Here is a 288,358-nt window from a genome sequence, read left to right as displayed (position 1 = left end):
TTTTTGAGCGGCACTAAGATCCTTTCGGGTCGTCTTCAAGGTGGGTACATCGATTTCAGATGAGATTGACCGTTGCTTTCGGATTTTGATACCAACCACTGAAGACTTCAGGGTACCATCCTCTCTATCTGCTCCTTTTCCACTCGCTATATAGTTGGGGTAGGTTTTTACCGGAATCCTTTCCTCCCACTTGGTATCGGGGTCATGGACTTCACGTGAACCTGGTACATTTCCGACAATAAGGTCGTAGAGTGGGTTTGTCATGCATTTGACAATAGATGTACCAGAAAAATAAGGTGAATGAATTTCCACCTCCGCCTCAGGAACGATGATGCTACTGCCATCGGCTAAGAATAGCGTAGCGGTAGTACCTATGAGGGCTTCATCGGGTACCAGAGAACGACGCACCACCAGTGTATTGCTACCCGTATCCCGCAACACTGAGACGGTTCGGCCAAAGATTCGGCCCTGTAACACGGGCATTTTGTGTGTGGCAAACTTCGGGTGAGTATTCACGGCGCCCGCCATGTCCTCTTCTTTGTCCGGTGAAAGCTTCACTTCTGTTGAGTGCTCCTCTGGCGACAAAAGACATGACGTCTTGTTGGCTGAACCGTTCTTCTTTGAGCAAGTTTTGGAATCATGCCCCGCCTTCTGACAATATCCACAGAAAGGTTGTTTTGACCTTGATCGGCACTCCGATGCCCTGTGACCCATTTTGCCACATACAAAACAACGTACTGCTCCTCTCTCCGAGTAACTACCACTTTTTTCCGTATTGCTTTTAGATTCCACTTTTTCTCGGAAAACTAACAGGTTGACTTGCCTCTGAGCTTCTAAAAAGTTATCTGAGGCCTCGGCCATGTCCTCTAGCTTGTTGAAGTTCTTTTCTCGCAGGAAAAGTGCCAAACGGTGATGACAGTTTCTTAAGAACTGTTCTGTAACTATCAAGTTACGAAGAGCCGAATATTCTTTTCCGGTCCTCGACATTTCGACCCAACGATCGAAAAAACTCAGTAGCCTAGCTGCGTACTGCTTGCCTGTTTCGCCGTCCTGTGGCTTGCTTTGTCGGAACTTTTCCCGATACCCTTCGGCCGTAAAACGGAAACGCTGGAGCAACGCCAACTTGGCTTTATCATAATCGAGTGAATCCTCCGGCGAAAGTCTTCCAAACACCTTTAAGGCTTCTCCGCTCAAACATAAACTTAAAGCTGTGGCCCATTTGTCCCTAGGCCATTCTTGACCGATGGCGACTCTCTCGAACCTTTTTAAATAGGCGTCCAAGTCGTCCCGGCTTTCATTAAATCCCGGTATCAACTTATGAGGATTCACGCTGCATGAAACACTCCTTTCTTGTGCTGAGCCTGGTGCTGAGTCAACAGTTCTTGTCTCTACACGGCTATTCTCAGCTTCGGCAAGTCTAAGACGCAGTTGCAGGTTTTGGTTCTCTAATTCCAGCTGCTCCTTCTTTGCGCGTGTCTCCAGTTCGAGCTGTTTTTCTTTTTCGCGCGTCTCGAGCTCAAGCTGCTCCTTCTTGGCCTGCGTCTCCCGTTCCAACTGTTCCTTTCGAGCTTCTCGTTCCGCAGCCCGTTCCTCTCGTGCTCGTGCCTCCTTCTCCTCGTACCATGCTTTAAAATCCGCCCCATCAATTCCCATGCGATCCGCCAAGGCCATTAGCTCTCGCATATTCGACATGATGTCAACCGCGTCAATAAATGAAGGTGTCAAACCAACGGCTTTGTCCTGTCGCGGACGCCAGTTTGTGATGCGGGTTCTTGTTGCTGATTTGTTTCTCCTGGTTGAGCCCCGGAGAGTTTTTCTAATAAGGACAAAGCCGTTTGCTTAACAAACAACACCTAAACATTTACTGCAGAACTGAAGCAAAACTCAAACATAAACTACAAGAAATGAGTAGCTGGCTAAAAGCGGGTTTTAGAAGGAAAACAAACATCTAAAGTCCCGAAACTGCCGATGGAAAGTCACAGCTACATGATGCAGTTCTGACGCGGTGATTCGGCGGTGCAGGGAAGAGAGCAAGTTCGATCTCACCAAAACGTTGCTGCTGTAATGGTGGCGACGGCGTGTACCGATGCTCGCTGGCGGCGACGATGGAACGGGACTCGCTCGGTGATGCCTGTGGCGGCCCAGATTCGCCCGATGAGGTGGCTGGTTGCAAGGCTCAGGCCCGTGACCCGAACTGCCGTTGCTGCACCCGCACCGGAATCTGCAGGCCTTGGTCTCGACCGTTGAGGCAGCTCGCCGTCCTTGGAAGGCGTTGTCCGGAGGTCCAGACCGGGTGAAGTCCAGAAGGCTCAGGTCTGCCACCCGACTGCCTGTCTTCAGCTCCCAGCTGTGACCTTCCTCTTGCCTCGTTCACCTCGAACTACTAGCTCTTTTGCCCTTCAGGATTGGCTTCCTCTGGGGCACACTTGTCTCGTCCCGATTGGCCTTTCAAAACTCCGTGGTGATCAGCCATTGGCCCTTGTTTGCTTTATGGTCTTGGATGCTTGCGCTCCACGCTCTCACGTGTACCGGTCCTCGGCGTCGTCGTTGTTCAGGCGACCCAGCACGTGCACTCGGTCATCCTTTAATTTCGCGCACTTTTCAATCATTCACAATTACGCGCACCAGTCGCATCACCATCGCATCACAACGGGCACCATGACAACAGAAGTAACATCATAACCAAGATAGATTACAAGGTATTACGTTAAGGCACGTTGCCGGGCTAGTTGGTTGAGATTCATCATTTTCACTGGTATGGCGCACCACGACAAGGACACACACAAAGGATAGATGCACACACACACAGCTCTGTGTGTGTGTGCATCTCTCCTTTGTGTGTGTCCTTGTCGTGGTGCGCTATACCAGTGAAAAAGGTATTACGCCAAAAAGTTCGTGGCATTAAATACAACGAAATACAAAATGAGGACATAGACATCGAAACTTATAAGCTTATCAAATACCTACAAAACGCTATGGAAAGCAGTAATGGCAAGGTAAAGGAAAGCCGCCATAAAAAACCTATGTGCCCTTGGATGACTGAAAAGATACTTCGAACACTAAAAGCCAAAAAATACTGGCACAACAAATGGCGCCATAACAAATGCAATCCCTACTACTTACAGCAATTTAAAGCTCAGCAGAATACGTCTGTCGCTATGATTTGATCACGCAAAAGGCAGTATTATACTCAACTAATTAGACATACCGCTGGCAACACAAAAAAACTGTGGGGAACTATAAACGAAATCATAGGTAAACAACGTAAGCAAACGGTGCTTCTCGAAACCATTGATGAAGACGTTGTAGAAAATTTCAACGCATATTTCGCAGGTATTGGTCCATGACTGGTCAAAAAATTTAATGACTCGGACAACATTTCTATATCGCAGAGCCCTCTGCCCAACACCTTCGTTATGTATAACATTGAGCCTCAAGAAGTGCTATAAGCAAATAATAAAATGTCTACCTTTAAAGCTTCTGGACTAGACGACATTACAATTCGTATGATCAAAGAATATATAGATGTATTAGGAGCAGTATTATGCCACTTATTCAATCACTCCGTCAGCTGCTCCAGATATCCACCTCAGCTGAAGATTGCTAAGGTTGTCCCTATCTACAAAGACGGAGACCGCAATGAACTTTCTAATTACAGGCCAATAGCCTTGCTCAGTATCATTAATAGTATATTTGAAAAATTCCGATCAGCCGGTTCCACAAATTCATTCAAAAATATCAGGTTATGTGCCCGCAGCAACATGGTTTCCGCCCAAATCTCTCTACTTTATCAGCAGTGTTAACGCTATTTCAAAAAATCAATGTATCTTTGCAAAGTAATATACTTGTGTGTGTCATATTTTTGGACCTGAAAAAAGCCTTCGATACGGTTGATCACAACATACTTTTACATAAGCTAAAGCATTATGGTTATCGCCGTAGCCCATTAGATCTTCTCACAAGCTACCTTGATGAGCGAGTGCAGGTAGCTAGAATGAACGATATTACGTCATTACCAAAGTATATGCGCACTGGAGTCCCTCAAAGATCCGTCCTTGGGCCACTTTTATTTTATTATATATTAACGACCTCCCACACATTTTAGACACTAGTGAAGTATTATGTACGGCGATGACACTTGTATTGTTATAACAGCGGACAACATTCAAGATGTGCAAACTAAAGCAAACAAAGAGTTAAATAGAGCAAGTGAATGGTTCGTGAAGAACAAACTTACTATAAACGTAAAAAAAATTAAATATGTAGTGTTTTGATCACGCAACAATATCATGCCTTCTAAATCACTAGATTTGCAAATAAACTAATTTCAACTTGACGAAGCCAGCTTATTTAAATATCTTTGCGTGATATTTGATAAAAATCTGCACTGGCAAGAGCAAATAAACGCAGTTTGTACAAAGCTCTCCTCGGGACGCTACGCACTTTCACAAGCACGTCATCATCTCGATACCAATACTCTGCGTACTTTATATTTTTCACTGATTCACAGCCACATTTCATACTGCAAGGAATCATGGGGCACGACATATAAAACGTTTCTTGAACCTTTTCGCAAACTTCAAAAACGAGCCCTGAGAATAATCACCCAATCTGGCTACAATGAGTCGAGTACACCTTTGTTAATGAAAATGAATATTTTGCCTTATGATAAGGTACACGAATTAAAAATTGCCACGTGTGTTTTCAGTGTTGTCAAAAAGAACCTGCCTTTTCATGTTTCTTAATTTTTGCACAATCTCTCGTGTAAGCAGAAATAAAACATAACGAAATTTCCATCTTCCTCCAACGAAGAATACTTACGGACAACGTTTGCTGCAGTTTTCAGGGCCAAAAATATGGAATAAACTACTAGCAGAAATAAAACAGTCGAATAATTTTTCATCAGTTCTCAAAAAAATACTTACTCACACAGAACAATGTTTATCAATGAAAACAATTATGATGTCATTTGTTTGTGTGTGTGTGTGTGTGTGTATGTATGCACGTGTGTGCCAGAAACTTGTGAAATTGTTTAAAAATATCATTGTCACCCAATGATTAGGTTTTTGTTTTTGGTATTAGCCATGCATATTTTAACCTTCATAATAATGCAACAATCTGCTTTGTTTACTTGTATTTTCGTAAGTTAGAACTGTTAAAAGCAATCGTGCATTTACCGACACTTTCGCTCTCCCTTTGTTTCACTCGTTCAAATTAAGGATGCACGATAACTATCTGTATGCGTGTGATATATCTTTTTTTGTACATGGAACCCTTAGTTATTTTTTATTTTTGTACAGGGAACCCTTAGAACTAGCCTTCGGCTATGGGTCCAACCAGTCGTGACGTTTCTGCATGTTTCACAGTTTGAAATAAAGAATTGAATTGAAAAAAAAGTTGATCTTTTTCTTTCGGACTTGTGAGGAGAGCTGTCCACTGTTCCTCCGTGGCTCGAGACCCAGCAGCCACGCGCAGCATGGGTTCATTGCCACAGCATATGTTGCAAATTGCATCTCGGGAGCCCACATGGAAGGCTGCCCGGCTTTGTTTCACCAATAAAACGAGAATAATAGATAGGTGAAGGGTAAGCACCTGTTCGTAACAGACGTAAAGTGAGAGTTCGTGGTCTCGTTAGATGTGGATGAGGTAGAGGAAACTTTCTGCGCTCAAGGCGGTAGAGCTGACAAATTTCGTTGTACGTTAGCAGCGGGTCCCGCTGCCATGGCTCACCCTTGGTCCTTCGGCCGCCCTCTCTCCTGGCGCGGCGAGTAAGGTCTCGTGCTGGGAGTGAGCTAACTCGTTGGCGTAAGGAATGAGGGGGTGAGCATCTTGGCCCACGTGGCCGGGGAACCAGATCAAGTGTTTAGTACCGGCCCACGTTGCACACGAGAGCACGCGGGCTGCCTCTTTACAATCCGAGCCGGCGCGAAAGGCTCTAGCGGCGGCTTTGGAGTCTGTGTAGACCGTTTTGCGATCCGTGGTCACCAAAGCTAATGCTATAGCGGTCTGCATCCGTGTTGGGGAGTGTTAGAGAAGTGAGGTGTTCACCTTGTAGCGACGTAACGGCTGCTAAGAAGTGCTCGAAATTAACGTATTGAGCAGCGTCCACGGAAGCTACTGAATTAGGCACTGCTGCCGTTTTGAGGAGGGCGGCTGCTCTAGCCTTACGTCGGCCGGGGTTGTATTGCGGGTGTATGTTACGTGGGAGCGGGGAAACGAGTAGGCGTTTTCTACTCTGCTATTTTTCTGTCTGTGAATGTTACACCCTTCAGTTTCCTTTTCATTGTTCACTGCGTCGTCTTTAATTTAGGTTGACCCCTCTTTGTAAGCCTCCAAGATTCTGCTCCGTAGGTAAGTACTGGCAAGATGCAGCTGTTATTTATTTCCTTTTGAGGAAAAATGGTAAACTATCATTCATAATTTGAGAATGATTGCAAATGTGCCCCATCCCATCCTTATATTTCTAAATATTTCATTCCCATGGGGCACCTCCAAGATTTTTAGTCCCGAGTAGGCCTATTCTCTTACAACTTCCAATTTCTCGCTACGTGTCGGAAAACTCTGTTTTCTGGCGAGACTGTTGCACATTATTTTAGATATATGCACAACAATTCAAACCTACTGTTCTGCTTCAGTTGTCCAGTTCAGTAATCATCAGCTGTGATTGGTCCCCTGACTTTCTCATGAATGCAATTGCATTAGCGTATCGCAAGTTGCTAAGATAACCTCCATTAACTGTTATCCCTGATCCATCTCAATCTAGGGTCTTTAACACCTCCTGTAGACACGTGGGGAATAGGATCGGAGAGATCGTGTCTCTCTGCATAACATCCCTCTCTATTGAAGTTTTATGGCTTCCTTTATGGGGGACTATGGCTAGGAATATTATATGCGCAATGAAAGAGCGTGTTGTTTCACCACAGAACGCTCTTTTTGCTCCGCCAAATGAATCCTGTCGAAGTAATCAGAAGCAAATGCAATACCGCGAAAGCAGGAAACCACATCCGCTGTAACAATACAACAGTGAAAGAGCAGTCACCCATGTAGCTAACGCAAAAGTGCTCAGCACGTGTGTGCAACGAGTTGAGACTCATAAAGGTTGATAGTATTTCTCATTGAACCCTGAGCGGATATTTCTTTCGTTGTTTCTCTTTAGCGCTGTGCGTACGATACGTCCACGTGCTCGTGCCACTGACCTCGTTTATGCTTTGTGCGTATGATTTATAAAACGCGAGCATATAATAGTACTGTAGAGGCACTCTTCAACTGAAACAAGAGTGGTTAACATCAGAGGGAGAAAGAAGACACCCGATTTCAGGACAGTAGGCAACGATGCGACATTGGGAACTCACACTCGCAGTGATACTCGCTTTCGTCTCCCTACCCCTTCTCACCAACGGAAGCTCAGACGTACGCTATAACAACCCTCTTCTTGGAGTCTATCAAAACGAGGAGGCAGTAAGTATGAATTTACATGCACTTTCTGGTTACAGTCTTCATGTAATACAACCAATAGTGTTGTGATAATACATTGTTGTAGTTTCGCGTGCTAAGTTCAGAATTAGATCATAAACAGTCACATGAATCTACCGTACAACTAAGGAAAGCGAAGCCTAAGGAACATTAATTGTTCACTTTAACTATAGTGCAGTTAATATTACATAAACTTAAAACAAATAAAGCCGACAAAAACCCCTTTTTTCAGTGCAATTTGAACTAGCAAAATTTGAATTACGTTCCTAATTCACCACAAACTGAACAACGACCGAGCTCATTGGTGCAGCAACTTTCACCCGTCCACTTCATTTGGGCGTTTTTCTATGCGTAATCAATGGGAGTTTTAGCCGACCCACCTCGCAGTAAACTCGCCGTCATAGCTGCGAGTGGCATTGGCTAACACATCTGGATTGTGGAGTCAGCATTGACAGTCAATGCCCACACGCTGTGGAGGAGCTTTTTTCCCGATTTTGTTGTGGATTGTAGATCGTGTGGCTGTGTGCCTAGTCTGAACATACCATTCACGAAAAATAACACATCGATAAACACACCAGAGACACGTGCTGAAGTCCTGAACGCAAGTTCAAAGAAATAATGTATCAATCTATCATAGTGTCTGATAAAGATTAGGATTATTTTTCCGCAAATACTCGTTTAGGCTGTTTCATATTCCTTCTTTGACACATCCGTATGAAAATCATTCTTCAAGTTTGAGTGTGTAAACTTTTTGAATCTACTTGAAATAAGTCAACTCACGAGTCGGTACTTCTATCATTTATTTTGTGTCCCAACTGTTGCATTGTCTTTAATACACGAACAATAGAAATTGACTGGGATGCTGTTGTATGCTATATTTTTGCCGCCAATTTTAAAAAGTGCCGTCTTTAGCTCTATGCATGAACTATTTGAAAATATTCTGCAAATATTGGTAGGTCATCTAGGAAATTCAACACAGAAGTTAATATTTATTGTCTCTTTAGCCGACGCAGTTTGTATGTTACCTATAATTTGTGCTTTGGTGTGTCTCAATGAGTCAAATATAGTAAATATCTAACCCTCATCCGTCGCTGGAGGTCTATGCAGGAGGATGATCTTGAAATATAGTTTTGTTTCACTGTTACACTGTTATACACACAGTGGCTATGCATCACCACAGTGACCCCAAAGAGTGCCTCTGAAAAAAATGCGATAGTCTTGTCATGCTTGTGTAGCGCAAAAAAAACATACTTGCATAGAAAATTAAAAAAAGTTGAAGACAGTCATAAGTGGCCAGCATGTAAGAAACCCCACCGGTAGCATGTAAGACACCCCGGCGGGATATATGTCGAGAGCAAGGTGGTACTGCGGAACCGCGTTGAAATTTGCATGCATCATTTAAAAAAATGAGCGTAGGCTCATTAAAAGAATGTGGGAAGAAGTGTCTGCGCTTCTCAAAATATCTACCTTAAAAACAGACAATAACGGACATAGTGTGACAAGTGATGTCCTGTTACCTTGAATATTATGCATCCAGTCTGTAAAGTCGAGAAGCCTAATAACACCTTTATTACGAACCTAGAATTAACCCCGAAAATAAATTTAGATAGTTTCGTCCACCTCTTATCAGTCCAACCCGCGCAGTCCAATGTTTACCTTCTATTGGTGCAATACCGTGAAGAGCACATATACCGTTGTATTGTGATTGGCTAACCTAGTATATTATTTTTATCTGGATTATTGTACTTATTAAATTTATAACAAAGGTAAGGAATTCCGCATTTAGCCTATATTTCTTCGTCCAAAAATGCTACTTTTATGCTAAATACGAGTGCTACTTAACCTGAAAGAGGCGTGATTAGCTTTATTGTTAAAACATAGTACCTCAAAAACAAAGTGCTGTTATTGTCTCCCATGTTCTTGCTTTGCTCATCATGTAAACCTACCTAATTACTGCAAATTATTATCCTTTCTACAACACTTGCCACAAAACATCCTTGAATATACTCTTGCTATTTGCAGAAAAAAGCGTGTTGTATACTATTGCAGAATAAAATGTCGTCTTAGGCAAAATGACCACTCTACTATTTCCATCATGAAAACATTTCTGCAACAAATTATCGTATAATAAAGTATAACTGTTAGCAAAGCATGCAATGTTTTGCCTCTAAAAGTGCCTTGCTTTCGATTTCATAGTCGGGATACACCACCAAGAGCTGATTTGTGGTCTTACCACGCCGCGCTTCTTAGGTGCAATTTTTTCTCGGGTTGGGGCCAGGACCACGTCTGGCTTAAAGTCCGCGGGCTGGGTTCCCGTGGGCAAACTGGTTCCAGGTATTTCCTGGACCGAGAATCACGCTCCGTACAGTATTAGAGTCTTGATGGCTTTATCTGCCTCTGTGATGGGACCATGTCACGCTGAGTACGGCACCCATTTCAAGTGGCATCTTATTTTGAGGGCTGAATAAATGAGCAACCATGCGTAGCGTCAACGCAAGTGTTTTACCATCTGTGAGTAGTGACTTCAGCCGGACACTTTTTGCAATTGCGGGAACGACTGCAAGGACTTCAGCGGCTTTCGCCTCAGCCACCATTTTGAATCGTAGTGGCATGTTGCCAATTTTGTCGCAGGACAGTGCAGTCGTCTTATGGCGGACCATGTTAAACTAATGCGAATAAAAACAAGCCACATCACTTAGTAAATGGGCATACAGTTAATAACGTTCATTGCGTCAAATGGGTTAGGGCGAAAGAGCACACTTCGAGAGTGTGTTAGGGAAATAACGGCACTTTTTAACGCCTCCGCAGGCCTCACATTACGTTGAATGTGTTTACTTTAAATGTCGTAAACAACAAAAATTACCTTCCTCACGTTTTGTTAGCGGTATTTTTTTTCTTGGGCTCAAGGAAAAGTCACCCCTCACGTTACAATCAGATAACCCGCCCGAGTGGTGTAGGTGGTATAGTGCTCGACTTCTGACCCACAGGTCACGAGATCAAATACCGGTAATAGCGGCTGCATTCATATGGAGTTGAAAATGCTTGGGCCCGTCTGCTTGGATTTACGTGCCGTTCAAAGAGCCCCAGGTGCTCAAGCCTTTCGTAAAGTTTACCTCATAATCACATCTCGGTTTTGGGATGGTAAACAGAACAATGATTATTTTGACAATTTTGATTGTGTAGCAGTCGAACAATTACGGCATGATGGAATAGGCGTCTCTACCACAAATTGATTTCATGTTATGATGTCAGCAGCGTTAGCTTGAATACCATGAAAGATGGATTGAGGAAGAACATTTATCTCTTTCAACTGCTTAGTTTTCAGGCAGCACTAATTAATTATTCCTCGTAAATTTTCTCATGGCACCAGAAAATGATCACTGTAAACTTTATTTTAGGCTTATTTTCTAAGCACTTGTCATTAGTGTTCGTATTTTGAAAACAGTTATTTTGGCAATTAAGCTCACTATTCGAAACGGGTTCATTTATTAGCTTCCCGTTTTCACAGCACAGCATCTGAAAGTACTCTAATGCAGGGGGCTCAGATTTCATAAAGCCACTTGGTGCATTGGCTCTGAGCATATTTCTTGATGGTCTGAAAATATCTTTTGAACTAGCAATAATTTAGTGAGAACACTGTTGCGTTAACTGAATTGTATATTTGCAGTGCTTCCCTTTGGAGGAAAAATGGTACATCATGTACAGGAACTACAAAGATGACCCCTATTTTGGAAGTGCCGGACAGTGTATCAAGATCTTCGCGACAGGTCCTTTTGTGGACAACTCTGGACCTTTTGAAGTGGATGTTGGAGATAGCGACAAAATGTAAGTCAGAGTTAAGAGAAGAAACTTTCCGGAACGAATGAAGTTGCGTGCGTGACATTTATATTCTACAGTGATAGAGAATTGGAAGTGGACCCTATATATATACGAGCATATCATTCCTGTCTTACACGTTGGCGCAGCCATTGTTCCTGACACAATGTTTTTTTCAGTTTCACTTGTGTCACTGTTCTTGTTTTTTTGTCATCACAATTCGCGCTTGACAGTTTGACACTACGTATAAATGATGAAATAGTTTTGAAGAGTTCTGATGCATTAAGCTTTCTGAAACAAAAAGGTTGCTGTGCAATTGTGTGGCACCCTATGCCACTTCAAATGAAAAAATGCAGCGCTAACAACGAAATTATGGTCTAGTATGGCACTCTGACTGTACCCATAAGACGATTTATATGGCGTTCTCCAGAACGGCGTACATCATGAACGCCGGTGTGAAAACCGTGTTACATTAATACTTTTCGGCTAGTTTATTACTGTAAGCTAAGCGCTCAAAGATTCAAATGAGCTGAAATTTTCGGCCGCCCAAATTCGTGTACTCATGCATAATCTAATCAAATTACCCATGTCATTATAGCTTCACGTCTATAAAAAACATTTAAGGGGCGGACCTCTCATTGAATCGTGTCATCTCACTTTTATCTTTCATCTTGTCACAATGTTTGTTAACCTTTTTTTCCAGCAAACCGATTTGACTAACCTACCTACTATATTTCTGACAAAAGTAATCAACACGAGTATAAAGCCACTAAAAAAGTTCTGTATGAAGTTTTTTGTTCTCGCTGACTCTATGCTTAACATTTTTTTTATCTAGCCCTTTCTCAAGAGCACTCAAGCCCATATACTATATAGTAAATAATGAGTAAATAAATTTCTATTGTTTCTTTCAGGAACCAAAAAAACGTTCAAAAACTTCTCTGTAAAACTATCACCTTCAAAAGATATTAACAATACGTTTCCTAAAGCCGATTTCGAAAAGCATCTGGTACTATAGAGTGTCTGGGCTGTGACATTTGCAAGAATAAAATTTATAATAACAATGCCATCTTAATACATTGGCTTTTTGCCCACAAAATTTTTTCTGTGTTAAGAACAAGTTTTAATCTTTGTTATTTATGGTATTTACCTTTTTTTTCGTTTTTCTCAACTTTACAAACGAATTATTCGACAAACAGAAAAGTGGAAGCGTCACTTCTGTCATCTCCTGGATACACCGTGAAGAACGTCATTCATGTGGATGTGACTGAGGGTATGTTTCGGTATACCTTAGCATTTCTTCCGTGTATGATAACATTGATGGTCTACTCGACCTCGTTCTGCGCATTTGGGAAGTTCTCAACTAGTAATTGTGTCGTCTGCGTAAAGAGGCATCAGGAGCTCACGACTTGTATGAGTTGCGCCACATTTCTGCTGAACGAAGCAGGGGTTGAAGTATTAGCACGTGCTGCTTGGGTTTTCGTTTCTGTTCATAAAAATTTACCGAACAAAATTTTGAGCAATGTTGGTTAGAAAAGTATTGCCGTTACCTCGATGAAGACTACATAAATTTCGTAAGCAAATTGTATATATACAGCCAAATTCTGCTATGCAACCTGCCTAACCAGTCACCGAGGCACTGAAGAATTGAGAATAAATGGTCCCCGTAAAGTAAAAGTCGACAATGCTTTTTTCCGGTATGAAACGATGTAACTTGTTGCATTGTAAAATAAAGAGTAAACACTTGGTTAGGTCGAGACGAGTACTGCTTTATTATTTTCTCACGTCCTCATGAAGTATTTGTTCAATAATTTCATTTCACATATAAAATTTATGTGAATGTATTCTGATGGTTTATTCACGTGACAGAAGACCTTATTCAACGGAAAATGTAGCTAGATAAACCTGCGTGAGCAAGCAGCTGTTATTACTATAAAGCTCTGGCTAAGTATATTTATATTCTCATAATACTTGTTTTTTATTTATCAATCAATCAGCAATAAATCCTGCAGTAAAGTTGAAACTACTTGATATTTTGTGTTACAGTTTTCTTTACATGATAAAAACACAAAGAAAATCAAAGGTACAACTTTAACTTGTCTAGTCATGCCATGGATTGAAAGAACATGCAGACACGAGAAAAGTTCACTCTAGATGGCAAAATTAGGAGCAGCCATAGTCTGCGGCAGGCCATGGGCAAGGTTACCTGGTCGAAGTGACTAAAATAGCTTCAAAATATGTTGGACTAACGAATAAGTAGCCATGTTTAGCCATGAGTAGCCAAAGTAACCAATATTGCCGCGGATGTGTTAAAATAAACGTGACATTTTTGCATTTGAATAAGTAAATGCATTAGGCCATCAGTGAAAATATGAACAATGAGAGCAAAAACCTTACGAAATCTTAATCTATGAGAATAATCATGATGGATCTCGTCCCAAATAACAAAGTGTATTCAAAAGTTGCAAAAATAGACACTCTTTACACACCTCTAGCAGTTTGTTTTAAAAGAGCTTGAAGCAACGTTCATATAGTCACTTTATTGCATTATTAATGGGGTTAGATTCAGTGTAGGAGATTTCAAGCATAAGTCATAGTGATGTTCGCAAAAACTTCTGTCGCGTGATCCCGCAGTACAGTCAGTGTACATTTATAAGATTAATGCCAAGGTCTACGGGAACTGGGAAAGCTTGTTGCTCTCCCACGGTAGAGTACAGTGTACTGTGAATTGTTAAGATTTTCCTCTAAGCACATCAGCTTAAATTCATGTGAAGCAGTTCATACCTACACCCTGGGAAGTGTGCGAGAAAGAGTATTATCCAGGTTGTATTTTAGAGGAGTAGCTGATTTGGCACACCCACTCCTCCCTTTTGAGCGTAGCTGCTAAGAAGAGATGTGTATTACGCCACATGGTACTCTTTGGAGGACAACTACAGTCGCTCCTTTCCACTTGTTTTCAAGGAAGCAACGAATGCTCCTTTCTCACACTTCTGAAAAGAGCAATAGTTATAGGCTTCGCGCAAAAGGTAAGATTGCTGTTCTTGGTTGAACAATCCGACACTTTATGGCTTATTTAAACATATGATTGCATGCACAACTTACATGCAAACACCACAGTAAGAAATAAATTCAAGAGAATGAGTAACAAACGGTATTCGAACGCGTACGTTACGCAGTTTTCGAATATGGGCCCTAAAGGAATAGTGTCCAGCTTACCACACATCCCGTTATTTCTTGAGTTCAGCAGAAGCCCCAAAGCCTGCTCGAAAAGCTGTGCGTCATACAAACGTGACGGGACCTACTGAAATAAAGTAACCTCGAATACAGGGAGTGTCCAAAGCACCAAAACCGTAATCGAAAACATTTAGCCCTCTGCTTGTCCGAAAGCGAGCACACGCAAAAAGCTTTGGGACCCCTATTCAAAAAATACCTATTACCTACTACACCACACCACGCTATGGTGCCATCTGAAGGAAAAAATGGGTTTAATTTACAGCAATGACTCCTGGCAAGTCCAAAATACGAGACCTGACGCTTCGTCATTTGTATTTTGTCAAAGTCTTCGCGGAAGTTGCAAGTTGTTGCCTCTTTCGTCATAAAACTTTGCCAACATGTCCAGTCGGTCAACGTTGTCTGTGAATTGAGGATAAATCAAACAGTTTTCTTACTCCCTACTCATCCCCTACTCACCCCACCACCCACATCCAATTTGTTTTTTTATTTTTATTTAATGCAGAAGATGGATATAAAAGTCTGCGAGTGAGAGAAACGACTTGATGCCTTGTTTTCACAAGGCATACTGGAACGACAGGGGCAATGAGGTGACAGGTTACTCATACCTTTTTTTACCTAGAGGTAAGAAGAAGGTACTCAGAGAGCAGCCAAATAACCGAGGTGTTTCTTCCCCCTCCCCCCAGCCTAAAGGTAGCTGAATTTGCTCGCAAAGTGTCCAACCTTAGCAACTCCGGTCCTTTAGGTGTGAGCTGTTTAGACTGGAGGCATTCTGCTGGCGTGCGTACTAAAACTAGATGCAATCACTACTGACGTGTCGCAGCCTCTTCGACCACATTCAAGTTGCATCTTTCATTGCAGTGCCTGGGCTAAGCTTGAACTTGACCGCTATATACACAGACTGTAGCAACTGTAAAGTGATACATCATGACTACGTCAATGAACAAGGTACTGTAGCCATTTCGCATTTGTCCACTGTTCATTAGGAGAACATATTTGTCTAATGATTGAAGAAAACCAATACGCAAGGGAAAAGTGGCTGTCAACGTTATAAAAGCAGCGCTATGCATAGTGGCAAATAGTTGTGAACCGCGAACTAAAAGAACGCATTCCATTGTGTTGTATCTTTATGACACGCAAACTGTGAAACTATAAACATATTTAAGCTATTATATTGATTGAATGAAGTGAATATAGAAGTATTTTTCTGCGCGTCACCTAAATAGTTGATGGAAGCTCATTAACTGCGCATTGTTCTGCAGTGAGTTGTCAATTTTTTCAGATGAATAGTTGAAATTCTTTCAGGCGTCCGGAAAATCTTAGGTCAGCAATTCACTATTCGTTAGAAACGGCAGTGATGTCTCGCAAACCAACTGACTAGCTTTAGTTAAAAAACTCTAGAGCTCGCTAGGAGTCCTTCACTGCCTACTTGCTGGCTATCGTCTGTCTAAACAATCCTCAGTCGCAGTTACTGTTTCGTTTCATTCTCGTTCTGCTGTGAACATTACCATTGCCGAATTCATCTCAGCTTCACCAAACGCAAGAATGTGTCTAGGAACGCAAGCGAAAAGCAGCAGCGAGCTGCTGATGCGACTTATTTCGTTCTCGCGTCACCCAAAAACTAACAGATAACGAAATCCAGTAATTTTTATATTTAGTGCGCATAACTATAGGGACGTGCTAATGCCAAATAAAATAACGCTTGTGACAAGGTCGACAGACCGCACTCTACATTTTGAAAATATGTAGTTCTTACTTCGCAAAAACATTTTCTTTCACTTCTATCGCAACATACAATGCCGTACAAAGTTCTTTTGCGCAAAGCTCTACAAAATTCAACAGTTATTTTGTTGTACTAGTTGCACTGTGCTTGTTACTTCAACGTTTTCTATTGCATAAAACCAGTGAAGTCCTTTCCACAACTCTTTTAGCCCAGTTGTGTTTATTTAAGAGAATAAAACATACGCCTCCTTGAGGTACCTGGCAGAGTAGAGATGAAACACGAGAAATATTAACCCCTAAAAAGCCAACCGGCACTGCAAAACTGTCTTCGAGTCGAGATGCTCCACCACTGACGTTAGCACTTCGATGGTGCACATCATTATCGTCATCATCATGATCTGTAGCAGTCCGAGAATTGCGTCGCCAATGGCTTCATTGTGCTAAAGGTACTTTGTAGTTGTGATCACGGTAGAATTACTGCACCGACATCGTCAAAGTGTTAAGTGTGCTTGTGGTGTAAACTCACGAACAGCTGGATATCTCAATGTAAATACACTAACACAGATTTTTCGTTTATGCAGCATGCAGCTTGTGGCAGCCCCAGAGCACACTTGGCCAAGATGTGAAATGCTGCCATTTCATTTACGACTTGCTTTGCGGACCAAAATATCCAGTTTGCGAGGATATCTAAATAAAGTGGATACATTGTGTTCTTCATTTTAATATTTCAGCTTATTCAGAAATTTCCTCAAAAGTTGCACCGTGCAAGAAGGTTCAGACTTTGATCAATGCCAGAATGCCCACAACTCATACAGTACTGAGACCACTGGGTAAACCTGAAACAAGAAGTCCTCACTTGCTTCGCATATACAGTAGACACTTGAAGCTATCCTCAATGAAGTAGTCTCTTCTTAAGAGGAGTTCATATTTGAAGATCACATGTAAGAAATGTTTATGAACCCATGACGTGGAATTCAACTAAATGAATGTGTGCATCCACCACGCCTTTTCTCACCAAAAGTTCATGTAGAAATGGTCAAAGTCTTATTATATGAATAAGACAAAAATACCTTGAGGATGGTCGTTTAGTATACCTTAAACTACGAAAGAAATGCAGACATTTTACACGCTGCAATGATCCCAGTAGGTAAAGCTGGATAACGATAAACCAGCAGCGACCGAAAAGGTTGAGTCATTTTTTTACATTTTCATAGCTGTTAGAGGGATGGGGGAGTCGCCTACTTTACCCCCCAAAACGTTTTATTTTCTATGTGAATACATGCATGCGCACATGCATACAAGCCCATTGAAAGTTTTGTAAAAAAGAACAAATACGCCCTTCCAAAAAGCCAATGGGGCAGAGAAATCGCCAGCCAAGCCTGCCAGAAGAAAAGCACGTGAAGCAACATGAAGCAAAAAATTGGCAGATCCCACGCACAACGGGAATCGATGATATGCGAAGCGCGAATGAGAATGGTTCACATGTCGCTTTAAAATCAGCGCAACGTTACGAGGCGGAGGTAAATGATGCCGTACATGACTTCCGTGTCATGACTATCATGTCTGTATGCGTCGTTTACCTTCGTCATCTATTCACTTCACGTGATGCCAAATTGAGTATATGTCAAGCTAGCGAAACGACCGCGAGCACGCCGTGAGCGCGGTATGTTGTCATGATCTCACATGACACGCGTGTCAGGATTATCATGTTTGCACCAGTCATATGCTTTCGTAATTCATTGACGTCACATAACACTAAATTTGGTATATGTGGAGCTAGCAAAACGGCCGTGAGCGCATCACGAAGGGCTCAATATACTGCAATGTAGCGTATAAAACGCGAGCATTTTATAATCTGACGCCAGGCGCGACCAGCGTTCGTTGGCGCGGCATGACGGCAACGGGCGCGAAATGCGACATGCTGCATTTCGCCTCGATGCGTTACCCAGACAACACAGCGTCTCCTGCTTTTTGTGACAGAGGGACGCCGGACGCGCTGAAACGCGCATGCGCCAAAGCAACGCAGCGCGGCGCGCGCCTGCGAGTATATGGCAGGACTGGTGCCTGGCATGGCAACGCCGGCGTGACCCGATGAAATGAACACCGGTGAGCGCAAGCACCGCGGCACCTCAAAATGTATTGGCGCATTGAGTGTGGCATGCAGTCATGTTCTCACATGAAACGCATTTTATGATTATCATGTCGCTTGCACCAGTCACGTACCTTCATCTTCCATTGACGTCATGTAATACCAAATTTGCCATACGTAAAGCTTGGGAACCGGCCACGAGCGCATCATAAGTGTGGCAAGTAGTCCTTTTGTTACATGACACGCATGTCGTCATTATCATGTTTGTATGTGTCATTTACCTATGTCGTCCGTTCGCGTCGCGTAACACCGGGTTTGGTACATGTGAGGCTATCGAAACGGCCACGAGCGTATCATGAGCGTAACATGTAGTCAGGTTTTTACATGACACGCATGTCATGGTTTTCGTGTTAGGGTCTCTCGCTTGTGTTCGCCATGCTATCATGTCATACCATACTAGTTTTGCAACATGTCAAGTGAACGAAACCATGGCAAGAGCTGCAGGACCATGAATTGTAATTCATGACATTCATGACATTCATATCACGATTTTCAAGTTATGACTAGTCAAATATGTTCTTCATACAGTCATATTATGCCATACCAAGTTTCGTATTGATACCATTATTGAAACGGCCATGAGAGCTAAATGTCCTGTATAGCTAGCTAGCTTGTTAGATAGATAGATAGATAGATAGATAGATAGATAGATAGATAGATAGATAGATAGATAGATAGATAGATAGATAGATAGATAGATAGATAGATAGATAGATAGATAGATAGATAGATATACGCGCCAAGTCGCCGATGTTCGCTAAGAAATGCTTCGCAATTAAAAAGCACGTGAATCACGGGAAGAAAATAAGAATGCCACAGTGCAGCCAATGAGACAAATTGGGCTGAACAATATTAAGGCTCGGACGAAAGCGTACCCATAGGCGCCTAATACGAAACTCAAGGAGCTTTCGCAAGATATTATGCCTTACAAAACGGCAAAAACTTGGTTTTCATGAAAGGACGCAAACTGGAAGTACTGCAGTATAAGGGTGACAACAGTCAAAAGGCATAGAGAATGGTGATAAGATGTAGTCGTGCAAACATGGTGGTTCCACAAGAATTGTAAAACATAAAAGTGCACCAAGAAAGGTCAGCTAACTGATGGAACAACTTTCACAATCGATTTCCTGAATACCGCTGCCATGGTGGAGTCGTTATTGTTTAGTTTTTTAACACGTCACGTAGCGTTTTCGCATGAAAAAAGGGCTTTTCTCTATCTCATATATGGATCACTTCTGAAGACGTTTTAGCCTCAGAATTCCTTCCAGAAGCTTATCGGCACTGACTTCCATAAGTAATTAAATTTGTGCACCAATGGTGAAACATTTAAAGTTTTTTCATGGCTTTGTTTGAAACTATCTAATGACCTCATAGATGGAATGCCTCATGTAAAGAAAAGACAAAAAATAAAAAAAGCTTGAGACCATTAGTATACGTGTAGCTTAACCAAACTAAATATTATTATGTGTGTACCTTTTAGATGACTTATAACCACTTTATTCCTTTTGAAGCCGTGGGCCGTCAGTGAAACGTCTACGGGCCACCTCCATCCAACCAGCCCCGCGTTTCAGACCTTTTGATAAATCACGAAAATAGCTTAGAGTTGTTTTTATACTGCAGCATGGTTTATAATACACACACGAGGTCTTTAGCAGGGGTCTTTAACCTGAAGCGACTACACTTCACAGACACCATACGGAACGTCGGGGGCGGGGTAGGGAAATCGCAGAATAACGGAAGAAAGAAGAGCATGTCTTATAGCTTCAATAATCACTTCTGACAATGGAGCTGTTTTAGGCTTGAAGCAATTCAGCGTAGAATACGTAGAAAGTACGGCTTACGTAATAATATAATTGGGTAAGCCTCACTACGAAGTACAGCAGGAGCGAGGGACACTGAGAATACTAGAGGGCAGAGCGGAGCGTTACAAAGCGGAGCAGAAGGAGGTTTAAGCCGGTGGTTAGTGAGTGCTGAGGCAATGACCCGGCCAGGAGGAAGGAGGCAGGGCATGATGAGAAGGTGGGCATCGAAGGTGGGTAATGAGGAACCGAAGGCGAGCGTTGCCGCTACTTGTCCACCCAGGTGCGGTAGCTGAGCAAGCATTTATGGGAGCCTTATGATTGCGTTGCTTTGACCAAGAAAACGAAAAAGCACACAAAAAGAAAGATGGGAAGAATCATTGAACGAAAGAGAAGCATAGAGAAAGAACGACAGAGAAGGGAAGAATATCATTGTCATGTATTGTATTTTGTAACAAGGGGTTGTGGCTGCTGGGTTAACTGATCACGACTATGAGCCAGTTTTTGGCTGAAAGAGGGACCAAACAACATCCGTGCGTCGGCTGCAGGACGGAACATAGGGACCCCATTTAAAAAAAAGACATATCTCACCTAGAGTCTCGCCAGGTGGCGCCGTTTTGTTTGGCTGGCCGCATACAGTGCTCCACTTTAACGTGTTCTTGGCCCGTTACCGGGCCCCGCCCGTGTCTGGACAAGCTCACTATTCCTTCTGGAAGACTTCCGGGACACGCCGACACCATCCGGGCCCCGGTCCGACCCCAGGCTGGCCCCCCAGGCCCCTTCAAAAGTACGAAGCGGCGCGGCGCCGCGCTAACCCTAACGCGCCGCGCCTGCACCCCCACGATGCCGAGTCCAGCCCAGCACTCGACACCAACGACAACTGACGCCCTGTCGGTAAGCCCAGCCTCCTCCGGTCGTACCCCTGATACAGCCGTGCCTCCGCTGTCAATATCTGGCAATGTCACCAGCCCCGCGCCGACAACAATACAGCAACAGGCAGCGTTCCTCAACAGCGCGCACGGTCCAGCAACGTGCAACGCTGGTGGCGTCTCTGCTGCTCTCAGCTTGATAGCCACGCAAACGCCGGAGCCAGAGAGCCGTAATGCAGCGTTGGCATTGCAATCAACCACGCCTGCTGCTCTCCCCACCTTATCTGCGTCTGGCCTACCCATTGGAAATTCCGAGTCTGTCGACAAGCGCGTTTCGACGAGCGTCGTTCCTTCCATCGCCGAAGTTTTGCCTTCCATCACTTCAGCTGACAACTTATCGACGGAAATGGACTTCACGGCATCGCAAGTGAACGAAGACAATACGCCATCCCCTGAAGGCAGCTGGAACACCGTTAGTGCCAATCGAAAACCTGCCTCGACCGCCCGCCCCCGCTCCGAGCTCATCACCGTCGGAATCCAACTTCCACCCGGAACACTCACGCCGAAACTGCCTCTCTATGACCTGCTATCTACCATCATAGCCGCCGCAAATCTCTCTCCCAAGACCAGTGCGGAGGTCACCCTTCAAGCCAAACCTGCTCAGAGCCTTGTGTTTCTGAAAACGCACTCACCTCTCACTGCCCACCTCCTACTCTCCCTCACAAGTCTGGAACTTAATGGTAAGCCGATCACCATTGAGCCATATGCCCTCAGTCCTCCAATATCATGTCTCGGCGTCATACACAACGTCGGTGGTCATTTCACAACATCTCAGCTCTTGCATGACCTCGAATCCTTTACTTCAGATATACTCGCTGCACGTATGATGGGCTCCACTGAATCCGTCCTCATAACATTTGCTGGAACCATCATCCCTCGCTTTGTGTACTTCAAACGCGTCTCTTTCCGATGCCGTCCACATAAACCCAAGCCCCCTACTTGCACTCGGTGTCTTGCTATAGGGCACCGTGCTCATCAATGCCCCCAACACAGCGTTCCGGCCAAGTGCCGCCGCTGTGCGTCTCCTCTACCAGCAGATGCCGATGCTCACGTTTGCGCCCAACCCTGGTGCATCCATTGCCAAGTCAACACCCACTCATCTCTCGACTCCACCTGCCCCTACCTTCTAGCTAAGCAACGCGACTGCGCCAAAGCAGCTTTTCTCCGTCGCACAGCCATGCGCCGAGCCACTCAGCCTTCGCCGCCCTCCTCTTCAGCGCATGAGCTCCTATCACCTCCCGCAACATCCCCCCCGGGCTCATACGCCGCTAAGGTTAAGGGAACACCTCCCATGTGCACTTCTTCATCAAACACACCTTCACCATCTTCAAGTAACGAGAGCCGCTCCTTCGATCTGCGAATGGCTATGTTGGAGCGCAACCAGCGCGAGCAACAACGCGTCTCCGATGAGCTACAACAGAAAATACTTGCACTGACGCAGACACTCGCAACTACCACATCCTCGCTTACCTCTCAACTTACAGAGCTAAATAAGCAACTCACCACACTCACCGCCCCGACCTCCAGCTCCCATGTAACCAAATTGGCCGACATGGTTGAAACCACCACCACTGCGCATCACAGTCGTTTGGTCCAGCTGGAAAATTCAATTATCCGGATTCTTACGACCCTCGAAACCCAATCTAAGCAACTGGAATCTTTCACCTATATGCTTAACTCCCTGCAGGAGTCACTTCCCCCGGCAAAAAAGAAGGAACGCGCACGCGTAGGCGCTTCCTCTACTCCAAAGACCTAAATGGCGCGTGAAAAAGACCTCGATATTTTGCAGTGGAACTGCCGCAACTTTCGTCATAATAGGACCCCTCTCCACCAATATCTTCTCACCCGCCAAACATTACCCCATTTTCTCCTTATACAGGAGACTCGGGCGGCCCTTGCCGTACCGGGCTACCGTGCATATCACGCTACGACGGGAAAGCCACTTGCGTCCATTTATGTACGCAATGACGTTCTCGTTGAACCACTAGACGTACCCTCCCCCCTCCTGAAACATTTAGTTGGTGTGGTCTATTACCAACCATCTACCCGTATTTCTCTCGCTCTGATGTCATTTTACAACCCCTCTGTCACGTCCTCTTTGTTTAGTGCTCTTGACAAATTCCTGCACTCCCTTCCATCGACCACCCATATCCTCCTTGGGGGTGACTTTAATGCTCCTCATAGGCTCTGGGGTTACCCCCAAACACTCAAACCAAGTCGCCTTCTACACTGCCTCGCCCAGGAACGCCATCTCACCCTTCTTAATACTCCTGACACCCCTACTCGAGCGGGCACTGTTTCACAGCGTTCCACTACACCCGATCTCACGTTCTCTCGGAGTTCCCTTCCTTTTCACTGGCAGGTCTCCGCTGAAAATTTTTTCAGTGATCACTTTCTCATACACATCACCACCCCTTTTCCCACAATAGGCGGAAACAACGAGTCGCTCACACAGACTGGGAAGCATTCCGTAATAACCTTTTGTCTGACTCATTTAAAACTTACGACGACTGGACGTCGCGGATCTCCGCAGCAATGACATCCTGTAGTCGCCGCGCTCGTTTTCAACTCCCCATTCCTGACCCTGATCCTCACTTGCTCCGATTATGGCGACGTCATAAACGTTTGAAACGCGCTCTCCGCTCCCAGCCACACAACTTCCAACTTTCCTTCCGAATTGATGCTCTGCGGGCTGAAATTATCGCTTACGGCACTTCTCTCGAGCACTCTCGTTGGAACACGCTGTGTGACGGCCTTGACTCCGCACTGCACTCGCGCTCTACATGGTCTCTGTTTAGGTCTCTCTTAGGTACCAAGCCTGCCGTTGCTCCCACCCTAGCTAAAGCTCTCACTCAAGGGACTCCATCTGATGTGTTTGAAAATTTAAAATCTCTGTATCTCCCACCCCCCCTCACACCTTCCTACCCAGATTACTGTGGCGAAGCTAACCCAGACCTGGACCGCCCATTCACGCTCAGGGAGCTGGAAGCTGCCTTAGCCACTCAATCTACCCGCTCGGCACCCGGTGAGGATGAGATGACATACACTACATTACGTAATCTCCCCGACAACGCGAAAGAATTTCTCTTACACACATTCAACGAAGCATGGAACAGCGGCTGTCTTCCAAGCTCTTGGACATCATCTCTAATTTGCATGATTCCGAAGCCCGGCAAACCTCCACCTCTCTCTAACCTTCGCCCTATCTCTTTGACGTCATGCGTTGGCAAGACTCTTGAGCGAATGGCCTTGACTCGACTGTCTGATTTTATTGAGGCGAAAGAGTTTTTCCCTCCTTCTCTTATTGGCTTCTGACGCCACGTTTGTGCGCAGGACATGTTCCTTGTTCTTCAGCATACTTTTCTTTCACCTTCTCGTAGTCAGATCCATGCGCTTGTAACCGTCGATGTACGGAAGGCATTCGATGGCGTGAGTCATGACCACATACTCGCTCAGCTCTCCTCCCTGTCATGTGGCTCCCGCATGTATTCTTACATCCGATCATTTCTTTCCAATCGAGTTGCTCGCTTCAGAGTCGATACTCACTTGTCTAACCCACACTCCCTCACCCGCGGCACTCCTCAAAGTGCCGTACTATCTCCTACTCTATTTAATATGACTATGGCCCCCCTTGCCTCCCAACTGTCCCAAATACCTGACCTCCACCATATTTTTTATGCAGACGACATCACTCTCTGGTGTACGTCTGGATGTCCCGGCCACGTGCAGGATACTTTGCAACGTGGCCTGGACCTTATTGCTTCCTTTCTCGCTATTGCTGGCCTGTCCCCTGCACCGGAGAAATGTGAACTACTTTTGCTGAACCGGTCTGCGTACCAGCGCTCCCACAATACCCTCATCTCCCTACATCTTTCTAGCTCTCTCATCCCCACTGTTCAGCAATGCAAAGTTCTTGGCTTCCCTTTGCACGCGACAAAGAACGTGCAGGCCCTACATCACGCTGTGAGGACTTGCCACTCGGTGACCCACCTCCTGCGACGCGTTGTCACTCGGCAGTCGGGGCTCCATGAGGCTCATGCGTGCCGGGTTGCACATGCGCTTGCCCTTAACAAGTTCTTGTACTTTGTACCCTACGTTCATTTCCGCGAAACGCAACTCAACACACTCGAAAGAGCTCTATTAGGCCTCTACAAGGCAGCTCTAAACCTCCCTCTCACTACCTCTACCACTAAGCTCTTTGCCACAGGCCTCTTCCATCCATTACGTTCTCTTATTTCTCTGCTACACGACTCTCAGATTGCCCGCCTTTCTCTCAGTCGTCAAGGCCAATGGCTATTAACCCAAGCTGGTATCCCTCACATTCCCGTTTCCGTTCCCACCTTGCCTTCTGCCGCTAGCACCGCTGCTTCTAACCTTCGTATCCTTCCCCTCCCATCCAATATGTCTCCCGTTCTTCACGCCGGCCGGCGTCATGCGGCAGCACAGCATCATTCTCCTCCTCTCTCTACACAGGGAGTTGCCTACACGGATGCCTCATACATGGCCCCTCGGGGCTCGTGTGGCTACGTTATCTACCATCCACACCTTTCGGCACCTGACACGCACACCAGCGGGCCATATTTACACCCGCCAAATGTACTTTCGCTCGAGGTCCTTTCCATGGTCCACGCCATGCAGTCATTTTCCTCCCTCCCTTCTCTCCCCGAGTACACGATTTACTCCGACTCTCACGCCGCCATCCGTCACATACAGAACAACACGTTGCCCCCTGCTCTTCAACAGGAGGTCGAGCGAGCGGCCTCTGCTCTTCAACCCTCCACTGCCTTCCTCCGCTGGGTTCCTGGGCATTCGGGTATTAACGGCAATGAGCTAGCTCATCAGCTTGCCCGCGATATATTGCACCGGGCACCGTTCATTCCCTGGCCCACACCTTCGGAAGACAGTGAGAGCTCCGCGAATAACGATGGGCAGATCTCCTTGCGTCACACTATCAAGGAGGTATATCTCCAGCTCCGACTCGACAAGCGTCTTTACCCTCCCCCTCATCCATCACTCACGGTGCTCGAGGCTCGAACTCTACGGCACATCCAAATGAACTGCTTGATAACCCCCTCTCGCCTTTTCCTTTATAAATATAGGTCTAACCCCTGCTGTCCTAATTGTCCCTCCCCATACGCTGACCTGTCACACTGCCTGTTTTACTGCCCAACTGCTCAGCGATCCAGCTATTACCCTCCCCCATCCCTGTCCATCGCCTCCTGGCTCGATTGGATCGGCGCCGAAGGGGAAGAAGAACAGCGTCGACTGATCGCACAGGCGGTCGAAATGCTCGGCCTGTAAATTTGGCTGAATAAAAGTCTATTACTACTACTATCTCACCTAAAACGGGACGTCTGGTTCCTCTAACCACGGATCTGCTTTCAACCTAGTGATGTTTGCGAATAGCGCTTTTCCTTACCAAAACCTGCAGGGATAAATTCTACGAATGTTAAAATATGTACAATATATGAATGCAATATATAGAGTAGGCGGCAGCACTTTTGATAATCATAGCAAGTTGTATTTCATTCCACCAGATGACAACCCACCCCGTTTACTGATCAATGAGAATTCTTCGGGGCGGCAAGCTTTTTAACGAATTTTTCGTGCTAAGTCCGGTTGTCCAGGCCTGAGCCCCATCAACTGGCGTACTTAAAATTACAGGAAAATATTCATCTTGGTACCAAAGGTGCAGAGTGAGGTGGCCGCACCCTAGTTAAAGGTGTTGTCCTGGGTGGGTAAGGGCTGCACCATCAGAAGTGGCCCGTGTCTTGTGATTGGACATAGCTGTTTGAAGCTGTCATCTCACTTACGCATCTTGGGAAAACGCGTATATTTATAATCAGTTCTCGCGGGCTTATTGCAGACGAGATCAAAGTCATACATAGAGTGAAATAGTCGTGACCTTGTGAAATCTTTGCCGTGTATCACGAGGCGTTTGTCATGCAACGAAGCGCTCACCATGTACCTGATGTAATTTAACCTGTGTAAATATTTAATTAGGTCTCTTCATTTTGCCTCAGCATCTTCCTTCCGGTTCTTACGTGCCTTCACAGGCCACTCGCAACAACACCGCAACGCAAAGCGTGTGGTGCACCAAGCTCAACCATATGATTGGGGCCTGTCCGACAGCTACTCGTCCAAAAACAGAGCACGAACAGTATATTCACAACCACAGCCGTGCAGTGGGTGGCTATTCTCTTCAGCGTGTTCCATGAATTGTTGTGTGAAACTATTAAAAATGGACATTGCATAACTATAAAAGTTTCTTTTGAAATACTGATAGTGCTAGGAAACTTTCGAAAGCACTGCTATTCAAACTGTTTTTGATAGTGTAATCGATAGTACTATCGGTAGTATTATTACAGGCATTGCTACCTATAGTGCACCAAATAAATATGCCGTCGGTGGCCGGTGATATTGCCCTTAACATTTGTTCTGGGCTACTGTCGGCAATACTGAATTAACTAAATTCATGAGTAATCATTCGGTGAAGACAAAAGTATTGTATTGCAACGAAAATGTCATGGTGTGTCTATAAGCATTTGTCATAGTGTGTACATTAGCATTGTCATGGTGTCCATAAAAGTATGCTCTGATAACTTTCAAATCAGAAAAACTATACAATAATTTCACTTGAAATTTACCATGTGCAAAATGAATGTGTAGCTGCTCACTACCACCCATGATAAATGTCTCATTTCCTGTACACCTTAATAATTAAGTAGTTTCTTATGTGTCAGCCAAGAATCCTGGGGAAGGACAAAGCATTCTTTCTCATCAGCCTGCTCCTGTTGCTCCAACCACTCGGCGAATAAAATTTATGCTACAATAAGTTCGCGCAGCTGTTCTTCTACGCATGGTAGTGCTAGCATACTCACTGTCAATGGCACACGCACTCAATAGTTTTTTTTTTACTATCAATACTTCGATGGTACAACACTGACTGACTGAGAGATTCGTGTGGGGAAACTCTAATCTTAAAATAATTAAAACAACCCCCCAAAATGGCATGCTTGCTGCACTGAAGTACTGCAGGCTACCGAGTAAAAAAATGAATAGCAAAAGTGTGAAATGCCAATTTCTAAGAAGAGAGAGAGAAAAAAAGTAAAGTAACGAGAACCAATGTCATCGCCAACCACCTTTGGGGAAAGAGCGAGGAACTCGGTGACATATAGTAAAAGATAGCACGAAACTAATGTCACCGGCATTGTTGCATCACAAGCCCGGAGGTGAACTATGTCAGGCATTTTAGGCAGTCCAGCTGGCCGAAGAAGCCACCAGGAGTCAAGGCCTGGTTGCCATCTGAGGGAGAAGGGTTATGGAGACGGCAATCCCTGCCGGCCACTCTTTTTGACCTCAAGAGGATACTTAAATAAAGTCTCTCACTCACTGTAGTGATTGTATCCTGCAGATATGTTAAGCACATATCAGGCAATATATTTAAAGGTAGGCTAAATAAGTGTCATTACCAAAGATTAGAGAATGCTGTCACAATGTGCGGATATTTTTGTATGCCCAAGCATAGCTAACAATCTGGCTGAAAGCCTAGTAGGTCCCGAAAATGCCCTGAAGAACTTTTACAAACAGCTGCTCCTTGTTATCGCAACAGTAGTTAGACTGGTTCAATAACGCATCGTCATTCCTACATCAAATAATAAGGTGTATACGCTCACAGTCTGCATCAAAGCTATCATTATAGGCTTTTTAAGCGCGAAATGTGAATGGCCACACGAGCTGGTTTTGGGAACGGTATCACGGCTGCACAGCGCGTAGAAATAAATCTATTCCGCTGGTTCGGAATTACTGTGGCTCAAGTGTCCTGCAGCTTTCGCGGTTTTCAATGCTGGACACAGTGGTGTGTTGTGGTTTTTCTGATGCAAACAATAAAGAATTCACACTACTCAGTCAGAACACCGTGCATCTTGTTTCACAGAAGCTTTCACGAGTTTCAGGCCAGTGCCCCAGCTCAAATTTTATTTTTTCCCGATGAATATACCTGACGAGAACTTGCAAAAAACTATGCTAATTTGCATGGCTAGTCTATTACAATCAATGGGTCTTCATGCGCTGCAAGCTGTGCCCTTTTTTAATTTTATTTTTCATGAAATGTTTATTTTTTGTCCTGATTCAATAATTTCCACCTTTGGACATGTCTTAATTATATCCCACGTTTAACATGACTGAGTGTATTGACAAAAACAAGTTTTTTTACAAAAGTATAGCCTCTCCTTTTAGACCGGTTTTAATCCGTTTCACATAGAAAAAATGTAACACACATTTTCAAATCGAGACAATTAGTCCCGCTGTATATGGCGAGTGCTACAAAAATAAATGCATGCATGACGTTGCACATTGAACGACACGCGCGTGCAACATTTTTCGCTTAGATTAATATGTTTCGGACGAAGCGCGAACCGGATGCTTTTTTGTTGTTTCGCTTCAGCTCGGCATTTGTGATGCAGCCACGTGCTAATGCCAATCGTGTGGTTTAGGTGTTCGTATGTTATAATATATATATAGATAATTCTCCTGGAAGCATTCTTTCGATAAAGAAAGTGGCAGACCTAAAAACCTGTGCTTAGACTCTCGAGGTCACAATGTAAGTAGAAGTCGGAAACAATCCACCGTCGTGAAGCGATACACGTAGCCATACTCACTTACGTTCATTTAACAGTCATTAGCAGAGGCGTAGACATACCTAATAATAACCCTACCCTCAAAATATATCAAAACGAGGGGGAGTAAGTACAATTCTGTTTCTGCCTGCTGTTCATATTTCACTCTAGTACAGATCGCACTCTTCCAGTCCGGGATCCCAACGAAAAAAATCTTTTTTTAATAAGTCACGTTGACCGTCAACTCGCACTTGTCCTTTCTTGCAGTTCCCAGAAACACTCACCTGGGTGACATCTTTCAGACTAATGTAGTGCATCGGAAAATGCCTTAATATATTTGGATCTGGAAATATTACACCGTTACACACTGTTGGAACGATGTTCATTTAGAACAGTGAGAAACGCATGGTTATTCAAAAAATCTGTTCCCTATTTCCTGCTAATTATCACCATGGTGTTGGGTGAAAGTTGGAACCCACGTACAAAAAAATTCCGTTCGTCGTTTATATTCCCAAAGATTAAAATATGGTTCATTTGTTTTATTATTTGCCTGCCTAGCTCCTACATTCCAGAAACTAAGTGTTTTAGTTACATCTCCCGCGAAATTTTCGCCTGGTTCTTTATAAGCACACTACTAGCTATAGGCAACCAGTCTTATTAGACGCGCACATCTAATTGCCCCCAGGCGACTTCCTGTTAACCGATGAAGGTGGTAGTATATGAGCTGGTCATCATCTGCCTGACTATGCCAACTGCAGCTCAATGACCTTCCGAAACTTATACTGCTTACTCTCTGTTGCATAACGTCTCATATTTGACAAGATCTGACACTGCAATAGTGTTTCATATAGCTATGCGCACTAAATATTAAAATGTGCTACCATCCCTGCAGTTGTGCGAAAAGCTCTGTTAAAATTGGTTTAAAAGAACATGTGCAGGTTCGCTATGCGACCAACAGCAATTTACATGTTTTCCTCGCAGCCTTTTACTCATTAAAAAAGCATGGATAAATACTGTGACATATTCTGTGCCCTTAAAAAAGCCGTTCTCGTTAAAGTCTTTCCCATTTTTTTTTCCACTGAGCTATACAGCAGGAAAATGGTGCGTACAATGTTTAGCCCAATATTCATCTCAGTGAAGGAATGCGCAATATGCGGCCACGTATGTTTTGCTGCCCATCACAAGCATGAATAAAGCACACACTATGAGCTCACGGAGCACTGCTCTGTTGTGGACGTTCAGCTTTGGGCGTTAGGTTTTGAGATTGTTTGAAGCGGTATTAGGTACCAGGAACAGTACCCGGCAACACTTTATAGTGTTGGCCTGAGTACATGAAAAAACTATGTGGGGCCTGCCAAATGGAAGTCACTTAAGTTTTTCGGCTTTCTCGGCAACTGACGTACGGAACCGAAAGTCACTGGTGGGTGATTCGGGTGCAAGGTTTAGCGAGGCGGCACTGTACACAAACCGGAAAGCCTGTAAGCCACAATTTTGCACTTAAATGTCGGGAGTCAGATACACCAAGTGAAATGTCCAGTGATGACTGAAAAAAGAAAACTATTGTTTTGCTTCATTGACGCCACAAAACTGGCAGTTCACTAACAAAAGATTCTGTTTTTGAACCATCACAGCAATATCTGCCACCTTTATTCATAGCGTGTCATTTTAGAACAAGCCTGTTTTTTTATCAACAAACTCAAAATTGGTTTGAAAACATTTCCCTATGCTATTCATACCTTTGTAACCAATGGTATGCAAAGCATGCATTAAGAAGTTTGTAAGTCACACTTTTAAAACAAGTGTACTATCACAAGGCGCATGACTGTAGTAATCAGGAAACATATGAACATTTTAACAAATTTATGTAACTTAAACCATGGAAATGTGATAACGTGTTTTTCATAACCCCGTAATGATGCCATAACCCCGTAATGATGCCACCGCTAACGCGTGCACTGCAGCACGAGCAGTGGTAGGCTGAAATGCTTGGTTGTTAGTCTGTGAGGTTGCTGACACGATGCGTACTGCTGAAGCGTATGCCTGATTTTGGGGGCTTTGAAGCAAGTGTTACGAGGTGGATTGACGTTAATGCAGTAGTTGATAATGATGATGATGATTATGATGATGTGTGAGGTTTAACGTCCCAAAACTAACATATGATTATAAGATACGTTGTAGTGGAGGGCTCCGGTAATTTTGACCACCTAGGATTATTTAACATGCGCCAAATCTGAGCACACGGCCATACATCATTTTCGCCTGTATCGAAAATGCAGCCGCCGCAGCCGGGACTCAATCCCGTGACATACGGTTCAGCAGCCGAGCACTTTAGCGACAAGACCATCACGGCGGGGCTAACTGCAGTAGTTGTGTGCACAAAATGGGCTTATCGGGAACGTGCACTTCCCTGGCGTATACGGGTGACCACACCGGCAAACTTGTGTTGTGACAAGGTCCGTACTTCAGTTGCAGTGCGCATTTCAGTATTCTAAAAACAAAGCGCTCTTTATGGTGGGATGATAACTTTTGTAACTTTAGTTTTTTTATTGCCCCGTAGTCTAGCAACGCTTTAGTATAGGTTACTGAATCAATGCAATTGTAATGTTTATTTTACTGCTATAAAAGTGGAGTGAAGGTTAGAACAATTGACGCTAACCCAAATGACTTCTGTCATAGGTTTAAATTTGCAATGTTTATTGCGTCGCTACTAAATTATACAGCCAGCACTGCAACCAAACTTGAAGTTGCACTGGCGTTAAGTTTGCATGCTGTCTTTTTACAAAGCAATTTCAAGACCTCGCATGCATCACTGATAGAATGTCTGATTATTACGCAGGACGCTTGAGTTCGATTCCTGCTGGGGCGCCGGCATTGGTATTCTTTAATGCGAAGCATTTCTTAGCGAACTTAGGCGACTTTGAACGTATCTATCTATCTATCTATCTATCTATCTATCTATCTATCTATCTATCTATCTATCTATCTATCTATCTATTTATCTATCTATCTATCTATCTATCTATCTATCTATCTATCTATCTATCTATCTATCTATTTATATAGCCGCTTACGACCTTTAGCTCTCCTGGCTGTTTCGACAATGGTGTTGATACCATACTTGGTATGGCATAACATCTCTGTATAAATAACATATTTGGCAAGTCATAACATGAAAGTCATGAAGTGTATTTTATGAATGTGATAATTTACATTTCATGGTCCTGCAGCTTTTGCGGTGGTTTCATTCACATGGCATGTTGCAAACCTTGAATGGTATGACATGATTGCATGGCGAACACAAGCGACAGACCCTAACATGAAATTCATGACATGCGTGTCATGTAACAACATGACTACATGCCACGCTCATGATGCGCTTGCGGCCGTTTCGCTAGCGTCACATATACCATAATTGGTATTACGGTACGTGAATGAATGACGAAGGTATGTTACTGGTGCAAGCATGATAAGCATGAGATGCGTGTCATGTAACAACATGACTACATACTATGCTCATGATGCGCTCGCGGCCGTTTCAATAGCTTCACATGTACCTAACTCGCTAATACGCGACGTGAATGGGAAACATAGGTAAATGACGCATGCAAACATGATATTTACTACATTTGTGTCACGTAACAACACGACTACATGCCACACTCATCATGCGCTCATGCCCGTTTCACTAGCTTCACTTATGCCAATTTTGGTACTATGTGACGCCAATGAAGTATAAAGGTATGTGACTGGTACAAACATGATAATCATGATATGCGTGTCGCGTGAAGACATGACTACATGCCACAGTCAAGGCGCCCGTACATTTCGACGTGATGCGGTGCACGTGCTCAACGGCGTTCATTTCGTCACGTCACGCATGTTTTGTCACGCCAGGTGCCCGTCCTGCTTATACTCGCAGGCGCGCGCCGCGCTGCCTTGCTTTGACACATGCGCGTTTCAGCTCGTCCAGCGTCCCTCCGTCACGAAAACAGGGAGGCGCAGTGTTGTCTGGGTAACGCATCGGTGCGAAATGCAGCGTGTCGCACTTCGCGCTGGTGGCTGTCGGGCCGCGCTGACGGACGCTGGTCGCGCCTGGCGTCAGACTATAGAGTGCTCACGTTTTACTTACGTAGTGTCGCTGTGCCCAGCGTGCGCGCCTGTCAAAGCTCTACATTGGAGTATATTGGGCCCTTCATGATGCGCTCGCGGCGGTTTTGCTAGCTCCACGTATATCAAATTTGCTGTTACATGACGTCAATGGATGAAGAAATATGTGACTGGTGCAAATACGATAATCCTGACACGCGTATCATGTAAGAAGATGACAACATACCAGGCTGATAGCGTTCTCGCGACAGTTTCGCTAGCTCCACATATACTAAATTAGGTGTCACGTGACGTGTTTAGATTACGAAGTAAAAGACCCTCCAAAACATAATAATCATGACACAGAAGTCATGTACCATATCGTTTACCTCCAGCTCGTAAGGTTTTGCTGATTTTAAATTGACATATGAACTTTTCTCATTCATGCCTTACAGATAATCGATTCCCACTGCACGTGGAATCTGCCATTTTTTTTTGCATTTGTCAAATGTACACTCCCATGAACGCCATTCCATTCAAGTTAGTTATTGCTGTCATCGCCTTTCTGGCGTAGGTATAGGAACTGCGGCGCATAACCACGTACCACAGCCCGTGCCAAATGGGTATGTGCCACACATGTCTGGAAGAGAAGGTTTGATGACGCAAGTGGGAGAACTTTAACGTTATTCATTTCGTGACGAGATATTATTATTTCTGGAACTCTCTTACTCTCCCAAATTCATTTTGGTCTAAGCGAAGTTAAAGACTTTCACAAGAACACCTTGACGTAGGCGGCTAGACAGACAGACAGACAGACAGACAGACAGACAGACAGACAGACAGACAGACAGACAGACAGACAGACAGACAGACAGATAGTTAGATAGATAGATAGATAGATAGATAGATAGATAGATACCGTATTTCAGTAGATCTGATGTTATCTGAATCTCACCAGTGACTTTGCCTCTTTTTTCATTCTTGCTCAAGCGTTCTTTACTTCCTCTGTTGTTAGAATAAGCGAGATGCATGATTTCTCGTGGTTACCACCTGTTATTTCATTGTCATTCTTAATTTTACGTTTCTTGTACAGATGTGAGATTAGCTACTTAGCTGATCTCTGCGCATATTGACAGTGACATAGCGTTTCTTCTTTTAATGTGCCTCAGATTGTGAGCTGTACTTGTTGGAACAGGTTTTTACACTCAGGCTGTACCTAGGCCCAAGTCATAAACAATGACAACACTGCCACGAAATACGTCGACAGCGCCGGCGCAGGGATAGTCACCGCATCCTCGTATACTCCAAATAGTAAAGCCATTATTGCCACAAGCTAGATTATTGCAGGTATTGCCCCTGCAATTTATTTACCTTACTGCTCGTTTGATTCGCGTTAACATGTCTTCTTAAACAAGTAAACAACTATTGAACGGTGTTTAAGTGGCACCATCTATCTAGCATAAAAATTGCAATTGTGTATTCTAGGTCATCCGATATTCCGGAAGCGGCCATCGACATTCGCTAAAATCAATCATTTCATTATGGTGCTCGAAGCAGCACCGCATTGACACGGCTATATGCCGACAAAGTTTCAATACATGAATCTATAACTAATAGAATATTCATTCAGAGATAATGAGCTGGTTATCAGGCAATGCCCACATGGTGGATTTCAGGTAGACGATTACTGTCGTCGGCGGTACGTTGATATTTTTCTCAGGTGTTTTTAGGCGTATTGGACGTGCCCACTAAGACACGTGCTTGCTCTGTTATTTCACTATGCATTAAATCTTTCGCATATGGGGCAATACCGGGCAGACTAAAACGCTCTAATTGCGCATTATAATGCATAGTGTGTGTTCGTAAGGTATCTTGGAATATTAACATTTAAACTGTTTTCCTTGAATTCGAAGTTTCTCTAAAGTTCACAAGGAATCGACGCCAATAGGCAGAGATGTTTGACCGAATTCAGGCTACAACACTTCGCCGCCGCTCAAGTTTGCGTGGTATCCGGTGCAGCATACAGCGTATGAAGTGATTTCCGTGTCCTACAGGTGGGGTGTTTTCTTCTAAGGTTAGCGTACAAAGACAGTGTTGTCCCACGACAAATTATATCAAGTGCATGGAGAGCCACTGCGTTCACTAGGCTTCACTATTATAAACAAAAATTTCAATATTTTATACAGCGAAAGCTATTAGGCGATCCCAACTGCATACTTAGGCGAAGTTATTAGTGCTGCCTATGCCACATGTAGCCCTTGCCGTAATCCCAAACCACTGTCGCACACAGAGAAAAAAGAAGTGTCAAGCATGGAGCTATACTTCAACGATGGACCCTGCTTGCCAAAGCGAATGATTTGTTCAAAGTTTCCCGCCCAACCATAACTAGAGGTTCAGAAATAATTTTTCATCGGGAGCTGCCACACCACAAAATACAGGGCATATATGGCTTTAGATGTGTCTTGCAGATACCTTTCTCATACACGAATAATATCATCGCGGAAACTTCACTGTACTTCAGAAAGCTATGATAATTTGAGCGTAATTGCTTCCACGCATGTGAACGCCTTTAGTCGCCTCGAGAGACAAGAAAAGGTGATAGAAAACGCGCTCCTTCGGCTGTCGTTGTGGCTTTGATGCGTGTTCCCCGTAGGTCTGGCGTTTCTTTTTATTTACATATAGTTACGCAAGGTAAGGTTACTTAAGGGGGGTTTAATGGGCCCTGAGTCCACGATCACAGTATGATGATGATGATCATTCCACAGCCAAGCCTCGCACCCACTCAGGGGGATCGCAGTAGGAGCAACGTCGTCTCTTTCTCTACCTGCGCTTCCCTTGTTTTTCCTGGTAGCGACACTTCGTATCATTCCTGCTGTCTCAGACGAAGCCCTTTGGGTGAGTCATTCCTGTATTCGTCGTGTAAACGGCTTCAGGCGGGCAAAATGTGTCACCTCTGTCTTGCATGAACGTCTGCCACTAGTGGTGACACGTGCAATTTCATAGTTGACCTCGCTGAGACAATAGGAGGAGGAGGAGGAGGAGGAAGGAAAGAAGTGAAAGGCCGAGAGGTCAACCACACGCACGCCCGGTTTGCTACCCTGCACTGGGGGAAGGAGTGAGAGGATTAAAGGAGAAGAAAGAGAGAAGTGAAGGGCAACGTGTGTGTAGATGTGACCTTGTCCATTGCACGCTTATAAGCGGTCGCGTAGGCCGGTCGTCTTTAGAAAACTTAGCAATGCCCGCGTCGCTTTGCTGGCCAGCGACGCGTAGAGCCATGAGCCAGGGATCTTCTCTTCGGAAAAAGGTCTACTGTCTAGTGTCTCTAACGTTTTGCGTAGCAAGTTGCGTTCGCTCGCAAAACGTTCACATGAACACAGTAGATGTTCTATTGTCTCGTCAGTGTCACACGATTCACATCGGGAGCTCTCCGCTATTCCTATGCTAAATGAGTACGCCTTTGTAAAAGCTACTCCTAACCATAGGCGGCGCAGTAATGTTGCATCCTGGCGGGAGAGGTCCGATAGAACTTGAAGCTTTCTCGATCGGTCCAATTTGTGTAGGCGGTGGTTCCTGACACTGGGGTCACTCAGCCAAGTTTCCGACATGGTATTAGCGAACGAGCGAAGGCCCCTTGCGGCGTCGGTTCTCGACAATGGAATCGGGGTTGTCTGGGTGTCCGCATGGGCGGATCGGGCAGCATTATCACCAAGGTCATTACCGACAATACCACAATGTCCTGGTAACCACTGGAACACCACGTCATGTGCTTTCAATAAAACTTCGTGAAGCACTTCTCTTATTTCATTCACTAGTTGTTGATGCTTCCTTTGTCGTAAAGCTGATTGCAAGCTCTGAAGGGATGCCTTGGAGTAGCAGAACACAGCCGATTTTCGAGGTCGGGCTTCCGCGATATAAAGTATAGCAGCACGTAGGGCGGCAAGCTCCGCTGCTGTGGATGTTTTCCTATGCGACAGTTTGAACTTTATAGTGACCTGGTACGTCGGGATGACAACAGCACCTGTGGAGCTGTCAGCCGAGACCGATCCAACGGTGTAAATGTGGATCATCTGGCCCTATTTTTCGTTGAGTAGCGACAATGTCACCTATCGTAGGACCACTGTTGAATGACGGCTCTTGTTCATTATTCCCGGAATAGTGAGGCACACCTGTGGTTGTTGTAGGCACCACGGAGGTGACGCTGGTCTTGTTGCCGGAGTGAAGCCAAAAGGAAGGCATTCTCTATGGGCAGAAATAATCTTTGAAAACATCGCTTGTGGTCTTCGAAGTGGCAACACTGCAAGATGGTGACCAGGAGCTCAGCAGAGGTGTCTTATGTGGGCTCTCAAATTGTCAGTGGTGATGTATGTTTGAATTGGATGTTCTCTTGCGATCATAATTGCCCCGTAGGTTGAGGTGCATCGCATCAATCCTAAGCACACGTGTAGTGCTTGTCCTTGCAGACTTTCAAGGGTGCGGATGTTCGTCTTGCACGTACATGGCAGTAACGGCAAGCTGTAGCGCAAAAATCCCAGAAACAGTGCCCTGTATAGCCGCATCATGGACCTTATTGATGTGCCACAAGATTTTCCGTAGAGCAACCGCATTATATGAACGATGGAAGTTAGCCTTCTCTTCAGGTAATTGCAGTGGGCACTCCACAAAAGGTCCCTGTCAATAATCTCCCCAGGAAGCGATGATTCTTCTGGTATGGAATATTTTGTCCGTTGATGGTAACGGGGTATTGTGTCATGGCTCTGCGAGTAAACGCAACCAATGCACATTTCTTCATTGAGACGGAAAGACCTTGCTTGCGGAGATATGAGCATGTCAGGGTGGCAGCCTGCTGGACTCTTGCACGTACTTGTAGATGAGTTACAGCCGAAGTCCATTGACAAATATCGTCAGCATATATGGATATGAGGATAGTACCTGGCAAAATTTCACGAAGTCCTACCATCACAAAGTTAAATAAAGTGGGACTTAATACGGCGCCCTGAAGGATGCCACGGGACGTATAATAATTGGTGGTAGGTCCATCTGAGGTTTGTACAAAAAAAAACCTCTCGTCAAATAATCCTGGATCCATTGGAACATCCGACCACCGATTTCGACAGCTTCCAACGAGTCTAGGATGGCTTTATGTGTTACGTTATCATAAGCCCCTTTGACGTCAAGGAAGAGTGCCAGTAGTGTTCGCTTGAGGCTCTTCTGTTGCTGGATAAATGCTGTGAGATTAATCACGTTGTCAAGGGATGACCTACCTCGCCAAAAACCCGTCACGCAGTTTGGGTATACGTTGTAGCGCTCGAGGTACCATTCTAGGCGTGTAAGTATCATGCTTTCCACGACATTTCCTACGCAACTTGTGAGGGCAACAGGGTGAAATGGTGTCCAATCAAATGGTGACTTTCCTGCTTTGAGTAGTGGCACAAGTCGACTTATCTTCCAATCCTGGGGAACAATCCGCGACTGCCATGAGTGGTTGTAATAGCTTAAAAACTGTCCCCTTGCCTCCTGTTGAAGGTTGGCTAGAGCGGCGTAGGTGATGCCATCGGGTCCTGGTGAAGATGATCGTCAGGAAGCCGCCAAAGATGCGTCAAGTTCTTCTATAGTGAAAAGATTGTCCATTTCGGAGATGCGGGGTTCAGGGGTAACACTCCTAATGGTGCTAGCTGACAAGGCGGACACACCAGCGATTCGCGTAAAAAACTCATTTGTCATTTCAAGTTGGGTGTGGCCTAAATGTAGGGCTAAAGCCATGAAAGGATATCTTTGTTTGGGAGTCGAGCGCAAGCCACGAATAGTGCTCCAGATGCGTGACAACGGCTTTCGGGGATCCAATGATTCGCAGAATGATTTCCAGCGTTCCTGTTCAAGCTTGTCTAAACGTCGTCGGACTTTTTTCTGTATGGGTCGTGCCAGCCTCAAGTCGCATGTTGCTTTCGTCCGCCTGTATCTCCTTTCCACCCTTCGGCGAAGCGCGTGCAGTTTTTCCTGTACAGCGTCGAAATCTGAACGCTTGCCAGTGAACGGGAGGAGACAGGAAGCTTCCCTCATTGCCTCTTTGATGACATCCTCCAAGTTCTGGTCAGGGTCTTCACGGCATGTATTTTCCATGAGTCGCTGGAATTCGGATCAATCAGTTCTTCGTATTGTTGTCTTAAGAGAGGAGTTAGTAAGACCCCTTATTCGCATATAAGTTGAAATGTGGTCCCTCCCATGCGTTTTGATGTCTAAAAACCAGTGCACTTGCGACCGGAAGTTTCTGGATACCAGAGTCAAATCGAGGCAACTGCTGTACGTAAGGCCCCGCAGGTATGTAGGACTGTCATCATTTAAGAAACATAGGTCATGCTTGGAGGTGAATGACACGAGGTTTCTTCCTTTAGCGTTGATCGTCGAACTACCCCAGATTAAGTGATGTGCGTTGAAGTCTCTAGTTATAACCCACTGGCCCGTAGTTGTAGTCAGTATGTCTCATAGTCGGTCTTGTTCAAATCATCCGGATGGTGATATGTAGACAACAATGAGTGTGAATGGCCCTTTTTCCTTTTTAACACGTAAGCAGACATATTGATTACCATCATGTGGTTGAACTGATTACCATCACGCAGTTCAACCACATGATTACCATCATGTGGTTGAACTGCGTGATGCACATATGTGAAATCTGTGCGAATGTAAACAACCACCTTGCTGCGTTCCTCGCACGTTGAAGAAACGAGATTCATACCCTGATAGTTTAGGAGGTTGTTGCACGTTTGGTTCACATATAACTATTATAAGAAAACGATTCATGAATATATACTGATGGAATGAAGAGATACGGGACCTCCGGCCTCTCGCATTCCGCTGCATTATCGACGCTTGTCGGACCTCGTTGCGGAAGGAGAAAATTGGTCGAGCCATGGTTTCTATTGGAGAGTTGCAAATACTGGCATCCAGTACTTGTAGTGCACTCTGAGCGAGTGGAGACTTCAGGCTGCTGCACAGCTTTCGCATGGCATCCAGCAGGGTTCGGAACATTCTAACGACTTCTGTGTCCTCCTCAGGCAGCTTGTCAGCGGCTGGCTGGATTGCTGTAATTGTCGATGTGCGCTTAGAATTTGCAGGTGGCTGTGATTTCGGCAATGAAGGCCAAACTGATTCATCTGCAACAGTGCTGCTCGTTGGTTTGTTGACCGTGCTGGCCGCCTTCGGTCTGGGAGGGAAGGGCGGTGGAAAAGAAGGGTGGTGGAGTGGCGTTTTCGATGCAGTGTCTGCGGCATCCTTTGATGAACTGCGGCGACAATGACGCCTCTTTCGGATGGTCCTGGCAGCCTCTCGACGCGACGAATTGTCTCTGACCATTTGTTTCGATACCGCTATTTCTCTTTGGATTTTGGGGCAATCTTTTGACGAAGCTGCATGTGACCCATGAAAATTCGAGCATTTAAGGGTAGTTGCTTCACAGTCATCCGCAGAATGAGCTTCCGCGCAACGAGGACACACCGTCCTATTTTCGCATACGCTTCTCACGTGGCCCATCTCCATGCACTTATAACACTGTAATGACTTCGGTACGAAAGGTCACACAGAATGCCAAAAATAGCCCAACTTTACGAGTGAAGGAAAAGAGTCGCCCTTGAACATGATCTTCAAGCAGCGTGATGTCCCAAACGGACAACTTTTGCGATCACGCTGGCTTCATTTGCCGATTTGACCAGAACATCGAAGTCGGAGCTGGGAATGGCAGTATCTACATCGTAGATGACTCCAGTGACGTCAGAGCTCACAGGATTGTAGGAGCGAACTTTCATTCCCCCCAGCTCGTTGACGTTGCGCAGTATATTAAGTGCCGCAGCATGCAAAACGTCGATGGCCAAGACGTTCTTACGCGTGTTCACTCTGATGTCTGTGATCTCATTTGCCACGAGTTATTCCAGCATCACCGAAAAGATTGCCTGTTGAGGCGCTTCAAGTTACCATCCGGTACCTCAGGGACAAAAAGGATAGTGTTTGTCACGGGTCTCCTTGGCACACTGTCATTCAACGTACTCGATGACGAAGATGTTCTGACGTTCCGCCTGTTCGCTTCACGGCTCAGCACCAGCTTAAAATCGTCGTCGTCAGAAGGCTCTTCGCTGCTCATTGAGTGAACAAGAGTGCCCTTCCTGTCGTAGTCAATGTAGAGTACCATACACTTCCTGGATGCGGCCACCACAGACGCCACAGTAACTGGCGGACGTCCGTGGGGGTCCACGTCCATCACCGACGGACACGGATGTGATATTCGCGAAGTTCACTTATAATTTATAATTAGGTGAAAAAAGAGAGCACCTACTGAAACAGCAATCTGCTAAGCAATCACTTCGTCGTCGTTCAAGCTGAGACAATAGGGTATCACGAATGGATCGGCGTAGTGTGCCAGTAGGTGTTGGCTCAAGCTATGTCTGCGTATTGGGGTCCACACTCACACTAGATCACTAGGGGCATAGGGAACATGCCGGTTGTGAATGTCGTAGCGAGTTTTGAAGGACTCTTGCGCTGCCAGTGTACGTAAGTAGGCAAGTCGACCTGTCTCTTCCACACGACACAATGTTTCCGCAATCGTTAAATCGTCATGGACGACAACAGAAAAGATAGTGTCCAGCGTATTTTGAGGTGATGGAGCGTAGAGGAAATAGAAAGGGCTGCAGCCTGTCATTTCTTGTTTCACCGTGTTGAAGGTGTACGTGACGAACGGGAATACTTCATCCCAGTTTCTGGGGTCGGAGGCGACGTACATTGACAACATGTTGATCAACGTTCGTTTTGTGCACTTGGTGAGGCCGTTAATTTGTGAATGATATGCAGTTGAGTGTCGGAACTTGGAGGCACACAAACGAAGTAATGATTCTACAATATCAGCGGTAAATTGTCCTCCATGATCACTTATTATCAAGTGAGGTGGCCCGTGTCAGAGGATGACTGAATGCAACAGGAACTCCGAAACGTGCACTGCCATTGCGGAGGATAAGGCAGCCGTCTCGCAGTACCACGTCAAGAAGTCGGCCCATACAATTATCCACCGGTTACCTTTTGAGGAGCGTGGAAATGGTGCCATTAGATCAATCCCGACCTTTTCAAAAGGGGACCCGGGAGCCTTCACGGGTTGCAGGTGACCAACTGGACCCGAGGTGGGCCACTTGTGGCTCTGACACTGCGTATAGCTGGCCACGTAGTTTTGAATTGTCTTGCTCATTTTCGGCCAATAGAACCGCTCTTTCGTGCGACTATGTGTTCATGCGGTTCCTAGTTGGCTAGAGGTCGGGTTCATGAGACGCAGAACAGACGTTTAGGAGGGACGCACGAACAACCAGCAGAAAGTGGGCGCCCGTTGTGAACACGTTTCTCTGGTAAAGAAGGCCATTTCTGACGTAGAATCGGTCTTCGCTTAATGACTTTTTTTGCTCCAGGGAAGAGAGCTTTCAAGCTTGGGTCATTGCGCTGCACAGCGGTGAAAGTCACGGCATCAGGAAAGCCGGATGACAAAGAAGCGATAAGGTGGTCAAAGTTATCGGCTTCACAATCTGTCGTCGGTAGCGGCATCCTGGAGAGGCAATCCGCATCAGCGTGCAGATGGCCAGACTTGTATAAAATGGTGAAGACATGTTCTCGCAAACGAATGGCCTGCGTGCGAGGCGGCCGGATGGGTCACGAAGGTTGACCAGCCAACACAGGGAATGGTGATCTGTGACGATAGTGAATGGGCGACCATAGATGTATGAGCGATCCCCATTAGCAATGGCTGCTAATGGGGATCGCGCACGCTGCGATCCCCATTAGCAGCCATTGGCATGTACATTAAGCACTATCGGACAAGAAAGGGTTGCTACATTATACTCGCTGGGTGTAACCTCCTTAGTTTTAGAAAGGTTTAGCGAGCGTTGAGCCGCAAGGCCATGAATACAATGAACTAGTATATACCATGAATGAATTCAAGGTGGTTAAAGGGGGGAAGCAGATACGAAGCGCAAGCCTTAAGAAATTAAAAGCTGAATCCTCCTGTCTCTCATTTCACATTAGCAGCCACTGGCATGTACATTGAGCACTATCTGACAGGAAAAGGTTGCTACGTTATACTCGCTGGGCGTAACCTCCTTGGTTTTAGAAAGGTTTAGCGAGCATTGGGCCGCAGTGCCATGAATACAATGAACTAGTATATACCATGAACTCAAGGTGGTTGAAGGTAGGAAGTAGACCCGAAGCGCAAGCCGTAAGAAAGGGTGCGTGTGCCACCTCTCGTTTAGTCCTTGGAATGTCTACTGAATGGCGGTGCTTCTATATCGGGAATATATGATAAAAAGATGCGAGATGGTGGGACTTAATGTGTTGAATAGAGGGACGAACGGACACACAGACAGATGCATGGATGGACGCATGAACGGACGCAGGGGCGGATGCATGAACAAACGTAGGGACGGGCGCACGAACAGACGCATGGATGGTCACACAGACGGACGCATGGAATGACGAATGCTTCGCCCCACTCTCCATCATTCACTCCGTGGATATGCTGCCATTTTTTTTCACTCGTCGGCTCTTCCGTGATGGCTGGCAGGACATGTTATTTTGCAGTGAAGATGATTCCGACTGCAGTGAAGATGACTCTGTCTGCAGTGAAAGTGGCTCGCTGGATTGAGATGCTGTCCGTTGCACTGGCGTAGGTGGATAGTCGTCGTGTTGTTTACTCGAAAGTGCGCTGCCTTCAAAAGGTTCGTCCGATGAGGGCAGACTACAATTTAGAATTCCAGTATGACTGCTTATCAGCTTCCTCACAGCTTCTTGGTGTACTGCTTGAAATTTGGAAGAGTTCCATGCACGGCCATCTTCCGAAAGAAACGAGGCTGGCCCTCGTTGCTTGATGATTTTCTTCAATTCCGAAAAGTGCGAGAATAATTTACAGTGAACGGATGGCTTTCTCACACGGACGCAGTCACCGACGTCAATGTTTCTAGTCCGAGCTCCACGACGGAAGTGAATATCATGTTTGAAAGAAGCTTGTTTTTGTTTTACGTGCTGACGCAGCCGTTTCATCGACTCTGCTGGATTTTCGTGAAATAAAGAATCCGGTAATTCGACAAAGCTTAAGCGAGTTCGTTACAGTCCTACGTGCAAGAGAATGGCGGGTACCACTCCCGTTGTGGCATGAGGTGTGCAGCGGTAGACGCTCAAATAGTCCGTCACGGTGACAAGGATATCATGCCACTCGTATACTGCTGTCTGAACCACGGACTTGAGTACTCTGTTGCAACTTTCTATAAGACTGTTTGCTTGTGGGTGGTAGACAGAAGAAAAGCAATGGCGTATGCCGCGTTCTCGAATGAGATCCTGTATTTCAGCTTAGTTGAATTGGGGTCCGTGAACCGAAACTATTCCATTCGAGTAGCCATAACGAGCAAACACTTGTAAAAAGAAGTTTTTGACTGTCGCCGCAGAAACTTGTCTCGAAAAAAAAAAACGTCTGGCCATTTGTTGTGATGATCAATAAGCGTCACCGCATAAGGGCAATCGATAGGAGCTTGCTCAAAGGGGCCAATATATCAATGGCTATTTTCTCTCAAGGCTTCTCAGGAAAAGGTACTGGCTGCATAGGGGCTGCTGTAGGCCATGCAGATTTGTGACGAGAATGGCAAACAATAGATATTTTAACCAGTTCTTTTACACAGTTATCCATTGGAGGCCACCAGTACATCTCTCGCAGTCTACTTCTCGTACGACTGATCCTCGGATGCGATTCATGTGCGACCTTCATTAAACGACGACTAGAACTATGATCCTTTCACCATGGTAAAGCAAGTTGTGCCAATAAATAGTTCAGCACGCACATGGAAATATAGCATTATCACCGTTTCCCGGTTTTTTTTTTTCAGGCCAAGATCACGAAACAAAGTCCATGACTTTTGTGATTATCCTGTAAGATGCACTCGCTGCTTGTAATTCTGCCAGGATTAGCATTGGAGAAAGCCGGCAAACAAATTGATTGTCAGTGACCTGACTTGTTTCTCCGGGTAAAGGCTGTCGAGAGAGTGCATCAGCGACCACGTTATTAATCCTCTTACGGCACTCTAAAATGTAGTTGTAGCACAGCAGCAGCGCTGACTAACGTGAATGCGCAATGGCCGATGTACAACACTCTTAGTAGACAACACGGTAACAAGGGCACTATCATCAGTTAGCAGAATGACGGGGCGACCCCATAGGTACACGTGTCAGTGTTCACAAGCCGCAGACTACACATGCTAAGGCTTCGCGTTCACCTGCAGAATAATTCCGTTCTTGTGGGCTCAAAGTCCGGGAGGCAAAGGCAACCGTGTGTAGAATTCTCTTGCTGACTTGTTGTAGCACAGCGCCCAGCCCATATCGAGAAGCATCGGTCGTGAGAATGACGGGAATGCTCGGATCAAAGAAATGTAGAACCTTGCAAGTTGGCAGCAGTGATTTCCAACGGACAAAACTCTCTTCGGCAGCTGACGTCCAAGGATGGTTCGTTGCCTCGAAGCAATGCCCGTAGAGGTTCCACAAGATCCGAAAAATAGGGAACGAACTTGACGTAAAATCCCGCCAAGCCAAGCAGGAAACTAAGTTAATTTATTTTTGAAGGCGCTGTAGCAGCACAGTCACAGTGAAAGCTAGAAGAGCGGCCTTTTGGAGCCTTTTTTGAACACGCTTGGGCAACTACTGCAAGCGCAGTAGCTGGGTACGCACTACGGCATCATTAACAATAATATCAGTGTAGTAGACCAGCATTCGCTATTCTATCCTTCGTCATTCTTCTCATAAGCATGGTACCCGATAAACACATGCAAAGAATTGTGTGCCAATTGTTCATGGTATGGCTGACGATGATGAGGAATCATGCTTGAAGTCGGTATGTGCCACAGTTAATAGGGGATCAAAAACAAGCTCTTGTATTGAGTTGTAGCAATGAACGACCCACTCCTTACACTATTCGCTGTTGTGCCACCGACATGTTCCTCGTTCGGCAGCACGTCTCACGAGATCGAGCCCTGTTTCGACGAACGGTCTCCCCCCCCCCTCCCAGCGCCGCCTTCTGTGCAGGAGAACCGTGCAGTCCGGGGATAACGTCGTTTCCTCCGCCGGGCCACTTTGCAGTTCCGGGTATGGCTACATCTCCCCCTCCGAGCCCGAGAACTGGTCCGAGAGAATGGACCAAGGACGCTATTTAAGGCCGAGCCGGCCCCATGTTAGAAGATTTTGCCCCAGCCGACGTTGTCGTGCTGGCTGGCTCTGTAAAACGACAACCTGCGATAGTAAACGCTACTTTTGTTGCTGTTTTCCAAACGGATTGCCTCCCTGTTTCACCTTCGGGCTAAGGCTTCATCGAAGTCCGCTCGACGGCTTGCCGCTCTTCGCCACCGCTACCATCGCGACAGAGCAAATATTCATAAAAGTCCGCTGGACGGCCCGCCGCTCTTCGCCACCGCTACCATCGCGACAGAGCAAAATATATAACAGTGGTTGGCAGCTACGGGATACGATATCCTACGTTTGGCACGCCGGATCAGACCCCTGTCCTCAACGTTTTGCTGCTCTGGGACCCGCTACCCCGATCTCAACGGCTGAAAAGTTGGATCGGATCTCCGAGCACGAGGACGACCGCCGTGATAGCGTTTGGCTACGCTGCGATACGCTACCCTGTTCTCATCGTTCGGCAAGCTGGGACAAGCAACCCCGGATCTCAACATTGGCAAGTTGGACCGGATCCCTGAAGGCCTGATACTGTTCGACGGCAGCCACGAGTTGGACCATCGTTGGCTACTTTGGTTGGGTGAGTGCCAAACGTTTACTGTTCATTTCGCCAGACCTCTCTAGCACAGGCAGATGTTAGGAGAGCGTTTTGTGTTTTTTTTTAGTTGTAATTTAAATATTCACCTACTTTAAACCACGAGATTAGTTTTAAAGTACGGTGAATATCAGTAGTAGAGCATCACGAGGGACGAGATCGCGATGGAGCAGTACCTGGTGCAGGACCTCCTTGAAATTTGTGGAGCCATGGGGATTTCCGCCGGGCCCGCTAAAACAAGGGAAGCGATTCTCGAGGTGATGCGGGCAGAGAATGTGACGGCCGAGGAAGCTGACGAGTTTTGGGAGCTCATTTGTGAGCAAAAGCAGAAGGCCGAGAAAAGCCGCGAAGAGCTCGAAGCTCAAAGGCGCGAACAGCAGAAGGCCGAAGAGCTCGAAGCTCAAAGGCACGAACAGTGGAAGGCCGAAGAGTGCCGAAAAAGGAGAGAGCATGCTCTCAGAATGAAAGAGCTCGATCTTCAAATTCAAGCACTTAAATGGGAGCGAGCTAAACACCAGCTCCACAACTTTCAGACAGGCGAGAACATCGCGCATTTTCTTGATGATTTTGAAGTTGTCTGCTGTAATGTTGGTGTTAGCCGCGACCTTTGGGTGGAGAAGCTCGCCACGCTGTTGCCGCGCAAGATCGCGCATGTTTTGAATTGCTTACCCTTCGAGGAAGCAGGAGACTTCAGTCACGCTAGATATGCCTTGATAAGATATTTTTTTCTTTCGAGTCCTGCTGACTGGGAAAGTCGGAGCGATAGAGACAGCGCTGAAGCGCGTCGAAGGGCGCTAAAGGTAGACGCCTGCCGAAAAGAGCGTGAGGATGAGGCGCGACGTGAAACGATGGAGGCTGAGGCCCGCCACGTGGCGCTTCATGATGTCGCTCACTGGAAAGTATTAGATGAGAAGGACAGATGCAAAGCGCAAGACGCCGAGGCTCGTTGCTATGCGCAAGCCGCTGAAGTGCGTCAGAGAAAGCGGGGCGCTGAGGAAAGTCACGAGGTATCTGACGTTGAGGCCCGTCACAAAATGCAGGACGCCGAAGTGCGTCGGACAGAGCCAGACGCTGAGGTACATCGCGAGGAGTTAGGGGCCGAGGCCCATCGCACAGCTAAGAACGCCGAAGCGCATCGTAAAACGCTAGAGACGGAGCCGCTTCGCAGCGCTCATGATCAAGATGCATCGCGTGAAAAAGAGCTTGACGACGAGTCGCATCGCAAGGCGCTAGAAGTTGACGCATGTCGACAAAATATTGAGCGGGATGCGCGAGATAAAGCGCTACAGAATAAAGCTCTTGAAAGAGAGCACGAGGCTGACTTAGAAGTGCAGAGAACAAGGGCTAACCACGACAGCGATAAACCCCCACCGATCGAAAGCTCTTTAGGCGCGTTAGTTGCATTTAAAGACATCGGGACTCCCGTTCTGTCCCAAGCAGAGGCAGCTAGCAACGGGCCCGAAGAAAGGCTAGCTAACCAGTCTAGAGTTTTGGCAGTACCTGTCAAAGGCAGCGCACTTGAAACTGGGTGTGTCGAAACAGCCGGCATTCCTAGCCATTCCGTCAAAAGGAGGCATCTGCGTAAGCGTAACGTGGTAAAGACGACGGGCGCCACGTGCGCTAGAGCCGCTGTTAAGCGCCGTGACGTCTTCATTCGAGACGCCAGGTTCAAGGCTAGGCGCACGAAAGGGCACGCCATGAAATGTTTGAAGCGCAGATTGTCACGCACATCAAGATTTGGCGGACAGCGTGTTCAGAAAAACCGGCTTTCGGGAAAATTCGGACGCCGAGATCTTCGCCTGGCCTTACAAATTTTGAAGCCGCGTAGAGGCAACCACGAGAGGAAACATCGCGTACCTCTGAGTTGTTACAAAGGCTATAGTTCCCCACCGTGGCGAGAGGGTTACTGGTCGAACGGGCGGCGTAAACGACGCAGTGCAGATGCCACTTTCTTCGAGTCCAGCGGCTGCGGGTCAAAAGTCGCTACTACTGAGTTCGGCGAACAAGTTCTTTCGTCGTCCTTTTGTCCAGACCGCAGCCCATGAAAGCTATGGAGTGGGCGACTTCCCAGAGTTCGTCTGAGAGTGCCACCTTGCTGATACCAAGAGTGTATTTTTTTTAATTTAATTTTGAGAATAACTTTTTCTAGTTTTGTCTTCTGCCGATGAGCAAAGAATGGATCTAAATTTTTGAAAGTTTTACTTTTCTTGTCGTCGCAGAAGCAGATTTTATTGATATGTTTGGTTCATTACTTTTGTTTTCCTTATATCTCGAAAGGTAACAGTTCACGTGTTCTATTTTTAACAGAGAAGGCTGAGTAAAAGCCCTGTTTAAAATACCTTCTTTGTTTGGCATTACGTGTTGGTAAGCGTGTCAGTGTAGGTTAACTTTCACTTTGTTTTGTGTAACGCACGCAAGTTTCATTCTTTCGTTCTTATTTCATTCTTATTTCATAATTTTGACTCTTATTGTCTTACTTTTCAAGCGTGTTTTATCTTGTTTTGATCATATTGGCTGCGCGCATTGAAAAGAGAGCTTGTAGGAGGACGGACTTTGTTAAGTTGACAATATGACGCTTGCAGGCGACGCCAATGTGCGTGATTCAGGATTGCTCGGCGTACTAAATTGTAGTTTCGGTGCTAAATTGAGCAATCCTCAGAAGCTTCGATCATCCAGAATCTGCCTAAATCACGATTGAGAATCGCTTGAAATCAAAAAAAAAATTCTGTTTGGTTTAGCGGTGTCATGCACTGACACTTAGCTAAAGGTGTGTCCGCATTATGTATTCCTCCCGAGATTCGTTGCTCGTGATGCTATTTGTTAGCCCAGCGTAATCTCGAGAAAACATTTGGTGTCTGCTGGTCTGGCGACTTGATCAGCATTTGGAGGGTGCTTGCTTGGCCGGAGTGGTTCGCCTTTGTGTTCGACTCCGTCGTTCCAGTGAATCTCTGCAGGCCTATGGAAGTCTCAACGGGCGGAGAGAGCGGAACGGCTACCGATGGTCAACCAGCATCCCTCCTTCCGAGCCGCGCTGACGGCTCGAAACTCCGGATGCATTGTCTGGCGGCGGGGGTGCTGTTGTGCCACCGACATGTTCCTCGTTCGGCAGCACGTCTCACGAGATCGAGCCCTGTTTCGACGAACGGTCTCCCCCCCCCCCTCCCAGCGCCGCCTTCTGTGCAGGAGAACCGTGCAGTCCGGGGATAACGTCGTTTCCTCCGCCGGGCCACTTTGCAGTTCCGGGTATGGCTACATCTCCCCCTCCGAGCCCGAGAACTGGTCCGAGAGAATGGACCAAGGACGCTATTTAAGGCCGAGCCGGCCCCATGTTAGAAGATTTTGCCCCAGCCGACGTTGTCGTGCTGGCTGGCTCTGTAAAACGACAACCTGCGATAGTAAACGCTACTTTTGTTGCTGTTTTCCAAACGGATTGCCTCCCTGTTTCACCTTCGGGCTAAGGCTTCATCGAAGTCCGCTGGACGGCCCGCCGCTCTTCGCCACCGCTACCATCGCGACAGAGCAAAATTCATAACATCGCATTATGCGACACTTCGTTGTTTTGTTGCTGTTATCAAACGCTTTATTATTATATTAACGAGATGTCTTCCCCGGCATCAAGCCGGCCTAAGCAAGTTTGCGAACAATTCTTAAGCAATGGCGTGGCTCAGTGCACATGGTAGACTATTGGGCTTTCCCGCAGTGCGCCCACGTTCAAGCGCCATTGTGTCCTTGGTACAATGTTTTTTTTTCTTAGTTCGCGATAGTGGTTACGGACACCGGCGGCAGCGGCTGACACCTACGGTGCCACGTGTGACCAGAGTATTGATTTCTTAGCAGCTTTCACTGTAAAAGTCAGATAATGAACTCTTTCTGCTTCATGCAGAATGTGTCAGAAATGGTAGGGATGTCCGTAAACACCGCATTATACCAGTTATAGCTGCTACTAAAACAGCAGTAGAACTCGCTTGCTGAATTCCGGGCCGACCGGTCGTGCGCTTGCGCGCTCCACGTGCTTCCGAATTCGGGCCGTATCAAATGGGTACCAGAGGGACACCGCAAGGGGCTGTTCTCTCCCCCATTCTATTTAACGTCGCAATGATGCACCTGCCACGTCAGCTGGCGGCCATAGAGGGCATTCATCATGCCCTCTATGCCGATGACATTACGGTATGGGCAACTCAAGGGAACTTAGGTGCCATTGAGACCAGTCTGCAACAGGCTGCCGAAATTGTACACACCTACGCGGCGCGTTGCGGACTCGAATGCGCACCCAACAAATCCGAATTCCTTCACATTAGAGGCATGCCTAAAGACAACACAGATATCTCCATCACTCTTCCTGCGGGCCCAATCAGACGAGCGGAGGAGATCAGGGTCCTGGGCCTATACATTCACCAGCAGCTCCGGATTGACACAACATTGACGAAATTAAGGAAGATAGGAGACCAGGTGGGTCGCATGATCCGCAGGGTCTCCAACAAGAGGGGGGGACTTCGGTGCACAGATGCGTTGCGGCTAGCGCACGCTTTTGTCACCAGCAGGGTCATGTACTCCGTCCCTTACCTCTCCCTCCGCAAACATGAGGAAGAACGAATCGAGGCAATCATTAAAAAGACAATAAAGCGGGCTCTTGATCTTCCGATCTCTACATCCAACAGCCGTCTCAAGGCATTGGGTGTGATTAATTCATACCAAGAGCTGAAGGAAGCCCATCTTTTAAACCAGTACACACGGCTAGCCCAAACCAACTCTGGCCAACGCCTGCTTGCACGTCTGCACATAAGACATGATTTCGAACAACAGGAACGGGTCAAAGTGCCAGAACTGTGGCGCACAGCCCTTCTGGTCCGACCTCTACCCACTAAAATGGACAGAGATGAACACACAGCGCGACGTGACGCACGCGCTCGGGCGCTGGAACGACAATTTGGACAGAAGCCAGGTGTGTACTACGTGGACGTTGCTGGCCCCACCTCCAAGGGGTGGTACACGGCGGCTGCTATTCACGAGGGCACACAGGTGGATGGGCTAACCTTTAGGGCGTATTCTGTAACACAGGCTGAGGAGGTCGCCATTGCCCTTGCGGCCTCTCACAGTAATTCCCGGTATATTATCACGGATTCGCGCCGAGCGTGTCGTAATTATACAGCCGGGTACATATCACCGTTAGCCGAGACAATACTGCGCAACTGCATAAGAGACACGGACCCTCATCCGAAACGCATTATATGGACACCGGGCCATCAGGGATTGCGGGGAAATGAGGCTGCAGATGCGGCTGCCCGAGCGCTCATTTCCGGGCTACCTTCGTCAATGCCGATGGAGACCGATGAGGAGGGTTACCCTCTCCTCCGATATAAGGAAATTCTTTATTATTATCGGGAAAGTCATCGCCGCTACCCTCCCCCCGCACGGGGGTTGAAGAAAGCAGAGGAGCGCATTTTGCTTCGCCTCCAGACGAATACATTGCTATGTCCTGCCATAGTCAAACATTTCGACCCTACGGTCACAGGACAGTGCCAGCACTGTGGGGAGGTGGCAGACACCTACCACATGGTGTGGGCCTGCCAAGCTAACGCAGCCATTACTCCTAACCCAAACCCTAGGCGAGAGGACTGGGAGGCGGCCCTGCTCGGCTGCTCAGACCTTCAGGCCCAGCAGGCCTTGGTCCAGAGAGCCAAGACGGCGGCTTTAACCAATGGGGTCCCGGAATAGAGACTCCACCTAGTCTGTAGGGGCCTCTACAGAGGTCCTACACCTCTCTTTTGTAAATAAATGTTTTTCACCACCACCACCACGTGCTTGCGATCTCCCGCGTCAGCGTGGCTCTGGCCGACTGGGCTCGCCCTACGGCACCTCCTGCCGCTGACGACCTTCCACCTTCGACGACAGTGTAGCTCTGACTTACTGGAGTTGCTCTACGCCATCTACCGACGCGGAAAGGAGCTCTCGCAGGTGTTCCCCGTCCTCGGACTCCAGTGACCGTGCTCCCATCTTTCCTATCTGTTCTATCCCCTCAGTTGGTCGTCGCTCGCTCTGGCTTACCACCTTACGTCTCTTCCTCTCTTCTCCTTCTTCCGCTTTCCTACATCTTTACTCCTACCCTTTTTATCTCTCCTCACCCCCATTCCTCGTGAGCTGCTGTGGCGGTGTCGCTCACTAAAGTAGACAATAACGAGGCTCACTTTTCTCTTCTTTTCTCTTTTTGAGAATCACTTCTCTAAAACAGCAGTAATGAAGCATCTTTCGCTATGTGGTTGAGTATAGTGCGCAAAAGACATTCCATGAATTCATTACAAATCAATTAGCGACCCCTATATTGATGTACCAAATACGGGGTACCCTAACCTAACACTATTCCGTTCTACCTGGAGCCGCATTTGTGTCACAGCTGATAAAAACTGTATGAACCCGGAACATTTCCTGTTAAGTTTATGATCATTACTCTTTACTGGAGGTCCCTTGTTAAGGATTCACAACTTTTGACAATACGCTATCCGACAATATTTTGTGAATCTGCCAAGCTAGCATGAGTTGGTGAAGGCGCTGAAGGGAAGGTGTATTTATTTGAACTACTCTACAGTAATTATGGCTGGTGGCAGCTTTCGCTGTAATAGGCGTTTCTCCTGAAATGTAGGACAGCCTATTTTATTAGTGTAGCGCGATGGTGGAAGAGTGACGTTGCTCGATGGTTGACCCTAAGGAAATCACATCGGTCTCGTGGAGGTGGTACTATTTTTCATCAGCCCTCTATTAGAGCATTCGTGATAATGATATTTTGTTTTTAAAAAATAAACCACGACAGTTAATAATAAACCCATATCACTAATCCGCTGGACTTCCCTCTCCGGCCTCGATTTTTCTGCGCTTCCTATTCTTAATATTAAAATGGTTTGTGCCGACCCCGTCAACACTTTTGAGACACGTTTTAAGCACGGAAAAAATCGCATTATAGAAATTTAGCGGCTGTTTTAGATATACGATACTCACTGAAGAATTTTTCGGGATTACTTAAGATGAAGCACATAGCGCTTATTTTTATGTTACGTTCATTCGATGGCTAACTTTTGCAATGGAAAGAAAATGGCGTTGGTTCTTTAAAGGTCCATGTGATGAGGCGGCACACTATACAGTGTGAGTTAGCATCGCATCAGCTTAAGATCATACATGTCAGACAAGTAATAATGATTGTGAACTTCGTGACATTTAACTGTTTTAAATGTCTCAGCTAGATGAAAGCTTTCCACGACACATGGGCCAAAGAGATTCCAGTAAGTACATTAGGGCAGACTCTGGCGTTAGTTCTATACAAGCGCCAACCCGCGGTGCTTCAGCCAGCATGGGTATTATGAGTAGTTCAGTAATTTGTCTAATCTTTGTACTTTAGGCTCCATTTGGCTTCGCGTGACTTGGAGCGGCAATATCACAAAACGACATTAAGCAAATGTTCGGCAGTTACACTTCCCTCACCTTAACCTTCTGAACTGACTAGTTCATATCGGGAGATGAAGTTCAAAATGGTCTGTTTTTCAATTTAAACCAATTTAAAACACAGAAATATACAAAGTCGTTTGTTTGATACCCAAAAGGAGGAAGACTAGGCAAACTAGTGTACTACTCATCATTCCTATGGTGGCTGAGCGATCGCAGTAGGAGACCATCTCATAGGTTTTTTTAAAATATGAGATGGGCTACCCTGCCTTCAACATAGACGAGAAAACTAAAATTGAGAAGTGCTACACGTTGGAAACCGTAGCTTTCTTTGACAGGCCGTTCTGTAAAAGAATATTCAAGCACGTGAAATATAAATGTCATAAACACTGAATAGGATTAACACACTATAAGAAAACGACGTCGTTGTGCAATCTATACTACCGATTTTTTCGGGAGCAGCTAAAAACTCCAAATGATGCATATTTGTCAATATAGTCCTTTTGAAAAATATATTTAATTCAAAGTAGGAATGGAAAAGGCATGTCAAAATTTACTTCATTGAAAGCTAACAGGCTAACGTATAGGAGTCACAGGCAAATGGCAAAAATTATCTTTAAAAATTGGCAGATCCCACGTACACTGGGAATCGATGATATGCGAAGCACGAGTGAGAAATGTTGATATGTCACTTTAGAGAGAGAGAAGAAATGTAGGAAAGGTAGAGAGGTTAACTAGATTATGCATCCAGTTTGCTACCCTACACAAGGGGAGGGTGAGAGGGGAGTAAAAGAGAGAGAGAAGGATAGACACATGTCACATCACACACACAATGCCGAGCTTCACAGGTGTTCCCTCAATGAAGTTGCTGTCAAGTATCTCAGGAGGGCTCGTGTGGCTTTCTGTGCTGATGTACTGCGCGACCAGGCTCCGTAGATCTTTGCTTCATTAAATGGCCGGTCATCGAGTCTATTCAAGGCACACTGGAGAGTCCGGCGATCTTCATCAAATTGGGCACAGTGGCACAAGAGATGTTCAATAGTCTCTATATAGTTGCAGCGTTCACACATGAATGAATCTGCCATGCCAATGCGATGGCTGAATGACTTGGTAAATGCTACCCCAGTCCACAGCCGGCACAGCATCGTAGCGTCATGTCGAGAAATATTGGATGTCAGTTGTTTCTGGAGTAAGGACATAAGGTTCTTAGGGCGAATATTGGAGTGAAGTGGAGAATTCCAGTGCGCAAGCGTGGCATTATGCGCGATGGATATGTCACTTTAAAATCAGCAAAACGTTGCGAGGTGAAGGAAAATTATGGCGTTCATGAATTCCGTGTCATAATTATCATGTTTAGATGTGTCGTTTACCTTCGTCATCTATTCACGTCACGTGATACCAAATTTAGTATATGTGGAGCTAACGAAACGGCCGCGAGCACGCTATGAGCGTGGTATGTTGTCATGTTCTTAGATGACACGCGTGACAGGATAACCATGTTTGCACCAATCACATAATTTGTCATTAATTGACGTCACGTAGCGCCACATTTGCATATGTGTAGCTAGTAAAACTATCGAGAGCGCATGATGAAGAGCCTAATATACTCCGATGTAGCGTTGACGCCCGTGCACGCTGGGCACAGCGACGCTACGTTAGCCAAACGCGAGCACTCTATAGTCTAAGGCCAAGCGCTACCAGCGTCCATCGGCGCGGCCCGACGGCAACTAGCACGAAATGCGACATGCTGCATTTCACGCCGATGCGTTACCAAGACAACACTGCGTCTCCTCTTTTCGTAAAGGAAGGACGCCGTACGCGCTGATATGCGCATGCGTCAAATCAACGCGGCGTGGCACGCGCCTTCGTGTATATGTAGGACCGGCACCTGGCATGCATGGCAACGCTGGCATGACACGACGAAATGAACGCCGGCGAGCACGCGCACCGCGTTACGTCCGATGTATTAGCGTCTTTACTGTGGCATTTATAGGGATGTTCTCACATGACACGCGTCTCATGATTATCATGTTTGCACGAGTCACATACCTTCGTCATCGATTGGCGTCACGTAACACCAAATTTGGCATAGGTGAAGATAGCGAAACGGCCGCGAGCGCAGCATCAGTGAGGCATGTAGTCTTGTTGTTACATGACACGCATGTCGCGATTATGTTTCGATGTGTCATTTACTATGGCGTCTGCTCGCGTCACGTAAAACCGAGTTTGGTACATGTGAAGCTAGCGAAACGGCCACGAGCGCATCATGAGCGTGGCATGTAGTTATGTTTTTACATAACACGCAAGACATGATTTTTATGTGTGCACCAGTACCATACCTTCCTCATTCATTCAAGTCCCGTAATACGAAATTTGGTATAAGTGAAGCTAGCGAAACAGCCGAAAGCGCATCATTAGCGTGGGTTGTAGTCATGTTTTTGATTGACACGTATCTCATAATTATCATGTTTGCTTCAGTCGCATACCTTCGTCATCCATTCACGTATTGTAATACCAAATTTGGTACATGGGAAGCTAACGAAACGGCCGCAAGCGCATCATGAGCGTGGCATGTATTCATGTTGTTATATGACACGCATGTCATGATTTTCGTGTTAGGGCCTGTCGCTTGCTTTCGCCATGCAATCATGCTACACCATACCAGTTTTGCAACATGCCCTGTGAACGAAACCACCGGAAAAGCTGCAGGGCCATCAAATGTGAATCATGACTTTCATGAAATTGAGGACATACATGTCAAGATTCCCCTATTATGACTAGTCAAGTGTGTCCTTCATACAGTCATGTTATACCATACCAAGTTTGGTATCGATACCATTATCGAAAAAGCCAGGAGAGCTAAAAGTCGCAGGAGGCTGGATAGATAGATAGATAGATAGATAGATAGATAGATAGATAGATAGATAGATAGATAGATAGATAGATAGATAGATAGATAGATAGATAGATAGATAGATAGATAGATAGATACGCTTAAAGTCACCGAAGTTCGCTAAGAAATGTTCGCACTTAAAACAATTGTTGTACAATATTGTGTAAGTATTCACAAACTGTTACAGTGAACAGCACTTTTTTATGGCGTGCTTAGTGTCAAGATACTGCCGTGGCATCCCTAGGGAGTTGAGAAACGGCACGAGAAATGTTGTGACTGGGCTATCTTACACAAACGGTGTTCTTTAATGTTTACGCAAATAAAGACGAACGAATGATTTGATGAGGGCAACAAACCTCGTGTACAAGGTATATCTACTAATGGCGTACGATAACGTCTTCTTTTCTGCCCTATCGAGCAAGTCATTTTTGTTATTTCAACTTGACATTTGCCACTGTGCTCGGCTTCATGTTAGTGTGACAATTCGACATTGCTGAGTGTCTTCCACTCAGTGGGTAACAGTTGGGACAACTTGCTTCGATAAACTCTTCAGTGCTGTGAGTGCTGTTCCTTACAAATCTGTGAAATACCAGGCAAGTGAGATGAACACGAGGAAATACCGTGCTTCATTTCCCCTGTGAAAATATTTTTCACCCTTTTATTGCATATAGTGTATTTTAAATTGCTATCGCACCATTAAACATGTCAAAGCAGAAAAATTTTTGACTCCATACAACACGAAACATGTACTCTGATTCTAGCTTACGCCACACAATTTCCGTGTTTGGGAAAGTGAAAAAGGAGGCAGTCTTGCTGTTACAACTGCAACTCTAGTAGGCAAATTTGTGTCCAATACGCGGAAGAAAAGCCAAAGGGCAAGCAATACACGCTGCACACATGTATAAAGGGAATAACCGCCGTCTGGCGTCGGTAAGCTGATCCTCGGCGGAACACGCCGACATTTATACATCAGTGGTCGAACCTTGCAGTACTATCACTGGTTCTCGTGTTCGTCTCCACAATAACGTTCACTAGTCGCATCCTGCGCGTAGTCTTTACAAAGACTCTGAAACAATGGCGAAGCTTATAAAGACAGTGGCATGGCCTGGGCTGAGGGGTACTCAAAATGTACATTATTTTCCCAGCCATTCATATGAAAATAGAGTAATAAGGGTGCTAAACAATATAACCTCAAAAATGACAAATGGCCCCAGTGGTACAAAATCACATTTTGTTTGGCCACTGAATAGAACACAACGAGTAATTGTTTCAACAAAAAAAAACCATATGATACCACGAACTTCAATCAAATCTTCAGACAGTTGTGGCCAGGGCTATAATCAGCTGCAATAGTTCTGGAACATGGAGAACAAGCGAGACAATTTTATTTCACTAGGCTTTCGCTACGTCAAGATAAAAATTACTGTTTGACATCATGAATCTGGAGGCGTTAGCAGACGTCAGCACCTGTCGACTTCTTACCCTCTTGAAGCGCAGAACTTGAGTTTCTCATCTCACAAATTCAAGAAGTGCTTCCACGATGGTCAACCGTATACACCCTTACGGAAATACCCTTTACGTGATCTGAAAACTGAACTGTGGTCACTTGTGCCGTATCTCCAACTTTTCAAATATAGCAGCCATGTCATCGCTCAGAGTTTGCAGGTTTTCTCCCGACCGGCAGTACGTTGACTTTTCATCAACTTTACTTTCTTCACATCAATATGGTAACCATTACAATACATCTAAATCAGTACAATTAACGTTATATAAATATCCTTTGAAATCACTTCCTGCTGGTTTTAGTTAATGTGGTGTCAACAACAACAAAAAAAGAAACGAGCCCTCAAAATTGCTTTCCTTCACTATTAACCACTATATCCAAAGGCGAAAACTAAAATGCATAATTTCTTTCCGAATGTCCGCCTTCCTTAATAAATTGTTAGCAAATCGCTGTTTTCTCGGTAAGCCCCTAACTATAAAAAATCTGCAATATGCGCATGAGCGTGTGCACTTGTTATCTATAGAACCTGAAAAAAGTACTATTGGAGGTATTTCAAAAGCCAGGAAAAACAAACTTGTCGGAGCAACCTTTCAGATGAGTGACAGTGGTGACATCCCGATTTTGAAACCATAGAGCAGAGGCGAGTGTTGTTCGTAGCGGTCAAATTGTAGAAAGAAAAGTGAAATTGCTAGCAAAGATGACGTTGTAAATGTCAAAAAGTACGTTAGCAGACGAAGATGAAAAACTGTAGCGCACATAACATGCGCATAGTCGTCCACTTTTCCAGCTGTTTTGAGTAGGTGACGCGTCAAGAGTTCTGATAGTCAGTGCAAGTCAGCTTTTGCCAGAACCAATTGCCTCAGGATTGGCCTACCAGTGTCAGTGCGTGCATGAAATTAGAGATAAACAAGACTACCTAACAGAGAAGAACATACCAGTGCTTCTTGCAGTGTGCATCGGTAGCAGGACATACGCAAATAGAGACGAACGGTGAGCAGCGCAACATTATCTAATCCGTTTGAATATGATTAAAAGAGGGAAAAATAAGTCTGATCATTAATCCCTGCACACAGAAAAAGCCTTCATAATATAGAAAGAAAACGTGTCCTAAAATATGTAGTTGTAGGTTTGCTAGACGTTATGTATAGAAATTGCACAGCGTGTTTTATTACAGGGGTGCGTGCTAGTCTATTATTCACTCTATGATGAAGGAAAGACAACTATGAAAGACACGAGCAAGCAAGCAAGCACCAGCGTCAGTAGCAGCACCAGGCTCTAGATCGCGCTTGCCCGGACTCTGGCTGCTTGTGCTTAACTCCCGCCGCTCGTCGACGCTTTACGATTAACGTTTGTCGGGCTTCTCTGACGTCCAGCACCCATAAAGCACATCAGAGCTACAACAAACTTGTATTAGTTAAAGTGTAGAAAGATTCCACTATTATATACAGACATGTGTTACAGTCTTATGACCGCTTGCTAGGCAAACCGATCGGTTTTTCGTAAATAAATTTTGCTTGTGAGAATTTAACACACTCACACACGAGTATAAATATCAGGTTATTAGGTTACATTGCGATTGCATCCCCACGCCTCCCTGCCTTTCCTTGCATCTTTATCTCTCTCTCTCTCGCATCCCCACGTCTAGTTCGCAATGCCTATACAGCTACTGTGTTCGCTCGGTGACTCAACAGCACGCTGGTCATATAGTTTTCATATGAGGCTCGTATAAATTCCTCTAAAGCAGTGCGCACAATATGTAGCCTAATAGGACGGCAGAGTAGTGTATATGAGAGGCAGCTAGGCAAGGGTGACTTTACAAGCCTTTTATTCTGTTTGGGTGAAGAAACACTTGAAATAAAAATAAATACATGAAAACTAAAATGCACTGACGCGTAAGCTGAGCTTTTCCAATAGCCCACGAAGCAGTGTTCTAAGAGTACACTTCATAATGCACAAAAGTAAGCAAATAAAGAATGAGGGCAACAATGCAGCCATGAAAATGCTGCTTCATTTTCCGGTGAGTTTCTCGATAGTAAAAGCAGGTAAGTGTTTATGCCGTTATACTAACTAATTATAACTTAACAATTTTAATGCTATAAGAAAGAACTGACACTTTACTCAGGAGGTAATTCTAGCATCTTTGGGTAAATTAAGGTAAGCTATTCAAACAGTTCAGAATGCTCCACTTACCTCGTATGCAACATTCTTGATGGAAAATTTGTGAACACGGCATGTCGCAGGAGTCAATTAACGTTAAAACTATAGCGAACTAATTTTGTTCATGGCTATAACTTATATGTCTACTTTATAGCGTGTATGTATATGTTTTCTACGTTGTCCTCCCACCCAAACAAAAGTACCTTTTTATTTTTTGTGCATGTTGGAGGAAAGCTTGCGAAGCATATGTTCGCAGCGCCAAAACAGATAATGGCGCGTTGCAGAAGATAGCTAAGCCTATTAAAAAGTTGAATTATGGGATATGCCTTGTTCACAAAGTTTTCATCTCTTGAAGCTCACACTTTTGCCAGAAATGTTGCCTTTCATTATTTACCAAGATGAATAGGCATTTAGGGAAATTACCAGAGACGACTGCCTTCAGAACTGCACATCCTAAATATTCCAGTGGACATTCTTTGAATTTATTTGTTATTTTTAAAAGAATATCCGCAAAGTTCACTGTGTATTCTTATTTTATCGACCTACTTTGATATTAACAATGTCAGAGACTACATACAAATCATACAATCTTTGCTTTCAATGACAACTACAGATCGTTTTTTTTCTCACACAGGCTGTAATAAATTTTTTAAAGCACAGTACAAAAATACTCTTCTGAAATGCTGATAGCCAATATGTTTCTCAGACGAATTGTATGCTTAATGCCACTTGCATTGAATTGCCTCGTGGCTTCCGCAGGTAAGTAATTCTAGCTTTATTTTTCTCGTTTTTTTGTTTTAATATGAAACAGTACTTGTGCACTGCAGTTTGTTCTTGGATTTGGTATTACGTCACCTCAGTAATCATTTTTCGTTGTCTTAAATTTAAGCTTTCACGAAGTCTTGCGATTCCTGACGCCACAATAACAAATGAACGAAGACTGCCTTGATATCGTTAAGAGTGAGAGATGTTTATTGTACAGGCGGGTGGATGGTTGGTTGCAGAAGTCAGGCCTGTCACAGAACACATTCACTTCTTTCTCCTCTACCCCACTTCAACGAAAGTCCCGTATCATTTCCCCCGTTACAGAGAATGTCCACTGGGCGAATTAGTGAGTGTCGCGCGTGGTATGGCTTCAACCGGGTGACATATACGACGTTAATTTTCCTGGATCGATGGCCAGAAGATCTGAGGCGTGATATCACGTACGTAACGTCGCTAAGGCGGGACGAAACGACGAAAGGACCTGTATAGCGGGCCAGAAACTTTTGATACAAGCCACTTTTAAGATATGGTGTCTCCAGCCACACCATATCACCTTCGCTGTGCGACACATGTCGATGTTGCTTATTGTAGTGAGCCTTTGAACGGTCCTTGGTTGTGAAAGCCCGGAGAAGCGCGATGCGCCGTGCCTCCTCTGCACGACAGAGTGTCTCTGCAGGGGATGGATTTTCTTGCTCTGAAAACGGGAGAATGGACACCTCTCTGTTTGTAAACAGTGTGACGTCACTGCGGGCACCCCGCCCCCCATACCCTTTTCCCGAGCAGCTGCTGGTTGGCGAGAAAGCTCCTCCGGCGGCATCTTTGTGCAGAGCAGAGCTGCGTGTCTGCATTCCTTCGACAGAATTTTCTACATTGCTATGTTCTAAAGCCTCAGCTTTGGAAGGGTTACTACTCAAGGAAGGGTTACTACTCATAGTGGGGAAATTTGCTCGTCGTAGTTAGATAGATGGACAAACTTTGTTTAGAGTACTCAGAGACGTGACTGGCACGCATGGGGCTTCACCCGCGTAGATATCAGCCAAAAAAAAATCTGATCTTTTTCGAAAGTGAACGTTTTGAATGTACACGTTTACTGGCACTTTGAGAAATATTTGCATGGCATGGATGTTAACATATTCAATTTTAATCATGGCATGTGCAATGCAGTTTTAAACGAGGTACAGCATCGGGGGCAGCCTGGTTGTGAGCTGCTGTGCGTGACGTCACGGATAAGATTCTCACCCATTACCCAGAAGTCTGATCGGAGATGAATAAAAAAATAGAGTTAACACTTCTTGCCATTGGTTAGGCTGAGGTTAACATATCCTCGTGAAAATCAAAGTGACGTTCTGCCACTGCGTTTTTCAATAACCCAGTGAAAATTCATTTGATATAAAACCCGACATCTTAATAATATATAAAATCATCTGGCACACTTACCTTGCTGCCTTTAACACCTATAACGTACTTTCGTACATACATATTGCTCCTGTAGGCCTGATACACACTTCTAATGCGCATTGTCACTTCATAAGGATCGAGCCGTAAAAGTACAAAGTAGATAAGAAACAAAAATTTCCGCTGTTTCTATTAAAACTTATCGGGTATTCCATAATACGAGTTATAGCCGTGGTGAAGAATATATGCGTATTCGGCAAAGCTACAACATGCTTATAACTCATGCGTAGTCGTATATATCATCCGGAGATCATGAACTTTTATTTTTATGCACGCCGCGCATACGCTGAGATGTACACACTCACAGATTATTGCGTCGAATGCATTCTTACCTTGACTACAATGTCAGATTGTAAAGTTCCATCGGCAACCGGTTACTGAAACCGGCATACAAAGAATACCAGTGTTTTCGCAAACAGGACGCATCGCGTTATTCGCACTGCGCACACCACGCACAATATTCCCAATTTCACCGTCCGTAAAGGTGAACCAATATTATCGATGCCTTCTAACGCACACTACACGCCACAGTCAACACTGCACATTTTCGAAGGCGATGCCGCTGTTCCTCGCACAGGCCGCCACGTGTGTTCACTTCTCCGAAATAAACAGCCAGCCAGCGTGGCGAATATTTCATCACGCACTTTATCACACACCTAGATTTTCTCTGACACATACCACAGCTACTGTTGTCACTGTGAGATGAAGATTAAGCTTTCAAAAAGAAAAAAAATACCCCAAGCCCCAAGCGACTGCACCCCACTCAGCCACCAGCGGGAATGTTTTGCCAACCACCACCTTGCACGTGCACCGGTGACGTCATGCTGTGACGTACCCCGGTAGAGGTCCATTTTGTGGAGGGTAGTAAGTGGCTCACGGTTGTAGAAAGGGTGAAACGGGCTAAAGCCGGTGGTCTCTTGTAGCGCAGTGTTGTAGGCGTAGGTCATAAACGGTGAAACTTCGTCCCAATTTTTATGCTTGGAATCAACGTACATAGCGAGCATGTTAATGAGCGTCCTGTTGACACGCTCAGTCAAGCAGTTGGTCTGTGGATTGTATGAAGTGGCGCGACGAAACTGGGAAGCAGATCGGCGAATCAACTCTTCCACGACGTCGGCTACAAACTGCCGGCCAAGGTCGCTGATGATGGCACGAGGGGGCCCATGCCGGAGGATGATGTAGTGCAGCAGGAAGTCACAAACGGGATCGGCTGTTGCGGCAGAGATCGCTGCGGTTTCAGCATACCAAGTGAGTTGGTCTACACAGACTATAATCCAGAGTTTCCTAGTGATAGATCGTGGAAAAGGGCCCATCAAGTCAATACCGACGACTTCAAAGTGAAAATATGAAGACGGTATGGGAAGGAAAAATCCTGGCGGCGCACATGTAGGACTCTTGTAGCGTTGACAATGCTCACAGCCGGTCACTTATTTAGCTGTAGCCTCACGCATGTGGGGGCAGTAGAAACGTTTCAGTGTGCGGTGATAGGTCTTGGCAAACCCTTATGCCCAAATGTTGGATCGTCGTGCATAGCTTGCCGCACGCTGGGTTGCGATGATTTGGGGACAACCAAAAGTAGGCGGGCCCCCTTTGCAGCGAAATTTCGCTTGTAAAGAATGCCATCCTTCAGGACGAATGGACTCTGATGCGGCTTATCGACGGCAGATGATAAAAAAGGAGCCAGACTATGGTCTTTACGTTGTTCTGTACCGAACGCTTCCAAATATGGTAAATGTGAGTCAAGAGCTGCCAGACAGTCGTCTAAATTATCGGCATCGCATTCAGTCGTGGGAAGGGGAAGTCGCGATAGGCAGTCAGCGTCCGCGTTACGGCGGCCACTCTTGAAGCAAACGTCGAAGTCATATTCTTGCAAACGGAGCGCCCATCGTGCAAGACGACCGGTTTGATTTCATAGACCAGTGAGCCAACAAAGTGAGTGATGGTCTGTGACGATGGAGAATCAGCGGCCATAGATGTAGGGGTGTTACTTGTGCACAAGGAAGACAGCTGCCAGACATTTTGGCTTTGGAACAGTGTAATTGCGCTCAGCTTTACTCAAACAGTGGCTCGCGTCGGCAATAACATGTTCGGCGGCACCGTGACGCTGAACTAATACTGCGCCGATACCGATATCCCCGATATCCCTGGCGTTACTGTGAGCCTAAGTTGGGGCTGATGCGTAGAAATGACGAATAAAAGGCCTAGAAGTGAGTAGAAGCTTCAGCTGCTAAAACGATTACTTGCACTCTTTCGTCCACTTGATGGGTACGTCTTTGTTGAGCAGATGAGTAAGAAGCTCAGCAAAATCGTTGAAGCTTAGAACAAAGCGCCGGAAATATGAACACAGGCCCAGGAAGCTTCGGAGTTCTTGTAGCGAGCGTGGTCGAGGGAAAGTGCTGACCATGGTGATTTTGTGGGGATCAGGCCGAACGCCGTGTTTATCTACGAGATGGCCAAGAACTAGAGTTTCAAGATCATCAAAATGGCACTTTTAGAATTCAAGGTAAGTGCTGCTTTCTCAAGGCACGTGAGAACGACATCAAGTGTTCTTCAAACGTACGGCCAAAGGCACGTGAGAATGACATTGTGTTCTTCTAACGTTCGGCCAAAGATTACAACGTCATCAAGATAGAAAACGCATACTTCCTATTTTAAGCCATGGAGAACTGTGTACATAAAGTGCTCAAACGTGGCTGGAGCGTTACATAGACCAAATGGCATGACGTTAAGTTCAACTAAACCACCTGGAGTTATAAAAGCCGTTTTTTTTCTTTATCGGCATAGTGCATAGGGATTTGCCAATATCCAGACCTTAAGTCTACAGAAGAAAAGTACGAAGCAGAGTGCAAACAATCTATAACGTCGTCGATGCGGAAAAGCGGATGCGGAGAAGCGGAAGTTGTGCCGCCGGTAATCTACACAAAATCTCCAAGACCCATCCTTCTTTTAAAGACGATAGTCTTTCTTGGGGACCTTGGACGGAAATGTTTTATTGCGCAAATTTGAGGTGCCATAACAACACTTCGAAGTTTTGTATGTCTGCCTTTATACCAGGAGAGGCACACACAAGTAACTCTAAGTAATGTAGCGTTTATCGCGCTGCGCAGACAGTGCAGCGCGATGCTCATAAAGGTGTTTCCAACGCCTTTCTACGGCGTCACGGTGGTGGCACCTGTGGTGCGATTATATACAAATTCCAAATCCGGACGGAGGCGGTCTGTTCCATTGAGTCGCACGCAATTGGCCCATTCGAGCCGTGACGAATGCTGTGACGTTCTATGTGACGTGGAACGAGGTGTCACGTGACTGTTTTTCTCCGGTTTTCGGAGGAAGGTGAATGAATGGTCGGAGAGACCGTCCGAAAGGAACCGGATGGATTGAAATGGCTGCAAAGTGACATGGATTGGATTGAAATGAAAGGGCTTCTTGACTTTTCGGTATCCGAGCACTTAGACAACATGGGGTTTTCCACTGTCACGGTTCTTCGTCTCGCCTGTGCGGCGGCGGTTCAGCGCGTCGCTGAGCACTAGCCCCAGCCGCCGCCAGCCGGCGACCGTGACGCCGTGCTGCAGCTCGATGGCTTTTGCCGCGAGCTGTGGATGTTCGTTCATAAAGGCGAGCACCAGCGCGCATTGACCCTCGCAAACGCGGTTGAGCTGCTGCTGCTGGTGGCTATCGGTGCCGTTGCCCTCCGCCGTGACTGCGCTCAACTGAGCCAACGGCTTCGAAGGTTGTGCCGTTTGGTGGTAGAGATATGAGAACAGTAACTGCTTGAAACTGGGTTGTACCTAGCGCCACCACTAACAATCTCGCTAAATTTAGCGTTGTTTCAAAACAATAGCGGTAAAAATACGTTTGGATCATGCCGTATTGCTTCTTGAACGTTTAAAAACTAGTGCCAACACATTTTAATAGTGATCAATAATAGTTAAATACTTCTTAACATGTTACTAACACTTTTTACTTTGCTCTGCGGTCCCCAAGTCGACGTCAAAATGATGACGCAGGCCTTGTTTTCCCTCATTGGCTGTTTGCTTCCTCTTGTCCTCGCGACCGCTGCGGACCGCCCACATTTTGACGTCACCGACGAAACGCCTGGTTGGTTGCAGTAGTCAGGCCTGGCACAGAACACATTCACTTCTTTTAAGTGTGAATACACTTTATAAGCGACCCCAAACCATGTCGGCGGCGTCCGCAGTCTTCTCTCTATCTTTAAAAGAAAGAGGACTTGGCGGGCTGCAGCGCGACGCTCTACCGAATAAGCCACGGATGGGACGCTGATATCGGTGTCAGTAACGCGCCTTATATCTTTAACGCCGCTGCGCGCGTCCCTCTCCCCCTTCACTCGCTCCTCCGCAGTCTTCTCTCTATCTTTAAAAGAAAGAGGACTTGGCGGGCCGCAGCGCGACGCTCTACCAAACAAGCCACAGACGCGACGCTGATATTGGTGTCAGTAACGCGCCTTATATCTTTAACGCCGCTGCGCGCGTCCCCCTCCCCCTTCGCTCGCTCCTGCGCTCTCCTCGCTCGCTGCAGCTGCGCGCGCACCCCTCTCTCTCGCGCGCCCGCCTTCTCTCTCAGTCTCCCGTCGAGAGCGGGTCGTCACCCCGTGCATTCGCACTTAACCATGTTCACCCTCGGGGAAATGCTTGGGAGTTATTTCCTCTACCCCACTTCAACGAAAGTCCCGTATCAATATAGATGAAGGTTTTTTGAGTAACCAAGTGTTTTGGCCTGACAGCGAGCGCAGGGGCGTAACAGATGGCGGTTCACCGTCACCGTCACCGTGCAGCCTATAGTATCAGCGTTATGTGCGACTAGGCCTCATCCCGCTTCTCCCAGCACAACAGATGGCCGCTATATTGTGGTCAAGTAAGATAGATACATGACGCGCACTCTATGCGTTTAGGGAAAACATGGAGGGGGTGTAGGAAGGCGAGTTCAGAAGAACACAGCGTGTTCCGCCGCGGTGGTCTAGTGGCTACGATACTCAGCTGCTGACCCGCAGGTCGTGGGATCAAATCCCGGCAGCGGCGGCTGCATTTCTCATGGAACTGGAAATGAAGTAGGCCCGTGTGCTCAGACGATAGTTGTAGCGCGAGAACAAAACGACGACACAGAGACAAGAAGGAGACGAAGGACACGAGCGCTTCGTCTCCTTCTTGTCTCTGTGTCGTCGTTTTGTTCTCGCGCTATAACTATCGTCATGCTATACCAACTAGCCCAAGCTGCTACACTTTGTGTACTCAGATTTGGGTGCACGCGAAAGAACCCCTGGTGGTCGAAATTTCCGGAGCCCTTCATTACGGCGTCCATCATAATCATATGGTGGTTTTGAGACTTTAAACCCCCCATATGAATCAAGTAAAAAAAACAGCGTAGAAATCGTGAAAGAGGAGGGCGAAAGAGGGAAGAGAAAGCAATTCGTATAGCTGCGCATTGAGTGGTAAAAGCTCGGGTGAACCTATGGTTAGTCGTATTAGTCTTATCTAACCACCCATGCTGGCTGCTTGGGATATTCACATGGCTATATGCGTAGATGGTATCCTAGCTTATACGCGTTCGTTTGCAGGTAGTCCGCGACTGATGGAAAGAGTCAGTGAGGATATGTGAGAAGTGACATCAGCTGTACCGTAGCCTAGTTATTGTTGGGGATGGCGTTACGACTAACTTTCGGAGACCACTTGAAGCGAGTTGCGACACGATGCCTTTGCTCAGCTTGTTGACCACTCTTGGAAACGCACCCATTGCATCATGAAGATTTTGTAGTCATGGATTTTACGTGTCAGCCGCTCAGTCGTATCAGCCATTTTCGCAAACAAATCAAGGGCATTTGAAAAAAAAATCACGTGCACTTTTGAATCGAAACCATTGAGTGTTTGAAAAATTGCAGAGAGAAAAATATTGTGGTCTCGTAGGAGGCGTCTAATTTTACAAATTATTGTGGAAGTGTTGTTTGTCCCTGAATTTGTTGTGACAAGGCCTCAGCAGAAACCCGTCTAGCCGCGAAGAATCATTGAATTAAAAAACGAAATATGCCATCCACGAGCAAAACAATTTATTGACGTTTCGGCAACAAAAGCGGAGGTCTTCTTCACATCGAACAAATTAAGTTATGAACAAGGCTCCCATTCAGGTTTGCGAAACGCTAATGTACTTTATTCTCATATTGATGACATACTCATTTTTTATTCAAATGCATTCGGTGTGCATCACGTTTTCATTTATTACTATATTTTGTTTATGCTTGAAAAACTGGCAGATCCCATGCTTAGTGGGAATCGATGATATGCGAAGCACGAATGAGAAATGTTGATATGTCACATTAAAATCAAACGTTACGAGGTGGAAGTAAATGATGCCATACATGACTTCGTGTCATGATTATCATGTTTGGATGTGTCGTTTACCTTCATCATTTACTCACATTACGTGGTAACAAATTAATTATATGTTGAGCTAGCGGACCGGCTGCGAGCACGCTATGAGCATGGTGTGTTGTCATCTTCTTACATGACACGCGTGTCAGGATTATCATGTTTGCAGCAGTCATATAATTCGTCATTTATGGACGTCATGAAAACACCAAACTCGGTATATGTAGAGCTAGCAAAACGGCTGCGAGCGCATCATGAAGGGCCCAACATACTCCAATGTAGCGTTGACGCGCGCGAACGCTGGGCACAGCGACGCTACATTAGAAAAACGCGAGCACTCTGTCGGTGTGGTCAGACCGCAACCGGCGTGAAATGCGACATGCTGCGTTTCGTGCCGATGCGCTACCCAGACAACACTGCGTCTCCCTCTTTTCGTGACGGAGGCACACCGGACGCGCTGAAACGCGCATGCCTCAAAGCAACGCAGCGCAGCGTGCACCTGCAAGTATATGGCAGGACCGGCGCCTGGCGTGGCAACGCAGGTGTAACGCGACGAAATGAACGCCGGTGAGCACGCGCAACACGTCACGTCGAAATGTATTGGCGCCATGACTGTGGCATGTAGTCATGTTCTCACATGACACGCATCTCATGATTATCATGTTTGCGCCAGTCACATACCTTCGCCATCCATTCACGTGTTGCTGTACCAAATTTAGAATGTGTGACACTAGCAAAATGGCCGCGAACACATCATGAGGGTGGCATACAGTTATGTTGTTAACTGAGACGCATCTCATGATTATCATGTTTCCACCGGTCACATAGCTTCGTCATCCGTTCACGTACAGTAATACCAAATTTGGTATATGTGACGCTAGCGAAACAGCCGCCAGCGCATCATGAGCATGGCATGTAGTCATGTTGTTACATGAAACCCATTTTATGATTATCATGTCTACACCAGTCACATACCTTCGTCATCCATTCACGTGCTGCACCACGAAATAGGTATATGTGATGCTAGCGAGACGCCCGCGAGCGCATCATGAAGGTGGCATGTAGTCATGTGATTACATGACACGCATGTCATAATATACATGTTGCGGTCTGAAGCTTGTGTTCGCCATGCAATCATGCCATACCATACCAGTCCTGCAACACGCTATGTGAACGATACCACCACAATTGCTGCAGGACCTTGAAATGTTTATCATTCTATTCATGACACACATATCACGATTTTCAAGTTAAGACTAGTCAGTTGTGTTCGTCATACAGTCATGTTATATCATACCAAGTTTGGTATTGATACCATTATCGAAACGGCCAGGAGAGCTAAAAGCCGTAGGCGGCTAGATAGATACGCTCAAAGTCGCCGAAGTTCGCTAAGAAATGCTTCGCAACTAAAAATATTTTTGAGGTACTGGAAACTTCATACTATATCACTGCAGCTTTCTGTGTTTACGTTTTTTTTTTCACAGTAATATATGAAGTGTATAAATATGATAGGGTAGAAATGAGAAATTTTCAGCCAAGTTTTTTTTTTGAAACCCCGATGCTTCGAAGCCGGTGCGGCTTCCTCCACAAGGGTAAGAATGCCCGAGAAATTTCCAGCTTATAAACGGTTGCTTGGCGTGCGTTAGAGGCTCGTCTTGACTCGTTGCAAGTCCTGGCCGTACAGGTAGGGAATTGCTTCCGTGGAGCGGTTGATGTTTCCTGCTTTCTGTTGAATGCGCCGGGATTCGAGGAGAAGTAGCTGGTAAGGGTTCCTTCATGTTTTCAGAATCACCACATTGCTGGGATGAATGTAGCGGTCATACGACTCTCAATGTTCGGTTACTGTACTCGGTTCACTGTTTCATTGATGATGGTTGTTCATTGCCGCATTATTTCGTGAGAGTTCTTTATTTTCTCATTGTAGAAAGCGAGGCAGTCGGCGCACGTGATCCGGTACACGGTGCCTTGAGCTTCCTCCGCAGATAATGTGAGGAAAAAGCTCAGAGTGTCATGTACGGCAAGAATATCGAAACTAGCGGCGCCAATCTCAGGCAGAAAACACGCACAAAATAAGCGTACACGGGACAAGCGCGGAATAATAGCTGTCACAGCTGGGCCCTTACAGCGTGCTGCTCAAGTCCAAATAAAGGCGTGCGAAACGAGCGCACAGGGGTACACAGGGCGAGCGCGAACAATTGTCACTATACTGAATTCTTGTTGTGTGAGCAGCATGCTTCTTCCGTAAACATGACCATGGCTAAAAGCGAAGTGACCTTCGTGTGGTCTTTACTCCTGTAACTTATAACTTACTTGCGATGGAGGTACAAGACGTGCAAAGCACCCGAGTAACGAGATAAACACGCCCACACAAGTGACCACGTTGACCACGCTCTGAGAAGGCTCGTGCACCTGACAGCGCGCACGGTGGTGACCTAAAACCCCTAAATCTTGAAAAGTAGCGGCTCTTTTTGGCCCATGCCATCATGCTGTCACCGCGCTGCAGACATCCTCTTTTCTCAACCTATCTTTCATCGAACCTGCATATGTATAGTGATCTTGTTCTAGACCTGACAACTGAGTACGTGGGACCCATGTGCACGCTACTACATAGTCAGTCAGGTTCAAGAACAAGCCTCGCCGTGGTGATCTAGTGGATGAGGTACTCGGCTGCTGACCCACAGGTCGCGGGATCGAATCTCGGCTGAGGCGGCTGCATTTTTAATCAAGGCGGAAATGCTGTAGGCCCGTGTGCTCAGACTTGCGTGCACGTTAAAGAACTCTGGGTCGTCGAAATTTCCAGAGCACTCCACATATACGGCGTCTTTCGTAACCCAATGGTGGTTTTGGGACGTAAAACCCCATATATTGCCACGACATTGTGCCTGCATTCAAACAACGCGCCCATCACCGCGCGCACAGGGACATACATTCGCGCCGTCTAGTGTTGCGCAGAGACGATGATGATAGCACGGGAACCCAGCTGGCCCCTGCTGATGTACGCCACGCGCTTGGGACTCTTCTTGAAGAAGTAGAAGAAGGAGACATCTATGGTGTTCGGCTGTAACGTGCTACAACTATAGTCCCTTTGAGTTGTGGGCACAGGTTCGCCCTTTATAAATACGTTTTATTACACCCCGAGTCCTTCAACATCGTTACATTTTTAGTGGACGTGCTGGGTAATGAATCAAAGCCCTACGAACGCGGGACAGCGTAGCCCCGACCAACAGCGAGTTGATCCTGGGGAGCTGACACCTGTGCATCAGAGGACCAGTCGCCGTCTTCGAGGTGATTCACCAGAATTCATTCCACTCCACTTCACGTCAAGGGGAACTCAGTCAATGGACGCCGCCACCATGACAAGTCATGTAACACCAGCCCAAGTGGTGATAAAATAGCCTCACCAGCCACCAGTAATTCATGGTGACTCGTATGAAGATGTAGAAGATTGGCTGAACCTCTTTGAGAGAGTGGCACGTTTGAACGGTTGGGACGAGAGAGAGAAGCTCCGCCGCGTATACTTTGCTTTGGAGGACTTCGCAAAGACGTGGTATGAGAACCATGAAACCTCCTTTACGACCTGGGATGAATTTCGGCGACAAGCTCTGGCGACTTATGCCAGCGCGGATCGCAAAGAAAAAAAGTGCAGCCATCTCCACGAAGTGAATGATGATGAGTGGGCGAAGCTCCGGAGGTAAACCTGGTAAACCATGAATCCTCTGTACATTTTGCCCACTCGATTTTATTACATCGCTCCCCCTAGCGTACGTCGCCGCACTAAATCGAACGATTGCCTTCAACCAATGACACGCGCCATATGTGACATCATTCCTATTTTATAAGATCTCGCGTCTTTCATCAACTACAAGTACCGCTTTCTAGTTTATAACATCTTGCATCTTTTCATCATCAGCTACAAGTACCACCATCTAGTGAACATTACAAGAACTAAACGAGAGGTGGCTACATACAGGAGACGGTAACACCATCTAGTGAACACTGCAAGAACTAAACTAGAGGTGGCTACATACAGGGGACGGTACCGCCATCTAGTGAACACTGCAAGAACTAAACTAGAGGTGGCTACATACAGGGGACGCACAGCCCACGCCCTAAGGAGCTTCGCCCCTAAAAGGCGCAGGCTGCGCTCGAATCCAAGAACCAACTTACCAACGAAAGTGTCGCAATGTATATTGAGGACATGATCCGCCTGTTCAAGTGCGCAGGTTCCCATATGACTGAAGACAAGAAGCTACGCCACCTCATGCGTGGGGTGAAGCAACAGCTATTCGCTGTTCTCGTCCGCAACCCACCACGAAAAGTTGCGGAGTTTCATACGGAAGCGACAGCCATCGAAAAAACGCTAGAACAGCGAGCTCGACAGTACAATCGAAACATAAACTACGCGCCTGCCGATGCCTTCTCTGGACGCCAGCTAAGTGACATGGACGCCCTGCGAGAACTCATCAGGTCGGTGATCAGGGAAGAGTTCAGCAAGTTGCAAGCGTAGTACGAGATGAATTGAGGCAGATGATACGTGAGCCAGAGCGTGTGCCACAGTCGATCCAATGCATCCCAACGTACTCTGAAATATTCAGACAACCCGCGGCGCACACCAATGTAGCAGTTGCGATGGCCTCTCCTTGCCCACAGACGGTACGCAGCGCACCTCATCCACTAGAATCGACGGCTACCTACCTGCCACGAGCCCATGGTGTAGCTCGCTACGTGGATCAAAGGCCCCGGAAAAGTGACATCTGGCGTGACCATGAGCGCTTGCCTTTGTGTTTCCATTGTGGGGAAGCAGGTCAACTGCATAGGTTCTGCACTTACCGGCAGCAAGGATTAAGGGGCTTTCCGTTGTACGCATCACGCCCTCGAAACGGTGAACGGCAAACGGAGATCGAAGAGTACTTGTCCGCGCGCCAGAGCCTACTCACTCCACGTCAACGTCAGCCAAGATCGCCGTCACCCAGGCATTACCGATCACCCAGCCCACGTGCTTCTTCCGCACGGTCTGGGCACCGTTCTACAAGCCCACACCCGGAAAACTGAAGCAAGCGACCTGTGGAGGGGGGGCCGCTGATAACTACCGTTTCGAAGATCCTTCATTACGGTTTCAAAGTGACGATGCTATGTTTACAGAGGGTGAGTGCAGCAGTGAAAAGATTACTTCAGATTTGCGGTTGACAATAGACGGATACGAGCTAAATGCTTTAGTTGACACGGGCGCTGATTATTCGGTAATGAGTCACAAATTGGCAAAGAAACTAAAAAAAGTTGTGAAAAAATGGAGTGGGGCACAGATACGCACAGCAGGTGGCCACACTATTACACCACTTCGCAGATGCGCCTCAAGACTCGAAATAAGAGGCTTTACTTACGTTGCTATTTCATCGTACTGCCGGACTGTTCAAGGGAGCTTATACTAGGAATAGATTTTCTGCAAGCCAATGGAGCCATAATTATTCTGCGCAGATCCAGTTTAACGTTTTCGACCGAACAAGCTATGTCGGTGGAGGAATAGGAAAAGCGTCGTCTTACTGCTCTGCGCGTTGTTGATGATGACGTCACAGTGCCACCACGCTGTAGTGTAATGGAGCTTGTTGAAAATAAGGCATTTTGTGACAACAAAGGAGTAGCGGATGGAAACGTAGAGCTTTTTTTAAACAATGAAATTTGCGTAACGAGGGGTGTTGTTCACTTAAAGAATGGCCGCTCAGTTGTCCTCCTTACGAGTTTTGGAAATGAATGTCAGCACATCGCGCAAGGTATGGCTATCGCCTATTTCCACGAGTTCTGCATGGCGACTGAACTATGCAGTTTAGCGACAATGCCAACCACTCCACAAGAGACCTGCAACGTCGACGCATCAGTTAACGTCATCCATAGGCTCCCAGAATATCAAAAGAAACGACCGTTCGCCCTTATAAAAAGTTTTCTGACTGCTTTTCAACGTCCTCTAATGTGCGACGCACGGCTATTGCAAAACACAGGATTATAACAGAAGAAGCCACGAGACTGATTTACCAACACCCATATCGAGTATCGCAAAAGGAAAGAGACGTCATCAAGAAACAAGTGGAGGAGATGCTTTCAGATGACGTGATCCAGCCTTCCAGCAGTCCATGGGCGTCTCCCGTAGTGCTTGTTAAAAAGAAAGATAACAGCCTTCGATTCTGCGTCGACTATTGGAAACTGAACCGCGTAACGAAACGGGATGTATACCCTCTGCCGCGTATCGATGATACACTCGATCGACTACAGAGTGCGAAATACTTCTCCTGCCTTGATCTCAAGAGCGGATATTGGCAAATTGAGGTGGATGAGCGCGACCGTGAAATGACGGCATTCATAAACCCAGACGGCCCTTACGAATTTAAAGCGCTTCCATTCGGCCTGTGCACAGTGCCAGCTACGTTTCAGAGAATTATGGACGCTGTCCTCGCGGTACTGAAATGGCAGTCCTGCTTGGTGTACTTGGATGACGTTGTCCTATTTTCCGCTACATTCGACCAACATCTAGAGCGACTACGCACAGTATTGGAACCCATTCGTTCAGCAAACTTGACCATCAAGCCAGAAAAATGCCACTTCGCTTTTGAAGAGCTTCGATTCCTCGGACACGTCGTCAGCTCCGACGGCGTTCGGCCAGATCCCGAAAAGACAGCTGCCATCGCGAAGTTCCCCACACCCAAAAACAAGAAGTCAGTACGTCGCTTCCTGGGTTCATGCGCGTACTATCGGCGATTTGTGGAAAATTTTTCGAACATTGCTGAACCACTTACTAATCTGACAAAAGACGAGGTGCCCTTTATGTGAGAAAGTGAACAACAGGAAGCATTTGATGAGTTAAGAACACGCCTGCAAGCCTCTCCAATCCTCGCCCACTTCGATGATACTGCCGAAACTGAAGTTCACACTGATGCGAGTAACGTCGGCCTCGGAGCCATTCCAGTACAGCGGCAAAACGGCCAAGTAAAAGTGCTAGCGTATGCGAGCCGCAAGCTTTCGAAAGTTAAGACAAAATGCTCCGCAACCGAAAAAGAGTGTCTCGTGGTCATCTGGGCCATAAGTAAATTTCGGCCGTACCTCTACGGTAGACCATTTCGAGCAGTCAGTGACCACCATTGCCTGTGTTGACTGGCGAATCTTAAGGATCGCTCTGGCCGACTAGCAAGATGGAGCCTTAGGCTACAAGAGTACGATGTTACTGTGGTGTACAAATCTTGGAAAAAGCACAGCGTTGCCGACTGCCTGTAACGCGCACCAGTGGAGACGAGTGAGCTGGAGGAAGAAGACTTCCCGTTTCTAGGCGTCGTCCAGGCATCACAAATCGCTCAACAACAACAAAATGACCCCGATTTGCTGCCGCTTATACAGCGTCTCCAAGGACTCAACGTTAAAGTCCCACGCACTTTATCCAGAGGGCTCCCTTCGTTCTGTCTTCGAGAAGGGGTCCTTCACAAGAGAAACTTCAAGCCTCATGGTGACAAGTTTTTACTCGTTGTACGTGCACGTTTACGAAACGAGATTCTACACGCATGTCATGATGAGCCAACATCTGGACACATGTGTCAGCCGTACATTCGGTAGAATTCACCTAAAATACTACTGACCAAAACTATTATCATCAGTTCAGAGCTATGTGCAAAACTTGCCGTGATTGTCAACGACGCAAAACTCCATCCGTGAAACCTGCAGGCCTCCTCCAGCCAGTAGAACCACCGCATGCCCCATTCCAACAAGTCGGTATGGATCTCCTAGGCCCGTTTCCGACATCGACTGCACGCAAGAAGTGGATAGTCGTAAACACAGACTATCTCACTTGTTACGCTGAGACCGACTCGCAGTACACTGCAAGAGCTCTTGAAGTTGCCAAGTCCTTCATCAACAACATAGTCCTCAGACATGGTACACCCAGCGTCGTATTTACAGATCGTAGCCCAGCTTTTACTGCAGACCTAATGAAATGTCTAATGCGAATGATCTATACAGACCACAGAAGAACTACAGCATACCATCCTCGTTTAAACAATTGGCCTAACGGAGCGCCTGAACAGAACTCTGACTGATATGCTTTCAATGTATGTCGACGTCGAACATAAACTGTGGGATGAAATATTGTCCTACATTACGTTCGCATATAATACAGCCGTTCAAGAGACAACGCGAGTGACACCATTTGACCCTGTATTCGGCCGAACAGTCAAAACTCCACTGGATGCCATGTTACCACTGAAGGATAAAAGCAGCAATCCACCTGGCCTTGATGACTTCCTGCAAAGAGCCGAGGAAGTACGACAGATGGCGAGATACAGAATACGCCGCCAACAGCGTATTGACTCCTGTGGGTACAATCAGCGTCGTACCGAAGCGCATTTTCAACCAGGTGACAAAGTATGGATATGGACCCCAGTGCGTCGCCGTGGACTTTCTTAAAAACTTTTTAGCCGCTACTTCGGTCCTTACGAAGTACTCCATCATGTAAGCGATGTAACTTACCAAGTCAGATCTGCTATACACGGGAGCTCAAAACGCCGCAAACCTACAAATGTTGTACATGTAGTTCGGATGAAGCCTTGCTATGAAAAATCACCGGAAGACCAGTGACGCCTATCACGAATCTATTCATTGCCTGACGCATCGGGACGATACGTATGAGGAGGGGGATTATGCCGCGACATAGTGCCTGCATCCAAACAACGCGCCCATCGCCGCGCGCACAGGGACATACATACGCGCCGTCTATGTTGCGCAGAGACGATGATGATAGCGCGAGAACCCAGCTGGCCCATGCTGATGTGCGCCACGCGCTTGGGACTCTTCTTGAAGAAGTAGAAGAAGGAGACATCTTTGGTGTTCTGCTGTAACGTGCTATCGCCATAGTCCCTTTGAGTTGTGGGCACAGGTTCGCCCTTTAATAAATACGTTTTATTACACCTTCAGTCGTTCAACATCGTTACAGTATTATATCATCCTCATTCAAGAACAAGATATCGAATCAAGCTTCATGGACGTCGCTGCGTACCAAAATGACAGGGCTTTGGCAGTTTACGTCATGGACACGCATTGTCACGCACATAAACTGCGGCTCGAACCCGAGATGGCCGAGCAAGTGGCCATTGCACTCGCCATGCAGGATGGTCGGAGAGACAGCATGTATAGGGACTCAAAAGGGGCCGTCAGGACATTTTAGTACGGCCGGGGTAGCTCGGCAGATACATTATATTCTGAGAAGCGCCAAAACAGTGACAGCACCATCAAACTCAACGTTTGCTACCCTGCTAATGCAGGGACAATTGAGGAGTTCTTCTGAACCTTAAGAAGTCTGCCCCCAAGGCTGCCAGTGGATTTGCCGGCCATGCTGTTCCTGGATCAGGTGACTTTGCTCCCGGACACAGGGCAGGTCCTGGCACGCACAATGACATACCTGCATTCTTTTACATTGAGATAAAGGTCTTCCCGCCAACTCATTCCAGGTTAAGGCCTCAGGCGGTCACGCTCTGACTCTTGCAAACAAGCTTCTATCGAAATCCTGTGTTCCTTAATTGCACCCATCTGGAAATATACACGAATAATTTTTGTGAGGGATATGGCGAGGTTGCTACTTCACCTCACGCGCTCTGGGAGAGCGGGTCGCTAGGGTCGATGTTCGGCAAGGAAGAGTTGAATGCGCTTCCGCGAAGTGCCGTCTTCGAAGACCAAATCATCGCCATCAAGCGTGTCCGTCATCGAGCCGGCCGGCTAGACCTGTCGGTCCTGTCATGGAATTAGCCAGGTGTGTCTTCTGTCACGTTTTCCTGAACCCAATAATAGTTTATAGACACACTCACTCACTCACTCACTGGCTCACTCACTCACTCACTCACTCACTCACTCAGTGGACCCTGATATCACGAAAAGCTCACACAAGCAAATTTCGCTTGCTTTTCATTCCTCACACGTGCCGTGAACCCTCCAGGCATGTGTTTACGCGTTATTGGCGTGTGTGGATTTGCGCGGGTGGGTGGGTATATGTGCACGTATACGAATGAGATTGCGTGTGCATGTGTGGGCAAATGTGTGCGCCTGCACGCGTGTGCACTGGCTTGTGTTTATGTGCGGGTAAGTATGTGAGCACGTAAGTCTGTCATGTGTGCACAGGCGTGAATTTCTGCTTGCGTGTATTCTCAAGTGCGTTTCCCGTGTGCGCACGCGTGTATGTGTGCGCTTGCGCGAGAATTTGTGTATTCATACGCGTATATATGCCTGTGCATGCAAATGTGCACGCCTTCGCGTACTTCCCTTCGTGCTTGCGTATGTATGAGGGTGGATATCCTTAACACGTGGGTATGCGAAAGTGCATGTATGTGTGTCGGTGTGTGAATCGCGTGTGTGTACGCGTAGGTATGCATGCATGTATGTATGTATTGATTAATTGATTTGTGGGGTCTAACGTCCCAAAACCACCATGTGAATATGAGAGACGCCGTAGTGGAGGGCTCCGGAAATTTCGATCACCTGGGGTTCTTTAACGTGCACCCAAATCTGAGCACACAGGCCTACAACATTTCTGCCTCCATCGGAAATGCAGCCGCCGCCGCCGGGATTTGAGCCCGCGACCTGTGGGTCAGCAGCCGAGTACCTTAGCCACTAGACCACCGCGGCGGGGCATATGTATGTATGCGCGTTGTATGTATGTATGTATGTATGTATGTATGTATGTATGTATGTATGTATGTATGTATGTATGTATGTATGTATGTATGTATGTATGTATGTATGTATGTATGTATGTATGTATGTATGTATGTATGCATGCATGGCCAATTATGGCCACGTGTATGTATTGCCAATTGAATTTAAATGAACCACTACATTTCTTCTTGGCTACATCCTTTGAGCTCGCCAATAAACCACAGTTAGGACACAAACTTTCGTCGATGCGCTTACTATGTAACCGAGGTGGTGATGTAATAATGCTTGTAGGTATAACAATAGGGTATAAGATTGCAAAACCGCGATATAATTATGACTCATGAGGCACGACGTAGAGGAGGTCTCCGGAAGCTTTGACCACCTGGTGTTCTTTCCCGTGCACGTGAATCTAAGCATACAGAACCCAAGCGTTTCGCCTCCACCGGAAATGTATTGGCCGCCATTAGATAAATACACCACTCTGCGTTTCAGTAATCGAGCGCTATAACCACTGCGTCGCCGCTGCGGATGTGCGCGTTATAGATGGTCGAAGCGGCAACGGCGATACAAAGGGCTCAGCCTTTAAATATGCACCCTTTCTCGTTTTTTAGGCGCTTTTGCTCAAGAATCTTCAAAGATGTGTTTGCCGCTATGTTGTTTGAGAAGCCTGCTTCAGACACATTTTTTTTAATTGGGCCTGAAACACTTCTCTGGATAACAATGAAACTAATTCACTTAAAAAGCGTATTACCTCACAAACTCAATGCCACAAGATCTTTAAAAATTTGTCCGGTACGAGCTGAGTCACAAAGATTTGTCCCACGCTGCAATCGTATTCTCTCTTCTCTCGCCCTGACGAAAGCGCTGGAATCTGAGCAGAGCAAAATGGGAGGGGCAAATAAAAAAACGTCCCTCGCGCCTGATGACCTTGAGCACTTTTTTTTCTCTTCGAATACGCGGTTTTTTCACTGCGATCGCACGCACACGCGTAGCCAAGTGACGGCCTCTCGCGGCGACTTCTGTAACAACCGAACATGCCATGTTCAAATAGGCCAATGGCTGACAGATGGGCTTACTACGAGTGATTCTCGGGCTGATTCTGTGATTTGTCGAGCGAAAAAAAGCTATTCTTAGCTGCCTTTGATAATTTATTGTGAATTACAGGCCGCATGCTGTGATATAGTATTTGGCTTGCGTGTTGTCGGGAGCCTCTACTACCGATCGGCAGCGTTTTCTGACAATGCTGAAAACGTGTTACTAGGCCCCTTTCAAGGACGGATTCTCATTTTATACGTCGAGGGGCCGATTAAACAACCAGTGATTTTGAAGGTGACTTCAGCGAGCCACTGGAGGGTTCAGCATGTCGTATGCACCGCTCCGGCAGAAAGAGGCGATAAATACGCGAAGCATCGAACAGTAGTCCGCGTGCATGGAGACGACTGTCGGCTACTTTCCAGATCAAGCTGTTTAACGGCAATCTTCATAGTAGCACCGTTTGGCGGCTGATGACGAAAACGCACTGAATTGTCTGGGCTCTGAGGACCGCTATACGGTGTATATAAATAAAATAGCTTGTTGTTAGCAAGCTTGGCAACCTACGCAGTGCGATGTATGTTTCGCGCCGCACGCTGCGGAGGATATGTCACAGGTTTGACGCCCGGCCATGAAACCTTTTTTTCCTCGTTTTTTTTTTTTTGCTTGACAATCTCTTAGTTTTTATTTTGCAGCACCATATGCATGACGGAAATACGTCAGCGCAGCTGTGCTGGACTCCAGCATGAAACACTTTTGTAATAAAAAGACCCTTATAGAAAAGAAATAATCTTTGCACACGTAATTCAATGTACGCAAATGTACAAAAGAGCATCGATAAAGACTTTGGTCGGATTTCTGCATACTTTAGAATGGGGAATACTTTCATATTGGTTTACTAAAAAGAAAACCATAGTGTGCTATATATTGCTAAGATGTATTCAAATATGCATTGAGACGAGCGAAATAGACCTAATTATTCTGTGTTAGTAGACCATTATTTAGCTTTTGCGCACGCCCCACCGCGGTGGTCTAGTGGCTGAGATACTCGACTTCTGACCCACAGGTCCCAGAATCTGATCCCGGCAGCGGTGGTTGCACTTTAGATGGTGGCGAAAAAGCCATAATCCCGTGTGCTCAGATTTGGGTGCACGTTGAAGAACGGCAGGTGATCGAAATTTTCGGAGGCCTCCACTACGGTGTTTTTCATATTCATATGACGGTATCAATCATATCAAGCAATTATATTAGTGCATTTTTCAATATTCGGGCTCTTCTAGGCAGGAAGCATAGTTTTGTTTATATAAGCAAGTGTATTGAAAATTTGTTCCATTATGTGTGCGAGTGTATTTTTCGCATATATTTGTGTTTGGGCTGACCACAATCTCAAAATTTATACGCCCATACACGAAATCAACAAAGGTGTGACCACCGAAAAGAAAGCAAAAAGCACCCGCGAAAAAGAAAGAAACACACAAACCTACTACAAGGATGCTTGATGCACTATATTTAATTTTCGTGCTAATGCACAAAGACATGAAAGTGATGTCAATTCGGATCTCTCGAGGAATTTACCGATTGAATATGTCAGGCGACTTTTTACAATTTTCACTTATATATGACCAGCGAAATGTAGCAATTGCCTTACGTCACCGCCCTGCTGCCCTATGGTGGACGCAAAATTTCGAAAGTGAACTATAGGCAGGGTTATTACCCAACGGTTGGCAACCCTTGCTTGCCACTACAGCAGACGCACGGAAGTGCGCTTTACGGTGCGCATTGCTGTGGTGCTGACCCGCCACGGTGGTCTAGTCGCTAAGCCTGCTGATCCACAGGTCACGGGATTGAATACCCATTTTGGCGGCTGCATTATCGTTGAAGGCAGAAATACTGTAGGACCGTGTGCTCAGATTTCGGTGCACGTTGAAAAGGCACAGGTGGTGAAAATTTCCGCCGCCCTTTTTTACGGCGTCTCTCATAGTCATATGGTAGATTTGCGACGTTAAACCTCCGATAATATTACCAATGATATTAATTTTATACTTTTATAGTTGCAGTTCTGCGGTGCCTTGCCAAACTTGTCATCTCGCCGCTATCGTTCTCTTCTATTCAAGCTCTCCTCACGATCACCGTCTTTCATCCTCGGCTACCACATGCACTCAATTTTTTTTTGTCCTCGTTCGCTCGGGCGATTACGCCAACTTAGCTGAACACAGAAACAGGCGTCCGAAAGCTTGTCTCAAAAATAGGAAAAGTACATTATAATGCACCGCAGCACGCTGACATTCAAATGGGGAAATAGGGGCGCGAAGTTTAAGAATAAAACTTTTTCCTTCATTTTGTCTTTTACTAATAGGCGTATGATGGCATATGTGCCAGCGCATACATTTTAGAGTAATTATCAGCCTAAAGTGGTTCCATTTCACTTTCTTTCCTTTATGGCAGCCAAAGCGTCAACCCCGCTTGCAAAAAAGTGATAACAAATTGCTTCAAAGCAGATTGGCTAATTCGAAACGAACGTCTTCTAACGTTTGCTTTCGGGTGCTTAAAATTCGTCCATCTGACTGGAGCGGTCGTGTATGTCCACTAATATACGGCCTGGAGATTAAAGGCCAAAGTTTCTAATCTGGGGCCAAATTCACAAAGCTTTCTCTTTGGCTACGCATTTTCTTAGCCAAAAGTTCTTATATCTAGAGGGATTACTATAGCGCGGGTATGAATTTAACTTATTCGGCACTTAAGAGGGCAAGGAGGACACACGATAGCCGATGAAACGACAAGAAAAGAAAGAAGTGTGTGCCAAGAATATCAAGGTAGCACGCAAAGCGTCTAGCATCGAGAGTATACGATGATAGCCAATGATTTGCTGCATCTAAGTTTCAGTTCCGCGAGCGTCTGCTACAGCGCTTACGGGATGCCGCGTATGTTGTAATAGACGTTTTGGTGGGCTGTGCAAAGCCAAGCACTCGCCTTTAATTAACGACTGTAGCTAAAAAAAATAATTGCTCGATGGCCTTAAGCCACCGAGCAATCCATGCACTATCTCGCCAAGTACAAGTAAACAACACTCCAGGTGTACCACATAAATGAAACCACACATAAATCGATGCATGCAATGTTTGAAAATGTGCCTCCAATGTCTTCCCCTATTTAACGCGACCTTACATTTCATTGAAGCTGCGCTGCTACTTAACTAATTTGGTGCAATCTAGCACGGTATAGTGGTGAACGTAAGGGTGTTTTGTACCTATAGTCAAAGGTAGCCTTTGTTACAATATTTTTATTACAAGACACATGAGCGACTTTGGTGCCTGCAGACGAATCGTGCGGAAATAGATAACAGCAGTAATGAAATGAAATTGTGAGCGCAATTTCGCTGGTTCCATGCACCGCAGCATTTTTATAAAGCCGAAATGCGAGAACGTGCGTACGCTTACGCTTAGGTATATGTCTACGCAAAATGAGGGAGACTCGTCGGGAGGTGTCCCAGTGCTAATGCTTTTCACAAAACATGGTGCAAATATTTCGCCCAGCGTTGTTTGAGTGCGCAAACGAAGCAAGGGACGTGTATACGAGTCTTGAGGTCGAGAGACGTTATCACACATGCGAAAAGAATGAAAAGAGCGAGAGAGATACTCTCGTTTTGGCTTCGCGAAAGCTTGAAATTGATAGATAATAAAGACAATTTTCTGGCCCAGCAGACGTCAGAGAAAGTCTCCGCAAAGCAGGGTCAGATGCTTGGAGAGCATAAAAAGGTGGAGTACGCGTTATATGGGAGTGGCAGCCACTCAGAAATCGAGATGAAGTGTGACTGTCCTTAGGTGTGAGAATCAATGCTAATTAAGAGAGTTGAGTTAATGAGCCAAAACTTTCCTAAATAACAATATTGGAAGCAAACTGAGCATTCATCTAGTGAAAGTGACGCTAGTGACAGTGAACTCATAATAGTTGATTACCGTTGTCACAGGCCGATATATATTTTTATTTTCTTATCTATATTTGGCAAACTATGAGAAGGTAGCGTACGTTAGAGCCGGCTATCCCAACGTCATGACAGTAATGTACAAGAATAAATAGCGCACGATTATACAGTCACACGTGGCGGTTTCTATCTTCTAGTAACCTTGGGAAAACGCATTCTAACTATTTTTTCTATTTTTGACAAAGTTTGACGGGACGTTTTTGCATTTGGCTTCATTCGAAGGAATGACGATATATCAGCAATAGGGCGAACACAAGCACTGCTGCAGTGGACGAGCGGTTACAGCGCTCAACTGCAATCTAGGAGGTACTTGGTTCGATTCGCAGAATCACTGAGCACTTTTTTTTTCAAGAGGTTGCCCGGCCTGACATTATGCGTGGTGGCGGGTACTAGTTTTTTGAGAAGTAGGCTTTCGCACTTGCTTCTTTCACTCCCCTTTTGACCCAAAAGCGCTGTACTGTGCTCCTTCAAAAATTTAACAATTAAGGGTTCATACTTTTCTCCTCCATCGTCTCTTATCGCAAAAGTGTCCAGTGCTGAAATACCAATATCATACCTGGTATATTACTTTTCACGTGTTTGGATATTCGACCAGCAATCAGTCTTCACAGTGTTTTGAAGAAAATCTACACATGCAGTGAGCTAACTGCTTGCAGCCAAGTTGACTGCCTTTGTAGGGACACGCTTTCATGCTAATTTGGTGGGCATCATCACATGCAGCAAGACCAAAGAGCACGGACAGTTAGAGCTGACGCAAACAGAGTGATTAGTTTGTGTCTTCTCTCCCGCTATTTGTCATGCTGCACGCTTCAGTGTAATGTCGCTGTCAATGGTTAAAATGAACTATAGCAGTTAATCGAGTTCTGCTGAGAGGGTCCCCTATTGTCCAGAATAGAATAGAACAATGGCAATTTCATTTATGTGATAAAGAGATACCCTGCTTTTGGTTACTAGAATAAATTTCTAAACTGAAGTTTATTTTTTATTAACAACAGTTGCAGTGCAGATGAAAGGTGCATGGACAAAATTCGTGTATTCAGCTTGAGTAGGTTTGTGACCTTAATTGTAATTACGAACCGGTATCACAGTATACATAAATATCACACACATATACAACCACGGGTGATAGCTTGCTTATTCTGATTAAAATTGAAAGGTTGAAATCGACATATTCAACCAACGCAATGTGTACGAGATATGCCATGTAGAGTAGCTATGCTCGAAACTATTCTTCGCAGGTTCGTTCCATTTTACCCAATTTTTTGCCCATGACTGTAGGTTGGTAAATGAAACTTCTTCGAACACACATATTCTGTGTAAGGTTACATTTATTTTTATGCAGTACAAAACAAATTGAAATGTATAATGGCTCAAAAGAGAAATAACTAGAAACAAATTCAGCCAAATCATTACCAAACTTACTCACCAATGATAAACGGATTCTCATTTAAAAGATACATACATACATACATACATACCTACATACATAAATACACATACATACATACATACATACATACATACATACATACATACATACATACATACATACATACATACATACATACATACATACATACATACATACATACATACATACATACATACATACATACATACATACATACAACCATACATACATACATACACACACTCAGGTGTAAATATTAAAATGAATGGCTATAAAACAACGATTCTAATACACTCATTTTGAATATACTACAGAAAGTAACTTACGAGAAAAATTCACCGGCACTGTTATGTCTGAACACGGTGTTTTTCGAACCATCTCGCAAAAGCTTGATGCATAGTTTTCCGCTGCTGCCCAGTGACAAGCAGTTTTTTTAAAAAACAAAAGAATAAAGCCCTTGACAATATCTTGCTAAAGAAAAGGGCTGTGCATCAATATTTTGTACAGATCTGCAATATCACTCTGTTTATTTACATAGCTTGGCTCATTCACAACCCACTAACAAAGCATGTTAGGACACTTGGGCTGAAAGTTGGCACAGCGTGAGTAAATTCTAGACAATACATGAATAATACAATTATAAGCTACTAAGCTCCTTTGTGCAAACAGTGTTTATATTGACAGCTATAAGTGCCATTTCGTTTCCCCAAAACACTTCTCAAAAGTAGAATCAATTTTATTTAGCTAAAAGTTTCTATTCTGGCGCGTTGTGGTGGCTCAACGGTGGAAGTGACTTTTTCGGCCAAGAAAACAAAGACCAATTATTTTTCCAGTTCGTGAATTCAGCCCATATTAACATTGATGATGATGAGTAGTTTTTGGTGGCGCAAGGGCCAATTGTTGGCCAAAGAGCGCCATAATAACATTGAGGCAGCTGGTAGGAGTGCTTTTAGAGAGAGGAAACCACCACAATCCCACCAGTTGTGGCCTTGGGTAGCTACTTCACTTGGACAAAAATGATGAAAAACACTCCTCAAGAAGACTTCAAAGTTTCGGCATCAACACAGTTCCCATACAGCTGTCCATTAGTCTGCTTGAAAAATATTGAGTTTACTGGTGGGCAAAGACTGTACACTATGTGAGGTGATGCTCCAGTGCATGTATGTCTTGCTGCTGGCCTCAACTGCGATGTTGCTCAGCACATATGTGTAAAATAACAACTAATACTATGCCACTGCAAAGTAATTATGTGTCATTTGCATGAAACAGAGACCACAATAAAAGAACATAACAACATTTGCCTTGACAAAGTTCAATAAATGTATATAAATTTCCACAGAGTTTTCACAGTTCATCTGTGGATAGTAATATTGGTTGTAAACACATTCTTACTTCCACTAACAAACCATTTTAAGATGCCAGATTCCATATTAGAGTATACCAGCACTTTTTTAGGGCTAAACAATTGTACAGGTACCTAGAAAAACACAAGTAAATGCATGCTATAGCTACACATAAAAATAAATACTTTTATTTCTAGTCTGAGTAGAGCTGCCTAGATAAGTCACTTGCATTACATTATGAACAAACCTATCCAAGCAAAGTATACATTTAAAAAGTTACACTTACACAGTAGATAAGTAGACAGTTGAAGGACGGATAGGCAGTGGGTAATACCCAAGCACTAAAATCTACTGTTAAGATATACTAGGAGTAGTGATGATCCTCTTCCTTCCAAATTAAATAATTCACATATAGTCACTTCCCAGAGCTTATACACTCATGGCATCATTGGTGCTATACAAAAGAGTGTACACTGAAGGATTACATCGACTAAGTACATGATTACTGCATCCATGGCTTTACTTCTTGTACTACGATGAATGCACACACAGTTACCATTGGCGACCATAGATGTTGTCATTTCTGGCATGTAAATGTAGAGGCACGCAGGCACTTAACACACATGTTAAAAACTTCAGCTCAAAAATATTTGCCCACTAACACTACAGCAGCCTTTAAATTAGTGTCATAGTTTGGTATCTTCCATGCAAAATTTAAATAATTTCGAATGCAAGCAAATGAACCGCTGAATAATGCACTGCTAAGAAGTTAAGCAGCAGCTGCTCCTGACATCATCACAATGTGCTCTTTCTGCTGTTGTAAACTTTGAGCAGGAGACAGTCACTGGCAGTCCCTTTATACTTGTTGGTCTTCTGTGCTCTGTTCCTGATACACTGTTCATGACCGTGGAGAACCGAACCACTTGTTAATGCTGGAACTTAGAAAAATACAGATCATTGTTACAACCATGCTACATGCAAGAGTGTATAGTTGTCAATTATGTGCTCATATTTACAGATTTTGTATTTTCAGAAGCCAATGAGAAGCCTCAACACACACACACACAAACAGTGAAGACTGAAAATATATTTAGTATGTTACAAGAGCAAAACTACAATGTTATAGATGAAGACATGAAACTTCTGACAGGCATAAAAAGCCAATAGAGTTTCTTCTATTTCGACTTTACACTAGGTGCGAGAAGTAGACCAAAAATAAGTTCACTAAGAAACACAAGTTAGACTGCATTACAACACAACAGCCAATGTTCATAATTTTAAGGCTGTCTAACATAACCAGCTCACCATACCGCATATAGGAGCAAATGGGCAGTCTAGAAGACACAAAGAACTTGTGGAATATGAGTGTGCTTGTTGCTGACATCTATTATTCTAAATTAAGAAAACCTTTGAAAATTGCACTTCATCAGGGGAAATATTCATACGCAACAAACACAACAGGCTCCTACAGGTGCCACCAACACTCACCATTATTGTAGATACCAGTGTCTTGCCGGATGGATATGCTGCATCCTGCACAGAACACCAAAGGAGCGCTCCATGACTTGGATTGCGTGTGTGCTAGCTGCATCGCTCTGCTGCTGAAATAGGCTAGCCACAGACAAAGAAATGAGAAGCCATGGCTTTGAAACACACTGAACGTCACCTTTAGAGATTAACAATGCATACTTAGGTCAGGTACAATTTGTAGAAAAATATATATCACTATGCAATCGTGGTGAACATGTTCGGCTGAAACACAAGCAACAGCACTGAGAGAGAAAAAGCTACATTAGGTAAAAGATGCAGTTACTGGCCCTATGTCATCTGAGGCTTCTTCAATAGGTCTTTCTCCTTGCAAGTTGTGAACAGCCAGGCGATTTTCACCCACTTGCTATTCCCTTCCAGAGCACTTGATCCACAGAGGGAGTCACAAGCTCGAGAGCTCAATAAGGAATCAAAGTATTTGTGCTCGTTTCAAAGCACAAGCTTTTGAGTCTCAGATTATTGGAGTGTCATTCATAAGCTGCAGGCTTTCAGCTTTCAACATTCTCAATTATCTTGCAATTTAGTTCTATAAATGTTGAATAAGAATTATGTATAAGAATATTACAGGTATCCACTGAAAGCAACCATGCTTGGGTTTTCAATTTGTGCACAGTAAGTGGTGTTCACGTAATCGTATGTATTAAAGAAAAACTAACCTTGCAGCCAGCCGTTAGGCAGTTTTGTGCCCTCGAAGCTCCCAAGCAGACTGCAGTCCTTCCAGATGAGGCTGCCATGCATGCTTCCATGTCACATCCGCTGAATGATAACAGTCCCAGCAGTGACATAGGCTTGCACAGTTAGGGAGAACGTGTCCTTCCTATTTTTGTACAGGTGCTCCAAGTAATGATGAGGATTGATGTGCCAGAATGTGCAACCGATGCATCACAGGACCTTAACAAACCAATCTCTGCGATCTGTGAAGAGCCAAAAACGAGATATTTAATTAAAAACAATCATTAAAAGCACTCACTTCTAATACTTATTTGAGGAAGCTATCACTTTGTTAAAGTGACCAAAATCAGCTATATTCACTTTGAAATAAACTGAAGCCTCATGTAAAATTTACGTACCGCAATATATATATGTCCTACTGAAGTATAGTACTACCACAGTGGTAATCGTTTATAGAACTAATTTTCCAAGATAACATAAATTTTTAAGTGCAACCTGGCTCCTGAAAAATAAATTCACATTAACTTTCCAACTATCAAACGTGGTCAATCGACAGGCCCAACCTCATAATCAAACAAGAGCTCACTTGTATCAAATCACAAAAACTTTTTATGTATTTGCTACATAATATATGTATGTATATAACAGTAGTAGTAAATTTTTCATGCTTCAACTTACCATAGAGAAACATTACATCTGATGGGCTTAAAAACTTGCACACGTTATAGAACTGCGTGAATCATAGTACCGGTGGAATTTAGTTCTGCAAGGTGAACTAACCGATGGCAGCATTTAGTAGCCGTCGGTGTCATAAGGAACCAAGTACGCCCAACAGGCAAATGGCATCTGCAGACTGGAAGCTGCTGGTGACAGCAATGAAGCGCTGGCCAGGAGTGCACGTCCATTGATAAAGTGTAAGAACTGGCCATGACCGGCTGTTGTCAAGGCTGTAGTGCCGTGCAAAACGATAGCCAGACGAACTCGGAAACCTGTAGTTAGGCGATAATGGCCTACAACTTCATCCAAAGCAAGGCACCGGTGAAATCTTTGCTTTTTGGGGGGGGATGGAGGGAAGCTTGGCGTTCACGGGCTTTCACTGCCACATAGAACTCTCAATTTGTTACCGAAGAACAGTCTAAGCGCGCTTCCAAAGTAACACGATCCACAACAGAATGTAGCATCTCGCAGTTTTGGTTGATCACATCACAGCGCTAGGACTATGGTTATCACAAAAAGGAGAAGTGACGACTTAACAAACAAAAGCGCCAAGCTTCCCCACCACGACTTCGCAGGGCAAAACAGTTATCAACGCTGTCTTTCAATTTTCGGTCACACGAGCACAACTTGTTCACAAGTCTTGGAACGTCAACACATCACCACTGTTCACAACGAACATCGTTTCCCTCCCGAACAGTACATTGCTCTCATGTAAATAGAAGCGTACGGGCTAACTAGTGGCGAAGCAAGAACCGAGCGCGTAGTTCATACGTTTCCGTACGTACTTGGGATCACTTAAGTAACGTGTCAAAATGCTCTCAATCCGAAATGTCGCACAGCACCAAACTGAGAGACTGGAAAGTCAAGCGAACGAACTGTTACCGGCACACAAACACACATTGCAGGCTTCTCGAGTGCTAGTTGCCGTCGATACACCGACGCCGATCCCCGCTTGATAACCACACCGACGCACAGGCTTCGCTGCGCTTCACCGTACACCATTGCACTGCCACAGCTTTCCGCACTGCTTACACGCACCAAAAGAGCTGCTGTAATCACAACACATCCGGTCAAACGCTGAAGTAACTCGTGCGAGAAGCGTTTGCTGAAAGTCGCACCGACCGATATGCTGTTTACGACGCCATGTTGTTTTCGACAACTGCGCAGCACATAAGATGATAAGAGAGCTCTTAGAAAGTACTTGCACTATTTGCACGGCGTGAAAAAATTTTCTCTTATGTGCGAGGGGGGTGATATGACGAACAGGACAGGCGTGCCAGATGAAAGAAGTGTTTTGGCAACGTCACGGAGTGAGCTGATGTAGAGGGTATTGCTTCACAACCAATCACAAGCTGTGCCTGTCGGCCAAGCCGTCGTCTGCTCGCGTTTGTCGTCTGCTTCGATCAGAGCATGCGACAGGGGATTCGCCTTCGCAACGCTACTATTCTCAGGTCAAGTGGTCGCTACGTCGCACAAAATACATGTCAGTGGCTCGCTCTACCTTTGATTGATGTTCGTGCACCAAGTTAAATGGCTGGTAATTGACTCAGGGATTAATTCAGCGAAGGTTTGCTCCAGAATCGTGAGGCTTTGCGTATTTTCGGTGTCATACAAAGTTACTAGGGTCGTTTCATTCCGATTGCTTGCCATAATATCACGGTCCATATCGGTGTCTGAACAGTGAAGGTGAAGATGCATGATTTGTTTGTAGTTCTTGCGTAATCACGTGCACCCCTAATAAGCTTTGGTTTACAAAGTACGCTTTGTTCCAGATCGTCCCAAAGTGTATCGACAGCTGTATTTCAGAGATCACAACCATTGGACAGTTAGAGCCAATGAAAGTACGCTAGAGCACAAACTTAAGGAACCACTCACTGAAAACTTCCTCTCATTTTTATTTCCAATAGCGTGCAAAGAATGTGCTCCCATTAATCTTTTTGGTGGTAATTTCCACCAAAGAGGCAAGGATCTCGAGTCGCACTTTTAATTGGATGACATGGGGCGCAACACAACAACGTAACAAATAAGGTTAATCCTATGTCATGTCGCGTTCGAATGCACCGACCATTCACGTATCACATTAGTTTTCATCCAACCACAAATCTCTACATGGGTAGTTTTATGCCATTGACACCCAATAGAATTCTTCAATTACTGCGACTTCGAACTTATTGGACGGTGGTGGTTGTCAACACCATCCACTGCGTACAAGGGAAACAACACGCGAAGCTCAAAGCGCCGAAAAAAATAAAAACGCACCTGCAGTCATCAGGCAGCCCTTAATCGGCGTGAATTAACTCAAAACCAGCCAGAGCACCAAAGTATACCGCTGCGGCAGCCGGTTCGAAGTAGCCACATTGTTCCTAAGAGTGGTCCGGACCACTCTTGGGATTTTCTCTCAGCCATGCTGTTTTTACGCACAATTTCGCTTCGTGAATCCACTTACGAGCACTTTTCGGTGACGTAAGCAAATATAGCAACTGCATCATCATCGCTGACATGTTCTCGGGCAGTCACAGCGCGCTTTATTTGCAGCGGCCGATCTGACAACTATAGCCTCCTACGACGTTTTTTCGTTTCGTGAATCGACTTACGCAACAAAATTTATCTTGCGCAAAAATGTTTTCGTAAGTGAGTTTTGTGAATCCGGGCCCTGTTCTGCTGAGAAGGTACTCGACAAACACCATAAGGTAAAAAAAACCTATGGATAGAAACCTTCTAAAACCCCGGATCGTAATGTCTGTCTTCCTTTTCTGTTTATGTTACTCTCTACTCAGCTTGTTTCCCTTTTTCATGCCTCTATTGTTTTGTCGCCTCCTGACCGATTTTTCAGTCGCGCAACTTAAAAATCGGTCAGGAAGCGACTAGCCAAAGCAGTCGCTTTGCGGCCGTTCATGACCTTCGCGACTGTTTGCGACCAGTCGCAAACATGCGCGACTGCAGTCGCAAAACTGCTGGAATCATTCAGCGATGCCCAGACATGACACCAGCATTTCTTCATATGCAGGCTCAGTTTTATATGCCAAGCATTTCTTAGCAAACTTCGGTGACGTTGAGCGTATCTATCTATCTATCTATCTATCTATCTATCTATCTATCTATCTATCTATCTATCTATCTATCTATCTATCTATCTATCTGTCTATCTATCTATCTATCTATCTATCTATCTATCTATCTATCTATCTATCTATCTATCTATCTATCTAGCTAGCTAGCTGCCTACGCTTTTTAGCTCTCCTGGCCGTTCCGATACTGGTATCGATACCAAACTTGGTATGGCATAACATGACTGTATCAAGAGCATACTGGAATGGTCCTAACAAAAAAATCATGACATGTATGTCATGAATGCCACAACTTACTTTTCATGGCCCTGCAGCTCTTGCGGTGGTTTCGTTCACATTACATGTTGCAAAACAGATATGGTATGGCATGATTGCATGGCGAACAGAAGCGACAGATCCTAACATGAAAATTATGACATGCGTGTCATGTAACAACATGACTACATGTCACGCTCATGACGCGCTGGCGGCTGTTTCGCAAGAGTCTCATATACCAAATTTCGTAATACAGTAGGTGAATTGATGACAAAGGTATGTGACCGGTGCAAGCATGACAATCATGAGATGCGTGTCAAGTAACAACATACTACATGACACGCTCATGACGCGCTGGTGGCCGTTTTCCTAGCTGCACTTATACTCAGTTTGGTATTACAGGACGTGAATGGATGACAAAGGTATGATACGGGTGCAAACATGATAACAATGACATGCGTGTCATGTAAGAACATGACTAAATGCCACACTGATGATGCGCTCGCGGCCGTTTCGCTAGCTTCACATTAGCGAAATTTGGAATTACGTGACGCCCATAGATGACGAAGCCATGCGACTGCTGCAAACATGAGTATCATGAGATGTGTGTCATGTGAGAACATGACTACATGCCACAGTGAAGGCGCCAATACATTCCGACGTCATGCGGTGCACGTGCTCGCCGGCGTTCATTTCTTCGCGTGACACGGGCGTTGCCACGCCATGCGCTGGTTCCGCCATATACTCGCCAGCGCGCACCGCGCTGCGTCGCTTTGATGCATGTGCGTTTCAGCGCGTCCAGCGTCCCTCCGTCACGAAGAGAGGGAGGCGCAGTGTTGTCAGGGTAGCACGTCGGTATAAAATTGGATTGGATTGGATGAACCTTTATTTGGTCCTCCAAAACACAGATCACTGTGTTGCTGGCAGCTTCACGTGGGGACTGAGATGCCAAGCTCCTCAGCCGCCTCGCGGGCTTGGTGGACAGCCCAGAGCTGATCTGCCAAGGACGAGCTGCGGATTACCGCCTCCATCTGGCAGAGGTGATGTTCGATAAATGAGCGAATTTGGTGCACTTCCGGAGCATGTGTTCTAATGAAGCTATTTCCCCACAACGTGGACAAAGATTACTTGGGTATAGGTCAGGGTACATGATGTGTAACATTTTCAAAGTAGGGTACATCCGCGTTTGCAAAACCCTTAATGTAAGTGCTTGGGGCCGAGTTAGATTTTTGTGAGGTGGATGAAAAATCCTTCTAGACAGGTGTCACACGTCCCATTAATTAGGGAGGCGATCGCCGGGCAAATTCCAAGGGCCGAAGTACCGGCCCCCCGAAACGCACCACGAAAGCGTGGACAATTTAGAAGTGGTCCTTTTTGGCGCGCCAGCGGGCGCCGGCTGTGACCAAAAGAACAAGTCAGAGCCGAGAATTGATAAACAAAACAGAATCATATTCTCAATAATGACAGATCAAAAACAATACACAGGTATGCACACTCCACAATAGTTGAATACAATATGTCACCCACCAAACAACGTACTACACAGTACAATCAGCCACACTCGAAACAACGGACACTGACAACAATACGCACTATAATGCAGTCGCACGCATTGAACAACCAAGACACCTAAAGACTAAAGAGATAGAAAACCTATTCAGTCCAAAGTTCTTGGAACACAAGTCTGGATGATACTCTTCCGAGAATCACTCACTCAAAGTCCAGCGTTGTTGTTGTTCCGCTGCCCCCGAAGTTTCTCTTCCAGGAAACCTCGCCGAAGTTTCTCTTCCAGGAAACCTCACGTCTTCAATAGGCCACTCTCCAAGCTACAAACTTCTTCGCCGGAAACACGTCGGCCTCACACACGCAGCTGTTGCCAAGCGTCTTCGCTCGATAGCGGCAGACACACGCTCTTGCCTGTAGCTCGAGCCTTCAACCCTCAGGTGGAAATCCTCTTCTTCTTCTGCTTTGTCCCTATGGACAAAACCTTCGCCGACTACATGGCGGAATCCCTACGCGCTCTGGCGCTAACTTCCGTCTTCTCCTGCTCTATCATCTCGGCTGCTCGATTAAATACCTTCCGCGCGAGATTCCAGAAAGTTCTCATTCTTTCGTCGGCGCGATGCGCAGCGAAGGCTGGGGAGAGGGCGAGACGGTTCGAAGGCCGTCCGCGACGGATGACGCAACCCGGCATCACCCCGTCCCTTTTCATCTAAAAAATTCCAGTGCTTGCTCGGCCGCCGATGTGGGGTGAGGAGGTTCGTCGGCGAACCCACGCTTCGGAGGGAGAGAGTCGCGCGCCCGGGGTGTCTTTGGATGTTAGTTTTCTTTTTTTAATCGTTGGCCTCGCGGCTCACTCTGGCCTTTCGTCGCGAGAATTTTGCGGCGCGCCCTTTTTGAGCTCTCCTTCTGTGACAACAGGTAGAAATGTTTAGTGAGCTCGTTATACGTTGTAAGAATTTCCCAGTTATCCCCTTCACTGGTAGAACGCATCCCCGGGAAGGCGCGGTTGGAGAGGTCTCGAGCCGCCTCGTGTGCTGCTTCATTGAGATTGGGAGGGGAATCGTGGATTTGTCCAAGGTGAGCTGGGAACCAACTCAGAAGATGATGCGTTATGTTCTTGCTTTGCAGTATTCTGAGCGTTTGTTCAGAGACCGTCCTCTTGGTGAACGCCCGTAGTGCTGCCATGGATTCACCGTAGATGACTTGAATGTTATTCATCTTGAGTGCTTAGGCGATGGCCACGTGTTACACAATGATTGGGCCTTTCATCCGGACCGTCACTGAGTTGACGACATGGCCAGCCCCATCGACCACCACTGCCACAAACACTTTCTCATTGGCGTAGGAAGCCGCGTCCACAAATACGACCCCTCGTTCCTCGTTTGAGACTTGACGAAGTATAGTCCTGGCCCTCACTACTCTTCTTCCGACGTCTGGATGCATGTTTCTTGGTATAGGAGATACCGTGATACCGTGATACCTGATGTTGTCGGGGATATCATTCTCCCCGACCTTGTTGTAGATAACCTTGCAAACTGTGCTCTCTCTTGGGCTTCTGCTATTTCTTTGAGCATGTTGTGAATGCCAAGCTCAAGCAAACGTTCGGTGGTGGTATGTATGGGTGGGCCCAGGACCTTCTTGATAACTTTCCTGAGGAGCACATGCAGCGTCTCGGAATCTGCTATTGACCAATTGTGCATTATGGCCTCGTACGTGAAGTGGCTTAGAACAAACGCATGCATCAACCTGATTAAGATGTCTTCCTTGATCCCATTTCTTTTGTTGGCCACTCTGCGTATGAGGTGCACCGCACTGTCTGTTTTCCAAACTAACTTGGCTATAGATTTGCTGTTGGCACCAGTAGACTCTATCAGCATGCCCAGGACTTGGATAGAGTCGACCCACTGGATGACATCCCTTTGATTTGTACGGAGGTGGATGTCTATCTGGTTTAATGGCTTCCATCCCCTGGGCTTCGGTCCCCGGCGTGCAGTCCGATACCGTAAACGTTCCGACTTACTCGAGGAGCACTTGAGCCCGGAAGGACGAAGGTACTCTTCTACGGTGTCAGTAGCCTCTTTCAGAGCGCTCTCAATCTGCCCCTCGCTTCCACCTGTGCACCAGATGGTAATGTCATCTGCGTAGATGCTGTGCTTCAATCCTTCAATGCTCGATAATTTCTTTGACAGTCCAATCATGACAATGTTGAACAGCATTGGTGAAATCACTGCCCCTTGCGGCGTGCCCCTTGCTTCTAGTTCGATTGCAGCGGTCTCAATATCTGCAACCTTCATCACGGCTTTCCGATCTGTAAGAAAGGACCATACGTAGTCATAGAAGGCTTTCCCCAGACCAAGCTTGGAAATCGCTACGAGTATGATTGAGTGGCGGATGTTGTCAAAAGCTTTTTTTAGATCTAGGCATAGAATCACTGTCACGTCTCTGGTTCCATTGTCGATGACCTGGTGTTTAATAAGCTTCAATGCATCTTGTTTGGACAGCCCTGCCCTGAATCACACCATATTGTGTGTATATATGTCGTTATCTTCCAAGTACTTGTTTATTCTGTGCAGTATGGCATGTTCTGCAACCGTGCCGATACATGATGTCAAGGATATTGGCCTCATGTTGTCCAAGTTAGGGGGCTTTCCTGGCTTAGGAATAAGGATCGTGCTGGCCAGCTTCCACTGCTCTGGCACCCTGCCTTCTTTCCATGCTGCATTGAAGATATCCTTCAGGGTTTCAATTGAATCGTCATCAAGGTTACGAAGAGCCTTGTTTGATATACCGTCCGGGCAAGGGGCCGACCTGCCGTTGAGATCATGCAAGGCTCTTCTGATCTCCTCGATGTTAAAGTCACCCTCAAGACCGGGATTGCGCGTAACCTGGTACTGTCTACTTGGTGGTGCCAACCCTCTTTTGGTTGGGAGGTACTTATGCACGGGCCGCTGCACAACTTGCTGTTCTGTAGTGCGCCCTATCTCTTTATGCAAAATTCGAGCGATAACATGCTTTTGATTTGGTTTGGTGGTGTTTTCGTTGAGAAGATGTTTTAACAGATTCCATGCCTTGCCATTGCGCATACGTCGGCATGAAATGCAGCATGTCGCATTTCGCGGCGGTCGCCGTTGGGCCACGCCGATGGACGCTGGTCACGCCTGGCGTCAGACTACAGAGTGCTCGCGTTTTGCTAACGTTGCGTCACTGTGCCCAGTGTGCGCGCGTTTCAACGCTGCATTGGAGTACATTGGACCATTCATGATGCGCTCGCGGCCATTTTGCTAGCTCTACATATATCAAGTTTCCTGTTACGTGACGTCAATGAGTGATGAAATATATGACTGATTGATTGATTGATAGATATGTGGGGTTTAACGTCCCAAAACGACCATATGATTATGAGAGACGCCGTTGTGGAGGGGTCCGGAAATTCCGACCACCTGGTGTTCCTTTTGTGCACACAAATCTGAGCACACGGGCCTACAGCCTTTTCGCCTCCACCGCAAATGCAGCCGTCGCAGCCAGGATTCGATCCCGCAACCTGCGGGTCAGCAGCAGAGTACCTTAGCCACTAGACCAACGTGGGGGGCGAAGTATATGACTGGTGCAAACATGATAATCCTGACATGCGTGTCATGTAAGAACGTGACAACATACCACGCTCATAGCGTGCTCGCGGCCGTTTCGCTAGCTCCACCTATACTGAATTTGGTATCACGTGACGTGAACAGACGACGAAGGTAAACGACACATCCAAACTTGATAATCATGACACGGAAGCTATGTACGGCCTCATTCGCCTCCACCTCGTAACTTTGTGCTTATTTTAAAGGGACATATCAACATCTTCCGTTCGTGCTTCGCATATCATTGATTGCCACTGTACGTAGGATCTGCCTTTTTTTAGAGGCGAAGCTACTTATAGTGGCACCCGTTCATCCCTCGTAGCCGTTGTAGTATGCAACAAGTATATCATTTTAACCTACAAGGCGGTGCCGGTGAGAGATTTCTTCTGTGCGTTGTTGAACAATAAAAAATAGTGCTCAATGTACATGTCAATGGCTGCTAATGGGGAATGAGAGACAGGAACATTCGGCTATTAGTTAATGCGCAAGCTGTGATCCCCATTAGCAGCCATTGGCATGTACATTGAGCACTATCTGACAAGAAAGGGTTGCTACGTTATACCCGCTGGGCGTAACCTTCTTGGTTTTAGAAAGGTTTAGCGAGCGTTGGGCCGCAGTGCGATCAATACAATGAACTAGTATATACCATAAACTCGAGGTGGTTAAAGGTGGGAAGTAGATCCGAAGTGCAAGCTGTAAGAAAGTGTGCGTGTGCCACCTCTCGTTTAGTGCTTAAAATGTCCGCTTGATGGCGGTGCTTCCATGTGGGAAAATGGGGACTACACCTCGGACTGTCCCGGTGGATGGACGTGTTTTTTGGGTGCTCCCGATCGACTGCGCAGATGAGTGGTTTTGCATGTTTTGAGCTTGACTTTTTAATTATAAGACAGCAGTGAAAATTCTTGTAGCACTTCTTTTATTGCATGGCTTTTTCGGGGGTCAGTGACCAGGTATTTATTATTTTGTGCGTGTGTGTGTTTGATTGATTTTGTGTTTTTTTTCCTTTTTCGCCACCCCGTCGGGGAGGTGTACGTACATTGACCACGCAAATTTTTGTAGTATAGCTTAGACTTTCTCTTTTTCGTAGGGCAGGGCTTGAGTTTTGTAATTATCGAAAGAGACAAATCATAAGGGACAATTCATGTCAGAAAGACATGGTAAATAAAACTGTAAACTGTTCAGAATGTGGGGTGGCTTTGAAAGTGGACCCAACCCTATTGAAGAAACGTCCACCATAGGAATGGTGGATTCCACCATCCACCATTTTGGTGGATTATGGCGGCGGAAATGTTGGTGGCACATGGTGTATGGTGGCGTATGGTGGAGCAGATGGTGGATTGCGCACTGCAGCCGGCAATGCTGGAGCGCGAAGAACTGTCTGAACCACCATGACGAGCTGCCACTAAATAAATAATAACAATAATTGTATAAAAACGATGTAGATAGCACCCGTAAGAAAGGGTGCGACAGCGCAGAATCGAACCTGCCACCTCTGAATTTCGAACTGAGCACACTAACCACTTTGCCACGCGGACAGATCGCGACATGGGTGTTAAAGAAGTAGTCAACTCACAAAAGTGGCTGTTTAACTTCAGTCGTGTTAGTTGTTTACTCGGGAGGGACAGGATCTGCACCTGCTACTGAAATTTGCAAATTCGATAAAGATGAACAACTGCTGCCTGTAACAATTGCCACTGTGATAATGGCAACAGCGGTATGTTTTTTCACAATTTACAACCGCAAGAAAAAAAAACAGCAACTCAATGGACTGAGGAGCAGGTCTAGTTTATCGGTGGTTACTGCCAAGTTTATTATCCGTTTCTCGCTCCTTCCATAGGGCGATATTAGTTCAGGCTTTATGACGCTTCTATGCTCATTCGATAGATACGACCACACGATTGATTTTGATGATTTTCGCGCAACGCACAGCGTAGTCGTGCCAGCACACCGCTGTTGCTCTGTCTTTAGGAACAACGACATAAAGGCTTGACCAAAACGAATGCAGTGCGCCAGAAACAATATGCTATGATATTGGTTCAGTAAGCATACGAATGGACGTGTCTATGTTCTCGCATAAGAGATAGTGAAATGCCGGCGAGTGCGACCGGCGGCTGTCGGTAAAAGGAGGCTTACCTTTGGTGGAAGCGCTGCAAGTGCGTCGCATCGATGTTTGTCGTTTCTTGAGCGGACACCCTGCACAATAAAAAGGCTTCATTTGGGTTAAATGATGTCCCATTTGTGCTCTATTGTCATTTTTACTCGTCAAAATTGTGTATTCAGAAACCCAGAAGCGCCGATAACACTTGTACGGGCCCGGTTGGTATGACTAACCTTTGGTGGAAATCATGGTGGTAGAACAGAAGGGTGAAAGTCAAATTTGCTGGGGCTCATCTCGACGCATATCGAAAGTGAAAGTTTATGCATATTCGCACGAACTTTGTTGACTTAAAGGAACGGCTCAAAGAATAGAGTGTGAAAAAATTACCAGAGTTTCGTTTCTAGCGTGGCAACATCAAGTGACCACTGTATTCTGCTCTAATGATTGAAAGGGGCAATTGCGAACTAGAGCCCACTTATTTGTCGACAACTGTGCGCCGATGTAAAACATTTATTGTCATGTTCACAGTGACAACTCTAGTCTTCTAGACATCACAACAAAAACACTTCGCGGATATCGAACTGATGTAAGTACGTGCACGAAATGTGAACATATTCTCGGCCGCATATTCTATGCTCCACAGAAATTGAAGCGATGTTGACACCACAGGAATAAAAAAACAAACTTACTAGAAAGCGTGATGAGCAGCGTTGGTTCCTTTTGACCGTAAACATATGTCACGGTGCATTCAAGATTGAAACACTGCAAATAAGTGATTTCACATACTGTCATGTGCTTTTCCTCATGCCACCATCATCCAAGCCTCCATCATGCCACCATTAGCCAACTTGCTCACCAAGCCTTCCACAAAAAGCATTTTGCCTCGTCATCATGCGCCGGTATTTTCCACCGTCACCACCATTGGCTCGCCACCACCACCGCCATCTGCCACCATTTTCTTCCTCTCTAGCCGTCATCTGCCGGCATTTTCCTTCACCACCACCATCTGCCATCATTTTTTACACTTTGACCGTCATCAGCCCATATGCCTACTACAGTTTCCACCATATCCGCTAATATTTCCACCATATCCACTATTCTTTCCACAATATCCACCAACAATTCCAGCAATCACCAACCAAGGATTTTCAATAGGGAAGTGTAGAAGCGGATGGAGAAGAGGCTGATGCGAAGTGTAGGCAATGTGAGGTCGAGGAAAAAATGGAGAAAATGATGGTTGCCCAGAGTGAACTACTGATAAGAATCACCGAGCTCGAGACTGCGTTGGCGACAGAGCAAGAGAAAATCAGAGCAATGGGAGAAAGGCTGAAGTCCGCCGAGGAAACACTAGCCAAGGTGAACAGACGAGCAACCTATGGAGAGAACACTAGGGAACCGGCAAACAGAACGGCGGAAAAGAAAGAGCAAGCAAGTTTGGAAAAAACAGGTTCAGCCGGTTCAATTGTCGCAAGGCCCAGCTTCGGCGAAGTAGTGGTGGGGCTGGGAGGGGACAAAGCAGCTGGCGTCACAGGTGCAAGTAACCCCTAGGTGCAGGACGCTCCAGCTGAAAAGTCAAAGCATGTGATAATCGCAGGGGACTCGAATTTGAATCGATGCACAGAAGCCATTAAAAAGAGGGTAAGAGGTGACAAGAGGGTTGCAGTAGGGGCGTTCCCAGGACGCAAGCTGGAAGCAGTCATGGGGCAAGCGAGCGCAAAACTCAAAACTACAGCTGATAGACGAAACCTCGTGATAACTTCAGGCGGTTTAAACGATGTCTTAAATGAGGATACAGCAGGACAGGCAACCACACTGGCGAAAGGCGTTTATGACATGCGCGCCGCTTCTATTCAGGTAGTGATATGCACGATACCAGAGGTACCGGTGCGTGATAGCAACCTGCAAAGAACAGTTGTCAACGTAAACGAAGAGATATGGCGGATAAGTTGAAAGAAAGGCTTTGAGGTGGTGGAAATAAACAGAGAGGTGCATAGGTAGGTTGGTTTTCAACGAGACAGAATTCACTTCGATGAGCGGATAGGTCTTGAGGTGGGTTGGTGACTAGCAGGACGCGCAGTAGCTTTTTGGGGGGGGGGGGCAAGCGGGCCCTTCGAGGGGGCAGGATAGCTAGTAACGTGGAAAACAACCAGAGAGACTCTTTGACAGGTGGTATGGACAGATACAATTCCAAAGTGATACCAGTATCTAAGATAGGTAGAGTCCGGGGCAAAAATAGACGTAGCCACGAGCGTCGAGCCAATTCCGACATATGGTATATTAACATGCAGGGTTGTAGAAACAGGCTGAAGTGGTGAAAGATTGAAGAACAGCTAAGGGAGGAGAGGCAGGTGGTATACGGTTTTATAGAAACACATCTCAGGGACATGGAACAACCTCCGCACAATCCGGACTGCGCGTGAGAATATCGTAATAGAACAGAAGGCAGCAGAAAGAGGGGTGGCATTGGGGCATTCTTTCATAAAAGTACAGACTGGCAAAAGGTCAAGAGGGATTGCCAGGAACATTTACGGCTAAAAGGGAAAGTGGCAGGGCAAATGACACTCCTTGGTTTCGTGTACTTGTGGACGGGAGGAAAAACCAGAGAAGAAAACCAGGCAATGGTAGAGTGTATACCAAATGGCATTCAGGAGTTAGGAGGAGAGTGCGAGATAATTATACTAGGAGATATGAATGCGCACATAGAAGATATAGATGGGTATAGTGACCCGACAGGCAAAATGATCATGGATATGTGTGAAAGGCTTGATTTGATCATTTGCAACAGTACCAAGAAGTGTGAAGGGCAAATAACATGGAAGGTAGGAAGGCTGCAGTCGACGATAGATTGCGCGCTGATGTCACATAGGATGTATGATAAGCTCAGGGGAATGTACATAGATGAAGGTGGCTCCAGAATTCTGGGTAGTGATCACAAACGTATGAAGCTAAGTTTTGCAAGAGCAGTGAAAGTGGAAAGGAGACAAGATTAGCAATCTCTGGAAAATTTTTATTCAGAAAGGCAAATCGAAATAGCCACTAAACAAATTGAGAAAGTAATCACTGAGGATAATTAAACAGTGTGGACATACACGAATCTAATTAGACTGTTTGAGCTAGAGCTTGCTAAAGCACGTGATAAGTCACCCCGGAAAAGAAGACAATAACCCGAAAGTTGGTGGGATGAGGAAGTTAAGAGAGCCATATCAAAACGTCAGTAAGCCTCTTGGGAACACAGACATGCTAAGCAGCCGGGTTAACCGGCAGATGATGTTGAAAAGTAATGGGAAATCTTTCTAAGCTGTATATGGGATGCATCCCTTCTTATCAATGAAAAGATTAGAATAAAGGGAGCTCAGTGGCTGGCAGAAGTACATAAAAAAGATAGAAAGGCAGCTGCGAAATTTTTGAACCATCTAAACTCCCTAAAATTGAGACAAGCCTAGAGCAGATGTTTACAACTACAGCTCAAGGTGCTAGGCTAGAAGAGGACGAAGCTATTGAATATATAAGAACAAGGGTGACAGAAGAGTTTCATAAAAGTAGTGCTTTATGCACCACAATAGACAAGGATGAATCAAGTGGCGCAATGGTCCATTTTCACAACGAGAGTGGGAAAGGGCTGAGAAAAGTGTTCCTAGTAGTACATCAACAGGCCCAGATGGCATTCCAATTATGCTGATAAAGGCATTAGGTTCGAAGTCTAAGCAGGCTTTGAGAGAGGCAGTGAACAAAATAATAATCGATGGAGAAGTTCCCGATGGTTGGAAACTTAGCAGGATGAGCATGATCTATAAAGCAAAGGGCGACAAAGCTGACATGAACAACTACCGTCCTGTAACAGTGACATCAGTGATGTACAGGCTGGCGATGCATATTATAAAGGAAAGATGGCAGGCATGGATAGAGGATGAGGGGGTGTTGGGGGAACTGCAGAATGGGTTTCGGAAACACAGTAGGTTGGAAGACAATCTGTTCTCACTGACGCAGTACATCGAAATAGCAGAAAAGGAGCACAGGCCCCTGTGGCTAGCATTTTTGGATATCCAAGGAGCGCACGATAGCATGACTCAAGAGGAATTGTGGGGAATACTGGACACACTAGGCATGGAAATTTAGTCACTAATCTTTGAAAGGATATCTATAAAGGTAACAAGGTTGTTATAAAGTAGGAAAAACAGGTATCCAAGCATGCAGAGGTAAAACGGGGGCTTAGGCAGGGGTGTCCTCTGTCACCTTTATTATTCATGATGTACCTACAAGTATTAGAGGCCAAATTAGAGGGAAGTGGAATGGGCTTCAACCTTTCTTTCGTCAAACAAGGGAAAACTCATTGAACAGGCACTACCAGCATTGCTGTACGCAGAAGATATAGTGCAAATGGTGGACAACAAGAAAGATTTGCAGAGCTTGGTGGACATCTGCGGTAATGAGGGAGATAAGTTAGATTTCAGATTCAGTAAGGAAAAATCAGCAGTCATGATTTTCAATGACAATGAAGGTAGTGAGCTTAGAATGGAGGAGGTCACGCCAGAGATAACAGATAAATACAAATATCTTGGCGTATGGATAAACAATGGTGACGAGTACCTAAGGGAACACGAATTATACGTGACGACTAAAGGTAACAGGAATGCAGCGGTATTGAAAAACAGGGCACTGTGGAATTACATGAGGTATGATGTTGTGAGAGGAATCTGGGAAGGGGTCATGGTTCTTGGTCTGACGTTCGGCAATGCGGTCTCGTGCATGAGATCAGAAGTTCCAGCAAGATTAGAAATTAAGGAACGTGGAATAGGTAGGCTTGCCTTAGGAGCTCACGGGAATACACCAAATCAGGGAGTACAAGGTGATATGAGATGGACATCATTTGAGGGCAGAGAAGCTAGCAGTAACATAAAATTTGAGAGGCGAATGAGAGAAATGAGGGAGGAGCGTTGGGCCAAGAAGGTATTCAGCTATTTTTACATAAAGATTGTAGATACATAATGGAGGAAGCGAGCCAGAAAATTGACAGGTAAATACTTAGAAAACAGCAGGGGGCCAAACCAAAAAGAGTTATCGGTTAAGAAGAAGGTGAAGGAAGCTGATACCAATATGTGAAGAATCGGCATGATTAAGAAGGCCGCACTAGAGTTCTATCGAACTTTTAAGCAGGAAATTGCCAAGAAAAGGATCTATGATAATACTCGGGATGGTTCCCTAATGTTTGAGGCCAGGACGGGAGTATTGCGAACCAAGACATATCGGGCTAAATACGAAGAGGTAGACACGGTATGCAGTGCGTGTGGAGAGGAAGAAGAAACTGCCGAGCACTTCATAATGTACTGTAGAGGGTAAGATATCGGGCTAAATACGAAGAAGTAGACACGGTATGCAGTGCGTGTGGAGAGGAAGAAGAAACTGCCGAACACTTGATAATGTACTGTAAAGGGCTTAACCCTATAGCTCAGGATGATGGCGCAGAGTTTTTCAAATGGGGTTTAGGGACAGGGAGGGCAAAGTAGATTTCAAGCTGGTATATTTACCTAGTAGGAGGTTATCTGATTGGTGGCTAAAGTCAAGGCACCAATGAAAATGCAACCCTTCACGGCAAAATACGAATCCTCAACCTCGCTATTTAAAGGAAACAAAATAAATCTAGTTTTGGGTTCATTGAATATTACGGCTTGGTGGCGCTAGCTACCGCCCGATGTAAAGGGTACAGCCATATCCATACATCCATCCATCCATCCACCCACCCATCCGTCCATCCGTCCGTCCGTCCATCCGTCCGTCCGTCCATTCATTCCATCCTTCCATCCATCCGTCCGTCGGTCTGCCCGTCCGTCCGTCCATCCATCCATCCATCCATCCATCCATCCATCCATCCATCCATCCATCCATCCGTCCATCCATCCATCCGTCCATTCATTCATCCATCCATCCGTTCGTCCGCCCGTCCGTTCGTCCAATATATGATGAAAAAATGCGAGATGGTGGTACTTGGAGTGTTGAATAGATGGACGAATGGACACACAGACAGATGCATGGATGGACGCATGAATGGACGCAGGGGTGGGTGCATGGACGAACGCATGGACGGACGCACGAACAGACGCACGCACGGACGGGTGGATGGACAAATGTATGGTCACACAGACGGACGCATGGACGGACGGAAGAACGAACGAATGGACGGACGAATTCTTCACCCCACTCTCCATCATTTACTCCGTTGGTATGCTGCCATTTTTTTTTTTGTTTCAATGCGCTTACCTCCTGCAGTGAGATACAAATGAGTCCGTTTTTGTGGGTCCGGCACCGACTAAAGACACCGCGTTCGAGACGCGTTTGTGCTGCATTGTAGGCGGTGGCAAGTCAAGTTAAATTCAAGGACTGTTTCTGATTACGTACCACTGCCGGAAATACTTCCCGTCATCTCAGGGCAGCTTGGGGAGCAGGCCTGCAGTAATATATGAGGTAAACAGCTTGCATGGCCGGCCTAATCCCGTGATCGAAAGAACGGTCACATCCACCACCGGCCTTTTTTTTTTTGGAGGAATCTGTGCTGCCAGCACTGACACCATGGCGCAGCACACCAGCATCATGACAATTTCTTGTTCTTCGCTTGAATCGAACTCCTTGACGCTGCTCGGAACGCTGTGCGAGAATGGACAAAAACAATAAATGTGGTGCGCTCGATGTGCTCCGCTCACTCAGCTGGCGACGATCAGCTGATCTGAGCTGGTCTTCAGAGTTCTCGCTGATAACGAGATACAGATGTGACTCTCCAGTTGAGCAACTTCCATTCGCTGGCATGCAGCCTCTGTCAATGTGAACATCAGTAGTTTTTTGGTCACCAGTCGCAAATGGTCGCACGACTATAACTAGTCGTCGGTGTGCACCAGCCTTAACTACCGGTGGGTTAATCGCACCTAAGTCATTCATATTTGGAAAAAATTACTTGACGCAAGATTCACATGCACAGCGACAATATCTTTATTACATCGCAAGTGAAATAACATGACTGCCCTGAAAAACACTCAAGTCTCGTGGGACCACTTTTCAAAGCCAGAAAGAAACAACAGATCTTCCATGATTCGTGCATATTGTAATGAGCTGGGGTGTAGAATATTGTACAAAAGAGACACGCCTCGAGTAGCAAGGCAGAATGTAGTTATTATAAACTCAATGGCTACAAAGATATATCTCGTACATTCTTGCGCCGGTGTATTGTTAACACACACTAAGTGCACTAAAGTGACAATCAACGAGAAATCATGTTCCACAAGCGCTGCCCCAATAATCTATCCTAATTTGATAGAACATTGTCACAGAAATGAGTATTTAAGCAAAATACAGAAATGCAAGTACCAGTTCCCCGATAACAGGCATATAAAAAGTGGCAGAGGAAACCTAGCTTTGTAAAACCAATAAATAAAAGAACAATGACACTGGTTCAAACCAGGTGATAACTTCAGTATAAAATGCCTATATGTATGCCATAACGACAAAAACAATGACCGTAAAGCGCATTTCCTAACTTCTAACGCAATGAATCTTGCAAACCTTGAAACAGGTGCATAATTAACCAAGCACAGCCTCTCGCTAGTATCCCTTGCGCATGACGTCTCATGAATGCCTCCTCATGAATGGTGCATAGCCTTCATGACGAATTACAAAGCGCACTGGTCATTGGCCGAAACAGTTCACCAGGCTGCTCCACGATGCAATTTCTCGACGTTACGAACACACGCAGACACTAACGATTTCTGCAACTGCTTAAGACTATTATTACAGACCACACAATTTATTAATGTTGAGTGACATTTTGTTTGTTAAAAGGTCCTCAAGAAGAATATGAAACAGTAGAATGTTTTGGCACGAGGACAGGATTCCGGCTCATGAGGGGCTAGTTTCTTAAACGTCCACCACGTGCTGCATGACGTCGAACCCTTCCCCCCGCTCGCTTTTTTCTCCTCCCACCACGACGCTGACGAGTTCCCTACGGAAATGGTTTCACTCTTCAACCTGTTCCCGCTCGCCCCTAATTGTGGGAACCAAAGAATAGCACCCCGCTGCCAGGGCATTCTTACCCCTGCCCGGTGCTCGACACCGGGTTGCAGAAATTAGGTGCCTTTTCTCATCTTCTAACCACTACCATCACCGTTTAAATGCCGGCCGGTGTAGAGTACGCGAACATGTTCCGGACCGGCCATGAACGGTTTTTCAGACTGAGGACTTCTGTCTTTCTTTGGCTCGGTTGAACTTGAGTCCTCACAGTTTTAATATATAGTCATAGATAATCTATATACGAAGAAGCTACGACCAACTTCATTACATTCTTTAGCTTGTTTCTCGTCGTAGGTAATCTATAGTATTCATAATATCAGGTTCATTACCTAATTCTTGGCTAAGCCATATTCTTTGCCGACCCGAACTTTTTCTAGGGCAGAAAAATGTTTTTTAATCTTCTTTTTTAGCTAATAGGCTATTGGAAAGCATGCAAAAAATTACAGATGTTAGTACAACTATTTTCACAGGAGAATCATGTCCACATACTGGACACTGTTATTCAGTTGTTGAACATATAGGTAAACACACTCTGGCATTCTCTTTGAAAGAGCGCTGCTTTTGGCCCTGTTAGAAAAATAGCCTCATAAAACACAAGCGAGGTTTGTTTTGACCCAAGAAAAAGTTTCTCGTGGTTGGCTGTAGCACATAGCGTTATGCACCACAAAGTAAACAATACGTAGAAGAGAGCGTGTCTATTTTGTCCACAATTCAACTTCATCAGACACTGATCCCCCTCGTGCTTAATGCTGTTGATAGATTCCCAGCATGTCCCAGTTTAATTTTTCTATGACTGGGCTTGAAGAGTGTCACTTCAAGCCACCTCTTGTTTTCTTTCTTTCTTTAGTATTGAGCACGATGTGCACCAATTGCATCTTGGTGTCGAACGTACCGAACATAATCGATTCCCGCATTGCCAGCAAAGTTTTGATTACAAAGGCTACTTTTTTTTCTACGATGTATCGAAAAGACGTAACAGAGCTCGTACAATTTAAATGATTTTTATGGTGCAAAGATATCTCCTGAAATACTTTTGTATACTTGACCGCATCGTGCGCACGTATTTTCGCGTATATTACGCAATTACTTCTGGTGGCCAATGAGTAGGTTGATATATAGTGGGGTTTAACGTCTCAAAATCACCGTATGATTATGAGAGATGCCGTAGTGGAGGGCTCCAGAAATTTCAAACACCTGGGGTTCTCTAACGTGCACCAAATTCTGAGCACATGGGCCTACAACATTTCCGCCTCCATCGAAAATGCAGCCGCCGCAGCCGGGATTTGATCCCACGACCTGCGGGTCAGCAGCCGAACACCTTAGCCACTAGACCAGTGCAGTGGGGCGGCCAATAAATAGGTGGGGCTGAAGGACGAACTACTCTTTAAAACATGTTACTCGACTCTTACAGAAGCTACCAAAGTGGTTTCAGTTCCGGCTGTAGCTCTGCTTACTTTTCTGCATCACTTTTTTGTCATGTTTTTGTCAATACTAAGTGTATGTACCACCCTGCTGAAATCACCAAATGATGATTGCTGTAACTGTCAATAAATAGTAATAATAAATAATATGTTCGATACACTAGTCAAGGGGTAGGAAAGGAATATGCTTGGCGACCACATGGTAAACGCTCCGAGATTCTACTGTCCAGTTATTCCTTGTGGAAGCTCTTTCACTTTGTTATTTCTTTGTAGCGCTTATTCTTGGCGTAAATGTACATAAGAAACTAAGCATAGTTTCATAGAAAAAAACAAAAAAACAAGAACGGACGCGCGGGACGGACAGCACAGTTACAGCGTAAGCTTGAGCAGCGGCTTTTGTAGACCTTTTTGTAATTTAGTGTTAGCATCTAATTTGCTGGCATCTCATTGGAGGCGTCTTATTTTATAAAGTACCCAGCATAGTTCCGAAAAGGCTCCTTCAAACAATGGCTGCTAAAAAGGACAGCTTGCCCCTGATTGTTTTTGCACTACTACCTGACAACATTTAAAAAATGAGGTTCGTAACATCAGATTATGCAGCATGATGTGTTTTACAAAAGATTTTTTACACCTAGGCTCGGGTTCTCCTCAAGTGACAAAACGTCACTTTTCTCCCGAGCCTGCCCTCATCCTTGGGATGAAATAAAATTGAATTGAATTGAATTGAATTGTCTTTATCTATGTTTTTGGCACATTTCAATCACCTTGATATATTAAAAATAGTAATAGATATTATATTTATGTAACACATCATGTGGTGAGATTTCATTGCGACATGTGAAAGTAAATTTCATGGTGTTATTGCGCACATTAGAGGTGCTTTTTGCAACAGATAGTCGAATGTGCAAAGATCTCCGCGTTGTTTATATATATGTATGTATGTGTATATATATATGTTTATATATGTGCACCAATAAAGCAGCTATCGAATGGGGTCGTTGGCGTACGATGTAAGGGCTAACATGCTCATCTTAAAACCAATTTTAAACCCACACTGTTTATTTACGTGTACATCTCAAGTATGTAGTGCTTCCTCTCGCGCCCGGATATTGTCAGAATTCATAGCTTGATTTTGCGATTGACGAGTGAATGCACCATAATTATTGCCTATATTAGATAGGAAAATAGTGATGATAATCCGCCTTTTTACTCAACGGTCTCGCTGATGTATGTGTGAACATGGCAACGGCAAGAACACTTATCATGCGGTAGCCAAGAAAAAAAAGTGATGCAGAACATTTTGTATCAGTCTCTAAAGCAGTTATCGACTGATAATATTCTATTAGTTGCTAACGTGAGGTCATTCCTGGTAGCGATATGCTTTTATTTTTCCTTCCAGGAAAAAGAAAGCTGGTATGTTATGTGGGGTTTAACGTCCCAAAACCACCATATGATTATGAGAGACGCCGTAGTGGAGGGCTCCGAAAATTTTGACCACCTGGGGTTCTTTAACGTGCACCCAAATCTGAGTACACGGTCCTACACCATTTCCGCCTCCATCAGAAATGCAGCCGCCGCAGCCGGGATTCGAACCCGCGACCTGCGGGTCAGCAGCCGAGTACCTTAGCCACTAGACCACCGCGGCGGGGCGAAAGAGAAAGCTGATGTTCACGGTTGGTGCCATCGTATAGTGTTACACCTTCACTTCACACACATCTCAGACAAGAGTGCAGAATGAAAATCTAGCTGAATTACACGCTTGACACATGTAGCATTATATTTTCAACAGCAGAATCTTTGAGCTTCATTTCCTGCCTGGCCGACGGCCTCCCCGAACTGCGTCAAGCTAAGTGGAAGCAAAGCATAGCCATATATAATATTGTTACATGAATGACGAGGCGATAGACTGTCTTTATAATTGTCCTTGTACAATACAGCAAGAAGGGAGAAAGGAAACTGAGGGAGAGGAGGAAATTAGAAAGGAGTTGGGGTAGGCCACCAGCACCGTCTTCCACAGTCTTCTCGTGTGTGACAGTTAAATCTCCTTTTTTTAGCTCAGCATTAACATTCGTTTATATATTATTGCTATAAAATTCGCATTTTTTCGCACAGTGCTAAAGCGCCCGATGTGGTCTAGTATGTAAATGTTTCAAAGGGAAGCGACAATGAAATCATCATCGAACTAGAATAGCATTTTGTTGGTAAACCTGTTTTCTTTCTTTTTTAAACTGTTCACCGTATAGGTAGGTCTATTTCATGGAATCAGTCGTTGTCAGCTGTTGAGTCTGAGTCACCAGAGCCCACTCTACTTTGACTACTCTAATAATAGGACTAGTGTAGTTGCTGAGTAACAGAGCTTTTGCGGAAAGCAATAGAGATTTTAAGCGGCTTTTACCACACTAAATGCTCATATTAAATTATTCATCACACATGGAAGGGTTACGGTCTTGGTGCTGAGGTGTACGTGACGAACTACTGGAGCAACAGCTGAGTTTTAGTGCCGGAAAGCAACACCGCAACACAATATTTAGCTACGGCATTTTTCCAATTATGGTAAACGACAGCATAAATCACTCCTAACATTTATTTTCAGTTGGCTTACCACTTTTAATACATCTCAGCAACCAGGTTTTAAATTTATCAACGGAAATGTTCACTTTTTACACTTTTGTGAAGCCCCATCGAGAGATAAAGACTGACAGAACTATTACCCAGCGTTGTGTATTTAGATGGCTTTTGTTTTCTTTCCGTTTGTGCCTGCGTTTTTAGTATTTTAAGTGGGCGTCACGGCGTGTATTGAGAAAACGACCACTCTACCATGTAGAGGGAACCGTGAAAGACACACTACGCGACAATCTTCTCTCCCTGGTCACCCCACTGGCAAAAAATAATTGAAGCCAGCCAAGCGCATTGTCATCCCATATGTGCCGGGCGCCAGTGAATAGCTCTCCACGATTCTCAAAAAATCAGGGTTCGAGGTGGTTCGCAAGCCTGCTTCGATGCTCACCCTCTTGCTTCCACGGCCGAAGGAAAAAGCAACACCAGCGAGTAGTCTGCAAGTTGCCGTGTTCAGAGTGTCCAGCCAGCTATACGTAGGCAAAAGCGAATGTTTCCATTCAGAAAGCCCGTGGAGTGGCCGACACACTTGGACTGGCGTTCCCGACATAAAATTCAGCCGCTGAGCGCTAACGTGGGTCTTGACACGCAGCAACAAACTTTCGCGCCCACTCGTTAAGACTACGCGAACTTAAGAACGACGTCAGGAAGGCAGAAGTGTAAAGCGGCACTTTTGCAGAGCCCTTGAGCAGCCCGACCATGTGATCGATTTCTACAGCTTTTCTGTTCTAGAAACAGAGAGTGATTTCAGAAGGAGGTCCTTGCGGGAATCCTGGCACATTTACAACACGTCATCAAACTTGAACCGCTCTCTAGGAACAATCTCTTCAGTATAGGTTCACGGCTTTGGAAACGTGTTGGAAACGGAAAGCCGCAGCTTTGGCAAAACAAGACACAGATATGTTTTGTGACAAACACAGACAGATCCTGAGGAAGTTACCAAGTCGTTCCTGAAACCTCAGGCCCTCTAAGAACTTCCCAACTTCCTAAATCTTCTACCGAGCCCAAAAGATTTCAGTCAAAATGCTTACATTTAAGCTTATAGAATTTGCACTCCACAGATGAACGACCTCCAAAAGAAATGCAAGAATAAATAAAAAACGTGTTCTGTTCAGTGAAGTTGACCACTATTTTCACAATCGATTTGTATAAATGTTCAATTACGATTATTTGCTTAAACGTTGTATATAAATATATATATATATATATATATATATATATATATTCATATATATGTATATATATATATATGCCAATATAATATACCAATACTATATACCAATATAATAAAAGAAAGTGGCAACAGCAATACTTATATTCCTAGGAGCCTAGGCTACGTAACAGATTATAACATGCTTCTGAACGATCCCACAACCACCGCATGCCTCAAGAAAAGCAAGAAAGTCATGATCGGTAATGCGCTCAAAAAAGTTAGAATCTCTTCAATTGTATTCGCGGCACTTTCGTAATAATAGAGAACTAGAACGAAAACAAAATAATAAGGCCTAACGTATAACATCTTTGTTACTTCAGTTTTGCGGACAATATCGCGCTTTTTAGTGATGCCGGCGATGATTCATGAAAGAAAATCTGGAGATGTAAAAGAAAGACACGTTAAAGTATGAATAAAGAGAGGCCCGAAGAAAACAAAAATAATGTTAGATGGCCCGGCGAAAACGCGGAACTGAGGGTACTAACATGCCCGTGTGCTCAGATTTGGGGGCACGTTAAAGAACCCCATGTGGTCAAAATTTCCGGAGCCCTCCACTACGGCGTCTCTCATAATCATATGGTTGTTTTGGGACGTTAAACCCTACAAATCAATCAATCGATGGTACTAACAGTAAAGCCACTCCTCCCCCTAAGTTTCTCGCATTCACAAAAAAAAAATAATAAGGTCAAGTTGATTCGAAATAAAACGTTAGTCATTTGCAACACATGCCCGGCAATCACATTGCTGATAAGCTTCAAGTAGAAATCCAAAATATTTCAGTGATAACTTACGGGCCTAAAACACGAATAAACTACTTCACGTGGCCTGAAAAACATCACGAGGCTTGAGTGGTGCCACAAGATCCAATAAACTTTACATATAGTGAGGATAGACACACCCACACGCACGCATTGCTCATCTCACTATATTATTGTAATGAAATAAATCATGTAAGAAAACCTCTGCCGTGTGCCCGTTTCATCGGTAACAGCACAAGTGAATGGAACACCTAGGCACACCATAGAAAGAGAATACACACAAAAAAGAATGTTCAATAGCAAATGTGCAGTAAAACCAGAACCGAAATATGATGAGACGTAGAGCAGCCAACTTAACGCCTTATATGAAGCGAGCGAGTTCAAAATGAAAGCACTGGGTCACTGGATGCATGCTGTGGTTATCTCTGCCGAAAGCAGTGCCGGAATCCTCCCGCGTATCCAACTCGCGCACGATTCTGACTCCTCCACACTTGTCCACACACCGGCACTCCAGCAAGAAAAACCTGCTCCCGCAATAATGATTATTCTTCCGCCAAGCAAACTACTGAGCGAAAAAAAAAGGGGGGGGGGGGTTGTTTCACGGGAAAACTTGGCGATCCGGAACAACTGAGGTCATGCAACGTGAGCAACACCCTGCATAACTAAGGACACAGAATCAGTGCGTATCTGTAGGGCAGGTATCCGTAAGTAAAAGTGTGTCCAAATATTGTTGAAAACAAAAAAAGTGTCAACCAAAGACGTTTGCATTTATTCAATCGGGCTTTCGTATACCTTTCACACAGACCGCCCAGAAGTTTGCTTGATCAGAACAGTGGTCGCGCATGTGAGAGAATACCCTGGATGACGGGCTGCTTCTGAGATCATGCTCGCACTATTCACACACTCACACACACGCACACACACACACACACACACACACACACACACACACACACACACACACACATACCCAAACATTGAGCCTGTTCAAAATATTTCTAATGCACTCTTCAGAGAACCAAATACGATAACTTCGAAAAGCACTGGTTTGCGTTATTTGGTTACGAACCCACGGTAAAGCTACTTGCGCTTTCCTTAGGAAGCGCAAGTATTTTAGTGTGGTCCCGGGCTCTTAAAGGAAAAACCTTATGTTTTTATAGTTGATTTACCTTTAATGTTTTGCAGATAAATAAAAACCATTACGAACCGTTAGGGAATTTTTTTTTCGTTATGGAATGGAAACGTTATGGAACTTTTTGCGGTGGAACAAAACCAAAACCAACCTGGAAAACCCTGCGATAGCATTCGCTTTCCGCACGTTAGCCCCTGTGGAACTAAATTATTCTCAGGTGTATCCCGAAGGACGGGCCATTGTCCATGGAGCTACGCATTTTCATCAGTACATCGCGGGCAGACATGTGACTGTTCTGACTGACTACAGGCCACTCCTGAGTATCCTAGAGCCCCAGAAGCAGATTCCAGACCCATTTTCGCCTCGTATGGTCCGATGGTGCATTAAGATGTCAGCATAAGTCTACGCCGTAATGTACTGTCTAACATCGACGCACTGAGCCGCTTACCCCTCAGCGAAACCATTCAGGATACACCTCAAGTTGGCTGCGCGCTCATGTTCGAAGCGCTAAATAGCGCCCCTCCCCCTACTAACGGTCGGCGAAGTCACAATGGCCACGCAAGATGACCCAACATTGTTCAAGCTGTACAACCCCCTGATGGAGGGCAGAGTTGAAAACTTCAAGAATGAGAACTTCAACGCTTTTAACAAAAAAGAAATGGAGTTCAATTGTTATCGTGGTTGTATCAAATTGGGATCACAATTTGTCATTCATGGGCCACTTCGACAACGAGCAATCGCTCTCATTCATGGCGGACACCTAGGAATGACCACAATGAAGTGCACCCGCAGCCACATGTGGTGACCGGGAATCGGCAAGGGCACCGAGATAGCGGCAGAGTCCTCAGCCCGCCACTTAAATGAACGCGCTCCGACATGAGCTCCAGCACTGGACTAGGGAAGACCAAGCACACCTTGGCACACATTCTTGGTAATTTCGGATGCCTACAGTAAATGGGTTGAAATTCACCAAGTGAACAAAACAACATCGACAGATGCCATCGATTTCCTGCGCCTGTTGTTCGAAACTTTCGAATTATCCCACAAGGTGGTTTCAAACAACGGAATCGCATTCGTGTCAGCCAAAATACAGAAACCCTACGAGTGACAACTGCATCACAGTGGGGAAATCTGGTCCGAACCACCAAGCCACAAACGGACAGGCCAAACGCTACGTGGTAGAGCTAAAACGTGCTCTTGCAAGTACGGGGTCATTACAGCGGCGCATTGCACGCTTTTTTTTCAAGCAACTTGCAACGAGCCAGACGGGCCAGGTACCGGAGTATATCATGTTTTCTTGCGAGCTGCGAACGCACATCTCAGCCATTCTGCCAGAACCAGCTTGAAAGGTCACGCCACATAAGGAAGACGCCTCGCGTTGCCGGCAACTCCACAAAGGACAACCAGTGGTCACCCGCCAGTTTCATGGAATGCCCGAATGAACGGCGCCCATCGTAAAAAAATGGCAGGAGATTTTGGCTTGTTGAAGCTAAAGCCCCTCCATCGCACCTTCTACCGAAAAACGCATGGAGGGGCTTTAAACCGTGCATTCCCGCATCCAGCCAGCTGCAGGGATGCACCCTGCCCTCCACCTGACCTCCACCCCATGATACTTGACGCCGCGCGCAGGGGGTTGCGGACTGTCGGGGCAATCAGTGGGCCTGTGCACTGGCTGCCTCTCCTTTGTACTCCTCATCCCTTTTATGGCCCACAGCTAACTCGAAAGCCAGGGCTTGGACCATTTGGACTATGCTGCGCACAAATGCCTTTGTTGAAAGTAATAAACTCAGTTCCCTCTTACGGACGCTTGTTTTTCCGGCTACCGTTGACATTACACAGTGCAAATAGGGTTATTTGTTCCTAAAAATTTAACGTCCCTCCCTTTCAGCATTATATCTGTTTCTTATAACTCACTTCCATGAACATTTTTAAAATTTATATCGTTAAAATTGGAGAGTCGCCTCATAAAAAAGAGTAAGTGGATTTATTTATTCATAGACTTGTTATTTATTTTAGAGAAAAACTGCCAGTCAAGTGCCGGACTTTGGGCAGGGGTGTGTAGCGCAGTGGACGCAACAATGTGTAGGAGGTACAGCAGTTGATATAGTTTTGAACGAAAGCGCGATGATTAAAAAAAAGAAATGACATGAAATACGGTTCACAGTCCCAAGGGCAAAACGAAAACTATAAAAAGAGTGCCCACTAGGTTATGTTGTTTGGGTAAAAAGTAAAAAAAATGGCAGCATATCTACGGAGTGAGCAAGTGAGAGTGGGGCGAAGAATTCATCCGTCTATTCGTTCTTGCTTCCGTCCGTCCATGCGTCCGTCAGTGTGACCATCCATGCGTCCATAAGCCCGTCCGTGCGTGCGTCTGTTCGTGCGTCCGTCTCTGCGTTCGTCCATGCAGCCGCCCCTGCGTCCGTCCATGCGTCCATCCATGCATCTGTCTATGTGTCCGTTCGTCCATCTATTCAACACTCCAAGTACCACCATGTCGCATCTTTTCATCATATATTCCCCATATAGAAGCACCGCCATCCAGCGGACATTCCAAGGACTAAACGAGAGGTGGCACACGCACACTTTCTTACGGCTTGCGCTTCGGGTCCACTTCCCACCTTTAACCACCTCGAGTTTATAGTATATACTAGTTCACTGTATTTATGGCACTGCGGCCGAACGCTCGCTAAACCTTTCGAAAACCAAGGATGTTATGCCCAGCGAGTATGACGTAGCAAATTTTCAGTCAATTAGTGCTCAATGTACAATCCAATGGCTGCTAATGGGAAATGAGAGGCGGAGAATTCGGCGTTTACTTTATTACGGCTTGCGCTTCGTATCTACTTCCCATTTTTAACCACATCGAGTTCATTCATGGTATATACAAGTTCAATTTATTCATGGCACTGCGGCTCAACGCGCGCTAAACCTTTCTAAAGCTAAGGAGGTTACACCCAGCGAGTATAACGTAGCAACCCTTTCTTGTCAGATAGTGCTCAATGTACATGTCAATGGCTGCTAATTGTGATCGCAACCTGCGCGTTAACTAAAAGCCGAATGCTCCTGTCTCTCATTCCCCATTAGCAGTCATTGTCATGTACATTGAGCGCTATTTTTTATTGTTCAACAACGCACAGAAGAAGTCTCTCCCCGGCACCACCTTGCAGGTCAAAATTTTATACTTGTTACATACTACGGGGGACGAACGGGTGCCGTTATAAGGAGCTTCGCCCATAAAAGAACTCAAATACCAACTGTAGCAAAAAGAAAGCCGACAATGTTAAAAAGGGAGACTTTGCAGAATCGAAGCATTGAATAATCGTGCAGAAGCGAGGCTTTGAATCTCAAGCAATCAGTCTGATCAAGACAGGTATTAAAATGAACAGCACTGTAATATATATGAAGGTGTAGTTATGAGCCATGTGAAAGAGCTAACGCACGAAAAAACTAGTTGAGATCGACAGTTTGAAGAACATCTGGTGGCAAATTGTTCCAGTTTCCGCTTGTTCGGGAAAAAAATTGTACTTGTATATGGGGGCTCAGTCACTCTTTCAAGATTGGAGGCACGCGTTTCGTGGCGCAAGATTGGTGCGATATAATTAGTTTTATTCTTCTGCCAGCTTGTTATAACATATGAGATAGAACAGCTTCCTTATTTCATGATAACGTCTCCACTCCAGGGTCTGCAGTTTAGTGCTTTCCAGAAGAACTGACGGATATGTCTCACTTTTGGGCATTAAAAATGAATTTTAGAGCTTTTCGCTGTAATAATTTAATATTATCTGTGTTAGCTTGCGTGTGCGCGTCCCAGACAGCCGATAAATTTTCTAGTATTGGTATTACGTACGTTTCACATGAGGTCCTTTAGGTTCACTGCATGCCTTAGCGAGTGCCCATCTTAGGTAGCCCAGTATATTCAAAGCCTTTTTCTCAGTATAAGACTCATGTTCGTTCATTCTTAAATCAGATGTGATGACAAAACCAAGGTGCGTATAATGTGAGACAAAGGACAAGAATTGATTGCCGAGGTTGTATTGATATTTTAATGGACCTTTTTTGTGGGTTATGGTTATCGCCAAAGTTTTTCTCGCGTTAACGGTCATCTGTCATTTTGCGCACCAATGTTGAATCTTAGAAGAAGAATTATTTAAAAGAACCTGGTCGCTGGAAGCGTTCACTACATTAAAGCACGCAGGCACCTGCAAAAAGCTTTAGCTTTGCTGGGTATCACGGGTGGAATTATTGATATAAACCGGAAAGAAAAGAGACCCGAGGACGGATCCCTGAGATATGCTGGATTTAAGGGACGCGGATGACGAGTTCATACCAGCGTCCATAATATCGCGCCTGGTGAATATTACTCGCAATTTCAAAGCCTGACTAGTGATGCGTTAGTTAATTAGCACTGATTAACCAATCAGTAGATAACTGTAATTACCTTGTAAGCTGTAAAACTTGAGAATGTGCTGCTAATTCAGGGGTCTATGTGGTACATACAATGAATGTTCGGAAACGCGCACTTTGTTTTTTTTAAATACCCCATCGATGTGCTATAGTATCGATCTTTACCTCAACGAACCCTAAATATAGTTTCACGAGGTTATGAATGTGCCTTCCATAAGAATGCTCTCTTTTTACGCGCACCCTAATTTATTTTTACGTGGCACTGGAGGGTACACCATCTCAACGCTAGATGGAGCTACGTGGGCTTGACGGCTGTCGCACCCTGAACAAAACTGGCCAGGGAAAATTTCTTTACCACGCGATTCAAGCACGCTCTATACCATCATAAACTAGACATATGCCAGTACCTAAATCCCAGAAAGCAATTGGATATCTTTAAGCCCGTCTCCGGGGCAGCGATTCAAACGCGGTAAAACAGCCAATATTTCCAAGAGCGCCCATAGGCGCTGTGCATTCATTATCTTTTAATAAGCTAGGGAACTCGCACTATCGCAACGACGATACTGTAACTCCAGCCGAAGAAAGGTTCATACATTTGCTACTTGAAACCGTGAAAGCAATGAAAAAATCAGAAAGAGAGAAGAGTTATCATCGTTTTGCTCTCCGGTCGCATAGAGTGACGTGGGGCCCCGCCCCCACCGTGCGGGAAAGCACGCCTCCTGCTCGTGGGCCGGAATCGTGGGGACGTCTATCTCTATTCACAACAAAAAGAGCAAATGATCTCATAAATGAAAATGTCATAATTTCGTTTGTGTAGCAGTTCTTTAAAATATCTAGAGTAACTACAAACTGCGAAAAATAGGAGTAAGAAGAAGATTGTTATATTTATCAATACCTTATAGATGACCGCGTAAAAAGGCGAAACCCGATTTCACTGTAATACGACATAGTGTGAGCGAACTATAGGTTACCAGGCCTGAGCAACGTGTTTGAAAATCTTTCAATTCTGCATGAGTAGCCGGGTTTCGAGGGAAAGGAGCATATCGAATGAGAAGGCAAAACATATGCCTCATGATTCAACGCATGTGTCGAGACGGCCAAGGCGAAGCGTCATCTGAACCCCGAGAAAAACCACCAAACACCTTCTCTTGAAAAGCGTCTTTTATCATCATGCCCTGAAATATTCGCTACAGAAAAGCCAATCTCGACCCTCCTCATAAGCCTACCTGTCTGTGCGAGGGACGTGGTCATCAAGGTTCTCTTATCCACAAATTTGTTGCACGGACCCCAAAATCACGTGACATAAGTGTGTATTTTCAAACTTCTTCTACGGCATGAACAGTACAGCTAATATACATATCTAAAATATATCTATCGAGCAGTCAATGAATGTCCCATGCGGTCATATCAGTGAATGCAGGTCGACTATAATAAAAATAGCTTTGTTCATGTGCGTTCTAACACGAACAAAAACTATGGTCTACGTTTACGTTACAACAGCTAAATAATTTATTCAGTAATAATGAAGCAGTTTCACAGTGCTGAGACATGTGGCACAAGTAGTTCGTGACACAAAGCAACACATTTATTTGGCTGTTATACTATTATTCTTGGTGACTGGAATAGATAGTAAAAGGCAATCAAAGTTACTTACCTTCAGATATGACAGTAGCCTGCCCTTTATACCGAATCCGTAAATCAAAACAAAAGTAATTGCACATCTCAGTAATCTGTATGTCCCTTCAGAATTGAAGAAAACACGTTCCGAGAGCACTCCACTCGCAAGACGAGGTGTACATCTCTCCATTGGGAATATAACTCTTCGTTGTTGCGACCGCGGTTAGCAGGCACCGGAGGTCCGGGATGAAGTTGTTGAGGGAGGAGGAAGGGAGACTTGAAGAGGGTTTATTTACATTATATACAAGGTGAGCTCTCGTACATGACGAGCTCTTTCTTACATGGCGAGCTTTCGAATCTGGCATTCCTCTACATGGCGCTCCTTCGAATGGGCCGGGTGGCTCATTATAAAGGGTATGTGCTCCCCAGATCCATATATCAGCGAACATGTTCAGATGGTACTGTCCAAGGACAGATCACACACAACTGGCGAGGGGGACGAGCATGTACCACCCATGTGAACGTCCGATATTGAGGCGTGACTCTGTAGTCCAAGGTGGCGCCAGCGGGGCTCTTCCTTGTCGTGTGTGTGCCGCTGGTCGAGGGGTCCCAAACTCATGACAGCATACTTCGAAGGGTCCCCCAAACTGCTCTGTTAATTAGAGGGGAGATTCGCGGTGGCCGCCGTGGTCTCTTCCAAGTAAGATGCTGCACTCGTTTTCCTGTCTCGAACGGCTTACGGCGTCGCGGCGACGCGACGTCTCACCCTCCGGCTAGGACAGACAATGCCTGGCGGTCATAAGCAGCCGGCCTTTCGGCTACTTGTTTGAAGATCCAAAGAGCGCCGCTCCCTCGTCAGCTCCGGCGCCAGTCACAACACCAACGGCAATCTAACGGCACTATACCGAACGTTGGTATAACAGTCACTCAACCAAAACTCACTTGCATTTGATAGAGCCTATATGTTTTAAATGCAGTGAACTTCTTCACAGCTTCTTCTGTATAGTATTATGAATCCCGACACAAACTCAACGCAACGCGCAACTGGATAGGACTGATGAGCGCGACCGCACATGCTGAATTGATGAGATTACTGACATTGCAAAAGCGGAAGCAGGAGTGCGGATGGATAGAAGATGAATGCTGTAGAGCTCTTGAGAAATGAAGTCGGGTGGCTATCGCTCCAAGTATAACACGTTAAGTTTTGGAAGCCCTCGAGGTTACTGAAGCAATGTTTGCACCAAACGCGATTATCATTTAGAGCGTTGCATTTTTCATCGCAGTTCTGACATATGATGGCTCCACTTGAAATTTCAGTTCACGGTGGTTCATGCATGTCCGTGCATGCATGACAAAAGAGCGCCAATATGCTAATTCGTGCAAAAAACGGGTCTTTAAAGATCTATTTAATGGTGGTATATCAACTTATAGTTGTGCTCTTACTGAAGACTTCTTTTACTATCCGCATTGCGGACGGCTAAGAAGATATATTCGTAGAAACACAATCTCTAAATAAGACGATGCTTGTAGGAGTATTTAAAAGTCCGTCCCATAGCAGGGTTTTCGGCAATATTGGTAAAATCCTGCCGGAAGGTGACTTCTGTCATGCAGTCAGTTTGGACGATACATCCCTTAATAAAAAGAAAATAGCCCTTCTGTTTTACCTGGTATCTGATGTTATGTCACCACTGAAGCTCATTTACGACATCACTAAAATCCATTTAAAAGCTACTAAAACTACGTTCTAAGAAGCACAGCCCACACTCGGCTTTCCCTTATATGGGCAACCAAAAAATTCTAAATTAGGCACAAAAAATAGCATATACCCGATATATCCCAGACTTTTGATACCACTGCTACATCAACCCATTTAATATTTTAGATCTAATTTGCACTGTATCAGATGTAGCATAAATGTCTCCATCATGGCCCATTCAAGGTCAATGGTGCTTGAACGCAATATTTTCGTGTTTGTGTCTACGACTAACGATATTGAGGTAGCAAAGGCTCGTGTAGCTTACGGTTTCTCTTTCTCTACATAGGTACGTTCAGTCACGTGTGCTATTTGGATAGATCAGCAATACCACGAGATACATTGCCCATAGACAAGGTGGATACGGATCTCTGCACTCACGTTATCATGGGATTCGCTACAGTGAGAAGAAACTCTACTATGGACCTCCATCCCATAGATGGCCACGAGGCTCTCAAATCATTCGTAGCTCTCCGGGAGCGCAAGCCCACACTGAAGTTAATGATTTCAATAAAGTGTGATGCTGTCAACATCAAAGAAATGCTGTGGAGTGTTTCCAGCAGACAAAGGTACGGTAGAAAGCTCTTCATTATTTGAACGTATAGTCACATATGCACACACCTTTCGCTGATTTCGTACAAAATATGCCCACTGCTTTCAATTCTCTGATTCGGAGGGGCAAAGTATTAAACATGATGGCAAGATTGAGTGTTTTTATGGCTTTTTCAACAGTATTTGTGTACATCAGGCGGTTATGGCTTCATGACACGATGCACAACATGAAAAAGAGATGTAACTATTCTTCGTGCACAGTAGAGACAGCCTTCACACAACAAGTTTAAAGGTCAGAAAGGGAGAAAAACAAGTGGAAAATGCGCATTAGTGGCACTGAACTGCATGACAATAAAGAAAATATTTCACATTTTCTTACCCCCAGAGAGGTTTTGTGGTAAGAGTAACTAGCAGGGCAATATTACATTACTACTAGCCCAAAGTAAATAATGTAGTAGCAAAGCTTAGTAAATGCAACATAGCAACTCTCATAGATTTTCCGTGTACACAAAGCGATGGCACAACCATTTCCAGTGCGTTTAGCTTTGCAAAGGTCGGTGATATTAGCGTTGTGGCAGAATATAGCAACCTGTAGAACGCAGTAGCACGAACAACTCGCTCTTATTAAAAAACAAGGCTCCCGGCTCTCATTAGCTTCGTTATCTTTGGGGCAACCGAAGAATGGCCAGTCGGTAGAGGTCACGTGATGAAAAGGAATGATAATGAAAAGTGGCTGCCCCTACGTGGTATTAAGCCAATCACCTCTGCACGCGCCAACCCCATGACCTTTTCTTCACCGCCCCTGGCGCTGGTGAGTCACATGCATAGCGGAAGCGTTCTCACCGTGAGTCAGTCTGACAAACAAGTAATCTCTGTCGCGACACCGCTACTGACAGGATAATGTGGTGCTGTGCTGTCACAGTAAGTGTGTACATACGGCAGTATTTTGTGTACTAATTGCCGACAGCCAACCGGCTGTCCGGCTAGGCCTGTTGTTGCGCGAAAGTATTTTTAAGCTCTACGTGGACAAAATGACGAAGTTCTTGTTTAGCTGATTTCTTGGAGGATGAGGACAGCAAAGTGTGAAAACGCAGAGGCTGGGACATGTTTCTAAGTGAATGAGAGTTGTTTGCTGCATCGGGAGAGCATCAAAATGGGGTTTGTCTTACGAGGTGGTCTCAGATGAGGCGGGAGGTATTTAATGGAAAGAAATAGAGAGGGGCAGAGCTGAGTGCTCGAGTACGAGATCGGGAAGCGTGCACAGATGTCGCACTTGGCGCCAACTCTGATCGAGGGTATGCTTCGGCATTGTGAAGTTGCTTGGATGTGTGCAGTACATGAAGGTCTCGGCAAGTAACGTCTATGTTAATACAGCCGAATGCTTACTGTGCGGCCGTTTTAGTGGCCACAATGGCCTCTGATTACAAATAAGCGTTAGTGTTTAAATAAACTGAAGTTTGCCGGGAATTGAGAAACCGGGCCTGCAGTCCTTCAATGTGTCGTCGTGGTCAACTGAACCATCGGCAATACCTCCATTATCCCAAACTTGACTATGGCTGTTCACGGCGTATTCGTAGCTTCCTATCGGACGCAAACGCAGGTATTACATGCACCGTACACCAAGCGTCCATAGCGCGCATATAGGTTTAAAATAGAGCATATTCTGTTCGTACACTAATTAGTTTATCTGTCCTTGTATCTGTATGTCCGCTCATGCGTCCGTCTGTCCATTTGCCTGTACATCTGTCCATCCGTCTATCGGTTAATCTGTACGTCTGTAACATAAACATTATGCACCTCATTAACTAACCACACTACATCATCAACATTCACTGTTTGGATACGCCGCCAAGTTTTTTGCTTAAATGCAAATTTTCTGGTGGGCTAGCAAGATTGAAAGGTGTTATGATGTTTGAGTGTGTTATTTCCAGCACAACTTTATGCCTTAAAAAAGCAGCAGTCATTTTCAGAAAAGAAATTATTAACGTGTATTCCGACCCCCTAAGGATCCATAAATCTGTGTGAGTGGTCGTGTTCAGTATCCCACTGCCTTGTTTTTTTGTTTGTGGTTTTGATGAGCAGGAGCGTGATTAATGATCTTCGGGAGTGCAGAAAATAATGCCTAAGGAAAAACGTTTTTTTTTTTTCAATACATGACAACACGTGTGGCCGTCATTGGAAATCTCAATGCGCAGTTGCAGGGCACAAACGCATTACCATGCTGTCATCATTGCAGACGCCACGTTATTGGAAAGAGGAAGCACTTCTTTCGTGAACAAGCCTTTCTTGTTTCCATAAATGAAAATTTGGAAGTGTCTGGGTTCACACACGTGCTTTCCACCATACATGCCTTGACTCATTATTTTAGACAATGTTGGTGTGCTTTTTAGTTATGTCATCAGTTTTGCTTAGTCTTATCGCATTTCTTAGTGTAACTTGATAATATTTACGTATAGCGTCGAAATCTTGCAACTTTTCACAAAAGCTTATGTTGAAAGTTGGCGCATATTTTTACCTGCCCTTGCAGTAGCTATGTGCACGCAGGTTTTGGTGGGTCACTACCACGCCTTCATGGCGAACGTTAATATTAGCATCACTCAAACTGAATTGAAATAATATTCTACAAACCATGTTGATTAGGAACAGTAGTTTTCGTAGTTGCGTAGTGAGTTGTTTTGTGAATTATACGTAAGGCACTGAAAATGCTTGACAGCGCAAGCATTTGAACCGAGGAATCAAGTGACATGGCCACTTATTCACACATTAGAACTTAATATTGTGGTGAATAAAAAAAAACACAGTGTAGCCATTTTTAAAAAAGAGTCTGCTGTCATTATTCTTTTTATCTGTACGCATACTTCGTTGTGCGCAGCCGTAGTCAATATCTGAGCGAGAGTCACTAGTGTGCTACCGCGTAGTTAGATGACAGGAAACGCGTTCGCCGCACACAGAACTTGCATCAATTAAGTTCTAGTAATCGTAAAGAACAAATCATGAAACTCTTAGGAATTACTGCAGAATCAAGTAGATTACAAATGCTACATAGCCTCATTCCTATGTGCACACACAATGAAGATCCCGTAAAGCTAATCGTTGAACATTTTCATGGCAAAAGCTCTTACTCAACAAGTAGATTGAAGTTTCTTGCTTGTTTTCAGATTCATTAGGTCTGTTGCATTGATCTTGAGAGCGGCCAACCTAGGCGGGGTGGACTTGAATTTGAAGTTACCAAACATCCTTTATGCCTTCAAGTATGTCAAGTTGCTGAAGGTGAGAATAATGCCTTATAAGGACAACGGTAGAGTTACGTGAAATGATTCAAAACTGTGATTTTGGCCAAGTGGGAACATATCTATCTTGGAATTTTTGCGCAAGCACACAGAGACACAGGGTCTAATTTGTAAAAATGCTATGAAGAGTAGTGCACGCTCGCATGATGAAATTTGTGGACAAAGAAAAGATTCTTCGCCCATGTCAAATTGGATTCAGGCAGAGACGTTCTATATGGCTAGCTCACATAGGCCTAGAGAGTCGCAGACACCTTGCGCGACGTCAAGGGCAGAACACCCTAGACTTCACAAAAGCGTATGATAGTGGCGAACATAGTTTACTAGTCAGCTGTCTAATATATCAATTTGCCAGATTATTTAGAAGCGTGGACTACGGAATTTAAACGAAATAGAAAGTTTTACTGTTCACAAGATTGCATTTCTTCAAGTACTTGTAAACAGAAAAAAGGAGTTTCCCAGGGTGCTGTTCTGCGTCCAGTACTTTTCAATATCTTAATAAGCTCGATCCCGTGTAATAAGAATGTTCAGATGTATAAAGGGTATGCTGATCGGGTAGCAGATCGGGTATGCTGAAGGGTAGCAGACGTATAAAGGGTATGCTAAAGGGTATGCTGGGTATGACGTATAAAGGGTATCATCAATGCTGATGATATCGCGTTCTTTTAATCAGCTCATGACATTTACGCCCTCTATCAAAAACTCCAAATATACTTATCTGAAATAAAACACTGGCTCGACGTTATTCACCTTTCTCTAGACGTGAACTAGTGTGCATCATTAGTATTTCCTATAAAATATCCAGTACACATATCTCTCATACACAACTGATGCCATTTCACAAGTTCAAACCATTAAATATCTAGGAATTATATACAACAGCTCTCTGGTATGGCAAAACCAAATGAAATATATTAAGGCAAAGGGTGTTCGGGCAGTCGGCTTCTTACAATTGATAAGCCACAGAAGATCAGGAATGCCCAAAACCACGTTATTATAAATATACTGTATGTATTTAAGGCCGGTTCTAGAATTTGGATGTGCCTAATACTGCGGGGCACCTGCTTATAGGCTGCGTCCTCTTGTTCTTCTGGAGAAGCAGGCACTGCGAATGTGCTTAGGGCTACCTAAATTTGTAACGAATAACGTTTTATATATATAAACTAGCATTCCCTCACTCCTCACGGATTCAGATTATTGGCTGTGCAAACGTATTTGGGGCATTTTAATCTCCTTCAACGTGTAAAGAAACAGTTTTATTGTGCGACCTGGTTTATTTTTTATCGTCATTGGCCTAGATTTCACACACCTCAAGTCAAGTTTGTACAATACAGGGGGGTTCTTCGAGTTTGTAGCTCGACAAGTTCTATCCAACGAAGACTTTGATGACATTTTCTCTAATCGTGCTAAATACTGAATAATATATGAATAGATACCTTACAGGACTACCTGCTAGGAATGCAAGCAGAGATCATCATTGTGACGGACGCTTCCCAGAACGACGGATCAGTGACATTGATATAATCTACCCTGTGTTAGACAGCTTCTTTTCGCTCCGAATTCCAGATTTCACGCCTATCTTCTTTGCAGAATATTTAGCTGCAGGTGGCCCTTCGAAAACTGCCAACATAAATAAATTCCACCGTAATAATAACAGACTCTTTGTCGATCTGCAGTTTGACGGCATGCGGCAATTCACACTTCTGAAATGTTAACTGAGACGCTCGTGAAGCAATGGCCTGTGTGGCTTCTGTTTCTTTAGGGCTAAGTAAATCTTTCCCTTTCTACAATGTCTCCGGTGCTTCCAAGGCGCCGCAAGTAAACATTATTACGTGATTTCATCTCCTTAGTACCGAATCACTTAACTCAGGTGTGATTAGTGTAGGTGCCGGGCATAGAGGCATAACTATAAATGAAACAGCTGACGCACTAGCGAACGGGGCGTTTGATGCACCAGCCATCAATATTACCCCTGCAACAGCCTTTATATAGCGCCTGGATTTCTTAGACAAATGATGAAGCGCGAATTCTCAACACAATCTTTCAAATTTCTCCGGATTTCAGCCATCTAACGACACCCTGGCAAACGTCCTCATGTCATAACCGACCCCTGGAATACGCTGTCGTATTCCCCAATAAATTTTTATTTCTTTAGAGCAGGCTTGACTGCCTCCCCGCTCTGTTCTTTTTGTAGAAAATAGGAAACTGTGGAACACTTTTGGATTTCTTGTGGAAAGTTTTCATCATCACGAAAAGTGTCACTACGACTTCTGTTACGAATCCTTGGATTATCTTTCACAACGTCAAATTTACTATCCCTAGTTGCACATACTCTAGGGCACAGCAACGAGAAAGTGCGCGAAGCTGCGCACAATTTCATTATACAGTTGAAAAGATTTACCCAATAACCTCAATTTCGAAAGGTCCTCATTAAACCAATGAACACTATTGAAAACTTTTCCTTAATATTATTCATTCATTGCTCCTTCAGTGGGAACTAATTCATCGAAATGTTTGTCACGACTAATTTACAAAAAACAAACAATATTTCTGTAAATACTTGTTTGTCTAGTATTTAAATATAAATATTCCTTTTTGTCAAACTACCCGCCAATCACGCATGGTGGGTGTCCACCACAAGTTTAGAATCTACATATACATATCTTGTTATTGCTGCATACTTTTCGTTGTCGAAAAGTGTACCGCAGTAACGGGATATCAGAAAGATGTGGTCAGCATGCTTACCGAGATAAGTTGTAGAATCACACGATTGGAACATCACGATTGGAACAATCTCAGAAAGACCATCCTCATGCGTCCAGTAGCGAAAGTGCAAAATCAATGAATTTCAAAAACGATGCTCCCGCAAGATCAGACAGGCTCCTGCAGATAAATAGAACACTCTGAACAACGATCTGACTACATCCACAAAATTTTATTATCAGAACTTTTCTACTTGGTGACGCACTAGCAGTAACTCTGGGTTTGCTCACGCCATTCCGAATTCGACAAAGTAGGTTTACCCACACCATTGTAATGTTGAAGGACTGATTCAGCGATAGAACAATGATTATTCTGTGCCATTGAACGGCACTTTATGACGTGAAATCAGCCAATGACATCCGTAGTTTGCGAAGCTTGTATGAAGCCACAAAAATGAATATTCATGGCCGTGGAACACTGAAAGTACCTGCTCGTACATATCTAGCGATCTTCGTCGACATCTTGCAGCAGGCTCTACCACATAACATCGGTCCCTGTTTCACTGGAGAACATCGAGACCACACCTTGACATGTTCCTCGAGCCTGCTCGACGGGCGCACCAGCAGAGGCGTTCGCCGCGTCGGGCGCTGAGCTGAATGGCCTTTTATTGTTCATGGTAGTGCAGCTCGAAAACTGAAAACAGCAAGCATTCCCGCGTGAAAACTTTGCTGTGGGCAATCGCAAAGACAAAAGGCACAGTGGCAGTCCCGCGGCGTCAGTACTGCACGCCACATCTACCGCAATGTTAAAATCTTTATTTTGCCGTATTGATCACCATGGCACGCGCACTTTGAAGGCCGTTATCTCTCTGGCTATCCATAAGGAGCAGCTGACAAGTGATAACTGGTGCTTTCCAAGAATATCAAAAGGCCCCAGAGGAAAAGATTGATTGATTGATATGTGAGATTTAACTTCTCAAAACCACCATATGATTATAAAGACGCCGTAGTGGAGGACTCTGGAAATTTCGACCACCTGGTCTTCTTTAAGGTGCACCCAAATATGAGCTCATGGGCCTACAACATTTCCGCCTCCATCGGAAATGCAGCCGCCGCAGCCGGGATTCGAACCTGCGACCTGCAGGTCAGCAGCAGAGTACCTTAGTCACTAGACTACCACGGCGAGGCCCCAGAGAAAATGATGGCTGCGTCAAGCTCAACTGCAAATTAGGTCGACGATGACACTTGTCAAGTGAATGCGGACCCAATTACTGGGTGGCTTCAATGACAGCAAGCTCAAGAAGTGTCACAGTGTGCGTGTCAATTATCCTGCGGTAACACATTGAGCACTGACCACCAGTCTAAAAACAATGTTATCTATGTCTAGATATTCCGCGCTGAGCTCTTCATCAAGGAAATCGGGCAAAACGTTCGAGGAATCCTGGATGCAGAAAACCAGAGAAGCTTCAGAAGGTAGGACATGGCTCGTAAACTTAACCCCAAGGTTGTAACACAGACATGGTCTGAGACGCGCCAGGTCTTGTGGCAATAGAGAAGGTATTTGATTTGACAATACAAGGAGCTGTAAAAGACCTTTTTGCGCTGCGGAACTTTCTTCTTGACAGCGTCTTTTGAACAGATGCAGCAGAAATGAAGAAAATGCAGAAACCCCACAGTTTTTTGTGGACTCTACAGGCACAACTGACTTCACGGAATGTTTCTCCAACCAAACCCTTTTTTAGATTGAAGACACGGGTAGGACATCTTGTGGACGGCTCTCGATGGCGCTACCATAGAAAAAAAAGATTTCAAGCGTCCTCTAGGTGACAGTCAGGATGAGGTGTGAACCGGCTTAACACTCTGTGTTATTCTTCATTAAAGTTTTTTCTAAGTACTAACAGTTTAAAACTTCTTGCATGAGGTGGCTCATATTTCAGTCACTGCATTTTCTTGCATGACGCGTTTCTGACTCTCCATTTGGTTGCCGTTCTTAAGGAGAAGCTGTGGAATCTTTTTAGATGTGTTTTTATTGTAATGGAAAGTAAACAAAGGAGTCAGCACCGTTGCTTGGTGACGGCTAGCCCTTCCACTCGATTCTCACAAAGAAAGATTAAGAAAAACAAGAAAGCCTATATACATATACAGTCCTACATTGGTGGATACAAAAGTTCTAATATGGGCAGATCGAGCACGTAGCCGCCAGGCTCACTTTTAACTAGTCAACTCAATAGAGGTCACAGATATTTGTTCCTTCAGAAAGGCGCTGCAGCTTTGCCGTTTATTTCAGATGGCCATGGGCCTAGTTATTTGTCCAACGCTAACGTTCACTCGGGACCTAGCGTTGGATCTAGCGGGATCTAGCCACCTCTCGTTAGTTCTTGAACGGCCTATAGGGGGCGGTACTTGTACATATATCGAAACGCATATAAGCTGAAAAATTCATGTGGTACGATACTAGAAAACGTTACTTCTAGTATGATAAATAATAAAAATTACCGCATATCTATGGAGTGAATGATGATGAGTGGTGTGGAGCATCCGTCATTCCGTCCGTGCTTCCGACCGTCCGTTCGTTCTTGCTTCCGTCCATCCATGCGTCCGTCCGTCTGTCCATACGTCCATCCCTGCATCCACCCATTCATCTGTGCCTCCGTCCGTCGATCCGTGCGTCAGCTCAATCGTGCATCCATCCATACGTCCGTCCGTCCACGCTCTCATGCGTTCATCTGTGCGTCCGTCAGTGCATACGTCCATCCATACGTCTGTTCGTGCCTCCATCCCTGCCTTTGTCTATGCGTTTGTCCATCCATACGTCCGTCTGTGCGTCCATCCGTTCAACCGTCCGTCGATCCGTGCGGTTGTCCGTTCGTGCACCCGTCTATGTGTCCGTCTGTCCATTCGTCCTCTCAAGCGTACATCTGTGCGTCATTCCATCAATTCGTGCGTCCACCCTGCGTTCGTCCACGCGCCCATTCATTCATCCGTCCATGCGTCCATTCGTTTACCCGTGCGTCTGTCAATTCATGCACCCGTGCATGCGTCCATCCTTGCTTCCATCCGTCCATCCGTCCGTTCATTCATGTGTCCAGCAGACAGACAGACGACGGACGGGCGCGGTCAGTAGATGATTCCCTGTTTGCCGATAAAAAGTATTACGCTCACAAGGCGGCGGCGGCTCCTACTCGAAGACGTAATCCCGATGTGCAAGCGCACGAGAAAAGAGGAATGACATTACACGAAGACGTTGGCGATCGGATCGCATGTTCATCGGTGGTGCCGTACACTTGGGGCTGAGGTGTAGTAAAACAAAAGCCGCTTTAGTGTGTGCGCGCGCTCACAAGGTCAGCGGATGGCCTATGCTGCAGAGCGTCTTGCGCGCAAGGCCGCGGCGGCTCCGATGTGTGAGCGCCCGAGGCAGAAGCGTGCCGTGAAGCAGCGCGGCGGCGCTGACAAGATCCCGGCGTACGAGAATGGAAGGCCGAAGTGGCGTTGCAGCGGCGTGTGGACCAAGCTTTGCTGAGCTTTGCATCATTCACCCCATGAATGTGCTGTCATTCTTTGAAGCTTATTTGTTGGCTTGGACAGCTGATGTAGTGTTCATCTCTTATATTGCCAAATATTACGTCCGTATGCATTTTCTATAACACTGAAACTGACATATTCTATGTGTGTTTCTGTACTTCTAGCGTTTTACTGGCTCACTGAATTTAACCACATTGAATGTTGTGTGTAGCTAGTAATTGCATTAAAACATTTCTTCGCTCCTTCAATAAAGGGCCACTCACCAGGTTTGACAATTTTGAGCTGACAAGTATAATGCGTGAATCAGGCATTCATGATCACGTCTGCAAAAATTTGCGACGCTATGCGCCGCGGAATTGGGTCAAAATTCAAGATAATTGCTGCTTCCGCTACCTTCTGCGGGCGCACGCCCAGAGAATAAGAGCACGGCATGCGCGTATGAATGGCCCTACATACAGGGCAATGCAGTGACGTTGGTCCTATATTTTCACGACTATGCTCTGACGTCGCCAACAGTCCCACGTGACATGGCTGAAATTATTTAACAAAAAATGCGTAGTTAGTGTGTTTGTTGCTTGAAGAGAATAATATATCTCTAGATAAAAAATGAAACGAAGTAAGGTAATGTGGGCGTTCTTTGCATTTTCCCCGTGAGTTGCTATCAAGGATGGATGAATGAAAAACATTCATTGGGGTCCTGAAAGATTTCACCCTTGTTCTATAGGGCTAGGATCGCTGACCGCTCCCAAGTTGGGACTGGGAGGCCCAGCCTCACCGCCGCATCGTGGGCCTTCTGGACAGCCTTGAGTTGTTGTATGAGAACCGGACTCGTGAGCATTATCCAAGGAGGTTAAAAAAATGGCAGCATATCCACGGAGTGAATGATGGAGAGTGGGGCGAAGCATTCGTTCATCCATTCGTTCTTACTTCCATCCGTCCATGCGTCCGTCTGTGTGACTGTCCATGCGTCCATCCACTTGTCCGTGCGTGCGTCTGTTCGTGCGTCCGTCCCTGCGTTCGTCCATACATCCGCCCCTGCGTCCATTCATGCGTCCATTCATGCCCCTGTCTGTGTGTTCGTTCATCCATCTATTCAACACTCCAAGTTCCACCATCTCGCATCTTTTCATCGTATATTTCCCATACAGAAGCACCGCCATCCAGGGGACATTCCAAAGACTAAACGAGAGGTGGCACACGCACACTTTCTTACGGCTTGTGCTTCGGGTCAACTTTCCACATTTAACCACCTCGTGTTCATGGTATATACTAGTTCACTGTATTCATGGCACTGTGGCCCAATGCTCGCTGAACCTTTCTAAAACCAAGGAGGTTACACCCAGCGAGTATAACGTAGCAACCCTTTCTTGTCAGATAGCGCTCAATGTATATGCCAAAGGCTGCTAATGGGGAACGAGAGACAGGAGCATTCGGCTTTTAGTTAACGCGCACGCCCAAACTTTTTATTGTTCAACAAAGCACAGGAGAAAACTCCCACCGGCGCCCCCTTGCAGGTAAAAATGTAACACTGGTTACACACTACGACTACGACTATGACTACGAAGAACGAACGGGTGTCGCTCAAAGAAACTTCGCCCCTAAAAACAACTGCTGGAGTGGAAGCTCTCGCAAGACTTTGCTTGCAGTACTGAAGCCAGCTTTTTCCCTCTAAAGATCTCAAAAACATGCTATTTTCTGGGGGTCTTACTTAATCATCAAGCGCCTTTGATATATTAGTCTAATAGCTACGTTAACTATATATTGAAAGATAGTTGCTTCTGAAAAAGTAATATGCGGAGACTAGGATTGGTGACTTATTCTCAAACAAAATTTGCCTTGAATTTTAGGCTTACTAAAGAAAACTAGTAACTCAAGGACGCATCTTGAGCACTATCTGACCAAAGAAATTGCCACTTCGAACTCATTGGTCGTGCGAGGAAAACGCTCTGTCGTTTTGTGTTGTGCTCCTTTCGGCATGCCAGTCATCAACGCGACCAGCGTTCCGGCGGCGTCGCTGCCAGGTGTCAACTCGCGAATTTGCCAGCCAGCTACCTTGTGGCCCGATCCAATCGTCGTATGCCCCTGCTGGGATTAGCGAGAACGACCTCAAGGCCTATGGTGCTCCCACTCTAGGAGTACTGCTTGAACTTCACCGTCCCGGAGGGAACGGCGTCCGTGGACGAGATCATCGATGGCCTCGAAAACGTCATTGGGAGTGAAGGGGTGCTGTTCCTGTAACACCTCGGAGCTTCGAAGTTCGTAGTTTCAGCTCGTTCCGCTGCACAAGTGACAAAGTTCGTGGTGAACTAAGGTTTCAAGGTACAAGGTCACAAGGTACAAGTTGAAGCAGTCGGGGCGCCAAGTGTGCAAGTCAGCGTGTTTCCCATTGCTGTACGTGTCAGATGACCCAGCTATTTCACCTCTTCAGCAATACGGAAAAGTGAAAGGTAACATATTTGTTACCCTGAAAAGGCATCAATTAACGTACACTGGTACCCGCATCGTACGAATCGAGGTGACTAAGTTGGCCCCTAACTTCCTATCGATTCAAGGTCACCACGTAATGCTCGAGTATTCGCGTGTGCGCAGAGAGTGCGCACGCTGCAGCTGAGAAGGCCATGTGGCGGCTAGTTGCAAAACACCCTTTTGTAAATGATGTGGCACCTTCGGTCATACATCGGAGGATTATGTTTCCAAGTGTAAGCGCTGTAATGGGGACCACGCGAGGAAAGATTTCTCCCGTCCCAAGTCATACACAGACGCAGCGCAGAGCACCTCACAGTCACTGAAAGAATTCCCAGAACTTGGAGATTCTGCTTCGAAGAGAACAACACAAATTGGAACCTCCACGCACATGAAAGTTTTGCAGTGCAAAACCAAGCCACGGCAACAGAAGATTCCAGATTATTGGGATGGCAGCAGCGCAACCGACACAGAATTTAATGACGCCAAGTCAGAAGACGCCGGCGGCATTAATGCCACGTCGCCACGCACAACGAGTGACAATGACGTTTCTGTGCTGACTGGGGACACCGCAGCGTTGTCATCTCGCACAAGGTCGTTAGAGGAGCCCACTAACGCTGCGGAGATGCAAGCGCGTCTGCTACGTCTTCATCAGCGCAACTCCAGGCCACAGGAAACAAACGATCCTCGAACGCATCACCGCTGCAGGAAGCATCCCAAGGTTCTCGGGGCGCTGGCCAACCGTGAAAATAGCTCACCAATATCCGACCTCCCGAAACGAAAAATGCAACTGACGAGCTCGATGAACGGCCACCTGTGGGCCGGGAAGGTAGCGTGAAGACGGCACGCACGAAAGAAGTAAAGAACAAATCTTTAAAGAAACCTAAAACGCCTAACACACGCTGTACAGACCCGAGAAGACGAGTCCGACAAGACATCCAGACATTGTAGGAACCGGTCACCATCACGAAAATTAAGGAGTGACAGAGTTTTGCAAGCCGCACGATCAATATTTTTGTCTACTGAAAATACGTGTTCTTCCAACAAGTTGTCTAGAGCCACAAACTCTCAGCGTCGCTCTAAGCCCGATAGCTCAAGCAGTGGAACTGATATCATCACCTCCGAAACGTCCAAAAATCCAAGTGCATTCGCCATACCAAGATCCATCACATTATGCGGGTGAGGACTCAATGCTTTTTTTATTTGTGCTGCCCCCATTCATTCTTTACGCTTCCTGTTGTCTGTACCGTTGCAATGCTCGCTTCTAAGCCGTACAGCCACTATGCGTTGGTTGTCTGTGATGCACGCAAACTATGTAGTATTCCATATGTTACTGTCAGCCATGATGAAATCTTCATGCGCCAATTTGTGAGTTCTCTGCTGTGGTGGCTATGCCCTGTTATAGTAATTGCACCGTCTGAGTTACGTTGAATGCTGTGTGCGCTATTGCTGTTAATATTCGTGTTGCTTACTGTGTGTGATCTATCTGTGCGTGTTGGTAAATCTCAGCGCCAGTCCTTCGAATATCATCACGTGGACTTCTTCTACTGCCGCTTGACCCAGGAGACGCCGTGGCGTCCCTTTACTCATCGCTGTTTCAAAAAAGAAAAAAAACGATTGTTTCGTTTCCCCCTAAATTTATTCTAAACGAATGTGCTAACTTTCTTGACTTTCAATGTTCGTGGTTTCGATGATCTTGTCAAACAAAAGGAGATAATTAACCTTGCGCGCTCGCTCAGGGTGGACGTGCTTTTTCTTCGAGAGACCAATTTTCGAACGTGGCACGACGTCATGACCTTCCGTACTAGATTTTCGGTTGAAGCCTTCTTCTCCCTAACGCAGACAAAGTCACGTGGCACCGGTGTCGCGTTTCTCAATCCGAGGTTCAGGCGGGGTGTGCATTGCCTCTTCGATGCAGAAGGCCGCGTTATCGTAGTGGATATGTAGATAAACGACCACAAATTTGATTCACCAACCTTTACGCGCCCGTGAATTGGTCTCTTGTCAATGACCTTTTTAGTGGGGCCAGGTTGTTCCTGCTAAAGTCAGCACTGTGCGTATTGTTAAGTAATTTTTACTGCGTTTCTGATTCAGTTCGAGATATCCGAGGCCCTAGTCAAGGATGGAGCTCATTTTATTCGAAAGAGCTACAGAAAATATGTAGACAGTTGAAGCTGGTCGATGCATGGACAGCGCTTCATGGGAACTTGTTTGGTGCCACGCGCGTTAAGGGTTCATGTCAGAGCAGGATTTACCGAGTGTATATCCCGAACGAGCTCGTTGCAAGTTTATAGACATGCGATGTCATTTCTTTAGCGCATGGACAACGCAAGCTCAGTGACCACATATCAGTGCTGTTCATCTTGAAGGCCCAGCTGGGGAGGCATTTCTCCAAGTTGTGGCGAATGGATTCATCAATTCTAAATAATGAAGTTTCGGCATCTGAAATACGCATGGATATCTATGCGTCTTTGGAAGACACGCCGCAAATTACGCCGACAGCATGGAATCTCTTCAAGACCAGATGGCGTGTGATTTTACAGGAGGCAGGGAAAATGCGCCATTCACGACTAACATCACTAATGAATGAAACATTGAGGTGTATCCAAATCTTTGAGCGTACAGGTAATCTAACCGGCGCAATGCAAGAGTACTTTGGGGCAAAAAAAAGCTAAATACGACCAGTTGTTGAGGGCAAGATCCGGGGCTTTTAAACGAGCAGATAAACTGCACCTGCCTACGAATGATCTAGGTAACTTGGCATACGCACAACGAGTAGGGGTAGGGAAACACCAGCACAGCATTATCGGCGCAGCACGGATGGATGGTGGGAGCATCGTCACTGATGTTAAATCGATCGAAGAGGTCTTTCGGGCGCATTTTGAAGGTTCAACTCAGCAGATCATTGCTGCAAGGGCCGCAACGAGCATCAAAGAATCGCAGGCTTCTGTGATGGCTTGCCCACGCTCTGTCCTGAGGCGACAAAAGATGAAGTTTGGCAAGTCCTGAGGACAATGAATACTACTATGGCTCCAGGTCGAGACGGAATACTGACGGCGTTTTATATAACTTTCTTCGACGTACTAGGCGACGCACTTACTGAAATGGTCAACGGGTTCATTGTTGATGGGCAAAAGCCGAGGTCTTTCAGTGAGGGCCGTATAGTCTTGGTGCCAAAGTAGAGCATGGATCCTGACGATCCACGGTCATGGGGGCCGATTACCCTCCTTAACACGGACTACAAACTGGTAGCTACGATCCTTGGCTTGAGGCTAAAACCTTTTTTGCCCAATATAGTGCCACCCATGCAAGCGTGTACAGTGCCGGGTAGGTCGATGTTTCAAAGACACACTTTGATAAGAGATTTGTTCTACTATGCCAATGCCAAAAACGTTACCGGTGCTTCCATGTCGTGGGATCAAGCTAAGGCCTTCGATAGGGACGTACATGACTACCTGTACTTCAAATGTTTGGTTTGCCTGAGAAGTACGTCCGCTGTATAAAGCTTCTATACATCAACATGACCAGCCGATTCCTCATCAATGGCGGGGAGACAACAACCTTTCTAGTAACAAGAGGTGTTCGCCAGGAATGCCCAATCACACCGGTGCTCTTTGTTCTTTCCATAGATTTTCTCCTTAGGAAAGTTAGTACGTGCCCTAATATTCAGGGCTTTCCAATGACAGGTCTGGGATCAGTTAGCATCACCGCTTATGCGAATGACATTTATGTGTTTGTGGGAAACCAAGAGAGTTACTGCGCTTTCTCGGAGCTGTTAGAAGCGTATGCCAGTTTGTCGGGTGCTTCCCTGAATGCGGACAAAAGCAAAACACTTCGTTTGAGTGGCTTCCACGGCTCTTTGCGGGGCGGTATTCAATACGTCGATGCCGTATAAGCTCTCGGGGTTTACTTTCAAGACGGGGAAGTGTCCAAAGAAATTGGAAAAACGCCACAGGTCTTCGCGTATGCTACTGACTTCAATATGTCACTTGACGACAGAGTTATGGTAGTGAAAACCATAGCATGCGCATATGTTCTTTATATCGGGCACATTGCTCGCATACCAAAACTTTTAGCGACCCGCCATGCGTAATTTGTTGGAGCCTTCCTATGGAACGGGAAGACACCGAAGGTTCAACAAAAGTTTATGAAGCCCTTAAAATTTTGTTGAGGACTTATTCTGCGTGATGTTGCGACACTCACAAAGACACTTGCAGCTAAAACAGTTCACAAATTGTTTCAAGACAATGACTATTCTAGTCGTAGCTTGTTGCTATATTGGAACAGAACTCTTGGAGCCGCATTCCCATCGGAGAAATACCAGGGGCCTCAAGCAGAACACCCACATTGCTTTTATAAAGCAGCGGAGGGCCTCAAGCGTTCGGTTGACGGTGGTGCCACCGAAGAATACTTTGCAAAGCTTGCACCTGCACGCATTAGCGAAATGTTAATCCATCGCTCGATTTCTGAGGAGAAAAAACAGATAGGAAGGCCCAGCAAGTGCAAGAAATGGCGGAACAACCACGTACCGGAAATAGTTAGAGAATTTGAATGGCTGCGGCGTTGGGACGCGTTGCACAATCGCCAGAGACTTTGGAAGTGGGGCGTCGTTCCCAATGACCACTGCCCCTACTGCGGGAAAAGAGAAACGATCTGCTGCACGATGTATGAATGCGTACCGGCCGAAGACGTGTGGCTCATCGCACGTCGTCATTTCGGAGTGTCCATTCCTTCGGGCAAACAGAGCAGAAGGAGCTTATTTGAATAACTCAAACTGTACGTTACAATCTTCGTCTTGTGGCGTCGCCGCTGTATGGCCAAAGCACACCGACAACACCAGCGAGCTACATACACTGTGTTACGGAAGATTAGAATGATCATGGTTCGGTACCTTACCGCACTTACTAAAACGCAGGGTGAAGAGGCCTTTATCTAAAGGTGGCATACAAGCTTTTTTTTGCAGTTCTGAATAAAAATATTGAATTTCCTTTACTGCCGTTTTAACCCGGGAAAAAATATTGTTTCTCGTCACACGTAATATGTGAATTTGATCCAACTTGGTACTTTTTGTGTTTCTTTTTCTCTTTGTTTTCTTGGATGATTCAAGATCTGTGAGATCATTGAAACAGTGTGTTATATACTGTGTATGTTCTCTGGTTTGTACAAGTCACTGAAGTGATTTCGTCGCGCCAGAGAGATGTGCTCACCCAAATGTTGTAACCAGTTTGCAATAAACTTCCCTGTCTTAATCAGGATCTATCACGCTGTCTATTTCAACAATGAAGCCAACAGAAACTTTGCAAACCAAAAGGAGTGAAGCAGGGCTCCATTATCTTTGGTACTATTCATTTTGTCTCTAGAGCCTTTCATTAGAAAGGTTGCAACCTGCGAGCGCATAGTGGGTTTCCCTATGCCAGGCAAGAAAATCTTCAAAATTGTCACTTACACCAATGATATGTTGGTATTTTTCTTAACTGGTCTAGCTGTTGTACATTCCTGGATATTATTGCTTAGTATTTATATTTGTCTGGGGCTCTTTTAAACACCACCAAATATAAGGCATTGCACTTTGGAGGCTTCAGAGAGCTCTTGCCAGGAGACATAGAATACATCCAAGCTGTTAAGGTGTTATGCATTTAGTTTTAAGAAGTCCATCTTTCCAAAACAAGACCTGGGATGACGTGCTTAGGATATTCACCGATGTCATAGCAGCAGATAATGATTTCAACCTGTCACTAACGGCAAAAGCAACAGTCATCAAGACACAGGCCTGCGCCTTAACGTTTCACACGCACACATTGCTTTTCTTCTTCGCCGTGTAAAAGGATGCATCGCCTCCATTGAGAGGATTTTCTTCTGGAAAGAAAAACAAGCAAAGGTACAAAGAAAATTTTTACAGCTTCCCACAAACTGTGGAGGCCTGAGTCTCCCAGACATACCAACATTCACGAGAGCGCTGGCTGCAAAAAACAACACAGAAGGCTTTCCATGACAGCAACTACCCCGGGTACAGTATCTTGATGTAAAGGAGCAGTACACTAAAAAGAACTATCATGGCAAATCCATACATGAAACCATGAGCGGAAATTCCGCTTAAGTTTTACAGAACTGCCAGTGGCTTAAGATGAACAGTAGAATCAATAGCTTCATGTCGTCTTGAAGATGTTTCATCGCAGGAAATAAGGGGAATGGTGACAAGTAGCATACTGTGCAAAGACGAACAAAGAGCATATTCCACGAAAATAATGAAACGATGGCGTTAAAATCGCGTACCTAAACAGGTGCGCGAGTTTGACTGGTTGGAAAGATGGAGGGAATTGCCTAAGTGCGACTGGTTAGTACGTTGGGGAGTAGTTCCGAATGACCACTGTCCAAACTGCGGCAAAAGATAGCCGGCCCAACATGCTCTGTTTCAGTGCTCGGTGGCGATGGGCGTCTGGTACATGGTACAACGGCTCTTCGGCTTTCGCACGGCACGCATGGGAACAGAATGTGGACTGCTTGCAAGACTGGCCTTTACAGTGAACTTGTACGTACTGTGGCGGTTACGCTGTTTAGCGGAAGTACGGCACAAGCCTCATAGAGGTGCCTATCCCGCACTCCAGAAAACACGGCTCATTTTGTGGAATTGCCTGGATCAGTGGCTGGAAAAATTTCCATGCTTTAATAAGACAGCTGCCTGCCCATCGCATTGAATGTTTTGTCCCAGTGTTGCCGACTTAGCTGTGTTGCATACATCTCTATCTTTGTATAGAGGAGTGCTATGCATTTCCCGAGGTGTCTGTTGTGTTTCTGCGTCTTTCACCTTTTCTTGGAGTGATTGCTTTGCCTCCTACATGTGGAGGAGCTGGATATCGATCTCTTCGAGGTGTGCCTCAGGAAGTACGATTCGGGTGGTGTTATTAACATCCTGTTTTAGCGTGTACATCAAGTGATCTATGTCGCTGATGGGTTGAAACTGGTTCTAACGCAATTTGCAGTACTGGGTTTAGACTACCAACTTTACCTTTTTTTCCTGTGGGTTTACGTGGGCCACCTTGAACGTGTACCTCGATAATGTAGTGGTCGCTGCCCATGTCCTCTTGGGTATTTTTCCGGGTGGCTGCTGATGTGTTTCTCGTGAACGTCATATCAGGCGTTGTGTCTTTACTGGAGCTTGTGCCCACACGTGTGGCTGGGCGAGGGTTAGTGATGAGAGTTAATCTCTCTTGCTGCAAGAGTATCCCCAGGCTGTGTGTGGTGCGTTGAAGTCCCCTGTTATCAGGATGGGTTTTCGGTCAGTGATGTTGAAGGGGCGTTTGAAGAGCATAAGAAATCGGTGCTTCTTTTGTTTATGGTTGTTGTATATGTTTAATATAAAAAGACTTTCTTGTGTCCCTTGCGTTGCGGAACCATTTCAATAAATATATTGTGTATATTGATAATTTTCTTGTCATGTTGCGGGAATGTAAGGTTTCGTCTAACTAAGATGGTGAGAACAGTCGTCTCCCCGTTGGCATGTCCAATCGAGCAATAGCCTGCCAATTGAGCGAGACAATGTGTCTCCTGCAACAAAATGATATTGGGCTTAACTTCCCCTGAAGGTATTGGCGAAGATTTGCTGGTTTATTTGCGTAGCTTCTACAATTTCATTGCCAAATCGTGTTGGTGTGGTTTCTAGCTATGATGAAACGCAAGGGGTAGGAATGTTGCCGGCTAGATCACGCTGAATGCCGACGAGGAAGATTGTTTTAGTCTCCATGGAATTCAGTTTTTAGCGTAGCAGGGGGGTGACTCTAGCCTCCACAGCGATGTTTCGCTGTTGTACGTGTTTGTTTTGTTGGTGTGTAATTTTAGCTATATTATCTACGCGGTCAGTAAAGGCTGAGATTAGTCGTGACGAGTTGCTCATCCACTCATTTAATTCTTTGACTGATTGCTGCATTGTCTTCACGACTTTAGTATCAGGCGTCACGCGTGTGAGTTTTTCTTCATTGGCCTGGGTTTCGGCTGTGCGTTTGGGAGGTACTCGTGTTGTACCTTCCTCCTTTTTTTCAGTGGATGTAACAGCTAGGTGTGGTGGCACTGCTGGTGGAGCGTGTTCCGTTAGTTTATAATGGTGTAACTCTTTCTGAGTGGTTCTGTTTCCCTCTCCTAAAGCTGTCGTTTCCTGGTCGCATTTCGCTTGCGTTCGTTTTAGCTGTACCTCTAATTTATTAGTTTGCCTTGACAAGCGGCCTCCTCAGACGCCGAGCGTGCCCCCTTGACTACGTCTGCCCAGCCTAGCTTTAAGGTCGTGCCAGGTTCAGGAGTACAGCTCCGAGGTGTTAACTGCGACCGGGAATGGGGCTGGCAGCGAGACCTTGACCGAGACCGCGACCGAGATCTCGACCAGGCTTTCTTTCCAGGCTTCCCGGTAGGAGGAGTGTCCTGCTGCTCAAGGCTGTTGCTGACAGGCGTTGGCTTCACCGGGTAGTATTCATATTGTTGTTGTTGTCGCTCTCATCGCCGGCGTTTCACCAGGTACGACATGTTGTAACGTGACCTGCACGCCTTCTCGGCCGTCTGGTGGTCGCTGCCGCATAGTTGACAAGTGGGCTAGGTTGCATTCGTGATTTTGCGAGGGGTGGACCGTACCAAAGCCACGGCACACGCGGTCTTTCGGGTTTTGGCATGCATCTGTCCGGTGCAGGCGTCTGCATTTATAGCCCGTGCCTACTGCTTGCGGTAAACACAGCACCTCAACATTGCTCCACCGTATCAAACGTATGTTGGGACACGAAGACCAGCGAACAGTGCGATCACCATCGTTGTGTTGCTGAGGCCTTTCGCAGCGATGGCTGTGGGGTTCTTGTACGTTATCACATTAGCCATAATATCTCGTGCGGTATCGTCCAACGGGATATCACCTATCACTACCTTTGACGTACCATCTTGTGCAGCTTCGTGTGCGATGGTATCGTACGTCTCTTTGCCGACCACAATGCGAGAGATTTTCTAGTATATATAGACATGCGCCTCAAAAGGTTTTCTCACAACGATGCTATTTTGCTGGAAATTTGGGCATATTGTGAGTCATCTTAGGCGTTTCTCGGAATTTCAGTGGCGTGGTAAATGCTAGTCGCCAGTCGGGCGGCTCCATGATTGGCAAGTCGAAGGCCACCTCTAGGTCAGACGATGATCTTGTAGTCGCCTCGGGGCAGTGGAGGCATCCGGCATTATCTTGTTAATTGACTCAGGCATTGCTCTAGCTGTTTCTTGCTGTTATTCACTCGTTGAGAATCCGCACCAGGCTTCACTGAATGCCCGTGGGTCAACTTCCTTGATCCTATGGTGCTCCATCCTCTGCTTTCGTTAAGTTCTTCAAGGGAAACGGGTTCTTCCTCCACAGAGACCTTCTATTGTTCTCACGAAGTCGGGCGCGTCATTGACGCGCCCGACTTTTTGCTGCTGCCTAGGTTTTTGCTACTGCCCGACTTTTTGCTGCTGCCTAGGTAGGCGTAGCTCTGCGGTGTCCGCAGAGCTACGCATACCTAGGCAGCAGCGTCTCTGGCAGCTGCGCTGCCGGTGGCTTTGCAGGCGTTAAGCGTAGCTTTCCTGACAGCGTAGTTGACAAGAATGCACCGGTAAAGGTGTCAGAATGAAGGTCCCCACCTGGAACGTTGTTTTGGGCGATTCCTGAATACGCGGGTACGCGGGTAAGCAGAATACGCGGGTACCAAAGTCTTGTGGGCTTCTAGGTGATTTCTGCTGCAAAACATTCGTTGATACCGGAGCCGAGATGACCCGCGTCCTCTTGCTCCAACCATAACGAACCAATTTAAAAAATTTGCAAAGCCCACATACAGTGGGAATCCATGATATGCGAAGCACGAATGAGAAAAGGGTGATAGGTCACTTTATAATCAGCACAACGTTAAGAGGGGGAAGTAAATTATGCACTACATGACTTCCATGTCATAATTATTATGTTTGGACGTTTAATTTGGCTTCGTCATCTACTAACGTCAGCTGATACGAACTTGGGTATACATGACGCTAGTGAAACGGCCGTGAGCGTGCTATGAGCGTAGCATGTAGTCATGTATTACATGAAATATATATCTTGATTATCATAGTTGGACATGTCATTTACATTCATCGTCCATTCACGGCACATAATACCATATTTTGGTATATATGGAACTGATGAAACAGCCGCGAGAACGCTATGAGCGTAGCATGTAGTCATGTTTTATATGAAACGCATACTATGATTATCGAGTTTTGAAGAGTCATTTACCTTCGTCGTCTATTCCCTTCCCGTGGTAAGAATCTTGGTACATGTGGAGCTTGCGCAACGGCGGTGAGAGTGTCATGAAGGGCTTAAAAAATGGCAGCATATCCACGGAGTGAATGATGGAGAGTAGGGGCGAAGAATTCGTCCGTCCATTCGTTCTTGCTTCTGTCTGTCCATGCGTCCGTCAGTGTGACCATCCATGCGTCCATCAGCCCGTCCGTGCGTGCGTCTGTTTGTGCGTCCGTCCCTGCGTTCGTCCATGCAGCCGCCCCTGCGTCCGTTCATGCGTCCATCCATGCATCTGTCTATGTGTCTGTTCGTCCATCTATTCAATACTCCAAGTACCACCATCTCGCATCTTTTCATCATATATTCTCCGTATAGAAGCACCGCCATCCAGCGGACATTCCAAGGGCTAAACGAGGGGTGGCACACGCACACTTTCTTACGGCTTGCGCTTCGGGTCCACTTGCCACCTTTAACCACCTCGATTTCATGGTATATACTAGTTCACTGTATTCATGGCACTGCGGTTGAACGCTCGCTAAACCTTTCGAAAACCAAGGAGGTTACGCCTAGCGAGTATGACGTAGCAAACTTCTTCAATCAGATAGTGCTCAATGTACAAGCCAATGGCTGCTAATGAGAAATGAGAGGCGAAGAATTCGGCTTTTACTTTCTTACGGCTTGCGCTTCGTATCTACTTCCCATTTTTAACCACCTCGAGTTCATTCATGGTATATACAAGTTTATTGTATTCATGGCACTGCGGCTCAACGCTCGCTAAACCTTTCTAAAGCTAAAAAATTACGCCCAGCGAGCATAACATAGCAACCCTTTCTTGTCAGATAGTGCTCAATGTACATGCCAATGGCTCCTAATAGTGATCGCAGCCTGCGCGTTAACCAAAAGCCGAATGCTCCCGTCTGTCATTCCCCATTAGCAGCCATTGACATGTACATTGAGCACTATTTTTTATTGTTCAACAACGCACAGAAAAAGTCTCTCACCAGCATCACTTTGGAGGTCAAAATGTTATACTTGTTACATACTACGGGGGACGAATGGGTGCCGCTATAAGGAGCTTCGCCCCTAATATACTCCGGCAAAACGTTGACGCAAGCGCAGGCTGGGCGGAGCGATCCCACGCTAGCAAAACGAGATCACTCCGTAGTGTGACGCCAAGCGTGACCGGTGCGACCAGCGTCCTTCGGCGCGGTCCAGTGGCAACCGGCGCGAAATGCGACATGCCACATTTTACGCCGACTACGCTACTTAGTCATCACCGTGTCTGCGTCTCTTCGTGATGGAGGGACGTCGTGAGCGCTCAAACGCACATGCCTCGGAGCAACGCAGCAGCAGCGCGCGCCCGCGAGATATGGCTTGCCAATACACAATGAAGGCCAGAGGGCAGATCTACTGATATCTACTAGGGGGATATCGGCGCCTCGCTTGGCAATGCCGACGTGACGCGATAAAACAAACGCCGGCATACAAGCGCGCTGGCTCACGTCGAAGTGTATTGGCACCCAGAGCGTGGCGTGTATAAATGTTTTTTCATCACATGCATCCCATGATTATCATGTTTGCACCAATCACATACCTTCGTCATACATTCACGTGACGTAATACCAAATTTTCGCACATGTCAAGGTAGCGAAACGGCCGCGAGCACCTCATGAGTGTGGTACGTAGTCATGTTGTTACATAACACGCATGTCATAATCATCATGCTTGGGCGTTTCATTCACCTATGTCGTCTGTTCGCGTCACGTAATATCGAATTTGGTGCATGTGAGGCTAGCGATACCGGCCCGAGCACATCATGAACGTAGTATGCAGTCATGTTTTTACATGACATGCATCTCATGATTATCATGTTTGCACCAGTCACATACCTTCGTCATTCATTCACGTCCCGTAATACCAAATTCGGTATATGCAAAGCTAGCGAAATGGCCGTGAGCACATCATGAGTGTGGTATGAAGTCATGATGTTACATTACATGTATATCATCATTTTAATGTTAGGGTCTTTCGCTTGTGTTCGCCTTGCAGTCATGTCATACCATACCAGTTTTGCAACATGTGTGAATAAAACCTCTGCAGAAGCAGCAAGACCATGCGTGACATGGAAATCATGACATTTATGACATACATGTCATCATTTTCATGTTATGACTAGTCAGTTATGTTCGTCATATAGTCATGTTATATCATATCAGGTTGTTATGGATACCATTATCCAAATGGCCAGGAGAGCTGAAGGTCATAGGCGGATAGATAGATAGATAGATAGATAGATAGATAGATAGATAGATAGATAGATAGATAGATAGATACGCCCAAAGTCGCCGAAGTTCAACAGGAAATGCTTTGCCTTTAAAACTTTTGTGGCAAAACGTTTCTCATTGGACACCCAACAACTTCCATGGTACTAAAATTTGGTATAGGGCCTGGGGAGTGGCCCTTTAAACCTTCTGAGTTGCCCAGTTTGCCATGTAGCCGAAGTAAATGCCACTTACGGAATTCGTAACGTCATCTGCAGTTGCACATGCGACTTCAGTGTCTTGTTGCACTGCCCTCGCGCTTCCACAAATAATGAAAAAAAGATGTACCAAAAGGACCGAGATGTGTTTGCGCTCACTTTGTACAGTTAGTTTTCAGGGACGCGGTACGATTGCTTCACTGCAATAACGGTTGTCCGTTTTCTATCTGCGTAAAAAGATACCGCATTTTAGGTGTCAGAGCAGGTGTCAGAACGTCAGCATTTTAGATGTCAGAACGTACGGTCACTCTGTAAGAGTAAAATTTGATGGACCAACAAAATGACGAAATAAATAAAGTAAAATAATTGATTATTTACTTACACACACGCGCGCATACAGACACATTATCTAGAACTTGCAGAGAAACTGTTCCAACTCAGTTGCAAAGTTTCTACAGCTTTATTTCTACTCTTCCGAATATCTGTCTTCATAGACACGTAGGCTCTGAGGAGAGAGTATGCTCCTGCCACAAGTATGTTATTCAGCAAAATATGAGGGTGATGAACATTGCAAGAGAGAACAGAGTCTTTCGTTTCATAATAATCTCGAGTGACGGACACAAGAAGTGGCGTTACATCCTTTGCTCTGGCCCATTTCGCACTGGTGTGTAGTCGCTCATATCACTTATGGCCTGGGAAAAGTGTTAGTACTGGGTCTAGATTAAATGTTACCAACTGCCGGTTCTCAGACTGGTAGACTTCGTAGTTGTTGCTAAATATTCCAGCTTGAAATAAAGTGCAGCTCAAACACCAAACGATAATTCAAGAAAGTGCTTTACCGTAAGTGTCTATACACAAATAGACTTCAAAAAAAACGTATTAGGCTAAGGTGCTGGCCAGATTGGCGAACCATTTCAATACGGAAACACAATCGTTGAAACACCGGCCAAAAAATTGTATGCATGAAACCGATGAACTAAGCAATGCGACAGCATTCCTTCCATTTTTCTCAACCAAGTAAACACAGGCATATTACAAGTAGTCTGCCACCCTAATTGCCAACTGCAAAATGTTTGCGAACCCCGCAAAAAAAGCACCTGTTTTGAAAACGTACTGCCACGTGTGTTCATTATTTCAGTGCCAGGCTTTACACTAACAAGTGAGAAGTGCACTTGATGACTTTATTTTGTAGGAAGATTGAAGCATGGTAGAGATGGTGTCTTTGCAACGACTTCGAAATGTATAGTACAGTAACGTGCCTTCGGGTCACAAAGAAAACGAAGGTCAACGTCAACTTGACGGACGACACGCTCCCATTTCAATCTTTGGTTCTCCTCGCAAGGTCAGTTCATTCCACGCCCCGCCGCGGTGGTCTAGTGTCTTAGGTACTCAGCTAATGACCCGCAGGTTGCAGGATCAAATCCCAGCTGCAGCGGCTGCATTATCGATAGAGGTGAAAATGCTGTAGGCCCATATGCTCGGATTTGGGCGCACGTTAATAAACCTCAGGTTGTCGAAATTCGCGGAGCATTTCACTTCGGCGTCTCTCATATTCATATGACAGTTTGGGACGTTCAAACCTACAAATCAAATCATAAGTCCATGTCAAGTTAAGTCAAAAGAGACATTCGCAAGTTCAGTCCGTTTGCCGTACCGATTCGCCACGCAGCATGATCCAACCGTTCAGATTTGTAGCCGTATAGATTGTGAATATCCAGTGCACAAAGGCGCACGTTAAACAACCCCAGGTGGTCGAAATTTCCGAAGCCCAATACTACGGCGTCTCTCATAATCACATGGTGGTTTTGGGAAGGTAAACCCCACATATCAATCAATCATTAATCCAGTGCACAGAGCGCTTCACACATATCCACGCTGCAATTCACGGGCCCAGAAACACAGTCTTTCGAATCGCAAATCAGCACACCAGTGCTCCACAAAAATGTTCTTTGGGCTTGCAAATCCATGCCCGATGTCGAGAGGCGAGAGCAAGTGTAGCGCTGTTTGTGCAGCTAAATACACCAGTCTAAATGAGTGACGTCAGAGCCAGTGGCGGTACCAGTTAGCAGGCCTGAAATTATCTAGGTGACATTGTTTAGCAGCTGAGTACCTTCGTCACTAGACCAGAGCGGCGGATAAAACTTTAGTTTGAACTCCCGTTATAGAACGAAAAGGCTTGCTAAAAACTGAAACGGAAGGCAACGACAGAAGATTGTAGGCAATAGTGTAAAGGTAAGTGGTGCGACATGGTAGTACGATCAGACAAAATATGGCAGCATCTTTCTTTGTGATCACAGCAAGTTGCGCATATATATACTATTTCCTTGGACCCTAAAGAACGAAGGATCGTGTATTTATGCTGCGTATTGCTTTCGAAAAAAACATTGACTTATGACGAAACACCTCAAGCCAGCTTCTGTTATAGTGAATGTGACAACGACAAGGGTTTTTCATGTGAAATATATGTTCAATTTTTATTCTACTGGTTCACATAGCCATTTTTATGAGGAATGAAATGACAACTGCTGGAATTCGCTGTATGCATAAATACAGTGACACTGGACATTTCAAGCATGAAGTGGCTGAATAAAGCTAGATATCTATTTAAGCGTACTAATTACACCCTTTAGAAAGTCACATCTTCCATAAAAATATTCTTTTTTTAGTTTAGCGGACCACATTAAACATCATCCTTTTATGTGACTTTGATATTTAGGAAACCTGGATCAACCATAAAAACTCGTCCTCGTGGGTTATTACCCGAAACTATATATTTCTCATTGTGCACTGCCACATTATGTTCACCACCGGTTGGTAACAATAATTGCGCAGGCTACGTGAAACGCAACGCGTCTACAAGTAGTGAACTTTTAGTTGACACTTTGAATTATTTTGGTACCAGAGGGTCGAGAGATAGGATTTGGTGTGAGTAAAAATATACGCCAGCACCTAGTTTTACAAAGCCTTCTAATTGACCAACATTTGGTTGAATAGTGTGAAGGCCTGCGTTGCGTGTCAGAAGTCAAGAAATACGAAGTTTCCAAACATAGCCTAATGAATCTTCTCCTTTGGGGCTCATCACTGTAGTCGTTGCATTGCTTTTTCTTTTTTGCTAGTTCGATAAATCTTTATGCACTATGAATTATGCGAGTGCGCTGAAATAGCTATTCATCGCAAACCTTGTCGCTGTTTTCGACTAACGCAGGAATTCAATATGGAGCTAAAGAATGACTCCAAGCAGCCTCTTCTGCTCTCAGTTGCTTTGCCAGCCAAAGCTTGGCTCCTAGGGGAAATATATCGTGTCCAACCTATCAAGCGGTGAGTAGAAAGAAAAATGCATGGGGCTTTTACCCTGAAGAGGAGCTTACTAAATGTGAAGCTAATATATTAGAAGCGTTACGCTTGTGAACCAGTACAGTAACACAGATAACTTTTGCTGGAGTTTTGCATGACTGTTTTACGGCCACTTTCTAATGAGTTTACGCATTGTTTCTGTAGCGGAAACCTCATGGTGCGTGTAGCACTTCAGTGTGTTCTTCACTACTTCGTGAAATGCTAATTTAAGACGTAGGGGCTACCTCGCAACTGTAATCGTGGTAGGCACCCTATCAGAGTTTGCAAAAGTTTCTATCAGGCTGTGTGTGTTCCATGGAGGGCAGACCTCACGGAATTCTAGGCAATTGTCTCAACGTGGCAGTCGCACGCCGGGCCCATACGCGCGCTTTGCAAGATCTCAATAAGTTGGCGCACCAGTTCACCCTCTGCTGTAACGCAAATAGTCTTCGTGTGTTGACATTAGGCTTGTTTTTCGCATCGACGTTAGAGTGTCAAACATAAATAATTATTTACCTGCGTAATTTGTGTCGCGCCTTCAAGTCCTCCGAGTAATTCTCCTAGTTACCAAAACGCCGAGAAGGCTAAACGAATTTCGTTTGCTTAACTGTCTAGCTCTTGCTCGTAAGATCGATCATGTAGCTTTAATTCATCACTCGTTATTTGACTGCACGTGTCCTCTAAGTTCGTGTCGTTTTGCACAGGTGGGCCGATTTCGTGAACCTTATGACGTATGAATTCAACACATATCACTGGCTGAAGCCCTGGGTGAATCACAATAGTCCACTATTTTCTAGGTCTCCCGCACTTCCGTATTTTCGCAGGCTAAACGTGGTAGGTGCATTTGTTCTGCTAAGATGTTTTGAAAGGAGCGAGTTTTTCAATTCAGAAACAAGTTTTCACGTAGATGAGAAAGTTTACACCTCACTACGACAAGGAATATGTTTTGGGCGTTTTAACCGAACATACTCTTTACGCGTTAGGCGCACGTAAGATAGGTTACACTGGCATATCAACTATGGTATCACATGCAGCACGTCATTCGTATTCATACGTGTGGATGTGAAACGAACGACGTCATACTGGCTATGCTGAACAGTGTCGAGAAAAAGTAAGGCTCGCAACTTGCAGCTGGTGATAAGTCAACCGTAGAACATTGCAACATTGTGACTACACTCAGTGAGAATATATAAAGAATATATAGAATATATATAGAATATATATATAGAAAATATATATGTGACGCTATGATGAATGGGCGACGAAGCCTGGCTCATACGCCATGTTTATTCCATTCTGACTTCTTCCTCCTATACTTCTCCTAACCATCCCTGCCTTCTTACGTTACAGGATTCCCCCTCCCCCCGAAAGAAGTCGCGTCAGACGAACAGAAACGAAAATTGAACATGCATGGCTTAGAAGTGAACACTGTCGAAAAAGAGAAGATCGTTCCATGTCCCAGAAAGTTTCCGTTAACACACTTTAGCTTCACAGGAGAGTGCAGCAGTCCGGTAAGTGCTGAAATTCTGGTGGACGAGGTTGACTGTTGCGTACTGGAAAACACAAGTACACCTTGAACGTGTAAACTGCAGATAACGAAAGTGCTTGTATACTTGCAAAGAGTGAACGTGGTGTGAAGGCTTTGGTGCACCAGCAACATAATTTGCGTAGGCGTCGTGTTCTTTGCCTTGATTGGTACACATGCAGCGCCACCAGTCTGCGTGTTTGTTGTGCAAGACTGATGAGCTGATTTCTGCGTCCTTCCGGAATACAGGGTGTGCTTTTGCGCCTTCTTCGTCGTTTTGTGTCCTGTTGTCTCAACAGCTTTGATTGTAGACTTGGTCTTGATCTCTCCTGGAGAAAACTTGTGCGATGTTCCTTTTTGCGAACCACACTTGAATCAGAAGACTTGTTTGTCTGAAGCAAGACATAATGAATTTGTGTTCGCTTCACATGACTAGCTTGTAGACGCCTTCGTTTAACCCTTGAGTGATCATCCGCTGATGTTTGTGTTCATCGTTGTCCTTGTTCGTATAGCCCTTGGAATCTCTGTTGTTCTTGGATTTGCTGGCATTGATGATGTTGCTGCGAAAAGAGCTGAGGTGGCAGCCCTTTTTGACCATGACACTGACTTTCCAGGCAACTGAATGTGGTGTCGGGTGGGCAGGTAGTAGTCTCTAGGCTGTTGTGCTGCATTTCGGGTAATGAAGATAATGCTTGAGAGTTGATAGATACATCATCAGGGGCTTCTTCTTCGCTGTACACTTCGAGTGGTTCTTGCGCCTGAATGTGGATGGTAGGTTCAGGACTTGGCTGAGTATTCTCCAAGCTCCGCAGCTTTATCCCGACCGTTGTGAGCGTGCTAGATGTGAGGTGGGCGTTGTGAGCGACGAAAGAGCCAAGTGACGGAAAACCAGGAGGTAGCACAATTGTGCTAGATGGAAAGTAAGCTGATCCAAAGTGTGAAGACTGATTTTCCCTCTTCGAGTCGTCATGGGGTTGTTCGGCATTTTCCCCTTGTGTCAGCTGGTTTACCATGAACAAGGCGCTCTTATGACACGAATAGTGACCGTTAGGAGCCTTTGAAGAGCTGCGTCGTAGAAAACCAGGTGGCGGACCATGTATGCGAGACGAAGCATGCAAGGCATCAGTAGGGTGAGCGACGTCTCGTGTCGTATGTTGGTGCCACGACTTTGGAAATGCCGACTTTCGTGTAGAGAAACCTGGTGGAACGCCACGTTTCTTGAGAAATAAGCGTGGATTATGACGGCCGAATGTGGTTGTATGCAGATGGTCGGTAATGAGGAAGTCATTGTCGTAGTCGTTAAAACGGGCAATCATCTCTTCTCTGTTCTTTTGCCATGATTCATCGTTTTCGAATATGTGTGTCAGGTAAAACTTGAATGCCTCACCGGAGAAGTAGTCAGTGAAGTTGGTGATCATTTCCCGTTCCGACCATGATGCAGCGGTTGCGTGGTGCTCGAACAGGTCGAACCAGTCCTGTACAGGTCCATCGTCCTCTGCTCCGGCGTACTTGGGGATGGGAAGGTCGTCTGATCGTGCTGTCATAATGCTGGTCTTGGTGTAGTGTTGACATGTACTTTCGTGGTCTACGTTCGGTCACTGCGTCTTGCTGAGACGTTCGGAGATGGTTTTTGGTTGATGAAGTGGCCGCCAGGTCTTCATCCTGTTGACTCGTGTGACGCTATGATGAATGGGCAACGAAGCCTGGCTCATACGCCATGTTTATTCCATTCTGACTTCTTGCTTCTATGCTTCTACAAACCATCCCTGCCTTCTTACGTCACACACACACACATATATATATATATATATATATATATATATATATATATATGTATATATATATATATATATATATATATATATATATATATATATATATATATATATATATATATATATATATATATAGAATATATAGACTAGTTCAGTAGATCCTCCGTGAGCGGTCACAACGTGGTTTATTTCGACGTTTCGGCCTAGAGTCTGACCTTCATTAGGATTAAAGATACAGTTTGTTGGTGCTCAGCTTTATACAATCTCAAATCAGAGGGCAAGGAAAGAGAAAAAAAGACAGAAAAAAAGAAAAAAAGAATATATAAAATATATAGAATAAACTCTAACGTTTACCTAACTAAGAAGTTACAATAGTGTTTTGGGGATAAAGGCTTGAACAAGAGTTTCTGTGCTTACAAAGACGTAATATAGTGAATTTAGCAAAATGTGTCACAAAAAAATAACTTCTTTCGAGTTGCCCTTTGTAGTAATATTTTGTTTTAATGCGCCACCCTGCGCAGTAAGTGCTGAAAATCGCTCATGAAGAAATGTCTCATAATGTATCTGTTAGTCGTTTTAAGACTAACATTAAGTTGTTTTTCACCATTAGTAACTATAGTAATGCAAAAACTTGTGTAACTTTTTTTTAAGATATGTGGACCCCACACACTTACACAGACTAGAATAATTACTCAGTTGACTTCTAAAGCTTTCAAATTAAGGTCCTAACAGCTTTCTCTTAGATATTCTATGCTTCAATGTTTATTATATTGCTTCTTTAAAGTTGTACCATATACTCTTGGCAATAATGACACAACAGCTTCAGTGGTAGCTCGAAAATAAAACAACACAATACTGCCACATCGAGGGCAATGTAACACAGGTCTGCCAAACGCTAGCTCTGGCCCACCGCGTTGTGGCCTAACAATCAGTAGCCAATATAGAGGGCACATTGAGGCACTCCAAACGGTGCAATGTCTGTAAGCCACAACTTGCACTGTTACAACTACTGCAACCACTACTACTACAACTACTACTACTACAACTACTGCTGCTACTACTACCAGTAATAATAATAATAATAATAATAATAATAATAATAATAATAATAATAATAATAATAATAGTAACTATTGGCCCATATCTGCATGTTTCGCAGCAAATGCCATCGAAAGATGATAGTCTTGCGTCTGGAGAGAGCGAACAAAACATTTACTTGATGTTCTGCGCGAGAAAATTGGTGAACTGTATACTGAAGGCGCTGCGTTATACTGTCTCGATCCGTGCAGCGAAGGCAAACGAGCGCATCGAGGCTAGTCAGACACGAGCGCTATTTGGTAGCTATCATCGAAAACGAAGGAAGGCGTGCGGGCGTGTCTCGGAGGCGACAAGTTGTAGAAGGCAAAGGGATGGGCAAATGCCACCACCATGTCATCCTAGCAAAGCATCGGGAACACTTGCGTTTTCGAGCATCGCGTTGCATTGTCAGCGCAGCATGATAAACGCTACTGTCTTTAGAATTACTTGTGTAAGCCTTATGTATGTATAAAAACAGACATACAAACTATCTACTTTTTCCTATGGTGCTTCAGATATGCGCAATATTTGCTTTTAAAGACGATAGTCTTTCTTGGGATACTTCAACGCAAAAAACATTGGTCTGTATAGCTGTCTGTGCTTTTGTCTGTTTGTCTGCCGTAACGATGCCCCAAACGGCACAAGGCGATACGCCAAACGGCCAGCCACATCTGCAGCGCCCAACAGTATTGCTCAAGTTTCAGCGTCTTTACTTGTGCAATTGTAAATTAAAAGGGAATTATTGCGCATATCTGAGGCACCATAACAACACGTCAACGTATTGTATGTTTGGCTTTATACTAGAGAAGGCACACATAAGTAATTCTGACGACCATAGCGTTAATCATGCTGCGCTGACAGTGTTTCCAATGTTTTTGTAAGAAAACCAAATGGCAGCACCTGCCCGTCGCTTTGTGTTTTACACCTTATCGCCTCCGAGACAAGCGCACGTGTTTCTCCGTGAGCGCGCATGCCTTCTTTCGTTTTTGAAGATAACTGCCAGATAGAGCTTGTGTCTAAGGTGCCTCGATGCGCTCGTTGGCCTTCGTTGCGTGGATCTAGCCTCTGTACTGTAGCGCTTCCACATTACAATTCACCGATTTTCTCGTGCAGAACATCAAATAACATTTTTGTTCACTCTCTCCACACGCAAGGCTATCGTCTTTCGACAAAATTTGCAGTGAAACATGCAGATACGGGGCCAATTTTTAATTGTCAGACACACAAGGATGAACGCTGAAACTGGGGAAACATTGGGGGGCGCAGCGGATAGGATTGGCAGTTTAGGGTATCATTTCGGTCTGTTTGGGGTATTGTTACGGTGGGCAAACAGCCAAACGTACGGACAGAGAGATTAATCTTTTTGCCTCGAAGTATCCCCCAAAAATGCTGTCGTCTTTAATATTAATATAATAGTAGTAATATTAATAATAAAAATTGACCGATCCCACATACAGTGAGAAGCCATGATAAGCGAAGCACGAATGAGGAAGGTTGATCGGTAACTTGAAAATAAACACAACGTTACGAGGCAGACGTAAATTATGCCATACATGACTTCCTTGTCCTGATTATCAAGTTTGGAAGTAACATTCAGTGTGTATACACATTACGGACCGAATCCGTCGCTTCCGTGGCGCACGGCGTATCACGTGACCACACGTCGCGAATTTCTGGCATCCATTCCGGGCCCGTGGTAGTCGCGGACGGGAAATTTCAAGCTCTTTTTTGCAAGCGGATTCGCATGGAACAACGCAACCAATTTAGCTGATAGCGCAATTGCAAGTCTGGCAGAAAGCGCTGATTTTTTTTTCTTGTTTGGGTTCATGAATTTGGCCGTCGAAGTTATAAGGGTTTGGCAACAGGCACATTTTCTTTTGCAGCTAATCTTCGCTTTCTTTTGATCTCTGCATTCACTTCAACTTCAAACTCTGCGCCGTAGACAGAAACATAAAAGTACAATACTTTTTCTGGCGCTGAATGGGCTTTCGACTTTCAGGTTGGTCGCGCCATCTAGACAAACCACGAATAAGCACACTTTCGCATATTATTATGAAATCCGACAGTCGGTAGCCTTCGCACCGTAGAGTTATTGGCTTGCGCTAACGCACATCGAGCTCATGTTCTGCAAACAGCGGCAGTCGATAAGCCTACAGTTCTCAACAAACGAGTACGGCGCTCGGAAACAGTACCAATTTGTCATGTATACGTTGCCGCCGAAGCTCGGGGACACAAACCTAAAGCAGACACAACCATCAGTTGGAGAATAGCAGCGCAAGCAATGCACGACGAAGAGTTAAAAGATTCGAAGCGGGCAGCTCTCGCTTCGGACAGTGCTGACATTTCGCTTCGGACAGTGCCGTGTGGATGTGCTTCACAGCGGGACGGGCGGCGGAACGATTCGCGCGGATATGTACGCCATGTGGATACACACTTACCTTCGTTGTCCGTTCTCGTCACATGATACCTAATTTGGTATATGAGAAGCTAGCGAAACGGTCGGCAGCGAACCATAGGCGTGGCATGTAGTCATGTTGTTTCGTGACACGCATCTGATTACTATGATTACTATGATTACTATGTTTGCACCAGTCACATGCCTTCGTCATCCATTCACGTCCCGTAATAGCAAACTTTTTGTATGAGAAGCTAGCGAAGCGACCGTGAGCGCACCTTGAGCATGGCGTGTAGTCATGACTCATACCTTACTTGACATGCATGTCATGATCTTCACGTTAAAATCTGTCATTTGTGTTTCCCATGCAGTCATGTCATATCGTACCAGTTTTGCAACATTTCATGTGAACAAAACCACTGTAAGAGCACAAGACCATGAAGTGTAAATCTTTACATACACCTCATGTCATGATAGTCATGTTATGACTAGTCACTTATGCTCATCATAGTCATGTTACATCTTACCAAATTTCGTATCGATAAGATTAACAAAACGGACAGGAGAGCTGAAAGTCATAGGCGGCTAAATATATATATATATATATATATATATATATATATATATATATATATATATATATATATATATATATATATATATATATATATATATATATAGATTGATAGATGGATAGATACGCTCAAAGTGTCGCTGATGTACGCTAAGAAATGCTTCGCACATAATAATCAAATGAAGTGCATGACGAAGGAGAAAAAAGAGGGGACGGAGAAGAGAATTCCCAAAGCTTGTAATGTGCCTCCAGGTCATGAAACTGTGACATAGCAGGATTTTAAAGACTGATATCGTAACGTCTGGGTCGTTTCTAGGCCTTAGCTAGGCGGTGCAGGTTGTTTCTAGTCTGCTGCTAGATTTCTAGGTGATGCAACTTTGTTTCCGCGTCGATCATTACCGCTTAGTTGATCTAATTGAATCACTGACATTTGCAGACACGACACGGATGTCCAAACATCAGAGAAATAAAAAAATGGCATCGTATCTTAATGTTTCACTGCACATGTCGTTGAAAGACGATATTCTTGCCTGTAAAGAGAGTGAAACAAACGTTTATTTGATGTTTTGTGCAAGGAAATCAGTGAATTGTATTCTGGAAGCGCTGCGTTAGACAGTCTCAATCCGTGCAGCGAAGGCCAACGAGCGCATTGTGGCACGTTAGGCACCAGCACTACCTGGCAGTTATCTTCGAAAACGAAGGAAGACGTGCGTGCCCACGGAAAAAGATGCACGCCTGTCTCGGAGGAGATAAAGGTGTAAAGCACATAGGGACGGGCAGGTGCAACCACGGAGTCGTCTTAGAAAAACGTTGGAAACACTTGCCTTTTTGAGCACAGCGTTGCACTGTCAGCGCAGCGTGATTAACACTACGTGGTCCACAGAATTACTTATGTGTGTCTTCTTTAGTGTAAAGCCAAACGTACAAAATATTGACGTATTGTTATGGTGCCTCAGATACGCGCAATAATTGCTTTTCAATTGACGATCGCACGAGTATGAACGCCTAAAGTTGAGCAATATTTGTGGGCGCCGCGGATGGGGTTGGCCGTTTGGCGTATCACCTGGTGCCGTTTGAGGCATCGTTACGATGGACAAACAGACAGATATACAGACAGACAGACAAACATTTTTGCGTCGAAGTGCCTCAAGAATGACTATTGTCTTTAATAACATAGAGCTGAAACCTAGCGCTGCCAGCTGTCATGGAACTGCTGTCACGTCGGCGTCAGCGTAGGCCACTTTGGGGTGTTCTCGCAGTCGCCGTTGTCATTCATGTTCCCAAGCTTGACTTCGTTGTACGTACTTGGGGTCTTCTGCACGCTGTTGCCGCTTGGCAATCAGCTGTCATACCTTCTCCGTGTTTAGTGAACCTGTAGTGAGCTGACTGATTTACCTGATTTGCGTGGCGTGTGCCCGTAATACTGGTAAAAAAATAATTTCGCGCTCATTTCTTGATAGGGATCCTTGCAGTCTTCTAGTTTTTTTTTAGTTTTGCACCACACTTTCATATTTAGTATAGGAATGATAGTTTTCTGGTTTGTAGACGAACAAAAAGCAATTTGCTAAACCGATTCACTCTTAGTACTAGTTTTATTTCAGCCAATTTCCCGTGCTAAGACTATGACATGATTATGCCACACGTTTATGGAAAGAAATAAAAAAGTTTGGGCTGGACGGTTGCTGCACATCAGTTTTGTTAGAGCGGTTCTTCATCAATTTTCACCTCCTATGTTTGTTTGACATGCCCCCAAATCTGGGTAAGCGAGTTTCTTGTATTTCGCCTAAATTTAAATACAAGCACCGCAGCTCAGAGATCAAGCCGGTGTCTTTCAGGTGTGCAGCCAATTGGCATAACCATGTCAGCTTTATGTATATGACATGGCTGAGGATTTTTTTTTTTTTTGCTTACGCGAAGAGGCTGGAAAATGTTGAAGGCTGCTGTGCTGCTTTCAGTGTGTGTCGAGTGTAATGTATACAGTTGTGAACTATGACGGAAAGGACATTAAGGTGATACACTCTAAAAAAAACAAAGCACTTTGACTTTTTCAGGTAGTTCTCACAGGCCAAGTATATGACTCTGTTAAAGAAAGGCACGTTCTCTCACTTGTGGATGAATCGACTCTGCCAAGATAGCATAATGAGTCTCAAAGAGAGCTACCTTGCCTCTACTAAGAGAGTCAGATACGTGGTACGTCAGGAATACAAGAAAAATATCAAAAGACTCTCTTCTTTAGAGGGTACTATAGAGCTCTCTTGTGACCTGTCTGTTCCAGGCTGTCTAAGGTGAATTTGTTACATATAAACTCTTCGAAATTGTGAATATGTAAAGATGTTTCACTGGACGCAAATCAGATTAAGGTAGAAGCTCATAACTTCTATGGTGAAAAAACTTGGGAAGCATGCCGGCTTGCCTTTAACGTTTGTGTTGAATCACTAGCTTTTTAATGAAAGTGTTCTAATTTACGTAAACCTCACTACAACTGCATACAGGACTGCATGTGCACACACATCAGTAACGAGAGAAAATGCTGGATTCTTTAGCAACGTGATTGCACAGTTGCTCTTAGAACTGTTTCTAAGCTATTACAGGAGTCAAAATGATCTCAACCGCAATATATAATTGCATTATTTTTTATTCCTGTTCAGGCCTTCAGCGCACAACTTTGGGTAAAAATGGGTATGCCGAAGTCCAAGATCATGGTGGGTATCCCGACTTTCGGTCTTTCATGGGTGCTTCGTGACTCCCATTCCTGGCACATTGGGTCTCGCGCCACAGGACGAGACCCTCACAACGATGGTTACGTCAGTTTCGCAGATGTAAGTATATTGTGAGGCTTATTCAATGTGTGAAGGCCTATGCAATATGAACGTAAGGGATGTTGAGTGTATATACGAAATACATTTCGGAATATTCAAGGATATCAAGCTCATATTTTAAAAAAAGTGAATTCCTTTAGTTGATGTTTGTGACATCAAGAAAAATAATAAAAGAGCAATGAAAGTACAAGTGCAACTGGCCTTGTGGGGCAACTGACAATAAAAATAGGCTTGAACCTGGCATACGGTAGCAGGTAGACTTTGCTCAAGATAAAGGAAGCATATTTCAAGGGTGCTAGGCCTTTCACACTATAATAGATCAGAATAAGTGAATAACGAATAGGCGATTTCACTGGTGTAAGAAGTTTAGAGCAGTATTTTAACGGCAATATGACGCTTTTTTCAGGTGTAGAGGTACACATATTCTAAATCATGGACAGAGCTCTCCTTGACATAACGCTGAAAGTCTTATGAAGAACGAAGTGTCCTAAAAATCATTAGGAAGAGCAGCTCACTAAAAGAAAGAATCAACGCCGAATTTTCCTAATAGCTTCGCCCTCGGATCAAAGACTTTAGCAATAAAGTGGAGATTTCATAAAGCAGTACGTGGAAAGCTTGATACGTAACTTGTTTTGCATCCGTAGCACATGTACGCGCTTTGTGGAGCCATCACTTGACGGCAATACACAGAACTGATGACAAAGGGGTGCATGTGAGATTTTACTGTCTAATTGGTGTTCTAGCGGCTCTGCTTGTGTCATTAACAGATGGGAAAGAGGTGAGCAGACACATAATAGTGATTAGCCTTGCAGCTTTAATTTCACATCAATAACAAAAGTTTGAGGATTCATACGGAAACAAATCAATTACCTTAAACACAAAAAAGTACCGCGTAAGTTTAGTTCACTATACACCTACCTGAAGCTTATGAGGCCTTTGTATTTTAGGTGGAGAAAATTCAGATAAAAATGTCATAAGGTAGTAGCTTTTGCACTAAGTTTGTTCCATTTTTTGAACGAGCCATTGACGCTTCATGTGTGGCCGTTTGTTTGCATCTGCTATGCGCAACATTTATCCCGGGTGCGGCAAACATGTTCGAATATTTAGAATAACACGCGTCAATGGCCGAAGATGAGGGGTTAACTGGCATCATATAAACGTTCCAAGATAAATGCGACTCGTTGCTTCAGGCCCTACTATTCTGTTCTAAGTACTCTGCATTCTGTAGTACTAGTCTTGGTGATTATAAGGTTCAAAAAATGTTTAGTGTTAGATGGTATCTTGAAGAAAAAAAATTCGTCACGTTCCGCCTACCTGGAAGTCGACGTTATGCGAAGCATGCGGAGAGCAGGTGACCGTGCTACAATTTTTTTGTAGAGCGACACACCACGAAATTACAATAAATGTATGTACAAATTTTGCACGCAAAAACATATGTTGAAGAGTTGCAGATGTTTATATAAGCAGTTGTGTTCACTTGCGCAACGATGCCAACTCGAACATGCGTATTAGCAACACCAGAAGCTGATATGAAGCGCCGATTCTCGCGAGCATGCTGGCCCAGGGCACTGGTACATCAATAAACTTCAGCGCATGACAACTAACCACTATTGACGTTAACCCGACGTGACGGCCGCATCAAAGGTGTACATATTCAATGATTATAAAATTGAGTAGACAGCACTGCAACCACTATAGACGTTGCACGAAGACTAGCGTCTATTTGAAAAGTAATTCCGAGGCCTGGGGTAGCTCTGTGGTAAAATACTTCATAGCCACGCAGAATACTTGGGTTCGATTCCAGCTGGAACCCTGAAATTTATTATTTGCATTCGTCTGGTTGACGTTACCGAGGTCGGGTATTTATTAATGCTCGCACGCTATATTTGATCATGTGTGTTCTTGTCGTTCTTGAGTAGATACTAAGTATCAAGGAGATGCTCAGCTTAAGATTACGATCATGGACATAGACAAGAAATTAACTTCTCTCCTCATTTTGAATGAAAAGGTAGAGGGAATAGACAGGTCAATTCAGTTGCTGTCGGATCACTTTGATAAAATTCAAGAACGCTTGAGTGGGCATGACAGGGAAATAAAAAACATAAAATGCAAGATCGACAAACTTGAGAAGGAGGATCCAGCTAAGGGTCTCGCCCAGCTTCAGATTGATTTTGATGACCTCGAGTGGCGCAGCCGACGTCTAAATGTGGAGATACATGGAATTCCTGAGACTGCAGGTGAAAATCTTTTAAACAAGGTAAATGATCTTGCGAAAACCTTGAGTTTGACGGAACTTGCTCCGGCGGATATTTCCGCTATTCACAGGATGGCATCGAGGCCAGGTAGAGAGCGTGGAGTGATCCTTCGCTTTGTCCACCAGGACCTTCGAAATATGTGGTTAGAAAAAAGAAAATCCTTGAGGCAGGAACAAGAAAATGTCTACATAACTGAGAATATGACCAAGCGTTCCCGGGCTCTTTTATTAGCAGCTAAAACCTGGGCTAGGAGAGTTGGCTATGACTTTGCATGGCATTCCAATGGGAAGGTCTTGGTGCGTAGGAAGAGTGGAGAACGTGCGCAGGTCATCAGGTGTGAGGATGACTTGTCAGCGTTGAGCAATTGATGTTAGTTTTTTGTGCTGTTTCTTGGTATCTCTTTTTTTGTTTGTTTGTTTTTACTGCTCTGTAAAATGGATGACCTCGGATATATCGCCCTTCGTGAGTTAGCGAAGCGGTTTGGAAACGTACAAAGAGGTTTTCTCCGATGCTTCCATTTAAATGTACAATCATTGGGAAACAAAGTAAATGAACTCGAGTGTCTGTTTAATCAAATGAAAGGTTGTTTTGATGTTGTTATGCTAACGGAAACCTGGAAATCGGATATTTCAGAAGAATTTGAACTACCTCATATGAAAACGTTCTCTGTTTTTCGGCCAAGTCGTCGAGGAGGTGGTGTCACTATGCTACTTGAAAATTCTTTACCAGCCGTATTGCTCGAAAAGTTTACTTCAGTTACTGCTCATTACGAAATGTTATGTGTTCAGTTTCAAGATGTCATAGTTGCTGTGTGTTACCGGCCACCTGATGGTGACTTGTCTGATTTTTTTGCATTTTTAGATGTTTTCTTAACATTTGTAAATCAACATCAATACACTGTTATATTGGGTGGTGATTTCAATATTGACATGGGGCATGAAAGCACGAGAAAGTGTGACTTTGAAACTATTATTGCATGCAACGGTTGCGAAAACATTATAAATAGATCCACTAGAATTAGTCTGTCTTCGGAGACCACCATAGACTTATTTATCACAAACTGTGATCTGTCGTGTGTTACCTGTGCTGTCCTTACGTATCCTATTAGTGATCACATGGCGATATGTTGTTCTGTAAAAACAGCTGTACCTACGTTAATTCAGAATGACATTCCTTATAGTTATCAGCATGTCTCGCCAGCTGCTTTAGATGCTTTCCGTTTAGAGATTGGCACTTTGCATTGGGACAATGTTTTTTACTCAAATGATGCAAACTCAGCCTATGACGCTTTTTTAGAATCGTTTATTTGTATATACAAAAAACACTTCCCTTATAAACAGCGGAAAAAACGTAAAGGTTGTCGGAAACCTTGGATGACACGTGAACTCTTACGTAAAATAGACAGAAAAAACAGATTATTCCGGAAATTCATACGTACGCGCGACGAGGCGGACCTAATTGCTTTCAAGCAGTTCCGAAATGCCTTAGGTAAAGAAATGAAAAAATCAAAGGAGCTGTATCATATACAAGCATTTACTGTGTGTTCAAAACGAGCAGATGTTTTATGGAATAGAATAAACTCTTTGATGGGCCGAAATCCAAAAACAGAAGAAATTAAGGAGGTACTCCATGACGGAAACTTGGTCAGTGGAGAGGCTATGGTCAATGTTTTTAATGATTACTTCGTTTACAGAGACTTTAGCGACAGATCAACCGCTACTTGCCGAACTCTGGGTCCAGAAATTGCAAACACGTTTTTCTTAGCAGGTACTATCGAACCAGAAGTCCGCACAGTATTTCTCGGCTTAAAAAACAGTCGCAGCTGCGACGCTGATGGCATACAAATAAAACCAGTGAAATATGTTATCGATCAGATCAGTCCAGCACTAACACACATATTCAATCTCTGTATTTCGACAGGGGTTTTTCCTTCGAAAATGCAAACGGCACGCGTAATAGCTCTCTACAAAAAGGGGAACAAGCATAACGTTGCAAATTATCGACCGATATCTATTCTCCCCGTATTTTCTAAAGGTTTCGAAAAAATTATTTTTAGTCGCTTATCCTGTTTTTGCACCAAATATGTCCTAACAAAATCACAATATGGCTTCCAAAAACATAAGTCTACAGAACTCGCCCTACTGGATCAAAAAGAATATATTCTACAACAATTTGAACAAAAAAATAAAGTGGTCGGAATTTTTGTGGATTTCACACAAGCATTTGACTACATTCACCACGGCATTTTATTTGAAAAATTAAACCATTATGGCATTCGCGGGCTCCCACTCATGTTACTTAAAAGCTATCTGGCGCATAGATGTCAATTTGTTTCGATAAATGATTTAGTATCAGATAAGAAAAATATAATTTCAGGGGTACCACAAGGGAGCATTCTTGGCCCTTTATTATTCACTTTATATATTAATGACATAGTCCATATCTCCCCAGAAGTTAAGTTTATTATCTATGCAGATGACACGAGTATATTTGTCACCTCATCATCAGATGTTATTCTTTCTAATAAAGCTAATGACGTCTTACAGAAATTAGACAACTGGACAAGTAACAATAAGTTAAAAATAAATGCAACTAAAACAAAAGCGGTAGTTTTTCATTCGAAAGGTCAACAAGTGACTTTGAAGAATAATATTGTATTTAGAGGCTCAGATATAGAAATAGTGAAGTCAGTGAAAGTACTTGGGGTACATTTCTCCAGTTCTTTGCAATGGGATGACCACGTAAATAATATTCAAATAAAATTAGGCCGGATAACTGGAATACTCAGCCGTATCCGGTACCTCATCCCCAATTCGGTGAAGTTATTGATATACAAATCGCTGTTTAGTTCTTATCTTAACTATTGCTATTTGGTTTGGGGAACAACTACAGAAACAAACTTAACAAAATTACTGAGAATACAGAAGAAAATACTGAGGCTGATAGACAACGCTACAGCTCTAGCACCTAGTGACCCACTGTTTAAAAAATATAAGATAATCAAAGTGAATGACCTATATCAATACAGACTACTACGAGAGTACTGCCTTAGCTGCAAACGCGCAAACTTTTTGTTTACGGAAATGGCGAATCTTTGCTTAAAGGAAAAGGCGTATGTAACAAGAAATACAGAAATGTGGAACGTTCCGTACTTTCGCACTAATTATGGTTTTCAGATGCTTCGATGTACTCTACCGCGAATTCTGAATACTTATATTAGCAAAGGTATAGATGTGTCTCATTTAAGTGTCGCAGAATTAGCGGCTCTTTTTGTTCTATAAACTATGTAGCAAACTATGTTATATGTTCTATAAACTATGTATTTATTCAGGTGCAGAAGATTGCTGCAAGTTTCTTTGTTGTGTAAGCTATGTATCAACTACGTTTTCAGGTTTCCTTCCTTTGTGGCATGATCTTTACGTAAAACAATGTGAAAGTGTATGATATTGTGATGTCCTTCATCTGCTGCCATTGTTCACAAAGGGGGCGGAGGATCCCTCAAGCCGTCATTACGGCTTTTCCCTCCGCCTCCTGTTACACTGTACTGTGACGAAGCAAATAAAGCAATCAATCAATCACCTGTGGCGCATACCAGCATACCAGCGGCACATACCCTTTCGTGGGTATGTGCCACTATTTGATGGGAAGTGTTTGACGATGTACGCGACGGTATTGCGACATTATTGATGTCTTGACGAGCGCGTGATATTTGTCGAACCATCTTGCTCTCCCTAGCTAATTTTGGTTCACGCCAAGTAGGGGGTGACCATGAGAGCACCGAAACGTAAGCGGCTATATATATATATATATATAATATATATATATATATATATATATATATATATATATATATATATATATATATATATATATATATATATATATATATATATATATATATATATATATATATATATATATATATATGCTCAAGGTTTCCGAAGTTGGCTAAGAAATGCTTCGCATTAAAAAAAAAAACTTGTCAACATGGAGCCTTGCCAGCAGTGCTGCAGCTTCGGACGAGACAAGTCCTCTGGTTTTAACGTAGCCTCCAGCGACACACCGTCTGCAAGGCACTTGCTCTGTTCATAATCATCATAATCATCATCATCATCAGCTTGACTGCGCCCACTGCAGGTCAAAAACCTCTAAACCACGACAAGGGCCGCCAACCAACCCGGTCTTGTGCTTTTCATTACCACGTTGTACTTGCAAACTTTTTAATATCATCGGCCTCCTAGCTTCTTGCATCCGCTTCGTGCGTTTGCCTTCTCTGGGAATACTTTCAGTCACCCTGAGGGACCAACGGTTATCTTGTTGACATGCTACATGCCCGGCCCATCTCTATTTCTTCTTTTCTGATTTGAATTACGATATCCTTAACCCCGGTTTGTTCCCTGAACCACTATACTCTGTTTTTGTCTTTCAAGGCTACACATATCATTTTCCTTTCCATCGCTCGCTTCGTTGTCCTCAATTTAAGCTGAACCCTTTTTGTAAGCCTCCAGGTTTCTGCTACGTAGGTAAGTACTGGCAAGATGAAGTTTTTATTTACCTCCCTCTTGAGGGTTAGCGGTAATCTACCATTCATGATATAAGAATGCGCTCCGAGTTTGATCCACCTTATTCTTATTCGTCGAAGTATTGTACTCACATGGTCCGGCTCCGCGGTTACTACCTCTTTGTTCCAAGTAGCAGGCTAGAGCGAACTAGGTTAGGCCGACCTCTCTGCCTTCTAATAAATTCTCACTATATATTCCTGTAGATTTTCCAGCTTCTCGCCACCTATCGGATGTGCTGTTTTCTGCTGAAACTGTTGCACATTACTTTAGTTTCTCGCATATTTCCTTCGAGGCCTAGTTTACTGATTTTTTGTCTCCAGTTGTGTAATCATGAGCTCTAATTCGTCCCCTAAGTTACTCTTTAAAGTAATGTCATCAGCGAGTTTCAGGTTAATAGATACTCGCTATTACATCTCACCCATAACTCTTCCCAATCTAGGGCCCTGAAAATGTCTTGTAAACACGCAGTGAAGAGCATTGGAGAGATTGTTTTTCCCTGTCTTAAACCGTTCTTTGTTGGGATTCTATTGCTTTCTTTTTGGAGACCTATGGTGGCTGTAAGTCCACTGCAGATTTCTTCCAGTGCGAGTTCTTTGATGCCCAGAGTCTGTAGTGCCTGCATTTTTGCTGATGTCTCTACTGAGTCAAACGCCTTTTCTTAATGTGTGAAGGCTGTGTATAGTTGTTGGTTGCATTTCGCGCATTTCTCTATTACCTGATTGATAGTATAAATATGGTCCATTTTAGAATAGGTTGAGCAAAATTCTTCTTGGTCCTTTCGTTGATTGAACTCTAATGTCACCTGAATTCTATTAGCTATTACTTTTTTAAATAGTTTGTACTTAGTAAAGAACGGTCAGTAAGATAATCGACTTGTATAAGCTGATCAGGCGATAATTTTTTACGTCCTTGACGTTTCCTTTCTCATAGATTAGGATGATTTTGGCGTTTTTCCAAGATTCTAATACCCTTCCCGTCGAGAGACACATCGTATACAAGGTGGACAGTTTTTCTAATACAATTCCTCCGCAATGTTTCAGAAGATTTGTTGTTATTTCATCCTCACCAGTGGCTTTGCCTCTTTGCATTGACTTTCCCTAATTACCTTGTCGTTACTGGTAAATTGTCGAATTCCTCTGGGCTATTACTCTTTCTCCCGATATTACCCTGGTTGTTGTGACTTCTGTATGGCTCTCTGTAGAACTCCTCCGCCACCTCAAATATCCTATCAATATTCTTTAAGGCATTGCCTTCCTTGTTTCCTAATGCATACATCAGATTTTTGCCTATGCACAAATGTGCCTTCACAGCTTTTAGGCTTCGTCCGAATTCTACAGCCTGTTGAATTCTCTCTATGTTATACCTTCTTACGACTGCTACCTTACGTTTATTGACTAACTTCGAAAGCTGCACTAGCTCTATTTCCTGGATTGCACTAGAGGCTGTAATGTTTTGTCATCTCTTAGTGGAAGCTTTTATCTTCTGAGATAGTTTGCCAGTGTCCTGTGTAGCAACAGTACCTTCAACTTTCAATGAACACTCTTTGAAGATACAGGTAAGATTATCGTTCATTGTGTGATCGCTAACGTCGGTTACCTCTTTAGTGCCTCGAATCTATTCTTAAGCGAAGCTGTGAATTCCTGTACTTTCGCTCTGACCACTAGATCAATATTTGGTTTATTGCGAATCAATGTTTGTCTTCTCTCTTTTAAATCTAGGTGAATACGAGCAGTTATCATTTTATAGTCACTGCATCAGGTCTTCCCAACTACTTCTACATCCCGTAAAATGCCTGGGTCTGCACACAGAATGAAGTCTATTTTGTTTTAAGTTTCGCCATTAGGGTTTTGCCACGTCCACTTGCGGTTAGCCAATTTTCTGAAGGAGGTGGTCAAGATCCACGAAGTATGACGTTGTGCAAATTCTACTAACTCTCCTCTGGCATTCCTGGAGCCGATGTCATAACCTCCACTTCATGGTCTCCGGCATGTTTCTTGATTTCTTTGGCGTTAAATTCGCCCATCATTACATTATAGTGCGGCTTTAATAATTGCTGATTCTACGTCTTCATAGAAGCGTTCAACTAAATATTCATCATGGCTTGGTGTAGGCGCGTAGGCCTGTACCCCTTCACCTTGTACATTTTGGCAAACCTAATTATGATACATTCCACCCTATCACTGGGGGTATAGTATTCCTCTATTTTGCCAGCGATATTCTTGTGTAAAGAAACCACACCCCTAGTTATTTTCTGTCAACTGGTCCACGGTAGCATAGAACATGTCCATACTTCAGCACTGTATAGGCCTCCGGTGTCCTCCTAACTTTGCTGAGCCTTATTACATCCCATTGAACTCCTCTTGTTCCTTGAATAGGACAGCTATATACTGGCTTCACTAATAGCGTTATAGCGCTTAAAAGGTAACCAAGTTCCCATTCCAATGGCAGCCTGTCCAGACCCAGAAATTCTTGGCATTCTCCGCTTCGTCGCAGGTCTTACCGCTGCCTTGGACGGTTGCTTCGCAACTGATGGTATTTGAGGTTCAAGGGTTACTTGCTGTATTCATGAGAGTTAGTGGTCAAGTACTGCGCCACCATGACAAATTACGCTGTGGTGAGGAAGTGTACTACTGGCAGGTGGTCGCCAAGTGAGGCCGCAGCCCAGACTTTCTCTTTTTCTTAAACAATATTTTATCGCAAGTTTCAAATAAATACACGATGGGTAAGAGCCCGGCTTCTGAATTTGAACCAAACTTAGTATTTAAATGTTAGGCTGCTGCACCATCTCTAAGTAGGGGGTTCCGTTACACTTTCGTAGCACTGTAGAACACCACCTAACCACCTATCAGCTCTCAACTTCATCTGACTTGTAGCTGGCCTGACCTTCGTTTCTTAACTGTGTGAAAAGTAATTGTCTTTTAAAAATGTCCCGGCCGGTTTCAAACTTCTGACCTTGCGAGCTTAGGCCCACTAAGAGCCCTAGATTACCCTTCTTCTCACATGTTTTTTATCACCTAACGTCTTCCTGTCTTGCTCAAATTAGACATTGTTGGTTTCAAAGCGTTCGCAATGTCAAAGTTTTGCTTTTAGAGAGGTCGCAGTTTTACTTTGACGTGTCTTGTCAACTGACGAGTTGAGCGCACATGGCAGTGTTTGCAGCAAAAAGAAATGTGCGAACGTTTGCCTTGGATGTATTATTCCATGCACTCAGATGTATAATAGAGTAAAAAGCGTAATAAAGTAGTGTGTCGTGATTAACGGTAACGCTGACCTGTACAGAACAACCTAAGAAAGACCCGTTAAGGTGAATAGAACCGCCTATACCGTTTCCGAAGAATGTATGTAGCAATGTTGCATATTTGGTTGAATATTTATTTAGTTATATTCCCGTACTTCTATCGTGTTAAGGAGACGAAATAAGTAACTTCGATTGGTTTATAATCAATGGCCATTTTTCGAATATACGGCTGTTAACCATATTTTTAAGACGCAGCTATTTTATTATATAAGAACCCACTAAACGACAAAACAGCTTTATCAACAAAATTTGAGTAGCACAATTTTTTATGTTTGAGGCAGTGACTGCGCAACTTTTCAGGTGTGCTTATTACTGAAAAACGGCTCACACGATGAGTATGACGCCAAAGCCATGGTACCATATATGCACAAAGAGAAGCTGTGGATTAGCTATGACGACAAGCGCAGCGTGGCTTTGAAGGTGAGTTGTCTTTTCGAACAATGATTTTATCTCTAGTATGAGCACCCTAAAACCTTCCTTGTTTACGCGAAATAGGAGCTTCTTGCACTGGTGAAACAAGAGCGAGAGTCAATAAAGTAAAATTGACCTGTGGAGCGTCCTGTGCAACGTCACTGGTGATCGCACCTAGTAGCATACTATTAAGTAAAGTATAACCTAGTTACTCCAAGTGAAAGTGTCCACTGACACTGTGACTGCTCTGCCTGCGCAGAGCATTCAAATACAGTTAGAAAGGGTTTACGACGTTGATTTTTTGAACTTCTCAATGCGTGCTGTGATTGCATACTTCTTTCCAACCTTCTCATATAAGCATGAATATGACTTTCATTCCAAACGTTTCGTCTGTAGGAAAGAGGAATTCCTCTTTTTGTCTCCGCACTCGCACTTGTCTGATTTTGATGACGGCTTGCTTGCTTGTGTTCTCTGTTGATCACAAGTACACCGCTAGTTCACCGTTCACCACTTCCATTTTCGGCAATTTTTATCACGCAATGACGCAAATGTCATACCTGTTTATTTATTTACCTATGTATTATTGCCACACCTCTCATACTAGCTGGCCACATCGTTTGTTGTTGAAAATTCACGTAAATACGAGGGAATACCTCCTGCGTACCACCGACAAGACCCAACAATGTCACGTGCTTTGGTGTCCGTGGCTTCCCAAGGGATCCCACTGACCTCCTCTGAGCAGTGTAACTGACCCCTAGATCAGTCCTCCCATATTGGGGGAAATCATGTTTTAATCATCATAATCGCGAAACAAACATGCATGCGCAAGAAGAGCTTCACGAACATCGGTAAGTGTGCGATGAGAACTAAGATATTCAGACACGTGAGAAGTACAGAAAAAAAAAACTCTGCCCTACAAAACCAGAATATCTGTAAGTTCAGCGCACTGATTGTGTTGTGTGCAGATTTCGGTGAAGCTGTGGTTATGTTTATTTAGGTCAGAGCAGTTAGTGTCTTAATCACTGGCACTATATGTTATCAAGTTGCGCAATAGATGGCGTTTGCGTATATGTCCTTGGGATCATTATAGCTAGATGGCGTTAGTGGTTTTCACAAAATATATGCGGAGGGATTGATGATAAGTGGGGCAAAGCGCCCGCCCGTCCGTGTGTCCATCCGACCAAGCATGCGCTCGTTCGCCTGTTCATTCATCCATATAAGCTCCTTTCTGTGTGTCGGTGCTTCGATGTGTTCGTCCGCGCGTCTATCATTCTGTCTGTCCGTCCATGCCTCCATTCGACCATGTGCCCGTCCGTCCATCCGTCTGTCCGTCAGGGCTTTCATTCGTCCATGTGTCTTCCATGTGTCCTTCGTCCATGTGTCTTCCATGCTACCGTCCGTGCTTCTATCCATTCGTCCCACCGTTGCTCCATCCGTGCGTGCGTCTGTGTATTTTCCGATGCCAGGCAAAGAAACCTTAAAAATTGTCGCATACGTCGATTATATTTATATATGTTTCCGTAACTTGTCTAGCTATAGTACATTCATTGATTTTTCGCTCAATATTCCGATCTTTCTGGTGCTTTTTTACACACCACCGAATGTAAGCCATTGCGCTTTGAGGGCTTCAGAGAACCATTGACAGAAGACGTCAAATATGTTCAAGCTGTTAAGATGTTAGGCATTTACTTTGAAAAAGGAGATGTCTCAAAAAGGGCCTGCGATGTCGTACTTAGGAGATTCACCGATATCACAGCAGCAGCGACTCATTTCAACCTGTCACTATCGGCAAAATCAATAGTCATCAAGACACAGGCATGCGCTTTTGCGTTTTACATAGCACACATTACCCTTCTACCTCTTCGTGTAACAGAACGCCTCACTTTTATAGCGACAAAGGTACAAAATAAATTTTTACAGCTTCTCACAAACCATGGAGACCTTGGTCTCCCTGACATGCCAACATTCGCGAGAGCGCTGGCTGCAAAACAACACAAAAGCTCTTCGATGACGACCACTACTCCGGGTACAGGCTTTTGACGTTCTCGAGCCGTACATTAGAAGGAACTTTCACGGCAAATCCGAACATTGGACCGCGAGCAGAAATCCCGCTCAGGATTTACAGAACTGCCAGTGGCTCAATACGAACAGTAGAAATAATAGGTTCGTGCAGGTTGGAAGATGTTTCATTACAGGAAAACAGCAAAATGGTCACAAGTAGCACACTGAGAAAAGGGGAATAAAAAGCATCCTGCCCGAAAACATGGAAACAATGACATCGCATTCGCGTACCTAACCAGGAGCGGAAGTTTGAGTGGTTGAGAAGATGGATGGCATTGCCTACGCGTGACCAGCCTGCACATTTGGGAGTCGTTCCAAATGACCACTGTCCCGATTGCGGCAGAAAATAGACGGCCCAACGTGCTCTGTTTCAGTGTTGGGTGGTGAAAGGCCTCTGCCTTATGGTACAACACCTCCTTGGCTTTCACACAGTGTGCTTCAGAACGTAGGCTGTTTGCAAGACTGGTCTTTACAGTGACCTTGTACGTACTGTGGAGGCGACACTTTTTAGCAGAAGTACTGCCCAAGCATCATAGAGGTGCCTATTCCGCACTCCAGAAAATACGGCTCTTTTTGTGGAATCGCCTATATTAGTAGCTGGAACCGCACGGCGAAGAGGCTTTCCTTTGACGAGGGCACACGCGTTTTGTCAGAGTATGGAGGGACAGCTGAAATTACCAGCTGTTCCATACTAGCCATGCACTCACTCTAGTTCGCCGGCATACGTGGCAGTGTGTAAAATGTGAATAACTTAATTTATTTTACTTTTCCTTTGACTTTAACGTTTGGATACCCCGTGCGCAAATAAATTTTTGTGCTCATTTATACAATGTATACAATGTCTTTACTTGTTTTCGATGTTTCGTTTGTGTATGTACAAGTTAAGTGTACCATAAACTATTCTTTCTCACTCTTATGTCTTTGTTCTCTCCCATAGTAGAGTACGGAGTACTCTGATCCGTTGAACACTTTGTCTAAACACATCAACTCGTTTGGCGTGCGAGGGAAACGCTCCCTTAAGGCGGCTGAGCAGAATGCTGTATCTAGAGGCGAAGCTCCTTGGGTCAGTCGTCACCTGTATGTAAGCATGTATGTTGTAACCACCTCAAAGCATATCTCTGGAGTGAGCGATAATGAGTGTGGCGAAGCTTCGGAAGGTTTTGACAGCAAACCGTCAATCATGCGCCTGCCTCGTGTGTCCATCAACTGTCTGTCTGCTTGACTCACGGACGGACGCACAGGTGGACAGAAGCATGGACGCACAGATGGATGAACAGGTGCCTGAATGAAAGCATGGCCGGACGGACGAACACATGGGCGAACGCACGGATGGACGCATGGACGGACGGTAGCGAGAACGAACGAATGGACGAAAGCACGGACGGACTGATGGACGCTTCGTCCAACTCATCATCATTGACTCCGTGAATATGCTGTGATTTTTTTCTTATCATGTTCTGACGACGCCGTTGACGCGACATCTTCAATGACGAACATGTCTGACATGATTTGCCCTAGTGACACCCGAGCGTTAAAGAACTCCAGATGGTCGAAATTTTCGGAGCCCATCACTATGGCGTCTCTCATAATCATATGGTGGTTTTGGGACGTTAAACCCCACATATCAATAAATCAATCACCCGGGCCCGACGTGGGCACAATTTTTGTCGATGCAGCATCATCAAGTGTGAGTGGAAAGGATGGCTTTCAGCGCTACCGTACTAACTACCAAGTACTCTAAATTTTTAATCACTTTTTTTCAAACAACAACTTATATCTTCACGTTAGGAATGACTTTCTGGTACCGATAGTAGAGTAAAAAGTACTCTAAATCATTAAATGTTTGTAAACATACAAATTGGCGCTTCCCTTTTGTGTAAAGCCTACCGCTTTCTACGAAGAGTAAGCGTAGTACTGTAATTCGTCAAAAAAAAATTTCTATACACATTTCGTTCTTCGGGGTGGCTCACTGCTCTCCCATTGTTGAGTACGAAGTACTCGACATTCTCCGACTGCTTCCTTAAAACAAAATATAGTGAATCCTTTTCATAAAAACACATCAGGAGTTATGTGTATGTTTTCTTACGTTAATCAAGCTTCTATTGTTAACTTCATGTGGAAATAATACTTTTTGTGATGTACATTAGAGAAAATGATAATGAAGCTTCTGTTGTTAACATTATCTGGAAATAAAAATTTTGGCAATGCAATTTCGAGAAAATCTGAATGTATCTCTGAAAACTGGCTATCCGGTGATAAATCTTAGCGCTCCGAACCCTTGAACACACATTGTGAATATTGTGCACTTGATCTTAATCTTATCAGACTTTTGTTTGCTCTATGGGAAAATGACAGTTTTCATGCTCTACAATTGCGAAAATTTGAATCTATTCGTCAGCACTGATTTGTCACAAATAATTTTTGCTCTGAGCATAGCGTAAATAATTTTTTTCTTAACAGCGATTCCGTCACTCTCAAAAAAAGCTGTCTAATCAGCGTGTGCATCATTTAGAAACAGCGTACAGCTCTCTCTTAGTTGAGTACCTAGTAGAGTCATGCACGGGCAAAATTTGAGAGTCCAAGCTTGTTCCATGGGCCCACTAGATGCGCTGAAGGCTCGCCCAAGCCCGCCTTGTCCCGCCGAACGTTATGAAGGGTTCCCATAGAAACGAGATGTCGTTTTCCCATATTGTGACATTTCATTCAACATGTCAAACTCAAACATGGGCAAGCGACACATGACTGTCGACTATCGGAAAAGATTACAACTTGTGGTTTAAAGATCAAGTCATTCCTTCGCCGCAAAGGTGAAGCAATGAACACGATAGCAACAAATTGGAAGTTCAGGCGCAGAATGGAAAGCAGATCGAAACTGGCCCGCGTTCCGAACGCACAAATAAAGCACCAAACGTACTCACAGGTACAGCTGCACGCGAATAAGCGCCTCAGTTGTTACTTCGCTGTGTCTAAAAGGCGCGCGCAATTCGCAAACGGAGACTCCAATGATTGCAGTGACCTTTGTGTGCCCGGTAACTACAACGAAATGGTTCCAGGTAAAGCCTGAGGCCTGCCAAGGCTACGATCCCCCTCTCCTTACCGCGCGATAAGGGCACGCGAGGGAGCGTCGCTTCCTTCTAGGAGGGGCAAAGTACGCGTGGGAGATCGCAGCACGTGCTCCGCGAGATGTGGTGACGGGCGCTCATTGCGCCATCTCGCTGGTAAGGCTGAAAACACGATAACACCCCCCCCCCCCCCCTAGTTACCCGTAAGCCGCGGCCACGGTAAGTGGTAGACATAAATAGCTTGAGGTTGGTTGTTGAAGGACGTGCTTCTCGGTGGCTCAGTGGTTGACGCCTTGCACGGACGATTAGGAGTACCGAAGCTCGATTCCGCGCACCGGACTTTTTTTTCTGGGTTTTCTGCTTAATTAGATTTTAATACATATAGACACATATACAGTGAGGGACGGCGACGCCTATGTCGGCGCTGACGCCGGCACCAAAATCCAGCCAAGAGTGTCCATATAATCGCCATCGCAATAATAACGCGTCCAGTGATTCAGGCTTCATGGAAGTCCTGCTCTTCTGCGCCACATGCCTCGCCCAACTAAAGCGCCATTCACTGCTCGCACTGGCAGCCGTAATTTGCAAAAATGTTTATAGGAAGCATAGTATGCTTCGAAGATTTAGACCGTTCGTTCTGCCTGCAGTTTAGGTACCTCAGATTTAGGACACGGGTATATATATTGTATAGATAAAGCATCCTGTGTGACTTCACCCTCTCAGATTGCTTTAAGGTGGCCAAAAGAAAGGAGAACCGATAAATGGGACGGAGGTGGGAGGGGGCTCCCTGCTCTCCCATTGAAGTACAGAAAGTTATGTAACAGCTGCATCTTCCCAGTACTCACCTATTGAGAAGAAAAAATGGCAGCATATCCACGGAGTGAATGATGGAGAGTGGGGCGAAGCATCCGTCCGTCCATTCACTCTTGCTTCTGTCCGTCCATGCGTGCGCCTGTGTGGCCGCCCGTGCGTTCATCTGCCCGTCCGTGCGTGCATCTGTTCGTGCGTCCACACGTCCATCTGTGCGTCCGTCCCTGCGTTCGTCCATGCATCCGCTCTTGCATCCGTCCATGCGTCCATCCGTCCGTGCAGCCATTCGTGCGTCCTTTTATGTATCTATCTGTGTGTCTGTTTGTCCACCTATTCAACACTCCAAGTACTACCATCCACATCTTTTCATCATATATTCCTCATATAGAAGCACTTTCATCCAGTGGACATTCCAAGGACTCAACGAGAAGAGGCGTGCGGACACTTTCTTACGGCTTGCGCTTCGTGTCTACTTCCCACCTTTAACTAACTCGAGTTCACGGTATATACTAGTTCACTGTAATCATGGCACGGCGGACCAACGCTCGCTAAACCTTTCTAAAACCAAGGAGATTACACCCAGCGAGTATAACGTAGCAACCCTTTCTTGTCAGATAGTGCTCAATGTACGGGCCAATGGCTGCTAAGGGATAATGAGAGACAAGAGAATCCGGCTTTTGGTTAACACGCACGCTGCAATTTTTTTTAATCAACAACGCACAGAAGATATCTTCCACCGGTATCATCTTTGAGGTCAAAATCTAAGACTGGTTACACACTAGGATTACTACGAGGGACGAACGGGTGCGGCTTTAAGGAGCTTCGCCCCTAAAAATCTTGAGGCCTTGAAAAAGGGCTCAGCATAAATTGAAGCCGACCTACTCAGCAATGGAAAAAGAATTACGGGACCCTAAAGCTTCACTTTTAGATGTTGAACGTGATAGCACATTTAGTTCCTAATGCGCATTTCAAACACTTAGTGCATGAAACTTTTTCGGACTTGCAATGCGCCCACTATACGTGACCTTAGGGGAATAGGTGCAGTAGCATATGAACCTTTTTAGTGTAGTACCAGCTTTCAATCGAAGAGCCATTATGATAATCACATATTCTGGCGCCCATTGGCAGTGAACGCTTTTACCCCGAAATATTACTGCGATATTTCATGTTGCATATTGAAGCGTGAAAGCTACTTTCACTGCATTTTCAAGAGGAGGAAGTTCTTTTCACTGTTTTCACAAGCAGATGCATTGCCGTGTGGTAGAACATCCGCTTGCCACTCAAACAACCCGGGCTCGATCTTCACCCGGACCTAAACAACCCTCAATCGGACCCAACACTGCTTCAGGGTTTTTTATCCTATATTCGATTTATTTGCACCGTTCTTGATTTTTCGGTCACGCATAAGATGATGATATTTCGCTTATAACCAAAGAAATCAACGTCAACACCAGAATTTCTGCGAAACGAGCTTTCTAATGCTATCGCGCTATCGAGTTAAAAAGATTTCATGGGTGTAGCCTTAAGAGACAAGAATAGTGCAGAGTAAGTCCGGAAAGAAACAGGAGTTAAGGATATCATAGTAGAAACCAAGAAGAACAAACGAACATAGGCCAGGCGCGTAGTGCGTAGGTAGGATAACAGCTGGTCATTAAGGGTAACTGACTGGATTTTCAGAGAAGGCAAACGCACGAAGGGGTGACAGTTAGGTGTGGCGCAGAGAATAAAATCTTCACAGACATAACGTAGCAGCAGAAAGCACAAAACCAGGTTGATTGGTGGATTATGGGAGGGTCCTTTGTTTTGCAGCAAGCGGAGTTAGGCTGATTATGAAATGAGTAGGGTACGCCGTGCTGTAGATTGTCGGACATTTGTCCTAAAGGAAGAAAACTCCAATCTTCGTTCAATTTATTACAGACACTAGCAAATGTTTGCATGGTTTTAGTGTGTGAGGACAAAAGAATGCGCGTGCACATTGAGATGCGGCTTCGCAAGCGATAACACAAATTGGTTGCTTGAACTGACATTGCTTGTCTGCATGGAAAAAAGATATTAATATTCCTTGGTGGAAAATTATGACACCTTGAAGCATGGAAATATTATGTCATTTGAAAATTGAATTCGACCGGTGTCGTGGGTTTAGACAAGCATGGCATTACTGAGGCAGCACAAAAGATCAGAAATTTGTAGAAAACAAGTGATATTTCAGAACAGACAAAACAAACCTGAGTGGCGTGCTCCAAAATTATGAATGGCACCTTTCAAGATTTTTTATGACGTCTAGATTGCTAAAGAGTCAATTGGAAGAATAGGTGCTGCTTACGATGTACAGACATTGATGCCAAGTGCGCGGCATTCAACATTACAGCTTGTTTCACAAGAGAATTGCGCACGCATGTGTTTAGAAATGGTGGTTACAATTTGAGTACTTAGCATGCTTCTATGGGTAAGCATAAAGCCGTCCCGTCAGCCTCACTCTTGTGGCCTTGGCCCCAGTTCAGCTAACCTAAAGATAAGCTATGTGGGAACTGTGCCATTAGGCAACCTACACGCTTAAATAAGTGATTTTATATTTATTAGAGTTTTCGACTTTGGCATGACATGTTTACACGATAAATCGTAGACAGTAAGGCAGAACTGGAAAGAAAGTATTCATGCTAAGAATACTACAAATATTCGTCTTCAGATGACATCTTTTCTGTATAGTAATAATTCATTACAACACTCAAACGTCCTTTCAAATATTACATTTTGTTTAGAATGGACTGTGCCTCTTAGCCATACACTGCTTCAGGGCCCCATGCCTGACTTACAACGGAGATGAATAAACAGTGGTCCTCCAATGCATGTTACACGAAGTATACATGACCGCAAAAGAGAACGCAAATGGCAGTGACCTGCTCTCATACTCAATCTGCATTCTTTCTTCCTTCTCTTTTTAGTGCTCTGCTAGGGCACAGTGCTTTCTCGTCTGAAGTTGCGACTTTATATTGCAGAATATATATATAAATTCTATCTACAAATGGTACTCTCAAATTTAAAAACTTCCTGCCGCCTGCCATCACATCTTACCTTTAAAGGGCTTACCCACGTAGGGTGTATCTTGAGTATTTCACTAAAAATACTTTTCCTCAATTTCGTAGACGGAATGGATCTTCCTCAACGGATACGGAGGTACGATGACGTACAACTTGAACTTCGATGACTGGTCAGGAAAATGTACGAACGAAACGTTTCCACTCCAAAAGACCATATATCGCCACGGATACCTCAGACGTCAATATATCAGCAAAGCTGAAAAGTAAAGGCTTTTTTTTTAGAGTGCCGACCTCTGACGTAAAATAGTGCCAATCTCTGAAGCATAGCCTTCAAACTATGCCTTGTCGTTATTCACTGCTACGATAGGTGACTCTTGTAAATGTAGGGGAGTCGACATGCACAACATTTATTCCGCAATGGACGAGCTTAACAATGCTGAAGGCCCCGCCGCGGTGGTCTAGTGGCAAAGGTACTCGGCTGCTGACCCGCAGGGCGCGGGTTCGAATCCCGGCTGCGGCGGCTGCATTTCCGATGCAGGCGGAAATGTTGTAGGCCCGTGTGCTCAGATTTGGGTGCACGTTAAAGAACTCCAGGTGGTCTAAATTTCCGGAGCCCTCCACTACGGCGTCTCTCATGATCATATAGTGGTTTTGGGACGTTAAACCCCACATATCAATCAATCAACAATGCTGAAGCTGTTAATAATTACGAAGACCAGTTGGACATTTCATCGGTCCGCACTAAGGCATAAATAAATACTGAGCGCTGAGTGCTACACTACGAGAGAAACAATGTCTTTCATCACCTTTGTTTCTAGAAATCTCAGACCAATCTCTCCGCCCTAATCAGCGTGCGCGAGTTGACTCTTGTCATTGCGAAGAAGCACATGCACCAAAAGACGTAATTTTTGTATTCAAAATGAAAACGGGCCTTCATTAAATACGCAAAAAATGATTATTTGAATGCCATCACAATCGTTATCATTACCTTCCCTATGCCCACTACGGAACGAAGGCCTCTCCCAATGATCCCCAACACACACGGTGCTTCGCGATCTGATTCTATTTTTTGCTTGCAATCGTATTTTATTTTTTACTTTTCCGCTTTTCGCAACACTCAAACATTCTTCGACCATGCTCTCTATCTTTCCATGTCCATTCGGTCCCTCTAACTAAATATCGATTAGCTGTAGTCATTATGTGGCCAGCAGGGCCCTTTATTTTTAAGAACCACTAAATAGACTCCAATTCTTTTCTTTATTTTTGCATACCAAGAACAGTCAAACCTAAAAGTAATAAACGCCGTGGCGATTATACTTATTGAACATCACAACGCGACGAACCAAATTTTTACATGGATAAAAAAACATGATTGATCGTTGATGTTCCTATCAGAGGAATCAGGAACAAGAATGGGAACCTACTCCAACACATAATGCAGGGCTGCAAAAAAAAAACGCGAAAGAAAGAAAGCAGACAGGGCGGGTGCTCTTCTTTGTGCGTTTTTTTTTTACGCCACCGAGCGTTATGACCTTCGAGAATGCACGAAATAGCCCGAACAAAAGCTTCGGTGAACCATGTCTTCGAAGAGGTAAGTGATTTTCTACGGCACACTGATCTATCAAAATTTTCACAATGTGCATCGCAGTTCGACACCTATAGCTCCATTTGAATCAGTACACATTAATACCTGGTGGTACTTCTCCAGACTGACATCTACGAATCATTAGGATTAAACCTTCGCGACACCAGAAGCATTCACCATATATCTGCCGCACAGCATACAATAGTTTTCGCACAGACAGACGCGGTAAATACCACGTAGCTGTCACGCGCATCCAGTATTTCAAGTATTTGTTTACCTCGTGAGTGCCTGAATTTCTGCAAGTTCACGCTTTTTTACCGCACCACGTGCAGTTAGCCGACATGAGAAACACATGTAAAAAGTCTTTCTCAATCGTCTACTACGCGACCACGATGCAAATACCTCACGTCATGTGCCTTTCCAGAGCGGGCGTAGTGACAACATAGGGCGACGTCTGCGCCTTTTGGCGGCACACAAGCATCATGAGTACGATGCGAAACTGAAACCAGCATTTTCACTTCGTACAAGTGCACGTTACTTTTTGACAACTTTCCGACCATGGCGTTCTTCATGATGATATGCGTGTTTTACCACCCAAAAACCAACAAATGGTTATGGTTAACGCTCTTTATTAGCTATCATTAGGTGTCGTGAACCACACTTTACAGCTGGTCAGAGAACACATAAAGTGCAAAGCAGACGCGGCTCTGAAGAGCTGAGCCAGATACTGCTCGCTTGCGTGTCAAGGTGAGTTCACAACGGAGCCGGCGATTGCTGCTTCTTCAACCGTTCTCCCGTGGATGACTGTGTGGCTAAAGTTACATAGAACAAACTTTAGCCCGCACGAGAGTGACACCAGGGGAGAGGTAAGGCATTTCATCCGGTGCCCTAAAAGTAAAGGTGCGGACATCGTTTTGCTTTTTTCACGGTTGTCCACCCTCCCTGAGTAGCTTTTAGCTTTGTAGTTCGGCATAAAAAAGAAAAGGAGCTCAACTGACGGTAATTTTGAGCGCAAAAACATACACATTCACAATAACGAAAAGATAGCACGAACGCTTGAAGGGCTTAAAGCGTGCGGAAATGCCCATAACTCAGCGCGTACTTGACTGGTCCCAAATTATTTTTTTGTGATGGAGTGATGGATGTGTGAGGAAATAACATCCGGTATTAAGGTCAATCTGTAATATAAATCCTATAGGCATGTTTCAATGTGTATTTACAGGTAGATATAAGAGGAAGCGCTCCCCTGCCAAATCAAAGGATTGTAAACTCACGAAGCTGTTGCGTAATATATTTATTCTACAATACACCCGTCTTTATTTTTAGTTGTACGGAATTTAACAGTTTCCATTCAATCACCTAGGAAAGTGTTACGGAAACCCTTGATATCAATTAGGATGTCGGCTCGCCCTGATTATTTTGTACTACACTGTGCTGTCTTCTTTTCTCTTTAATCACAATGACTTATTTTAGGTCTAGTTGGTTTTCTACGACTGTGACGAGTATCAGTGCACCACACAAAAAAAAAACTAATTACTACGCGCACAGACGGAGACATGGGCTTAAGCGCTAAACTTAAACACATATGTGTAAACTCGCCTTCAACTTAGCGTATGGAAGCGAGATGATGCACTTTGGATTACGAACACGTTCATGGCAGTATAGCTGTGTTTTGATACGTATAAAATATCCAGTTTTGAGTAACTTAGAATGTTGTGCGGGTTCGTACATATTCATGTCACAGCGTACCGCGAGAGGAACGGGACAAAGTAACGCATCAGTGCTGACTAAAAACAAAAATTAGAGGAAAGTACATGAAATGAACACAACTGAGCTTAGCGCACAGCGCCTGTCCCTTCGTGTGATGCATGATTCACTTTTTTGTGTGTCATTATAATATATGCTTCACTTAGCTCGTAATGTGCTGCCTGAGATATTATATGGACCTTAAAAATACACATCTTTTCTCGCTACCTTTTCCCGCAAGATGGTGTAAAAAAAAGTGCAGCTTATCACTATTCTTTCAAGAACAGACAAACTGCCATGGTTTTTACTTCCCTTCGCAATATTCTTCATTGTAGACAATGTGTTTTTGGGGTCCACAAAGTAGGTCAACTACGAAGTGGCACAGCTCGGTGACCTGATCGATTTGTTGGCTCCAGACTTCACAAGCTTGCAGATATGAAAAGAGAAAGCATGTTTTGAAACACCGCATCGGCACCAGTTGCACGTGATCACAGTCCTGCATACTACAACTGACAGGCGCATTTTCCATATGTCTTCGCATTCATTTGTTAAACAATAGGCAGATTTGCTAATCTATTAGCGTTTAAATCTCACCGTTGTTCCGATGTGGAAGTCTGAGGATATCACAGTGTCCAAGCGGATCCACGAAAACGACACCGTACTTGAAGGTGAAAGATTTGTCTGAAAAGCAACCAAGAAAACACTGATAGCTGCGAGTTATAATCACGAAAGCACTGCTGTCAGCGTAAAATATTCATTGAGCTGAGCAACAATTGTACCAGCTCATGTGAGAGCATTGGTATTATTCTCTGGTATTGTGTGTGCGGGCGTGCGTGATTAGTGTGTGTGCGCGCGCACGTGCGCGTGTGCATGGTTTGGCGTGTGTATGTGTGTGCTGGAGTGCTTCATATATACCGCTCACCACGCATGCTCTGTGTTTTGTCTTGAGGAAGTTCATGCCTACTTGAACTCAGTTGCATGTTGATAAAAACAGAGAGCACTCTTTATTGCAAGAAAATTCAGCCGGCATGCTGAAATCGCTGACTTGCTACTTTGCGTAGAAAACGGGCTGGACTATAGCAACAGAAAGAAAAAAAAAGTCATGATGTTCAGATAGAATAAAAATAAGAAAAAAAATAAACAGGCTCAGTGTTTTGTCTATTAGGTGAAGACACGTGTTGATAGTCTGGTATGACGTGCTTTTAAAGTACAGCTGTAATTACCCGAGTTGACAAATACTGTTCAAATACGTGAATAAAAGCTTCAGCGCACACCTCTCTCGCGTAAGACAGGCTAAAACATCCAATACACTGCCGAAGGACAGGGTTCTATTGGTTATCAAATGTACGCAATGCTAATAGATAGCACACTCATCAGCATTCACTCGGCCCCTAAATAAGATTTGTTCAACAATTTCGAGGAGCGAGTGATGTTGAACTACAGACTCGCTGCTTGACCGAATAAGTATTGTAAGCGGTTTATATAGGGGGCGTCGACGCGAAGGCAATGGTACAGTGTTTCCAGATGTCGAGGAATTTTATTGAAAGTCCATGAAGATCTGTCGCAAGGTTCCAGAGCCTATTTGTTTCCTAAAACGCAATACTTTTACCCATATGAGAAGCATCAAAATTGGTGAAATAAGACTACCTGTAATTATGGTGCTGAAGACCTTTGCTTGCTGCTTGAGCTGCTTTTTCATTAGCCAGACTGTTACAATGAGCCGGTATTCATTGAAATGTGATGCAGTTTAACGTAGTATTAGCCAGATCGGGTAAGTAGAATGTTTAAATTGAAAACAGGCGGATATTTGTTTCCTTTACAAGGTTGAACAATGTGTACAAGTTGAGCATCTTTCCTTCTAGTTCTGGGTCCCTTTATATCACAGCAAAAGCTCTGATAAGATCACAGCATTGTTCGCGTGTGGTGCCTAGTCTAGTTGTCCATCGCCATCGCCGCCGGTGTCAGTAAGCATTAGCGCACTAAATAAGAAAAAAACAAATTAATTTTAAAAACAATACGGACACAGCGGGATTCGCACGTGGGTACCCTGCCTGCCAGCCCAATACTCTACCGCAGAGCTACGCTGGTGCTTGAAACTCCGTTGTAAAATTGCCTTAGGCAGGCTTGATGTCAGGAAGGGAGTCGCGTTATTATTAGTAACAAAGCGTTTTAGAACAGCAAAGAACAACCAGGCGCAACATAATGCGAAATGCGTAACGCATGAGTCATTTATTGTTCCAACCAATCACGAAAGCTTGTTTTCAAACGGCAGTTAACTGTGGCGCATACCCACTTCATGCACAATTATTCATCGTCGTCAGCCACTGCATAAAAACTTACGAAACTCCTTGCAAGTCTGTAGTCGATACCATGCTTTTCCAATGAAATACTAAGGATAGCATAGTGAATGGTTACATGAAATTATTGAAAAACATGAAATTAATATGGGTTAAAGGTTACTGTGGGTTAACTCTAAATAAAATGGCCGACGCCTTAGTCCCTTCTGCGCTATGTCTCCCAATTTTTCAAGTTCTCTTGAGGGTAGAATACCTCACCGCGATCAGGTATAGAAGCTGAGCCATTTACACAGATACCATGAAATAATTAACCACGTGGACGGAATAGAATCACCTAAACTATCCGTGGAAGTCGTAGTGGAGCCAATCTTGAAAATCACAAGTGATTATCACCAGATTTTGATGTCGTGTCACCTTTATTAAACTTTTACTTGTACAAGGCTGGTTTGACGATATCACATCTCTGCCTATTCTGCGGAGAACTGGAAAACATTGCACATTACTTTTTGTCATGCTCAAAATATTCTCGTAATATTACTTGACTTTCCATTGCTCCTCTTGCAAAAATAGGCTCAAGCCTATAGGAGAAAAATGTTTTAAGCTTCGATGCCTCAGGTTCCGCGCACTGCTACAGGAATGTCTTTGGTGCTGTGTGTAATTTCATTATATTACTCAACGAGTACCATTTTAATCTGGTATTTAAAATTTTTCGTCATTGCAGTATGATCAAGCCTAACTGAATTTTCAAAATTGCTTTCATCAGGTTAATAGGTTAGTCTTAAACACGAGTTCAAAACATAAAACTTGTAGTTTAAGGTGAATGATTTCGTACTATTGCTATTTTATTTCTTTATTTCTGGTTTTTCTTCACATATCCTACCTAAAATAACATTTGAAAGTATCACCACCAAATGCTAGACCAATATCGCCAAGTGGGTTGGTACCATTTATCGAGGAAAACAAACAAAGAGAGAAAAAGTGCCAGCCTACATTACAAAAATTATGCTGATTTACGGCAGAGTGGGTACACGAAAAGTGTGCTTGTATCAGTTACCCGAAAAGTGTTTTAAGAAGCTCTGAAAGGCCACTTTTTCAGCTTTCGCTGTGTCTGTACCACAAATTCCGCGTCGGCCTGGCCGTTTTTTTTTTCAGTGGTAATAATGAGCACTAACAGACAACGCGACCACGCATTGTGATAATCGACGTAATGCGAAGCAGCCAGAAAGGAGCAAAACATAGTGTACATGACATGCATGTCAGATTTACATGTTACCGACGGTTATTCACGTTCGTCATGCAATCACTTTACGCAATAGCGATTTTTTTATATCCACTCGCGAACACGACGCAACTTTACGAAAAGTGTGGCATGCAAATCATTTTGTCGATGACATGCATGCCAAGTTTTTCACCTCACCACCTTCCATTTATATTCATCACAAAGTCCCGCCATGTTATTACATATTTGACGCATATCGAAGCAGGAGAAACAGCCACGGGCGCACCATGTACGGGACATGCAAGTCATTTCACTCACGACCTGTCATAATTTCTATATTACCACAAGTAACCTACGTTCCTCATATAGGTCAAGTCTTGCAATGCCAAATTGAGTGTATAACAAGCTAGGGCAATGGCCCTCAGCGCACCATGACCGTGGCGTGTACATGTTGTACATGACTTGCAAGTCATGACTTTTGTATTACCACCGATGATTTAGGTTGGCCATGCAAAAACGTATCATCATACCAGTTTTTGGATTTACCAGGCTATGAAAATGACCACAGCATCACCATGGCTATGGTGTGTAAACGATACCGTTCACGACACGATAGTCATTAATTTCACGTTATGAACAGGCAATGGTGTTTGCCATACAGTCATGTTATAAAACACCCATTTTGATAAAAATTTCCTTAAAGATATGATATGGAAAGCAGAAAGCAATAGACAGCTAAATAGATAGATCTTCCAATTGTTGGTGAAGTTCGCTAACAACTGATTCGCATTTAATACCTTGCAGCCGACAGGGACCAAACCTGCGACCATCGAATAACGCGTGAGATGGTCTACACTGAGCTACCGTGGCACTCATCCCTTTATTCGCTTTATAGAGTTCCTTTTCCTCGCAAAGACATAAAAAGTTCTTCAATTCACTCTTCTTTGCTTTTCTTGTATAGGTTCTGATCCGTGGACAATTGTGCACTCAGCACATTACAAATGTCGCACCAACTTACCCAACGATTCAATTTTCTACAGCACTTCAACCTGCCCTGCCAATTTACAGCGACTGTTCTCGTGCTGTCGTTACTGGTGATGTTGCGATACTAATGTTATTGTTGATATGACTTCCACAAGATTACTTACGCTTCGTGAGCAAGCGACATCATCTTTAGAAAAATGTTTTCGTTATCATGTGTTTTCTGAGAGATAAAGTATTTGGCAACATTTTAGAACACGATGCGTTGGAAGCATACTTTGAAATGTAGTTCTACTATTATAGTATGAATGCATAAAGGTGAGACCAACCAGTAACTCACACTTGAAGAGACGTTTGAGGGTAATTACATTAAAATGGGCATGAACCATTCCTCTCACTTGGCGTCAAAAGCATTTTGAAATGAGTCAGACGCCTCCCATAAACACGTAGGCCGAAAAGTATATCTGAAAACTCAATTACAACTGGTGGTACTGCGATATCAACATTTTGCTGACACAATTTCTCTCAAGCAGCTTCATTTGGCAAGAGAAAGCGACAGTCGGCGGCACCCCGCCTAGTGTATTACGTAACCTCCCTTAAATTGTGTTTAGTTCCCTTTCCGTGTAACATGACGGGCTGACGGTGGTTGCTGGCAACTCGCTCATAGCTCCCCTTAGCTGCTTCTAGCTGCACTGTAGGTGCTGTGGTTCTGTGGTCTGGTTTGATGTCTCCACTCCGGTGTACTGGATGGCGCCTTGAGCACGCGTGAATTAAGTAGCCGCAAGCCATCGTTTTGTCCCGGAAGCAAGCGCGCGACCACTCGTTTGCTCTTGCCGGGCCAACGTTTCTTTTTTGTAGTGTAATACAATGCTGGCCTGTTGCGCTGTAAACTGCTTAAGCTGGGTAGGAAGGTCATCAAAGAAGGTATTTCACAAGAAGGGTCCCCGAAATCGTATCAAGTATTGCTAGATTTATTACAAGATCAGCAATGAGGTATGAATCGGAATCGCCTGCATTTTTGTTAGCTCTTCTAGGAAATATACCCCGAGGGCTAACTTAACCTAATTATTCACTATCACCATATCTTGAAAATAGAACTGGCTACACTGCCGGATTTCTGCGTCTGATTCGGCAGCGGTGGATTCACTGTGCGACGTGCCCGATAGTGTAGCATCTACTGCATCGGTGTCGCATAAACCGGCAGATTAGCTCACGTTTCCTCAGCAGCGCAGGTGTCATGATGTATGCGCTCATTGGGGGCTACGGTAGTGGAAGACCCAGTGGCACTGTTCCAGCGCCTTACATTGTTATTTGACCAGTGTCGCACGGGGAGGCTCACACACTGCACGAAGCGCACTTGACGCTAGCGCATGACGCACTTGTTTTGGGCTGCAATCGGGCTTTTACATTTCTTTTGAAACTCCTAGTCAAGGCCAGATTGTAATTCTAACTGAAACACTAGCCATCCAACAAAAAAAAGGGAAAAAAGGCAGTGATTCCATGAAGTTAATGCTGATGATGAAGCAAAACTAGGTTCAAATGTCCGTAATGCCAACGTTGCAGTCGTCGATTAGTATAAAGGACGGATGGACGAATGCACGGACAGAAAGACGGACAAACGCCCGTTGAGATGTATGGATAGATAGATAGGCTGACGCACGTAAGGAAACACGTACGAACAGACAAATCGATGAATGCACGGACTAAAAGATGTACGTACAAAGTACGTGTTTGTTTTAAGAATGGGCGCAACACGAAAGATCTATGTAAGGTGTACGTGACACCCGTGTTTGGTCCGATGTAGACCAACGACGACGGCTACAACGAACATGTGGCGAACGTAAGGAGCCTTGCTGAAAAGTACAGACAGAATGAGCAAGGAAAAAATAAATAGGTCAGCTCCAACTCAATCAATATACGTGCACTGTAAAGTGAAGTACTAAGTTTCACACTACCTCTACATGACACTTCAGTTTTTAGGGGCGAAGCTCCTTAAGGTATGAGTATGTCCATCCCTTGTATGTATGTAGTAGTACGTAACCACCGGTGGCACATACCCGCTCTAGAGCACCTACCCGTTCTAGAGCGGGTATGTGCCACCGGGGATGTGAGATGGGAGATGGCGGTACTTGGAGTGTTACCTACATGGACGCACAGACTCACGGACAGACAGACTAGCAGACAAACGGACGGATGGATAGACCTGTGGACGCACAAACAGACAGACAGACAGACAGACAGATGGATGGATGGAATCACGGAGAAACGCACGGACAGACGGACGGACGCAACGAAAGATAGACGGACGCATGGATGGACGCATGGATGGACGTATGGATGGGTGCATGGATGGTCACGCGGACAGACGGAAGCAAGAACGAACGGACGGATGGAAGCATGGATGGGCTGATGGACGCTTTGCCCCACTCATCATCGTTCACTTCGTGGATATGCTGTGATTTTTTTAATGCCTGATAGAGGTGAATTTTCATACACTTCTTGTAAACCAGTGAACACTACAATGATGCAACATGAGCTGTTATAATTGACTCTGTTAAAACTTTCACATGTGTAACAGTGATTCGACAGTGAACACCCACTCCGGCCCAAACACCTGCGCTCTCTGCGTTCCGATGAAATGCAGCACACATTTGAAAAAGTAATGGCAAACAGGTCCGACTTCCACATCAGCACAGTGGAAAGCAGTACGACTTTGCCATATACTGTGCGGGCTCAGGAGCATAATAAAGCTGTCAGGTAAGCAATCTTCGATTTCCGCGGAGAGATATCAGATTCCATGTAGATTTATTGGTGATTTCTGTTTATGGACATTAACAACGCACAAACTCACGGGACGAAAAGAAGGAACACAAACAAGCGCTGACTGTCAGCTATTTCATTTAGAAATATCTGTATTATATCCAACTCCCCTCCCCCTCCCCCCCCCCCCGAAAAAAAAAACTGCTGAACCAGAAGCCTACAAAAACATGTTCAATGGGCTCCACTTTTTTGCATGGAAAATAACTTGCGCCCCACGGAACAAATAATCACTTATTTTCTAACCACGTTTTCACAGGTAAAATGAATGGATGGCTTGGTGAACATTATTTGGTCCTTCGAAACGTGCTTTAGCACGTTGCGGGCTGCTCTCACGTCACCAGTGTGAAATTTAAAGAATGTGCACTACGAGCATTTTTTTCAAGCGTTCAATAACATCTTGGCCTGGGCCTGCACTACATAGCTCGCGAGACAATGACACAGGCAATAAAATATCACTACGCTACAGTTGAAAGCAGGAACACAGAGATTTATTTTAAGGGCGAAGCTCCTTATAGTTTTCTTTTCTTTATTGCCTTCAGCGAAGCTCCTTATAGCGACACCCGTTCGTCCCCCGTAGTATATAACAAGTATACCATTTTAACATCCAAGGTCATGCCGGTGAGAGACTTCTTTTGTGCGTTGTTGAACAATAAAAAATAGAGCTAAATGTACATGTCAATGGCTGCTAATAGGAATTGAGAGACAGCAGCATTCGGCTTTTAGTTAACGCGCAGGCTGCGATCACCATTAGCAGCCATTGGCATGTATATTGAGCAGTATCTGACAAGAAAGGGTTGCTACGTTATACTCGCTGGGTGTAACCTCCTTAGCTTTAGAAAGGTTTAGCGAGCGTTGACCCGCAGTGCCATGAATACAATGAACTTGTATACACCATGAATGAACTCGAGGTGGTTGAAAATGGGAAGTAGATACGAAGCGCAAGCCGTAAGAACGTAAAAGCCGAATTCTCCGCCTCTCATTTCCCATTAGCAGCCATTGGCATGTACATTGAGCACTATCTGACTGAAAAAGTTTGCTACGTCATACTCGCTGGGCGTAACCTCCTTGGTTTTCGAAAGTTTACAGTGAACTAGAATATACCATGAACTCGAGGTGGTTAAAGGTGGGAAGTGGACTTGAAGCGCACGCCGTAAGAAAGTGTGCGTGTGCCACCACTCGTTTAGTCCTTGGAATGTCCGCTGGATGGCGGTGCTTCTATATGGGGAATATATGATGAAAAGATGCTAGATGGTGGTACTTGGAGTGTTGAATAGATGGACGAACGAACACATAGACAGATGCATGGATGGACGCATGAACGGACGCAAGGGCGGCTGCATGTACGAACGCAGGGACGGACGGACGAACCGACGCACGCACGGACGGGCTGATGGACGCATGGGCGGTCACACTGACAGACGCATGGACGGACGGAAGCAAGAACGAATGGACGGACGAATTCTTCGCCCCACTCTCCATCATTCACTCCGTGGATATGCTGCCATTTTTTATATATATTTGGACACTCTCGACTGCTTTTCGCCGTTGGTGTCTGTTGCCGCAATCACTGATTGTACATGAATACGTACCCCTATACCGAAGCGTAAGATAAAATAAATATTCCAGAAAAAGACCAGTGAGCGCAAAGAACGCGCTCACTGTAAGAAGCCTTCATGTGCACACCTCCATCGGCGCGCACATGAAGGCTCCCTATCTCACCATAGCTCGTCTCCCCGCTCGTCGCGACGCCACGACGCGCGCTCATGCACTCATCTCCCACGCCTACTTTGCCCTGTAGGGATTGAAGGGTGGGGTGGTGGGTTAGACGGTTTTGCGCCTTCGCCCAGGCTTCATGGTGTGGTAGAATCGTACGCCTTTGGCTTTCGCCGGAACGATTAGGTTGTAGTTAACGGCTGCACAAAGGTCACTACACTCGCTGCATGAGCCCCATTTTGCGAAAAGAACGCGCTCTTCAGACACAATGACGTAACTGTGGCACTTTTTACTTCGCACTCTACTGTACCTGTGATTTAATTTCGTGCATTGTTTTTAACGCGAAAGCGTTACAAAGCTTGTTTTGCAGAAATTGCGGTGTTGGCGTCATCGGTTGTAAACAAAAAACTATAATCTTGTCTCAGACTAAGAATTCAAAATAATGCTAATAAGATAATTATTAAACAAATTGACCCCGTATCTGCATGTTAATCTCCAAATGTCGTCGAAAGACGACAGTTTAGAGTGTGGAGACAGTGAACAAAACATTCATTTGAGGTTCTGCTCAAGAAATCGGTGAATGGTGTTCTGAAGGCGCTGTCTTAGAGTGCCTGGAGTGTGCAGAGGAAGCAAACGAGCGCATCAAGTCACGCAACACGTGAGACATGAGCGCTATCTGACAGTTTTCTTGGAAATCGAAGCGCGTGGCTCTGAGACGTGGCGCCCGTCTCAAAGGTAATAAGGTGTACTACGCAAGGCGAATGGTAGGTGCATGCCACCACCGTGTCATCTTAGCAAAGCGTTTGAAACACTCGCCTTTCAAATTCGAAACATTGCTTAGCGAACTTCAGTGAATTTCAGCGTATCTATCTATCTATCTAACCGCCGACGACTTCTCGCTCTCCAGGCCGTAGCGATATTGGTATCAATACTAAACCTGGTGTAGCATAACTTGACTGTATGGAGAACATATCTGACTAGTCATAACATGAAAATCATGATATGTATGATATGAATGTCATGACTTACAGTTCATGGTCCTGCAGCTCTTGCGGTGATCTCGTTCACATGGCATGTTGCAAAACTGGTATGGTATGACATGAGTGCATGGCGAACACAAGCGACAAGCCCTAACATAAAAATTATGACAAGCGTGTCATGTAACGACATGATTACATGCCACGTTCGTGATCCGTTCGCGGCCGTTTCGCTAGGGTCACATATAGCAAATTTGGTATTCAAGCACGTGAATGGATGATGAAGGTATCTTCAACTGCAACATGATGCTGGTGCAAACATGATAATCATAAAATTCGTGTCATGTAACAACTTGACCACAAGCCACGCTCATGATGCGCTGGTGGGCTTTTGGCTAGCTTCACTTATACCAAATTTGGTATGACGGGACGTGAACTAATGGCGAAGGTATGATACTGGTGCAAACATGACAAACATGACATACATGTCATGTAGCAACATGGCTACATGCTACGCTCATGATGCGCTCGCGGCCGTTTCAGTAGCTTCACATGTACCAAACGCGTTCTTACACAACGCGAACGGATGACATAGGTAAATGACACATCCAAACATAATAATCACGACATGCGTGTCACGTAACAACGTGACTACTTACCCCACTGATGATGCGCTCGCGGCCGTTTCACTAGCTTCACATATGCAAATTTAGTATTACGTGATGCCAATAGATGACGAAGGTACGTGGCTGGTGCAAACATGATAATCATGAGATGCGCGTCATGAGAGAACATGACTACATGCCACAGTCAAGGCGCCAATACATTTAGACGTAACACGGTGCGCGTGCTCGACGGCGTTCATTTTGTCGCGTCAGGCCGGTGTTGCCACGCCAGGCACCAGTCCTGCCACATACTCGCAGGCGCGCGCCGCGCTGCGTTGCTTTAACGCCTGCGCGTTTAGGCGCGTCCTGCGTCTCTCCATCACGAAAAGAGGGAGACGCAGTGTTGTTTTGGTAACGCGTCGGCGCGAAATGCAGCATGTCGCACTTCGCGCCGGTGGTCTTCGGGCCGCGCCGACGGACGCTGGTCACTCCTGGCGTCAGACTATAGAATGCTCGCGTTTTGCTAACATAGCGTTGCTGTGCACAGCATGTGCGCGCGACATAGGAGTATATTGGGCCCGTCATGATGTGCCAGCGACCATTATTCTAGCTCCACCTATACCAAATTTGTTGTTAGGTGACGTCAACAGATGACAAAATATATGACTGGTGCAAACTTGATAATCCTGACACGCGTGTCATGTAAGAACAAGACAACATACCACGGTCATAGCGTTCTCGTGGCCGTTTCGCTGGTGCACATATAATAAATTTGATATCGCGTGACGTGAACTGATGATGAAGGTAAACTACACATCCAAAAATGATAATCATGACGCAGAACTCGTGTACTGCATCATTTATCTCCACCTCGTAAAGTTGTGCGGACTTTAAATGGACATACCAACAGTTCTCATTCGTGCTTAGCATATCGTCGATTTCCACTAAACCTGGGATCTGCCAATTTTTCGTGCAAGCTTTGAATTGTCAGCGCGACGTGATAAACGCTATGGTCTTTAGAATCATCTATGTATGCCTTTTCTAGTAAAAGACGCCCATACAGAATATATACGTGTTGTTATGATGCCTCAAATATGCGCCATAATTGCTTTGTAATTGACAATCACACAAGTATGAACGCTGAATCTTGAACAACGTTGGTGGGCGCCGTGGATAGGGTCGGCCGTTTGGGGTATTGTCTGGCGACATTCCGAGTACCTGGTACCGTTAAGCATGGGCAAACCGACAACTGCACAGACAGACAGACTGTCCAAAGTTTTTGCGTTGAAGGTCTCTAAGAAAGACTATCGCCTTTGAAAATCCAGATCGCTAGCAAGGTATGTGAGTGTTCTACCACAGAGCCACGTGTCTGCTGGTAAATACCGTGAAAATAACTTCCTCTGCTTGGAAATGCAGTGAAAGCAACTGTCATGCGTCACAAACACGCACGTCCTGTATTCATGATTCACAATGCAACGTAAAATATTGCAGTATTTAGGTGTGCTGAAAGTGTACATTGCAATGGGGCGAAGGAACATACGATTATCATAGCGACTTCATTGTATAAAGCGAGCCACTCATAAGAGAAAGCCTGAACATGAGTGCGCCTATTCCCTTAAGGCCGCGTAGTGGGTGCATAGCAAGTTTGAAAAGATATCATTCGCTGAGTATTTAAGGAGTTTTAAAATAGCGCACCACGAACACTTGCAGTGCGGTCGCTACCACTGCGCATGCGTTGTAACGCGTGTTGGTGTTCGCAGTCACGGCCCGCGCGCAGAAATTCCGAAATAGCGTGCGGTGGTCGCGGCCCACATGTGGCCCGCAAACACCGGATTCCAGGCTACGAAGTCGCTGCGATCATGCGTTGCAGTTTGCAGCAGGCCAAACGCTATATTAAACCTAATATGGCGCCTGCTACGCCCACAGCGCTTGGAAACGGTATTCTAAAACTTCTTTTTGAAGTACGCAATTGCGAAAGGATATCGCTGTAGCGTTCAAATCTTAAAGGCGAAGCTTAAGAACGCCCTTGTTTTTTTTTCTTTATATCTGATTTCGGTGGTCTGCCTTGCAGATCTATCTCACAGTGCAAGCGATGACCTAACCGAGTGGGTGAGTGAGTGAAACAAGTTTATTTAGTGCACAATAGACGCAGGTTATCTCAACGTCATCTTTCAGGCCTAATCGGGGACGTGCGCTAAGCTCAGCAGACTGCAGCTGGCCTCTGCTAGACGGGAGTCGCCTTTCTGAGAACTCGCAATGACGTGTTGCTACGTTTCAGACTGTTTATTTATCTACATTCACTCTTATGCACAGTGAAAACAAGAACGAGCAAATCTGATCCAAATACCACGTTTGATTTATCCCGCCTATGGCCAATAATATTTAGCAATTTTCGATGACAGACATCCACCCACCAATGAAAATGAGAGCCGGCTTGTGTAAAAAGAGGTTACCTGAAGCAACAGCAACTTCAAGCTCCGCTTGTAGCGTTTATGCGGTGCGCATGGCTGCAAAATTTGGCTCAACAGTTTGTGGCTGGGTCTGCTTTGCGCAGAATGTGTTTCATCAACAAGCCCAGGGCACTTCATGAGCCCTTTAAATGGAAATGCGAAAAAACTTAGTTTTCTTTAACCGATAAGTTCCTTGTGTTCAGTGTAGTGAGGTACGCTTCCGCAGAGAAGTGAAAACGCCCATTGGTCGACTCATGAGCTAGAACTCTTTGTATAAGGCATTGCTTTCGCTCTGACTATATCAGTGCCATAGCATGTAAGGCACTTCATTCTTACCCAATGTTGGGGACGACTCGAGGATATTAGGAGCTGGGTAGCTACCCGAAGCTTGAGCCCACGTGTATATTGCTTGGTTGACCTTCGTGAATGGGGCACTGACTGAACTTTCAGGAAAACCAGCAGCACATGGTTCACTGGCATCGTTTTCTACAGTGGATTGAGCACTGCAAGTACTGCCAAAAGATGTATCAGTGAGAATCTTCAATACAAATAAGCAATACTGTAAATGAAAACTATGTCATAAACAATACAAAATTCATGCAGGCATGAAAAGGAGGCACTTTTGATATACTATACCATTTCTGTCGTGAAAGAACTGCTTTGGTATAACTTATACACTGTGAAAATGTATAACTCAAAAGTGCATGCTCGCTTATGAAGGACACACAAGGTGATATTAAGAAGATGCGGACAGCTTCAGTTGAAAATGCCATGTAAGTATTTTTTATACATGTATATTACCTACACATATACTCAAGCCATGAGGATCGAAAGTGTGGAGGTTTCAATATTATAAAGAGCGCTGGACAGGCAGCAAGGAAAATGAAAAAGGTGCATAACAGTTTAAGTTTAACAGTTTAAGTTCTAACAGGGTTCAACATGCTTCGTGAACGTTTTCTGAAGTTCTCACATACCGAAAGATTCCACGTTGCTAGACTCAAGGACGCCGGTTCAACTTCGAAATAAAGCAGCCGCCTTTCAATGAAGCGGAGTTGTACGGTTGAACTCTTAAGAAGCTGACTTTTTTTTATTGGCCTGATAAGGTTAGCTAATTCAGCGTAGTTTGCCCAAAATTAAAGAATAAAATTTTCATAACCTATCAACTTTTTTAGTTCTTTTTGTGTGTGATATGCAGCAAACAAAAAATAATAGGACATATTGACAGCCGTGAAGTACTGTACAATGATGAATGGCTAGTGCGTTGAAGCATTTGTGTGAGCCAGTGGCGACGGAGGTTGGCAACGCCCGATTCACCCATGGTATGTTGAAGCCGAAACCGATCACTCTATGCTCCCGTGGGTGGGCCATGCCACTTCGCGTTGGCGCATGTGCTTTTGCGCACGCCCGGCATCCCTCTAGAATGAAATTGACGAAATGTCGCGTTTTTTTATTGTTCATTATGTAGTCTATCTTCCTGTTTAGCAGATGTGTAACTACAATGGGTGGTTCAATTTTTATTCTTTTTGTTAATGTGTATCATATTGAAATTGGAGAATTCGTAACAAAAATACAGCCTTATCAGACAGCTTGGTTCAAATGAATGACCTCGTAGAACTGCCGCGTATTTATATTTACGCGCACGGCATTTCCATATCCTTCTACAACAAAAGCTCTTTCTCGAATCAGTTTACTGCTGCTCTTTTTTTTAAACAACCCTAAATGGTCGTAATAAATGCGTAGGTCCCACCACGGCATTCCTCATAATCAACTTTATTGCTTTTCTGAGTAAAATAGTAGTGATTATCAGAAGTGATTTAAGGTACTGACCGATCATGCGCAGCGTCTCGAAAGAGAGCCCTGCTCATGGAACACACGGTCGAATTTCAGACCGTAACGCGACGACCACGTGGACATTTATGAAACATTTACACAGTTACAAGCTCACCAGCCAAATCTAACGAATAACTGAAGCCATATGCAAAACAGTTCAATATTCCAGCTAAACACGCGGATAATATGACCTGCACAAACAAGATAACACATGAAATGCAACACGATTGCGGCGTCACCGAGATTGCACTCTCCAAGGGAGTCCGCGGGAACGAGCCGCAAGTTTCAGCTACTCTAGCAAAGCACCTGCATATACAGGCTGCTTGGGGCGCGATATTCATCACGTTTATTTGCTGTCGTGTGCAATTTCTGCGATGATACTCACAGTTCTGTATTGGACATGCTGCCGTAGTTCTGGACATAGTTTGAGACTTGACTGAAGCCTCGCCGCGGCGGACTAGTGGCTAAGGTACTCGGCTGGTGACTCGCAGGTCACGGGCTCGAATCCCAGCTACGGCGGCTGCATTTCCGATGGAGGCGGAAATGGTGTAGGCCCCTGTGCTCAGATTTGGGTGCATGTTGAAGAACCCCAGGTGGTCTAAATTTCCAGAGCCCTCCATTACGGCGTCTCTCATAATCATATGGTGATTTTGGGACGTTAAACACCACATATCAATCAAATCAATCGAGACTTGACTGAAGGTAATTCACCTGATGCAGCTGCACGTATGCGTGTGCTCTTGAGTTAGCATGCGCAGCTGGCTTAAAAGGATCAATGCGCAGGGTGTCGTACTACACTTTTCCCAGAAACACTTTGTTATACCTTCAAAAAAGAATAATTACGCACACTTTGAAACCAATAAAGGCTTCAAAGTGCAATGAAGCCTTGTGAGCCTTGGCCAAGTTTCAGACTTTGCAGGCGAAATACTTCAAAACTAAGAAAACAAAGTCATGAAAATCACCAAAATAAAATAAAACACACCATCGCGATGAAAAGGAAGCACTTAGCATGCTACTCGAAAAGCAATAATCAGTTGATCACTTCTTTGGCAACAAACTGTTTACATAAAATGACCAATTCTCCATCTACGGACAAGCCACTTATTGACGATGATGATGATGTATAAAAAAACACCATAGCCTGTTTAGTGGGCAATTATAATGCCGGAAACAAGGATATACGCTATATTTGTACTTGAGGCTACATTCATAGACAATGACGTGCAATACTTTTAAAATACGTAATAGTGCGTAACCTATAGCGTATGAATTCGCAAACAAGCTGCTTGTTAAATGTATTAAAAATGAAAGTGATATCAGAAAAGTGTAATTTAACATGTTTTGCTGGTTCGTTACAGCGTCCACGGTTATTTTTGTTCATAATCAATCGCTAAACAAACCCTATAAAGGAGAAGTGATGCAAGCTTCATGCAGCCGAGAGTTAGCGCTAATTGAGACGTTAAACCCCACAGGTCAATCAATCAATCAGAATTTGCGCCAGGAGAACAGTGAGTAGCAGTAATACGAGTAGCCTAGAAAGAATGTACTAAATAAAGAAAGAAAAATAACACCAAAAGAAATATGGCGTAGGTAATGTTGTCTATGCATTTGCTCTACGCAGGAAACACGTGATGGTTTAATCGAGAAAGGAAGGTGCTCGAATGAATAAACATGAGTCTCCGCCTTTTCCGGGCTCTGTAAGCTCGCCTATTAGAGAACCCTTAGAGGTACTTGATGCACTTATGTCAGGATTCCAAACGCATGCATGGTCCACCTGCAACGCTTGACTGGTAGGCAAGGCTTAATTAAACCTGGTAAAAATAGCGTTAACAAAGTTCAGCGCTTGTGTAGCGTGACTAACTTTGTGTTGAGGAAGCCCCAGTTACATTTCACTTCATTTTACTCTGACTTAATTGGATAAATATTTCCCGAAAAAATGTCAGCAACAAATACAGTTTCTTTACTCAACTTCTATACTCAGAGCAAAATATCTTAAAACGCGATGCGAAGGCGACGATTTACGCTGCACAGCAACATGAACGAAGATAAAATTGATAATATGAAGTAAGCGTAAACGAAATCGACAACAGCAAATGGTACTCATCGTGAAGCGTCCTTCTGTTGTATTAACCCGAAGGTATTAACGGCATACGCTTTTTTTTCGTTGAAAGACAGAAGCTCTGTGAATACGCATTTTTCATTCATGTAAAACGGCTCCCTCTCATAGGATCTAAGTAGAGGTACGAGTGAACAAACTTTTGTAGCGACTGAAAAAAAAACAGTACTCATGAAGATGGGTTCGATGAACAACTTGTGTCCTCGTATTGTTCATGTGATTAATAAGGCTCACCATCTCGGCCTGTATGATGCTGCTTTGTGAACGCTGGCCTAGCGTATATTTTCAGTAAATTTAAGAAGGGTAACATTGATAAGTTTTCATTTATTGGTTCACTGCAGTGATAAAGGATATTATTCATGCACTGTGACTCATCACTGCACATAACCAATATTCTTATAGTTACGGCTCATCAAACGTTTCAACACTGCTTAATCGGACAGGTGGAATCGCAGTACATTATTGTAAACGGGCACTGACGAAAGATAGAGTATGACTTGGAAAGTGCTCTGCACTGCTTATTGTGGCGTTCTATTGAACAGTGTTACATATTTATGTTAAACGTAAAATGTACATGATTTATACATTGACAGCTTTTCCAAGAACCACAACGCTGTCGAGGCTAGTTTATACCATTGGTAAGCTGTATAACAGACATAAGCGTTCACCTTGAGCTTTGAGTATCTCGCCCATGTTGATTTCTCTTGGCGTAACAAAACGGGAATCAGGGGAGAGAGTGAGGTTAACACTAACAAGCACAAACGCATTCTTCCCCTCATATGTGGGACATTTTATAATATTGTTACGTATGTGATGGGTTTATTTACACAGAAAAATGTCAGCGCTCTACCGTCACTGCCGAATCAGCATCGCTCGAGAGCGTCCGATCTCTTCTTCCTCGCTCTTTCAGTCCGCGTTACGATTCCCTCCGGGCCAAACTAAGCTCACCGAGCGAGTAGAAGCGATTGGTTGTTGTAGGGCTTCAATCGGGCAATGTGCACAATTTGCGGCTTGCACGAAAGCCGGTTCGGAGCTGTCACTTTCGCAACAGCGTAAGTGATGTCACTTAAGCACTGTGTAATGACGAATGGTCTTGAGTACTTAGAAAGAAACTTCTGGCAAAGTCCCTTCTTTTGAACAGGCGTCCACAGCCAGACCAAATCACCTGTAGCGAAAGTCACGGGCGGGTGTTTTGCGTCGTAACGGTCTTTCGCGCGAGCGTGGGCGGTAAGAGTTCGGAGCCGAGCAAGTCGACGAGCTTCTTCAGCACGACACAAAGTCTGCGCGACACTGGCGTTTTCGTTCGTCGAAAATGGAAGCATGGTGTCAAATAAACTTTGGGGATGACGAGCATAGAGAAGAAAGAAAGGCGTATAAACCGTAACTTCGTGTTTCGCGGTATTAAAGGCCTATGTAACAAAATGTAGTAGGGCATCCCAGTTCTTGTGATTCGTTGCCACGTACATTGAAAGCATATTGATGATGCTACAGTTGGTGCGCTCAGTCAGGCCGATGGTCTGAGGGTGGTATGGCGTGGAATGGCGATACTGACACCCACAAAGCCGCAGCAACTCTTCGACAACGTCAGCGGTAAACTGTCGGCCCCGATCAGTTATCACCACACGATTGCCCCGTGACGAAGTATGATCGAGTGTAGAAGAAACCTTGACAAATCAGATGGTGTGGCTGAAGCGACCGCCATCGTTTCAGTATACCGCGTCAGGTAATCTACGCACTCAATAATCCACGGGCGGCCGGTGGTAGACTTGGGGAAAGGGCCCAGTAAATCTATGCCGACTTTTTCGAATGGTGATGTCGGTGGCTTAACCTGTTGCAGTGGGCCGGCCGATGGTGTGGTAGGTTGTTTGTGGCGTTGGCAGACATCACAACTTGCGACGTAGTGCTTGGTGGTCTTCCAGAGTCGAGGCCAGTAAAAACGTTGTCGGATATGGTGAAGCGTTCGGGCAAATCCAAGGTGCCCAGACGTGATGTCATCGTGCAAGGCTTGGAATACCGCAAGATGCAGGCATTTTGGCACGACGAGGAGTAGTGCGGAACCATGGCTGGAGGAATTCTTGCGATATAGTAGGGCGTCATGCATCAAGAATGGCGTGGCGCGTTCAGAGCTACCAGGCACATCAATCATTGGTTTCAGCGAAGGGTCACGCTGTTGCTCGTGACGGAAGACGTCCAAATTTGGGAAGTTGGATGAGATTGCGGCCATGTAGTTGTTCAAATCATCATCATCATCAACATTCACAGTCGGAGATGGAAGACGAGATAAGCAGTCGGCATCTGCGTGACATGGACCGCTCTTCTAGGTCACAGAATAATTATATTCGTGAAGCCGTAAGGCCCAGCGAGCCAACCGACCAGCTGGGTCACGTAGTCCGAAAAGCCAACAAAGCGAATGATGATCTGTGACGATCTTGAACTGCCGGCCCTTCAAATAAGGTCTGATCTTTTGGACGGCGAAAACAACTGCAAGGCATTCCAGTTCGGTGACCGTATAATTTCTGTCCGCCTTAGTCAAAGTACAACTTGCATACGCCACGACGTGCTGGCGGCTGTCGTGATACTCAACTAGCACTGCATCAACACCGATACCACTAGCATCTGTATGCAGTTCCGTGAGTGCCTCCGGGTCGAAATGGCGCAAGAGGGGCCCGCAAGTAAGCAAACACCTCAGCTGCTCGAAAGCAGCCTCACCCTCAATGGTCCATCGGAATGGGGCGTTTTTGTGGAGCAACTCTGTCAGGGGATGAGCAAGCTGGGCGAACTCTTTCATAAACCGACGAAATTAAGAACACAGGCCCACGAAGCTACGGAGATCCTTCACAGACGTCGGTTGCTTGAAGTCTCGGACAGCACTGATTTTGTACGGGTCTGGTCGTATACCGTCCCTGTCGACTAGATATCCAAGCACAAGGACTTGACACTCACCAAAATGACACTTCTTTGCGTTTAAAACGAGAACAGCTTGTTTGACGCAATCTAGAACAACGCTAAGCCGATGAGTGTGCTCGTGGAATGTCTTGCCAAAAACAATTACATCATCGAGATAACAAATACATATCTTCCATTTGAGACCGCGAAGGATGGAGTCCATGAATCGCTCGAAGGTAGCTGGGGCATTGCATAAGCCAAACGGCATAACGTTGAATTGAAATAACCCATCAGGCGTGACAAAAGCAGTCTTCTCTTTGTCAGACGGATCCATTGGTATTTGCCAGTATCCAGACCTTAGGTCGACGGACGAAAAGTATGCGGCCGAGTGCAGAAAATCAACAGCATCGTCGTTGCGTGGTAGCGGATACACGTCTTTCTTTGTGACGGCGTTGAGACGGCGGTAGTCTACACAAAATCGCCATGAGTTGTCTTTCGTTTTTACCAATATAACAGGAGCTACCCAGGGACTGCTTGACTCTCGAATAACGCCTTTCTGCAGCATGTCGTTGACCTGATCGGCGATCACTTGCCTCTCTGACGGGGATACGTGATAGGTTTTCTGGCGTATCGGTGTAGCATCTTCCGTGTTGATGCGGTGGTGCATGCAAAATTCGGGACAAATGGAACAACGCCTGTTTTGAGCGGAATCAAAGACTCCCGCGTAGCGTGTAAGTACCTCCTCAAGGACGTTCTGCTCGGAAGAAGGCAACGACTTATTGATCATGCGTTTAATCTCATGATTTTGATTGATTTGTGGGTTTCAACGTCCCAAAACCACCATATGATTATGAGAGACGCCGTTGTGGAGAGCTCCGGAAATTTCGACCACCTAGGGTTCTTTAACGTGCACCCAAATCTGGGCACACGGGCCTACAACAGTTCCGCCTCCATCGGAAATGCAGCCGCCGCAGCCGGGAATCGAACCCGTGACCTGCGGGTCAGCAGCCGAGTACCTTAGCCACTAGACCACCGCGGCGGGGATGCGTTTAATCTCGGCTGAGTAGTTGGGCGTAGTCTGACTGAGGGCTGGAGACTCTGAGACCATTCTGACGTCAATTGTGTCCTGCTCCTCAAACGTTCCCAGCTTGAACCCGGCTGGTAGAACAACAGCCTCTGAGGCTGCGTTGATCGCAAACAAGCAAGCATGTCCGTCGATGGCTGTAAGAACAGAGCACTGGACCAGCACATTCTTCTTGATGGCGTTTGCATGATCAGGCTCCACAAGTCCAGTTCTGGGTCCTGAGCGGACATGAGAAGAGCATACGGGTACTAACACTGCTGTCCGACCAGGGATCGTCACATCTTCAGACAACAAAAGAGCATCGATGGGCAGAGTCAGGAAATCGTCAACTATTGCAGCAAGCAAAGTACTTTGTAGAAGAATCTCTCCAGTTCCACAGTCAAGCGTAGCACCGCATTCGTGAAGGAGGTCTATCCCTAAAATGATGTCATGAGTTGCGCGAGCCAGTACAGTGAATTCAACTTGGTATTTTTGTCCACCAATCGTGAGTACAACTGAACAAATACCAACAGGGCATAACGCTTCGCCTGCGACTCCACGAAATGTTTCTTTACGATTCCACGCGAACATAACTTTGTGACCCAAGAAACGATATTTGAAACGAAGGCTCATAACCAAAACAGCAGCACCAGTGTCTACAAGAGCAAGAGTATCTACACCGTCTATACACAAAAGCACTTTGTTCATCAACATCACAGCAGAAGGAGCAAATGGCGAAACTGACCGTCCCGCGACCGCACCTCCATCGGTCGCACCAGTTAGTTTCCCAGCTGATGCGGGGAAGATGACCGACGACGCGGAGACGGCGACCGGCGGGACCGTGTCGGAGGCGGCGTCAGGCTTCGCTCGGAGGCGGGGGACTCGCTGCGAAATTCGTTAGGCCATTGCTGTTGGGGACGGTGGTCGGCCGCGTGAGAGGTCCAGGTTTCGTGCATACGAGGCGGGTGCATCGAAAATTGTGGCGGCACAGGCGTCTCATACACACGAGCCGGATACATCGAAAAACGTGGCGGTGCAGGCGGCCGCCTGCGACAGAAGCGCGAAATATGCCCAGGGAGACCACAAGTGTAGCAAGCGTGGACTTATCGGCTTACATTAACAGGATCAGAGGTGGCAGAAGTACGCGGAGACGGGTCGTGCTCAGCAGGAACATTTTGTGATGACGCATAATAATCTCCTGGTAGCGGCCTGGTGGACGACAGTCGGATGTCCACAGCGGCACGTCGAGAGGATGACATTCGGTGGTAACCGTGACACGTCGGGAAAAACGGAAGCCGCGGGGTAAAATCTGCAGTTTCTGTGCGTGGTCGGTTTTCAACGTGGCGCTCTCGCATCCAGTAGGGAGGTGGTTCGGAGCACGCGGCGAACGAGCATTGGTGGTGAACGTCACCTGCTTGAAGTCGTACGAGCTCTTCTCGAACTACACGACGTACGAGGAAGGAAATGTCTCCGCAGGTGGCGACGTCCATACTTGCGACAGTGGGAACATTGTCCAAGCGCCCCAACTTGGGTAAAATTCTCCGGGTCTTCAACGCCTCGAATGCGCGACACTGCTGCCTGAAAATCGAAGGAGTGTTCAAGTTCTCTTTTGTTATAAAAAATTGTACATGTCCTCTTCGATGCCTTTTAACAAATGACCGACTTTGTCTTTGTCAGACATATTTGCGTTGACAATCCCGCAAAGCTTCAATGATTCTTCAATGTAGGTTGTGCACGTCTCGCCGGGCACCTGAGCCCTACGTGACAGCGTTTGCTCAGCTTTATTTTTCATGGAACTCGTGTCCCCAAAGCAGGCCTTCAGTTCCTTAACAAATATATCCCAAGTGGGGAGGACATGTTCATGGTTCTCAAACCAAAGCGAGGCTGTCCCGGCAAGGAAGAATACTGCGTTCACGAGGTTCGCCGGTGCGCTCAATTCGTAGTATCGGCTCACTCTGTCAAATTGTTTGAACCAAGCGTCCACGTCTTCGTCAGTTTTACCTGAGAAAATTCGTGGCTCAGGTGCCCAGTAGTCTGGTTGTCGAGGTCGACGGCCACATTGTGCCGTGTCGGTAGCACTGGTGGATGCAGCAGCGTAGTACGTCAATGGGATTGCTGTGTCGTCGGTCATGCTGATGTTGTCCGGGGGTAGGCCAGCTAAGCGTCTGCTTCTTCGAAGAACTTCTGCTGCGGGCTCCAGGATGGCAAGTTACCCAGCACCGCTGCACCAAAGCTGTTACGGATGTGATGGGTTTATTTACACTGAAAAATGTCAGTGCTCTACCGTCACTGCTGAATCACCATCGTCGAGAGCATCCGATCTCTTGTTCTTTCTCACTCGCTCAGTCCACGTTACAATATATTACTGCATCCTTAAAAAAAGGAGGACAGCAAAATTTTCTGTTGCTGCGTCTTGCATTGGCCAGTCCTATGTTATAGAATGTTCAGCAATACCGTTGAAACCTTATCCTGGTAGTGCTGTTTGCTATAGTTTAGAATTTTGCAGATGATGTAGTTACTTACGCCAACTCATTAACAGAAATAGTTCCAACTGGCCGAGCTTTTTACAAACCAATACGTCCAGAATTGTAATATAGGGTAACACTTCTCGGACGTTCGCGCCAGTGCCACACACGGTCATGTTCACACTGGCATAGCTAACCTTTCAGTTTCTGATTTGTGATGTAACAAATTTACGACAACCTCTTAAATGCTCTAACTGGAACTTATACTACTGGACAGGTGAGCGTTGATTCGGACGCTGATTCCAGAAACTTGCTATGGCAGTTATCCATTAGTCCCTATGGTTCTTGTAGAAGTTCTGCTTCAATGTCACTGTGATAGTGAAATACTACATGTTTTATACCATCCAAAGTAAAACGTGGTAATATGGAGTAAGCGCATCTCCCAGCGCATTGTGTTCATTCACTACAACTTTTCTCCAGCATATAAATGCAGTGAGTTTTCGATGTAACAGCTACTAATTTTGCATAAAGGCGAAACTCGTATGCATAAAAATTTTGAATTGCAGCTTTAGTGATGACAAGCGTGTGAACGGCTGCATATGATGCACTGAATGAATTATGCGCAGGTATTAACGCACAAGTATTGTAAAACGCCAAGTTTCTAGTATTTCGCGAGTTGGGTGGCATTGGAATTATGTATTCCTAAAAATACCATTCTAATAATTGATAGTGACAGTTCGTTACTTTTATTCATTGAACTTATATGTGTTGAAGGACAAGAGTTTATATGTTGTATATATGTCTACATACCGTGTACATGTCTGCTGAAACGTTCTCCTGGTATCACTGGAAGCCAAGCTCAAGACCTGGTGCTTGGCGCCAAAGATTTATTACCTGCAAACTTACCTTTATTGCTTCTTACCTTTCATGCATCTTAATATTTTGACAAGTATGGTTTTCGTTCGGGAAGCTCAAAGTCACTCAGTGCAAGAACTGCCGAAAAAAAAAAACAGTGCTGAAATCATGATGGGTCTTCCAGATACAAATTTGATAACCATGTTGAGGTGGAATGTGCTGTCGAGTATTCTGTAAAAATAAACAACGATAATAAGAAGCTCTACGATATATTACATGTGTAAATAGGATGCCTATTTTTAAGAGTGCAAATATAGTTTAGCAATGAATCTGTAAATCTGTAAGGATATCGAGGGTTTACATAACATTATTGTGTGAAATAATCGAGAACGCTCGGAGATTCCGTATTGTTGCGCTTCGAAAGGAAGTTGCACATATACGAGGAGTGCGGGTTCCGACATAAAGCAGACTAGTTCAATTGTCATGTTGTTTTCTCTATATTCCTTTATCATTGTATAGATTAAGTGTTGCGAAACTCAAACGGTGATGCTCATGAGTTAAAACAATTGCAGAGATAGCCGAAAAAAAATAGAACCTTGCTTAATAACTTCTCACAAGATACTGCTGTTCTTTAAAAATTTTAAGTGAAACAATTTTCGCGAAACCAAAACACTTTGACTGTTTTTTTTTAAATATCCAGACCCGTATGCCTACTTGTTCTGCAGGCGACCTGCTTTATTACAAGCAAGCCGAAATTCGCGTAAGACAACATTAGTGCACGGCCAACACGATTAACTGGTCGTAACAGGAAAAGCGTGAGATACTTTTAGTGTAGTCGAGTACCTCCGAGACTTTAATGGCAAAATATTCCGAGATTTTATTAGAAATCTTCAAGAAGAATTATGATATTAGGTAACCTGAAGCAAAGCATAGAGGACAATAAAATCGCAGTTGTTGCTAAAATTGTTCTCTTCCATGATTAACATAGGTGCCTCTTTTTTTTACAGGATGACATAAATAATTGGAGCAAAAACTAGCGTAGTTGTAAGTTATAATACTCATCATTGTCTTTGATGGACTCACAATGCCGCTTGCTTGCATTTCCTTTCCGTGAAGCAATGTGGTTTAATTCGCGGTTTAAATCAAATAAACGATCATTGACGCCGTCGCCTAAAGCCACCAAGCACCACGCTCCTTACTTTGCAGTGATCTAGCTTATTACGCAGTACCGTATTCACGCAGTTAGAGGGTGCTGAAACAATCAATACTTACTCAGATTTGACGAGCGACCACACAACTCGTTCAAACATGCGCAAGCAACTATACATGCTCACTGTGGTTTAGACGACACTCATTCGTTGCTTTGATTCAACTGACAGTAGCTGGATGTCACAGCGTGTCAATCTTCAGCGCTATGCGTAGGAGAAGAAAATAAAAACGTGAGATACAATCAAGAATCTTGTGACGGCGCCAGTAAAGGAAGTTGTTGCGTTTCCCACTTAAGACTTTCCTTATGTGCGCACCGGCACAAGAAAGTGACAGTTGCAGCGTGTGTTTGCTTAGTGAACATGTCTGCATTTCCTCATAGACGCCGAAACTACATTTGTACCGGAGTCGTTTCTAGTAGGATGCCTGCGCCGGTATTGAGCTGCCGGTATAGTATAGCACCAGGTATCAGAAACATTCCCGACAATAAACGTAAATGCAGTAAAAACTTTTCATTGCCGATTCCACGGGACCGTCAAAAAAAGTCAGAATTAGCCGAATTCCGAATTATCGAAAGACTTGAAAAAGCATTGAATATATCTCCATTTGAGATTTGAATGTTATTGATTTAGGGAAAACGTAAAACCTTTCATTATTTTTAATGAGAGAAGTCCTATAGACGAAATTTTCATTAGTTGAGACTCATTTCAGAACGTAACGCGGCTAAATCTTCTACACTAAGCGTGCTCTGGGTCCATACCTTATTACGTATCGAGAATGCAGTCATGGCCCTTTTAACGCTTTCCAGAAGGCCCACAGCTGTTTCGGCTCCTCGCGGACGCCACTTTCGTTCCTTTGAGTCCTACTTTGACGATGCTTCGTGCTCGAAGCGCTGCGAGGATCACCCGGATTGACTGAGTTGCGCCTAAATATTGCCGAATAAGTGAGAGTGTGACACCATTGAACAATACTTTTGCCAGGACCTTGCCAAGCTTGGTATAATGAGAATTCAACTAAGCTGCTTTTGCTGGAATTTCCATCATTTCAGTCACAGGGCATCAATTAAAAGGAAAAATGAGAGTAACGTTACAAAAAAATGGCAGCATATCCACGGGGTGAATGACGGGGGGTGGCGCGAAGCATCCGTCCGTCCATTCGTTCTAGCTTCTGTCCGTCCATGCGTCCGTCTGTGTGACCGTCCATGCGTTCATCCGCCCGTTCGTGCGTGCGTCTGTGCGTGCGTTCGCACGTCCATCCTTGCGTGCGTCCTTGCGTTCGTTCATGCATCCGCCCTTGCGTCCGTCTATGCGTCCATCCGTCCGTGCAGCCATCCGTGCATCCGTCCATGCATCTGTCAGTGTGTCCGCTCGTCCATCTAGTCAACATTCTAAGTACCACCATCTCGCATCTTTTCATCATATATTCCGCATATAGAAGCACCGCCATCCAGCAGACATTCCAAGGACTAAACGAGAGGTGGCACACGTACACTTACTTATGGCTTGCGCTTCGTGTCTACTTCCCACCTTTAACCACCTCCAGTTTATGGTATATACTATGTAGTTCCCTGTATTCATGCCACTGCGGCCCCATCAGGATGTTACGCCCACCGAGTATAACCTAGCAACCATTTCTAGTCAGATAGTGTTCAATGTACATGCCAATGGCTGCTAATGGGGAATGAGAGACAGGTGAATTCGGCTCTTGGTTAACACGCACGCTGCGAATTTTTTATTGTTCAACAAGGCACAGGAGAAATCTCTTACCTGCACCACCTTGCAGGTAAAAGCGTAAGACATTTTACGTACTACGACGAGCGACGAAGGGGTGCCGCTTTAAGGAGCTTCGCCCCTAAAATGCTACGAAAAAGAATCATGCCAGTACGTTGAGCTTGGATAAAAAATATGCAATAAACACCAAGGAACTCGTACTCTTACAAGACTGCTGAACAGGGAAGCCAAAAAGAGCCCCTAGAGCACGAATTTTTCAAGCATGCTGTTTGCGCAAAACCTCACAAAATTACACATATTCTGAAGTCTAGATTGCAAATGTGGTCACGTTTATACAGATGTACATGGCTGTTGGAGTGGTCACTATATTGGGGAAAAAAAGGGGAGACGTCTAGGCAAAAAATGTTGACGTCTAGGCTTCGCCTTTAGAAGTTGAATGCATTAGCGATATTATGTCTTTAATGCGCACCGTAAGCACATAATGTATAATTTATTTTCGAACTTACTGTGCACTCACTACGTTGCCTTAAAATAACAGGTGCAGTAACGTGTCTGCCTTTCCTGGTGGGAGACCAGCTTGTAACTGTGAAGTCGTTATGGTAATCACAAAACATTCTGACGCCTGATTGCAATGTGCGCTTGTACTAAGAATTATTACTGCAATACTACTTCATGTTGTATTGTGCAGCAAGTATACAGAAAGCGTGTGTTTCTAAAGAATGAAAGTTGCTTTTACTACGTTTCCCAGCAGGGGAAGATATATTGTTGTTACATGAATGGACGCTATGTTAAGCGTCATCATCAACTTCTTAGTAGTAAGCCTGACTGAATTTTATGTGAGCGATATTGTTATGTTAGTAGACTGCATTTTATGTCGGCTTTTGTGTTCCCACGCGAATGAACATCGTTCAAATTAATCTGTATATGTTACGTGATTTACGGGATCTACAACTAAGTAGTTTTTTTGCAATTTTTTTCATTGCTACGATCAGCATGAATTTTATTATTATGAATGCACAAATGTGAAAAGAAGTGGCATATGCCATATAGTCCAAAGTTTTCCTAAATATCATATTATTGAAGTGACAATGTGCGATTAAACAAGAAGGCATGAAACAAAGTTAGCGAAAGGATATATAAGTGAGTTCAATAAAGCGAAAGTAAAGAACAAACAAAGCGAATGAATTCGATAACAAGTTTCTTTTTATTGGGAACATATCGAGCGTTACGCCTGAACATTTCTTATATTCAATGAATGGATATTTACTGGAAAAAGAACGCAATAAAGTGTTGTAAAAAACGGCCTCTCCACTACCATTAGATCAAAATTTTCTTCGTTTGTGTTTGTGGCAGTTTCTTCTGAAACGTACCGAATATTTTGGATATAAAAGGACACACCATCGCTTTTTATGGTGTCTATTTCTCTATGAGAAACGAAAAGCATACCGGTCTGTGAGCCTAATCACAGATTGGTTAAAGGGAAGACGCCTCAAAACATTTGTAATCAGAGTTTTTTTTAATCTCCAGTGCATATGATATCTTATTGAGACATGCAGCAAGCAGTCACCATAAAAGTGCTTCGTGTTCGATTGTGTTGCTTTACTGCGTATGCACTGCAGCTCGGCTGGGTCAACAGGCGGCCGTTGTATTGTATTGTACAGTGAGGGACGAGAGCGCAGCCTCTCACTGTGGAACTCTTTTTACGTCGTAACCAGCACAGAATGGAGCGAGGATTGACAATTATTACATATGCGATGATGTTTATTCGAACAGACGAGTCGCAACGAGGTCGCGACGGAAAATGGGCGAACGGGAAGTCTGGCAAAGGCAGCACAGGTTCTCGCGCAATCAGAGCACGGGGTTCTTCGTTCTCTTTTGAAGGCGCATACGCTTTAGTGCGTATGCTCCACTACAATACCCCCGTGGTGAAGAGTAGCCATCCTGGCGACTCAGGCAGTCGGCACAATGAGGGGATCGTAGTAGGGCTCGAGACGGTCGACGTGTACGGTCTCACGTCCTCGACGGCGTAAGTCTGGCGATTGTGTTAGGGGCTCGATGATGTAATTGACCGACGAGGTTGCGTCAATGACACGGTATGGACCATGGTACCGGGCCAGAAGCTTAGAAGAAAGGCCAGGAACGTGCGGGGGCACCCAAAGCCACACAAGAGAGCCAGTACAAAACGTAGGCGCTATGTGATGAACGTCGTCATGTAGGGTCTTTTGTTGACCTCGAGTCTCACTTGTCATAGACCGAGCCAACTGACGGCAGTCTTCTGCGTATCTGGCGACTTCCGAAAGCGGGGAGCACTCCGATGCATCATGGCGGTACGGGAGTATAGTGTCGAGTGGGTGGGATGGTTCGCGGCCGTACAACAGAAAGAACGGGGAAAAACCGGTAGTCGCTTGCGTCATGGTGTTATAAGCGAATGTAACAAATGGTAATACAGCGTTCCAGTTAGTGTGGTCGGAGGAGGTGTACATCCTCAGCATGTCGCCAAGTGTGTGGTTGAACCATTCAGTGAGACCATTCCTCTGTGGATAGTATGCGGTAGCTTTCCGGTGTATGACGTTGCATTGAGCGAGAATAGCTTGTATGACCTCCGACAGGAACATTCGACCCCTATCACTGAGTAACTCGCGTGGAGCCCCATGGCGGAGAATGAAGCTGCGCAGAATGAAGAGTGCAACTTCATGGGCGGTCGCTGCCGATAGAGCTGCGGTCTCAGCGTAGCGTGTCAGATGATCGACGCCGACAATAATCCACCAGTTTCCAGAGCGAATATACGAGAGGGGGCCATAGAGGTCAATACCCACGTGGTCGAAAGGGCGACCCGGCATGGAAGCGGCTGTAACATGCCAGTAAGGTGCCGCGGAAGTGTCTTGTTCTGTTGGCAAGTGGAGCAAGACTGAACGTATTTCTGCACAAAGCGATACAGTCCTCGCCAGTAATATCGTTGGCGCAGCCTTTCGTAGGTTTTCAGGACACCTGCGTGAGCACTTTGGGGATCTGCATGGAAATTCATGCAGATGTCAGAGCGCATATGAGTTGGGACGGCAAGAAGCCACTTCCGACCACAGGGCATATAGTTGCGGCGGTACAGAATGTTGTCTCGCACGGAAAAGTGGGCTGCTTGCCGGTGTAGCGCTCTCGTGGAAGAAACAGCAGACGGATCGGTAAGGTAGTCGAGTAACAATGCAAGGCGTGGGTCCTTACGCTGCTCCGAAAGCATGTCAGTGGTGTCGATTGGTGACGAGGTGGCAAAAAAGGGTGACAGAGAAGCCACGTCTGGTGTTAATGGCGATCGCGAAAGTGCATCGGCATCCGCATGCTTGCGACCGGAACGATATACGACACGGATGCCGTATTCTTGCATTCGAAGTGCCCAACGCCCCAGGCGTCCAGACGGGTCTTTTAAGGTGGACAGCCAACATAGAGCGTGGTGGTCTGTGACCACGTTGAACGAACGGCCGTAAAGGTACGGGCGAAACTTCGTCAACGCCCAGATTATGGCCAAACACTACTTCTCTGTCACGGAGTAATTCAATTAAGCCTTCTTGAGAGCGCGACTTGCATAGGCGACTACGTATTCAGGTTGGGTACCTTTACGTTTTGCCAAAACTGCACCAAGACCGATGCGCTTGCATCGGTGTGAATTTCTGTGGCAGCAGCGGGGTCGAAGTGGCGAAGAATAGGTGGTGAGGTCAGCAGGTGGCGCAGCTGGCGAAATGCGTCGTCACATGCAGGTGACCATGCAGATATGCCTTTGCTGTTGGAAAGCAGACTCGTGAGAGGTGCCATGATGGACGCGAAGTTGCGCACGAAGCGACGAAAGTAGGAGCAGAGACCGACGAAACTTCTTGGGGCTTTCAGTGATGTGGGCAACGGGAAGTCAGCGACAGCTCGAACCTTATCGGGATCCGGAAGAACACCGTCTCTTGTGGTGACATGTCCCAAGATGGTTAGTTTTCGTGCTGCGAATTCGCACTTCTTGGAGTTAAGTTGTAGGCCTGCAGAAGTTAGACACGTCAGAATCTCGTGGAGGCGACCAAGATGTGTCGGGAAATCAGATGAAAAGACTACGATGTCGTCCAAGTAACACAAGCAGGTTTTCCACTTGTGGGCACGCAAGATGATGTCGATCATGCGCTAAAATGTGGCAGGCGCGTTGCAGAGCCCAAATGGCATGACTTTGAACTCATATGGGACATCCGGCGTTACAAAGGCTGTTTTAGGGCGATCACATTCAGCCATTGTCACCTGCCAATTCCCAGAACGCAGATCCAAGGATGTAAAGTACTCGGCGCCTTGTAAACAGTAAAGAGCATCGTCTATTCGTGGTAGCGGGTAGACATCTTTTTTTGTAATATTGTTTAAGCGGCGATAGTCCACGCAAAATCGTATGATGCCATCTTTTTTCTTAACCAGAACCACAGGTGATGGCCAAGCGCTTTGAGAAGGCTGTATTACTCCACGTTTAAGCATGTCATCTACTTGCTCCGTAATGACGCGGCGCTCTTCAGCGGAAACGCGGTAAGGACGCTGTCGCCGAGGTGAATGTGAGCCGGTGTCAATAGTATGAGTGATAGTCGTGGTGCGGCCCAAAGCAGGTTCTTGAAAGTCGAAAGAAGAACGAAACTTGTTGAAAAGAGCAACAAGTTGGCGGCGGTGCGAGAGGGGAAGGTCTGCGTCAATAGCATTGTTGAAGGCTGACGAACTTGATGGCTCAGACGCATGAGTGATCGCAGCAATGTGACATGGCATTTCGTCTGGAAGAATAATATCATCGATATGGTCGACAGGTTGCACATATCCTAACGTTTCATCACGAAGTAAGCCAATAGGGTAGTTGCAGTGTTTGGTAACCAGCAATACGGTTAAACCAGACGCAATTGTAAGAACAGCAAACGGGAGAGCGATGCCCTTGCGTTCAGTAAAAACCGGAGATGGCGTAAACACCACCGTGCCGTAAGTTGCGCCACGCATGAAAGGCTAATAGGGACCGAAGCTTCAGGAGGCAAAGTGATGTCGTCGTCAGCGATGACTTTGCATAGCAGAGGAGAGCGGTCGGGTGGTGGAAGTTCACATGTTGGCACAAGGGACACTTCGGCATGGGAAGAATCGATGATAGCTTTATGACGTGATAAAAAATACCAACCCAGGATAAGGTCATGAGAGCAAGATGGTACAACAAAAAACTGTACGACGTACAAAATGTCTCGGATGACGACGCGCGCCGTACACACAGCCGAGGGATGAATGCGTTGCGCGCTAGCCGTGGACAGCACCATGCCATTGAGAAGTGTGGTCCTTTTCTTCAGTTTCCTACAAAATTTTGCGCTCATCACAGAAACGGTGGCCTCGGTATCAATTAACGCTAATGTGGCCACTCCCTCAACATCGACATCAACAACATTTTGCGGCGAAAATGGAGGCCTTGGGAATTGCGCACAAGTTGCAGTTCTTGCCTCCGGAATTGCACTGATTAGTTTCCCTCCTCAGGAGGTGGTCGACGACGCATAGGCGATGGTGATCGGCGACGAGGTGATGGGAAACGAGCAGTCGATGGGTGGCGATCCGAGTCGGAGTGCCTCTGTTCATATGCAGACGTGGTGGTCTGCTGCGGTGCGTAGGTAGGAGCTCCGAAGTATGCGTGCGCAGGTGTGGGACGGCGGCGGCAGTAGTGTGCAATGTGGCCAGCGATGCCACACACGAAGCAGATAGGACGATTGTCTCGGGTGCGCCACTCATTAGATGGACGGAAAAAGCGAGGTGGAGGCCTGTTAACTGGAGGCGAGGCCGGAGGAGGTGAAGCCGATAAGGGGACTGGATGCGGTGGGGGCCGCGCGACCACAGCTGCGTAGCTCAGAGGTGAAGGCGGCGCAGTTGGTGCGTAGCCAGCAGTTGAGAGATCAGATGGCACCGAAGTGCATGGGTAAGAGGCCGGAACTGTAGGGAGGGCATTGCAAATTTCAGTGCGTATGGCCTTCTGCATATTCGAAGGGAGGCTTGTCGTAGGCGCGTCGCTATGCGGCAGCAGGGAGAGCTGTCGGGCGACTTCCTCCCTCATCAAGTCTTTAATCTGGTTCGACAGAGTTCCTTGGTGAACGTTGCCATTTGCGAGTGTGACGGCCGAGATCGAATCTGGTGATGGGACACTCTGTCGGGCGATGGAACGCTGACGACGCAATTCATCGAAGCTCTGGCACAGGCTTACGAGGACTGCCGCCGTGGTCGGGCTTTTCGCCAGCAACATCTGGAATGCGCCATCCTCGATGCCCTTGAGAAGATGTCAAATTTTCTCTTCTTCATGCATGGATGAGTTAACACGCCTGTAGAGGTCGTGCACATCCTCATTATAGCTAGTAAAGGTCTCGCCAGGCTGCTGGGCTCGGTGGCGCAGACACTGGTCAGCGCGGAGTTTGCGGACCTCTGGTCAGCCGAATGCTTCGGTCACGAGGGCCTTAAAGGTTGACCAGTTGGCGATGGCGGTTTCGCGGTTAGTAAACCATAGCTTGGCGACGTCAGTCAAGTAAAAGATAACATAGGCAAGCGTAGGGTCGCTGTCCCATTTGTTGCTGGCACTTACGCGTTCGTACAAGGACAGTTAGTGTTCGACGTCTTGCTCACCACTGCCGCTGAAGATTGGTGGGTGCCGCCGACGAGTAGCACCCGGGCAGGTCGACGGGGCAGCCGATGGTGCTGGCTGTGCTGGGATGGGCTGGTTGGCGACTGCGTCAGTCATGTTGTACGGTGGTCTTTCGGCCAACTTGCGAGACCGGAGCTCCAGGTCTGCTGAGGGATCTCAGCAGCCTCCACCAAATGCGATGATGTTTATTCGAACAGAGGAGTAGCAACGAGGTCGCGACGGAAAATGGGCGAACGGCAAGTCTGGCAAAGGCGGCACATGTTCTCGCGCAATCAAAGCACGGGGTTCTTCGTTCTCTTTTGAAGGCGCATACGCGTTAGTGCGTATGCTCCACTACACATACTTTATTTTGAGGACTTATGTGCATGACAGCAGAAGACTACGCACCTATTTAGAGCGTAGCGATCGAACAAGTCCCCAATAAAATATATTTTCTCTCTCTTCATATTTTGTATTTCAGCTGCAAGGATCGAGTGCATGGTCGCATGACATTACTTTTAGATGCTAGTTGAAAAAATAAATTTATATCACAACTAGAAAAGAAGACTGGAATATGTCATTTCATTTCTACTATGTTCTGAACCCCCGTTCTGACTAGTTGTGGGTCCCTTGAATTATGGCTTAGGAACGGCTCTGCTGCGCAGATATTAGCAAATTGCCAAGTAAATGTTATGGTGCACATATTAGTAATACGAAATAAATGATGATGACTCCCCGTATCACTCAGCGGCCATGAACTGACGAACGCCTAGGAAACTGGCATGCACAGAGTACTTTCCCGGCAGAAAAAGGATTACAGCATATTTACAAGGTGAATGATAGTGAGTGGGGCGAAGTGAAGGGATGGACGAACTCACAGATGGGTGGATGAACACGCGGACGGACGTATGGACGGATGGATGGAAGGAATTATGCAAGAACGCACAGATGCACGCACTGAATGACACATCCATGGATGGACGCATGAATGGACGGACGCACGCACGAACGCACGGACGCACGGAAGCATGGAAGAACTGATGCACGAACGCACGGACGCACACACGGACAGACACATGGACGGATAGATGAATGTCTGCCTGTCCATCTAACCGTCTGTCTGTCTACATGTCCGTCTGTGCGTCCATCTGTCGATCCTTCCGTGTGCTATTCGTCCATGCATCCGTCCATGCATCCGATCGCATTCGAGAATACAGACGGCGTGCGGGTAACACCGACTAGACGCGAGCCAAGGAAGCCCAGTGCAAGCGTCTTCAACGCACCGGCCACCCTGCTTTGCCAGTGGGAGACACAGGGGTGGCTACTATGGCGAACGTAGAACTAAATAACTCCCTAGGGAGTTTCGCTTTAGTAGAGAGCCGGAACTACGCGCTCTTGTCCGCACGATTGTCCGAGAGGAACTTCACTGTATTGTCCCGGGCAACCCCGCCATTTCCTCTGTCCGCCTTCTGCCCTCTCACTCTAAACCTGCGTGGCATTATCAGGGACGAACTATGAACTCTTCGAATTTATTGTAATGCATTTCGGCCTATGCAATGCCCCTGCCACATTTGAACATATGATAGATACGGTACTACTATGCCTAAAATGAAAGAGCTGTTTTGCTATCTGTATGACGTCATCATCTTTTCGTCCAGCTTCTCACAGCATCTGGAACGGCTAGACGAAGTTCGAACGTGTATAACTAAGGCTGGCCTCCGGGTGAACACTAAGAACTGTCGGTTCGCCAGGCGCGTCATCAAGGTTTTAGGGCACGTCGCCAGTGAACATGACATTGAGCCCAATACCGACAAGGTTGCTGGTGTACTTCACTTTCTAACACCAACAACATCCAAAGACTTTCGCAGCTTCTTTGGCTAGCATCGTACCTCCACCGCTTTGTGCAGTAATCAGTAATCTTTCTCCTGTTGAGCGAAATGATAGCATCACCTAACAAGAATGCCTCGCCATCGTGTGGTCCGTGAATAAGTTTGGCCCTTACATATACGGCCGACATTTCACAGTCGTGACTTAACATCATGCTCTGTGTTGCGTATCGACTCTCAAGATGTAGTCGGGATGCCTAGTTGTTGGGGCCACGTTTACAGGGGTAGGACTACAGCGTCACATATGGGTCAGGTCGGCAGCACCAAGATGCTGACGCTTTGTCACGTTGCCCACTCTCGCCAAGTACCCATTTTTGACCTTTCAACTCTTCGTCGCTGACCATCCAAGCGACCAAGTAGACGTCTGTTGGTCCGAAAGAGTTTGTTGCCTCAGCGGATCTTCTTTCATCCACAGATTTCGCATCACAAAAACATGCAGATCCATAGTACTGCTGCACAATCATCCATCGGCTCACTGGCTCCTCCCGAGCTTCAAACAGCCGCTTAATATGACACCACGCACACTTCAAACTTCAAGATGCAGAATTATGTCGGCAAATTTACCATCCTCTCGATAACAAATGAGATGCGGTCGTCGCTCGCTCACTTCGTCTCCAGGTATTACAAGCTTTGCATGATGACGTGACGAGTGGCCACTAGAGTTTTCCCAAGACTTACGACCCCATCAAGACTTGCTGCTTATGGCCTGGCCTTCTCACATGTGTGGCCAGGTACGTAGGTCCGTGTACGTCATGCCGACACAGAAAATGTACCACATCTCTTCCAGCCGGGCCATTGCAACCTCTGCCGTGTCCGTCTACACCGTTTAGATTCGCGGACATCAATTTCTACTGATCAGCCCCTCTTACTTTCGCCGGTCACCATTGGATATTTTCTGTCGTTGACCATCTCACTCGCTTTGTGGAGACGGCAGCTCTTCCCTCTGGTGCTACCTCCAAAGTCACTGATTTTGTCTTGCGTGCCGTAAATTTGAGCCATGGCAAACCGCGTGTTCTCCATAGTGATCGTGTTAAGACATTTCTTTCTAAAGTTCTTGAAGTCTTCCAGGAATCTAACACCATCCACAAGACAAGATAAGCCTACCATCCGCAAACGAATGGTCTGACAGACCGTTTTCACTGAATTTTGTCCAACATGATCTTCATGTATATTCAACAAGATTACAAAAACTGGGGCACTATACTTCCCTTCGTCACATTCGCATACAATACTGGCGCACAACATATGACGAATTGCAGCCTATTTTTTCTCATGCATGGCCGTTCACCGAATTTCGTTCTGGATACCATCTTTTTGTCCACGTTTTCTGCTCGATGTTCGTCTCTACCAGAAGTGTTCGCTGCTCGCGTAGCCCGTTGCCGTGAAATGGCCCACGCTAACACTCTACAATTAAGGATAAGACGAAAGTCGTTATTTATGTGAAACGACGGGTCGTTCCGTTTCGCCCAGTTTCGCCCCGGCGACGAAGTGCTCCTGGGTACACCAAATTCTGCACCTGGGCTCTGTGAAAAATTCCTTCACAGATATCTCCATACATACACAGTGTTCGAACAAACATCTGATGTTAACTACCACTTCGCTCCGGTCGGCGCGTTTTTTGATCGTCGCCACCGCAGGACTAAGATCGCTCATATCTCTCGATATATATATATATATATATATATATATATATATATATATATATATTACTTATTTATTTAACAATATTGCCAATCTCATCAGAGATTATAGCAGGGAAGGCATATGAAAACGAATATTTGTTTACACAGTTCATATTGATAGAAAACACAAAAAAGCCGGTATTACAAAATGACATGCAAATCATAGGTTATACATTGTCATTAAAGAACACGCAATCAAACAATTTTAGTAATAGCAAAACAAAATCATGAACTAGGTTATCGTTGAAAACGACAGCGATAACATAATGCATGCAATTGTAATGTGGGGTAGGGAAAACAAGTAGGCATTTCTATTGAACAATTAACCTATTCAAATAATTTTATGAACAATAAACTAATCGAGAAACATGTCACTGGAATATAACAATCATAAAAAACAAAACTTTTGTATTATCCGTATGACACTGACTCGTTTATTTTGTATATTGATGATGTGATATTAGTGCGATTTGCGAGGCAAGCAATTCGCTTTCAATCGCAGCTGTAAATAAGTTTATGGATGATTCAGTGCTTGAAGTGGGTTTCAGCGAGTTTCAATCTTTAATAGTTAGAGAGAAAAATGAGTATTTGAAGCAATTAGTGTTAAAAGAGTATTCTACAAGAGTATGGGAATGATTATGACGGGTTGGTCTGCCGTGAAAAAAAAGATAGTTACCTTGAGGTATCTACGTTTATTGTCTTGTGGAGTAAGTGAAACGTTAGGTTTAGTCTTGTTATTTTTGTTCGGTTTTGTAGTGTTAAAATGCAAGCGTTATTGGGTAGGTGCGTCGGTGAGTCCGTCTGTGTATACTTGCTAAAAATAAACCTTGTTGCTTTTCTTTGAACCTCTTCTATTTTATTAATCTATTGGTGGGTATACGGAAACCAGACAGGGCTGGCATAATCTAAAACAGATCTGATTTGATTGATTTTTTGATTGATATGTGAAGTTTAACGTCCCAAAACTACCATATGATTATGAGAGACGCCGTAGTGGCGGGCTCCGGAAATTTCGACCACCTGGGGTTCTTTAACGTGCACCCAAATCTGAGCACACTGGCCTACAACATTTCCGCCTCCATCGGAAATGTAGCCGCTGCAGCCGGGATCCGAATCCTAAAAGAGATCTGATGAGGGTAGTATAAGCTGTTAGTTTTGTATTTGGTGGTGCGAGTTTAAGACATCTTTTCAATAAAAATAATCTTTTTATGGCTGTGCTAGTAATAGTATCAATGTTAATATCCCATCTGAGGTCGTTTGAAATCATTATTCCTAGATATTTGTGGCTAGAGACTGTGGCTAAGAGGCAGCTGTCAATCGTGTAAGAAAAGTTGGACCTGTGTTTTTGCGAGTTTTTGTACGCAGTACGCAGTCATCTGAAAAGTACGCAGTCATCTGAAAAGAGCCTAAGTTTTACTTCAGTTGAGAGGGGCAGATCAATAATTAATATTCTGAATAATATTGGTGCTAAGACGCTGCCCTGTGGCACGCCTGACGTGACTGCTGCTATTCTAAAGGTGGTGTCCTGTAACTGTACAAATTGTGAGCGATTGGTTAAGTAATCCTTAATCCAGTGAACAATGGTGCTATCTCCAAGAGTAACTTCTAATTTACTTATTATTTTATATGAGAAACACGATAAAATACCTTCGAAAAGTCTAAAAAGATGAGGTTAATTTGTTTATGGTTATCAATGGACTTGGCTGAGTCGTGTAATAATTTTAAAAGTTGAGTAACCGTTGAAAAGCCTTTTCGGAAACCGTGCTGTACAGGAGACCGGATATGATTTTTTTCTAAATAAATACTTATGTGTTTCAATATTATATGTTCAAACAATTTGCACCCAGAACGAGTTAGTGATATTGGCCTGTAATTTGAAACCATGGTGTTGCTGCCTGCTTTGTGTATTGGTATAATTTGTGCGGTTTTCCATACTGCGGGGATAGTTCATGATTGCAGTGATTCATTAAAGATTGCACATAAATATTTAGCTGCCCATTCTGCATACCTTTAAAGGAAGATGTTTGATATGTTGTCAGGTCCCGCGCACTTCTTGGTATCGATATTTATTTGTAGATTGAGCACGCCTTGCTTGGTGATTGCCAAGGGTTCTATTGGTGAATGGTTTGAAGATCGTAGAGGTGGTACAATTCCGTCATCTACAGTAAAAGCTGATTGAAAGTAATCATTGAAGGAGTTTGCGAGATCACTGTCGTTAGAGGAACGCATGAGCACATCATCTTTTTCTGGATTTATGTATTTCCAAAATTTATTTGGTGCGCTTATCAAAAATGTGGGAAGTATCTTTGCAAAGTACTTATTTTTAGCATCTTTTAGTTCACTTCTGATATCGCTAATAGCTACAGTCAGATAGTGTCTACTAAGAGTAGTTGGTGTCATGTTCAGTTTTTTCCTTAGCCGTTTTACCTTACGTTTCGCATGTATCACGTCACGTGTTATCCAAGGGTTTAGTCGCCCAGTTTTTTTTTTCTTTTTGATCGGTACGTGGCGTTTTATGCATGACGTCACGATGCTTGTAAATCTACTCCAAAGTGTTTCGATGTCAACACATGTATTATCTGTAAGTCATACGAATGAATCATACTCGAAAGCAAAACAGTCGATTATACTTGTGTCATCAGCATGGCTCAAGCCAGAATAATGAAGCAACGCCTGTTGATGAGATTTATAGTCATTTTATAGTCATTCACATCAACAGTACAATAAATTATGTTATGATCTGAGATGCCCTCCATTATTTTCATTGTAGCAGTTTCTTGCGGGAAATGATCACTTAAAGAAACTAAATCAAGAATGTTCGACGATGATGCATGTACTCGCGTGGGTTGGGTCACTATCTGATGTAAGTTGAAATTGAGCACGAGATCACATATAAACTGCGAGCTATCAGACTTGAAATGCATAGCTTGCCAGTCTATTTCCGGCATAGTAAAATCACCCAGAAGGATTAGTCTGGTATTTGATGCATGACTCTGCATATAACTACAAAGTGAAATAATGACGTCACTAGAAGCAGATGGGCTATGGTATACACAACCCACAGTGATGGCACGTGAACCTAAGGATAATCTACAAAATATTGCTTCTACACCTTCAACTTCTGGAAGAACCTTGAACGAAAATTTTTATTGACAAAAATGGCGACGCCACCACCACGTGTGGGCCGGTCTTTCCGTATTATGGCGTAGTTGGGGCTACCTATTTCCTGATTATGAATATCACTTCACAGCCAAGTTTCGGTAACTCCTAAAAAATCGGGTTCTAGTTCCAGTAACAAAGATTCAAGCAAATCAGATTAGTTCAGTATACTACGTGCATTTAGATTGATGAAAGTTACTTTTTTTGCGGAGCCGTATCTTCTGCAGTTCGTCTTTCTGGTTTTTTTTGTTTTGCAGGGGCATTTGCGCCATGGCTTAGGGGAATGGCTTTATTATTTTCCTCATCCCAGCAAAATATTTCACCTTTAATCCGGAGCTTGTCATAGCTTAATGATACTTTTTCTCCTGCTTCTTTTCTTGATTTACCATAATCCCATAGCTTTTTTCTTAGGCCACCAATGCGAGCTGAGAAGTCCTCACTTATGGAGTAATTGCTGCCTTTTCACTTGTAACAGTTCTGCAATACTGTTATTTTGTCGCGATGGTCAGCAAGACGCAAAATAATTGGCCTGCATTGGTTAGCTTTTGGCTTTGCTAGTCTGTGTATCATTTCTATGGCAACTGTCTCGGCGTTCAGAATGTTTGTGACGACACTGTCGTTCACTGTTTTATCCAAGGTGCCACTGTTTTCTTTCTCGCTTTCTGGAAAACCTTATATTATGAGATTATTCCTTTTAGACCAATTCTCAAGATCATCAATCTGAAGTTCAAGTTTTCGAACCTGTTCTTGTAGAGCACATATTCGGGTTTCGCAGTTTGCTATTTTGCTGTTTGGGCACTAATATTAGCCAGCTTCAACTCAATAGCAGTAAGGCGCTCCTTTTTTATCTCCTTTAAATTGTCAGCAATGCTTTGTAGCTGCTTCACGAACTGGGTATTATCAAGGCCTGGGGTTTGTTTCTACGTATCCTGACAATAGCAATAAGTTTCAGCACAGTCTACAAGATTAATTACAAACACGCCAACGAGAGACGGGCACGGCAGCATGATCAAAAAAGGGTCGCTAGAACGAAAGCATTTTCCATAGCGCCTGCTAACCTGCATGAAGTACAGAAGAGGATTAGCCGACCGCATCGTTGAGTTGCCGCCGTGCCCTTCAGCCCACAATCGATTGACGCCAGCATTTAAGGGCGAACCGGCGCATTTCGCCACCAGGGAAAATTGTCCGGGGTCATGCCCATGCATGGTTGTCGCCGATACGGGTTACTCCCAGATGAAGGCCCACTGGTAATGGTTCGGAATCGTCGGTGACGTGTGCTGATTGATCGCGCTGGAAGGCGGCATAAAAATGCCATGTCCCACGCATATTGGTGCGTCGTGCCCCACAGGTAGCAGGAAAGCGACGAACATCTGCATAGACAATAATGCCAAGGAAAGTATAGGGGAAGATATAAGACCGAATTGTATTGTAATTATGAAGAAAGAAAAGTGGGTGAAAAGATAACTTGCATAAGCAGGATCCGAACCTGCGACCTTCGAATGACGCGTTCAATGCTCTACCACTGAGCTACCACGGCAGCTATCCCCCCCGCCACTTTATTGGGTTTATATGTGATTTTAAACGTGGAGTGTCAGTCAGCGCCACCTGCTGCTATGGCGGCGAGTGTGGCACACTCTTTTGAGCCTGTTTGGCATCACGTAGCACGTGAACCTACTACGAGTGGGCAGCTGACTAATAGTCTCTCGCATACAACCTAAAGACGCGAAGTCTGCCAGTACGAGACCCTCGTTAATGAAGTGTATACCTAAGGGCTCGTTTTTCCGTGGTTTGCACGATATTAATAAGATATAATAGACCATGATGCCAAGGAAAGTATAGGTCTTCTCCTATACTTTCTTTGGCATTATTGTGTGTTTGATCTCATTAATATCGTGGAAACCACGAAACAACGAGCCCTTATGTATACACATCTTTCCTTAATATATATATATATATATATATATATATATATGAATATATACATATATATATATATATATATATATATATGTATATAGAATAATAACTTCGGTTGCCGCAAGGTTATAAATATGAAAGTAGATGCGCTTTCACATAACAACTGTTTATTTTGCCGACGTGCCGACGGGAACCCCGTCTTTTTCACGGCGGTTCCCGTCTTGAAAAAGACGGGGTTCCCGTCGGCACGTCGGCAAAATAAACAGTTGTTATGTGAAAGCGCATCTACTTTCATATATATATATATATATATATATATATATATATATATTGCAACACAGACGAAACTGTGCCCACAGAACTTATCGTTTTTTGTAGATGGACAACTAGTTACAGCCTTAGTTCACACCGGCTCCGACTTTTCTATCATAAGTGAAAACCTTGCCGTACGCCTGAAAAAAGATAACACTACATGGACGAGACCTCACCTGAGGACAGCAGGTGGCCAGATGTTGATGCCTGTCGGTAGGTGTACAGAAATACTCGACATCGGTGGCTCTTCTTTCGTGGCTGCGTTCGTAATCCTCACCTCATGTTGCAAGGGCGTTGATCATAGGGATGGACTTCTTAAGAGAATATTGTGCCGTCATCAACATTCCGGACCGTTCAATTACGTTCCGCAACAGCCCTGGTTTAGTTGACTATTCAGACGCAATAAGTAACACTTTACGTATAATTGATGATGATGTGGTCGTCCCGCCATGGTCATGCACTCTTGTTTCGGTGGAAAGGCACAAAGCGTTTGATGGCGAAGGCATTGCCGACCAAATTGGTTCGCCACTATTTAGCCATGACATTTCAGTTGCACGAGGTATCGTCCGTCTCACTGGTAGACGCACGAATTTATTTGTGACCAACTTTAGTGCTGAGTGCTGGCACCTTTCGAAGGGCACAGCTATCGCTTCACAGGACAATATCATAGAAATGCGTGTCAATTCATGTTTGTCGGTATTGGACGAAGCGCCTAATCTAGAACCAGAACCCGTTCTCGACGTTGGCACCACTTTGTCAAAGGACAACCGACAGAGACTTCGTCAGCTGCTAGTGAACTTCCGCGACTGCTTTTCATCGACATCACAAGTTGGTCGAACACCTTTGAGAAAGCATCGAATATTCACCGAGGACACGGCCAGACCTATTCACCAGAACCCTTATCATGTAGCTTTAAAGGAACGCGAAGCCATACAAACAGAAGTCGCGAAAATGCTTGACAATGACGTCATTCAACCGTCACAGAGCCCCTGGGCATCACCTGTAGTGCTAGTAAAAGAAAAGGACAGAACCCTGCGTTTTTGCGTGGACTACAGGAAGCTGAATCGGGTGACCAAGAAAGATGTGTACCCGCTCCCACGTATTGATTACTCCCTTGACAGACTTCGGCACGCTCGCTACTTTTCTTCCATGGACCTGAGGAGTGGATACTGGCAGATCGAGGTGGACCCAACAGACCGAGAGAAAACCGCTTTTTTGACACCAGATGGTTTATACAAATTTAAAGTCTTACCTTTCGGTTTGTGCTCCAAGCCCGCGACTTTTCAAAGGCTTATGGGCACGGTACTTTCGGTTTTGAAGTGCAAGACGCGCCTAGCCTATCTGGACGACGTTATATTGTTTCAATCACTTTTGACGAGCATCTCAAAGAGCTGAAAGTTGTTTTACATGTCATACGGTCCGCGGGCCTAACATCGAAACAACAAAAGTGTCATTTCTGTTTTCACAACCTTGCGTTTCTCGGTCACGTCGTCAGCAACGCAGGCGTCCGGCCCGATCCTAATAAAATTGACGCCGTCACACAGTTCCCAGTACCCTCCAATAAGAAGGCTGTCAGACGCTTCCTGGGCCTTTGTGCCTATTATCGCCGGTTTATCGCAGACTTTGCCCACATCGCGTCGCCACTGACTCGTCTCACAAGAGACGACGTTGCCTTTGAGTGGAACGAAAAACAGGAGACTGCCTTTAATTACCTGCGTGAACGTCTTCAAACGCCCCCAGTGCTCGCCCACTTCGACGAAGAAGCCCCGACGATGCTTCACACAGACGCTAGCAATGTTGGGCTGGGAGCTGAGCTTGCGCAGCAGCAAGAGGGCATGGAAAGGGTAATCGCTTACGCATGCAGAACGTTAACACGCGCTAAGGCTAATTACTCCACGACTGAGAAGGGATGTATCACTGTGGCATGGGCGGTTATAAAATTTCGCCCGTAGATATATAGCCACCCCTTCAAAGTAATTAGGGACTACCACTCACTGTGTTGGTTAAGAAGTCTTAAAGACCCTACTGTGTGATTAGCGCGTTGGAGTCTCAGGCAGAAAGAATTCAATATGGTAGTCGTACATAACTCAGGCAAGCGACATATGGACGCTTACTGTCTGTCCCGTTCACCCATTGAGCCTGCAACCCTACCTGAGGAGGAGTAGACGCCATTTCTCGGTGTCCTCGACACGACTGCCATTGGCAAGCAATAACGTGACGTCGCTGAGTTGCTTGGTCTAATTAACTACTTGGATGCCAGATCTCATAAGGCGCCAAAAGTTTTCGCAAAAGTGTTGTCATCGTTTTGTTTACGGGGCGGAGTATTCTACAAAAGAAACTTTTCGTCGACGGGATCCGCCTATCTGCTCGTCATCCCAGCAGCCCTTCGTACCGAAGTACTCAAAGCATGCCACAACGAGGTGACCTCTAGCCATTTGGTTACACGAGAACGTTGGCCAGAGTACAGCAAATGTATCACTGACCGAGACTAACCACACCCGTGAAGCACCACGTCCGTACCTGTCTCGTCTGCCAGCGACGCAATTCCCCACCTACTAAACCAGCTGGCCTCCTGTAACCCGTGCAGGTCCCAACAGCTCTATTCTAATAGATCATCATGGACATTTTGGGCCCACTACCTACCTCTACTGCAGGGAACCGCTGGGATATCGTCGCGACGGATTATCTGACCCGTTATGCCAAAACAGAGGCTATCCAGAGAGGCACAGCAGCGGAGGTGGCAAGCTTTTTCATCGCGAATTTTGTAATGAGGCATGGTGCACCAACCGTCGTGATCACAGACAGAGGAACCACATTCGCGGCAGCTCTTTTGGATCACGTCCTGATGCTGAGTGGAACAACGCATCGTAAGACCATCGCCTACCACCCACAAACGAACGGGCTGACAGAGTATTTAAACAAAACCATTGAACACATTCTTTCGATGTACGTAGACGTTGAACACAAAAATTGGGATGAAATCTTGCCATACATAACGTTTGCGTACAGTACGGCCAAGCAAGAAACGACCCACATGACCCCGTTCAGCCTCGTTCATGGACGAGAAGTACTAACTATGTTAGATGCGACGCTACCGCACGAAGTTGACGACATCGACCCAGACACCAACACGTTTACGGAGCGCGCGGAAGCAGCTAGGCAACTTGCACGTTCACGGATTCGCCGACAGCAAGAGTAGGATGCAGGCCGCTAAGATGCTCACCGCAGAACAGTTGTCTATCAAACTCGCGGCAAAGTATGGGTTTGGACACCCGTACGGACACAAGGACTTTTCGAAAAGCTCTTGAAAATATACTTTAGGCCATACCGAGTGCTGTGACAACTGAGTAATGTCACTTACGAAGTTGTTCCCGACAGTTCGTGTAGTACCAACCGTCGCCAGCAAAATCTAGACCTCGTTCACGTAGTGCGCATGAAGCCTTATGTCAGCGAGTTGTTGCGTGAGACGTTTCTTTAAAAAAACTGCATTATTGACTTCGCATCGGGTCGATGCTTTTTTGAGAGGGAGGCAAATAACCCGTGTCTACATGTGAACGAAAACGATCATAGCAAGATTTAGCGGACACCAGGTAGTGGGCCTCTGGCTTGACTCGAGAACGAAGAAGAAAATCTTACGGCTCAACGGTTGAGAACACGCTGCTTTCGCTGTCTGAAGGTGCACCTGTGCTTACAAAATGTGTAGGTATATATATATATATATATATATATATATATATATATATATATATATATATATATATATATATATATATATATATCATCAGCCTGACTACGTCCACTGCAGGACAAAGGCCTCTCCCATGTTCCGCCAGTTAACCCGGTCCTGTGCTTGCTGCAGCCAATTTATACCCGCAAACTTCTTAATCTCGTCTGCCCACCTAACCTTCTGTCTCCCCCTAACCCGCTTCCCTTCTCTGGGAATCCAGTTAGTTACCCTTAATGACCAGCAGAGCAGAGTGGATTAGGGGACGAACGGGGGTTAAGGATATCATAGTTGAAATAAAGAAGAGGAAATGGACGTGGGCCGGGCATGTAGCGCGTAGACAGGATATACATAAATATATATATATATATAAATGTATATATATATATATATATATATATATATATATATATATATATATATATATAAATATATATATATATATATATATATATATATATATATATATATATATATCCTATAATGTAAATGCAAGGTCAAAAGCGGTATTAGCGTCGGTACAGAAGCAGAAAGAGCTGGCCGGATGTAGGGGCAGCGTCGCAGCAGCAACTAGGCAGTCTTAGCTCGTGCCTCGCGGCAACGTGTCAATGTCGCTGCAGTAGTGGGCATTCCTCTTCACTACACTTCGTCCCCCTTCGAAAAAGACCCATACTGGCGGCTCACGGTGAACAGAGTACGAGCGGATCGTAATAAGGTTTCAACCGCTGTACGTGAACAGTTTCACGTCTCCGAAAGCGCTGGTCTGTGGATGGCGTAACGGGTTCGACGATGTGGTTAACTGATGAAGTCTGCGAGACAATGCGGTAGGGTCCATGGTATTTTGAAAAACGCTTCGAGGAAAGGCCTGTAGGCACAGCGGGAACTCAAAGCCACACAAGAGTGTCCGGAACAAAGTTAGGATACAGCTGGTTATCGTCACGTCGAGATTTTGTCTCCATTGGTCGACAGTTGTAACTGACTGGGCGAGCTTACGACATTCCTCGGCACGGCGGGCAGCTTCAGAGATAGGCGTAGACTCGGAGGAATCTGGGTGATAGGGTAGAATGGTATCTAGTATGGTGAAAGGGTCTCGGCCATATAACAGGAAAAATGGCGAAAAGCCCGTAGTGTCCTGTTGAACAGTGTTATATGCGTACGTCACAAAAGGCAGAATGAGGTCCTAATTGGAGTGGTCTGAGGCAACATACTTTGATATTATGTCCCCTAGGGTACGGTTGAATCTTTCCGTCAATCGATTCGTCTTCGAATGGTAGGTGGTGGTAGCCCGGTGATTGATACGGCATTCGGCAAGGAGTGCGTTGACGACTTCAGAGAGGAATACACGTCCTCTGTCGCTCAGAAGTTCACGCGGTGCGCCGTGACGAAAAATGAAGTTCCGTAGAAAAAAATAAGATACGTTGCGTGCTGTGGCGACAGGCAAAGCGGCTGTTTCTGCGTATCGCGTCAAATAGTCGACAGCGACAACAATCCAACGGTTTTCGGAAGCCGTGAATGGAAGAGGCTCGTACAGATTGATCCCAATGCGGTCGAAAGGCCTGGCTGGGCAAGGAGTTGGCTGGATCGAACCAGAGGTATGATGAGGCAGAGCTTTCCGTCGTTGGCATTGCGGGCATGACTGAATGTACTTGCGCAAAAAGGTGTACATGCCTAGCCAATAAAACCGGCAAGAAAGCCGAGCGTATGTTTTGAAGATGCCCGCATGTGCGCACTGAGGGTCAGCGTGGAAAGCTGAACATATTGCAGCACGAAGATGGCGAGGTATGACCAGTAACCACTTTCGGCCGTCAGACTTGTTATTCCTGCTATAAAGAAGGCCATCGCGGACCTCAAAGTGAGCCACTTAACGACGCAACGTTCGAGAAGATGAAGTCAACGGATCTGAAAGTAATCGCAGAAGAAAGCTGATCCAGTCATCCTTGCGTTGCTCAGACGACATGTCACAGTTTTCTGGGAATGCAACCATTTCGTCCACGGCAAATAAACATGCAGAGCTTCCGGAGGACATAGGTGGGCATGATAGAGCGTCGGCATCAGTGTGACGTCGGCCAGACTTGTAGACAACACGCATGTCGAACTCTTGCAACCGCAAAGCCCAGTGAGCTAAACGACCGGAAGGGTCCTTCAACGTGGATAACCAACAAAGCGCATGGTGATCGGTGACTACGTCAAAAGGGCGACCATATAGGTACGGTGTAAATTTTCCTAGAGTCCATTTAATTTCCAGACACTCCTTCTCTGTCACAGAATAGTTCTTCTCCGCTTTGGTGAGGGTACGGCTTACGTATGCGACTACGTACACCTGGAATCCCGATTTGCACTGCGCGAGCACGGCGCCGAGTCCAACACCGCTGGCATCGGTCTGTACCTGCGTCGGAGCAGTCGGGTCGAAATGACGCATGACTGGCGGCGAGGTTAACAGGCGGCGCAACTTTTCGAACGCATCGTCACAGGCAGGTGACCAAGCGTAACTTTTCGAGTCACTGCGTAGAAGTTCAGTCAAGGGGGTGGTGATCATAGCGAAATTCCGAATAAAGCGGCGGAAATACGAGCAGAGGCCAAGAAAGCTGCGCAGATCCTTCAGACACGCATGTTTAGGGAACACTGCAACTGCCCGAAGCTTGACGGTGTCAGGAAGAATACCCTCTTTCTATACAACATGACTGAGGATGGTGAGCTGACTTGCGCCGAAGTGGCATTTCTTCAGGTTGAGCTGAAGGCCGGCGTCAGTTAGGCACTGCAGCACGTCATCTAGCCTGCGGAGATGCGTTGGAAAATCCGGTGAAAATATAATCACGCCATCCAAGTAGCACAGACATGTTTTCTACTTCAGGCCACGCAAAAGATTGTCCATCATCCGCTCGAATGGTGCGGGTGCGTTGCAAAGACCAAAAGGCATGACACAAAATTCGTAAAGGCCATCAGCTTTGACAAAGGCCGTCTTAGGCTGATCTTCAGGTGCCAGAGGGACTTGCCAGTAGCCACTTCGTAAGTCAATAGAAGAGAAGAACTCCGCACCTTGGAGGCAGTCAAGGGCATCGTTGATTCTCGGTAACGGGTGAACGGGCTTTTGAGTTAATTTGTTAAGACGACGGTAGTCAACAGAAAAGCGATTTGACCCGTCCTTCTTCTTAACCAGAACAACTGGAGATGCCTAAGGGCTATTCGAAGGCTGAGCATGTCAGCTACTTGGTCACCGATAACCTGGCGCTCGGCTGCGGACACGCGATATGGTCTTTGACGCAATGGCGCATTGGTACCCGTGTTGATGCGGTGACAAACGGCTGACGTGCGGCCAAGGGGAGTATGCTCGCAATCGAAGGAAGAGCAGAACTTATTCAGCAGTCGTAGAAGCTGAGCGCGTTGCGAAATGGTCAACGTGTCGGCGATGGAGCTTCTCAGTACGTTCGGCCTAGTAGTCTGCGGCGAAAAGGCTCAGGTCACTCCGGCGACTTCGTGTTCGGCGGAAGGACCAGTCAGCATGTCGATGATTGCAGAGGGGTCGAGACTGTAAACACGCCCGATGCACTCACCCCGAAGTAGTGTTACAGCACACGACAACAGGTTCGAGATGAGCAGTCTGCTGACGCCGTCATGAAGTTCTTGAAGAGCATACGGTAGTGGCGAACACTTGCGATGAACGAAAGAGCAGATGGCGTGAAAAGGGCACTAGACTCGGCGAGATAGTTGCAAGACACCATGGTAAGGGCAAAAGAGTGCGGCGGTATGATGACGTCTTCAGCAACAAATAGTTTGTCCCCTGTTTCATGAGCATCATATTGCCACCCACACGTAGTGGGTCGACTGCAAGAGCGGCTCTACCATCTGGAGGAAAGGAAGAAGAATTGCGTGTCTTTTCTCGGCTCGAGAGCCAGCCACGACTGACGCATCGTCCTAGAGCTAGCTACCCGGTTGTTCAATATATCTCCCAGTACTTGTGACTCATCGTGACAAACTGGTGGAAGGTGCTGGGTAGTCTCACGGATGCTGCAGACCCCCCCAGGAAGCCGTAATACGAGTCCAGTGCCAGTCAATACTCCCGTGCATCGGACGAGCCGCCGAATCAGGGGATTGCCTCCGGAAGTCAACGATACTGCTACCACCACGTCAACAAACATGACCAGCACTTCGGTACAAACCTTGCCAACCGGCACGGGAAGCACGTCGTCGAACCGATATACGTTGGAAAGCCCACGGGCACCGACGACGTTCCATGGTACGGAGAGCGAAGACGTTGAGGACTGGTTGGCGGACTTCGAGCGCGTAGCCAACTTGAATCAGTGGGACAACGCGGCGAAACTGGGTCGTGTCTACTTCTATCTCGAAGACGGGGCTCGCACGTGGTATCAAAATCGAGAGGAGCAGCTGACGACGTGGCCAGAATTCTCTCGTAGACTTCTGCAGACATATGCCAGTGCTGACCGCCAAGAAAGAGCTGAACGAGCTATTCTTGCCCGCGTCCAGTCGCCAAACGAAACTGTGACCGCGTACGTCGAAGACATGACGCGTCTCTTCCGACGGGCAGATTCAAGAATGACGGAGGACAAGAAGTTGCGTCACTTGATGCGTGGTGTCAAGGACCAGCTTTTCGCCGGCCTCGTGCGAAGCCCTCCGAAGACGGTCGCGGAGTTCTTGTCTGAAGCCGTGACAATGGAAAAAATGCTACAGCAGCGATCAAACCAATACGACAGGCAAGTCAGAGGCATGTCCTCTGCTGACATTTTCGCCGCCGCTGGGACTAGCAATGACTCCTTACGTGAACTCATCCGTAATATCGTACGTGAGGAGTTGCAAAAGGCTGGTGTAACACCTAATCCTACGGTTAGCTCTATTGCAACCGTCATCAAAGATGAGCTGCACCAGGCCCTCCGGGACACCTTGCCTCCTGACACAGCTGCGCCAGCTCCTGCTGAATACCACCGTAAGACAACCTACGCGGAAGCCCTGAAACGCCCTGCTGCATCGCCGCCCTTGTTCGTTCATCCTGTCCCTGCAGTTTCACTCGAGTCAGCGCAGCACATGCCATACTACGAAGGCACGTACACGCCACCGCCCCTGCCCTTTGGCCGTGGTGCTTCTGTTGCCCATCGTTCGGTACAACCGGTCCAGTACATCGACGATCGGCACTCGTATCCTCGGAAGTCTGATGTCTGGCGCACACCCGATCACCGGCCTCTATGCTTTCATTGCGGAGAAGCTGATCACTTGTACCGCCAGTGTCCTTATCGCCGTCTTGGGCTTCGCGGCTTCTCTGCGTACTCGCCGCCCCCCCGTTACGGTCAGAGACCACGCGACATCCAAAACTACCTCTCCCAGCAGCATGAACCACCGTCTGCCGGGCGCCAGTCGCGCTCGCCATCACCGAGGCGATTTTCATCAATGCCCCAGCGGTATTCTACCGCACGATCTCCCAGCCCCCGCCGGGAAAACTAGCCGAAGCGACCTCTGGGGGCGGGGTCGCTGAACGTCGAAGCGCTGAAGACCTCCTATTGACGCAGAACCGTACAGAAACTGGTCCGACATCACCTGCTGCTGCAAAGGATAGCCGGCTTTCACTCGACATAGCAGTAACAATTGATGGTTGTGTAGTTAATGCGTTAGTGGACACCGGCGCAGACTATTCCATACTGAGCGGGAAACTGACAACGCAGCTGAAGAAAGTAATCACGCCGTGGCATAACTCGCAGATTCGGACAGCTGGTGGCCATGTCGTAACTCCACTGGGTGCCTGCACAATTAGAGTACAGATTCAAGGGTACACATTCGTAGCAAGCTGCCTTGTTCTACGTGAATGCTCCCGTGACGTCATTCTGGGAGTTGATTTTCTACAGGAAAATGGAGCTATCATTGATCTGCAAGAGCGCCGCGTCACGTTCTCAGCCCAGCGAGCAATCAACGTGCAGGATGACGGAATGCGTGTCGACGTACTCCGTATTTCTGAACAGAGCGTGACGCTTCCTCCCCGAGCCAGTGTTCTAGTCGACGTAAGATGCTGTGGTTTGAGCGATGGCGATGTGGTGGCCGAGACAAATTTAGAACACCTCCTGCAGCAAGGCATATGTGTAGCGAGAAGTGTAATTCACGTTCGCGACGGCCGATCTGAATTGCTCGTTACCAACTTTAGCAACGAGCATCGACACCTTTTCCGTGGCACTTCGATAGCGTTTGCCCACGAAGTAGCAAACGTAACCAACTGTCCCACGTCAGAAATAGTGGATAACGCAGACACATCAATGAGCAACATTGACATCAATCCTGATCTGTCCACCGATAACCAGACTGCGCTGCGAGCGCTCTTGTTCGAGTACAGGTCTTGCTTCGCAAGTTGCTCAAAGATCCGCCAGACGCCCATCACTCAGCACAGGATCATCACGTACGAGGACGCACGCCCAATACACCAGCACCCCTACCACGTGTCGGCTAAAGAACGTGAAGCGATACGTACGCAAGTTCGCGAGATGCTTGACGATGGCGTTATCGAACCATCCAACAGCCCGTGGTCATCTCCAGTCGTGCTTGTTAAAAAGAAAGACGGATCGCTACGCTTCTGCGTCGATTACCGAAAGCTCAACAACGTGACCAAAAAGGATGTGTACCCGCTACCGCGTATCGACGATTCGCTGGATAGACTTCGTCGTGCCCATTATTTCACTTCTCTCGACCTCAAAAGCGGGTACTGGCAAATCGAGGTAGATCAGCGAGACCGCGAAAAGACAGCATTCGTGACTCCAGACGGCCTATACCAATTTCGAGTACTCCCTTTCGGCTTGTGTTCAGCGCCGGCAACTTTCCAGCGAATGATGGACACTGTCCTCACAGGGCTCAAGTGGCAGACTTGTCTTGTCTACCTTGATGATGTGGTGGTCTTCTCTGCCACGTTCGAGCAGCACCTACAGCGCCTGCGCAGCGTGCTGGAGGCTATCCGATCGGCGGACCTCACTCTAAAGCCACAGAAGTGCCACTTCGGCTATGAAGAACTGAAATTTCTTGGACATGTAGTTAGCGCTGAAGGAGTCCGGCCCGATCCAGACAAGCTTGCCGCTGTTGCCGAATTACCAGCTCCTGTCGATAAGAAAGCCGTCCAGCGCTTCCTTGGTTTGTGCGCCTACTATCGCCGGTTCATTCATGGCTTTTCACAGATAGCAGAACCTCTGACTCGTCTCACAAGGGACGACACGCCGTTTGTCTGGGAAAACGAGCAACAAGCAGCTTTTGATGAACTGCGACAGCGCATGCAATCAGCACCCGTTCTCGCTCATTTCGACGATGATGCTGACACGGAGGTCCATACTGACGCTAGTAACGTTGGGCTTGGTGCAGTGCTCGTTCAGCGTCAAGACGACATCGAAAGGGTGATAGCCTACGCCAGCCGCTCTCTATCCCGTGCCGAGGCGAATTATTCCACTACGGAGAAAGAGTGCCTCGCAGTCGTGTGGGCAATCACCAAGTTTCGCCCGTACCTTTATGGTCGTCCCTTCAAGGTAGTGACGGAACACCATGCCCTCTGCTGGTTGGCAAGCCTGCGCGACCCTTCAGGACGGCTAGCACGGTGGAGCTTGCGGCTGCAGGAATTTGACGTCACCATCGTCCATAAGTCCGGCCGTAAGCATGAAGACGCTGACACACTGTCACGCGCACCCCTTCATGTCGTCAGTCAGGAAGCAGAGGAAGACGAAGGCTTCCTGGGCGCCATTAGCTCATCAGACTTGAGTAAACTGCAGCGGGATGACGCAGAAATTCGTCCGATCATCGATCATTTAGAGGGCCAGGACACAATCATACCACGTCATTTATCCCGCTCGTTGCCGTCATTCTGCCTTCGAGAGGGTGTGCTGTACAAGAAGAACGCTCGTTCGAACAACCGTACCTACCTCCTGGTGGTTCCTCGAGACATGCGAGACGACGTCCTTTTCGCTTGCCATGACGAACCCACATCCGGTCATCTGGGCTACTCACGGACACTTGCCAGAGTGAGTGAGAGGTATTATTGGCCAGGACTTTCGGCAAGCGTCAAGAAGTACGTCAAGAGCTGTCGGGAATGTCAGCGTCGAAAGCAACCATCTGTTAAGCCAGCTGGTTTGCTTCAGCCGATTGAAGCACCCTGCACGCCGTTCGACCAAGTCGGCATGGACATTCTCGGGCCATTCCCCCTATCTGTGGACAGCAACAAATGGGTGATCGTCGCGACCGACTATCTGACACGCTACGCTGAGACGCAGGCGATCCCACGAGCCACGGCTTCTGAGGTAGAACAATTTTTCATGCGCCACATCGTGTTACGACACGGTGCTCCTTCCACTATAATAACGGACAGAGGGACGGCATTCACGGCGCAGCTTATGGACGAGGTTTTCAAACTGAGCAACACCAGACACCGAAAGACAACTGCGTACCACCCGCAAACCAACGGACTTACCGAGCGACTGAATAAGACCATTGCAGACATGATCTCAATGTACATCGACGTACAGCACAAAACATGGGACCGGATCTTACCTTACGTGACCTTCGCGTATAATACCGCCGTGCAAGAGACCACGCGATTCACGCCATTTCGGCTTCTCTACGGCCGCGAAGTGCAGACCATGCTGGACTCTATGCTACCGTGTCAAGACGAAGACGAGTTGACAACTGACGCCGATGAATTCGCAGAGCGTGCTGAGGAAGCCCGGCAGCTCGCGCGACTACACATCGGCCAGCAACAGCAGGCAGACGCACGGCGCTATAACATCCGCCACAGTGAAGTATTTTACAACCCCGGAGACCAAGTTTGGGTGTGGACGCCCGTCCGCCGCCGTGGCCTTAGTGAAAAGTTACTGAGCCGGTACTTTGGCCCTTATAAAGTGTTACGTCGCGTCAGTGACGTGAACTATGAAGTGGTTCCGGACTCAACATCGCAGGCACGGAGTAGGACACGACCGAGGTCGGATGTCGTTCATGTGTTGCGCATGAAACCATTTATTGCGCGTTGCTCATAACTTTTTTCTTGCCGTACAGCGTTCTTTGTGTTATTTATTTATTTTTGTGAACTTGCTTCTTCGTCCACTGATTTTTCCTATATTGGCACGCTCGTTCATTTCTATTTTTACTTTATCCGAATTTCCAATTTCTTTTTTTCCACGTGCCTATGTCGTAACATCGTGGTGGTGCTATGTACTTTTCTTTCCCCCTTTTGGGACTTTTTTTTCTTTTCGAAAGGGGGGATAATGCCACCCACACGTAGTGGGTCGACTGCAAGAGCGGCTCTACCATCTGGAGGAAAGGAAGAAGAATTGCGTGTCTTTTCTCGGCTCGAGAGCCAGCCACGACTGACGCATCGTCCTAGAGCTAGCTACCCGGTTGTTCAATATATCTCCCAGTACTTGTGACTCATCGTGACAATATGATGAAGCGTCGTCGAACACTTCAAATGCCACCTCAGCGTGAGAGCAGTCGATGACGGCCTTAATAGCGGAGAGAAAATCCCAGCCCAAAATGAGGTCAAGGGACCAGGAATCCAACACTAGCAATTAAACGACATAAATGAGGCCATCAATCGCGATGCGAGCAGTACAAGAAGCGGCCGGTGTGACTTGATTTGTGCTGGCTGTACGAAGTGATATACTTGCTAGTGGCGTCATGAGTTTTTTGAGCAAGTGGCAGAGTCTAGCACTTATCACTGAAACTGCGGCACCAGTGTCGACAAGAGCGAGTGCAGCGACGTCGTCCACATGTACGTCTAGAACATTCGTTGGTGAAGTGAGAGGCCTTGGTCTTTTCGCTGGCGATGCAGTTCCTGCCTCTGGAACTGCAGCAATTAGTTTTCCCGCTCCGGCGATGAAGGACTACGGCACATCGGCGACGGCGAGTGGCGTCGAGGTGATGGTGAGCGGCGGTTAACAGGAGGACGGTGGTCGGCGTACGATGACGTCTGGTCGGGGGGCTGAGAGCCTGTGAACGGAGGGCACGGTGGCATATAAAGGGCAGGTTCGAAGATCTGGTCGTAGCTCTGGCGGTAGACGGGGACGCGCCGACGGCAGTATCGCGCTATGTGGCCAGGTAGCCCACAGGCAAAGCATATTGGGCGATTGTCGAGTGTACGCCATTGTCCACTACTCTGGACAGACCTTGGCTGAGCGAACCGAGGAGTGGGTCGCAGCGGCACGGCTGAGGAAAGTGACGTGAAAGTCTGAAGAGGTGGTCGAACCGCTACTTCAGCATAGCTTAGAGGTGTATTTACCTCCGCACAGACAACAGGGCTCGGCAATGGTGGTGTCACGGGCAGATGGCAGAGCCGCGCAAACTTGCTTCTGGATGGTCTGGCGAATGTTTGCTGGCAGAGGTGACGGTGGTTGGCCGGCTGTTGATAGCACTGATTGCTGACGAGCGACCTCAGCACGAACAAACTCTTTGATCTGCGATAGCAGTGACTGAAGGTCAGATGTAGTGGTCAGGCTTGAGAGGATGTTATTCGGGACGTCAGGGCGTCGCGTGAGAAGACGCTGTCGTCGCAGCTCGTCGAAACTGTGACACAACTCGATGACCTGAGAGACAGTGACAGTGTTCTTGGAGAGCAGCATTTGAAAGGCGTCGTCGGAAATGCCTTTCATGATATGTCGCACCTTGTCAGTTTCTGCCATCGACGGGTCGACAGGCCGGCAGAGGTCGAGGATGCCCTTTATGTAGCTGGTGAATGTCTCACCAGTTTGTTGAGACCGGCCTCGTAGGCGTTGTTCTGCGCGAAGTTTGCGCATACCACGGCGTCCAAAAACATCTGCGATGCAGGTTTTGAAGGTAGTCCAAGTGGGGATATCCGCCTCATGGTTTCTGTACTACAGCTTGGCAACATCCGTTAAATAAAACATCACGGTACCAAGCTTCGTGTGATCGTCCCATTTGTTAGTAGCGCTGGCTCGTTCACAAGATTCCAGCCAATCGTCAATGTCTTAATCGTCTGTGCAGCTGAAGATGTCGGGTTCTCGCAAGAGCTGGGCACCGGGACAGCTCCTGCGTGGCGATCCGGTGGGGGTGTGAAGACAGCGTAGTCAGGCATGACGGACGGCAGCTTTCGACTACGCAGTTCCAGGAATGGGGAAGACCACAGCACTCTCCACCAAAATAAAACGTAAATGCAAGGTCAAAAGCAATATCAGCGTCGGTACAGAAGCAGCAAGAGCTGGCCGGATGAACGGGCGGCGTCGCAGCAGCAACCAGGCAGTCTTAGCTCGTGCCTCGCGCCAACGTGTCGATGTCGCTGCAGTAGTGGGCATTCCTCTTCACTACAACATATATATATATATATATATATATATATATATATATATAGAGAGAGAGAGAGAGAGAGAGAACGAACTACGAAACCGCGTCCACCTATTGCGGACCCCGGAACTGCCAACAAACACGTTCGCCGGGAGCCCAATGCCGAAATCCTCCCCACAACGACGAAGTCCTGCCGGACATAACTGCAACCTGCGCACCTCATCGGTGCCATCCCCGCACCCAAAAGAAGATTGACTTCTGAATTGTAAGTCCAGCTCATCGCTTTCCAGTTGCAGTGCCACTTTCCTTAAAGTACGAAAGCTTGCTGACAAACGAATTAGACATGAAATGCATAAATCAACATTGCAAGTGTACCTTCGTGCTAGGATAGCCCCCCAAGGGTATGACACTCTCCCTCACACCATCCGCTACAAATCTAGATAAACACGACCAAATAAAATGGAAAAACATCCTCCTTGAGGCATTTCTTACATTAACAGAAATCGCTCTTAATCACAGTGATAAGCAGGTAAAGAAACTGGTTGCTATGACCAACACCATTCTCTTCCACAATACTTTATCGAACGAAGAAATCACGCGATTAACAGAATTTGAACAGAATAAATACCAAGCCATCATCACCACAAAAATTCATAATCTCAAAAGAGACCTTGTGCCCAAACCCGCGTTCCCTGATATAGTTCCTTATCACTACAACACCACCACCCAGGAAATCCCTAATGGTACAAACGAGCACCCATCTAGGAACACACCCTGTGACACTGTGGTTGTAAACTTATCGGACACGAGCTTGTCACCTGACGAAGAAACACTGCTATCTAAGGGACTAAGCTTCTGCCCGACCACAAAATTTTTCGATGAATTCCACTTGCTCCTAGACCTCGACAACTTCGCTCGAAGCTTAAGGTTGCGTGAATATTTCTTGGACAGGCCTTCTAACAACGAAACAATTCAACGTCGTAAATCAAATGATTGGACACCGAACAGTAATGAAGACAAGTGCTTGGACCTTTATATCACCGCAGTACAGAACGATATAGTACACGATTACCACAGACAGAAAGGAAACCGAGAAAACTTGACAAAATCTGAAAAAATAAGTATGAAACTTTTGGCATCTAGTGCAAACATAACAATAAAACCCGCTGACAAAGGAGGAGCAATTGTAGTCCTTAATACAACCAACTACTTACAAGAAGCATACCGCCAACTATACGACTCAAGATTTTACGAACGCCTCCCGGGTGAACCGACAGATGAATACAAACGTATCGTATCAACAGAACTAAAGAAACTGTTGGATGCAGAAAAGATAACACACACTGACCACAAACTGATGCAAGCAGCATACCCTCGTCCAGGTCGCTTCTACATCCTCCGAAAAATTCATAAACCCGGTAACCCTGGTCGACCAATCATATCAGGCATCGGTACAATAACTGAACCCATATCAGGGTACGTGGACAAACTAATAAGCCACATTCTATGTACCCTCGCGTCGTACATAAAAGACACCACACATTTTCTTCGATACATCGCAGGTATCTGTGTGCCGAGAAATTCGTACTTAGTTACTCTTGATGTCTCTTCATTATACACAAATATTCCTCACAATGACGGCATAGCTGCATTACAAAACATGTACACAAACCATAGACAATCTAACACCCCAGATTTCTCTGCCATTGGAACTTTGACGAAGATGGTCCTCGAATTGAATTCCTTCGAGTTTAACCAAGAGTATTTTCGACAAATCAGCGGGACCGCTATGGGCACCAAAATGGCACCTCATTACGCCAACATACTTATGGGAAAGCTAGAATCTGAAGTTCTTGCACAAAGCTCCTTGAAACCAATGTTATACAGAAGATACATAGACGACATCTTTCTTATTTGGACCCACAGCGAGGACGAACTTCTCAGCTTTATCGACACCTACAATGCTGTACATCCGAACATACACTTCACACACACATACTCGCAAGTTACCGTAAATTTTCTTGATGTTACCATAACGATAGAAGAAGAGAAGCTCTCTACAACCCTATATCGCAAACCAACGGATCGACAACAATACCTCCATTACCAAAGCAATCACGCACGCCACTGTGAAAACAGTATTCCATACAGCCAGGCTCACCGGTTTAAGCGAATCTGCTCTGGAGACGCTGACTTTGACACGAGCTCACAGAGGCTAAAACTTATGCTCGAGAAACAAAAATACCCCCCACATGTATTTAATGACGCCGTTCAAAAAGCGAGAAAACTAAAGCGTGAAGACTTACTTATGAAGCGACCACCACGAGAAGACCCACAACGAACAAACCTGTGTTCGACTTACAGCACAAACTTCCCCAATGTAAACAAAATCTTTAAACGACATTACAAAATTCTGGAACAAAGTGAACGTCTGAAACGCGCTTTCCCATCCGCTCCAGGCGTCGTTTACCGACGACCACGTAACCTCAATGACACCCTTGTCCACTCCCAAATTAACACATCACCCTCCAATAATTCATGCCGCCCTTGTTTAAAGCCACGATGTCTTGTATGTAAGGCGATGCGAGAAACAGACAAAGCAACCAGCACGCAATCCAAGCTTTCGATTAACATACGAGGAAACCTAACATGCGATTCCTCTAATGTGGTATACCTACTCGAATGCAAAGTGTGTGGTATGCAGTACATCAGACAAACAGAAACACCAGTTAGGATTCGCTTCAATAATCACAGAGCCCATGCGAAATCAGCCCCAAGTCTACCTCCATCAAAACATCTCAATCTTCCCGACCATGCATTCGACAAACTGTCAGTAACACTTTTAGAGACGGGATTTATATCAAATCGAGAACGTGAACAACGAGAGTCATACCTTATCCACCGATTTAACACCCTCGATAGAGGAATAAATGAGAATCCTGGTACACTTGCAGCAATTAAAGCATTAGAAAAAAATAACGGCATCAATCAAAATAGTAACTGAGTTCACGGCACTGCAGCTGCGAAGGGCACTGGACAACCCAAAACAATTCCAAGTGTAACTACTCTTCCTAAGTGCAGCTGTCGTCTGTTTTCTGTTTTATTTTACTACCCAATCAATTGTGCCATGCATGACATGTCCAACAGCAACCCTGTGCACAGCCGGGAGGCCCCCACTACAGGCGTAATCCAGAAGCGGGCAAGGAATTCGCATTGCACCCGCTTGCACAGCCTACTGCAATACGGGGCCCCCTGTTTTTACGACAAAATGTTGACAGGGCGCGGAGTAGTTAAAGGCTTAGAACTTCTTAAAATGCCCACTTAACAGCCTCTGCCACAATACGCGGAACCCCTCCTTCTACGACGAATTGTTTACGGGACTCCGAGTAGTTAAAGGCTTAGGACTTCCTAAAAAGCTCTTTGTTGCCCCACACCGAACCGCCAGTGCCAGGAGGGGCCGTCTGATTCGTAGGAATGCGTTAGTGAACGGAAACACACACAGACCACTGACATCAGAAAGGTGAAGGGGAGAAGGGGGAGAGAGATGAAGGGGGAAGTGGAGGGAAGAGTGGAGGGGGCAAGTGGAAGGAAGAGTGGAAGGGGGGCACTTGAGGGGCGTCCACCTTATATTATTTTTCTCCTGTTCTCTTTTTTCTTCTTTTTCTTTTTCTTCTTTTTTTCCTTTTTTTATTTTCTGTCTTTCTCCTCTTTCTTTGCCCTCTGATTTGAGATTGCATAAAGCTGAGCACCAACAAACTGTATCTTTAATCCTGATGAAGGCCAGACTTTAGGCCGAAACGTCGAAATAAACCACGTTGTGACCGCTCACAGAGGATCTACTGGACTATATATATATATATATATATATATATATATATATATGAGTGTGTGTGTGTGTGTGTGTGTGTGTGTGTGTGTGTAAACGCAAGAAAGAAATTCTCCCGAAAAAAGACTACGGCGCATGGACTCAAGCGATGGAGCTCTGAATCACGAGTGTGAGGCGTTATCCACGGGGCCACGAAGAAGCACCTTCTTTACCATTCAAACGGGAAGCTATTTATATCTAGCACTTACCGCTGGAGACGGACATCTTAGGGGAACTATCGCGTTTTCAGCATTACGAACAAGAAGGCGCATTGAGCGTGCGTCGCCACATCGTCACGACGTGGCGGCGCGTGCTCTGCTCTCCCACGCGTACATTATCCCGCGGAGAGGGGGTATAGCGTGGACACTTACGTGTGCGCTTATCTCGCGCTGGGGACAACGGTACGTCTTGGCTGGCCTTGGGCTTTCACCGGAACGATTCTGTTGTATTTACTGGGCGCACAAAAGTCACTGCTATCGTCGCACAGGCTCTAATTGCGAAAAGAGTGTGCTTTTCTGACACGTCAAAGTAACAACTGAGATGCTTATTCGTGTACATCTATATACCTGTGAGCGCTTTTTTTTTGCGTCATTTGTGCGTGAGAAATAGAAAGAACGTTTCAATTTGCTTGCCTTTCTGTGCGTGACCTTCAAATTTGTTGCAATCACTTTCATTGTTTCGCTTTTGGGGCAGAGCTGTGACTATTTTTATGCGAATGAGATGATCAGCTTACAGAAACCCTGCGAGGTGCCGCGACAACATAAATAGAAAATTAAAGGTCATGCTCATCAGCCAAAATTCAAATTGGCTTTTCATTAAGGCAATCATGGCCCTAGTAGTAGCAGCTTTTATCACGGAACACGCACAAGAATTTGTATTGAACGCGCAAAGATAGAGTCTTAGTAGACATGAACTAAAGACCTTTCAAACCATCTTTAAGAATTGAAGAGAATAATGAAGCGTGGGACGATTCCCAAAAGCAGTTACAAAGCTTCCGACCAATACTTCGGTGGGTATGATGTTATGTTGAGAAAATATTTTACGGAATATTCATAGTAAAATATCCTTTCAAGGACATGAATTTTATACAACAATAAAGAGCTAAAATTGCGCAGTTTTTCCTATGCGTGAGGGTGGAAAACGTTCAAGCTCAGTGAATCCAAGCTTCTTCTTGTTTTTTTTAAAGCACTAAGATGTCACGTTTCGTCATTTATTCATTACATAGATGCTATTGTACCAAAAAATAGATAAAAAAGCGCTGTTTAAATGAATGATTTGAGAACGCCTTTCAGGCTATCATTGAGGACACACTTTCGAACAATCGATATACAAAATGACGATCATAACATAAGGCTGTGTAGTGTTTATTTGACAGTTGATGCTATTAGGCAAGTGCTCGTTCCCACTAATCTGACTGAAAAAATGTTTGAATGCAATGATTAATCGCACACCATTTATTCGATTATTCTCGTATGATGAGGCTACGGGAAGCATTGAGATATGCGCACCCTAAAGTGAAGGGCTAGCCAAGTTGGCAGACTTCAGGAGGTATCTTATTACTCCCAACTGAACAGAGCTGTCTATGTCCATCATGTCGTCGTCCATGCAGTGCTTTCGTCAGAAAAAGAAAGAAGAATTAAGATTAACAATACTCCTGACGCCCTGCTGTGTCTGAGAATTTATCACTCTATAAAAGCATATAATAAAAATTTCAATGGAGCGTTTATAATAAAAATAAACACTGTATCGGCGTAAAGAAAATGTGGTATCATTTACGTTGTTCTGAACATTACGTATTTATGCGGCTAGGCTATAGTAAAGCTTTTTGTGTACGCTGTATTTTAATGTGGCATTAAACCTTGACCTGGTCTCCATCTTAGAACATCAAATGATTCTCTTCTCATACCTTTATGCTACACAAAAGCACCATTGACGTGCTTGCGGGCCATGAGCCTTAAAAAGAATGTTGTAGATACTGTAGCCCACTGTATTTTTTAATTTACAGGGTGTTCCACGTAACTTTTTCCAGAGTTTCAAATATGCCGGAGCACTTAATTATGACGTGACCAGAGTATGTTGCTCACCGTTGCCTGGAGTTAGTCATACTATTTTTCGTATTCATAAAAATTGCCTAATTAGATTTGTTTAGTTAACTAACGTTTGAAAGAACGAGGATACATAAAAAACTGAATGAGAAAGTTGTAGATCTGTTTGCGGATCGTCCAAATAGATAGTTTTGAGCTTTATATCGGTTAAGCATTATTGTTACTCTGTGATTGTCAAATGCCCGTAAAATACAAAAAAATACCACGCGACAAACCAACTCGATGATTCTATTGCTCCCTAACGTTCCGCGTACAAACGACGCGCTTCCCTCGCACCGGTTCATGAGAGCGACAAGCAGTCACAGCGGTTATCGTCCTAGTGGCTGATAGCAAAACGTGTTCATCGTAAAGCCACCACCATCGTTGCGGCATTGCCGAGACAGCTCAATGGGGCAAAGGCTATGGTCGTTCATAGGCGAAACGTCAGGGAGCACTACAATCATCGTGCGCACTGACGTGGAGCGGGTTTGTGACGTGGTAATTATTGGTTTTTTGCGGGCATTTCTAATCAGCAGAAAAACACTATTACTTAACAGATTTAAAGCTCAAAGTTATCTATTTAGACGTATTGTAAACCGATATACAACTTTCGTATGGAATTTTTTTAACCATCTTTGTTCCTTCAGAAGTTAGTTTATTGATCAGATCTAATTAAACAATAATTGATAACACCAAAAGTAGCCTGACTAGCTCCAGGCAACGTTGAGCAACATGTTTTTTATCGCGTCGTAATTACGTGTTCTGGCATATTTTAAAACTCTGGCTATAGTTACGCAGGACACCCTGTATACCAACAGTGGTGCTGTTATTCCATTCTATTCATAATGAAGTTCATTCATAGCATGCACTTTTTCGTGATAATTTCTGAAAGTTCCTTACGTTTAAATATTCCGTAATCCTCTTCAGCTGTTCCGCACTAACAAAGAACTGGTCCTAGAACAGAAAGACAGAAGGCATTAATTAACGATAGGGTGACTTCATTTGTGCTTATTGAAGTGATAATCGCCAGATTAGTCAAGGCTTTAATGTCACGGCTAAAAAATAATATACCCCGGCCACAGTAGCAAAATATTTAGGAGGTAATATTAAAGAATATAAATACTTCTACATGAATGAATAAAGGCACTAGAAAGTGACAGCTCGCAATAATGACCGAAGACTACTGAAGGATGTTTAAACTGATTCGGAAACATTTGATGAACGAGAGTAATCGACAAACTTTCTTTAACGACACGTGACAAGACATGTACTATTTAGTGGTCAGTAGAAGTCAACCTTGAAAGCAAAGACGTAGATAAGTCTGACGATGCACACGCTATTATATAAAGTGAAATAACGTGAACAAACGCTTCGCCGAGTTGCCAATAAATGGGGGTGACTCCCGTTTATTGCGCCTGGCACGGAACAAAGATTAATGACTTACCCATCGTAAAGTTCAAAGTACAGGCCAAAGTGGGCCTGTACCAATTTTATACAGATCAAGCGTTTTATAGATAGCATGTTGTTTCTAAGGAACGCCCACAGGTGAGCTCATCACTGTATTCTAAGATATGTGTACCAGACATTTTAATAGCACATCATGCGGCCGACCTGACACGATGCAATTCGCATGAGTGCCAATGCAGCCTGCACCATCTATCTGTGCACGAATCCCTACCGAAGCTTCTAATGCGAAGCATTTCTTAGCGAACTATGGCGACTTTGAGTGTATCTATCTATCTATCTATCTATCTATCTATCTATCTATCTATCTATCTATCTATCTATCTATCTATCTATCTATTTATCTATCTATCTATCTAACTATCTATTTAGCTGCCTACGACTTTTAGCTTCCTGGCCGTTTCGTTCATGATATCAATACTAAATTTGGTATGGCATAAAATAACTGTACGACAAGTCTAATGACTAGTCACAACATGAGTATCATGACATGTATGTCATGAATGTCATAATTTACATTTAAAGGTGTTGCTGCTCTTGCGGTGGTTTCGTTCACATAACATGTTGCACAATTGGCTTGGTATGACATGACTGCATGGCGAACACAAGTGACAAACCCTAACGTGGAAATAATGACATTTATGTCATGTAACTCATGAGTCTTGACTACACACCACGCTCATGGTACGCTCGCAGTCGTTTCGCTAGCTTCATATATACCAAATTTGGTGTTACAGAACGTGAATGCATGACTAATGTAGGTGTCAGGTGCTAACATGATAATCGTGAAATGCGTGCCATGTAACATCACTACATGCCACAGTCATGATGCGCTCGCGGCCGTGTCGCTAGCTTTACATTCACCAAATTTGGTATTACTGAATGTGAAAGGATGAAGAAGGTATGTGACTGTTGCCAACATGATATTGATAGCATGCGTATCATGTAAAAACATCTCTACATTCCACACTCAAGGCACCACTACATTACGACGGGACCTGGCGCTTGTGCGCACCGGCATTTGTTTCATCGAGTTACGCCAAACGTTGACGATGCCACGCCAGGCGCCGTTCTGCCTGGCATATGCTCGCAGGTGCGCGCCGCGATGCGTTGCTTTGACGCATGAGCATTCGAGGGCGCTCTGCGTCTCTCCGTCACGAAGCTAGGCAGACGCGGTGCTGTCTGGGTAAGGTCGTCGGTACGAAATGCAGCATGTCGCATTTCGCACCGGTTGCCGCTTGGGCTCGCCGACAGATGCTGGTCGCACCTAGCGTTAGACTGTAGAGTGCTCGCGTTGTACTAGCGTAGCGTCGCTGCGCCTAGCGTGCGCGTGCGTCAACGCTACGTGCGCTCATCACCGTTTCGATAGCTCCACATATACCAACTTTGGTATTGCATGACGTGATTATACGACGAAGGTATATGACACGTCCGAACAAAATAATTATGATATGCGTGTCATCAGGAACATGACTCTGTGGTAAACTGATAGCGTGTTTGCAGCCATTTCACTAGTGACCCATGTAGCAAATTTGGTAATACGTGACGTGAATGGACAACGAACGTGAATGACACGTCCAAATATGATAATCATGATGTGCGTTTCATGTTAAACTAAACTACATGCTATGCTCATAGCATGTTCGCAGCCGTTTCACTAGCTCCATATTTGGTATCAGGTGACGGGAATCGATGACGAAGAGAGATGACACGTTTAAACGTGGTAATTATGACCTGGAAGGCATAATTTACTTCCGCCTCATAACGTTTTGCTGATCTTAAAGTGACATATCAACATTCTTCCTTCGTGCTTCGCATATCATTGATTCCCACTGTACGTGGTATCTTACAACTTCTTGTACAACTTCTTGTTTTCTTCAGAACGCGTTGTGAAGAAAACACCTGCAGACGCTACGAAAACAAAAAAAGAACGAATGAAAAAAGTGAAAGGCAGAGAGGGGAACCAGACAAACATTTAGTGTTTTCCTACTCTGACTGTGGAAGGAGTAAGGGGATGAAAGGTAACGACGGAAAAAAAAGACTAACAGCGCCGGCAAAAAGCTGATGCAATGGATGCGATAAAAATTAAAGTAAGGCTAGGCTACTTAGGAACAATGAAAGATTAGGTGAACATGGTTCATTCTGCTTTAATCGACCATAGTGCAGTAACCACAGTATCTAAACAGGTGTTTTTGTGAATAGATGACTGCCTGAAGACCGACAGGAGGCGAAGTTGAAGTTCGGCAAGAAAAAACGTGACAAGCCACTTGTTTTCATGTCGAAGTGCACAAATGTTCTATCTCTAGTGACTGTCACCTACACAGAACCTAAAGACACACTGCCGGGAAGTTTTGCAGGAAGAAGTTCATAAAACTTCTGCAGGATTTCTAGTTAGTTGTACATTGTTGCGACGACGAATCCATGCGATGATCTAACGGCGCAAGCGTCACTACAACTGATCTGGGGCCGTGAATTGAGTTTTCCAGTCGAAGGTGACAGTGGCGGTGTGCATTTCAATGAAAACCGAATACACGGCCGCGACGGGGCCAGCAACTTCCCGAATAGTCCTAGACTTGATGGGAGAATTTTTTTCTATGTTTTCAGAGTAAAAGTGAGCCGGAGAAATTTTGGGATGCGCCTTTATTCCAACTGTACACTCTAAGGCAAAATTACCCGAAAAGGAGTAACGGAGCCCAATGGAAGTGCGCGTTGAACGGATAGACCGTTGAGGAGCAACCACAGAGGTAAGCTTGCGGCATGAGACCACTTAGTCTCCACCGGGATGAACCGCCCGGGCATCGCAGGCAGCGCGAAAAACGTTGCCAAGGTGGCCAACCATCCTTCTCCACAGAACACGCCCTTCGTCTCCTCTGCTGGCTCAGTCTTTCCCCGTATTTTGCCGGCGGCGGTCGCGTAGCGTTGCGCTCGGAGTGCTCGACCACGGCCACCGGGATTTGACGATATAAGAATTACGACGTGGTGCTTGTGTGTTTGCTTGGATGAGCGTGGGCTGCTGCTTTTGCGTTTCGCTGCACCCATGAAGTCTGGAGTAAGCCTCGACAGGTCACCACGCCACGCTGTATATCTCTGGCTTCAAGATAGTCACGACCAACACACGACAGCAACAGTTGGCAAGGCCAATATGGCGGCCGAAAAAACAACAGGCCTATCGGATATATACTTCAGTCTGACTCAGGGCAGAAAACTGTGCTGGATTCTAAAGCAAGTAGATAATTATCCTTTATTTTACTCTACTTGTCGCATGTGCGATACGGATCGCGCTTGCCGGCAACGGGCTCGGTCGTGTTGTATATCGCACGCTCGAAATGCATCGCGAAGGTCAGCTTCGGCGTCTTCAGTTCGCCTGTGCTTCAGTCCGCCATTGCCGTCGGCCTCCCGTACGCTCGCTCATCGAGTGCTCTCCTGTCTTTGCCGCCGCGATGAGCTCCGTGCGGACGATATTGGGCTACGACCTCGTCGCTGTGTTGGGAGTCGTCGAAAACACGTTGCGGGTTCTCGTAAAGAGCTTGGTTGTAGTGTGTCGCGCGCTGTAAGTGCACCAGCACGGGCTGGCAACGCTTTCGCTAGCGTCGGAACTCACTGAAAATTAGTCGCTATTACAGTTGGTTTTCCCGCCAGTCGGTGGGGCTCTTCGATTTTCGACTTCTGGCTATCGGCGGACGGCCAGAGCCAGCCAGAGCGCGCTCGTTTTTCTCGGGCTGCTTCGTCCCCCCCGCGGCGCACTTCCGGTTGGCGTTCGTTTTGCTCAGTTTGAACGTTCTGGCAACCAGCGGGGAGCCCGTGGTTCGCCAGAACTAAATTCGCCAGAAATAAATTGTCCTAAAAGCATCTGGCGACCCGCGGGTCGCCAGATGCTTTTAGGACAATTTATTTGTGGAAGCTTTTTGGAAGGTTTTGGGCAGGTTTCGGGCTAGCAGACGCCGAAAACGTACGATGCGCCCTCGGTGCCATCTTTGTGAAGACTCGATGGATTGTAATGTGGCCGCTTGCGGACTGCGCCTCCGCTTGTCATTACGCGTCTCGTTATCTTGTAAGCGTGTTCCGTCTTGCAACTTGAGGCAATTACACGAGTGGCGGCGAGTGTTTGAAGCTACTGCTTATCGCATTTGTTATGTTTTCCTTGAAGCTTCTTCCTGTGAACAACGCAGTGAACTGTTGCCTGTTGACTGCGTCGTGCACATGCCTTAAATGTGATGTATGTAGTACACGTTCGTACGAACGCATGGAGGCAACTTTGGAGTTATTTTTTTTCGTAGTAGTCGTTTGTAGTAGTGAGAAAAATTTACCTTGAAGTACGAACCAACTCACCCCACTGCAAGGTTTGCTGAACGATCCGCTGGCTTGAGTTATAATGCTCGCCATACACGGCTTACCTCCAGTATTTTAACATCTCCAACCTACAAAGCCCAAAACCCCGGAGATACGGATGCACTAACTCCGAGGTTTTGCATGTCATTGATTGCGGAGGGCAACAAAATCTCATACGGATGTTCAAGGTGCAGGAACATTGAAAAACAGGAAGTCTCATAACCAGCCACCAAAGTCTTTGCAAAAGGGAAGTTCTGTTGACTCGAATTTCACACAGATTGCCAAAAAAGCTAAAAAATTAGGTTCTCAGTCTGGCCCTAAGACAGAAAACGAGACCATTTGTTTGATGTTACATATAGACATTGTCGCATCATCATCACCAGCAAGAAACAAGGCTCGCCAATCTCGTGACGCTCGCGCTGCGCCGGAGCTCAGGTTCGCCGAAGCTTCGGCGTCACCCATGTTCTGTTGAGTGAGTGTCGTGTGCTGTAACAGTGGCGACGAGGACAACGAGGACCTCAACAAATCCTGAACCCGCCGAACCATGAGCGTAGGGTGGCCACCACTGCTTGATGAAACGTGGTCATCGTTCAGAGTTTGCCTCGAAGCCTCTTTCGTATCGCAAGACGTCACGGACTGCTCAGCCGCCTTTTTTTGTTTCTGCCGAACGTTGCCAGCCGAGACAAATTAGTGCACTTAACTACGACGATGTCGTTAATTACCTCAAGTAGTTCTCTGCCCCTGAAGTGAACAAAATAGCGACTATTTATGTTTTTTTACTTGATCACAACTAGAAGAAGAGGGGACACAGGAATTTATTGCTGAAAATGGCAACTGGCAGAAAAATGCGAATTTGGATGGTTGCTCGAACGCTTGCTTCGAGACCGAACCGTCTGTGGAGTCTTTGACCAAGATGTGAGACGACATTTGCTAACTCTCAGGAACCTGACTCTAATGGCTGAAGAGCATTTCGTTATTGCAGCTCAAAACGCTACCGCGAATGATGGAAGCATGCAATATACCGATCAGACTAGCATCCAATTCATGCGTCAGAATAGGCCACGAAAAGGACAATCGAAGGCCGAAGGCATGGCACCTTGCCATAGGTGTGGCAGTGAAGCTCACTCGAACGAGCAGTGCTACCACGTTTGTACGGTCTGCCGCCGATGTGGTAAGCGTGGACACGTCACTCGAATGAGCCGAGAACAAACCGAGCGGAGGCCCCGTGGCGCTTACGTCCTGTCGGCAGCAGCTGACGATAGCTCGAAAGATGAGAAGCTTTATACTATAGTGGCTCATAAAACGAGTACTCGTCGCAAGGTTCAGCCAAATTTCAAGGAAATTACTTGGGATGATGTGCTGCTTACCATGTTGATCTAGCGCCGCCGCGGTCATCTAGTGGTGAAGATACTCGGCTGCTGGCCCGCATTTCACGGGATCGGATCCCGGCTGCGGCGGCTGCATTTCAGATGCAGGCGGTAATGTTGTAGGCCAGTGTGCTCAGATTTGAGGGCACGTTGAAGAACCCCAGGTGGTCTAAATTTTCGGAACCGTCCACTACGGCATCTCTCATATTCATACGGTGGGTTTGAGACGTTAAACCCCACATATCAATCAATCAACCATGTTGATCGGTACGTGGTCATCACTTAGCGTTTTTTCAATGTGCTAGTTCAAGCAGAATCAAAGCAGAGGGTCATCTTCAATTAGCTCCACTCTCAAATTGTCATGGTTTTTGGGAGAATTTCCAATGATTGGAGAAGTGCACATGAAAGCAACCTGTGAGGGGCACGACGTACAGGGCACCCTGGTTATTGTCAATTCACCTGGACCAGCTTTATGTGGAAGGGATACCATCGAGGCGTTTAACAATTGTGGAATGACCATGTTGAGACCAAATGTTGTCGCAAACCTCAACACGCTCAAGGAAGACCGCACGAGCCAGAAACTTCACACTTTGCTCAAGGAATTTGAAGATAGGTTTGTGCCAGGTTTATGACTATACAACGGTTTACCGGTGAAGCTTATCCTGAAAGAGATGTGACGCTCCGCTTTTGCAAAGCACGTACGTTTCCATACGCTTTGACAACCAAAGTGTCTCTGCTTTGGATCGATTGGTTGCCGACGGTGTTATATCACCAGGCATGACTGCAGAATGGGCAACGCCAGTGGTTCCAGTTGGTAAGTCTGATTGGTTCATTCGAATGTCTAAAAGTTTTTGCCTCCTAGCAAACATGGCTACAGTGACTGAACAGTACCCACTACTCCATGTGGATGACATCTTCATACGGCCAAATGGCGGTGAAGTATTTAGTACACTGGATTTGACTCAAGCGTACAACCAGCTGCCCCTGGACGACGAGGTCAAGAATCTGGCAGTTATAAACACTCACAAGGACAAATTCTGCTTCCGTAGGCTTCCTTTTAGGAGTAGCTCATATCTGGCCATCTTCCAGAGGCATATGCATTCCTTATTCAAGGATCTTCCGGGTGCACAAGCCTATCTGGATGACATCGCAATGGCTGAGAAGCGCGATGACACTACATTGTTAAAGCAAGCCTTGCTATGCTTACGGGACTATGGTTTCAGGCTAAACATCAAGAAGTGCAAATTCAGACAAGAAGTCATCTTCCTCGGACATCTAGTTGATGCTAATGAGCTCAAACCGAAGGATGACAACATTGAATCTGTTCTTCAAGCACCGGTCCCCAAGTCAGTGAGCGAACCGAAATGCTTCTTGGGCTTAATCAACTATTATGCGAAGTTTTTACCGAACCTTTCCACAGTTCTAGCGCCATTATACAATCTGCGAACTAAAGGAGCTACGTGGAAATGGCAGCAGGCACACGAAAAAGCAGTTCGAAAGGTTAACCAGGCTATACAAAGGTCAAAATTGTTTACACATTTTGACCCTGACAAATTTTTTAGTCAGAGTGTGACGCTTCATCTGAAGGAGTGGGGGCAGTACTTTCCCATCGCATGAATGGCACAGACTATCCAATTGAATTTCGCTCCAGAACTTTGTCCAAAGTGGAACAAAACTATTCCCATCTAGAAAAGGAAGCATTCGCCCTTGTATTGGGCGTGACGTCATTAAGGACTACCTATATGGCAATCACTTCGTTTTGGTGACCTACCATAAACCACTGGCAGGTTTGTTTAAACCAGGAAATTCAATTCCTCCCATTGCTACAGCAGAGATTCAGAGGTGGGCTCTTCTCTTGGACATATGTATTGACACATTGAAGTATCGCAGGGGAACTGAAAACTCAAATGCTGATGCGTTAAGTAGCTTGCCATTACCGAACACACTACACGATAACAGCGGGGGCAATCCGCCAAAGTATGTCCTGTACTCATAATTCTTGGAAAAAGCAGCGATTAGTGTCAGCGATGTGGTACATTTTACAAAAGCGAATCCTCTGCTGCAGCAAGTTAAATTCTGGTATAAAAACGGCTGGCCAAAGTTTTGTCGGAAGAGCAGAGCCGCTTCCAGCCGTACTTCAGCGAGAAGGCTGATCTCACTTACTTCCAAGACCTGGTCTACTGGGGACACCGCATCGTGCTTCCCGTGGCGCTAAATCGACGCATCTTGGACTTGGTTCATGAAACGCTTTCAGGAATGGTGACAATGAAGAACATTGCGACATCGCTGTTCTGGTTTCCGGGTGTAGACAGTGACATCGAGCGAATGGTACGTGGATATCCTGCTTGTATACAGGCTGCGGCGATGCCTCCAGCGTGAACACCTCTACCATGACCCACAATGGGAGAAAACTGGAGCTGGTTGCAAGCCGACTATGCAGGTCCCATTGAAGGACGCATGGTATTGGTAGTTGTAGCTGCCAAAACGAAGTGAATGGAGGCAGTTCTAACAAAATCTGCAACAGCAGAAGTGACAATGAAGGCCCTGAGAGAAGTGCTTGCGAGGTTTGGTCTACCACGTACTCTTGTAACGGATAATGGACCTCAGCTCATGGGCCTCCGATTCCGCAGTTTCCTAGCGAAGGACGAAGTAAAACACTTAGCGACAGCGCCTTATTACTTCCAATCATATGGTTTAGTGGAGCGAGCCGTAAGAACTTTGAAGGAAGGCTTAAAGAAAAATGATAAAATTCCGCTACAAACTTGACTTTCAAGATTTCTGTTCCGTTACCGCCGCACGCCAGTAAAATAGGGCAAGTCTCCAGCGGAGCTGTTGCTGGGGTATCAAATATGAACGAAATTCAACTGCATTATGCCACCACAAACGCTGTTAGAGCGAAGCCGTGCGATGAACGAGAACAGCGATGGCCGGTAGGACAGCGTGTTTTTACACGAACGTTCCGGCCACGTAAAAGGCGGATACCAGGAATCGTGCGGGACCATCAGGCCAAGCGCATGGTCACAGTGAACACGACTGAGGGAACGGAACGGTGGCATTTTGATGAAGTGCGACGGCGGGGCGTTTCAGTTGATGCGACACCGATATACTATCGGCTCGTCAAAAATTTTCGGGTGAAAGCGCAAGAGGTTCACTGATTCCAGCCACTCAACCTTTGTGGCGCTCAACGCGAAAGAGCTGCGCTCCCGATCATTTGTACTTTTAAGAATGAAAAAGCTGTGGCATCATTATCATCAGCAAAAAGCGCGGCTCGCCGGTCTCGCGACGCTCGTGCTGCGTGGGAGCTCGGGATCGCCGAAGCTCTGGCTGACCTGGAATAAACGACGTGCAACCCATGTTTTGTTGAATCAGTGTAGTGCGTTGTAACATACATAAAGGTCAATGGACAGTGAATGCCAAACTGATAGACACTGGGCGTCTGTATCTATGCTTAAGAAAACCCATGCTAATGATCAAGTAGTGTTCTTCGGATGGTCTCGTCTTGTGCGTAGATACCATGGAAGCGAGAAATAGTATTGTTAGTGAGCACTTCTTAAAGTGGCCTACCAGTCTAAAACTGTAGAAGTTGTTGCACTTGTTTAACATGCTGTGCCATACAACTTTCTTCTTTCTCATCCAGATAAGAAGCAGTTGAGACTGAATATTTATTGGGATATTGAAGTGTCTGTGGATAAAGAAGTTGAAAAAGTGGAGTCTGGATACAGAAAGGATTATCTATGAATACCGAAGAAAAACAGTGCAGTTCCGAAGCTGACCCTGAACTAGTTTGCTTGGTAGCGTATCCACCAGCTACTACTATATTCGAGGTTTCATTTCAGCTTCACGACAAGAGAGTTGTTATGAAAACAACATACACCTGAACAGGGCCGAAGAAAACATGGCTAAAGGAAGTACTTCAAAAGCTTTTAGATGCGAAAGTAATTCCCCGTCCATGTCTACGTTTTCCTCTACCAGTGTTACGCTACCAGTGTTATTTCTGTTTTGAGAAGAAATATGAAAACCGTAACATCAAGTTGCGGTTCACTGCCGCAATTGAGTTAGTGGAGAGAGTAGTCGGACACGTTAAGCAGTACAATAGTGTGCATTCAGTGTTCAGAGGTGGTTGGAAATGTTGTCTCGAAGCGTCAGTAGCTCACCAGAACTGGTCATACACAACCGGATTGGGATGTGCGCCTCTATTTGCTTTAACTGGGAGGCCAACCTATCTGCCTGAAGACTTGAACCTTGGCTTTGTGAAGCGCATAAAGCTAAAAATAGCGGCAAGATCAGAAGATAGTGTATCAAGGTTCAGTGAAAAAATGCAGCGTGTAGTGCAAAAGATGAAAGGGCAAGAAATAGATGACGTTTTTTTTTCTCAGCACTTAGCGTGGATCTGCCATTTCGACGCCAGTTGTCGATAATGCTATTCTGTTTGATGAACAGATGCTGCTTCCCAGCGCCTTACTTTATTTGGTGGAGGAGGAGGTACAACGCTACCTAAAGTCGAGGTTGGTGGCATAGTGCTGGCTAAAAGATTACTGAATCTCAGCGCAACCTACCCGAGGTTATTACGTGTTAAAGACAGCGAGACAACAAAGATACTTGAAAATCATGCCATACACTGCTCCCAATTAAAATGTGCAACGCACTGCCTTTGAACATAGATATTCATGTATCATCCCAGGAGAGATGTAAATTATGCTGGATAAAATGATGCAAGTCGAATGGTCTGCACTTAGAAGAGCAAAAAGAGGAAAAAAGGGGGCAGGGGGTAGACAATGAAGAAGAAGCTCGATAGAACAAGATGGGAGTTTCCTTTGTTCGTTGGTTTAAAGGAAGTCGCATTAGAAGCTCATATTTGTTCGTCTTCTTCACCACGACGCAAAGTTGATAAGACGCTGCAGAGCTAATTTAAAAAAGTGATTATGACCTATTTCAGTGGCTAGTCTAGTTGAATCCACTGAAGTGCACTGCAGAGTATCGCAAGCTCCATAGCGGTCGATGTAGTCCTATGGCATCTTCCAAAGCGATAGGTTACGACTTTTATTGGGAAGTTAACAGCTCTTCCATATGCCTCAGTAGTTGCCGAGCCATCGGTGTAAAGTTCGACATGGTCTTTCTAGTAGGCGCGCAGCATCAGCAGAAGAGTTTCTTTAAAGCTAGTGACGAGACCTTTGCCATCTTACAAATCTGGGCACTGTGCGACGAGTTTCAAGCTCATTCAGGCCACAGAGAGATGTCAGTATTTTTTAGTAGGTGTGTTGTGTGTTCGAAATCATCTCTGAGATCTTCTTGCAAAGAAGGCACAGTGCTGGTCTTCTATGAGCTAGGCAAAGTTGTAAGCAGTGACGCGAGCAAGGTAAATGCATGTATAACAGGTGGACCATTCGATACCTATCTTATTGTAGAAAAAAGTGTGCAACTCAACACAACAGAATGAGAACACACACAGGCCGCATGCTGTTGCAGTTTGTTCTTACAACTGAGCTGTTATGGTCGAGGGTCCTCGTGTGTTGTGGATAGAAAATGATCATTATCACGAATCGTCACAGTCACGCTCTCTCTCTCTCTCTCTCCGGCCTTTTCTTCACCACCTTATCCTTAAACTTTGTTCCCTGAAGACATACGTGGACCTGAATGAGCAGGGATTCAGTTACTCGGATGGGCGAGACACTGGCTACAGAGAGAAAATTATGAAAGGATAAAAGGAAAGAGAAAGGGATAGAAAGAGTGCAATTTATAGCGCATAATGTTTTCGACTAGGATAGTTTCGAACCAACGTTGGCATGATGTGAACATGACAGTCAGAAGGATCTGTCTATCGAGGCAACCACGCTGTCAGAGCGCAGCATAACCTGGTAGAATATAATATAGCAACGGGTTGTGTGGGAAGTGGGGCTTCGAGAAGTGCGGAACGAGTGAATAGACAGTGATAGACAAAGAGGCACGGAAAGAAAAAGAGGAATAGAGCGAAAGAAAAAGGTGAGAAAAGTTGATAAAAGGCGAGAAAAAGCTTCCAAGACCAAGATATACAACAAGGGGGAAGAAAAAGAAAAGAAGACAGAAGGCTAGAGGCCAACTTCAGAAACAGAAAGAGAGTTATAGAAAGGAAAGGAAGATAGAAAAGGATAGATGGTGAGAGACCAACCGAAATTAGAGAAAGAGGCAGAGAAAGAAAGTGAAAGAGGAAGAATGAGAATAAACGGAGAGAAAGTTGGAGGCTGGAGACTGGCTGCGGAAAAAGGTGCAGACAGACGACAAACCAGAAAAAGAGATAAAACAAAAAACAAAAACATAAAAGGCTGGAGAAAGATTATAGATCGCGAGAGAAAAAAGTAATAAAAAAAGAAGAAAATAGCAATAAAATTTTCCATTTCAAATATTTAGGTCGCAGGCATGCTCGGTTTTTAAAGCCCTATTCCTTGGAGTAGATGGATGAGTGATTCGGCGGCAAAGCCTTTCTTCGACCTTTTTCTAACTTGCAAGCATATAGCCCTTTGCTTCACACCTGAAGCACTTCGCTTGCACGTAGACGCACAATGGTCTTTTAAAGAAACTTGCTAAATTTTGAGCAGCCGAAAAGTCGCAGTACTTACAGCACTTTCAGCATAAAAAAAGTTGCTGCCTTTTACCATGCAATTCCGGATATGTTGTTTCAGTACAGTCGTGCTCTGCAAAATAATGTGTTTGATAATTTATTATCACACTGAGTCCGTATAGCTACAAATGAAAATGGGAATACGCAACATTTCGATTATTTCTGCAATGAAGTCTTTCCTTATTGCTCTAATGTGACACTAGCCGCTATTCTTCGTAATCTGACGCCTGTATTCTGTTACATATCAAGTTTCTGCTGGGACCGCATTCCTCACTGACATAGCAACAGTTGGGGGAAGTTTAGCAGTCTAGTTTTTTTGTATTGTAATTCTCTCTTTTCATATTTTTTCAGTTAGGATCAGGTTGTGCCAGTACCTATTTACTAGTTGTCATAAAGCAGCTAGATATCCTTCTCTAGCTTGCAAAGCTTCCGAAAAGTATATTGTGTTTCTTCATGGAAAAATATAAATCTTTACTGTACCCACTCAACCATAATGAATCTGAAAAGATCCCCATTTTCAACAACCCCACCTCTCTTACACCACGCCCCTTGTAAGTACTCACTGAAACTCTCGCAGTAATTTACGGGGAGTTTACTGATAGCACTGCTTACATTCTGTGCGGAGCTTTATCTTCTTATAATCGTGCTTGACAGTGGCGCTATTAAATTTTCGTGTAGTTATTGTTTTATGTACCATTGGGCCAATGCAAACTTATATAAAAAACCTGATACGAGCAGCAAGGTTCTTTGTGAAGAAGATAAAAAGTAAGTACGTTCTTGGCCCTGGTGCTTGCATAAGCGTAGCAAAGTCTGATTCCAATGCAAATCTTCTCTGCAAGCTGAAATAGACAAAGGGCGTAAGTGATGATTAACAATAAATGAAGTGATAGAGTGAGAGGCCTTGAGTAAAACGGCTGTGCAGTTCTTGGTCAGTGCTCGAAATGGAGCATTTGGGAAATCAGGGGGTCAAATGTGTTACACTGATAGTCTTCAGTTTGTGAGAAGTTGTATACTCAGTCGTTCAGAGATCAAATAACAGTGTAGTGCAGGCTCACTGCATATAGAATTTCATGTTATTCCTGAACACCTCTTTTCTCTCCCCTATAGTGGTCTGTGTGAGTTACGAGGTCTCTGTGAAAAAGGTAGGCTAGTGCAGCGAATGGATGAATTCCCACCTCTGATATAGAGGGAGATATTCTTTAAACGTAACACGCCGTTAAACGTGACCTGCGCCGCCCGACTAATCCAACGCATCGTCTCTACAGAACCGATGCGTTGGGTTCGTGTAGTCATATATACCTTCCGAAAACTCTCTGTGAAAGCACAGGCTGCCGAGCAGTAGCGCCCACTTTTTGACGACGCTGGCTCATTTAGTTCGCGTACGCTGAGCTTCATACGCTGAACTCTTTTTACAAAAAGAGCCAATTGTTAGTATCTTCAATTTCTGGAACAATTATATTCAAAATTGGGCGATTTCTCATTGTAACACAAACTCAAAGCGTAGCTGTTTGGGCTAGTTGGTATGACATGGCGATTGTTATAGCGCGAAATCAGAACGACGACAAAGTCTTCTTCTTGTTCCTCTGTCGCCATTCTGATCACGCGCTATGACAATTGTCATGAGCTCAACACGACAGTTTAATGTAAAATGAGCCAAGTACTCCAACTGTTTCAATCACAGTGAGCGACATTCATTAAACCAGCACTGTCCCAACAATCCTGATAAAAACAACCTACAAGGTCTCATCCGAAATATTTCATTTGTGTGTTAGTAACTTTGGTATCGTCTTTACATTCTACAATTAGGACTCCTAGCGCGGGTTGGCACTTAATGAAAGACATGATGTTCAAAGGCAAAACTCGATTTGAAGTGTAAGAAGCTGCCTTCCTACTTTTTGGCCACTAGAGAATATTTTCAACGTTAGTGCAACAATATCTTGCCCTCTGTTTCCTGCCACACATTATATATGAAATAAAATAGGCACGAAATAAAGATAATGGGCGCCTATCTATTCCCTAAAAAATAGAAAATGGTCAGAAATGGCATGGCGTAAAACTAACTGGAAACTTTTCAGTGCATTCAATAGATGCCAGGAAGAAGAAAACACTCATCAGAGTCTAGAATAGTGCGCCTTTTGGAAAGAAGGCGCGTAGCATCAGTGCATTCAATAGATGCTAGGAAGAAGAAAACACTCATCAGAGTCTAGAATAGTGCGCCGTTTGGAAAGAAGGACCACTTGCTTTTTAAGTTTAGTAATTGCCAATATTTTCATGCGTCTAAGCACAGACCCGACAGGAGCACAAGTATGCTGTCAATTCTATCTAAAAATATTGCTATACTGTACATTGGAACACTTTTACACATATTTTACGAGCTCATTCGTGTCGAAATGAAATGTTTCAATCTATATGAGACGAATGAAAACTTTACTCCTCAATACTGACAGTACTTTACTATGTAGAGTTTAGCCACGATATGCATTTGTGGTGTTTAGGAAAAAGGAACATACTGGCGAAACGTTGTTTGAGCAGGCCTGACCATATTGCAAATAGAAAAAAAGTGTGTTTTTCTCAGTTTCATTTAGAGCGCACATAGCTCTTTTAGAAAAACGACGCCTCATATAAGAAAACGAATAACAATTTTTTTGCCTGACGGTTTCTTGCATCGTAAAAAGTACTTCTTTTAGGAAGTTTGAGAGTTTACTGTTTACAGAATACTTGAGCTACATTAAAAATAGCATTGTAAGGAAAATATTGCACAAGATAATCGAGACAATTGCGACGAAAGACATACCATTAGGGAAGCCAACTAACCAATCTGAGGACGCGTCTACAAAAAAAAAAGCGTTTAGTGAATTCGGTGCTGTTTTTCTGACATTAATTTTCTGACATTTCTTTCCCTTTTTACATGTAAACGACGATAGCGTCACTTGACTCAGCTGGCTCACAACAAAATTTGCACTCTAGAACATGACAGATAGTTCGTAATCTGATCCTAATTCACAAAATGAAACAGGGTAAAACAAAAAAACCGTCGTTTCCACACAAGGAAAAAAACGATGTATTTGTTGGAATGTTACACTAATAACGCTAACCAGATTAAAATATGTAGCGCACTGCTCAAGTTGAAGGAACGCTCAAAACTAACACACACAGAACGAGCACAGGCTAACAACGTCCACAGAAAAGCACTCAATGCACTGTCCAAACTGAAAGGACGCGTGAAATGTATAGGCACATGTATACGCAGGATGAGTGCGAAATAAGTATATTGCTGCTGTTGTTCCTTCGCTGTGTTTGAGGAGCGCGCTATTTTCGAAAATGGAGAGACTGCATGCAGCAACGGAAGTGATCTTCGTGCTATTATTAAAAACAACGCAATCGTTTTGGTGAAAGCCTAGGAGGTATTACTTTCCGCAATCAAAAGGCAAGATCATGCGCACGGGAAGAACCACGCACCGTAGGGCATAGTACGCCGGTAGGCTGCTGAGCGCACTCTTCACACCATCTCGCTCGAAAACCCTGACAACAGCTGATAATTTCTCACAGGTCGGCATATTGCCAGAGGGCAATGGTGTATAGCAAAATTTAGGGGACCATAAAACTTTGCGCTTAGGAGTTGAATGACATAGCGACATCCTGTTTTTGGTGTGCACTTCAAACAATTAGTAAATTGAACTTTTTCGAATTTGCTATGCACCTACTACGTGGCCATGAGGGAATAGGCACAGTAGCATGGGTGCCTTTTGTAGTGAGGTATACCGGCTTTCAACCATGCAGCCAATATGGCAATCACATATTCTGAACCCCATTGGCAATGGGCGCTTGTATTACCCATTATTACTGGATATTTCATGTTGTGATGCGAAGCATGTATACAGGACGCGTGTCTTTCTGAAGCATGAAAGCTACTTTCACTGCAGAGGAAGTTCTTTTTTCTGTTTCCACAAGCAGAGGTGTGGCCATTTGGGGGAGAGGATAAGACTGAAGTCCAATTAATAAATCGTATCGCCCCATTAGATTAACAAATAAAGATTACAAGATCTTCACGTAAGTATAATATGCAAGCGATTACGGGGCGTAATATTAAAGAAAACTAGGTGAACACAAGACGTGCGGCATCAAAGCAAAGGGCACACAATTGTGACTAACGTAGATAAAGCTAGAGCTGTTCTGGAGTGCTGCGATGTGACGATACGTGTGTAGCAATGCTTCCGTTGGAGTTAGGAAAAGCTTTTGGTGTTGTGGCTCGTGATGTTCTGTTGAGTGTTTTAGTCTTTGTAAACATAGGTTGCATTATTAAAGAGGAGGAGCTATGGCATATAAGGGCTTGTTAGTAGGCGTTTAGCAGTGAGCCGAAGACACTTTTATTGGGAGAAACGCACAGGTAAAGCCGACCAGCTGTCAAGCGGAGTGAGCGCGAGCAGCAACAGAACTCTTCCTTCTCTTTTTTCTTTGGTGCTCCTGCCTGTGCATATATCATTGCTACAAATCACTCCCCCCCCCACCCCAGAAAAAGAGCTATCCTGGTGACCTATGAACCGGGTAGGATGGGTGGGTCGTAGTGCGGTTTCAATCGATCGACATTAACAGTCTTACGACCACGACGGCGTCGTTCTGGCGATGGTTGAACCGGCTCAACAATATAGTTAACCGGTGAGGGCTGACGTAGGACTCGGTAGGGGCCTTCGTACTTCGGCAGTAGCTTGGTGGAAAGACCAGGAGCAGATGAGGGAACGTGAAGCCATACTAATGTGCCAGGTGAATATGACTGGGCGGGCAGGTTTTTATCATGGTGATGCTTCTGGTACGTTTGATCTTGTGCGGTTAAGGAACGTGCGAGTTGCCTGAAATCTTATGCATAGGTGGCGACTCCGGATAGAGTTGTGGATCCTGAAGCGTCTGGACGGTACAAGAGAATCGTGTTCATGAATGAGGAAGGTTCGCGCCCGTAAAGGAGAAAGAACGAAGAGAATCCTGTCGTAGACTGAGTGGCGCTATTGTAAGCGTAAGTAACAAAGGGGAGTATGTGGTCCCAATTGGTGGGGTCAGCGGACACGTACATAGACAGCATGTCACCCAGTATGTGGTTAAACCGTTCGCTCATTCCATTTGTTTGCGGATGGTACGCACTGGCTGCCCGACGCACAACGTTGCATTTACGAAAAAGGGCTTATACGGCTTCAGAAAAGAACGTACGTCCGCGGTCGCTGAGTAGCTCACGAGGCGCGCCGTGGTGAAGAACAAGATTGTTAAGAATAAACAAGCCAACTTCACGTGATATGGCCTATGGCAGCGCAGCAGTTTCAGCATAGCGTGTCAAGTTATCGATAGCGACAACCACCCAGTGGTTCCCGTCAAGAGTGCAGAGAAGGGGACCATACAAGCCAATTCCAATGCGGTCAAAAGGTCGGAAAGGGCAAGGCAATGGCTGCAGTTGTCCATCGGCCACGTTCGGTGGGTTTTTTCGGCGTTGACATTTGGAACACGAACGTACGTACTGTCGAACAAATCGGTATATTCCGCGCCAATAGTATCGCAGCCAGAGTCATGCATACGTTTTATCACACCGGCATGGCCGCGTTGAGGATTCACGTGAAAGGAGTCGCAAATAGTAGCACGTAGGTGGCGAGGAATCACGAGCAATCACTTGCGGCCGTCGGAAAGGTAGTTGCGACGGTACAGGAGTCCATCACGGATGGCGAAATGTCGAGCTGTACGTCGTAGTGAGCGATTGTCGGTACCTTGGGTTGGCTGAGACAGTACCTCTACCATGGAGACTAGCAAAGCGTCTTGGCGCTGCTCAGAGTGCATGTCAGTGAACGAAGGTGCCGCAGCATCGAGAGTGGAAACAGACGCACTTCCATGTTCATGGGGAAGTGGAGAGCTGGAAAGAGCATCGGCATCTGAATATCGGCGGCCCGACCTGTAAATGACATGGATATCATAGTTTTGGAGACGCAATACCCAACGATCCAGACGGTCAGATGGGTCGTTTAGTGATGATAACCAGCAGAGGGCGTGGTGATCAGTCACGATGTCAAATGAACGGTCATAGACGTTCGGTCGAAATTTTGCGATTGCCCAAACAATGGCCAGACATTCCTTTTCTGTGACCGAATGATTCTCTTCAGCCCTAGTAAGCGTGCGGCTGGCATAAGAAACCACGTACTCGTCGAAGCCAGACTTGCGTTGAGCAAGAATAGCGCCATGGCCGACTCCACTAGCGACGGTGTGGATTTCGGTAGGGGCATCTCGGTCAAAGTGACGGAGAATTGGTGGAAATGTCAGTAAATGACGTAGTTTCGCAAATGCGTCATCGCGAGCGGAAGACCATGTCAAAATTCCTTCACTGTCAGAAAGTAGCCGTGTTCAAGGGGCTATAACAGATGCGAAATTACGGACGAATCGACGAAAATATGAACATAAGCCGATAAAGCTCCGGAGTTCTTTTCATATCGATGGCTTAGAAAACTGGGCGACGGCACGGTGTTTCGCAGTGTCAGGTAGAGCACCATCCTTGCTGACAACATGCCCAAAGATGGTGAGCTTCCGGGCGGTGGTGAGCCACCAATTATGAACTGCGAGAGGGTGAGACCTCGTCAGGCTTTTAGCCTTTAGTCTTCGCCTCCCGCAGGAAAAGATTCTGTATTTTTTTCTCCTGCAAAAATAAACAATGTTGAATGTTTAAGGTCTGAAAAAATGGCGGTTTTTCAAATTTAGTTGGAGCCGAGCATGTGTGAGGCATTCCAGGACACTTGCGAGGCGCAGAAGATGGGTATCAAAGTCTTTTGAAAAAACAATGACGTCATCCAGATAGCAAAGACACGTATGCTATTTGAGGCCTCAAAGTATGTTGTCCATCAGACGCTTGAAGGTGGCAGGGGCGTTGGAAAGACCAAATAGCATCACGTTAAACTCGTACAAGCCATCCGAAATTGCAAATGCATTCTTGGCGCGGTCAGGTTCATCCATGCGTACTTGCCAGTATCCTGATCGAAGATCCAGCGAGGAAAAGAACTCTGCTCCTTGAAAACAGTCGAGAGTGTCGTCAATTCTGGGGAGCGGATAAACACCTTTGCGCGCGATATTGTTAATGCATCTGTAATCAACACAGAATCGGATTCTTCCGTCCTTCTTTTAGACCAGTACCTCTGGGGAGGCCCACGGACTGTTGGAAGGCTGTATGACGCCATGATTGAGCACATCAGACACTTGACGGCCAAGAACTTGGCGTTCATAGTGAGAGACCCGGTATGGATGCTGACACAATGGTGCGTGGGCGCCGGTGTCTATACGATGAACAATTGGAGATGTTCGGCCCAAATTAATTTGCTTGAAGTCGAAAGACGTCCGGAAGCGGTCGAGAAGTGTCAAGAGCTGGGTTCGTTGCACAACAGGAAGGTCCGCATCAATCGATGGAAAGAAGGCGTCCCGGGAAGATGTGGTGGATGTGGGAGCGGTAGTTACACTTGCGATCTGGAGGCTTGTGGTGCAATCGAGCAGTTGACAGCTGCAAACACAATCAATGTCCTCAAAACGACCGATGCATTCGCCACTGAATAATCTGGCTGGCACTGACAGGAGATCCGTGGCGTAAATGGTTGCGGAAGTGTTTTTGACCATTAGAACAGCAAAAGGTAGAAGGACGTTTTTTTCGAGAAGTGAAGTCTTCAGATGGCGTGAACATGACGTTCTAAAAAGCAGCATGGTCGCAGGATATCAGCACAATAACCGAAGACATAGGTGGGATATCCGTGTCTGCGGTGACGACAACACGAAAAATGAAAGGCTTGTTAGAATCGGCGTCTGCGAGTGATGATAATTCCAGTTCAGCCCGGGCACAATCAGCAACGGCGGGATGTGTGGAAAGGAAGTCCCAGCCTAACATCACGTCAGGCGAGCAGTATGAAAAACCGATGAATTCGACCACGTACAGAAGGTCCTGGATGAGTAGCCGAGCAGTGAACGTCATAGAAGGGTTTACTTGATGCGCGCTTGCCGTACGCAGAGAGAATACAGAAAGCGGTATCATAACTTTCTTTAACTTGAGACACATTGCTTTACTCAATACAGACACGGCAGCAACAGTATCGAATAATGCTTGCACGGCAACACCTTCAATAAAAACAGTTATTTCGTTAGTGGGTAGAGGACGAGGCCTTGTAGAGTTCGACGGCGGCGCAGTTCTTGCCTCCGGAACTGCGATGGTCAGTTTTCCGTTTGGGCAGGTGGTGCACGCCGAAGTATCGGTGAAGGCAAACGTCGGCGGAGGGAGGGTGATCGATGCTGGTTGAAGGCGCGACGGCTGGGTGGAGGGGTATCTGATGTAGCATTGAGAGGCAGCCTCTGTGTTGGCTCTTTGTCGGCGTAGCCACAGGTTTCATCGATGGTACCTGGATGAAAAACGCGCTGGCGACAGTACCACTTAACATGACCAGGCAGACGACAGTAGTAGCAGATGGGTTTGTTATCCGCTGTGCACCAAGGATTGTTGGAAGCGTTGACGGACGGCGGGAAAGGGGAACTTGTGAACCTGCCAGTACGCGTTTTGCGTAGAAAGCTTTCGTTTGGTGGGCAGAGTCGACGACGTTTGACGGCGCATGTGCCGGCCTTCGCGCGACGTCAGTGTAAGTTAGGGGTGCGGACACAGTTGGTGTCTGGTACATGGGCGGGAGTGCCTCGCAGACTTGCTCTTCAATGGTTTGGCGCAGCGACGAGGTCAACCCGAGAGTATTGCTGGCAAGGAAGGGTGCAAGAGACAACTGGCGAGCCACTTCTTCTCGGATGAACTGTTGAATTTGCGGCGTCAATACCGTCTGTTCCGGTGAAATTGCACCATTGGTCAATGGTGACGTCGTCATCATGTCGAAAGTAGGGCGTCGTGTTCAAATGCGCTGTGTTCGCAACTTATCGTAGTTTTGGCAGGGGTGAATAACATCCGCAACTGTTCGCGGGTCTTTCGCCACCAACATGTGGAAGGCATCATCTTCGATGCCCTTCATATTATGTTTGACCTTGGCTGTTTCGGACATGTCGGGGTTGTAGCGATGGCAGAGGCCCACAACGTCCTCGATGTAGGACGTGAGACCCTCTCCAGACAGTTGGGCGCGATCTTGCAAGCGCTGGTCTGCGCGGAGCTTCCGCACTGTTGGTCAGTCAAACACGTCCGCGAAGGTGATCTTGAAAGTGGCCCAGTCGGTAAGCTCAGCTTCATGGTTGTTGAACCAGAGCTCCGCTACTCCTCTCAGGTAAAGGTGGAAGCGGCCAAGTTAGTCGTTTTTGTCCCACCTATTATTGATGCTTACTTTCTGGTACGAAGAGAGCCAGACCTCGTCGTCCTGCTCATGGGTGCAGCTGAAGATGACTGGGTCTCACTCTCTCGGGACACCGGGACAGCGGGCAAGGGGGGATGTAGGAATGGTCTGCTGTGAAACATCGGTGGACATCGTTGACGGTGAAGGTAGAGTTCGGTTGCGGAATTCCAGGATGGGCAATGGATCCAGCACTCTCCACCACTTGTTAGTATGCCTTTACCAGTGAGCCAAAGACTTTTTTATTGGGGGAAACGCAGAGGTAAAGCCGACCAGCTGTCAAGCGGAGCGAGCGCGAGCAGCAACAACACTCGTCCTTCTCTTCTTTCACTCGTGCTTCTGTCTGTGCCGTAAATCAATGCTACAGGCTGTAAAACGAGACTAATTGTTAATAAGTTGGTGGGGGCGCGCATTAACTTGAAACGCTCTGCGTGTCAAGGCAGCCCACTTTCACCATTGCTTTGCAGTGTATTTTTAGAGCCTTTCTGTATGTATGTGATTAAGAGACGTGCCATCCGTGGAATCAAAGTGCATGAGAATGTTGTACCACTACTTGCATATGCTGATAAGGTGGCAGGTTTCTGTTCAGACAGTGGTAATGAAGTAGTCCAAATAGCAAAACAGTGGGAGTTTGGCAAACTGGGAAACGTGTCTCGGATATTTGAATGGGGATTGGCTTTCCACACCAGACGTTTTCGCCGAAATGCATGCCGTGGGTGAATATCTTTGCAAATATGCTGCTAGTAGTGCACCACTAGAATGTTACCGAGACAGTGAGCTGTACTGGTGGTGACAAGCCACTGAAGTCCGTGAAAATCGGATAAAATAGAGCATGGGACTTTTCGATTCGATTATCACATGGGCCACCATATGTAATCTTTTTTTGTCTCCAAACTTTGGTACACAATACAGGTTTTGCATTGCTGGCGTATAAACGTGCACAAGCTGCACCGTGTGTTTTCAGTACTTATATGGAGATCTGTGTGGGAACGGTCTAGTCACGCTAATATTTTTCGTCGTGTTTCGTTCGGTGGTCTTAGTGTCTCACATTTGTTTTTAAGACAGGTCATTACTCCTTTTATGTTCCTGCAAGACATAAGAGACCCTTTTCTAATTGCAGTTATTCATCTGAGGCTTGCAAGAGCTGTTGTGACTTCACTTCAATTGTTGTCACCTCCGACTATGCGCACGGGACTCTTTATGGTGATTTGAAAGAAATCTTCGGTGCAAGGAATTTTTTATTGGCACGTTTGCTAGCGAGTATCTAGCGGGCGTAAAATGAAAAATATTGTATCAATACCTTCGCGACATTGTTTTACCCGTACCATTTTACACAAGTTTGTATACTTTTGAAAGTGGCCAAAATGTACTGTCCTGGGTAAAAAATGGCTGTCCAATTGAGTTCGAAATTGTCTTTTTATCATTTCCATACAGAGACTCTAAAAGTTAAAACGTGAATGCAAGAAACGGGTCAGCTTGTACCGTGGAAAACGCACTGCTTTCTCTGTCGTAAACCAGAATCCATTGAACATGTTTCCTCTGGATTGTTGTAAAGGTGTGTTCTTCTGGGACCTTCTGCAAAGCAATATCATAAAAGATTTACTGATAGATGCCTACGGGATCAGGTTTTTACGGGTTAATGAAGAAGACAACAGTGCGCCTTATGATACTGTTATGTTGCTCAAGCGTCAGAGTAATTGGAAAAAGTTCATGGCAGTCTACTAAGCCGATATCAGTATACCCTGCCCATTCGTAAATGTTTCCACCAAATGATCACGAACTTTGATGAATAGTGTTAAATTAAAAACCCAGTTCCAAAGTGGTTCGAACAACTTGAGCCACTTATTCGTGTAAAGGGACTCTAGTCACTATGTAACCATTCTGTTTGTTACCTTTGTAAGGATTTTTATGCACTGTATAATTTTTGTATGATCTACAAAAGTAAGTAAAAATATAAAAATAAGCATGGCCGTGTGGTAGAAGATCTGCTTGCCACGCAAAACACCCGGGTTCGAACCCCACTTGAAGCCAAACAATCCTGTTTGGTCCCCACTCTGCTATAAAATTTTAAATTCCTAACGTGTATAAGCAAACCTCGGTGACTTTGAGCGTATCTATCTATCTATCTATCTATCTATCTATCTACCTACCTATCTATTTATCTATCCATCTATGCATCTATCTAGCCGGTTACGTTTGGGTGTTCTTGTTGCTACCCCTTAAACTTGGTATGAACAAAAATTAGCATTGGAGTGCAATATGGTTTCACGAATATGATGCACTGGTCAAGACATGAATAATGTCACTATCCTGTTGCGTACCTCGTCAAACACTTCCCGCCAGACAGTGGCACATACCGTCGGACGGGTATTTGCAACCTACGCTTCATCTACTCGAGACGCAGAGGTTTGTAGCTTGAGCCGCGAATGCGTGCCAGCGTGCCACGTCCTGCTGTCTTAAGTTTTGCTCCACCCAAGAATCCAACACTGCACGACTGTCGCAAGTCGACATCGTTGCCTTGCCGCAGTGCTTACTGCAGCAGTTTTATTAAATAATCCAGTGCTATCACATTCGAAGCAGTTGGCTGTGAAACATTGTTGGCGCATTCAGAAGGTGCACGACTTCAACAAAGAGCTGTCACGCACTCACCTGAATCGAAAGGCAAAAAATAAGCCCCGTATGTGCATGTTTCATTCCAAATGTCGTCGAAAGATGATAGTCATGCGTCTAGAGAGAGTGAACAAAACGTCTATTTGGTGTTTTGTGATAGAAAACTGGTGAATTGCATTCTGGAGCCGTGGCGTTAGAGTGTCTCGATCCCTGCAGCGAAATCGAACGAGCGCATAGAGGCACCTTAGACATGAGCGCTATCTTGCAGTTATCCTTCAAAACAAAGGGAGGCCTGCGCGCCAGTCTCGGAGGCGATAAGGTGTAGAACGCAAAGCGGCGGGCAGGTGCCGCCACCATATCCTATTAGCAAAAGGTTGAAAACACTTGACTTTTCCAGCATAGTATTGCATTGTCAGCGCAGCTTCATGAGCGCTACGGTCTTTAGAATTACTTATGTATACCTTCTCCAGTATAAAGACACACATACAGAATATTGGCGTGTCCGCGGGTTCGAATACCGGCTGCGGCGGCTGCATTTCCGATGGAGGCGGAAATGTTGTAGGCCCGTGGGCTCAGATTTGGGTGCACGTTAAAGAACCCCAGGTGGCCAAAATTTCCGGAGCCCTCCACTACGGCGTCTTTCATAATCATATCGTGGTTTTGGGATGTTAAACCCCACAAATCAATATTGGCGTGTTAATATGGTGATTCGTATATGTGCAATAATTGCGTTTTATTTGAGCAGTAACTTGAGCATTAAACTTGAGCAGCATTGGTAAGCACTGCGGATGGGGTTTACGTTTGGGGTATCGTTATGATGGACAAAGAACAAACAGACAGACAGACAGACAGACAGACCAGGATTTCGCGTCGAAGTACCACAAGAAATACTATCGTCTTCAAAACAAGACTGCGTCATTAAACACTACCGTCTTCAAAACAAGAAGCTTTCGCCAAGGCCTCCAAAACGGCGAAACAGCGCGAAATCTCGGACGACATGCTTTAACTGCGTCATCCGTATTACTTCTCTTGAGCACTCACAGACAGCTGTACCATCTCCCTTCTCCAACAGTAAACTCGGGGCGAGTGAGCATCTATAAAAGATATCAAGCTCATTCGTGTGTCCCCGCCACCTGTCTCAATAGCTCAGTCGGCAGAGCATCGGGCGCTCTTCGTCTTTTCCGAAAGGTACGAGGTTCAACGCTTGGAGGGCAACTTTTCCTAAATTGTATTTGGTTCCTATTTGGCAGAGTTCAATTTACAATGTCATATTCGTGACGCAGATACGTCACTGATGTCTTGGTGGGCCCTGGAATAGAGCGCTTTTGTTTCAAAAACTACAACACAGTCTTCTTCGCTCCACATGCTTCGCTGCACATCGACTGTCATGGCCCGTAAGATCTGCTGACATTTGAAGCCATTTAGAGATTTCGACAGCTCGCGTCGCCATTTATCTTCGTGTCGGTGTGTGATCAAAAGAGAGCGGCAATCGAGCAATTCAAAGAAAAACACGAATTTGACAATTGAGCAAATCGGCGCGTAGGGTGGAAATGAGGCACCACTTATAAGACGCCATCGCTGAGCGGTGTCAGTCTGCTGCTTAGTGCTACTCAAGTACACGGGAAAAGTGGAGTAGCCTAGAGGCAGCACACAGGACCTGTGCTCCCCTCTCCCAGTGTTTTTTGCAGTGGCATCGAGCAGGAAAACACCATTCCTAGAGTTTCCTCCTCCCCCCTCCCCGAGAAAAAATTTCTGCCCATACACCTGCACAAGCTGAACCTTTTTCGCATGCCTGGTAACAAAACGTGTCATATGACCACAGCATCTGTGGCGCTGAACACAGCTGCCGAATAATGGTATTTTTCGGGTAAGTACTAACCATAACCTAGTATACGAATCTCCATGCAGTTATGTATGTTTTTGTGACGGTGGTCGTAGGAGCCGGTATATTGTATTACGCGGCAACGTATCAGCGAAATTCTGCTCCATTTGGCGATGCAGTGACCACGAGGAGCAAAAACGTTTTTTTAAGTGAAATTGTTAGATACTCTTTAGAGAAAAAAATCTGAGTTATGCTGCACCAACTATGCTTATATGAAGTGCAGCGCGGAGTCCAAAAAAGCTCGAAAGAACAAGAAAAAGAACACGCGTTGTTTATCTATTTAAAATTTCCCATGCATGCACTTGGAATCATCCTACCATACATGCACTACTATGCATGCACGTTGGGTCATCCTAGCCGGACAGCTTATCATGCGATGCAATCACGAACAGTACCTTCATTAGGACGGGGGCCGGCACACGGAAACTTCGAGCGAATTTCATGCCGCACTTCTGCATTATCTTGGTTGCAAGTGCAGCGCTTCTGCTTGCTGTCACAATACCTGATTATGAATGAGAGAAGTATGATTTCAGCATTACATTCTATATGAAAAGTTGTACAACGCATCTAGGAGTAAGCCGTTCACATTTACTTTCTGCTAAATAATTAGTGCAGCAATTCTGGATGTATAAATGTAGACATCAAGTGCAAACCACTAAGCTTGGCATATGCTTGCTTTTAAATTCCTTCAATTCGTGTGTGGCGTCAGATAAATTGATTCAGTAAAACCTTCGTCATTTAGGCATTTTGAAGACACGTTGTAAGGGCCAGCTTTAATGTTAAGAGCATAATGTCGATCGAACACAAGTAAATGTTAAATTGCTTGTTATTTGTACTTCCAAACCACGTTTGTATGGTATATACAGTTATCTGTGGAATACGTATAATTCCTCTCATTTTTTTTAAAATAGCTCAACATACCTGTCTTCATGAATACCTATATAGACTGCATTTTCATCGCGTTACATCTTCATATCAACTGAGACTCTTGGGCGGGTGGCTACATTGTAGCATCCGTATTTCACATATTTAGCGCAGTCGGAGACAGAACTTAGAAACAATGTAAAGTGGACGCCTGTACCACCCGCTGACCTCCTTTGGTACCACCTTCGAATAGCGTCTATGTAATGTGACCAATCCGTGCCTTCATACAGATAACAATAAAGTGAGGGATGGCCAACAAACTCGTCGTGTTTTCTTAATCAACGCAACAAATTTGGCGTTTACCATTACATAACTCCTGCAATCGTTCCTTATTTATGGTACTCCATTCCTTTGCAAAGAATGTGTGCTACACCGGAAGTGAACAGGTGAAAAGATCCAAAAGCCCGAAAGTCTTGTCTCTGAGATTATCACTGAGCATGGCACGTCTCAACATTGCATGACAGTAAACGTGGAGCGAAATACAAAATAGGGGTGTATTGACCATGACTTTTTTTTCTTTCTTATTGCGCAGTGAAAGCAGATCAAACATGTCTCGTATTGGTCCCTGAAAACAAAAAAAAACTCGAGGCCTGCATGGTAGGCGCAGCACAGTCACTTTTGATCTCACCTCCACCCCCCAGCTTACATGCATGGTCGACAAATCGTTACCGAAAGGCATACAGGTTCTTCTTCGAGCTGATTAGGAGCACAACGCAAACTGTTGCACAGCCACAGCCAGAACACTGTGACATCTGAATAAAGTTTACCACTGATCACGGGGGCCGCGACAAGCGAACGTTGGTCGTGTAATTAATTCACTGTTTTCTTGCTGGAACAGAAATGCAATGATTGTTGGGGTGTTTAATGTCTTATAGCCACTATGTCATAAATAAAATTGCGGTGGGGTTTTCAGGAAATTTTGAGCACCGGATATACTCAACGTGCACCTAAATATGAAAACACCACGCTCGAGAATTTTCTCCACTTTTGATAATGCAACCACCGCGGCCGGAATTTGAAGCTGCGACGAGGAAGTTAGCAGTCATGTTCCATAACAACGAGGCCACCAGGGCCAATAACTGTAAAATACGGCCCACGCAAGTCACACGCTTTTGCATGTCACACCACGTCTGGTATATAAAAGGCTATTCCAGGTGAAGAAAATTCGTCAAGCATGTATTTTCCTGCCACTAACGCAAGTGAACATTTTGTTCTTGTCGTAGAACGAAAGCATATTACACCAAAGTGCTCCGGTTGCGCCCAAAAACACAGTGTAATGAATATTCACTCACCACGGCTTTTTCCACATACTGCAAATTTTCCGCATTGAACCTTGCTACAGCTCAGGCAAAGGATGACAATGCTGATACAAAAAATCGTAGCCACATTAGATGCTCTAACTTCTCCCATCTGTTTTCTCTTACTGGAAATAACTTTTAAGGCCTAATAAGAATCGGTCAGCGTGAGGATGAAGTCACAGGTGCTGTGAAGTCTACGTGCTGGTACAAAGCAGTAACGATTTCGACTGCTGTAAAAACAAGGAAACAAAATACGTTTTTTTCCCCAGGTGAGCAAAAAGAGAGGTGGCAGTTCTCGGCTAATCAAAGCAGCCACGCGTTTCCACCTGCCCAGAAAAATGGATCTAAAGTAAACCTTATCTTGTTTCTCTTTTCAACGTGTTTCATGTGCGTACTAATGGAGACTTTGCAGTGGCCAATCGCTTGCAAGTTATAATGCAGAAATTCAATGCATGTTTTGTCGTGGCTAAAGAGGAAGAAGTCTTCGGCTTGTTTCTTGAGGACATACAGATTTGATTTTCTAAGGCTGCGTATACATATCAGTAATGAAATGTACGATGTACGGGTGTTTTATGTATCATTTTATGACCTAAATATCGACGCGGCCAGAAACTGCAGTCACCAGGTAGCGGTTTAGGTTTCATATTGTTTCAGTACACCAGAGACCTTAGCAACCTACCTCGCCATCCTAGATCCTTGCTTTAGGTAGGTAGGATAGTTTGTGAAGCATAATATGTAAACTTGAATGGCGCTAGAAACGAGACATCAGAGTTCACTTGTACAGGACAGGCTGTTAGTCTGCGTTTATTCTGTCCACTTGATATCTGGTGTCTACTGCCTACACGGCAGTTCATGTTCACATAACAACTTTCCCGTATTGGTGCAGCCATCATATGTGGTTTCGAATTCCTGAATACTTCTCAATATCGCACTGGGTCACAACTGTTGCACCTTTATGTTATTATACGCCCAAACCAACACGTATGCAATACCCTGAAAGGGATCTCAGCGTAGCACAATCAGAAACCATGAGATGAACTTTTGTCAGGCTGCTATAAATTGTAGTAGACAGTAAATTAGTAATACATACATAATCATATCAGTGCAAATATATCTTTATATTAATTGCAGAGGAATATAGTTCAATAACAGACAATATGCTCCAGCGTTTTCATTGTCTGCAAATTCTTTTCTAACTTCACCGTGATGGTAGCTGCAACACAGCCGCATCTATGTCAGCAGCGAAAACCTTCACCTGGCACTTTCAAAAGCGAGGCAGTTGGTAGAAAGTACGGTTTCAGGCATGTGACGTGGATGCGGAAGGTGCCTTACAACAGTCTAGCGGTGTTATTTCAGAATTGACGTTAGTGATTTTCAAAGGACACGGCAGAGGTTGTAGTATTTTGAAAACAGATTATCCAGTCTTTTATTTATATTATAAATTATACGGCGCTTTGAAAATGATGCGCAAGACATTTTAGTGCTCATTCGCAAAACTTCATGATGCACAAGCAGCACTTCAGATGGTCGATAATCCACACTTGCGATGATTCCCAGGTGCAGCTATGTTGACATGGGCATGCGACAGTATGTATAAAGTAAAAGAGAGATGTTGACCAATCAAAGATTGCTTTTAATATGGAAGGACGGCAAAAACTTCATTTCGTCAGAAAGCAGGAGTGGATTGTTCTGTGTTACATAGTCAGCAAGCATGTATATTGAATTCAACAGGGTTTCTTGTCAGCTCTTTCAGAGCCACCTAACTAATTATTACAAGAGCTAGTGCATTATCGCCTTCTTTTTCATTCGGAGAGGATGATTTTGTAAGGCCCTGTCGTGGAACCATAAAAGGTGAAACCAGATGAGTTGCCGAATGGCAGAACCTGAAATTAGCATATATTTCTGCCAGTATGCCCTCTTGTCAGAGGACACATTACAACGCAATAAATTTCACTGGTAACCACGTCCAAATGAACTGATAGAAGACATGAATCTATGAACTATTTCTTCACTCAATCAAATGGTATGATGAGAAATCAAAACACGAAAAATCTTACTAGTCGAAACCCAATATTGCCGGAGGCAAGGACCGGGATTGGGCTGTGCCACTATGCGACAGTGCCTTGGTCAGAAATAAGACAAAGAAGACTGGAGATGAGCTCATCTGTTCGGCTTGACATCCAGTGCTCCTATGAACAGACGTTGTGTTTCATTCGTAATCGCGTGGCATTTCCTGGTGGAGGTGAGGGGTCGTGTTGCATGCACTGCATTGAGCAGGAAAGTCCCAGCAATAGTAATATCTTGGAAGAAGCAGCCAACTTAGGGCGTAGCTGGTGGAAACTAGACCTACTACCTAAATTTGGGTCCCTCTCACAGCTCGACACAAGTACGGCAAGTGCGGTGACTCAAGATACACTGACTCAGCCTCCTCCATGGTTTTTGAACGCACCGCGAACCCTGACGCCGTTTTGCGGTGACCTTCATGAGGACGTTGACGACTGGCTTCAGGACTACAACCGTTGCGCCAGCGTCAAGAAATGGAACGGGCATTGAAAGCTTCGTCATGTCTACTTCCATCTTGAGCATTCTGCGCGCACTTCGTTCGAAAACCATGAAGCCACTATGGCAACTAGAGCATAGTTGGGCACCGAGTTGCCGAATGCCCTCTCGAAGCTCTCACCGAAAGGAGGGAGCGGAACGTCTCCTCAACTCTTAAAATCAGCGCCCTAACAAGAGCGTTACCATTGTCGTCGAGGACATGTCCCGGCTGTTCAGGTCAGCGGATTCCTCAATGCCGGGAGAAAAGAAGGTGCGCCTACTGTTGTGCGGCGTGAAAGATCAGTTGTTTATAGGGCTTGTGCATGACCCGTCCCGAACTGTAGGGATCATCCTTCACAAAACCACGACAATGGAAAAAATGCTGACGCTGTGATCTTCACAGTATGAGAGCCCCAGCAATCTTTCATCTGAATCATCGCCCCTGGCAATACCTGAAGCAGCGACTACAAGAGACCTTATGGAACTCGTGCGCAGTATTGTGTGCGAGGAGCTGCAAAGCTGCACGCAATGTCTTTTCAGCCCCTAGTGGCTGCTCTAACGAATATCATTTGCCATGAGGTCGGCAAACTGGTTCAACATGCGATAGCCAGTGTCCAGCCGAGGGTTCACTTTCACTGTTTGTGGAGGCGATACGTACTCCTACACCACACATGTGGGCCATGTGTTACGTCTACCCACCCAGCAGGCGACACCGTTCGGCTCAGGAACTATTGTTACAATAAAACATTATTCCTCAATGAATTTATTGCTTCGATAAAACTAAAAATGCGATGGTCTTCCCCTCGTGAACCCCGCATCACGCCAGCGTCCCACTTGTAAGTAAATGACCGGGCGGTCCACACCGTGGCTCTAGGTCTCACCCACCGAGCCACGGTCGATTCGGTGGCCGCCTAACCATCGAAAGCGGGGTGCTGACATTATTAACGCAATTACAACCGGAATGGTCGCCAGGTGACCCCTTGACCACATTCAACGATATTACACAACATTACAGAACAAACAGGCGCAAATACCCACCACCACGCAACAAATTGAACAAACGACAGGCCGTAACCCTGAGAGTTTTACAAACAAATACGTACCACAGCACAGACCAGCGATGAAAAGCCTGTGCCATCTAAGCCTATACCCGACGGACGCGTGTAAAGCGTGCGCGTAAAGGGCCACTTGCGACACATGTTTGGGAGTGTGCCGGATAAGTTAATGTAGCTGCCACCACTGACTTCGCGATGCATGTTACGGAGGAACTCCAAGGTGCATTGTTGCTGCTATCACCACCTTAGGGCAGGAGCTGGTCACCACCGCGGCTGCGGTGACTGCTGCGGATCAGCTACATCTTCGTAACTGCCGCTAAGAGGCGGCACTCACCAGCGACGAGCTGGCCAACCAGCTTTGGGTGGTACGCCAAGCCGAAGATGCCGCCCGCGTCAAAGGACTCCAAGCAGTCACTCGAGGCACACCCACCATCATTGACAGAGAAGGGAAAAGAACAGCAGTTAATCCCCTATTCACCCCGCCTCGTCCGAAGGACACTGCCGGGCTTTAAATAAAGTTTATACATTCATTCAATAAATTATTCGCAGGCAGTTCTTTTTTCTCTCTCAGTATAACATTGCAAATGTATACAGAAGGAGACATACTGGATCTTCAAAAGTGTCATGGATGAAAGTGGTTTGTAGAAGTGCATCACTTGCATGGCTTTGTTTGCATTTTGAAAAAAAAACAATCAGACAACATCACACTCTCACCTATGCCGCAGCTGTCATCGTACTAAGGAACTTAAGAGGTAAATCGGTGTACGAAAATAGGTGGTTAATTTTAACTGCTCACTTCAGCAAAATATATGAGAATAAAATATCATTTTAGTAATCTTCAATTATTTTTAGGGACGAAGCTCCTTATGGCGTAGCTTGGGCATCCCTCGTATGTAACCACCAGTGGCACATACCCGAAAAAGTATAACACTTGACCTCCAAGGCGGTGCCAGTGAGAGATTTCTTCTGTGCGTTGTTTAACAATAAAAAATAGTGCTCAATGTACATGCCAATGGCTGCTAATGGGGAATAAGAGACATGAGCATTCGGCTTTTAGTCAACGCGCACGCTGCGATCCCCATTAGCAGCCATTGGCATGTACGTTGAGCACTATCGGACAAGAAAGGGATGCTACATTATACTCGCTGGGTGTAACCTCCTTAGCTTTAGAAAGGTTTAGCGAGCGTTGAGCCGCAGTGCCATGAATACAATGAACTTGTATATACCATGAATGAACTCAAGGTGGTTAAAAATGAGAAGTAGATACGAAGCGCAAGCCGTAAGAAAGTAAAAGCCGAATTCTCCTGTCTCTCATTTCTCATTAGCAGCCATTGGCATGTAAATTGAGCCCTATCTGACAGGGAAAGGTTGCTACGTTATACTCGCTGGGTGTAACCTCCTTGGTTTTCGAAAGGTTTAGCGAGCGTTTGGTCGCAGTGCCATGAATACAGTGAACTAGAATATACCATGAACTCGAGGTGGTTAAAGGTGGGAAGTGGACCCAAAGCGCAGGCCGTAAGAAAGTGTGCGTGTGCCACCTCTCGTTTAGTCCTTAGAATGTCCGCTGGATGGCGGTGCTTTTATATGGGGAATATATGATGAAAAGATGCGAGATGGTGGGACTTGGAGTGTTGAATAGGTGAACGAACGGACACACAAACAGATGCATGGATGGACGCATGAACGGACGCAGGGGCGGATGCATGAAAGAACGCAGGGACGGGCGCACAAACAGACGCATGGACGGTCACACAGACGGACGCATGGACGGACAAATGCTTCGCCCCACTCTCCATCATTCACTCCGTGGATATGCTGCCATTTTTTCGTAAACGCAATCCGTATGGACTTTCCAGTGTGCATCAATGCGACTTCCTTTTATTGAATTCAGTTGCCATGCGTTGCCTACAAATTTATTATTATTTGGTCGCACACAGTGTACATGTGTGTGCAGGACTCTTCAGGAACATCTAACTTTGTCCGCATGAGAACACAGGGTTAGAAATGTTTGCAAACTTGAGAAGGCCAACAAGCTGTCATCGGTGCACCCAATTTTTATAGGGAAAAACGTAAAATACCGACTCAAGCTGAAAGAGGGTGAAATATTGCCTTACGAACTCCTCTTCCCCCGGCCCTCCAAAAAGTGCTAAGGAATGAGAAGCAGTCGAACTTGCCCAGTTCAGCTTGAAGCACGACGTCGAGAAAGTCACCCTGGGTTAGGGAAAGAGGTTTGCGGATGACTATCGTATTTAGAATCCTATTTCGATATATTCTCTTATTGCTTCATTTTTGTCCGAAAGGCAAAATTAAGTTTGTACCTGCCTCAACCTACTAACCCTCGCAAAGAATAGCCAAGGGATGGCCACGCGATTTATTTCTGATGGTGGGAGGAACTGGGTCTGGTCTAGGGTGTGTAGAGGATGCAACTGAGGCAGAAAGCTCGAAAGGCGTTAGGATGGCCGCGGCGAGCTCGAACTCCTTGATTCCGCGAGCCAGCGTGATTACCAGAAAAAGTAATCGCGAGACCTTCAGGTTGATCGTCACCTTCATGATGTGTCAGCCGCAGTGGCACTGGTGGCGTCTCCTCGCACCTATCGCTAAGCGAACTCTAGAAATATCGAGAAGGAAGGAGTGAGTCATTTCCTGGTTGCATGATCCGACATGGAGAGTTCGGGAAAGGTCCCGTTCCTTCTCCAGCTTTGGCTGTGCTGTGTGCCGACGAAACTTAGAGGACCCAGGGACATAAGCAAAGAGCGGAAGAAGTCGCATCAGTACAGAAGAAGGGGTGTGTTTTCCACATGCGAGGGAAGGCTTGTCTTACAAGCAGAAGAAGAGTGTGTTCTGCAGTTGCAGCGCGTGAGTGGCCGACATGTTATTGGTGAAGTCGTTTTGTTATTGAAGTGCAAACATTGGACGATGCTAGATTTTCCTGGAAGCGAAACCTCGGACGCAGCGGGATGTCAACTGTCCTAGGACTTTCATTGAGTGTTTTCTTGAAGAGAAGGATTCAACTTTTATTCCAAGAACTTTGGACTGAATACGTTTGACGAACATTTTACGCTAGAATTGTCTTGGTTAGCTAATGTATGAGATTGCATTTTCACGCATGTTGTTGTTTGAACCGGTTGATTTTAGTAACTTGTGGTTGTCGAGCGTGCATCTTTTTGTGTTGTTTGTTCTGCCGTATTTGAAAATATAATTTCTTTTGTTATCAACTGTCGGCTATGCCTCGTTCTTTGGACCCCAGCTAGCATTCCCTGCTTCATTAAAGGGACCAATAATACATTGTCTACGCTTTCCTGGTGTGATTCCGGGGGCTGATACGCCAGCCCTTGGAATTAGCCCGGTGTTTGCCTTCCTAATTATTGGGACACGTGGCAGTGTGAGCAGGCCATAGATGTTGGGTTGTTTGGAAGGGTTGCTGGAAGCCTTCCTGACTGTTTCTCTCGCGAACGAGAGGGCCTCATTACGCAAAATCTGCTGATCCAACGCTTTGCGAAGTTTCAGAAAGCATCGCTTATATATCCAGCGAGGGCAGCATGGTTCCGTGGCTAGGTGTTTTGCGTTACAGAACAGACACCTTGGCTTCACCAACGTGTACACAGCTTGTGCGTGCATCCCTCTCCACAGTGCATCTAACGTCGCTCTGATGTGCAGGTGACGCCGGTGTGCCCACAGTGGCCCCAGTGGGACAATTGGTTGGTTGATGCCAGCATGGGTGTAGTGTGCGGCACTCTTTAGAGAGCTCGCGGTGCTAACAGTTGCTTTTTACCCGCTTAAGAAAAGGGATATGTTGCACTCTGCACCACTACACTCCAGGATGGGAAGCCGTGACGTGATGTTTGAATGGATTTGATCATCGGTTATTGAAGAATCGACGTTGTGAAGAACGCCCGTACAGGTGTTGGTTGCCGCCTACTTTGCACGAACAGAGATGCCACCAATGGTTGCGATGGTGAAGAAGGCTCGAAAAATTTCGCAGATCTGACGTACCTTGGTAATCGACGTGAGCTTGTCGCAATTTTTTATCAAGCAACACGTCATAAAATGACGCTCAATATGTGTACAAATGTCGCATGCACAGACATATGTTAAAGAGTTGAAGATGTTTATATAACCAGCTGTTTGCACTTGCGCTACAATGCCAACATTAACATCAGAATTAGCAACACCAGAAGCTGATATGAAGCGCTGGTGCTCGCGCGGATGATGGTTATGAACACTGCTATGTAAATCAACTTCAGCGTATGACACCAAACCAAAACTGACGTTAACCGAGTGTGACGGCTGTATCCAAGGAGTACTTAAGTAATTTTTGTAAAACGGGATAGGCAGCGCTGGCACCACTATTGACGTTTCACGAAAATTAGCGTCTCTTTGAAAACTAGTTTCGAGACCTGGCGTATAACTTTTTAACAGAATGCTTTATTGCAACGCAGAATGCTTGAGGTCGACTCCAGCTGGGACCCTGACATTTATTTTTTGCATTCCTTGGGTCGATGCTACAGATGTCAGGTACTTCTTAACGCT

At 45.4% G+C, this 288,358-nt stretch overlaps 4 protein-coding genes across 6 annotated transcripts; 2 read left to right on the top strand and 2 right to left on the bottom strand.

Annotated features, from left to right (window-relative positions):
- The first annotated feature begins 7,240 nt into the window (after positions 1–7,240).
- Positions 7,241–16,964, top strand: LOC119177897 (uncharacterized). Its single transcript, XM_037429084.2, has 5 exons — positions 7,241–7,458; positions 11,141–11,298; positions 12,486–12,559; positions 15,379–15,465; positions 16,821–16,964. The coding sequence occupies exons 1-5, from the start codon at positions 7,333–7,335 to the stop codon at positions 16,928–16,930; spliced, it is 555 nt and encodes a 184-aa protein (XP_037284981.2). The 5' UTR covers positions 7,241–7,332; the 3' UTR covers positions 16,931–16,964.
- A 43,278-nt stretch (positions 16,965–60,242) lies between these two features.
- LOC119178219 (acidic mammalian chitinase-like) lies at positions 60,243–183,685 on the top strand. Its single transcript, XM_037429412.2, has 9 exons — positions 60,243–60,466; positions 62,268–62,392; positions 125,418–125,697; positions 128,839–128,950; positions 153,606–153,718; positions 154,438–154,567; positions 163,728–163,898; positions 174,314–174,433; positions 183,501–183,685. Exons 2-9 carry the CDS (start codon positions 62,314–62,316, stop codon positions 183,660–183,662), a joined length of 1,167 nt encoding a protein of 388 aa, XP_037285309.2. The 5' UTR covers positions 60,243–60,466; positions 62,268–62,313; the 3' UTR covers positions 183,663–183,685.
- LOC142796732 (uncharacterized) lies at positions 87,232–93,045 on the bottom strand. Its single transcript, XM_075887307.1, has 4 exons — positions 91,676–93,045; positions 90,880–91,137; positions 90,164–90,286; positions 87,232–89,613 (listed from the first exon to the last, which is right to left on the bottom strand). The coding sequence occupies exons 2-4, from the start codon at positions 90,959–90,961 to the stop codon at positions 89,471–89,473; spliced, it is 348 nt and encodes a 115-aa protein (XP_075743422.1). The 5' UTR covers positions 90,962–91,137; positions 91,676–93,045; the 3' UTR covers positions 87,232–89,470.
- Positions 183,686–249,807: 66,122 nt separating the features above from the next.
- Positions 249,808–280,432, bottom strand: LOC142768780 (uncharacterized). 3 transcript variants are annotated; one of them, XM_075870820.1, is made up of 7 exons: positions 280,230–280,432; positions 278,409–278,515; positions 275,004–275,096; positions 264,981–265,046; positions 264,206–264,280; positions 251,353–251,406; positions 249,808–249,979 (listed from the first exon to the last, which is right to left on the bottom strand). In XM_075870820.1, the coding sequence occupies exons 1-7, from the start codon at positions 280,345–280,347 to the stop codon at positions 249,878–249,880; spliced, it is 615 nt and encodes a 204-aa protein (XP_075726935.1). In that variant the 5' UTR covers positions 280,348–280,432; the 3' UTR covers positions 249,808–249,877. The 3 variants fall into 3 exon arrangements, with proteins under 3 accessions (XP_075726935.1, XP_075726939.1, XP_075726943.1); XM_075870824.1 differs by lacking the exon at positions 275,004–275,096; XM_075870828.1 differs by lacking the exons at positions 278,409–278,515; positions 280,230–280,432 and adding an exon at positions 276,171–276,244.
- Between the last annotated feature and the right edge of the window lie 7,926 nt (positions 280,433–288,358).

This window comes from Rhipicephalus microplus, chromosome 1, assembly GCF_043290135.1.
Source record: "Rhipicephalus microplus isolate Deutch F79 chromosome 1, USDA_Rmic, whole genome shotgun sequence".
In the NCBI taxonomy this organism is placed as follows: domain Eukaryota; kingdom Metazoa; phylum Arthropoda; class Arachnida; order Ixodida; family Ixodidae; genus Rhipicephalus; species Rhipicephalus microplus.
This window is presented reverse-complemented; position numbering and strand designations above follow the sequence as displayed.

Bases quoted from the DNA above. Each gene is read 5' to 3' on its own strand.
- LOC119177897 (XM_037429084.2), top strand. From the start codon at position 7,333: ATGCGACATTGGGAACTCACACTCGCAGTGATACTCGCTTTCGTCTCC. The intron at 7,459-11,140 runs GTAAGTATGAAT...GTATATTTGCAG, and splicing joins TCTATCAAAACGAGGAGGCA to TGCTTCCCTTTGGAGGAAAA. The intron at 12,560-15,378 runs GTATGTTTCGGT...CTTTCATTGCAG, and splicing joins TCATGTGGATGTGACTGAGG to TGCCTGGGCTAAGCTTGAAC.
- LOC119178219 (XM_037429412.2), top strand. From the start codon at position 62,314: ATGCTGATAGCCAATATGTTTCTCAGACGAATTGTATGCTTAATGCCA. The intron at 125,698-128,838 runs GTACGGTAGAAA...GCTTGTTTTCAG, and splicing joins AGTGTTTCCAGCAGACAAAG to ATTCATTAGGTCTGTTGCAT. The intron at 128,951-153,605 runs GTGAGAATAATG...CGACTAACGCAG, and splicing joins AGTATGTCAAGTTGCTGAAG to GAATTCAATATGGAGCTAAA.
- LOC142796732 (XM_075887307.1), bottom strand. From the start codon at position 90,961: ATGCATGGCAGCCTCATCTGGAAGGACTGCAGTCTGCTTGGGAGCTTC. The intron at 90,287-90,879 runs GTTAGTTTTTCT...GTCTGTGGCTAG, and splicing joins GCCTAACGGCTGGCTGCAAG to CCTATTTCAGCAGCAGAGCG. The intron at 89,614-90,163 runs GTGAGTGTTGGT...TATTTTTCTAAG, and splicing joins CACTGGTATCTACAATAATG to TTCCAGCATTAACAAGTGGT.
- LOC142768780 (XM_075870820.1), bottom strand. From the start codon at position 280,347: ATGGGAGAAGTTAGAGCATCTAATGTGGCTACGATTTTTTGTATCAGC. The intron at 265,047-275,003 runs GTACAAGCTGAC...TGTCTATTTCAG, and splicing joins AAAGCAGTGCGTTTTCCACG to CTTGCAGAGAAGATTTGCAT. The intron at 251,407-264,205 runs GTAAGTACTGCG...TTTCTGTTCTAG, and splicing joins TTTTTTATGCTGAAAGTGCT to GACCAGTTCTTTGTTAGTGC.